The 288358-nt window shown below is 45.5% G+C and overlaps 3 protein-coding genes across 5 annotated transcripts; 1 reads left to right on the top strand and 2 right to left on the bottom strand.

Moving 5' to 3' along the window:
• The first annotated feature begins 89347 nt into the window (after positions 1-89347).
• On the top strand, positions 89348-263309 carry LOC149370323 (uncharacterized). 3 transcript variants are annotated; one of them, XM_089561242.1, is made up of 4 exons: positions 89348-89453; positions 244113-244226; positions 258525-258659; positions 260271-263309. In XM_089561242.1, exons 2-4 carry the CDS (start codon positions 244141-244143, stop codon positions 260491-260493), a joined length of 444 nt encoding a protein of 147 aa, XP_089417368.1. In that variant the 5' UTR covers positions 89348-89453; positions 244113-244140; the 3' UTR covers positions 260494-263309. The 3 variants fall into 3 exon arrangements, with proteins under 3 accessions (XP_089417368.1, XP_089417374.1, XP_089417358.1); XM_089561248.1 differs by lacking the exon at positions 89348-89453 and adding an exon at positions 145477-145752; XM_089561232.1 differs by lacking the exon at positions 89348-89453 and adding an exon at positions 145477-145752 and having other exon boundaries at positions 258522-258659.
• LOC149370324 (uncharacterized) lies at positions 101126-102484 on the bottom strand. Its single transcript, XM_089577539.1, has one exon. It carries the CDS (start codon positions 102482-102484, stop codon positions 101126-101128), a length of 1359 nt encoding a protein of 452 aa, XP_089433665.1.
• A 15779-nt stretch (positions 263310-279088) lies between the features above and the next one.
• On the bottom strand, positions 279089-284604 carry LOC149370322 (uncharacterized). Its single transcript, XM_089577534.1, has 3 exons — positions 284407-284604; positions 282424-282948; positions 279089-279385 (listed from the first exon to the last, which is right to left on the bottom strand). The coding sequence occupies exons 1-3, from the start codon at positions 284602-284604 to the stop codon at positions 279089-279091; spliced, it is 1020 nt and encodes a 339-aa protein (XP_089433660.1).
• Between the last annotated feature and the right edge of the window lie 3754 nt (positions 284605-288358).

Raw genomic sequence — 288358 nt, 5'->3', positions numbered from 1 at the left:
GCCGGGGTATTGATGCAAAAAAAACGAGAAAAGGAGAAACTTGCCACGCATCCATGAAAGGAAACAGAGCGGACGGCGTCTAGGCTAAAGCCTGCATGCGCCAAAATCAAACTGTAATTTAGTCCTTTCAAATGTCTGCTCTAGAAACCACAAAAAGTGTTTTTATTTTGATTCATGAGCTGGCAGGACCGCACAAACTAAGCTGAAGTGTGCCCTGTGCTTGTTTGAAGCAATTTACCCCCACCTCCCCCCCAAACAAGTTAAACATAATCCCTCGGGTCGTAATAGGTTTAACCAGCAATTCAAGTGAAACCTGGGGAAGCTCTGTTTTGGGATGGAACGTAATCTCAACCGCGCTATGTGTCCCATTCGTCGTCTGTTTAAGCTACCACAGCATTCTGCTGATGAAGAAATACTCACCACTGTGATAGGCAATAAAACTATGGGTGATCTAAAACGAATCACTATAATTTTTGGCGCGGTGTGTAACTACATTGCAGCGTGTGATTAGAGATTCTTAGTCGGTGTGTATCTTCACGGGTCTTTGGTAACCGCTTATTCCTCTCAAATTAGCCAAGATGGGCGATCTAGGTTCACAATGCTTTCAGCTTAACATCGCGCTTCATAAGGCAATGATCGCAAAGTGGCGCAAGTCCAGAGGCCCTAACAAGGTTCACGGCAGCACCAGTTTGCCGGAGTTTCCGGCTTGTTGCCTCCTCACCTAACATTAAGCTTACGCCATCTGTTTACTGTTAAACAGTTTGCGAAATGAGGTAAAGATTTCCCAAACTCTTTCTTCCACGTTAGCTTGTGTGATATAGCGTAATGAAAAACTAAATTACTTGTGATACCCTGTTTCCTTGCAACTACATCCATGGCTTTGTGCACTTCAGTATTGGTATCTCTCTTGGTGTTCACCGCAAGGCGATAGTCTTGTAAGCGTGCTTTTCAGAACAACAGTAAAAAGCTCTTGCAGCTACAAAATGGCCAAGCAATGTTGTATGGTTACATATAGGCCTTGAAATTAAAGGCATCTGAAAACAAAAAAAAAAGTTTTCAGAAAAACACCCTTCAGAAGCACTGAAAACAATTACCAAAACGAAGGGTTTCGTCTGAAAATGAAAAAATGAAAATGAAAAAGCAATCCATAGAGCACCTAGATCTCAAAACCAATATTAGTAATTAAACTGTTATACTCCTACATACTAACCCGTAATTCTCACTGTCTTAAAATTTTGAGCTTGTGCTAATTTTCTCCAAATACAGTCCCAGGCAGGACTTTCGGTAGCTTTTGCATTGTAATACACCTAACGGAGTCCAAGCTCTATATATTGCACACTGTTGCTTTAAGATCTATCTCTGAAACGGCTGCTCTATTGAAAAGGAGAAAGGGGCGTTTTTTATAGCTTAATTTTCTTAAATTACATATTAGTTATAAGCGGTTTTCACTTAACCCCATTTCATCCTCGGATGAGCAATGAGACACCAACTAGCGGCTCTAGAACCGATAAGTTTTCTCCTGGAGAGAAGTTTGACAGTTTTAGGAATGTTGTGAGATAATAAATCATCCCGTACTGAAATTTACATTTGAAGGTATATTTAGCGTCTGGTTGTACAGTGTTGCTAACAAGTCCTAAAGGCTTCCGGCAGCTACACTGTAAATAAAAATATACCCAAAATGGAGTAAAAATGGTGGCGGCCACCCTTTTTACTCCATTTGTGAAAACATTTACTCCATGAGGGAGGGGGGGGAAGGTGAACTGTTTTCCATTTTACTCCCATGAGGGAATAATGGAGTTAAAATGAGGATTTACCAGCATTTACTCCAGTCTAGAAAGGAAGTTAATTGTGCCAAATACCCCACCAGTGGCGAAATGGAGTAAAAAAACACCATTTTGTGCAATCCGTCCCGCCATCTAGCGTCTCGTCTCCTTCTGGTCAGTCGTCTGATAATGCCGTGAGTGACGACTGCTTGGTTACCATCGTCGCTGGATCTCCGTTCACTTCTGCGCCTTCACGGGCGCCTGCCGCGGTACAAGATATCGGCTTGTGGCCGTTTTCCGCTACAGTACGGTACATAACTGAATTGCTCCTGTGAAGCCTCCAATGCTCTAACCATACCTAACTTTCCTTTGTTTGTGTCGCCACCCCGTTACAGCCCCCGCTTAGGCCTAATTCTCACAGGCTTTTTTGGGTGTGGTCCTCGCAATGTATTGCAGCGGATTATGTGTTTAATGAACATGGAACTGTGATAGAACATAGTGTCAACCCTGAGCTCTTGATTGAGCTCATGAGGCTACATTTTTCCTCAGTCATATTGAAAAGCCAAGCCTTAATGAAGTGAATATGGAAGCAAATACTGCCATTCCAAACTACCATCAGGGGTGTTTTCAACATTTCTGCCCTGATTTTTAGTCATATATAGCGTGGTACATGTCCGTGAAAACTACCCAGCGACTCCTTCTCAGTTTTGAAGTATTGATTATAATATTAATCTCGTCATCGATTAAGGTTATAAGAGTCGCCACCCCGTTACAGCGGGGGCTGTAACGGGGTGGCGACGCAAACAAAGGAAAGTTAGGTATGGTTAGAGCATTGGAGGCTTCAAAGGAGCAATTCAGTTATGTACCGTACTGTAGCGGAAAACGGCGACAAGCCGATATCTTGTACCGCGGCAGGCGCCCGTACAAGCTCGTACAAGCAGACGGCTCCTGCCGCCTACGCCGCCGCTGGGCTTGCAGACGGCGAATAGAATGCGGGACGCGGAGTTACATTAGGGCAGCGCAGTTTACCAAGTTGGGTTGCCGGCGGCCCGCAGAGCTACTGCACGTTTCCACCGCTGTCACTGTAAGAATGAGACTGAATGAGGATAAATAAACTATAAACATCACGCCATTTTCGGGATCCATTTCTATACGGGAGTAAAAAATGTACTCCCTTTTAACTCCCTAATAACTCCCTTATATAAGGGAGTAAAGAAACACCATACATATTGAGTAAAAACCTCCTTTTGGGTGTGCGTTAGAGGACAAGCCATTTACTCCCTTTTGGGTGTTTTTGTTAACAGTGTAGGAGCGAAATGATTTGTGGAATTCAACTATTATTCGTGCTTCTAGAGGAAAGTTTCAAGGTGCTAGTGCATGGATTCATTGCTTGGCGATCGTGTTATTTGACGTGGTGTTCAGACTGCATGCGCTGCTGCTTGCAATAAATTCTTCGCACTTGTAATAAATAGCGTTGTGTGCAGACTGCGTTTTTTTTTGGCGGCGAAATTTTTTTCACTAGCACTTCGACTGCACTTAGCGGCGGAAAACAAATATTTTACCGCAGGAGAACGGAATAACAGCTGAATTGCTCAAAAGAACTGCCACACCTCCCAAATTCTGCATTATAAGGTATGCCTCAGTTTGTAGTTATCTCGAAGCACTTTTGGATGCGAATGCAAGACGTACAGGTGCGGCTTAGAATCTTTAAAAGTACTTTTCGGCGTCTGAAATATCCTCACACGTTGCCCAATCAAGATATTACAGTTGAGTTGGCTCATACTCAAGTGCACCAGCGAAATGTGCTAAGACATGTGTAACGTACTTCCTAGTCCTCGCGGCTAAGGTTCGAGAGGAGTTAATTAGTTCGCTGGACAGTGTTTAGTTATTTCATAATGGCCCCGACAATACTTTAGAGTACCTACGCGCACACGGGTAGTATTTGCCATTAGAAACTCTTTCCCGATCACTATATGGAAAGCCGTTTGATCCCGCCAGCGAGATAAAAGGAAGCTCGAGGTGGGTAGCTATGCAACTCCAGCCGGCTCTTATAACCTTAATCGATCATAAGATTCTTCCTTCTACCTAGTTCCATCGATCAACGCCCCGCTTCTTCTTTCTTCGCATATCCAAAGATATCTGCGCACCTTTTAAATTAACCTCCGGAAGTCCGCCTCTGAGCGAAGGAGGAATATTAGAATACGGATAAGAACATTTCTGAGCAGAACCCCTGACGCCCTCTTGAGAAGAAGTCTTGAGCTTCTGTTCGCTAGCTCAGGCATGCCTCGTTAGATGGCGCAAAAGCCAGTGACTCTAAGCAAAGCGACCTTGTCACCGCGACGCCGTCGCTGCCGTGAACACCGCTTTTTGCGTAAACTGAAACCGCGCTTGTTATAAACTATCCCATTTTTTGAATCAACTCTTACGTAAGCAACCCCTCTTCTCAGCTGCTCTTCGTGGTAAGCATTACATAAGACATTTATCACCACCGTGACTTCGGCCGAGCCGCTGTTTTTTCCGCACTATGGTGGCGACACACCTTGTTGAAGGAAGTTGTTGAAGTTGCCCTGCGCACAGAGACTTGTTTTAGAGACACTGTTTCATTCCTGTAATCTGCTGCAGACAAAATAGATCATGGATATAGTCACGGCTCTGCCGTCGGTCTATTGAGAATGCTCAGAAAATAACTCTCCGTCTATAATGTTACGCCCGAATACCTGAGTGCGTTATTTTACTGTGGCAATGTTAACGAAAAATTTGTTTCAGCGCATCCTGCCAGATAAGACAGCAGATATGACTGCGAAGTTTAGTGTATAAGGCAGCAGGCTTGGAGCAGTGAGGGCTCAACCGCGTCGAATAAATCAACCGGAAGTGCTCGGCATTAGCTAACGTCACAAAGATGAGCCTTTATTAGCACTAAATTTCTCAAGAGACAGAAGGAGGCGCATATTTGGGCTTGGACATATAGCTGACCTGCGCTTTCGCATGTTGTTTTGTTCCCCTCGACGTTAACCCATCGCCCTTGAAGGACGTTGTATGCTTAAATCTTAGACATAAAGCGAAATTCTATGACTTTAACGGCATGCTGGGAGGAGCTACTCGCTGGCTAAGTAGCTTTATGTCGTCTTCGGATGTGAATGTTCTTAAAAACTCTATACCTTTATCATGAAAGCTGGGCAAGTAAAGGTTCTTGGGGCGAAGGGGATTTCTGTTTCATTGTTCCACTCCTTGAAATGTGGTAATGACGGATTTGCTCCTTCAAGAAGTTGATCACACAGGACGATATTTGATGTGCAATTAGGGAGCTGCGTGACGAGTTTCGCCAATTTAAAACCAAGCTCGATGAAGAGCTCCTTGCACAGAACAATAAATTTTGACTGAGCAGAAAGTATTGAAAGGTCACGGAGAAATCCTTTATTACCTAGCGCTAGAGATCTCTCCAAGACCGTTTTATGCTCTTTGTTTTATACTCCATTACAATCGGTAAACATCCATTCATACTGTACTTTAGCTGACCTATAGCTTTTGGCTTTAAAGGCATGCAAAGAATTCTGCCGAGGCCCGTTTCTATCACCACATCTTTCAGGCATATATCTCGTATTACTTATATTCAGACACGCACAGCGTTCCTACAGCCGCATAGTTGCATATTTCGGGACAGTAAAGACCAAGGCAAGCCCCATAACATACTGGACATACCACCATAGGAGTTCTGAGTTCTCTATGAATTGTTCGAGTGTTATCAAATTTCTTTGACACTTTGTAAATTTCTGTTTACTGGCACCAACCCACTTAAGCAACCGGCTTTTTGAACGTATGAAGCGTACATTCATGCATTCGGTCTCCAGCACTCTGCGCTCATTGTTAGTAACTGAGTCAGTTTGTTGATGACGGCTGTCTTCAAGTATATAATGGTCATTTTGGTTTTACCCATTTCACTTTTTCGCTCTCATTGCCCCAATGCTTGCCATGATTTTTCCCCTGCCTTCCGCTTTCATGTCAAGCCTGCATCTAGCTTTATTATTCATCTTTTTCGGTTCCCCACCAGCAAGCAGTAGTAATGAGGCCGTGTGCATGTATGCTTATTACCCCGATAGCGTTAAACGTCCGCTTCTATGCGCAACCCACTGTTTTCTAGGGCAATGATTCCACATTGTTTGGAAGGGGCAGGGGCTACACAACCCGCCTAAAGAATCATGTTTGGTGTTTACGTCAGAGGTGGCATCGTGGTTGTACAGGGTCGTGACAGCATTCCACCACCAATACGTAATGCCTCTAAAGAAGGCGAAGCGATCGGCCTTTTCACAAGAGCGCTCTGCGCATGCGCACCTCTTGTTTTCCAGCTCCACTGGTTCAAAATGAAACCGTCCGCTTATACTGCGCATGCGCAGTTTATGCTAGTGCCAGGTGCAAGCGACAGATGGCGGCAGCTGTCAAGCACACAAACCTGCCGCAACTGCCAGTCGCAGGCGGAGCTGGCTCCTCGTTAACAAGATAGCGCCTGCGTCTCCCATGTGCGTGTGTTCTCAATCAGTAGCAGGCGAATTTTCGCTACCCTACAGGAGGCACCACTTCTCGTGAAAAAGGCATATTGTGTTGGAAAGTAAAATAGCTGAGCCGCGACTAAAAAGGCTACTGCTTCAATCGTGATCCGATTGAGCTATCCCTCTACCACTGAGAAAAGCTCGGCGCCTTGGTAAATGGAGTGGTATGTCTTGTGGTAAAATAAAAGAATATATAAAAAACAATTTCAAGAAAGAAAAAGTGTCCCTGTCTGCGAAGCGATATGCAACGAGTACCACAGGACGCTGAAGCCACGTCTTAACGCGGAGTTTAAGTGTTAATTTTTTTTTGTCTTTTAGCTGCTCTTAGGTTACTCGCTAAGGAAGTCAACATCTTTCATGACGGAGGCCATCCGCTTCAGGTAACATAATTCAATTTAAAGCGTTTATTGCTCGCGAAAACGCTCCTACGTTCTGATGTAAAGCTGACCTGAACTCTTTGTGGTCGCTGTTAGCTAAAGAAACTATAAGCACGCATAAATGGACTTTTCGTGGAGCTCATTTGCATTGTTTCTGAGGCCTAACATTTGTTCCTTTAGAAACGCTCGTGAGAGCTGCGGAATTTTTCTGCAGAAAACGTAGGATTTAAACCATGCACAATAGGAGACGGTCCCAACCGGCAAACCCGCATTTGATTCAATATCACAGCTCCACGCATTTTATTCCAACATTGCGAACATCTGCAGCAGCTTCAGAAGCGCTCTTTCAGTGAATGGACGAGAAAGCAAATATACTACGTCCTTAAAGCAAGTACATTCAATACATAGCATTCTAGTGCAGCTGGCAGCTAGGTTCTTCTGTAAGCTTAGGTTGCACGCTTGCCATGGGTATTCAAAAGACTGACGGTCACGAGGCATTTCTTCATCCTTGCACAGTGTGAACATAAAATTTAGGCACATTCGCTCAATATGCTACTGGCAGTTTTATGTCTACTGGTTGCTACAGGCTACTCTATATGGACGGCAGTTGAAGGTGAGACGCTTTTGCTCAGCGTAGATCCTTGTAAGCAGCAGTCATTTCGCTCGATGCAGCGCCACGGGGAACGTAGCCTATAAGTATACACAAGCGTCGGATAATCGGCATTTAAGCGTTTATGGTACACAAGCGTTTATTACAGTAAAGCATACATGATCGAGCTAGATTATTTGGGGCTGCATAACACTTAATTTTCATACGGGAGTATCCTTCGATCTTGCCCGCGTACCATGTGTACTCTGCAGTTCCAATGCGAACACGAGAAAGCTTTCAGCTTATACTGCTCTTATATCCCAGCAAAAATTGATGCCTGTCGTTATGAATCTCTGCTAGCACAAGCAGCGCTCGTGTGCTGCGTGTTAAGAGTCAGCTAATCTTTAATCTAACGAGCTTTCGAAAGCTAAGCACATTTTCTGTTTCCTAGGGTACTCGGAGTAAGCGAACCGTTATTTTTCATTGGACACTTTCTAGTGGTCACTGCCCAGAGATAACGTGGCCACATCGCTCAGACGTCAATATAAGTGTATCGTTTTTACGTTCTCTCCATGGCAACCACCGTCGTTACGTTTGTGCAAATAGCACGTGAATGATCCCACGAATCCACTTTTATACTTCAGTATGCACGCTGACGACAAAATTATACTGAGCTGTTTCTGGCACCTCTTCCTAATTATGTGGACAGAGATCGCTCCAAGTCCTCAGCAATAATGCCGTAAGTTTGTTGTTGTGGAGGTAGGTCGTGTCTCTTCTACACCCAGTCCCCCTTGGCCAGTCAGATAAGATGACTAGGAGAGCTGGTTGCGTTGTGCAATTAAATAGCAGAATAATGATGGCGATGCAATTTGAAGGAGAGACACCAGCAGCGATGACTTTCCTAATAGATGTTACTACGCGCACACTCGCATATATACACCTATTTTCATCAAAAATCAGGGAAAAGACACTTCACGGCCACATTTTTTTTTCTAATTACAAAACATGCTAATGATACCGGTAAATGGCCTCCAAGGATGCAGAATTGCGATCTCCCTGCGATAGTGGTGGTTTGACCAACCAGCCAGGGCCACCTTTATTGGTACGGTAGGCTTCCGCCGGCCCCATTAGAGTCTATTTGTATCTCTTTTATTGACCAGTTTTCTGGAATGCTGCGTCACGATGATACTGACGACACTGCAGAACCCAATTTGTAAGAGAGGGGTAATTACTCATCCGTATGTACCTAAGCACAGCCATACAGCAACAAAGGCAGGCTTTAGAGCTTTTAGATATACAAAGAAAAATTAGATCTGGTTGGTTTTCGAACCTGGCACCACCCCCTGCCCGTGGTATTCCCTCTGCCATCTAAGCTACCCAGAGCGGCTCGCAAATGGTAGGGCGACAATGAACTGATCAATAACGCGAAGTGAGAAGATGCTAGTTCATTGCTTAGGGAAAGGCCCTAAACATAGCGCGAAGAACTAAATTTGATGCAACTGTACTAGTGAGACAGAAATACTTTCCCTTACCGGGTGGTGGTTCAACACAATGAAAGCACGAAGACCTTTCACTGCAAATTTTTGTTTATTTTTTGTTGTGCCTAGGACAAGAGACATTTCAGGAGGGAGTGCATGCAAGAAAAGCATAAAAAATGCTTTAAAAATGCACTTAACACGCGAAACAGTCTCACAAATATTTCCTAGCTGCACAATGTTCACAGCTGCGATCTATAAATAGTGACCTCGATGATGGCTGTCGATGAAGGCATGCGATTCTCTCGTTTGATATGCGTGGTACAAAAGACGTCAATAAAGCGTATGACCTGCTCAACGTCATCTCTACCGTATCAATATGATCTTGTCAGGCCAATATGTACGGAGGTATTTAATTAAGGTTACTGCATAACTGCTGGTGAAGGATATATCTTCGTGGGACGACATGTTAGGCAACTTAAGTACCGATTTCATGGTCATGATACTCGAGGTTATGTCATGGTTACAAAGAATGAAACAAGTACCGTTATTATGAACAAATTGGAATGAACGCGCTAGGGTATTGGACCGCAATCCCAGACTTGTTTGGCGAACTCGAGTTTGGGTTGTACGGAATAATTAATACCAAGCGCTAATTTGAAGACTGAAATGACATTCGACAAGTTGTGTCTTGACTATCCTAGCTTCCTGTTGTAATTTCAAATTATATGCGCAATGTGGAACTTCCAAGTGCAATTTTAAATGATGGGAAGGTCCGGATGCTTGCAACTTGACACAGAGCCTAAGGGCACGTTACAAGGGAGCACACGGAAACTTCGTTTTTTGTTCTCGATGGACGCACAAACTTACGCTTACTGAAGTTCAATTCCAACAACCAGAAAGCTCACCATGTAAAAAACTCGATAAGGAGCGGCTGGAGCTTAGTTTCATCGTGATCACAAGTGAATGATTTAAGCAACGCGGGAAGGTAAGTTGTTAATATAAATGAAGAATAAAAGCTCTGTATGAACGGAGTCGCACGGTACACCTGACTGAAGTGGGGTGGGCTTGGAGAGTGGGTCGTTACATGAAATCATTTTAGAGTTGTGAGAAAACTTCGACCGAAGTAGGAATTTTGAGATGAGGTTTAGTTCGCGCACTTTGTACAGTAAAAAGGTATGCAACTTGGTCAAATTTTTTCAAAGGTCATAACATATTAGGTAAGCTACAAAAGAGTGATTAAGTTTTAGATTAACTTTAAGCATAATGAATAACAGTCCTTTTTCACCGCGCTATACTTTGCGGAAACTATAAAAACAAAAAATCGAACTTTTCAGCACATTTGTTGTCACGTTTTGCGTCACTTCTCCCCTACAGCTTGCTCCTTATTCAATAAAAAAAAATCAATTATTCCGGGTTCTCTCGGTACCCTGCCCCATTACATAACAACCTTACCGGCCGACATAGAATGCGCCACACGAAAAGACAATTCTGTAGACGACGCCGTCGACACAATGGAGCACCTTGCTAGCCTGCCTTACGCTGCGGCCCATTATACGGTCGACTTCAGACTGGAAGTCGCCGATCGACTTTAGACTGGTGCGCAAACACTGATGACCTTTCACAGCTAGAAACGACGAAAGCGACGTGCTATTGCGCCCATTTTTTTTTTCAGATTGCTGACAAGGAAACTATCTATTGAGTAACTTGTCTTTTACCCTTTTATTATGAACGGCTTAGGGGAGGGTGAGAATGCGATTCCTGTATTTTCAGTCGTTCTATTATTTAAAACGTGTTTCTAGGAAGTATTCAGATTGGCCTTGCTTAGATTTGGGTAGCCACATATTGAATTGGCATGGGGTGGCCCCTCCGTGTTGTGTATCCGTGTTTGAATACGCAAGGTTTCTTTGGATTATGTTAAAAGAGATTAAGTGGTTAGGCTAGGCTCAGGCATGCTTGAGTGTTCCGGTGTTCGGGCATTACAATCGTAATACTCTGCGCATGAAATGTCGGCAAGGCGAAATTGGTTAAGGAGCGGGTTCGGAACGAAACTTAACGAGGTAGGCGTCAAACCGGTGCTGCCGTTGCATACTTTCGTTTCTTGCATAAAATTGAGGGGACAGATTAGGTCCGCCTTAAGAGTATGACACGACAGACTTTATGGGTCTCTTTAGCGGCCCGGTGTCCTCTTTGCATATCACTTCGCAGACACGGACACTCTTCTTTCTTTCGTCATCACATACAGTTTAACTTGCCCTTAAAAGTACAATGCGACAGAAATAGAGATCCTTCCCACGCAAGTACTGCTTCTCCATCGCCTATGTGGTGCCTACATGCCCGTACATGCGCAATTGCTAAGTTCCTAGTTTAAAATCATAAATCGCTGGTTGCCATCACGACACTCTTGGAGCATTGGGGCAGCGGTGAAAAAATGCGCCAGCTTCCCGGCAGGTGGCTGCTTCAAACCCAGCCACCGAATGGGGCTTGTAGACCCACGTTGCTTTTGCCGAACTCGCTTAAGGCTCATGCACAGTGCCACGTTGTGTAGGTGGCCACTTCATTAATTTTATTTGAATTAGTATAACCACCACGTGCAACGCGGAGCAGGTCATTCACAACCCGGTCGGCACGCGGACACCTGTCACGATGGCTGGGTTCTCCATGCCGCAAGATCACGCGACCTCAATCTGCCGATCAGTAATTTAACTGCTTACTGCCCATAGTGCGGTGGGCACGCTGCCACCTTCCGTGGTGGGCAGGTTAGCATGGCTTCACACGGTCACGTGACCTTGGTGGCTCGTAGGCCGCCTGCTTTCCTCGGCACGCCAACGGCGACGACGCGGGGTTTTCCTCTGAACGAAGCCCTGAACATTATCACGTTAAAATGCGAAAGAGAGAGAGAAACATAAGAACGGGAAGTCAGGGAGGCTAACCACGCGGTGCCCGGCAGGCTACCCTACACGTGGGGAGGGGAACAAAGGGGAGAAAAAGGACAAAAAACGTAGCCTTCAAGTATGAAGCTAGCGCCGTCTTTAATCAAAAGCTCGGCAGCATATGTACAGCAGTGAAGAAAAGACAAGAACCGGTTATATGGAGGACAGCAAGACAGGGTTTCAGTGCGAGGCCGAAGAAAGCAAGTAAAGCATGGCAAGGCAGGGTAGCTGACTGATCGGGACTGCCTGTGTTTTGACGGACTTTAAGTTGGCAGGTCATGTGGTTTAAACAACCGGCTAAGAAGGCGCCAAAACAAGGTTTGATCAATGTGGTCATGCTTCCGTCACAGATAACTCGGTTTATTTATAAGCTTAAAGAGGAAATTCTAGATGAATAATACTAAAGCTATCGCAAAGATAAAGGTTGATTCAGCATGCCTGAGGAAACCTTGAACAACCTGAGAGCGAATTTTATACCTGAAGAATATTTTTCTAAAAAAATCAACGTGTTTCTAAAAGGACATGCTTCGGCAGTCATATTTTGTTATTGTTTGGCTAAAATGCGTATCCTAAACACACGTTCCCGCGATAAGATGCCAGTTGAAAGACGGCGGCAGGTAGTTTTTCTTCCGGCATTTTATCCTCGGTCACTCGCACTATTTAATAATGGCCTCTCTCTCGCCTGCAAGCACTGCTAAAATACCAGTATTCTATGCATTTAACTAGGCTTTCGAATGATTTTGTGCTCAGTAAAAATTATCTTGAAGTCTTTGACTGCCTCCTAACTTCTTCACTTTTCTTCAAACCAGGCTGTCCACTTTGGGAGGTGCCCATGCACTGCAACATGACGGGAGGAAAGGCAGAATATACATGCCCAGGTGCAACGCCTCAAAAGTGCTACCCAGGGCGAAATACGTGCACTTGCATGGCCCTGTACATGTCAAGGAACCGTGCAGGCGAGTGTGTCCTGAAGAAGCACTGCTAATGACGCCAAATTATAACACGATCGATAAGTTGTCTTCATTCCACTTTTATCGACGTGGGCAACCCATTGGACACTTTTGATCCACATTGGACCTCCATTTAACACTGGACATGCGGGACACACTGAAAAATACACACATTTCACACGGCACACACTGAAAAATAAAGAATTTAAAGAAAGTGGAATCTTTTTCATTTGGTTGGGTGTCGCTGTAGCGTCGCTAGTGCTTCAGCGCTTGCTCTTAGTATGGTGTTGTTTCAATATATTTTTCACTAATAAAGCAGGACAGTTCGGAGAGCGAAGCACTCGCATTGCTTCACTGCCCTATGGGCGTGATGGTGGTGGTGATGAAAATTTTATTACACCACTGCTCGCCAATTATTCTGTTTTGTCCACTGCATCTGTACACGCCGCAGAGGCATGAAAGACGACGACCTCTGCCGGCTAACGCAAGCATTTCTCACCACCAGGATAATATACTCCTACCCTTGCCATGACCTCCGCCGAAAAGATGAAGAGGCAGTAAACAGCATCATCCGCTGGATGTGTAAGGATGCCCTAGGGTTGCCATATTGCGCCAGCACACACCTCCTCCAGCTCGGCATTTACAAATCTCTTACGGATCTTAGAGGTCCACAAGACAGCCCAAATGCATCGCCTCTCCAGAGCCAAGCACGGGCGTCTCAGCCTTGATAGGTTCAATGTCAACCCAATAGATGATCCCCACCCCACAGCCTCTTTCCCGACCGGCGTACTTAGCCGCCTCGTTGTCAAACCGCTACCCAATAACATGCTGTCTGGCCCACACGACGAGCGCCGTCAGCGCAAAGCCCGATTACTGGGTGATTTTTTACGTGCCGACGAACACGCAGCATACGTGGACTCGGGAAGGCAAGATGCAACAACCTACGCGGTCTGTGCAACGACGCCGCAATCTACCCTTATCGCTGCCGCTACAGTGCGCGCCACCTCGCCCACCGCAGCCCGATAGGGCTGGCCATCGCTGACAGCCATACGCGCACAGCCCTCAGTGGCTCAAAATGAGCAATCCTAAATTACTCAGCAGGCTGCATCTGCCTTCCCACCACACGCGTTCCACGCGGCTGCACTCCAGACCACAATATTAACCCAATCTGGGTACCCAACCACGCGGGCAACTGTGGAAACGAAGCGGTCGACCGACTTGTCCCAGGATTAAGAATCCGGGCGGCCTGCCCCATGGACCCAGATGTCATCGCTGAAGCCCCCCAGACTTTTGCCGACATCACCAATTTTCATAAAAAGACGAGACACCGTTTCCCGCCTCCTCACCCCCGACCTCAACCCAGCGCAAGTCACCCTGCTCCACAGATTGCAGACGCACTCAATTCTTGGCCATTCCAGGCTATCACTAATCACAACGAAGAATGTGACCCCCCATGCCCAAATTGCAACCACGGAGAGCCCGCTACTCAGGCGCACATCCACTCAGGCGGACATCCTGGGGGGTGCGAAAATAACCCGCCCCCGCGGGCCCTCCTGCCAGCTCCCTCTGCAGAAAGGTCGGACGAACTCCGCACCAGCTGAACAAGAACGCTGTACTTTCCCTCATTTCGTGGGCTCAAGACGTCGTCCCCACCTGAGAGCCACACAGGATCCACCTGCCCTAATACCCGGCACCTGTGGCAAATAAAGTTGTGTCGCTCTTTCTCTCCTTTGATTTTGAGGAAAGGAAAGGCGCATAACTACCTCCTTCGGTCAGTGAACACCACAAGTGCACTTTCTGGTACGTGGCGGCTGTACCTAGGATTTGTACCTATATTTGTACCTAAGTGTATGGTTTCGCACAATATTTCGTGCTTAGTAATGCTAACCCGCCAGCATTCTTTTAGTGCCACTCTAACTCGAACGGCGGCTTTCCTCAAAAGCGGAATCGCGGTGGCTCAGTGGTTAGAGTGTTGGGCTACTAAGCCGGTGTTTCCGGGTTCGAACCCGGACGCGGCGGACGCCTTTAGAATGAGGCGAAACCGCAGAACACAGCACAAAAAAAAGAGAGGCGACAAAACCGCACAACGAAAGAACAGCACGACGAAAGAAGAGCACAAGGAAAAAACAACATAGCCCCAGTACGGTGCAGCGCAGCTGGAGGGATCAACTATCATAACCATGACCGCAAACGGTAAATCACACCACACGCGACAGCGGTCTTCGTAGTTAGCGAGTGCTCGTTCCGCTGGTTCATTAAGAAACAAGTCAAGCTCATTCATTGAGGGACAGCGTTGCTTGAATGGTGCATATAGCAGAACTTGTGGTTATGTAGTCCTTGCCGGCTTGGCTTCAGTGATCTATTTTCTTTCTGAATTATCTAAGAAGAATTTGGGAAACTGGGAGATGAAATAGCCAGTGCCTGAGCTCTGCGGTCAAATGTCCCGGGCAGTGGCATAGCCAGAAATTTTGTTCCGCGGGGTGGCTCATGTTGCAGCGGGCCCTGCGCATAGAATTTGCGGAGGGATCAAAGGCAAGAATAATAAATGCATTGCCATTGAAAATGCCACTGTGTATTAAATAGCGCTACGCAGTGTCTAGACAAGGGAAATATGTATTTTTTTTAAATAAAAGAATGTATTCGTATGCCTTAAAAATCGTGGTAGATTTAACTGATATCAATGCTTCGATGCTTTTGCGTATTTAATAAGTAAAAAAATATCACACGAAGTCTAGAACTATAGCAGTCCGAAATTAGAAAAGCTCTGCATGCCGATGATATGAACAACGTTAAGGCCATGAAATGAGGTAGCGGCGGACAAATATTTTAATGAATCTTTGTCACTCAAGAACCTTTACATTTTTGTACATATGCAATGGCCAGGAAAAAATCGCAACGACGCTTTCCTTCGTTCCAGTGTACTGCGCACCTGCAGCTGTCACCGGTCATCTATTGCGAGTAATTGCACCGAAATTTTAGTCAAAACAACGAGCACATGTATAAACGAGGAGGTCTGAAAATATAAATTAGATGTGCGAAGATAAAAGGGAGCATTAGAAATGCGATAATACAACTTTATAAATAACAAAAAATGCCAATGGAAACAGTCACTGTATGCATACACAGAACCTCGCAACAGGATATTTAAATACACATATGTCTGCATTAAATATACGTCTCCAAGCAAAAGACACTGTATATAATGCGTCAAACAAGGGAAATAAACATCTTGCGCAATCACAGATAGTGAAGTTTACACACGGAAAGACAGACGATCCAGGCAAGAGCAAAACTATGATAGCAGAAGTCGCGATATGTACTTGGACCACGCTGTGCTCGCGACAGCATCATATGGTTACAATAATAGAGGAACAATGCAGACATCAATACGAAAGTACGTATTTTTAACTGCCAGCACGGCGACAATTATTCTGCACCCATAATTAGAGAGGAGCATTTCTTTGGTTCAAAGAAAAAGTAAAACCAGTTAGATACGTAAAAAGGAAATAGAAGGACAAACGAAAGCCACGAATGATGCCGCAAGTTAAAAAGTGTTTTGTATTTCCTGTAAAAGAAATTCTAAATGAATTGAGATTGAAATAACCAATATCCGAGTGTGTATAGTGGGATACGTCGCGTGGGCACGGCTTTCAATAAGCAAGGTCAATCAAGATCGGTTATTGATATCCTTAACATTTTCGTATTTACAGGGTAATTTTGATCATTATGCTAACTGATGCTTGCGTTACGTGACTCCAGGTGCATAGGCGTTGCCACGAAATATCACCCAAGTTAGCAATGTTCGCGCCAAAATGTCCTTTCTAGTCTGAAAAAGACATTGTAAGTGACAAAAATCAGAATGACTTCCGGCGCCGGGGGTTGTTTTTGTCAGCCGTGCGTGCCAGTTCAAAAACATTTCGGGAGGGGGGGGGGGGGGGCGTGTAAAGGACTTTACATGTCTAATTTTAGTTTCATATATTCCATAGAATTCGGATATCAGACCGAGCTTCCTTTTATTGAAACGATTGCCACTACACGATTTCAACGTATTCGTTATTGTCGTCACATAACCCAGAGCGGTTGCCGATAGCCTAAGGTATGCTCGATTATTGAAGCTTACGGCAGCCTAACATGCGAACTTTAGTTACACTCGAGCTAATTAGAATGGAGCTGGAATCTAGCTAGCTTGCGCGCTGTTTTTATCGCTCACGTGAGCAGTGCACATGAGAGCTGCGTTATTTGCTTTAGAAACATGGGGACCCTATGGCAGAGCAGCGAAATTGCACTGATGAATGCAGCACGTATTTTAGGAGACTTAAGGAGTTCAGCTGCGCTTGCCGCGGTTCTTCATGACGCTGGCCATATATTGCTAAGTAGATTAGTTTAAGAAGCAACGCACACGTGTCTGCGCAAGCACTGAAATTACTCTCTCAAATGTGCAATTTTAATCAAACCAAAATAAGAGGCAATAAACGTCTTGTGAAACGAAATTCCTTGCATTTATTCTAAATATGTGCTTCAGTAGACACTCAACAGTGTTTCTTACGTTAATTTTTGTTGTGGTTCCTGAGCTATAGGGTGAAATTTGTCGAAAATTGACGTTTTAGCAAAATTGGCATCTGAGGAATGAAAGTAGGTTTGGTCACATGCTGTGACAACTGATGTTTGGAGATAATTCTCTTCGAAATGAAAAAGAGAGCTTTAATGAAAAGCTACACGGAACAAACACACGCTGATGCATGCATTTTCAAATCAGCTGTGTATCTCATTTTTCAAATAAAACTAACCACCTGCCAGACTCAGACAACCACTGTGCTGCGCTCTCTGTCACCAAACAAACTAAAAATGTCGGCTCGGGCAATCCCGCCATCCTTAAAAGTGAGCGTCGCATACTGGATAGTTTCAGTGCATTAAGGACCTGTAGCTCGCTCCAGACAAAACTGCTTAAGATTAAAATGCCGACAGCGAGTGTTTTGAAGAATGAGACTTTCTGGCACACCTAGAGCCCTACGTCAGGCATATTTGCCAGAATTCTGCACCATGACGGCCAACCCGCCGAAACGATGCTTCCAGAACAACTTCTTCAGCGTTATGTATTTCAACACCAGCCAGAAAAAGCGGAAATTTGAGATTGCGAATCCTACCCTTTTCCTTTCTCAGTCAATGAAACCAGCATTCGTTAAATCCAAAGGTCGCTGCCATTTGTGTAGTGAATTACCGTTTGCAGTTATGGCTATGATAGTTCTCCCCTCCAGCAGCGCTGTACCGTACTCCCCTGTGCTGTTTTGTCGTCGGGCTGTTTTTTCCCTGGGCTCTTCTGTCGTCGTGCTGTTCTTTTTCGCTGTGCTGTTGTCCAGCATGGTACTTTGAGGCCTGGTGTTTGATGCCTGTTGTTTGAGGCCTGGTGTTTGAGGCCTAGTGTTTGAGGCCTGGTGTTTGAGGCCTGGTGTTTGAGGCCTGGTGCTGTTTTCTCGTATGCTGTTCTTTCTTGGCGCCGTCCGTACACCTTGAGTGATTTAGTACAAGTTGACAGCATTACATTGCTCAAGTGTACTTAGCTATTGCCTTTGAGTTTGTTGCTGATTCCAGCAGTCTCAACTTGCCCATTATACTAACGGAAGTTTTGATGGTCGTATTTGCATCTTCGCTGCTCTGGAAATATGAAAATATTCAAAGCGTTTCTGGTTAAAATCATTGAAGATACTTTTATTTTTTGCACTAGTATAAAAAACTCCAGAATCTATTTACTGATCATTTAAAGAGCCCCCAAAGCTGTTACTTGATTGTTCGTAATAGCGTTTATTGCAAAGACAGCATCCCAATCCGGATATATAAGCAGCATATATCGCAATTACAGTAGAAAAATATAACAGCTTTAAGACTTTGGTGATTGTAAACTCGTAGTAACACATAAATTCACCGGCAGCCAGATGCGACTTGAAATTTCTTTCTGGAAGAGTAATTTCATTTTTGACAAGAAATTTTAATCCTATTATTCCGAGGCCTCCGAGAGACAGTATATACACCGTAAAATTTTAGGTCTGCTCCCAGGACTTGATCGTTCAACCTTACATGTAAATAACCTTCTGCGACTCTTCGTTATTTGCTGAATCAAAACACTCTTCGGCAATTCCCTATGAATAATTTGAATGCGTTAGCAGCCAAACCTTCGTTGTATCCGAGGTCCATACACTAAACTGCGTTATATCAATGGTGTTGGTACACTTACGTTCGTTATATCCGGACGTCCAGAGACGGTATACTTAGGTCCGTTATATCCAAGGTGACGCATAAAAGTTGGTTATATTTAGGGTTAACACATGAAAGGTCGTTATATCCATTGCTAACAGGCAGACGTTCGTTATATCCGAGGTGGCATACTGAGAATAGGCATATCGGCGAATAACGAACTGAAGTGCATAATGCAATAGGTGGAATACTAAACTTCGTTATACCAGCAGTGGATCAGTGTTTATGGCGCTCGGCTGCTTCCCAAAAGACGCGGGTTCGATCCCGGTTGCGGCGGTCGAAATTGAAAGGATGAAAAATTCTATACGGCCGTGTACTGTGCGATCTCAGTCCACATAAAAGTACCGCTGGTGCTCGAAATTTCCGGAGTCCTTCACTGCACCGCCTTCATAGCCTGAGTCTCTTTTAGACGTTAAACCATCATGGACCTAACCAAACAACATCCGAGGTAATACACTAATTACTTATAGGTAGTATACACAGTTAGTTCGTGGCGTGTTGCATAGTTTGTGCTGCCACTGGCTACTAGCAGATGGCGCTTCCCATCTCAGCGAATACATAGCCGTCAAATCATACCGGATTACACAATAGCGATGCAGCTTGCTAGTGAGTTAGCTATCGCGTGACTACTTCAGTTCCGCGTACCGGTAAACTACCTCTCCAGCAGTTATAACGCTATTCATTCGTCGTGAAAAACTGATTTAGTTCGTTTATTTTACTGGCTGGGAACCGTCGCTCATAATTTTCTGCGCCGACAGCGAACAACGTTGCTAATGAAGCCTTATGTGCTACACGCGACATGAACGCCCTTCGCTATTCAATCACTGCTTTCTTAGTGTTCTTTTTAGTGGTCTGTAGGCATTTTTCTTCTCGACGCGCGCCTTCTCTGCCGGTAATTCACTCAGATAAATGCGTTGGAAATGCACGCCAAGAACGGATACAGTAGAAGGATGTGGGTTGTTTACTAAACATCGTTGCCGAAACAGCGGTGCTCCCTCTGGAAAGACCTACACTCTAGTTCACATTATGTTGGCTTTTTCTCTCCCGTTCATTTTTTTTTACTGAGAGTAGGTCACCTTTTTTAATCTCGTTAATCTCTTGTACTTCATCAAAATAAACTGGCTGTGCTTTCTTTACCTCTTGCCATTTTTAGTGAACTTGGGAATAATATACCATTCCTGGCTAGCTCCGGAAAAGTGTTTCATGCATCAGGACGCGATGTATTCAGCAATGCACCGCAGTGACCCCATCCCTCATACAGCTCTTGATGCGAGCTGCCCGCGCAGAACAGGTAGTCTCCTAATAAAAGAAGGCTGCCCGCGGCTTGGCGTCGTTGGCCGCACTGAGAACGCCGGCCAGCGATCGCTTTTAGTCGTGAATTCCGCGGGGTCCCTGGCTGTCGCCGTCGGCCTCCTCGTAACCGGCAGAGCGAACGAGCAGCACAACAGACGAAGAAAGAGAGCGAACGCGCAACGCCGTAGAGAATGAAAGTCTGGTGAGAGCAAAGAGAGCGCGAGGAAGAATGTGGTGTGACAGGGAACGGCGCCAGCCTAAACACGCACTCTGCGGAGCCTATCCGCTAAGATATGGCACCAGAATAGCACGCGGTCGTAAGGATGCCCGAAGAGAGGCACAGTGGCAGCTGATCGCTGTGCGCGCTGCTCAAACAGAAACCCAAAACCGCCTCTGTCTGGCACAGATGTTCCGTTTGTCGTCGCCTACGGTTGAATTGACGCAGCAGCTTCGCTCAAAAATCAAATTACCTAGAGGCGTAATCATCGTTCCTTTTTTTTTCTGTCGTTGCTCATATTGTCTTTCTTCTTATTTCCTCTTTAGCTCCTTCATTTTGTAATTTCACATGTCCCACATGTTTTTCTACGATTACTTCCATCAGCTGATAGAGCAGCAAAATCTGTAATTCAGTAGGATATAACAGCCTTGCGTCACCCTCAATTACGTTCTCAGGGCGGAGAACGCAACCTATTTTCTGACCTTCTGTCTGTATTGAACAACTTACATCTGTAGAAGAAAGTTTCATTGTTAAAACTGCAGCCGAAATTAAGTTTAAAACAAACAATTGCGTTTGTCGTACCGTTCCTGCCTCCCCCCCACCCCCCCCCCCCCCCCCCCAAATGCCTATTTTATGTACACATATAATAGGTACTGACGAAGAGCAGAGCCTAGTGCTAACGTTGCATATAACGTCGTCCATTTTTTCACTGTGCTTCAGTCGATGAGCTTGTAAATTTCACAGGATTAGTGTGAACTGCAGTTCCTGCTTGTATCCATAGTCCATAGGAAGACGCTGTGAAACTGAAGGTCTGTGCTTAAAATAGGAAATTGTCATGCGCTGCAATACGTAACTTTGGTTTACCTGCGCTTCAACCTGCTTAAGACTGGTTGTAATCCAAAATGTCAATACGGTTACGTTAGGTTCTAAGCGAGTAAGTCTGCTTTTTTAAGCATATCTATATACGCAGAGAACTTGAAGAAGCCTTTTAGAGAAATAATTGTTAAAGGAAATTTACGCAGTTAGCTGGCCCTTATTAGGGCTGGAGTTGCTAATAGCGGACACAGATATATTTAAGAAGTGAGAAAGATGGTAAGGTCCACTAAGCAGAAAGAAGAAAACGAAAGAAAGAGGAAAGAGTGAAAAGGAAGCTTTGGCCGGTAAGTTGAGAATAAGACATCATAACAAAAGCAAATTAAAACAGGGCGTCTCACAAAATGGTAGTCAAGCATGTCACCATTGCCCGCGAGCAAGAAAGGTGAATACGTGAAAAAATAAATCGATGCAAGAAGGGGGTAAGCAAGAAGGTGGCGGGGGGCAGCGCACGTGCGAACTGCCTCGACGTCAGACTTCGCAGTCAGGCAGCTCAAGGAAATTCCTGTATGCATGTTGAGGGAAGAGAGTATTCAGCAGTAGTGCACGGTGAGGTGGGTAACATTGCATATGCACAGATTTTAAATTGTATTGGTCTGTACTCCTCCCCCGGCTACGGCTTCTTCTGCGCTGCAGACACGTCCTTCGAATAAATCGGAGAATTTCTAGACCTTCTGTGTAGTTTTCCGGGTAGAAGTGAACACTGGTGTGGGTCGGCTACGCTTATGAGTGGTAACTTAATCTTGAATTGTTCAGCACCAGTTCCAGGTCATGTTACATGTTACCACTTATCCGTAGTAGGCACTGTTACATTAAACGCAATGCAAATACCGCCGAACGCAGAATTCTGGACAGCCGTTGCTGCAGCTCAGTTGGCAGAGCACCGGACGCGAAGTTCGGAGGTCGTGGGTTCGGATCCAATCGGTGGCATGTGGTTGTTTTTTCTTCCTGTTTCTAATGATTTATCTTCAGCGATAAAATAATGTTCGTTTGCACTGATCAATCCCACAAATGAAAAAAAAGTCCTTGTTCGCCTTGGTTTCTGCTACTGTTCACTTCCTACATACGTATAACGAGCCCCTGATTTCCCTTACCTTGTCTGTTTGATATACATATATATACATATATATATATATATATATATATATATATATATATATATATGTATATATATATATATATATATATATATATATATATATATTGCTACGGACGCTGGGAGGACGACGAAGTGGTTTTGTTACGAAGACGACGCTGAGGTGCGAGCTTGTGTGCTGTGAGACTACTTCAAGCCGTCGGTCCCTTGCGTAGCAGATTACCTCTGCTACGCAAGGGACCGACGGCTTGAAGTAGCGAACCGGGCACGTTCTGCGGTACCAACGACGTTGATGTGGACGACTGGCTGGCCCTTTACGAACGCGTCAGCACGCACAACAGGTGGGATCCAACGCTGATGCTCGCTAATGTCATATTTTATCTGACCGGCACCGCGAGAGTGTGGTTCGAAACCCATGAAGAGGACTTGACCTCATGGGACATCTTTAAACAGAAGCTCCGCGACCTCTTCGGAAAACCCATCGGCCGCCAACTCGCCGCCAAGAAGGCCCTCGCGTCACGCGCCCAAACTTCCTCCGAGCCATACATAGCGTACATACAAGACGTCCTCGCCTTGTGCCGTAAAGTGGATAAAGACATGTCCGAGGCAGATCGAGTTGGCCACATACTGAAAGGCATTGCCGACGATGCCTTTAACCTGCTTCTATGCAAAGACTGTTCCACGGTCGCCTCTCTTCTTGAGGTGTGCCGGCGTTTCGAGCAAGCCAAACACCGGCGCATTTCTCACCGTTTTGACCGGCTGCCGAACACTGCTGCTAGCTCCTCCTGTGAAGATCTGCCAACATTGCGGCAGCCTTCCGACCCGGCTAACTTAACCCGTATCGTGCGCCGCGAACTGGAGGCGATGACGCCCGCTGTTTCTTCCTTGCCACTGCCGGACAACACCTTGGCCCTCATCCAAGCCGTCGTTCGACAGGAGGTTGCGAACATGGCCGTCCCTTCTCGCGTCGTGGACAACGCTCATGCCAGCCCGGACCCTCCAGTGATCGCAGCTGCCACTTACAGTCGCAGCTTCTCGCCTCGGTACCGATATCGCAATCCTGCCGAATGGCGTACCTCTGATGACAGGCCGATCTGTTTTACCTGCTCTCGCGTCGGACACATCTCCCGTCACTGCCGCAGCCGTTGGTCCCCGCCACCTCGCCCCTACTCCTTCGTCGACCGCCGCAACGACTACGGCCCGCGCCGCTTCCCCCCACGTCCCGATCCGCTCCGTGACGAGCCCGCTCCGCACGCTCGTGGGTCCAGCCGCTCACCTTCCCCATTAGGCCGCCGCTCCCGTTCTCCTACCACACGCCGCAGCCCTTCTCCTTCGACCTCCCGCCACTTCTCGGAAAACTAGCCGATGCAGCCCCCGGAGGTGACGGTGCATCATTGACCCGGCCTGAAAATCCTCTCTTGACCCCCGCTGCCCAACGTAATCTCTTGAATGTTCTCGTGGATGGTGTCCCGGTCCTTGCCCTCATTGATGCTGGCGCCCAAGTGTCTGTCCTGAGCTCTTCTTTGCGCCGCCGTCTGAAGAAAGTTTTAACGCCTGCCGCCATGTCCACGGTTCGCGTCGCCGATGGCAGCCCCGCTGCCGCGATTGGAATGTGCACTGCGAGAGTCAGCATTGCCGGACGTCATATACCCGTTCTGTTCACCGTCCTGACCAGGTGCCCTCAGGACATAATCCTTGGCCTTGACTTTTTAACCGCCCATTCAGCTCTTATTGACTGTTCCTCAGGCCTTCTCCGATTGGATCTGCCTCTGTGCAATGACGACTCCACCAGCTCACCTCGCCTTCAATCCACCGAGTTTGCTCGTCTCCCGCCACAAGCTGCTGTCTACATCCCTATGTCGCCTTCTCCTCCCGTCCCTGATGGAGACTACGTCGCCTGCCCTATCACCGCTGTGATTCTGAACCGTAACGTCCTCTTTCCCCACACCATTGTCCACATCACCAACAACTGCACCTGCCTCCCTCTCCTCAACTTCAGCCTGTCCCCTCAGGTACTTCCGACCGGCATTTCACTTGCTGATCTGTCCCCATTGACCGATTGCACAGTCTCTGTCCTGGCTCCTGACCCAACGACTGCCGTATCCAATGTCCCTACATCGCCGCCCTCCAGTGAGGATTATATTTCCCGGATGATAGCGGCCGATCTACCCTCTGCTGATTCTACAGCTCTTCACAGTCTCTTGTCCTCCTACAGTGATATTTTTGACTTTGGGGACCGTCCCTTGGGTCAAACCTCTGTTGTCGCCCACCACATTGACACCGGCGAGGCCCGCCCTATTCACAAACGGCCCTATAGGGTCTCCCTCGCAGAGCGCCGTGTTATTCAGGCAGAAGTGGACAAGATGCTGGCCCGCAACATCATCGAGCCTTCGAGTAGTCCTCGGGCGTCCCCTGTCGTGCTTGTTAAAAAGAAAGATCAAACTTGGCGATTCTGCGTCAATTACCGCCATCTGAATGCCGTCACAAAGAAAGACGTCTACCCTTTGCCCCGAATTGACGACGCTCTCGACTGCTTGCACGGCGCCAGTTACTTTTCCTCCATCGATCTTCGCTCAGGGTACTGGCAGATCGCTGCCGATGAACGGGATCGGGAGAAAACCGCCTTTGTCACCCCGGACGGCCTTTACCAGTTTAAAGTCATGCCTTTTGGCCTGTGCAATGCCCCTGCCACCTTCGAGCGCATGATGGACTCCCTCCTGCGCGGTTTTAAGTGGACGACATGCCTCTGCTACTTAGATGACGTGATTGTTTTTTCGTCCACATTCCAAAGCCATCTTCATCGCCTTTCAGCCATCCTTGCCGTCTTCCGCCGCGCTGGTCTTCAACTGAACTCGAAGAAATGTACCTTCGGCCGCCGACAGCTCAAGGTCCTTGGCCACTTGGTCGATTCTGCTGGGATCCAACCCGACCCCGACAAGGTCCGTGCCGTGCGTTCATTTCCTACTCCGCGCTCCTCCGGTGATGTGCGCAGCTTTCTCGGCCTATGTTCCTATTTCCGCCGGTTCATCCAGAACTTTGCGGAAATAGCCCGACCTCTTACCACGCTCCTCAAGAAGGACATCCCGTTCTCTTGGGGACCCCCCCAAGCTGACGCCTTCAGAGCCCTTATCAATGCCCTCACTGCTCCACCTGTGTTGGCTCACTTTGATCCTTCAGCCCCTACGGAACTTTGGACCGATGCGAGCGGCCATGGCATTGGTGCCCTACTTGCTCAGCGGCAACGCAACAAGCTTCGCGTTATTGCGTACGCCAGCCGTCTCCTTTCTGTGTCAGAGCGCAACTATTCTATCACCGAGCGGGAATGCCTCGCCCTGGTTTGGGCTATTGCAAAATTCCGCCCTTACTTGTTTGGGCACCCTTTCTCTCTTATCACGGATCACCACGCCTTATGCTGGCTTTCTTCGCTCAAAGACCCTACAGGCCGGCTGGGGCGCTGGGCTCTTCGCCTTCAAGAGTACACATTTTGTGTCGTCCACAAGTCCGGCCGCTTGCACCAGGACGCGGATTGCTTGTCCCGTTACCCTGTCGATGCGCCTTCCTCCAACGAATGCGAGGCTGACGCCTGCGTCTTATCCATCTCGGCCTTCCGCAACATTGCGCACGAACAGCGCTTGGATTCTTCGCTACGTTCCCTCATCGACCGCCTCACTGCCAACCGCTGTGATGCGTCCCTCGCCCCGTTTGTGCTCCATGAGAACGTCCTCTACCGGCGCAATATGCGGCCTGACGGCGCTGACCTCTTGCTCGTGGTCCCGCAACACCTGCGCCGCAGTGTCCTTGAGCAGCTTCATGACGTTCCCACGGCCGGTCATCTTGGAGTCTCCCGCACCTACGACAGCGTGCGCCGCCGCTTCTTTTGGCCCGGTCTATACCGTTCTGTCCGCCGTTATGTGGCCGCTTGCGAGCTGTGCCAACGACGGAAGACGCCCTCGGTTCTCCCTCCCGGACACCTTCAGCCGATTCCCATCCCCGAAGACCCGTTTTCCCGTGTGGGCCTCGACCTGCTCGGCCCTTTTCCGGTGTCTGCTATGGGAAACAAATGGATCGCGGTCGCAACGGACTACTCCACGCGCTACGCTATTACGCGAGCGATCCCAACCAGCTGCGCAACTGATGTCGCTGACTTTCTCCTGCACGACGTCATACTCCACCACGGTGCTCCCCGTCACCTGCTCACCGATCGCGGCCGCTGCTTTCTTTCCAAAGTGGTCGCCGAACTGCTCCGCTTCTGCTCCGTCCGTCACCAATTCGCCACGGCCTACCATCCGCAGACGAACGGGCTCACTGAACGTCTGAACCGTACCCTCACCAACATGATTTCCATGTACGTCTCCGACCATCACCGCGACTGGGATATTAGCCTCCCATTTGTTACATTCGCCTACAATTCTACGCGTCACGATACAGCCGGTTTCTCCCCTTTTTATCTTCTCTTTGGCCGCGATCCTTTGCTGCCCTTCGACAGTGTGCTGCCCGCCTCCGCCTCCACGAGTCCTTACGCTCGGGACGCCATCGCTCGCGCCGACGCTGCCCGTCTTGTCGCCCGCCAGCGGCTGTCAGCCTCCCAAGTCGATCAGAAACGACGTCACGACTGTCGCCGTCGTGAAGTCACCTACTCTCCTGGCTCTCTTGTTTTACTCTGGGTCCCTTCCCGCCGTGTGGGCCTTTGTGAAAAACTACTTCCCCGATATACAGGCCCTTATCGGGTCGTACGTCCGGTGACCGCGGTGACTTACGAGATCACCCCGCTACATCCGCCATCCCCGGCCGCTGCACCCCGCACCGACATCGTCCATGTGTCCCGCTTCAAACCTTACAACTCGCCGTCTAGCTGGCCTGTGTAGTGCGCACCAGGACGCTGCTTTTGCCGCGAGGGGGGTCATGCTACGGACGCTGGGAGGATGACGAAGTGGTTTTGTTACGAAGACGACGCTGAGCTGCGAGCTTGTGTGCTGTGAGACTACTTCAAGCCGTCGGTCCCTTGCCTAGCAGATTACCTCTGCTGTTTCTATTGCTGCTTCTAGCCGCCACGTATCAATATATATATATAGGTTGCGAAAGCATGAAGTACTAGACTGCTTATAAGAAGTTTTTGCACGGCCACGCACCTGTCGAGCACCTCCCAGCTGGACACGACTGTCAATAAGCAAGCCTGTGGTGCTGAACAAAGCAGAGGCCGCATCTGGACGTTGTATTTTCTGACTGAGTGCCTGTTCCTCGCACTCTTCTTTTTTTTTATGTGTGTGTGGGTCGCACTGCCTCTAATAATTTTTTATGCGTATTTTCCTGCTATGTGCTTTGTGTTTCCCACTTTCCTATTCTGTGCCCGCCCCTATAAAAGGGGATGCATTCACAATGTAAAATCACTCCTGAAGAAGATCGGTCTTCCGATCGAAACGTCGAGTTGAATAAATATGTTTCCTTTAACGAAGCGTATACTTCGCTATATATATATATATATATATATATATATATATATATATATATATATATATATATATATAGTAGTTGCAGGAAGTCTTGTCGTTCAATGGGCCAGGAAGACTTGTAGAAGACTTGTAGAAGATAATTGCAAGGTTGTGACCCCTTCTTCTATATATATATATATATATATATATATATTGCCACCACACAAACTACATTCAGTGGCGCCGTACTGCGGCCGAACTGTTGTAGCTGCAACGTGCTTGGGCATTCGAGGGCCTCGAAGATCGTCGTCTTCCTCGCTCAAGCTCCCTGCTTTCTGGAACGCCGATCTTGTATTACAAAACCTAGGCTGTGCTCTTCAACTGTCTCTCGGTGACATATTTGGTGGAGCAGCTGGGTAGCGTCCCAGGTACTCGGACTGCGAGGACACTCTCGACTCCTGTTCTCCAGGCGTGGACATAACACCCGTCCACAAAGCGAGCCGCCATCTGCGAGGCCTACAACCGGAATTCGGTCAAATTACAGCTCCGGTAAGAGCAGTAAGAGCCATGACATCCTCCGTGGTTAGCTAGACAACTCAGCATTCCGGGAATGCCCAGCCATTAGTCCTTCACGCACCTCGGTCACCGCCACCGTTCCACGGGGACAGGTTCGAGGACGTCGAAGACTGGTTGGCCAGCTTTGACGGAGTGGCGGAGTTCAATGAGTGGGACAGTGAGCGCAAATTGCACAACGTTTACTTTGCGCTGCAGGACTCGGTGAAAACATCGTTCGAAAATCACGAAGGTTCCTTTACCACCTGGGAGGTTTTTCGTCGAGAGCTGCTAGTGACATTTGCCACCAGCGAACGAAAAGAGAAGGCAGAGGTCACCCTGCCCTCGAGATCACAGCAGGCAAACGAGAGCGTCGCGATGTTCATCGAGGACATGACGCGACTGTTCAATCGGGCCGACCCTGCTATGCCCGAGGCCAAGAAAGCACGCCACTCAATGCGCGGCGTAAAAGAACAGCTGTTTGCCGGACTTGTCCGTGACCCGCCAAGAACCGTGGCCCACCTCACAAGGGAGGCAACGGGTATCGAGCGCTCTCTGCAGGAACGAGGCGTGCACCGCGGACGTCAGGCTACCGTAGCAGCCGCTTCCCAGTACACGTCTACGTCGCTGCCCGCCGAGGAGCTTCGGGAGATTGTAAGAAGCCTTGTTCGCGAGGAAATGGCGAAACTTCGTCTTGAAGTTCCACAGGCCAGTGTCGCTGCCGTAACGGACGTGGTCCGTCACGAAATCCGACGAGGCTATGCAGCCGCCCCCTGCTCCACACCCGGCTCCCTCCGTTATGACGTACAGCGAAGCACTACGAAGTCCTAGGCCAGCAATGCAAGCCTTTTCCCCCGTCGTTCCCGTACCAGTACCATCTTTGCATTACCCAACCGCAGCAGTACCATCCGTGCCGCAGGATTTCAGGCTCCCCATGAGCAAAGCGCACGTGTGGCGTACGCCAAACAATCGGCCGCTCTGTTACCACTGCGGGGAGCCCGGCCATATCCTCCGCCACTGCCCTTGCCGCAGAATGGGCTTAATGGGGTTTTAACCTGACGCACCTCGACTGCGCTACGATGAAAGACCACGGGATATCGAGCTGTACCTGGCTGATAACGTGCAGTCCTCGACCCCGCAGCGACGCCAGTCCCGATCGCCATCCATAAGGCGGTTCTATTCGCCCGGCCACCCGTCGTCCTCTGGCGAGTTCAGAGGTGCGTCCCCACATCGGGAACACTGAAGACGGCGTCCTCCGGGGGTAGGGCCGCCGCTACTGGAACGTGTCAAGAGCCTCCACCCGAATATTCGCCGCCACGCTCCGATCAACGACGCCCTGACCCGACGGCCTCAACGACGCGCTGAGACCGACTGGTTTCCGCCGAAATTCCGTAATTCGCCGACAACCATGACGTTACCGCACTCGTGGATGCCAGCGCCGATTTTTCTGTAATGAGCAGTCGGTTAGCCACGGCCCTGAGGAAGGTTCTAACCCATTGGTCCGGGCCGCGAATCCGGACAGCTGGTGGCCATGTCGTAACTCCATTTGGTGTCTGCACTTCGCGAATCGAGATCCGCGGTGCTACTTTCCCTGGTTGCTTTGCTGTTTTACTCGAGTGCTCCAAGGACCTCATACTCGGTTTGGATTTCCTTCAGGAGTACGGTGCCGTCATAAACCTTCAGGAGCTAATCGTGTCGTTTTGCACCCAAGGCCCTGTCGACGACGGTACCGTGCCACGCAGGGCTAAGCTGTGCATCTATGACGGCCAGTTGTTGATCCCGTCAAGAGCCAGCATGTTTGTTAACGTAGAGTGCGATAACAACCCCAGCACTCGTGGCATCGCTGAAACCATCTCGCTGCTCCTGGGTCGGAAAGTGTGTGTAGCTCGCAGAATAATTTAATTCAACAGTGGGCGAACCGAACTTTTGGTGACCAATTTTGGTTCTGAACCTCAGTGTTTGCCTGGCAAAACAGCTATTGCGTATTTCGAAGAACTTTGTGAATTCGCGGGACAGCACGCGTTGTCCGAAATCCCGGCATCAGTAGAGGCGCCGACCTCTCCCATAAAGACCGACGTGAACCCGAACCTTCCGTCTCATCAGAAACGCTGCCTGGACAGCGTTATCAAATCTTTCCGCGACTGTTTTGCCTCGATCCAAGGTTAGGCAGACTCCGCTCACAAAGCACTGCATTATTGTTGACGCAAACCAGCGACCGTTATGCCAGCCGCCTTATCGGGTCTCTTCGAAGGAACGGGACGCCATTCGCTGAAAAGTTCAAGAAATGCCCCAGGACGACGTGATACAGCCTTCGACGAGCCCGTGGGCATCGCCTGTTGTTCTTGTGGCGGAGAAGGATGGAACCCTACGGTTCTCTGTTGATTACAGGCGTCTAAACAAAGTCACCAAAAAGGACGTTTATCCTCTGCCACGGAATGATGACTCCCTGGGACCGGCTGCGCCACGCCACGTACTTCTCGTCGCTAGATTTACGTAGTGGCTATTGGCAAATCGAGGTGGACGAGTGCGACCGGGGAAAGACCGCCTTTATTACACCGGATGGTCTGTACGAATTCCGGGTGCTCCCTTTCGGACTGTGCTCGGCTCCTGCCACCTTCCAGCGGATGATGGACATCGCGCTTGCCGACCTAAAATGGCTATCCTGCCTCGTGTTACTCGATGATGTTGACATCTTCTCCGCCACGTTCGAAGAGTACCTGAGGCGCCTACGCGCATAACACAGCCGCCGTCACTGCTTTTCCCATGAAAACCGATAAGCGAAGTGTGCGCTGCTTTCTGGGTCTCTGCGCCTATTATCGGCGTTTTGCGCAGAACTTCTCCCAGATCGCTGAGCCCCTCATCCGCCTCACGAAACATGCCGAACCGTTCTTCTGGGGCCAGGAGCAACAACAGGCCTTCGAAGACCTCCGCACTCGTCTGCAAAGTACGCCCATCCTTGGCCACTTCGAGGAGTCAGCCGACACTGAACTGCACACAGACGCCAGCAACATCGGCCTCGGTGCGGCCCTTGTGCAGTGGCAGGATGGTCTCGAACGCATAATCGCATACGCAAGGCGCACCTTGTCACGCTCGGAGGCGAACTATTCCACCACTGAAAAAGAATGCCTGGCAATTGTGTGGGCAGTGACCAAATTTAGCCCGTACTTATACGGCCGCCCTTTCAGATTCGTCAGCGATCACCATTCGCTGTGCTGGCTGGAGAACCTCAAAGATCCCTCGGGGCGCCTTGCACGCTGGAGCCTTCGCTTTCAAGAGTTCGACGTCACCATCGTTTATAAGTCCGGTAGGAAGCACAGTGATGCCGGCTGTCTGTCTGGTGCTGCTGCTGAGGACAACCGAGCTGATCCCGTCACCGATTTTGTTTTTGTCGGCGCCATCTCCACGTCCGTCCTCACTAAACGCCAAAGAGACGACAGTGAACTACGGCCTCTCATTGAGTATCTTGAAGGAAGCGCTGAGTCTTCACCGCGAATCTTCTCACGTGGACTGTCGTCGTTCTATTTGCGCGATGGCGTTCTGTATAAGAAAAACTACCACCCGACGGAAACTGTCTATCTGCTCGTCGTACCTGCGGCCTTGAGCGACGAAGTCCTGCAGGCGTGCCATGATGACCCATCTTCTGGTCACCTAGGTTTTTCCTGCACTTTGGTGCGGATACGCCAAAAGTACTACTGGCCCAGGGTTGCTGCAGTTGTACAGCGTTACGACAGAACTTGTCGCGAGTGCCAACGTCGCAAGACGCCACCGACTAAGCCAGCCGGACTACTGCAGCTTATTTATCCGCCACAAGCCCCCTTCCACCAAGTCGGAATCGACTTACTCGGCCCATTTCCAGAGTCCTCGCTGGGTAACCGCTACATAGTGGTCGCCACCGACTACCTCACCCGGTACTGTGAAACTAAAGCTCTTCCTCGTGGTACCGCAGACGAAATTGCGAAGTTTTTAGTTCAAAACATTGTGCTTCGTCAGGGTGCACCGACCATCGTTGTAACTGACAGGGGAACGGCGTTCACCTCGGCCCTTACGCAGGAGGTTATGCGCCATAGCGGCACCAGTCACCGCAAAACAACCGCTTACCACCCTCAAACGAACGGACTCCCAGAACGGCTCAACAAGACGATCGCCGACATGATTTCCATGTATGTTGATGCAGACCACCGGAACTGGGATGCCATACTCCGTTACGTAACATTCGCCTATAATACTGCTCTACAATAAACAACGCGCTTCACTCCCTTTCGTTTAGTGCATGGTCGTGAAGCCACAACCATGCATGGCGCAATGTTGCTTCCGACCAGTACTCCTTCATCTGTTATGGGTGCTGCTCACTTCGTTCGTCACGCCGAGGCCTCCCGCCAACTCGCTCGACAGCGCATCCGGCACCAGCAAACCCACGACGCTCACCGCTATAACCTCCGCCACAGAGCTGTTAGTTACCAGCCCGGCGAACAAAAGTCTGGGTTTGGAGCCCAATCCGCATGCGTGGGCGCTCCGAAAAGCTTATGCGCCGGTATCTCAGCCCCTACGAGGTACTCCGCCAAGCCAGTGCGGTGAAGTACGAAGTTCTTGCCCAAGGAACAGTTCGCTCCTTTAGACGGCCGACCTCCGAAGTCGTCCATGTCGCCCGGATGAAGGCGTACCACGTCCGCTAGCGCTTCAGGCGTGTCTACACCTGCCGCCGGACACATGTGGTGTCCCTGCTCTTTGCACTCTTCATTGCAGCGGCACCGAGTCGGTGCCCTTCAGAGAGGGGGAGCAATGCCACCGTACAAACTATTCAGTGGCGCCGTACCGCGGCCGAACTGTTGTAGCTGCAACTTTCCATGCCTTGGTCATTCGAGGGGCTCGACGGTCGTCGTCTTCCTTGCTCGAGCTCCCTGCTGTCTAGAACGCCGATCTTGTCTTATAAAACCTGCGCTGTGCTCTTCAACTGGCTGTCGGTGACAATATATATTATAAAAACACCCCTTATATTTGAGGTGTTCACTTTAAGCGTTTATGTTGTAGAGTCATTCGAGAATGCGCGAGACTTTACGTGTAGAGGCGCAGTGTACTATTACTAGATTTGTATCATTAGCTTCCTGAGTGACTCTGGAGCACTTAATCCCGTCTCAGCGCAGTTTGTGAGCTCTCTTTATGGCATCGTCTAGTAATTGTGCCGAGTAATGCTGCCTCAGCAGCGAACCTTTAAGCTCCGCACTGAAGAGGTGTGCCTGGCTAGAAGGGGTATAATTTTTGCAGTGTTTGGCTTCGGCAACTATCGAAGTGCAACTAATGGAGAGCGTCAGTGAGCATGCATTAAAGCTTAGTGAAAAGCTTGTTTTCGAAAATCTCCATAGCGACATCGAGAAAATTTCGTTCGAAGGATGAGTAATGCCGAGGAAATAAAATAAAAGATTGAACACTTCTCAATGCCCTGATGAAAGCTCTGTTTTACCGTGTGGGCAGTTACGATGAAGTCGTTGATAAAACATTTTTATAGAGGATCTTCTGATCTGCGCGTGAAACTACATCGTCCTCCAAGAACCCCATGAAATCATTCATGTACATAGGACCAATCCTTCTGTCCATTGCCGATAATTTCGAGTGATTGTCGGTATTTAAATATCGCCAACTTGAAACTTATTATAGCTAGAGATTCTAGTGTGCAAATACCAAGCAAGCCATGGCTCGCTGTGAGATGACTCACTGGAAGTCCGGAGTACTACCCGGATTCCGTCAGCGTATTCAGAAATACAGAATACGCTAACGTAATGTCCAGACCTACAACCAAGCAGAAATTATGTTCCGGAAGGCCTAAGACGTCATTGAGGGAATGGTTAGTGTCCTTGATGTAATAAATTAATGTAGGAGGAAATATGCATGCGTTACGCTCTGTGTATTGGGAAACGTTTTCATTAGCTGTGTCTGTGCCAGGAACTATGGAACATCCGGGGTTTCTTTCCTTATTAATCTTAGGTAAACAAAAAAAAAAACCTTCCTGCTACCGGATTCAGCTGAAAAAGAAAAAGGCCTATGCGCTTATCGATTCGGTTGCTCCATATCCATTCCCTCTTGCCACAGAGTCCGGTCGCAGGATGTTTTTTTTTTTTTGCTGCGTAAGTTTCATAACGAAGAAAACGCCGGATATCCCATTGTCAGCGTAACAGGCACAGCTACCTAAAACGTTTCACAATACACTCAGAGCGTCGTGACCAGTATCCCTCCCACCTCATTACGTCAAGGACAAAAACCATTTCGTGTCTCACATTTGAAGCATATCCCAAAGTAGGTTTCGCAAGCGACTCAGCAGGTTGCTTCACTATAGACAAACAACCACACGTTGGCGGAATCGAGGCAGTACTTCAGACTTACAGACAGTAATCACACGACAACCTACTTCGTATCTGCAGATTTATATATGTCGTGACATTTCTTCAACAGCTGTGCAGCTCGCCAAAGGTGGGAGTACGGGGCCAGAGCGCGTTTTTTGTGTCTGGCACGAAACATGAAGATTAGCAAAAAATCCGGCAATGCTCGCAGCGCAGCATGCCACTGTTTTCCGCTTCCTTTCCAACTCCAATTTTTCCTCAAGTCTATTTTTTACCTTTTTTCCAAGGTGCTAAGTCTCTGTTAGGAAGAAATGCAACACAAACTACTTTTTTCCCGAGGAGGAAGACGATGATCACTTGGCCGACTGTCTGAGACCGGTTCCTAATCATGCTCAGTATTCTCGAACAAAATTTTGAAAATTGAATTATGGTACGATACTGCTATAGATATCGAAAATAATGGCCCGTTTTCCTGATAGGTACGAAATCTTTGTTTTAGAGTGTTTCCATCGATCGCATTGAACAGTTAAGAATGCCGCAGAAAACCAACGCGACTTGCTTTTGACGGTAACAGAAACGTCAATAGCAAAAAATGCAAAACTTTTGCTGGCTTATGTGCGGATATATTCATTGTTAATCTGAAATCTTACATAAAAAAATGCGTTCATAAGCGCTTTCCCGCTCAAAAATGCTTGTGTACAGCATTGTTGGGTATGTTCTGGCGTTTTTTCAGAGTCCAAAAATATCAATTGCTGTTTTGAACTGTGCCCTCCAAGTGCGACAACCTGGGAGTCCCTGTCCAACGGCAGAACCTCGTCAAGCGACCTCCTAGGCGCTCTGAGCCGTGTCCACGCCGATACGGAGCATCGCCGCCAGCTGAACTCTATGCTGCATTGATGCCAGCAGCGGCAACGGCTAATCCAACGGCAACTGTAGTGTCGGCTACAGACCAGGGCCCTGCTAACAAGAGATTTGCGCGACGAACAAGCTAGCTACGCGCCTTTGGATGACCATGCCGAGGACATGGACCATACATCCTTTACGGTTGTGTCCTAGAAGATAAAAAGACCTGCTGGTATTCCTGCAGTCTTCAGGCCTACCAAGGGCGGACGCCTATGGAAACCAAACCCTAATATCGTGGCTTTGGCGGTTGTAGTGTCGGATCAAGAGAAAGTTATCAGCCATTGCCGTAACAAGGACGGAAACACGATGGTTACACTATCTACACTGCTAGCAGCCAACCGTCCGCGTGCAGTAACTGAGCTGGCCGGAGTGGCCGTAGATGGCCGAATCCAATACTCTTACGTGGACAGTTATGGCAAAATTCAAGATTTACCTGTCACCTAGTCAAATGAAGATCTCCAGGAGTATCTACGTGACCAAGGCGTCCTATCAGCAAGGAGGTTAACCATTTACGCTCCTGAGGACGATGACAAGGTCAAAGACGTACTATCGGGGACAAAAGATTGCGGCACGCCAGTTCTAGGAAAAGTGTTTATTGGAGCTCAACTTCGTTACCAAGTAGCTTGATATTGTATGAAGACATTACAGGCCTAAATGCGCCTTCTTCTGATAACACTATCAGGCGACTGTGCAGCGAGGTGGAGGTACTTTTGTCCCCATAGTATGTCGTCGCTCTGTTATTTCGGAATTCGCTAAAGATATACTACTGTCGGAACGAGTTAAGCTTTGACTCCGTAGTTACCCTGTAACTGAATACGTCCGAGCAGCAACATAATGATACAAATTCCGGAGGCATGGCCGCATATCGAGACATTGTATCGGCCCCGTGCGCTGCAAAGTGTGCTGGCCCCCATTCGTGCAATGAATGCACGTGGAGAGCGCAACCTAAAGGCGCAAACTGCGGTGGCCCACACCCTGCTTTATACAGAGGGTGTTTTAAAAGACAGCAGGTTCACTCGCTAGCATTGTAGAGTATACAAAAGGGAGACCACCCAAGCGCCGTTATCGACCACCTAACCTCGACGTGGCTTTCAGGAATGCGTCAGATCTCTGCCAAAATCAGTCAACGCAACATGAACTTGGCACTCGGCACAAGAGCCGATAAACAGCTGCTCTCGCTCTCAGCCTACACCCTGTTTCGTATGATGCAATTATAGCACCAGTGCTGCGCGATTTCTGACATTATGTGCAGGAAAGGCATGTCGGTATCATCGCAAACCCTTTGCAACATACTTCCAACAAGTTGGTTGCACTGCCGCACCGTCGGCGGGATCGTTGCGAACGGACCAGCCACCGACCAATAGATCATTTCACTGTTCACAGTTTGATGGAGCGCGCGTGCGTCTTGGAGTGTGCTGCGCATGCACGATAGATGATAGCTCTGTCCACATGGCTGCGCTCGAAAAGGGAAATGTGAAAACGTCCATAGTATATCAAGAGATGCTAGCCGCTCCTAGTTTACCATCTGTTAAAAAACGCAAAAAAGATCGAAATATTTTACCGAATATAGAAATGCACAAAAGCTTAATAGAAATAGTCGTGATTATAAAATAAATGCATAATAAGGTTTCTGACATCTTTAGATTCCCCAACTCCTTTCTGGCCTTGCTATGAAAAGCCGCTTGCGCCGCACAGGCTGAAATCGTTAACATCGTTAGCATGAGAAATAGCGGCTCTGATTGGTGCCGCAATGACAATGCGAGTAGGCCGGATTTTTTCATGAGCGTCGTAGAATTTTAAACAGCCTTAAGGCGCCGCAACAACACAGGACGATCACCGAAAAGCCGCAAAGCAGAAGAACTGAACAAAACATCACCTGCCTACTGATTTTGTTTCTGTTTGGAGCCTCCAAGGCTCTTGTCGGCGCTAACCCCTCGTCACGAGGTCTCCCAAAAGTAGAAGGTGTACTTGCAATGAAGCCATAGGTGTCGGCCTCCTACGCTCGCAGGGGCGTAATGCCAGACATCAATAATCATGGATGAGCTGGTAAACGTGAAAGATCAGCTCCCTCGTGCAAAGTTTCCCGGCGTAGTTTACAAAATCGCGTGCGCCGACTGTTCATCACTTTACATAGGCGAAACAAAATATCCCACGAGACGCCTGAAAGAACATCAGTACGACGTACGAAGAGGAAAAGCGACAACGAGCGCAATCGCGGAGCATGCGCAAGAGACTGGCCATGAAATTAACTGGGACGAAGCAGATAGAGTGACAACAGAAAAGAAATGTATCAGCCCGCCGAAATCTCGAGTTGCTACGCCTAACACAATAAATAAAAATGATGGCACATTGCACCCTATCTACGCTAAAGGTCTAAAAACGATACTAACCGCTACAAAAAAGCCCGGGACGTCTATCCGGTTCCTCATTGTGAACAAGGGAGCCGTAGCGCTCCCGAAACGTCATTTTTTTTGTTTGACCATGGTCCGTGACCAGTGAATCTCATCAATCATGGATTCAAGAACGACAGCTTCACCACTGCTAACCAATACATCTTTCTCACATGCACCGTTTTTCAGTCGAAAGCTCGCGGTTTAAGCTTGAAATTCTCTAATTTCAAGCAGCTTGTGTGAGTGTGCCAATTGCCTTTGATTGTCATCTCTGAATCGAGCGTCGAGGATAATTTTTGACTGCATGAATGCTATTTGCACTATTCACAAGGACCAGATAATGTCAGCAGATTCTTAATACGCTTTCACAAGGATATCCTTAACTTTCACCGCTTTATAGCGACAACGAATACATGTGCGCCATAACAGCATTTGGCAGACAAGAGTGCACTTTCAATGGAGCATATCTAGAGCCAGGCAGGGTATTCAACGCTTCGAGGCCTCAAAATTTGCAGCACGGACGCCCTGTTAGCATATTATTTTTGTAGCCTTCAATGCTCGCACTGAAATTTGGGACAGCTCACATACATGTGCCCGAGGTCCAAGCTTGGAGAACTTCTCTCAACAAATTCAGTTGAGACACTAAATTATGGCAACATAACCTACCCCCGAGGCCTGCCAACTGCCAGCAGCATCGACGTGACCTTTGAAACAAGTTCAGTGGCTCACAATTTTGTCTGGTGCAGATATTTGGGAACACGTGGAACTGGTCATTACCCAGTCCTCATACCAGCTGTCCGCGCGCAGATGACACCAAATAAACTACTTATAAAATCTACAGTCTGGGATGCACACAAGGACGCTGCAAGCATAGGAATTGCTGCCGCTACCCGGAATGAGTAATTAGCATAGACAATGGCTCATTTCTTGAGAGAACGTGCAGGAATTACAGCTAAAAATTATAGGCAACCGTAAAATGATGAAGCATTTCAAAAGCTTTGCACTTTTCGCTGGCGAATTGATAGGAAAGGTTTGCACGCAGAAACCGCAAATTCCATCATGCCTGCCGACGGGCACAATGTCACGTTTGGTGCTACCTGGATGAACTCCGTCGGTAAAGATGGCGTGACTTTTGTTCTACGATGGCTGTGCGCCAACCAGTTACGAAAATTTGGCGGATCGTTAGGGGTATGCGCGCGCATCTCCAGTAGCTTCACCCTTTCGCTGCACTCTCTCTGCTTGAACGAAAATCTCTAAATAACTCAGACTACTGTCAGCGGCATCTAGGCATGCCGTTTACACCTCCTCGACCCGTTACTTCAACTCAGTCCACTGACCGGCCTCTCCCGCAGCGATACTACGTTCTTGTGTCGCCAGCGGCTGGGAGGGGCGTTTACAAATGCCTATTCCCACTTATTCGCAATGACAGATTGTCCTGAATGGGAAGACTGCGGGTACGATGAGACAGTTAAGCACCTACTCTGCGACTGCCCTCTGTTTTAGCGTGAGCGCGTCCTCCTGGCTTGAACCCTCCGCCGCTTAGCCCCTCGTCCCCTCATAGAAGCAAAGATTCTGGGTCCTTAGACTATACCTTCCCCGCAGAGGACAGCTGTGAAGTCACTTTTTAAATTCTTGAGATTCAGGATTGAGTTCAAGAGTGTAAACTTTCAGAGTATGGCCAGTATACGCTGCTGGTTACGGACTACGGGCACGGGAAAAAGTGATCTACCCTTCCTCTCTCCCCTCTCTATCTCTCCCTTCGTGCCCCTTCCCACATGTAGGGTAGCATACTATGCGTCGCCTAGTTAACCTCCCTGCCTTTCAGTTCATCATTTTCTCTCTCTCTTTCACTTCCCTGAACTTTGAATAAGGGTGGAGATTACCTATGCATTAGCTTATATGCGTTACCGGCCCAAACTTCACTCCAGTCTGTTTTCGCTGCTGACAATAATTTCCTAATGGTCTGTGTTTGAAAAAAAATATATGTGCAGGGGCTTTCGGCCGAAAGAACACCACGTCCGCTGTTAGACCCCCCCATTTAGCCTTTATTTTCGCCTATCTTTGCATCTGCGTTACACGAACAGGCTATATAGTCCGGCCGCACAGCAGCGTAAAGATTGCGAGCAGGGAAAACTTGTGGTATTGTATACCTCTCGTCGGAGGCATGTTGAAAAGTGACAGGAAAATTATCAAAACGAAAAAACGCTGCTAATTTCAAGCGGTTGATTTATGAAACATGCAAGACAGGATCTTTCTCTTAATTTGTTATCCATTTTTTTTTCTTTTTTTACGTAGCTGTTGCCATGTGATGGCCGATACCGCTAAATGACGTTATAAAAGAGCACTTTATCAGGGCGACTCCGAAATAAAGCAAGTATGGCAGACATGGTACGCATGCCATTTATGGAAGAGTACTTCGTAAGGGCTTAACTAAGTCACCTCACGGAATGTCACAGTGAGACTGAATAAAGGCAGCGTTCAGCGTTCAAGTCCGTCAATTTGCTTGTTATGCCGTGTTGGGGGCGGAAATGTACTACTCCAGTAAAGGGACCTCTTCGACGCTGAACTCTTATAAAATCACATTAGTTCTCCTACGGATCAAGAGTAGACAAATATTTTCACCCACCACCGCAACGCTGTCTACTCACTTTACGTTTTTCTTCATATCTTTTTGTCGTCAAGCTGACTGCACGCCGGCCCAAACTTTGTCAGTCGCTCTGCTGTGTATTGCGATGGTGCGCTTCTCTCCAAGGCGTCGTCTTTAAAGAGGCTGTTTTGACAGCGCAGACAAGCACAAGCCAATTATATGGGAGGGAAGCCCTTTCTTCATTGTGCTTCGCGTGTTCCCGTCCATCAGACTCGCCTCACCCGCCTCGACCATCAAAGGTTCTCACGGGATAAGGTCACAAACGACCCTGAAATAAACCGCTTTCCTTTTTTTAATTTTGCGCCTGATTCGCATTATTTGCGAAGAAGATGCTATCTAGGCCTTCGTGAAGCAACAATAGCTCAGTGCTTCTTGCTGCGGTTGTACCAGGAGCGACTCATCGACTGCTTTTTACAACGAACGGCAGATCAGTTACTTCAGCTCAGTAAGGTGCATAAATGAGACAAATGTAATTAATTACTGAGTTTAATTTATCCGACCCAAGACCCTACGACCTGTCTAAATTCCTTGACAGCACCCAATCTGCCGTCGAGAAAGTGGCTTGAAATTATTTTGGGATCACCTGCCACCGAAAGCGTGAATAATCGGTGAGCAGCTGTGTATTACCAACTTTCACAACTAGTAACAAGTTGTACCGCGAAGTATGTCACTAAATTATTAGGCCTTCTCAGTCAAGTGACATGGAAGCATTTTTAAAGATGCACTAAGAGATTCTCTCTTCACCTGCATAGATGCAAAGAATTGACATCGAAAGAGTAGGTAAATGTCATAGTAAGTAAAGGTCTGATAGCAACAAAATATCCACCTTGAGCGTGACTTGAGCACCTGCCTTATCTCAAGACGCGGACTTACACAGGGGCCCTCGTGAAGCATGCAGGAGATATCCGGGCTCATGCTCAACAAAGCCTTCAATCGCTTGTCTTTCTTTTGTACCTCACTGACCAAGAAGGTCCGTCACTCCTCAGTTGGCGGTGGCTTGATCATCTTCATTTGGAATGCGACGCAGTCGTTCAAGAAGACATTAGCCCAATTCCTGAGTGCCGCAGAAACAGAGGCTACACTTACCAAACTTTTGCGCATATACCGCGACCTCTTTAAGGAAGGGCTAGAATGCGCCCAGAAAAAGACAGCAGAATTGTTTCTTTAGGAAAACACTCTTACATCGTTCCTAAAGTCGCAAAATATACCTTCTGCTCTTCTCCCTGCTGTCGAAAAGATTTGGAAAGACTATAGTTGACAGAGGTTATCAGTTTATCACATGGATTATAACAAGCGAATCTTCGGCCCCCGGCGTTCCGGTCATAGGGCCCGCCAGCGAGCAGGAAAGAAATATTACCCTGTTTGGCGATTACAAAGAACACGTAGCGCGCTGCTGGACGCCGAACGACACCCTGCTGAAATGTATGGAAGAAATGTGTGCGCCGCAAACTTAAGGAAAACAATTTTAGAACGTTGAATTAATTAGAGTGTACTAACACATTGTACCTGGAGGCTCTTCGCGCCGCATACTCGCAATCAACACTGACAAAGGACTCGCTGCTATCACTGGTTCTTTTTTTGGAGTTTAATCCTGGCCTTCAATTTTTCAGAGAGCAATGTCTACACTGCTCAGTGACATCAAGGGTGTCGCTTGGTATTTGGTTGACACATGGATGAGTGGAAAGCCAGGAGCAGATGATATGCAGAGATTGGAAGCAGGTCAGAACGAACGGCAGAAAGAGGCGTGACAGTGAGAAAGAAAAAGTATATTTTCTAAGAAATAGTTGACTTACTTGGGGTACAAACTAAGTACGACTGGCATCCACACTACGATGAAGAAAACAGAGCCTGTCATACTGGCGCCAGTACCGAACACGCAGCAGTTGGGAGCCTTAAACGTTGGGAGCCTTAAACAAATTTGACAAGCTCCTTCCTTGAACGTCAACCTTCACACGCCAGCTCTGCGCGCCTTTCATATAAGGTCTGTGTGGGCGCTGCCATATAGCTCGCTGGGCTGTGGTGTGCACGTAACGCGAGCACAGTGGAAGCGGCAGCGGCACTGGTTTGCAGCAGCACAGAGAGGAGGCGTTTCCCTATCCACCTCGTCCGACGGGAAGGTCTGTTGGATTCTCCAAGAACATTCGTGATGGTCTTCCGCCCATGTTTCCCAGGAACCTTTTTCAACATCGAGAGCGAATCCGCAGAGACAAGACCCTTGTAAACTATGACTCAGAAGGACATTTAAAGGCACACTGAGCGCAAATGTATTCATGCTCCTGCTGAACTAATTCTCCAGTTTTACTAGCTATGTCGACGTCTCTCCGGCATCAAGAACCGACTGACTACCTAGAAACTTGGACTTAAAATTTTTTTCTGCCAGTCAGCACCAACTCGTGATATGCAAGTACAGGTTGCCATCGTTCAACGCCACCGGTTTAGAGTTGCGTTCGGAGGAAAAGCCGTGCGCGTTGCTACACTAATTCAGGACTGGCCAGGGTGGTTCTGACGTCGCACGCTCAGCGATGGAATGAAAACCATTGACATTTGAGTAAAATTGTGAGTATGAGGTCGCCGCGCGACTGTAATCTCTCCATAATGCATAAGTAAATTAATTACTCTGGAAAGAAAATTAGTATAATTAGTCGGGAACCAAACGCCTGACCTTCGCGGCGCAAGGCAGACGCTGTACCTCTAGGGCATTGACATTGGGGCACATTCGTTGGACTCGGCTAATGGGAGACCTTGTGTATCTTGTGGTCTGTCACGTGCTCTAGAAGGCGTACTGGTGTATACTAACCATTGCGTTTAATTGTAAAGCGGTACTAATTATTGAAGAAGTAGCAAATAATCGTTAAGATTATTGCGTGATGCACTGAAGGCGGAGCTTAAGCGTTCCCTTAGATTCACTTAAGACTGGACCCATGGTGGCGATACCTTTATGTCATTTTTTTTTCAAGCTTAGAAGCTCCTTTTTTGTGAGAGTGCACTATTTGACATTTGAGCGAGGTACTTTATCGATACAAGCAAACCTCTATTTGTACTCACGGCCCCAAGCGCATGTGTCGCATCACAGTACGAAGTTGGCGCAGTCCTGTCGTAGGTTTGCTAAAGGTGCCGTGTGCCTTGTGGCATACGCTTAAGAAACATTGTGAGACGCAAAAGATAAATATACTTTAGTTAACTTCAGAACAAAGCACGCTGGCTGCTCTTGGGTGCCAAGAGATTTCACTACCACCTCTACAGCCGCATTTTAACTTTTATCACTGATAACGAGCTGTTGCACGCAATACTCAGGCCATAATCCGATACTTCAACTATAGCTTCTGCTCCAGTGCAACGTGTGGCGCTAATAGATTCAGCGCAAAGTGAGAATGGCAAGCTGGGCTATTTGGTTGGTTGACATGCTTAGGTGGTCAACCGCTTGAAAAAAACAACACACATGACGGAAGAGCACTCGCCCGGTCGTTTCTTCTTTCTTGCTTGTTTTGTCACGATGTTGACCACCCAAGCATGTCCTGCGCGAAATCGTGTTGAAGAGCGAGAGAGAGAAAAGGGGTAGAGGAAAGTTAGGCAGGATACCCAGAAGGATGTTCCGGTTGGCTGCCCTGCACTTGGGGGGAGGAACGAGAAATGGGGTGCGGAGCAGGCACAGCAAGCACAGACACACCCGCTGAAAGCCACAGGCAGCCGCAGCTGTGGCCTGCATATCTTGACGGCTGCCGAGCGCTGCGAACTCAGTACGACAGAGCGACCATCCTTCATAAATAAAGGGCAGTCACACAGCGCAGACGTTTCGACGGGAAGCAAGGCAGTTGCCGTTGCTATTGATACAGTGGATGACAAAGTGAGACATCCCGACTTCTCGGAAGGATGAGACGGAGGAGCCATTGTGCTCCTCCTGAAGAGCTTCAAGGAGTGGATTTGACACATCCAGTCTTTTTACTTTTTATGATTAATCTGAAATGTCGTCGCCAGACGCTCCGTCCTCACATGTTCCATTCTAATTTTCACAGTTTATGTCGCTGGCAGTACGTTTGGCACGCGTTTGATCCCTCCTAGAGCGACCAGTTGATGGACATTGTTAGCTATTCTTGTAGCTATCAAGATGTCCCGTGCTTGCAGACTGTCACCTTGACTTGCGTGAATTCATACATGAAACTTCATAAACGAACAAAGTGCGTGCCTGAACACCCCTGGTTTGTAGGTTTGCATCGCAAATGCAAAAGCTTGAAGAAATAAAAAGTGAAGGCGATTACGCATGGGGTAATGTGGATCATGAGTGCTAGCTACGAAGGCACAATAACTTTTAATCCCGATTGCTCAGTGTCAAAACACCACAAGCGGGCTGCTCCGGCCTTCCCCATCGTCCTCAGAGGATCCGATGTTCGCGAATGCCAGTGTGTGGGGATAGTGACAGTGGCTGATCTCTATGCTGTGGACAGTTTGCGAACCCCTTCTTTCGACGACTCTTCGCCCCGAAGCCCCCAGAGGGCTGCCTGGCCGCGTGTATTTTTATACTTTCTGACGGCTCACTTTGGTCGGCACGTGGCTCTGCTCAAAACTGCATAGTGATGGCCGCTTCTAAAAGCAGGATGATGGATGTCGGACCGCACGGCTCCATGCTAATCGCCAGTCGTTTAAAGCACCGTGGCTTCCGTGGGCGTTCTTTTCCCAAGAGTCCTAAGGCTGTTTTAGGACTTCAGCTCTCATTTCTTGCGATTTTTCATTTACTCCGAAGCCTAGCTGCGGCGTTTTCGCGCCACTCCACGATATTGGATTTCTTTAAAACGCCAGTGCAATTGGGAGAAGGCGTGTGGCCATCGTCTTTCGTGTTCAACTGGGACAGCTCCTGGCAACAAATACTGCAAATCTTTGCCGTGAACCTTCGCCCTGAGAGCTAACGCACTGAAAATAAGGTGACACGAAGGGGCGCTGCAAATATGGGTTCTATCTGTGTACGTTATCGGAGCCAAGGTAATGGCTTCAGTTTAGCCGACACGATCGGTGTGATCGCTCTGTACTGACAGTCGAGAAGGATTGTGGCGATGACCGGAAGACTACTTGCCATTCAACAATGTTAAAAAAGCCTGCAAAACTCAAGGTAGCGTCGAGCACTTTCCTCACGTTCGCGGCCACCGTCCACGACCAAGTAAGAAGATTTCCTGATTCTTATAGTCGCTGTATAAAACAATTTTTTATGAATCAAGCAAATTAACAATGGGCTCGTCTATACGTCCATGTCTATTTGATTTTGAACGGCCTGCACGAAGCGGGTCTTCAAAGCAGGAAAGCCGCAGGAAAGCCTTTCCTTTAGGATCGCCATACAATCGTCGGGTCTGGAATTCGCTTATTCTCATGAGAATTGGACTGTGCGAGTGTGGGACCAGGTCATACTCACACACCTTAAAACGTTTACCGCAAAGGACCTTAAGAGACTGAAATTCCAGCGTCAAGGGAATCATTGGCAAGCTTTTGCACTTAAGAGTTTTCAGTTGTGATGCCATTGACAAAAATGTTTTCGTGGGCCTCTGTCTGAAATCCAATCTTTTTCGGCGATACCAGATTGTCCGAGACCTCAGTAGCAGATGTCAGCTCGGTTGAGACTGTGAGCGGCAGTAGGCGTCACTGCGTTGCAGTGGCCACAGGGAAACGCCCGGTGGAACGTTTGCTATTTGCCGATGAAAGCAACACGAGCAACCAAGAAACCAGCGAAATTTTTAGTTGCGTGTCAGAGGCTAGACCAGAGAGTCGCTCCAGTCTGCTTCATAAACCCAGAGGCCCTAAATGTGTACACACAACATTTAAAATGATCTAGTGCGGTACCACTTATAGTGGGCATTACTCGCATTTAGTAATTATGCGTTTGTTTGCCTGGCTGCTGAAGCCTGATTTCTAGCAGGCTGTCTACTGCTTAGGTGTATGTGCTTATGCATGTATGGTTTGTGGTGATTTAACGTCCCACGATGGCGACTTATGTATGTATGTGTGTGTGCGTGTGTACGTGTGTGCGTGTGTGCGTGTGCGCGCGTGTGCGTGTGCACACGGTGTGCGAGCCTGTGCGTGCGCGCGCTTGTGCATGTGCGCGCGTGTGCGTATGTATGTATGTATGTATGTATGTATGTATGTATGTATGTATGTATGTATGTGTGTATGTATGTATGTATGTATGTGTGTATGTATGTATGTATGTATGTATGTATGTATGTATGTATGTATGTATGTATGTATGTATGTATGTATGTATGTATGTATGTATGTATGTATGTATGTATGTATGTATGTATGTATGTATGTATGTATGTGCGTGTCTCTATGTAAGTTTTGTGTGTGTGTGTGTGACGGATGCCAAAAGTGACCGAAAACAAGGAGCACAGGGAATGTTTCATTTTTTGTGGTCCTCGTGAATGGGACATTAGTAATTTAACATAGCTGACTTGAAAACGAGAAAAACAACCACATGCTGCCGGTGGGTTTTAAAGTCACCACCTCCGAATTTCGCGTCCGGTGCCCTACCAAAAGAGTTACGGCGACTAATGTCCAAGGTTCTGCTTTGGGGGGTATATAGGTGTATTGTAACATAACCTATAACCATGAAAATTTTCACCAGCGCCATCCTCGTACAAAATTTGGAGGTCAAGTGTTCAAATCCCACCGGCGGTATGTGTTTGTTTTTCTTCTGCTTTTAATTCATGTATCTTTAAAGAACTGCCCTACTCACCTTCCATTGATGACCACCGTACAAAGAGAATGTTCCGAATCGTAGCGAAAGCACGGATTTGTGCTACGGAGGAGGGGACGGTGAACAGGCAGTGCCACTGGATGGAGCAGATGGAAGTTCATGAAGACGACGCTGTCCAATGCACAGTGCCAGGGTGCGGTGCAGTTCAACGCGATGCCTGTTGGCTGCGGCGATAGCCCAGTGGTCTTGCTGAGCGGTCCTTAAAGGAGATCTGTTCGCGCAGCCGCGGATTAGACTCAGTCATGGATATTGATTCATTTAAATTTATTTGATTTATTGTGGTTTAGCGCCCCAAACCGACTCAGGATATGAGGGACGCTGTATTGAAGGGCTCGGGAAATTTCAACAACCTGAGGTTCCTTAACATGCACTGACATCGCGCAGTACACGGGGCTCTAGAATTTCGCCTCCATCGAAATTCAGAAATTCGGCTGCGATCGAACCCGCTTCTTCCGGGCCAGCATCCGAGCGCCGTAACCACTGAGCCACCGCGGCGGGTTTATATTGATTTAATTTCCTTGAATTTTCGTTTTCTCATGTTTTCGCCTCTACTTCAGCTGAAAGAAAACTTTACACAGTCCGCGATTGAAGCTCCAAGTCCCGTAGTTAAGCTTTTGCTTCAAACAAATATCTGCAATGCTCCTTGAATTTTGTGACTGTTGGCTTCTGTAACTCTAGAGGCCCGTGTACTGTGCGATGTCTCTTCATCTTAAAGAACCCCAGGTGGTCGAAATTTCCGGAGCCCTTCACTACGGCGTCCCTCATAGCCTCAGTCACTTTGGGACGTTAAATTCACCTAAACCATAAACCAAACCAAAGTGATTTTTTTAACATGTGCAACACTTGCAAGTCAACAAGCTTAAATGAAATATATGGCCGATTTGGGTTGTTGCACAAAACCGTACCTCACGAAAGTGACCAATGGCGGCTGCTGAAGCCGTCGACCAAAAACAACAGGCAGTGGCTTATTTTCATAGCTATAATCGAAAAGGGAACTGGTCTAGATAAGTTTTGGAGTGTACTCACTCGCTGCACAAGTGAAGCACGCTCGCTGGCGTGCTGAACGAACGAGGCGCCGCGACGACTTGCTATTTGCGACATCCCTAAATGTCAGCTTCCGCTGTGGTCAGTGCTTTGTGCTGATGGAAATCATGTTTTGCAATCCATTTAGGAAAGCACTGCAAGAATGGCGAGACAGCAGTTAAAGGTACTTCTTGAGAAGTAAACAAAAGGGGTTACCTGTGAAACTTCTTGCTGTGTTTCTTCTCGTGTATTTGTTGGCGGACTTCGAAGAGGAAGTTTTTAGAGGTTCACCATGACTCGAAGCGAACTGCTGCTCTTTCGCGAGAAAACTCACGAGCTCATTGCAAAGCCACTACGCCACAGCCGGAGCCGCAGGTCATATACGGCTATGACCGCAACTATCAACAGCTGTACTTGACGACGAAAGACCTCCTTTGGCATGTCAAACGCGTGTATTTACTAACACGTCGCGACTGACCATCGACATCCTCTGGGGGTTCATATTACGAGACTGTGCACACGTTCATAATACAAGGCGCTGGGAGTGCTTATAGCGAGAGTAGCGCACAGCTTGCCTTCTTTAAATAATGGCATTTTGTGGACTGTTAAGCGTTATGTCACCGTAATGGTCCTTTCAGTGTACACATAAGCAGACGAAATCAATAAAGTGATATTGTCTGCAGCTGGTTTTCTAAAAGAAAAACATTTTTGTGAACAACCTGGTTTTTCTTCTTTGGGGCACGAGATGGCGAATCATCAAAAGAAATATAAATAGGCCAAATTTATTGCCCATCCACATCCTTATAGGCAATATAAGACGAAGCGAGCGCCATTTATAAACCGCTGACGCGACGAAAAACGCTTTGACACCCACGACTTCTTCAAGAGGTGGAGACACCAAATTGTTGGCTGACGTGTTCCTTATTTCAAACGTTGCGTATTGCCCCAAGACAGGTAATATAGGCACAGGGATTCATATTTTCTCGGTGAATAATTTATTATTGCATTATTTCAGCTGCGCGATTTCGGTGCTTTTTTCCAAGCGCCGGGGTTTGTTATGACGTCCCAGCCAGGAAAAAGCAGCTACTCTGGTCTGGGGGGGGGGGGGGGGGGGTGGAGGTGGGAGGGGGGAGCAAAAGTTGTGACACACGGACTTCTGCCTCGTCAGCTCTCTACATAGGCTGCGCATAACAGCGCCTTTCAAAATGCTAGGGTAACGCGACATGCAAAACCAGGCCAATGAGGGGCGACATCGAGTCCTGAAACCAAGCGGCTTGCTTGGGCGGATCTACGTCGGCATATCGCGTATGCCAAAGCGGTCCTGTTAAGGGCACCTAGCGCTCCTAATAAAGGCACCAGCCAGAAGGATACTGTTATCGGCACCGTAGTCAGGCGTTCGCGCCTTCCATGGAGAGGAAACCATTTGTCGGCTGAGTGACTTATCTCTCGCTCGAGCCGCGACAACCACTTCCGCCTCGTTTGCACACGTACTTAGTCCTGGAACTATGCTGAAATAAGCCGCTCATTTTTTAAGGTAGCATGCCACGCTTAATGCTTTCAGACTCCAAGATACAGAGTTAGTTAGTGAGCAGCATTTGCTAAGTGGCAATAGGCATTAATCAGTTCAACTACTTTGAAGCTCGCGATCAGCTCCGCATTTGGAAGAGACATCATAAAAGATGAAAGCGCCAAAGTGTGAATGGTTACGAAACGACATGCGCTATTACGTAGTGCGGAAACAGTTCCAGCTTAGCAGCTCCTCTCTTTTTTCGCTTCATTTGCTGCGCAACGCACCGCCTGTGCGCTGTATGCTATTATAGCATAGCACAATACTGATGATAATCTGCCGGCACCACCATGTGGCCGAACCTTATATCTTAGCGCGTAGCCCAGTGTCTTCGTCTTGAATGAGCGCGGCTGTTCGGTGCCCTTAACAGGACCGCTTTGGCATACGCGATATGCCGACGTAGATCCGCCCAAGCAAGCCGCTTGGTTTCAGGACTCGATGTCGCCCCTCATTGGCCTGGTTTTGCATGTCGCGTTACCCTAGCATTTTGAAAGGCGCTGTTATGCGCAGCCTATGTAGAGAGCTGACGAGGCAGAAGTCCGTGTGTCACAACTTTTGCTCCCCCCTCCCACCTCCACCCCCCCCCCCCCCCCCCAGTAAACGGATGTGGTGTCCTGTTTCTTGCTACGTTTGTCTGTGACATTTGGTGGAGCTGTGCTGGGTACCATCCCATGTACGCTGACCACAACGATATCCTTGGCGGTGCTCCCCGACGCGCGGATGCCACACCCGTCCACAAAGCGAGCCGTCGCCTGCGAGGCTTGAAACCGGAGTTAGAGCCACTGACAACGCCAGTGCGGGCAGCCAGGCAGGTCAGTACACTCCGGCAGTGCCCCGCCGTTCGTCCATCCTGCACCTCAATCGCCGCCATCCTTCCAGTACGACAGGTTCGAAGATGTAGAAGATTGTTTGGCCAGTTTTGAACATGTGACCGCATTCAGCCAATGGGACGATAAGTGGAAGCTGATGAACGTCTATTTCGCACTCTGAGACTCGGCGAAGACGTGCTTTAAGAACCATGCCCTACTGCAAAACCCAGTGCCACCGGGAACCAGCGTCCCAGCGCCGTACCTGACTATATGCCCAGTATGGCGTTGTGTACAAGGACTCGGCTTACTAGGACCGAATCGGGACGCGGCACAGACTTCCGGGGCAAAAAAAAAAAAACCTGTATTTAAAAAAATTCAAAAACCACAAAATAGGTTTCATACAGTAAAAAAAACTAGAACAGCAAAAGTAATGTCCGTAAAAGAACTCGAACCAAGCACCTTATGACTCGACTTCCTTAAGTGTAACTTATGGCTTACTTGACTTCCTTATGATTTACTTGAGTGTAAACTGTCGCAGTGACCACAAGGCTGCGAGGGTTTGGGGGGGGAGCGCATGTCGGTTCCGCGCGTTGAGGGATCCACTGAGCAAGGCCGCCGCCACTGGCGCTCCGTCAAAGGTTGAGGCTTCGCACATCCTTCTGGTATTTCAGCTTCGCTAGTGAAGTAGCGCTTTCGCACTATAACGCCGGCGTATCCCTTGAAAGGTATTAAGAGAGTGACTCAAGATTATCCGAGAGATTATTAAGAGTAACAATAAGCAATCCTTATCGAACTTGAGGTGGAGAACCTATAGGTGCTCTCCGCACAAACGAAATAACTATTTCCATGCACGCTCCTCGTTTCTGACGAAGCTCTGTTGTGCTGTAATTAAAAATATGATATATTCTACGTCACAGGGATTGCACAAACAGAAGAATGCAGTGATAAAGATGTTTCGTGATATTTATGCTAATCGAGTGGCGCATACTGCAGCACTGGCATCCCAGCAAAAATAAAAAGAAAACAAAGCTTTTCCTGAGCCTTAAACCCTCTCGCTAGGTTTGTATAAACACGTTTACTCGCCGAAGGAGAAGCATACCATATATAAAAGCGCTGCAAGATTTGTTCGCCCAGAAGTCGCCGAAACAAAAGAAACAAAAGATTCGGTGGCCTCGGCAACTAAATTAACTTGGCCAGGTTTATTTTAATGTCTGCTCAAGGAATAGAAGTTTAGGAGTAATGGGCGTAGCCTTTACTTACTCGTAGTGGCGGTATACCGTAGCCACCTTATCGATGGCGTAATCACATCCTGGCTGTGCATTCCTATCTCACTGCCTAAGCAGCAGCTGGCTTTGGTGCGCCAAGCAAAAGTGTAAGGAGCCGTTGTGGGACACCTTAAACCAAGGGGAAAATCACGTGCTATTTTTTGACGCAAAAAAATTAGTCACCTGGCTTTTGCATATTTGCACAGAGGGGGATACCGCCTGATGGCTGACCTGGTCTACCGTCCTCTAGGCGGAAGCCCCTATCTTGCCGACGACTCATATTGTTGACAAAGCAATTAGTCTGAAAACGCCTCCGCATTTCACAACCTTCCTGCTCGTTAAAAGCGCCGTGGCTTAATGTATACTAGGTATGTTTCGCTCCATTTCCTAGCGAGTGTGCCATTGAAGTGTGTACTGCTTAAACAGCCACTATTGCATGAGGCAGACCACAAAAGTGCCTGGTGTACTTTTTTGGTCTCGAGCGCCTTTTAGCTTTCTAGGTTTGCCATAGCTTGAAAAAAAAAAAACAATGCCAAAAATACTAATGCGAGAGCGGGAAAAACAAATTACAAGCGCACTCGGCTGAGCACCCAGTCAACGGCTTCGTTTTCATGACAATAAAGGACCGCAACAACACGATAATACAACAGTAACTAAACCAAGAGATATACCCCTCGGTGGTCCTCATGGGATAGGTTTGGTCTCTCCCTTCGATAGTGTTTATAACCATGGGGAGAGGTTTAACCGGGCAACGAGCACGTCTTCGCACGTTAGTTCTATGCAGTAGACAACAGCAGAGTTCTTCCCACACGTGAAGGGATAAATTCATTATAACCTGATACAGACGCGAGAGAAGTATCCTGCTTGCACTGCAATTGCACTGAACCACCATTTTTGTCCAGACGTACCCCCACGCGGAGTCGCGCCCCTCAGAGAGACGTTCTTCATCGTTCGAAATCTATGGGGGTAAATCCATTAAAGGGTTAGGTTAAATATCTGCAGGCTAGTGTTGATGGCTGTATAGTTTTTTTTTTTTTAGACAGCTGGCTCATAACCGAAGAAAGTTGGGTTCGAGCCCAACAAGCAAAGGCTGCAGAAACAGAAAATGAGCGGCCCAGCTTCGATTTACCCCTAAGAATTTCTACGTCAGCTCTATCTATGTGCGTTTTTATGCTTTCCATGTCACACGCGCCTTCTGTCATGCTTGGCATGGCTCAATCTATGCCTCACTCGGCTTCTAAACTATCATTGCGGTAGCCGATTAATGGAACTAATCTACAAGGGATATTTCGTGGTTAATTCCAGCTTGTTTTTTTGTGGACGCACCCTCGAGCGAAACAATGCATTCTTCAGCCGCCGTGTCCCCATCATACGTTTGTTTGTTCTGAGCAGGGTGTCGAGGTTTTCTAAGATATTTGCCACCAGATATTCCGTCGAAAAAGGTAGTAATATTCTTGCTTGCAAGAAACGCGTCCTTCCTGCTTTCTCCCTTCAAGGTGGAAACTTATATCACCAGAATGGGGTTCGAAAAATAAAAGTATACGGAGTACTTTTGAGCCATATGCGTTGTGGAAATTCAATATTCCAGTACTGAATGCCTTGCTTTGTGATGTTTTGACGTCACTGAGGCGATCCAGAACAACAAAAGGGCCGCAGTACTTCGCGAGAAATTTCTGGTAGAGGCCCCGTCGACGCAGTGCAGTCTAGAACCAAACGTAATCGCCAGGCTCGTACGTCACCGCAATGTGTCCACTGTCGTAACGGCCCTTGGTGCAAACTTGTGTCCTGAGTGTTCGGAGGCGAGCTAGTCGTCGCGCTTCCTCTGCACAGCAAAGAGACTGCGAAACGGAAACGGTGTTCAGAAAACGGAATATTTGTGTCCAGAAAGGTGCGTAGTACGTGCGCGTAGAGGATTCAAATATACATTTGAATCCTTGAATATCACAAAATTCTCATAAAGTGGTGCAGTTGCCCCTTAAAGAAGCCCTGGTGGGCGAAATTTTCCGGAGCCCTCCACTACGGCCTCCGTGATAGACTGAGCTGCTTTGGGACGTCAAACACGATAAACCATACGTTCATTATCTGAAAGGGCAGCTCACTTGGAACTGTTCGTTCGTAAAGCGTCTTTCAAAAGCGAATCGCATGCATAAACAGTTGTGTATAATCGGAAGACGCAGCCCTAAACGTTTCAATGAGTCAAGTAAGATACGTCATTTTGACTTTGGGGTTCAGGGATCGCTCCCGATCACCCACAGGCCATTTCACTTCGCAGCGATCTTCCCGATGCCATCGCGTCCATCACAGATAGCAGGGTCTTTATTAAGCGCTTGTATGTATACATGACACATACAACGTCAAATTATTATTTTTTCGTAGTTCTGTGCATTGTTAAAATTTGTGTTTTTCACATTACAATTCCCTTTCTGAATGCACGCACAAGAGCCTGTAAAGTAAGTTAAATAAAGAGATAAACGATGTAAATTGCCCTTTCTATACTGTTCGTGCCCTTCTCTTGCTTTGTATTCCTATTTGCCCAACTGCGCGAACCAGGACAGAAAAATATACTCTTGCTCTGCTGTCTTCGAGCCGCCAGCCACCATTTACGTAGCAACACATCTGTCAGCTTCAGCGTCAATACTCGAAGGCCTGGGGCGCGATTACGAGTTGCTCAAAATCGTCTCAATCGGAAAGTGTCTCAAAAAGTGTCTCATTTGCCCCGTTCCTATTGGTCGGTCGTGACCAGCGGCCATATTGGTTTTTTGCGTCACCGGCCGACGTCAGAAGTGCGCCAGAAGTGGTGACGTTGCTTGCCTAATTATGCGAGCCGATTGAGACGATTTTTTGAGACTGGAACGAGTGATCTCAAACCGCTCGAGACAGAAAATGGCGGTTGTTTACATGGCCGGTGGCCGCGCGAGCAACGGTGTAAGAGGGTGCATGAAGACGGTTTTGACGTGCCGGACGAGTTGTTTCGACGTTTTGACATAGGAAGGAGCATAACGGCTGTGCGACGAACTCGCCGTTGAACTTGGAGGTGTGCGGGTGAGTGCGCGGTCAGTGGAGCGGCAAGTGCCTGTGCGCGCCTTCGCCGCCGGTGGGTTTCAAGACACCGTAGGAAATGAAGTAAACGTCGGCGTAGCCCAACCGACTGTGGAAGTGTTTGCGGTGAGTTGCGGAGACCACTGTCAAAGTTAAGTCACAGAAGGTGCGCGCTTTCCGACGAGACCCCCAAGACAAGGCGGCGGCGAAGGAGGACTTCCTTCGCATAAACTTTCGCCACCGCAGTATCCCCGGCGGCGTCATCCGAGCATCATCCGAACGGAACGGCAACAACACCAACACGAATGTCAAGTGCTTAACCCGAAGTGGGCGGCATGTGTTGGTTACGAGGCGTCGTGAGTGATTGTTGGCGCAGTGACCGGGCGCGTGCCGGCCTTAATTCCCGCAGTGAGATTGCAAGCTCCCAGCAGCTGCACCGGTCTGCTCCCGTGCGTCGGCAGTTGCTGCAGTGTGATTATTCATGGTCGCCGGGTATTTTCGGAACAAAAATAAATAGAATCACGCATCGCCCTTGGAGCACATTTGGCATCGATAGCAGGCTAGGTGAGTTCACACTGGCGAGTCGCGGAGGTCGCGCGACAGGCTTAAATCGATTTGTTTCGCTTCCTCCCCGCTTTACATGTGCTTCGCAAACCGTAACTAATTGACCGAAATCGGTCGCCTAGAATACTAGCGCGACGTTTGCAACTCGCCAGTGTGAACTTGCCTTGACGCTGCCTTCGCCGGTTTTCGAGCCAAGCGCTCCTTCCAAATTGATCTCGGCAGACTCGTAGCAATCACTGCCTTTAAACAGATTTTTCCGCGCACTTCAGACGTCTGCGCAGTACTTTGATTCTACGTAATGTGTAAAAAAAGAGGACAGCCGTTGAATCAGCTGATTTTTTTTTCTGGCTGCCATGTTTACGATGGGTGAATATGTGGGTGGAGGGATAAGGCTGAATGTAGCTGAATCCTTTGGATCAGGCGGCAGCTCACGCCACCTAGCCGACGCTTTTCCAGCATCAGTGCACCCTCGCGGCAGCAAAAGTGACTGAAGAGCAAACTTAATTGCAGAACTGAGGACGCTTCTTGTTTTGCTTAATGTTGTTAGGTTTGAAACACAGTTTGTCGGGAAAATAAAACATTGTTCATTTTGTTAACGGCTTGTTTACAGCAAAACGTTTGCATACGGTCCCCTATTGCGCAACTAAATGCTTCCTGGGTGGAGCCCTGCTACTAGCCGCTAAAGCCCCTAGCTAGGGACTTCACTGGCCACCGCTGATTGGTTGACTCCGCGTTCGCATTTTGCGGTGTCGTCATTTTGACGTCAGAGTCTCAAAATTGAGACGATTTCTCGTAATAGCGCCCCTGTTTACGGGATGGAAAGCATATTACGCATCGCCCACCGGGACGTGTTCTTCGATAGGCGTAGCCCAGAAAGACGTAGCTCTGGCGGGGGCAGCGGCTGTGACGACAACGACATCAAGTGACCCGAAGCGCCGGCAGTCATAAAGCGATTAATCTGAGCCCGGCGGAGTCGTCAGTGATATTGCGGCGGCTGTGTCCAAAAAACACGGGCAGAAAAAAAAAGCAAAACGCGTTGGTCGGGCGCCGTCGCGGCCACAAATCTCGGTAGTCTAGCACCACTCCCGCCAGAAAAGTGAGCAGCGGGTCGGGCGTCATTCTTACGACCCAATCTGACCGCTAGCATCAGGCATTACACGAGACTCTTCAGCATGCAGCCGTTCAAGTAGACGGAAGGTCGAACGAACTACCGCGTGGCTGGTGACGGCAATTGGTCTTTCGAGGGAGGGCGTAAAGACGGGTCGCTCATAGTGCGCACTGCGTTTTTGTTTTCATGTGTTCTTGGCTATTTTTTTTTTAACGTGACCAGAGTTAACAGCGTGTAGTGCTCACTACATTTCTTAAGCGTTCTTTTTTTTTCAGAAACCAGATGTTTTTATGTGTGCATTTTCAAAATGGAAACTATTTACCCATATTCACATCGACTTTATGGTGGTAGGCTTGCCTTCATTATTCAGTCACGAGAAAACAACAATGAGTGAATGCGAGCATAGCAGTCTTTGATTGTTCATTATATATTTCATAATGCATCGGACGCCCTATACTGTGATCATTACGTTAAGGGTATAAATATAACCTGTCTACGCTATAATAAACAAGAAACCTTTGTTATAAGACCTTTGTAAAATAAAATAAAAAATTAGGAGTCACTTTGGCGACTAAAGTGGTGCAAGGCGAAAGCCTGAGTACATCATTCTGCCACGAATGTGGTTGTGAATGATGATTGAAGTGCTACCAGCGAATGACGCGTCCATTGGCTGTCTGCGTGTGTTACTGATGTGTGGTTAACATGTTAAGCTTCGCCGGTAAGAGTGGAACGCGACAGCGTCTTGCAACGCTGCCAGGGAGTCCACAGAACGCCATCGCCAATTCGGCTGTACGCCTTGCTGGACGGTAAATTTATTTTTGGAGGAAAGGAAATGTATCTCTCGCATATCTGGGTGGACACCTGCACCTCGCCGTAAGGGAAAGGGGGAAGATGGGAGTGAACGAAGACGCCGTATTAGCTAGACGCGCCTTTGTTCATTCCAAAGCATTCAGCTGGCATTACGGAGTGGCTAGCATGCTCGTATCGCACTCCGGAGACCCTGGTTCGATTCCCCAACTCGACCAATTTCGTTCTCGGTTTTATTGATTTATGCGGTCTAACTAGAAAGGTTAATTAGGCTATTTGATATTTATATCATTGTATTTCTATCCATCGTGTTCTGTCATTCACCTGTCAAATGTTGGAACTGTCTAGGATGTTCGACACAACGTATATGAAACGAGCAACGTCGAACTGAGTGGGGAAGTGCGTGGTGGTGGAGCGAACGCGGCTTCGTACTTATCGCGCTGTGTGGCCAATTCGCGGCCGTCTCCGACGGGAGCTGATTAGTTTTTTGTCCGAGGAACTCTTTTTCTTGGGTGAGGAAGAGTTTCTCCGACAATGGTCATGCCCATTTATTTCTGTTAATAACGGTCGTCTTGTCTTGGTTTTTAGGCCAAACTGGCGCTAAAGTCTCCTTTTCAATGTTTCAATGACTAATTATCGACTTTTCACTCTTCTGTCAATCGGTATATGTGCATTCTTATTTTACATTGCCCATTCCTGTTAGTTAGTTAGTTAGAAATGTTTACGGTACCTGTTTAATTGGCTCACCTTACATGCTTAATGTCATGTGTTTTTGTTAATGTGAATGTATCTTGTAACCTTGGCATGTGTACATATGTAAATAAATTTTTTCTAAACATCGTACTTATCTGTTTTTTCAGCAGCGTTTCCTTCCGCGGACGCTGTTGTCGCTGCGACGCGCGTCTTTTCTTTTCCTCTGTCTTCTGACCTCTTCATTCTCCTCTATATTAATTAGGCTAATTGATTAATTAAGCAATTAACTAAACTCAGTCCCACTTAGTTGGAGCATCACTATACGATCCCTTTGATTGGTTGCACGGTTACTAGCCAAAGTACAATTGGCCCCATTTGAAATTCGCGCACTGTGACGTCACGAGCATTTCGACCAATTGAAAAGCGTGACATTTTCTGTCGACAACTCCTGCTTACAACGATGAGGCATTAAAGGCTTCCGCCTTAATATAGAAGAGGCCCTTTCTGGCAATCTCAGACTGGAAAGAAGACGAATGAAATACTGTCGGTGACGAAAACGCTATAAAAAAATTCATAAACATTATTAAGACAATGTCTCCCTCACCCAAGTCCTTTACTGCGTGTTCGTTTTCGGAAACATTCCTTTCCTTTGTCATTTGCCTTGCTATTAAAAACGCAAACTCGCCTCTGTGCATTAAGTTTGTTCCAATGAAGGCTGAAAAAGTGTTACACTGTTCAGCGCTGCGGCACTTATTCACGCTCTAGACTAAGTTTTTACGCCTTCTCGACACCCGCGACAATTACTGCTGCCTGAAAGAGCGTCGTCGCCGTCTGCATCCGGTAGCTGGGTCGACACGCTCTCAAGGAAGGCCGCCGTGGCAGAGATTGCCCGCTCACACTCCACCAGATTGCTTGTGGAGAAATTCATGAAGCTTCCAACGCAAGTTTCTGAGGCGGCCGGAAATGATTCGTTAGCTGACGAGGCAAGGAAAATCCTGAGTAATCAACCGAGCTCCAAGGTTGGCCCGACGAACAAAGCTGTCACTTGAGTGTCGCCTAGATTGCTCAAGTTTCTCTCGAGTAACTGATTTCCGCAGCCGACAAAAATGGTGGCACCGCATGAGTGTTGGCGTCCCTCACAGAGGGTTGGCGTCGCTGAAAATTTAAAACCATGGCACAAGCGCGAAGAAGAACATTCGCCCTGACGTGCGTTTTTCTCCGTGGCATGGCTAACACTGTTATGGCACTCGGGCGTTTTTTCGGAGTACTTAAATATTTCTTGTCATGATAACATGTGCAGCGGCGGACATGCAGTAATCTTCCGCCAGTGGAGAAATAAGCCTAGATAGTATATCCATGGATTGACTTCCAGTTTCCACGTAAACAACAAACATTCATCACTTATTTCCCGCTATTTTGTCGCGGTTTTCTCGGCTTGATTATATTGATTCTTTCGACGCAACTGCCGACAAGAATACATGTCACAAAACCGAGCACGGTAAAAGTGACCGCCATTTATGAGGAACATTTTCCGAGCTAAGTGGTGTGGCCATTACCGCGCGAGTCACGGCGGAATATTGCCGCAGAAATCAGCTGTGCTGATCTGTTTGTAAAAATAAAAACATTTTGTTATGCCAGAAGTAGGTGTCTTCGTAGTCTTCAATGCAGCTGTTTCTTTCTACTTCGTTCCAGGAGCGGGAGGAAGTTAAGGAATTCCTTCCACGTGTTGCATACAAGGAACAGGAAACATGGTAGACATGACATTTTGGGAAAGCTCACTACGGGATATAAAACTGAAGGTGAGGTCACTGTCAGCCAGCGGAGCGATGGAGTTGTTTATTCACCGGAACTGCTTCTGTAATATCTAAATTGTCAGTCTCTGGTCGCTGAGACAAAATGCGAGCTTGACATGCATTGCGCGACCGGCAAAATACTCTCTAGGATTATAGATATTTTTTGCTAGCCACATTCTTTAAATCCTCCTTGTCCAGGTTCTCTGGCAGTTTGATGCCCCTTAGCCTTTGCCAACTTTTGCTTTTCTATTTGAAAAGGATGCTCCGCGTCTCTCAGAACTTTTGGCACTTTACGTGGCGCTGGGTTAAGTCGCTTCACTTCGTCGATGAGTGAGCGACCGACTCAGAGCTCTTGTTGCTTAACACAAAGCACCATTCGCTCAATCTTCTTCGCCCTCAATGACTGTCCTATCCGCCTAGCCCACTTTCTCAACTTCCTGGGCGGCCACATGAAAATGCCGTTGTCAACACATTCGAGCCTTTTTCTCCTTTTAAACCAGACATGTATAGGGCGCCTATACATACCTCCAGCATTTGACACATGTTACTAATCAGTAGAGTTGCATCGCCGGTATCAAGATCATTTGAGATTGGCGATGAAAACGATCATGAGGGTAATCTGTACCATTCCGGTTTGTGTGAGGGCGGGGAAAGGGTTGTAAAATAGACGGGCGTTCCGATGACAGGGCCAAACAATGCGGAGACAGCGGCGAACTAATGCTTGCTGCCCCTGAGCGTACCGGCAAAAGCCCTGTACCGCTGTTCCGACTCCCAACAGTAGCGTCGTCTTTGCATTCCATCGGTATTGTTGCTGCCGCGTGTACTTTCTTTTCCCGAGGCGTACATTTTTCGTCTTGAATGCTGGTCGCTAGACGCCTGTTTCACCACAACTGGCTGACTGAGTTCTGAAAATGTAGTGCACTTTCTATTTCTGTACATCGACTCAGAACTTGCTCGTCGCGGAGTAAAAACTACGGACGCGAAGCGGAGTCTTTCGTAAATGCATGCCATTCGCACGCGCCCACCACCCGCCTACGAAGGTATGATAGCCGTCGCCTGTTTATCGCTGCTTCCATTCCACTGCGAAGACCTTTTCACCGTTGTCTTGTATAAGCGCAGCCAAGAGCTTCATTGTTTGCAGTCGTCGTGTTTGTACCGAGAGTACTACGTGGAGCCTTAATTCACTGAGACTACGGGCTTGGAAGCGCACTGCGTCGCAACAGAAATCCGCGCCCTGCTGCTGGTCACGCAAAATGTTAGCCTGGTGGGTTAGGTGTCAGCCTATATAAGAAAACAAAGCGATATGACGAAGTGTGGTGCTACTCAATATTCCTACCACGTGAAAGGAGAAAGATAGGCCACTTTCAATAGGCACCCATTAAGCCAAGCCAAGAACTGCGATTACGTTGCTTTAACCGTGCGTTCAATTGCACCAAAAAAATTGAAGTGCTCAAACAGATAGGACGTAGAAAGAATTAGTTAGACACACGAGCATTAACTCGCAGCAAGTTTATTGTGAAACGAAAGCGGAGTATAAGCGAATCGTTACCGGACATCACGCAGCATGTGAACCGATCAATGTAAACGCAAATATTTGATGATAAAGCGATTGATGGCTTGGATACACAGTCATTTTCTAACCTATCTGTTAGCTCTGCCTCGATAATCTCGCGGGTTAGATGGTATTTATTTCTCACGACATTGGTGCATTCTTTGTAAAATAGCACGAAACTCGAGTTGGCGCACGCATCGGCAGTTTGGCCGGAGCTCTGTACATTACTGGTGTCGTCATCATCAATGGCTACGTACTTCCTACAGTGGGCAGCAAGGAACCCTTGACTCGTTTCCCTCAGTGCTCGCGGAGGCGGTCGTTGATACACCTACCGCTCTGTCCAACATATCTCTTGCCACAAGAAATCGGTAGACTGTGCACGACCGATTCCCCACATTTCACGAACTTTTCCTTGTGCCGCTTATTGCACACAAGATTGTGAGAGGCGCCGAGATTAGTTATTATGCAAAGTTTTCGATCTTGTTCAATTGAAGCTTTATGCAAATGTTTCGACAGGGCGTCTGCAGCCAAACGTTTTTTGTTTTTGTTTTGTTGGCTTTAGGATTGAGAGCTCCACTACGCCATGTCTAGCCAAAGTTTTGACCTTCAGCACAAGCAGCGCCGGAAGTTTTGCTGTGGCGTCAGACCACGTGACTAGGCGCAGCTGCAGCCACCGCACCGCTGCTCCGACTATTCGTTCGCCAGATGTGGTCATGTGGTTATACATGTGACTCGGCGTAGGCCTAAAGGTGGATTGAAGAGGATTCTGAAGTCGTCTTTTTGCCGCTGGAGCTCTGCCATGGGCGGAGAGGTACTTAGTGATCGGCGAAAGCAAAGAGTGCACGCGTATTTTTATTTCCCTGGGCCTAATTTGCAGCTATATGTAGTCTTTGACTAGATCTTTTTATTCAGGAAAACCTAAAAAACAATAGAAAAGCTGCCACGCCATTGCCTGAAATGCACTCCATGCGTTGGTCGACTCCTCCCACATCTGCGGGAATTAAAAAAAAAGTTTGGAGCCGGGCGTTAATCCTATTTAAATTAGGGAAATCGGCAGCACAGGGCAATAATTCAGTTTCTAAGAATGCTCGGAATTTGTAGATGGAGTTACCGCGGCGAAAAGACGAGTTCAGATTCCTTTTCAATGCAGCGACGCTGATCTCCCGTGCAATTTCGCCATGGGTGAGAGCGCGGCTGACTGTCTACCTGACACGCCTGCGAGGTGTTTCAAGCTTCTTACCAAGCGTAGCCAAGTGTAATGGAGCTTTCGGTCTTTCTAATTAGCTTTGGAAGAGTTAAATTACTGCCAGTTTATTTTTAGGAAACAGGAGGGGGGGGGGGGGGAGTTTGTAGGAGGATCTCGAGATCAATTCATAATCACACGCTATTTGTAGTGCAAGGGTGGGACAATATAATGATTGCAGGTGACATGCTTATACTATCAGGTATTTGTACCTTCCCACTGGTTAGGCACGGCGAAAAAACAAACTTATAACTGTCTGGTTGATTACTAAATGCTGCGCTCCCTGCGCACATTTCACATATTAATGCTTCGAGTTCAATTATTTGTGGGCATAATTTCTTCTTCCAACGCCAACAGATCACTACTAAAAAGAGCTTTCAACGTCCTCACATAACTTTCAGGGTTAAAGAGATAGTAAAAATTAAATGTTAGGCTCCCACACCATGCCGTAGAGTAGCTCCAAGATGAAAGGTATTCCTATTCAATAGATGCATGCCATTTGCAGTTCTCCATTCTTGGTGCCAGCTCTGGTAATGAAAACGTAATCAACGAACTCTGCTAGCACCAAACTGGGTAAAAAAGCTCACCCATCCGACATGATAAAAAGCAGTACGCGATAACTGGCTACAAAGCGGCTGGCTTGTGCGGAACATTGCTGTTTACTGCTCCTGTCTGTGTTCTTCAATGCACTGCTAAGCCTAGAAGGTAACATAAGCTGTGCTTGTTATCACGGGAGGGTTGTACAAACTACTCACAAAAATCTGAGAGTCCTAACTTAGGTTTAAAGAACGAGTGTATGAGCCATTAAAACCAACTTTAGTTGAGCTCACACAGATATATCTACTTCGAAAACATCGAATTCGAAGTCAAAACATCGGCTTGAGAATTACTTGCAAAAGTATAGCACTATTGTGCCTGTATATGGAACTCACGTTCAGCGGAACATTCGAAACAACGATCGCCGCGCCCCTGCCTGCGGCGGGTCTCCTAAAGCTGTCTGCTCACTTTTTGAGCACGGAGATGGGCCGGCTGCATGCTCTTGGGCAGCTGTTGCCAGAGGTAGCGCTTTGAAATCACTCGACAAGGGGAACATGTGGTGCCCTTGAGTTTTTCCTTTGGACTCTTGTGCTCGTTTTCCATGCCACAACGTTGCCATTCGGTGAAGCCAACGTAAATCAGGACTACACGCGGCACTTGATTGAACTGTGTCGCTGTTGCTGTCGTTGCGGAAACCATCTTTAACTCAGTTTCACGGAAGTTATTTTCGGTACAGTGTGCTGGTTACCCTCTCAGACAAGTTATGAGAAGCAGTGGAGTTTCAACAGCACCGTCCGTTGCGGCTTCGATGCCAAGGAGGTTAAGCCTAGCCACGCCTCGCGAGCGGTGCGCTACCGGCACACTGACAGGCGGCCCAACCTTGGGAGAAGTGCGCCACTAGCTTGGGTGCAATGTATGCTAGTGTCTAGGTTCCAGTAAAGCCTATATATTGGTATTTTAATTTAACGAATTATCAATATTTTTTAGCTGTTTCGAGGTCGCCTTCGAGTTTTATAAATGTCAGGGTTCCCCTATATAGTTAAAAAAATATTATCATATTATCAGAACCCTTACATTATAAGGTCTCTCCTTTTTTCTTTGTTTTCTTCTTTCTTTATTCATTTCTTTTTGTCTTCCTTCCTTCCTTCCTTCCTTCCTTCCTTCCTTTATTCCTTTGTTTCTTTTACGTTTTCCTTGGACAAGTCCAAGAGGGGGCGTAGGCTAAATGTGACGGAGTACCTGACGATGGCACAGTCCTCTCGAACAATAAACATAAAACTCAAATAGCATATCACAGTTCGGTCAAGCAGTGATCGAAGATCTGGAAATGGGAATCAATATAAAAAGAGTCTAGCTACTATACAAATAAAGTCTTAGTACCAATATTAAACATTTCTATACAACAGGATAATCGGCCCAAAATAAAACGAAACTGAATGGTACATCGGGAACTTATTGTTAACAACAGCAAACCAGTGCATGCACACAAACCAGTTTTGAATCAACATTTTCTAAACCATCAGGCGTGACCATGATATTCATCTCGAAGCCAAGACAGTAGATCAGTTGAAAGTTTCTAAGATATGACAGGACCAATGGACGTGTAAACATAGTTACAATGTTTGGAATAATTGCAGTAATGAAAATTTAATACCGCTGTTTACGAAAATATCCTCGCAGTATTTTTTGAAGCTTCTGCACCTTTATTAAGGTCTATCTGCATAGCTTTTCTGTTCAAAGCCCTCGCTATTTGAAAATGTAATCTTTTCCTTCCGTAGTTAGTTCCAACTTGCGGTATCTTTTGTTTTGGGTTCATAAAGCTGCGGGAGCTTGAAGTATGTGCTGCAGGAATGTGTAGCTTGTGTCTAATGATATCGAACTTAATAAATAAACGCAAGGTAATCGACATATGGAAGTTTAGTGTGGAGGAAATCTAGCATGCTCTAAACAACACAGGTAGCCTAAGTGTAGCGGAGAGGAAACTAGGCATCGGTAAAAACCAGATGTATGCGTTAACAAACAAAGGAAATGTGGTTAGCAATATGGATAAGTTTGTCATAACAGCTGAAGAGTTCTACAAAAAGCTATACAGTAGAAAATGTAATCAGAACGTTAATGACAGAGGCAGTAGTACACTGCAATGGGATATTCCACCAGTAAAGAAAGAGAAAGTAAAGAAAGCATTTGGAACGATGAAAAGGACGTCCAGGTCAACAAGAAACAGGCACACTGTGTCGTTAAAACCTTACTTTGCCAGAACTAACACATTCAAATTTGATTTTTTCCGCACACCATTACCGAGCGGAATCAGCTACTACCATCATCAACAGTTGACATTGATGCCATTGAGCAGGCTGTTCATTTAATTGTTTTTGTTTCATGACTTGCCTTGTACTTTTGTTTTGTACTTTTAGTATTTCGCTTATTGTGCCCCTCCTGCCAGGGCCCTTCACTTTGCCTGCAGTATGCTCTAAATAAATAAATAAATTTTTTGAAGGAAGGAGGGGAGATTGTGCTAGAAAAACAAGGCACCCTGTGTACGCACTACATTATGACCTTGAGCCTACCGGAAGCTTCGAATAACGGTAACATTATCTTAATTCATAAGAAAGGAGACGTCAAGACCTTACAAATTTACAGCCCAATCAGCTTACTGTCCGTCGTCTGCAAGATATTTACTAGCGTAACCACTAGTAGCATCAACTCAACCTTTGACTTGAATCAACCAAATGTTCCGGCTGCTTTTCGTAAAAGATACTCGGCAGTAGACCATATTCACACTAGCAGTCAGGTGATTGAGAAATGTACAGAATATAACCAACCCTTATATATAGCCTTCATTGATCACGAGAAAGCATTTTACTCAATGGAAACCTCAGTAGTCATGAAGCATTGCGCAACTAGAGTGTAAAAGTCTTTTCTGAAAATACTTGCAGATATCCGTAACGATTGCACAGCTACCATAGTCTTCCATGAAGTCAGCAATAAAATTCCAATAATGAAGGATGTCAGGCAGGGAGACACGTTGTCGCCAATGCTATTCCCCGTCTGTTTGCAGGAAGTGTCCGAGGCCTGTATTAGGAACAGTTAGAGACAACAGTTAATGGAGAATACCTGAGTAATCTGCGATTCGCTGATGGCATTGCCTTGCTAAGTCACTCAGGAGATGAACTTCAAAGCATGGTAAATTCGTGACAAAGGCAGAGCAGAACGGCGGGTATAAATATTAACATGCAGAAAACCAAAGTAAGGTTCAGTGGTCTCGCAAGGGAACAGCAGTTCCCAATCAGTAGCGAGGCGCTGGAAGTAGTAAGCGAATGCGTCTACTTAGACAAGCTAGTGACCGCTGATCCTGATCATGACACGTAGATGGCTGGAAGAATAATAATGGGGTGTAGCGCCTATGACATGTTCTCTCAGATCATGAGTGGCAGCTTACCGATATCCATGAGGAGAAAACTATACAGCAGCTGTATCTTAGCGGTACTCTCCTATGGGGCAGAAACGTGGAGGCTAATGAAAATGGTTTGCCTTAAGGACTACGCAGCGAGCTATAGAAAAAATTGGCAGATTGAGGGTACAAACGCGGATTAATGACATCATAGCCGATATCAAGAGAAAGAAATGGGCTTTGGCAGGGTATGTAATGCAAAGGCAAGATAACCGCTGGTCCTTATGGGTAACGGAGTGGATTCTAAGAGAAGCGAAGCATAGCAAGGGTCGCCCGAAAGATAGATGAGTGGATGAGATTAAGATGTTTGCGGGCATACGGTGGCCGCAGCTGGCAAAGGGCAGTGCTAATTGGAGAGGCATAGGAGAGGCCTTTGCCCTGCAGTCGGCGCAAACAGGCTGGTAATAATCTATGGATCCATTGCAAAGACTTAAACTACACTTGGGCAGCCATCATCAGCCGAGTTGAATACAATAGACGACAAGAGCCTGTTTTCTCTATCTCAATTAAGTGAATTATTGAGTTGCGTGGGTAATGGTATCTCAAAAAATTTTCTTATCTCTTAGCCGCTCTTGACGTCTCATGGCTGCAACACCAATTCCCATGGTTTAGCATGCTCATATTATCCCTAAGCGACCATCGGTTACCTGCTTTTATTACAGGCTCCACCTGGGTCTATATGCTCCGCGTCAGGGACCCTTTACCGACTGGAAAATACTCACTTTAACAGAACAGTTGTCTCTGTATTCTTGGTAAATGTTGTGCGAGTGAAAGTTTTAGCGGGGAGAGTTACAGATACTCAGACATTCAAGAGAGGTGTGAGCGGTTTTATCAGTGTATCAGGTTGAAGATCGTAATGCAAACTTTTTCGTTTTTCTTATCCCCGTTACCGATCGCGAAGCTTTCGAAACACATGGGCTTGTTCCAAAGCTTACATCTTTTCTTCCACGGCACCTTCCTTGCCTTAAAGCGAAATCGAAACGCACGTGCGTGGTTTTTGTGCTGCCGCGCCGCGGAACGGATCGCGGCGGGGTGTCGACACGCCGAGCAAGAGTCTTCTGTTCGCAGTCTCTTTCAGGGAGAGTCCGGCGTGTTTAGGCAGCCTCGTTTCAGTTACTTTTCTACACTTTCAGAGGAATTGATCGCCGCGGTGAACGCGCACGTTTCATTCGTGCAACGTGCTCGGCATGGCTCTCAACTGGGAAGCTTTATGTAAATTGAACGCTCTGTTCAACAAGCTTTACATGTGTTGCACCTTTTTTATTCGGGCGGCGACGTCCTCTTTCGCATTTCTATACACCGCCATCGAAATGCATCGTTCCGTAGTATAGTTCAAGCTGGCGACCTTCTTTTTAATACAGGAAGTAGCTGTTCATTCATGAACATAGTTATAAATGCTCCGAATTTCTCTCGCGGTTAAAAGTGTATAGAAGCCACGCTGAAATGATTTGCTCTTATGGGAAGAAAACAAATGCGAGCAGTGCATCGTATTCCTGCCATGCTATGCCAAATGACACATGACACAATATTTGCGCTCGCCGATCCTTTATTTCACATATAAAAACTTGTTATTTGGTTAAGTAAGGCATTCTGTACGCTTCTTCTTGGCAAGGAAAAAATTTTTGCTCGCATGGCCACCATGCTAGGGTCGCATATGGTAGTGAAACTGTCTAAAACGATATAAGAAACAAAAAATGTCATGCACGACTTTTTTTTAGCTGAATGAAACCAATTGTTTTTATTTTTAGACACGCTTTCTTTTATTTTCCTGATGCACTTTGCACACTAAAAGATGAAGAACATATTGCGTGATAGAAATTTTTTTGTTGTAACTGTGGTAATTTGAACTATTTTCCTACATCCTACAGAAAAAAAAAACATGGGAATAAAATATTTTAGGACTCAAGCGTTGTAAACCATGCCAGAAAAAGATTACAAACATGTTATAATTGATGATAATGGTGATGATGATTAATATTAATGTAGCAAGGGCAGCTCTGAGCAGAGAGCACCATAGCACAAGCTATTTATTTTTACACAAGGTTGGGTCAAAGACCAATTTCTCAAACACGACACCCAAGAGAAATCGAACACTAGGCGAGAAAAAATTTTATGCCCGTTGAATCAGCGGTGGATACCCGGTGGCACAGGGGATAGATCCCCGCCCCTTCCGTATGCAATCCCCGGCACCGCCTTGTACCCACCGGCATTATTATCATCGAAACTATTACTAAATTATTAACTACGTTCAGTGCAAACAATACTGCGCATTGGAAAACGTTTGGTATTCAAACCCTTTACTTTTTAAGCCGCGGTAAGATTCCGGGCACCATAAAAGAGCCGCAGCTGAGAGTAAATACTGTTGGCATACACATTCCAAAGCTTTTAAAGAGCGAATTAGAGTGGAAATGTACAGTTTTTAAAAACCACTTACTTTATGTGCTGGGTCGAAGCAAATATAAATATAAGCAATACAACTTGTCACTATTCAAGTAGCAAAATATGGCGTTCTCCTGCGCGCGCTGTGTTAATCGAGCAGAAAGAAAGAGAGCATGTAAAGCCATCTAGGGTTGTAGCTGCTACTGGATGACTACGGCATTTTGTTGTTCTTGTGTGCTTCTTGGCTATCTTAGTTCCGTGTATCTGGCGACTTGTACAAAAAGGACCAAGAGAAGCCACTCTATGATGTTGCCTGTTAAGATACCACTCAGTAATTACATGGGGATGTAACGAACAGCCAGAAACTCTATATCTGTATGTGGAAAGGAAAGTACTGCAGAAAAAATTTTGTACGCAAAACAACACAAGCTTTTAGTTCACTGCCATGGCGAATTAAAAGAGTTTAGTTTAGTTTATGGGGTTTAACGTCCCAAAGCGACTGAGGCTATGAGAGACGCCGCGAATTAAAAGAAGGAGCGAAATTGCGCGTTTAATTCTGCTTAACACACAACTATTTTTTGAGTTCCAGCACTTTCTAGATAACTCTCTTGGGAAGAACAAACACGTAGATGCAGTATTCCTTGATTTCAAGAAAGCGCTTGACAGCGTAACTCATGACTTGCTAAATATTATGGTAGCATCTTTGAAAATACACAACAAAACACAAAACTAGATATGCAATTACTTAAACAAGCGTAAACAATATGTGGTCCTGAACGGCTGTAGGTCATCGTACATAACGGTATCTTCACGACTGTCCCAGGGCAGTGTTCTGGGGTCACTGCTGTTTCTGATTTTTATTAATGACAATTGTAGACGACATACAGTCCCCCATAAAACGATTTGCTGGTGACTGCGCTGGGTGCAGAGAAATAAATTCACCATCAGACCTAGCAATCATTCAGAACAACCTCCACACATTAGCAAATTGTTTTCTGCGCTGGAATATGAGTCTTAACATTAGTATATGTAATCATGCCCGTTTCTCAAATAAAAAGGTGGATCCGCAAACACAATACAAACTTGAAACCATAACAATCAAAAAAGCGTAAGAATGCAAGTACCTTGGCATTTACTTCACGCAGAAACTTAAATGGAAAGCACAGATCCGGCAGTCAATATTTAAGGCAAGTAATATGTGTTTTATTCGTAGAAATTTCAAATCGGCGTCCAAGAACGTTAAAGAAACACTATTTTTAGCACGTCACATCTATTCTCGATCACGCATGCATTCTTTGGTACCCATATCAGAACTATTTGATACATTTAATAGAAAAGCTGGAAAATCAGGTTGCTCGTTTCGTCCTCAATAATTATAACCTTTTTCAAAGTATAACTGAAATAAAGGCCATTCTGAGCTGGGAAACGTTAAGCGACGGAAGAAAAAATTTCAGGTTGAAATTCTTCCACAGTATCTACTATGCTCAAACTGGCATTGATAAACGCCACTATCTGTCGAAACAAACCTACACCTCGACTCGGCACGACCACTCCAAAAAGGGTGCGCCAACATCACTGCAAAACGAATTAGTTTGCAAAATCAGTTTTTCCTAAAGCAGTGACAGAGTGGAACTTGCTTTCAGAAGAATGTGTTTCAGTCTGTGATAACCATGAATATTATTCTCGGCTGCATTCATGACTCTAACACGTCTTCATTATTTTTTGTGTTTATTGTTTTCCATTACCTTGATACTGACTCTGTTTTTGTGCGAATTAATGTGAAAGTTACATCCTTCCAAAACTGTCTCCCCTGAGATAATACCCCCGGGCGACGCAGTTATTCTGTAAATAAAATAAATAAACAGCCACACCAGGCCGTACACGTGCGCTCACTGCCGTTCACTTGCCATGCAAGCACTGCTGTGATTTCCCTTTGCGATCGCGTTGCGATGCAGCGCACTAATATTAGAAAAATGCTGCTTACTCGTTACCACACTACTATTTGATCTCCAGCGCATTCAGTGGCCTGGTAAACATATAGTCACAATAAATATAGAAAAGTATTTGAGGTCAAAAGGCCAATACACCTCTAGGTTCTATCAATATGGTTATCATCGTCATGATCCACATAACTGCAGGAAAAATTGGCAGTGGTTTAGCTTTGGTCAAACCTGGAGGATTGCGATAGCAGCGAGGAGAGAGAGAGAGGGGTGCTAGGTACGCGCACGCTAGCTACGCGCCGCTACTGCGCATGCGCAACTGGCGAGCGCGGCGGCGGCACCTCTGAGTCACCCGCGCAGCGACGGCGGCGGCGCGCCAGCTGTGCGCCGTGTGGCGTCACTGCTCCTCGCGCATGCCTAGTAAGGCCTTGCCTCAGCTCCGCGAAATGGCCCGGCGACTCGCGTAGTGTTGCTTTCGCCACAGAAGGGCTCTCCCATATCCTTCCAAATAAGCCGGTGCTCAACCACCTGCGGGCACCTTGCCCTCGCTAAGTTCCTAATCACATCCCACCACCCGTCTATTTGCCGCCCTCTGCTACACTTGCATTCGCTTGCGATTCTCTCCGTTACAATCGGGACCATAGGATACTTCCATTTGCATTGCGTCCCGCGCCCGCGCTGATTATTCGTTTCATTTTTTCGAGCATATCAAGAACTCGCGTTCCTGGACCCACTCTAATCTACGGCTGTCTAATGCATGGGGATAAACGGAGAGAATGAGGGGTTGGGAGAAAAGGTTGAGATCAGTTCATTGTATGAATGAAACGTATCCGTATCGTTTCTGGTAAATAAAAATAGATGTCGCCTGCACCATTGCTTGATATAGAAGGGTCCGAATCTTCGGCTCTGAAAGGTTTAATGTACATCTCGAGAGCATTCCTACCGGCGGAAGGCCGAAGGCCGCGATCCTGCAAACTTGGCGGCAGGTCGCGCACGTTAGTGCAAACGATACAGTGTCGACCGCAGAGACGAGCGTTCATTGCCGATGCAGTGGCAGTTGCAAAGTAGGTGCGTTATCATTTCGTAGCATCTGCAGGGATTAAACGCTGAACTTTCACCAATCCCTTTAAGATAGGACCAGATGTTAGTAAATTCCACCCGTTACCACAGCTGACAAAGCAGATGTGCTTCAGAGAGAGAAAGGTGATTAAGATGAGCTGTATTAAGGCTCGAGGTTGCAGAGGTTGCGCCCCACCTTTCCAGATGCGCTCGGTGATGTAAAAGATGTTTCTCAAGAAAGAATACGAGCTTCTCAAGTTCTAATTTGGATCATTCTTTTGTTGCATATTAGTGCACCTAAGCTGTTATGTTGCCGAACAATACTAAATGCTGCATAAATACGTTGATTAAAAACTACTGCAGATAGAACCATGTCCATGAAAGAATAGCACAGCACAACCGAATACAGGATACGTAACATGAAATGCACATAGAGGCTAGAAATAACCAATTGCTAAAAAATTCAAAAGGGAAACAAAGAGGCAGGGCATGTCACTATTTTATTTGCCTGTTTTTCGAAATATTAAAGTTCAAGCACGGGCAATACCCTTAGTTGGCATATGTGCCACTTGTAGAAAGATTTCTAGAACTCAAATTGTAAAATAATGCGATCCTTGAAAAGTGAGCCCTTTTTCATTCCCAATACTTATTTACGGAAAGTTTACGAGTAACTTATAGCGTATTACAAATTATTTAATATAAATTTTTCTTTGAAAACCTATGAAAGGTGCGTCTGTGCGGTTTGGCAGGTTGATTATACAGCACGGTATAATCACATTGGAGGTTGATTGATGGCAGGTTGATTGTACCTATCGGTAGAAATGAAAAGACGGCTAATTCATTAAAATAAACCGATGGACTTTTTACTTTTGATTTTAGAGCAAAAGGTTATACAGAGAAATCGAAGGCTTTCGACATAGAAAGCGATGTCCGTTCATAAAATTTCTAATTCAGCATCGTTCATCGAGATGCACGTTTTGCAGATCGTTAAGATAACTTCGCTGCGTTAGATGTTAATAAAATGGCATCGCTGCACGCGGTATCCTAACGGGAATGAGAAAAATATCGTCTACGTCACAAAAAGCATAAAGTTCGTCTGAATTTGATTCAAGGAAAGCCCGTTTCATCAATATCCAGCGTGGGCAATCTGAATTTAAGAGCCCTGAAAAGTGTTTTATTTTCACGTTGGATATTTCGAAGGACGAGGCTAATCTTGAAATTGAAAAATTTCCCCTCCTTCCACTCTCGGTCGTTCAATTTCTCAATATAAACTTGTGCCCCAAAACTAAACATTAAAATTTCATCAGTCAGTTTTAGTTATTATCAATATTTTCATTTCACTATATCACGTAACAAATGTCCACATTCGCGAAACACCAGATACAAACATCACACAAAGGTATATTCCATGACTTTATATTGCTGTATAGGCCTAGTGGATGCAGGAAATAGAAAATTGAGAGTTTCAGAAAACACGCCAGAGTTGGTGGCAGCCTCAGCAGCTTGCCTCCTCGTCGATTCGTCACCGCTGGATACCAGTTTGATGTGTTCACATTGAAACACTCCGGTCTGGTACTTTTCCATTGCCAGAGTCTTCTCGAATTTAATGGTGATGGTATTTATCAATAATGGCAATTCCTGTAGCCGCCATAGACGAAACCGTTGCGTCGTCGTGGATATAAGCAGTCATAAGAAACGGGACCTTTAAATAGCGGAGAGAGTTGGGCTAGTTCGCTAATGGCGTGAAGAACGTTCCTCCAAGCTCTTGAGGAATGCGCTAGCTTTGCCGTTTATCCATGTCATGTTCGGCCAAATTAGTAATCGTTCAATATAGTCGCCTATGAACAATACTGAAGCTTCAATTTGCTGGTTCTTACTAAGTAAGAGCTCTCTCGCGTTTTGTTACACAATGAAGAAACTCAATGTTTGCAAAAATTGGCACTGCCTTTTATCGAATTCATAATTTTCCTCCCGATCGGCTCTCCTGCCTAGGGAAATGTATACGCAGCCAGCTTCTACGTTAAACTTCTGCCTTTTTATGTAAACTAAATGAAACGACTGTCCTAAAGCGCGCTCTCTTCAGTGAAAGGCAAGCATGATTCCCACCTCCACTATTTTAGTAATCACACCAGCAACGGGATGCTCACCGCCTGATATAAGGACTAATTCGGAATAATTTACTCACTACACATTACACTAGCCTCCTCCACAGAGACTCACTAAAACGCACACTATGTCAGCACTTTCGTCGGCTCTCCCGTGTGTTTAATTTCCCGTTAAGACATACAAAAAAAGATCTCATTTAAATAAAAACGACCACCGGATGTTATTATTATTCTTCAAAAAGGGTTTAGTTCGGTGACCCAGAGGGATAATGACAGCCATTACTGCACGGAAAAACTTAAAAGGCGTGCTGTCGTCATCAGTTTCAGCGCACATGACATATGACAGCATTAGGACATGTGCAACGGACCTTCTTCGCCTAAGCGAGATCTGAGTCGCAAAATAAATTCACTTATGTCACCTCTCAAGCTTTAAATCACTGTAACTTAAGGAGGACCATTGCCCTCACCATTCGAGACGTTTTGAATTTTTGGGAAGACGTTAGGGCTCCACTGTACGAGTGCGGTGCAAACCATACAATCTGTTTACAGTTGGAAAAGACGGTACCTCTCAACTGCAAACGTCCGAACTGTAAGGCATCTGCTCTGACGACTTCATGTGCTGCAGCTGCGTAGCGGTAGGTGTATTTCAAGCGCAGGTCTAATAGAACATATGAGATTGAACCAACGTGAGCCGACGTATGTCCTTAGTTTTTCATTTTTACGCAGGATGAATAACGCTTGAAGCTTGGGCTCTATTACTGAGTATTATGCCTTGCGGACATTGCTCTCCGCTGCGTTAGCTCCTGAACGTGGTATATGGCGTAAGATGGGGAACCCGTTTATGACTGCAGTCCTGAAAAAAATGCACTGAGCGAACAGTGGAAACCGCCGCTACAAGGACTTTCAGGTGCGCAAAACCAATGCTGCTAAGACTACTGGGGACTATTTTAATATTTCAACAGGGCGACATAAATGAATCAAACAACTTTTTTCTTTCTGATTCTTTTGTTGTTGTGTTGTGTGGGGTTTAGTGGCGCATAAGCTTCTGAGGCTATAATGCGCCAAGCTCACTTTCTTATTCTTTTAATGATCGCCATAAAGCAATATTATTATTATTATTATCCATATTCCATCGCCATACGTCGTCAGAGCGGCTGTTCGTTATATCTAGGGCAAAGCTAGGAAAGTTGGCTGCGATCCGTATTATAACATCTCGTTATCAGCACATTATCTCGGGTAGCATTCTCAGTTCTAACCTTTAGAGGAGTCTATAGCTGTACAGGAATACTATCTGTTTAACATTATGAAGACGTTGTGTCAAGGTATAAACTGACATATATATTTCGGCGGACTAAGATACTGCCTTGCGAACTTGGCTTTCGAAAGTGCTTATTTGATCTAAGACGATAATGTTTTATAGTTTATGAATTCTCAAAAACGAAAGGACGGAGCCGGCGCCCCTGCCAGTGAATGTATCTTGCTATAATTTATTCGCCATACGCTACTTTTATTAGAAATCTTTCGTCAGAGAAAATGCAAATGGCTTTCTGCTAGAATACATTTCCGCAAATTTGCATCCGTCTCAGAAAGCAAACTCGTAGGATTTGAAATTTAGGTATATTTGGGAGCCTAGCACATCACAGATGCTAAGCTAATGGCAATCCGAAATAGGTCGTCTATCTGTATCCTGTGTAACCTTAATATTCAGATGAGGGAGTGACGCGGCTCAGCAGGTTATGAAGAAATTTTACAAAGTAGTCAGATCGAATCAAAAGTGTGACATGTCTTGCATCTTGCTAATCAAATAACGGACAAGAAAATAGAATTACACTTCATGATCACATCACTGAAAATAATGTGACAGATATAGGTGAGCTTACTGTCCATTATCTGATCCTTAGAGTCTTTACCAGTAGAGCTACATGAAAGAAACAGACAGTAACAGCATAGAAACGAGAAGGAAATTGGAAAGTGTCTAGCTTACCTCTTTTAAGCGCCATTTATCATATCGCTCGAAAGCAGATGCTTACCGCCTAAAGTATATATGCAGACTTTAAGAAATCCCGTTTCTTAGGTTTGCAACAAAAACCGCCAATGATTAGTTTTTAACAAGCACGTACAAAATTTATTAGATGCTGTCACAAAGGTTGGAAAGTGCTATATTAAAAGACCAATAATTTAAAAAGCAGCCCCTTAAGGCCAGCAAAATCGTTTCTTATATCGATGACGATTACAATACAAGAAATTCATCGAAAGACGCGAGTTCGAGCCCGGCCGCGGCGGCTGAGTTTTGATGAAGGCGAAATGCGCGAAGCGCCTGTACTGTGTGATTTCAGTGCACGTTAAAGAACCCCAGTTGGTCGAAATTACCGGAGCCCTTCACTACGGCGTCCCTGATAGCTAGAGTACTTTGGGACATTAAACCTCAATAAACCAATGAACCAAACAAGAAATTCAGAAAAATATTGGACATCAGTACTGGCGGCATCATCTGCTTGCAGCAAAATGGCGGAGGCCATTGTTCCAGGCTCACTATCTTCTGTAGCATCATTCCCTGAGTTAGTTAGACGGCATGGAAAAACACTCGATTTGCAATGTGAAAAGTAGTCAAATGGCCTGAAACGAAGACATCCATGCTAGGTAGAGCAGAATGAGTGAAGAAATGCGAGTTCGCTATGCAGAAAACTGTGTACAAAGCACCTTAATGATTAACAAAAAGCAAAAGTGACAAATGCTGGCAAATGCTGGCAATGTCAGTGTAAATCCGAGCGAAGGCAATATGTAGAGTCACGAATTGTATGAAGACCTTAATTCGAAATTGAGGCCTCGAGACACAAGCCATACGCACGAAAATGAGGCACAGGCATCCTCTTCCTCCTCCTCATCATCAGCCTGACTGTACCCACTGCAGGACAAAGGCCTCTACCATATCTCTCCAATTAACCCTCTCTCATGCCAGCTTCGGCCACCCTCTCCCTGCAAACTTCTTAATCTCTTTAGGCCTAACTGACATTCTGCCACCCCTTTATACTCTACCCATTCCTTGGAATTCAGTCTGCTAGCCTTATGGAACATAATTTATCTCGCCTTCGCATAACATGCCCTGCCGTAGCCCATTTCTTCCTCTTGTAGAAAACACATGGTGGATTTTCTACATGTTTTAGTAAATGCATTTGCTAGCGGCTGCTCGCAGTTCTATCATTGTTCATGTAGTGACCTTCAGAGTGATCCAAAGAAACAAAAATCTAATTTACAGCGTTGCTGCAAATGTGAATACTTGTCAGTAGATCATTTGAGGTTTATGTTAAATGCTAAGTAGATCGCTCTTATCCAACAAGCTTTATTATGCCCCATTTGATTCTTAACTTTGATGAAGATGTCATGGACAGTACACTGCCTCCAATATCATTCGCATGTAACCAGCATGATGTTATGGGAAAGCAGCAAAAGGAGCAAAACTGTCGAGAACGTCGAGAAGGCCTCAGGTAGACAAAGTTCGTTCCGCGTGGAGCTAGCCTCGCACGTGTGCTCACGTTTAATTCGCACCAAACGGAAATAGGGCATATTTTGCCTGCGGCTGTTGGCAACCGAACATGCCGACGATCAACGATCCGTACCTTTGCGGCCAGGAGAAGTTCTTTCAGGCGTGCATATTATTAGAGCACGCGAGGCAGATAACTGCATTACAGGTGTTTTTTTTTCTTTTTAATGTACCCGACCTACTTTTTCAGCAAGATGCTGATCCCGATCTTCGAAAGTTAGGTTTGTCTCAGAAAGAATAATTTTGTTTTAGACAATTTTCACGGAGGCTTGGGGGCACAGTGTCCCAACACTTTTTACAATGTGTTTTATTTGTGGTCTCTGACCTGGTAAACAATATTGAACTCCTACTGCAGAGGCAGCAGCGGTAACTGCTACTTCATTGGGTTTCTATGTGCCGCACTGTTTGCACAAACATGAAAGAGCTGCACCATACGAAGAAAGAAATAGGAAAGTTGCTGGGCTTCTTTCTGCTTTCATAGAAAGTTATAGTTTTTCAGCGGTCGTTTGCGAGTGTAATATACATTATATTGATAATTGCGGATAAAGAAAGCTGTATTAAAACGTCCGCATATTTGCTTAAATTGCGGGTTGTTTTATGTTTTATTGTTTCTTCTCTTTGCATTTTGTTTTTGCGCATTAGTTTTGATGTCCGGCGTGAAATTCTTGAGACTTCAGATCACTGGGAGACTATCACTCTCTACTCGTACACAGTGGAGCCTTCATTATTTTCGATATTAAGGCGAAAGCATTTAATGCCTCATACTGTCGTTAGCAGCCGTGTCGACAGCCGTGTCGGCAGCCGTGTCGGCAGATGTGTCGGCGTTTTGACGGGTGTCCACCGCGATATGCGAGACAGTTACTGCGTAATTTCCTTTCCTCAAGTAGAATTTTCAGGTTCTTCATTACGGCCCCTCTTTCTCTTTCTTCTTTACCTCCCACTTCCTCCCTTCCTGTACGGCGCGGTTCGGGTGTCCACCGAGATGACAAAGAATTACTGCGCTATTTTCTTTTCTCAAAAAGCACTGCGTTCAAAGGGCAAGACATCGCGCCGAACGGGTGGGGGCGTTCCTCCCTTCCTGTACGGTGCGGTTCGGGTGTCCACTGAGATGACACAGAATTACTGCGCCATTTCTTTTCCTCAAAAGCGTTGCGTTCAAAGGGCAAGGCATCGCGCCGAACGGGTGGGGGCGTTCCGTGGACTGCCTGGCAGCGCTACAACAAGCTGTCACGTTCCACTTCTAAAGGCGAAGCTTAAGCATCATTAATTAGCAGTTAATTAGTATTTATCATTAATCAGTAATTAGCCACTAATTAGTAATTTGCCATTACTTCGTCGTCAATTATGTGTGATGTCATCCAGTGGTGACGTCACCAGTGTCACATAGGCAAAGTGGTGCGGAAAACGCTTTCGCCTCTACGCACTTTAGACAGTCAAACTGTCGCCTGAATTTTTAAAGCCCCAGGTGTAGAAAAGCTTCTGAGTGAAATTGTGATGAATATTAATCATGACTTGTGACTTCGAACAACACTGTGGCCATGAGAAGGAGATTTAAGGGCACAAATTCGAAGGGCTTTGAAAATTTCCTAAAGCAGTCTGTAATCATCCTGATTTTTTGGCATCAGTTCTTATTCTTCAATCGCAACTATATCACATAACACCATAATAGACAGACGCACATCGGGCCTTACCCTACCAGTTTTCTTAACTTATTACAATGTTTTCGGACAGCAACTAAAAAAGTAACGCGCTTTTTGGAATAGTCGTTTTTTTTTTTGTAGCACTCGAACAATTTTTTTCAACTGCGCAAGCACCTCTGCTTAACAGGATTACCTTTTTGCTATATTTGAGGAGAAACTGGCAGGCTGGTTAACTAATATTGAATAGTTACTTATTACCATAACACTTAATCTCCTTATTTATTAAGAGCCGTGTAGCTCACTGCATGTAACATCGATATCAGCTTATCATAATGGGGAAATGCGGTTGACATGGCCCCTGTGGGTAAATAAATTGAGCCTACCTCGTGCCAAAACACATGCGCTTCACAAAAACTTGCAGAGAAAGCAACTTCTCATGTATACATAACTTGTCGAAATAGTCAAAGTTTTTGGACACAGCAGAGAGGGTAACTGCGTTTTAAAAATTCTAAAAGCTAATATGGTATTAGGCGGGCTACATGCCTATCAATAAATAGGGGCATAATAGTCATAGTTAAAAAGTTAACAATTGAGTATTAACTAAACAGCTCACTAGTTAACACCTCTTGGTTGTAATTTGATGCTATACACTGCTGACATTGCTATGCTGAAAAATGTGTCCAACCAAAAAAGCCTATTTTTAAAATTGCAAAGCATCATAGATGACACACCGGGTAGAGTTAATGTAAAAGAAAGACTACAGGAGATATTCTATACCTTCTTATATGTCAGGGCTCTTGAAAAAGGCGAACTCTAAACGCCGTCGGCAAAACGCGATCGCACAGGCGCAGTAAAAATGCTTATAATCTGCGAAAATACGTCATTGCTAGTCTGCTTGTAATTGAGACATCCTGAGCATTACCAAACACGCGCAAACTGAATATGCGGAACTACTTCTCTCAGCACAATTCCCATTGACTTTCTTGCACCTTTGGACGCCCTAGAAAATGTTTTGAGGGACATATGTTCATAGAAATTTTTTAAAAATAAAATGTTTAAGATATTACACTTCGTAAAAAAGATTCCGCGTTCTCCTTCTCACCGTTCTAAAGATTTTGTTGATGAGCCCCAAATTGGACGGCATACAAAATCTGGTAATCGTGAGAGTATCCCAGGTACACCCGGCCAAATCTTTACTGGCGTTCGGGACGGCCGTTTTTTCTGCGCTGCTGCGCTTTCCAACGAAGCAAATTTGCGGAAAGCTCAATATTACGTACGGGCTTAATGAGCCTGTCCTTAAATTTGACATTTTCGCATGTTTGCTACGTCATGAGCTGCAGGTCAGCTTAAGATTTGGCCGGCTATACCTTTTCGACCTGAAGCGCTATGCGGCGCCTGCTGAGGTTTTTCCTCATTTCGCTTTAGCAACTGACAAGTTGACTTACGCTTCAAAACCTTTTGATTGCCCAGAAGTTGAGTGAAAAAAATCAATTCTCAAAAACTTCAAAACTACCATTTCAGCTGCGATGCGGGTGCACATCGAGGCGATGATTACGCCTCAGGTTTCATTCACTAAAGAGAAAACAATGACATGGGGAGATAATTTCGAAACCTAGAGTGGATCCATAACACAATTAGGCCTTCATCGCAAAGTATTGCCACGTATCATTGTAGTGTTTGTTCGTTCACGCTCAAGGCTGCAGGAAAGGGCTGTTATCATTTTTGTTCGTGACGCGAGAAGCGACCAGTCTAATCTCGATTGATCGCAGCCATGAAAGGTTGCATCTAGGTTTTTCCAGATTACTGTAGATGATCTTGTCCTGATACCTGGAAGCTTCTTTGCCGGCTTTAAATTGAGCGATGCCGCGAGCGGAGGACATTCGTAGTTCGACGACCGACGAGCACGTTTGTTGCTTACGCCGCCGCCGAGTGATTCAGTTATTTTGCGGGCGCAAGTCAGCCCAAATAAAGAGCTTCGTTTCGAAGACTGGCTGGTGTCTTCCTGACCACTGGACTGCCGTCACTACAACGTGACAGTATGATAGGAAAGCACTTTCATGAAACCATTTTTATGAGTGATGATCATCTATGTGCGGTACAATGTTAAGACGTGACCTTAGGCCATCTGGTAATGATCTCATACAGGTGTGCATCTGTTCATGGAGCTACACTTTTACACTGGCATATAAGCGTTACTTTGTCACTTTACTAAACCGTCACTCATAGGAAAAACACAGGAGAGCTGTAAAATTCTATCAGTATTATGGCATAAATAGACATAAATGTATCAATAAAAGCAGAACAACAACCTACTTTCACTGCAGAATTCACTCTAGCTGTTCTCTTTGGCGTTCGAGAACTATTTAACCACACTGAGTATAATGGTAGGTCTTATCAGCGATCCTGTTGATTGGCGATTTTTTTAGCCACGTCAAATATGTTGCATCGGATAACGCTACACTTATACCCTAACGAATAAACACAGTACTTATGCGAAATCTGTCTCTCACTTAAAGCAGTCAAATTTACAGCCGAAATTTTCAAGAAACGATACCTATAACTTCTCGTATTTGAAAGAAGCCAACTGTCACAGAAACCAAGGAGAATGTTGAAAGTAGAATGTTAGGGAGCTGTCGCCATGGCTCATTGTGCACAACAACGTACGTGTCATGCAAAAGGCATGGGTACGGATCCTACCTCTTTTACTTTCAAGAAGATTATCATGTACGCAAAAATTGATTACGCAATTCAATATCTGCTTTGATTAACGCCATCTTTGTAAGCAATAATAACGATAATTTTCTGTGCTTTGTACTGTTTCATTGACTACTTGCTTTGAAAATTCTATTGCAACGAGCCTAACATCTCTCTGCACTCATCTGTAAGTCTTCTGTCACGCAGATGACTTATAAAGCAGAGTTGAACGGCAATTTTCATACGCAGTTTGGACAAACGCAGTGAGCCTGTAATCCTAATAACAAGCATTGCTTTTGTGTCTGCATTCGCGCTCGTGTGTTCCTTCTCTTGTTTTGGCTTCTTTTTTTAGTGCTCAATTATAAAATAAAAGACAGCACCAACATTTCCATTCTGTTAAAAAAATCCTCAGATGAGCCAGGTGAGATAGTGTCAAGCACTATGTTTTTATGGTTAAATTAGTGATACAGTGATCCCCGCGAGCCTTCATAAAATCACTCATAAATTTCGACGAAGTTGACAGGACAAACAAAATGGTTTTTTACATTAGCATCAGGCAGTCATTATCGTGCTGGAATTTGAGAGATTCACTTCTCCATTTCGCGAGCCTGAACTCTAGCAATTAAGCAGTAAACATTGCGAGGAGCTACCGTAATTTCAGGCATACAGTCCGCGAAATACATACGTTCGAATTCTAAAGTGGTAGCAAGTACGGACTATCTACAGATGTGGACTCTGCAATATTACAGTTTTCAAAGTTACCTAATATCGCGCGTCATGCCTAAGCAGTTCTCATTATCGCAATGTTTTTCGCGGCCATACTGCCGCCTTGTTTGCATTACTTGCGCGCTATAAACTACGCCGAAGAGAAAGCAAGCGCCGAGCTTCATAATACATCCGCGTAGCCTCGCTGGTATCCAAAGCCGGAAACGCAATGCCCTGCCGTTCATCTAGCCTCAGGCATGAGCTGAAATATAAAAGTTCTGCCTCACTCTCGCGCGCGGAAAACTTAACTGCGAAGTCATTGTACAGATGCGTGCTGTGTAGAAAAAAAAACTTAGTGCTCAGAGGGTACAAAAAGTGTGCCTTTTGTTGATTTAGAAATAACAAGCACTGTTTCCTCGAATTTCTTGGGTAATGACTGTCACGAGTTGTATGACTCTGTAACTTCTCTAGTCATTGGACAATGAAAACAGGAAAAAATGGACGTGTTTTGGTGGTTGCGCACTGTGCAACGTGTTCCTTCGGCCTGTGCACAGGGTGAGATAAATTATATTAAAAAATAGTGTTTTAGCGAGTACTCAGCCAAGCGCAATATACACAAGGGGCAGACTATAGTCCGGAGATTATGTCATTTTATTTAAAAAAGCAAAATATACCAAATAATTTGTCTCCAGGTGGTCATCTCTAACTTATCAGTAAAAAACAGTTTCGATCATTACGCATGCTGTCTATCCTTACTTCGCCATGTGTTCGTAAAGTCTAATTGAATTTTTTTTGTGGTAGTACTCTGAGCAAAGGCATGTGTTAATGAATCCACCCACGCGCCATGCCTTGCATGGCAGAGCGATGCTCTTTCCGAAGAGAATCTGTGTCGTTGACCTGATGCCGAGACCTCAGAACCGTAAGGTCCTCTCTTCAGAACGCTGTATCTCATTTCGACCCCGGCTGCTTGCGGTCGGCACTTCCGGACCTCACATCCGAAGGAAATCCGCCAGTTGCTTGTTTCTCTTCCCTCTGTAACCTTTCGCTCTCGTGCTTTCCATTCTAAACCTTACGGATCATGTTTCTCTTCTTTCATTGTCTCATTATTGCGAGACTATGCTAACTGAACGTAGTGAAACTTTAATTGGCCCGCCAAGTTTGTTCTCATTACACCGTAATGGAGCTGGAATAATCGTGGGTTTTGATCCAGTATTCTTCTTTTGCGATCTCTTAGGATTAGTGATCCACGTTTTTGCGCAATTTGCACTAGAGCAGTACCCTTTGGATGCAGTTCCGCTATTCAGTGGGAACAAAACCTGATCATAAAGAGATGTACATCTGTGACAGACTAAGAGAACACTCAAACTCTCTCAAGAACAGCACTGGGCAGCACCTGCCGGCGCACTGCAAAGAATGCGGCTGTTTCCCGCTCTTCAGCGGTACAGTTATTTTAGGCCGCAGAAAAGACAAGCTTCAAAGAGAAATTTTTGAAGCAGCAGTCATCCTTCGTTCGGGCACAAACACATGCGTGAGCAATCCATCTGTGACGCTTCTCAAGAGAGAATTAAAATTCCTTTCAGAATGATTAGATTTGGGGCATGACGATGTTCGCTTGTGTCACACGTGCCATGGGTGATGATCATTTTGTGCCTAATGCTCTCTTCACTGCATGTTATCTTTTTTTCTTTTTTTGTCGTTGATGAGCGCAAAGCATATAGTCGTTGACGCGGGTTTCAATAAAATCAGTTGTTAGTTGGCGCTCTGTGGTGTTTTTCGACGTTTGTCCTTCTCTGTCGCGCCGAAGCATTTCTTGAAACATCTCAATGTCCTCCCCATATTCCCTTAACAAGGCGAACAACTAATAATTTTTGCGTAGCACACAATAGCTTATCACGCTCTCATGTAACACAGAGAGAAATATTTGTGGGGCAGAATTGCTGCGCTCGACTACGGACGGCTGATTACATGAACGACGATTCACGATGCTAAAATCTGGCAGGCACAGGTGAATTTCTTCCATCTCCATTCTGTAGTCAGGCGCTTAAAGGATATTAAAAAGAGACCTCAAAGGCGCCTCGCTTACACCTCCGGTAACTGCTTTCACTTCGCTAGCACTTTTATATTTGCACCATTGCTTCGGTAGCAAGATTTCGTCTTAGAAATAACTGTATCTGCAGAGGCCACGTCGCTTTGCGCGACTCTCATGCCTGCATGTTCTTTGCTGGTGATCGCATACGTCGCGCCACACGTCTTAATCCAGCTCCATACGTCAGTAAGCGAGTGCCTTCCCCAACTCGCCTTTCTTCTGGCTTCTGCACAGCCTGAAAAATTTTCGCCGCTTAGTTTTTAGATGTCAGCTGCACTACTTCTTCAGTCAGTCTTTATGAAATATGCGCCAGCATTGCCAATACGGGCATCGGATCATGCAATACATAAACCGAAACTTACACAGAAAATACGCAGCTAGTTTACTCACAACATTGCCGCTTTTGACTTGCATAAAAAAAAATCCTATTAGCCAGCTAGAACCACAAGATCCCAAGTTCTAACTGAACGTATTATGATAGCGGCAGATTGCAATGCCACCTCTAGAATAACTAGAGCAAGGCGGGCTTCATTAAATTTCCGCTCTGAGTGCAGAAGCGCGGAAACACGCTCGACGATATATTAAATTATCTCCCACAAATGATGCTTAATACTAAACCATATATAATGAATCCGAGACCTAGACCAGTCTATGGCTTATTATGATCATTTCATATTTCTAACTTACCAATTGTGTGTAAAAAAAGAGTTAGACTCTGCTCCTGCCTATGTAATGTATACCGTTTCATAAACCGTTCAGGGTACTCGTTGTTTTTTTTGTATTTAGATCTGGGTGTGTTTAAATATCATTACGGCACCGACTGCTGCCCATTACTGAGAGAACATAATCACCACCATTCTTGGAGCCACTCAAAGGCGCCGATTTAAGAGAACATTAGCGAAAGCATAAGAATCTTACCATTGAATTATACGAATGATTTAGACTTCATGGCGTATATAAAGAATTTAGTTGCATTACTTGTCGCAGTTTGTTTGCATCAAGATTGTCTCGAAGCACTATACGTAAGTAATGTCGTGAAATAATGAAATAATTCATGCGCAACTATTCCCGTTATTGGAGTGCAGGCAGATGGTTCTCAGGTACTCGGAAGTAAATTTTAGCCTTTCTACTTCCATGTCTAAAGAGTCCATGGAGTCAACTTATTATCAATTTACAAGCATCGTATTAAGTCATACCAAGTTTATAGCGAATTATAAGTTACATAAGTTAAACTTGTAAAAGGTTATAAAAAGGTGTACACGCAGTTTCGTATGAGCTTCTTCACCTATAAGAATGAGACCAAACTGGTGCCGAGCCAAAAATGTAAACCTAAGCCTTCTGCTTTTTCTAGCCGACATGTTATTTTGGATATTTTTAAGTTCTTTGTTAACGATTACAAAAGTTGTGTGTGTGGGAGGGGGGAGGGGATTGCGCACTCGGAGACTGCACTCCAATATAGCGTCACCTCCCAAGCAGTAAAAGTAGCACTTCGTTCAAATAACAATTTGATTTAGTTGACGGTCAGTTTTTATTATGCATTTTTGAATTTGGGTAGTGTACGAAGGGTGCACAGTAACAACATATATATTCCTCCAAACATCAGTACTTTTTGAATAGTGCGCATGCATTCCCTGTGGACGGTAATCTTTCTACGTTGTTATATTGCTTATGAGTTCTTAATATGCAAGCCACCTAGCAGTCATGTACTTTGCCCATTAGCAACCTCTGTTTTAGTGCTTTTTTGAATCATGGATTACAGTGAACTTAAACGTATTTTGTGTTACTTAAAACTGCACACATATGGAAAGAGCACGGACATGGCCGTACCGGTCCGCGCTTGAGAACAAGTAAATGTCTTTTGTGTGAAAATCTACCTTTAAAGCCGATTTAGATTTACTTTTCGCGCAAGGCAGCCAATAAAAACGTGACTGAACACTTACCGCTTACTAAGAGCACTTCCGAAAGTTCATCTGAAGACTCCGCCCTGAGTAAGCAGTGCACGTGAGCATCTCCAAACTATGGGGACTCGTTAGAAAAAGAAATTGGAGGGGAAACATAAGCTCCGCCTTAAGGGCATGAAGCGATAGCTTTAGTGGGTTGATGCCCATATGGCCATTCTCCAGTTTACTTTCATAGACACCTGGGAGTCCTCATACCACGCCTGGCGCAGTAGTGCAGGGTTTAAGCGATGACCCTACGATGGCTGGTGCTACTATCGGAGGCGCTTGTGTGATCCAAGTTGCTCCTCCTGAACAACTTCTCGCGACCAATCATTAATTTGATCGCCAGGTGCCACGGCGGCCAGTTTTCTCACAATCCATCCGTTAGGCAGGTTTTGATGACGCCAGAAGGTGACGTGACCTATGTTGCCCACTTAGGTTTGCTTCCCCGGGAATTTCCTGCTCACAACGCTGATGTCGACGCCGGATTTTCTGCTCAACGGTAGCCTTAACGCCATCGCATTAAATTAGTACTGCGAGCGGCGCTTTCCAAACAAGTTTATTGCTGGCCACGGCTGCGAAGAGTGAATTAAACGCTAAAAGCCTGCAATTTAAAATGATGTGTTGCTCTGTAGATTGTCGGCGCGTAAGCTTTGAGCTGGTGAAAACTGTTTTTTTTCTTTCCTGCAACATCCAGCGTACTGATTTTTAACAAATAACAACCACGACATTGATTTTTCGTTTCAGATCCCAGCTCTTCCTGGAAACAAAAACAGTTGTCGCATTTTGACCTAGCTTTACTTGGCTATCAACCTGTTTTTTTTTTCAGGTCAATAGGAATCACTCTGCTCTACGTTATTCACAATCACCCATATCTTGTGTGAGTGCCCTGCCTTTGTAGCCGAAAGACATAAGCTGCGATGTGCTCTGGACCGCCTGGACCCTCGCCCTTTCACAGAGGCCAAGATCCTCGGTCCGTGGCCACAACAGTCAACTGTCATCAAGGCTTACAAGGCACTCTTTCGCTTTTTGAGGGAGACTGCCTTGATTGACAGACTGTGATTATTTCCCTTTACTTCTCTCTTTCCTCTTTAATTCCCCTCATTCCCTTCCCCTGTGCAGGGTAGCCAACCGGAATCCTTTCTGATTAACATCCCTGCCTTTCCCTCTCTCTCTCTCTCTCTACGTTATTCACGAATGAATAGGTAAAAGGGTCTCGATCTCAGTGAACATTCGAAAGCGATTCCTTTGCATCCAGCACATACACTATTGTAGCAGAGCTTGGGATAGTACGGTAGCTTACTCGCAGCAGAAGCAGGGACATCCTGGAACCTTACGGATATGTAATAAAAATTATACAAGTGGGGCATAGTCGACGGTTCCCAGGGACAGGTCGTTTCAACAAATTAGGCAAGCCCCAGAATTGCCTGTATTTTGGTCCATTTTTTAATACAATGTCACTGAAAGTACTGAGCTCTCAAATAGTAAAGGTTTTTTTGGGGGGAATGGGGAGGGGGGCACATTGATTTAGCCCAGATATTGCTGTCGTTTTAGAGAGCGAGCAGTCTTGGCTTAGTTTCGCGTCATAAACGAACTGCTAGCCTCGAGTTAGTGACGGCAGAATAAACCTTTGGTTTTTGCGCAGTCTCAGTGTATTGCTTCCACATACCTTGACACACTAATACATACACATACACTGATACCAGTGCATTGAAAGGCACACTTGTGCTCTGAGTTATCCCAATGCTAGCAAACACACTGCGGTACAAGCCTGAAGCATTGAAATGCACCTGTAACTTTTTGGAGGAAAATTAAAGACGTTAAACACAGCAATAAAAAACTATGAACCTTAGCACGAAACGGTAAAAACCACAAAACACATAGGAGCCACAACTGGAAGATTTGAAATAACTTCAAATTAATGCTGTGTAAGCGGATTAAAATTTCTTAAAGTGGCGAAAGATAAGGAGGTCTTTAGATTTTTTCTTTTGCCGTTAGTCCGAAAGAATGATCCATTCAATGGAATTTACAGTGCGTTATAAAGATAAAACGTACAATTAGGAAACACATTAGTCCGTGCATTTGTCTAGCGGAAAAGGACACCAAAACCGCAATATCTGAAACAGTACACGAGCTGTGCGGTGACACCGAAGCTTCGCCCGACATCTACATCGACGTTGTCACCAAACGTTTGTCGCGTCCCGAAACGGGACTCCGTGGGAGACGCGCTGCATGTTCGAGCGAAGGAGAAAAAAGAACGACAAAAAAAAGAGATGCCTCCAGAAAGAGTGCGCGAGTAAGTCGAGCCTGATTGGTCGTCAGTGGCGGCCACAAAGACTGCGACGTCACGCTGGTGAACCAGCGAATCCCCTCCCCTCGGCCGCGTGACGTCACGGATCGAGCGGGCGCGTCGGGCAGCGATTGAGGGCGCGCGCCGGGATAAAAACTCTGGGAAGCCGGGAGCGTCCCGAAAAGTGTGCGTGCGGAGTCCATCGGAGTTCGACGCGGCACGGGAGACCAGAGCCACACGCCAGCGCCGACCGACGACCCCGTCAGCAACAGGTGCGTGCGCTCATCAATTCCTAAACCCGTTGTTCTCGTTTCCTACTAATTTCGCGTTGGCGCTCCTAGCTATTCATGTCGAATTTTATTAACAAATTTGCCACACCACGAAGCCACTGCTAAAGACCCACGTGTGCTTTATTTATTCGCCGGGCGTACAATGTCCAATGCACAGTAGAATAGGGAGCTAAGAAAGCAAAACCTTTTATCGTAGTTTTACTTTTCGAGTGAACAAGAAATGCATAGAGCAATATTTTCTGAAATAGGGTTATGTCCTGTGACCGATGAAGCCTACCACCAGTCCGAGCTCTCGGTCATCTTAAACAAACTAGAATTATTGCTTGTACTAAAACAGAGATTCCCTATAATGTCAATAATCTGCATTCATTGTTCACCTTTAATACTTTTTTGTCTTTATGTAGTTTTGCGGTCATCCCGCTTCTCTAGAGATTATTGCTGGCGCAAATATTTTTTTCTTTTAACGAACTTATGTACATTCTATGTCGCTCTACTGGTGGCAAATAAATAACAAAACATCCAGGAAGGCAATGACCGCATCAAGTAACTACCCGCGTACTGTAGGGCAAATGCAAAGATCAATGAGAAGGATTTAATTTCTGCTGAAAATTCTTTTAACTTATTTATTGCCCTCAGGACCTCTCTTCTTTTCGCGTGCCTCGACTCTGTACCCGTTATTGTCGAATTATTACAAATAAATGCATGTTAGAGCAAGTCATGGGATTGTCTAACCCTAAAATACTTACAAGTTTGCAGCTTCCAATTTGGATTCTCTTTGTGTGCTGCGGAATAGTGGTCGAATATAAATATTGTAGTGCGTGCGGTTATTCTTGACCGTTGCATATCCTAGCGTAATCAGAATCCATAATACTCACCTAAAATCTATAAATCGGGAAAATACTTTCAGGGGGTCTTTGATGTAAGGGTGGCGTGGGTACGCAGTCCACTACACTGCTTACCGGTTGGCACACTTAGAAGCGCTCAGTACCACGCACCCTTAGGACCTGGTTTCTTGGAACTGAGTGAGGTCCCCTATAAGAATACCTCAACAGAAAAAATTTTCTGTTTGTTCGTGTATTTCTTTATAGATTTGAATTCCGCCGCACCTGTTCTTGGAACTGATAACTGAGTAGTTTTTCCAAGCGCTTTCTACAATTCTGCTGGTAGATTTTCTGTTTACCACCCTCTCCTTTTCCGTAGTATAATTGAAATGCCTAGCATTTCACCCCACCTATTCTTTAGAACATTCAAAATGGACCCAGTGTCCGGTATAAAATCCTCATGGGCCGAAAGCATGCAATACTTATCGGAAACGCCATTCTTTTGCCTACGCACCCTTCCTTTGTTTTTCAGCGTAACGCATGATGGATGCATTTCCTGCTGTATCCTGCTGGTCGTTCTCCAGTGTAAGCCAGGGCTGCTACGTGCACAATGCATATATTAACAACTTTAGCACAATTTTCTTCATGGGGTACTAAGCAAACTGCTCCGGATCTCCCAACGACAAGAAAACGCTGACTCAACCGGAACATGCAGCTCCGAATGGGCAATAGAAGATTGGGTGGCGGATTGTCGCATTTTCTTCTCCTCTGTACAACATGAGATTTAGTTATAAGAGCGACTCGGTCAAACAACCAGAATTCGGTTAAATGTGTAACATCGTCATCTCTAGCACGTTGTGCATAAGAGGTTTTCAGCTATTCAAGTAAAGTGGATGCATATGATCTTGGAATAGACTGCAGACCCAACCGCCACAAGAACGGCAAATTTTTTTGGTTTGTAGATGTTAGCGTTAAATCGCTTCATTAGTTTGCAGAGGGCGATGCTATGAAAATCTTCCCTTTCCAAAAAAAGGTGATTGTCTTTTTTTATTCTGAAATTCTTAAATTTCGCTGCAATATCTTTTTTATGTGTTTGGCAGCTCACTCTTTACGTGATTCGAAAGATGTTGCATACGGCAACATGCAACATGGCAAGATGTTACATGGCATGATAAAGATATTTTCTAGCGTTGTATAAAAACCCCCAAAGAGCTTAAAATGATAGTCGTCTTCTCAGACGACTATCATTTCATATCTCTCTGCCATTTTTGAATACCTCTCAGAAAGTTTCTCATGAAAGAAACGAATTTGTGCTTCGCAGCAAAATATTGAGAGTATTACCAGTTTCTTTCTCATTTGTGAATACAATTCCGCTTTGAAAGTTTCGTGTTTTCTTCCTAGCTTCTGAAACAAGGAGACAAAAAAGTCATTGCCTAATGTATAGGCGACCTTCGGGCAGGTTACCGCGTTAACAGTAACTGAGATATTAGCCAATTTCATCTGATGGGGCTGAACAATAAGTGTTACTTTGATAAGAATTGTTCGCGTGTTTTTCGCCGGGAAAGCACAGATATTCTCTCCGACCTGGTGCTTTCCAAGGAGCACTGTTCAATCTTAACTGCAGTGTTTGAAAGGAGAGCTCTCTGTCGTTTTGAATTTTGAATGTTACTTGTAGGCATCTTAAAACTCAACTTTTCTGAAGCGAAGTTAAAAAGATGAGCTAATGCAGCCTAGCGTCGCTGCTCTCTTCATTCGCCCTTCCAAAACTCTTGTAGCGAACGCATAACGCAACATCACAGTCGGCTGAAACACATAGAAACCAGTCTGCGGTGTGTAAGAAATTACCCTCAAGTCCAAAGGTCAACTTCATTGCAACTACGCTCGGATGGAGACTGGTAAAGTGCGAAGAAAGGACTGTAGCTGGTGGCTAGACAAAACACGGTCGTCGCGTGAGCGAAAATCGATAAGTATTCAAGGGCATCTGTGGAAACGCTGTTTCGCGCTGCAAGTGCATGCCAGCAACTCTATTGGCACACACTAGGGGTGTCGAAAAGCCGTTCCAGAGGAGGGCTGAAGAGAACTCTCCAATTTCTCATCCAAAACACAGCATGTATTGGCAGTAGATTATGCTGCATCCAGCGCATAACTGCGAACTGCGATTTCAATTTTTGTGAACCGAGCAATCCCATAATGTCCAACATTAAGGCTTTCTGGCCATATCGTTTTGCCTGCAGTGCATTGGAGAGAGACTAGAGATTATGTGCATAAAGCACATGACAGAATTATCCCAGCTACATGGTCCTGCGTTTGTTGTGCTAGTGGAGATCGCTAAACGTTTCTTTGGCGTGGAGGCAACTTCCCGTTTCCGAGTTGTAAAGTGTCAAAAGACAACTAACTGTGCACGACACAGCTCTGACGTTCTACAACTTAGTTGGGAAAAGGTGCAACTATTTATACATGCTGCATTACCGCGACTTCAAACGAGATGTGTGTAATGAACAGGAACCAAGGTAAGCACATTCTTTTTTTAAATAATGGAAGACGGTGTGCTCACGCAAGCACTTCCTTTTCTGGCTATTTTTACCGCTTCGATTTTTTTTTTCATATGAGTCCTTATCCTTACTCTTTCCCACTAGAAAATACTTATAGAGGAGCAGCCTATATCTTTTACATGTGTAGCAATACTTTAAGAACACATGACGCATAGCTTGTAAAACACTAGCACGTGTAAAAGATGTGGGCCTCTCCTCGATAAGCGTTCTTTAGTCAGAGAGAACAAGGATAAGCGCAAGGGAGGAATTATGGAAGCTGTTGAGACCGCCACCCGGGAGACTACTTGCGTGAGCACACCATCTGTCATTATTTCAAAGACAGAACATGCTTACCTTCTTTTCCACTGATAACAATCGTGTCGTTTGAAGTAGCTGAAAAGCAGCGTACTGAAATAGTTGGGCCTTTTCCAAATACGCTTGTTGAAAATTAGCAATCTGTTTCCACATTGTTCAACGTCCCTTGTCGTTTTATGCGTTACAACTCATATATGAACCAACACGACGAAGTATCGGCGTTTCTGAAGGTTGTTTCGTGTTTAATGCAGGAAATGTAAAATGTCAGTTTACGCACTATGCGCAAAGTACGGTCGCCCAGCATGAAACTTCTTACTATTTATCGAACGAGACGACATTTGCAACACCGACACTTTGGCGTCTTTAAGCATGCGGCCGATCACTATGGATCGATCAGTACGGCTGTACTGTACTTAGCCGACCGTGCTTTGCATTCAGTTTCCCACAAGAAGCTAACCACTTGACTAGGCCTGTATTTCTCCTTTTTTATCCATGTCAGCAGCCGGTCAAAAAAAAATTGGCAGTGGCTTAGCTCAGCTAGGCCAGGATATACGTAGCGAAAGCAGTTTAGTCCACTAACATTTCGGCAGCGACCCGCCGTCGCTGAGGCTGCGGCGCCATGGTTGCCACGGCACTGGTTGCCATCGTAACGGCGCATGTGCAGTAGTGGCCTTTGGCAGGCGCCGAGAAATTTGCTTCTGATAGCCTTGTGTAGCTTTTGCTACAAAACGTTCCACTTCGATGTGCAATGATTTCTAGAAAGCTTTCAACCCCTCAAGAGGCTTGGACATTCTCAGCGGTGGTTCTAAATCGCGCCTAAAGGGCTCAGACCCTAGTGTAATCCGCGCGGCGTGACTACCATCGGAATACATCCCCTGCTTATTTTCACGTCCTCGTTTTGTGATATTTTTTGTGGAGAGTCACTTCCTATGGTTTAATGATGATCTGAGGCAGAGAGGTCATGCTTAATTCTCACCATCGTACACCTTTCCTGCTGCTTTCTGCTAGAGCTTCGCATTAGGATTCTAAAAGGGGAGCCAGAGGAGCCCAAAGCAGTGGCATAAAAAGATGTCTTACGCACTGCAGTATTTTGGCATCAAGTAAGGCAGAAGATTACCCACAAGAAAAATTATCCCCATGATCAGCTTTCACAGCTAATTTGCTCATTGTAGTTCTAGTTGCTCATGATACGTCGGTGGGGTTTGTAGGTGCTGGCTAACGGTACAGTTTTACTAAAGATGTGATAGGTTCATTCAAACCCACTAAAACTTATGCGCTATAACTTTATCGCAAATTTGAATCTTTCCGCGACAAATAAATAGCACCTCCTTTGGGCGTGCGTCCTTCACTCGATCGGGAAAACTTGAATCTCCGAGTCGGAGGAAGAATAGTTATTACAGATTTCCAGCTTAGACCTGGCGTTACCTTCTTCTGACACCTCTGTCTTGTGGCTATTTAATCGAATACTATGTGGCAGTTTGAAGGCGGCTGTTAGGATGGAACGGAAGTCTTAAGATTTGATAAATTGAAGGTGGTATTCTGAGCCAGAACGACATTACAACACCTCATTAAGAGCCCACTCGTGGGCGTCTTTTGTCACGGAGTCGAAATAATCGTCATATTTAATTGGAAAGAAAACATTCGGAAGCATATAGGGCATTGTGTGCACCAGTCAAAGGTGGCTGAAAGCAGACTCGAAGAACTAGAGCCTAAAGTTTTGGTCGTGCATAGGAAGCGCACTGTTCCATGTAACTCTTTAACAAACCCGGAAAGCATTGGCAGGGTTCGCCTTTTCGAATACGGACCGATAAACTTGCTATCAGTGGGCCTAGGCACGAAAACAGGCAGATCATGGTGTAGGTTCTAACCAAGTCTGCCCGACGAACGCAGCAGCAACCTGCTTCTGCCTTAAGAAGATTGGGTTGAAAAGTGAAAAGTGAATTCCATGGCACGAGCGAAGCGTGAATAGTAACACAAAGCCTGAAAATTATCTGCCAATGTGATCGGCGCTAACAAGAATAGATGCAGCATGCAGAGATAGTAATCGTCCTCCTTCAGGGAAACCAACTAAGAATTGCGCTTTAAACTGACTGGGTTCAGAAACTATATTCATGCCCCTAGATTGGGAACCGTTAAGTGTCGATATTTCCTTCTTCTCAACGTGCGAACCTTGTAACCGACCGGTAGTCATCAACAATATTTTAGGGAGTTCCTCAGAAATCCTTAAAGTTAGGGTTTCCTTAGCGATTTTTTTTAAGCAGTTTGCTTCAAATGCTGCTGGTTTTAGGGCCCAATTGGAGCGTGATGCAAAGCACAGTACCAAGCAGGCATGTAGTACATTTAACATCGAGATCCTTCCCAATACTAGGCGCCGCGGTGGTGCAGTGGTTGCGGGGCTCGGCTGCTCACCCGAAACACGCCGCGAGAACCCCAGGTGATCGAAATTATCGGGGCCCTCCACTTCGTGTACCTCATAACATGAGTCACTTTAGCATGTTAAACCCCACAAAAGCAAACGATTCCGATTTCTATAAACGCTATCACCTATGCCTGAAAGATAACTAAAAGCAGAGGAAGAAAACCTCACAGTTGTCATTACAACGTCTATGCACTTCAGTACCTTTCACAAAAACAGACGAATTCATTCTTTCAGTTAACGAGGGTACTATTCCTTCCGCGTGCGGAAAGGTGATTATAGCTGACATATGCTCACTTTCTTTGTCCCCAATAATTTTTTTTCTAAAAGCCTGCGTAAATATAGGAGTCAAGAGGCAAACGTAAAGGTAAACCAAGACCACCTTTTAAGCATCAGGAAAGAAACGGAAAGAAACGAAAGAAAGAAATGTGTCATTTGCCACGAAAATTCTAACAGGATGCATTTATTTTGTGACTTTTATACTTTGGCGAAGAAATAAGTCGACTTGTAGCAAAATGGAAAACAGAGGATCCAAACAACAACGAAAAACTTCAGCATCCCAGCTTCTTTGCACATCCTTCTCAGCTTGATTTTCTTCTCTTTGTTCTTTTGTGATGCACAGGAAAGAAAAGCATAATGTCGGTGAAAGAAATTCTTGCGGCGTTCCTTTCGTGCAACAACCAGATTCATTTTTTTTATTTCATTGTGGATTTTAATCCTGACGGTTTTGCTCTTTGCAAGAAACTCTCAATAGGAATACCTCGCGTAGCGTCGAAGTGTTGTCCTCGAGCTGTCGGCATGTCGTTGAACTACAACTCTCCATTCTGGCGACGCCGAAACGCGGAGAAGGTTCAAGCGTGAGACTTCGTGAATGACGTTGAGGTCAGCAGAGTTCACGACGAGATGGCTTTTCTCTCGGGCAACTGTGGAGCCCTCACAAGCCATATTTCGCGTATGCCCCAGTTTCGTCTAACAAGGTCGACGCACTTTCCGTTGAAAGAGCTACGACAACTCTTCGCGTTTGACAAGAGCTGTCGAGCAATGTGCTTCGAGTCTTGCTACAGTTACCGCTCACGTCCCAAGCGTGACGATGGCGTTCCTTTCAGAAAAAAAACAAATCAATATTTAGTACGGTTTTTTCTTAATTCTATCGCAATAAATCGTGTCAACAGATGGCACGCTCTACATTTCTAGCAGTGAGGTCTAGCGGCACTACTTATTCGTGGTATAGTTCATCTTTGTTCATTGCAGAAAATATTGGCAGCCTCTATTGTTTATGCTTAAATGCTCATTATATTCATAATTGTTTTAAGCAATAAGAAGGAACGCTATTTTTTGTTGCGACGGAGAACTGAATATTATTGTCGCTTTTGCAGCAAAATGCAAAGAGCTGAACAGACTAGGTCACACCTCTTCGGCTTGAATCTGGCCCTAAATGTCCGTACTTCCATGACATGACTGCAAAATGCTTCTAATTGCTGCGTCAAACTCCAGCCCTTTCCGGAGATGGTGTTGAGATTTCAGTTAGTTTAAGATATTCCCTCTTGAACGCAGCAAATCAACAAGACTTCTTTATCTAAAATGCATTGCTAATGAGAAAGCCTTCAGTGAACAATATTCAGCCACTAACAGTTAGATACACACTAATGACTGACCCAAAATTGAAGTCCTAGAGCCATTATTTTCTACAGCTGTAGAAGACCCGGTGGAGACAGCAAATTAGGTCGGCGGATGAGATGAAAGAATTTGCGGGGATAGGGAGGCCGCAACTGGCAAAGGACCGGGTTAACTCGAGAGACATAGCAGAGGTGTTCGCATAGGAGTGGGAGCAGTAAGGCTGATGATGATGTTGATATAATGCCCAAGGATGCGTGATACACGATATAAGATTCATAGGCCCGGCAAATGATTTTATTGTTGTAATATTTAAACTGAGGGATTTCGGTTTCAGTTCCTGAGCACCGGGGTGTACCATGACGTCACAATGAGGGAAACAGCAACCCTGGTCACGTGGGTCCCATAAGCTGTGACACATGGACAGCTGCGTCGTCTGCCCTGATACGCATGCTGTGCATAGCAGCGCGTTTTGAAATGTGGGCAAACTTAGTCTGTTGTGCGATATATGCTTAGACACGCGAAGCGAACGAGGGAGGACACCCGAGTTCTCAAACCAAGCGGCTCTCCTGGCCCAATCTCAGTGGGCATACCGCACATGCAAACGCGGTTTGTGCATTCTATTTTGCTTTGCCGCACTACGCCAACGCCGGTGCGCGGCGGACATCCGTGTCGTTGGCCCGTATAGCCGACAGCGCGTCAATTGGCCGATATCCTGGTCACATTACAACGCCACGAACGCTCACTGTTCGTACCGGCCAATACGCGCCACTGTCTTCACTTCGTTTCATCCGCGCAGCCGCGTTGAGAGTCTGCTCAGCGTCCTGTGGCTGCTGATGCTTTCTTCTGCTGCTCGTTTAGAAAACTGTTCATGTATTCGCTAAATGACACTTCAATATAATTGTTGTGGATTGGGCTTTTATCGCGAAACTGTGGAGCTCTCCCAGGCATTAGCCTATAATGACAACTGCACTTCAACGTTAGTTTTGTTTACTTATCTGCACGTGTATACAGGCATCAATTGCGCGTTCGGTCGGTATGAATAGCAAGTTGCACTCCACTTAGGCTAAACAGACTCTTCTCTTTACCGCTGGTTGTACGTTTACTTGTTTACGCAGTGTGGTAACTCTGCAAGAACCACCGATAAATGCGACCGCCAGCCTGGGAAACGCTTCAAAGTAAGGTTGTCAGTAACGCGTAGGAATGTGTGTGTCTCTTTCGTTAACTGCTTTTTTCGATATGTCCAGTGACTGACTTTAAACTGCTTTATCTAGGAGTATATTCGGCGCTTTTAAAAACGTGTTACATCCTAGTCGAAATCAAGAGGAAGAAATGGTCTTGAGCAGGGCGTTTAATGCGAAGGCAAGATAACCAATGGTCGTTAAGAGATTCCAAAGGAAGGAAGTGTAGCAGGAGGCTGGAGAAATTTAGCTGGGTGGATGAGGTTAAGAAGTTTGCGGGAATAGGGTGGCCGTAGCTGCCGTAGGACAAGGTAATTGAAAGAGATAGGAGAGAGGCCTTTCTCCTGATGTTGACGCAGTCAGGCTGATGGTGATAATGTTGTTCAGCGCCCATTTTCAATAATTAAAAAAGACTAATTTGTTGTCCACAAGCGACGCTTACGACAGCCAGAATCCGGCCCCCTGCAACACTGGTCGGCAGACTGGGTCACACTGCCAAGCGGTGACTCATCCTCCTCGATGTATTTGGGCTCTACGATGTAAGCAATCGTCGATATCCGGTCGCTATTATCAGAACTACGCTCAGTGACCATTTGCATCGGCTAAAACTTCGGAAATCGCTCTCCACGTTCTCCGACATTGCATATACGAAGCCCGCGCGCTCGCTAGGCCTACTCGAAAGGTTGGTGTGTGTCGAAGGGTGAAGTTCACTTATTCGTAATACGGAGAAGTCGTAAACAAGAGCAATTAGTCAGGTCGTTGTCTCATGAAGGTGAAAGTTTAGTTCGGCAGCCGATGCAGGTGCAGGCTGGTACGTCAGCGGCGGCATGCCTATCAGCTCACTGACCGTCTAGTCGCCGACGCAGCGCCTCGCCGATTTCGCGCGTCGCCATTCATAGTACGTCACGTTGCTGTGCTGAGATGCCCTTACTATTCACTGTCGTCGTTGCCAGGTTTCTACCTGACTAACTACCATGCATGCGATGGGTCTCAATTATGAAAAAGAGCATTAAAGGACTCTTTGGATTTGAATGAAAATAATTTTAACCGTTGGCTGCGTTGCATACTTGACCGTGGGTGACTTTATTCTCAAAGGAAGCCCATAAGTACATTATAGCCTCAAACTTTGGTGGCTCAACTCCTCTAACCAAGATATTTTGATGTTATGCACTCAAAACCGCAAATGTTCTTTCTTTTGTAGTTCACTCATTTTTTTCACACTTCGCCTTCGCTATGGGCGTAATAAGAACTGGAAAATTTAGGTTTTCAGCTTTATTGTTAACTTTCAAAAAATTATTTTCCACTAAAAAGAAATGAGTGTGAAAAGGGAAGAGGAGCGTACGGGTGCGGACCAAAGCAACCGAAGCACACTACTGCCTTCGAACATCTTTCATGCGTTACCTAATTTGAATTGGCCGCTATGGCTCGTGTGTGGTGGTAAGAGACATCAGTGCAACTTCTCGGCGACCATTTATGTTTGCTTGTCTCTGATTCAAAGTCGTGATTGCATTAGATCGGGATCGTGGGCTCCGTATTCTTATGTGCGCAATTGCACATTTTATGCCGCATGAAAAGGTGATCTCCGTGTGTTCGACCAGTTACTGTTTCTCAAGAGTTATCGGCACTTTGAAGCCGCAACAGAAAATATCAGGGAGGAATTCGCCAGTGATGTCCCTTTGCGGGTATTGTGGCAATGAAAATGAGTGTGTGGGCAAAGTGAAAAAAAAAACTGCTCTTCCGCCTATCTTGCTTTGCAATCTGCATAATCACTGAGTGTGCCAAGTAGAAAACCTAATTACCACACAGAAGATGCGCTTCCGGTTTTCTGAAAAGAAAACAATATATGGAGCTGTTTTTAAATGGTAAAATATGTCATATCTTCAGACACAGAAAGATTCCTCGCACATCCGATGGTTTTCTCGTCTGGTTGATACTGTCGCGACGCCGGACGTTGGGCCCGAGTCGAGGGTAGCGAAGACCAGCGAGGCGTCGAGGAACCACGGAGGCGAGGAGCTCTCGTAGGCGAATTAGAATTTATTTACATCTTTACAGATGGAGATTTCAGAGAATTCTGCCTCCTACGAGGCGGAAACACCGGGTTTTAAGCCTTGTAATGTCCCTAGGTCCCTAGGCAGGGAATTTGTTGTCCTTGGGCACGCACCAATCGAAGAGCACAAATTGTCGTTCTTTTCACACGGCACCATAAAGGCCCGCCCTCGAATTCCTGCACGTAAGCCACAGCACGTGAGCACACACACCACCAGCCTTCCGCAGGCAACCGCTGTTTCTCACGCTGCGAACTTGGAGTATCGTGTTCTCGGCGGGTCCGCTCGTCCTCCTGTAGGCTTGCTTCTCGGCGATGTGTACGTTTCTCCAAACGGCGGGTTTCGGTAAACCGACCCCGGCACGAAGCCAGCGTTGCTTGTGTTATGCCCACGCCGTTGCACCTGGGCGAGGTCGCCGTTCTCGGGTAGCCTTGTATATCTTCTGCTTCATCCGGACACTCGAAACGATGCGAACTTGAGCTCCGATTACGGCCACGCTCTACGGCAACCCTCGTCGACGAGTGCTTGTTTCCAGGCCATGGTTGCTATCCGCCTTTATGCGCTCCACGGTATACTTGTCATCAATGAGACGCACCGGCGCCTTCGCAGACAGTTGAGACATTACAGCTCCTCCGCCGACGTGATGATCTCGGACGGCGAGGAGTGTCGGCTGCTCGACGTAAGAGATCTGCACCACCGTCCGGTTGATGGACACTCCTGAAGGGCAAAGACTAGCGCCACGGGTACTGTGGGGGTAGCTTGTCTGAAACCGCCGCCTCAGTATGAACTTCCCCGAACGGCCCGCTTATGACCACGTCTGCTACTGGAAGGCAAATGCTGGCTTCTTCCAGTATAGGTTTTATCCAGGCGCATTTGCCGTTGTACTGCGTTTGTTCAACGTAGTCCGGATGTACAAGGTCAATTGTCGCTCCACTGTCTCTGAGCACCCGACATGTCTTTCCATTCACAGTAAGATTAAACAAGTATGGGCTCAGCAGCTCCTCATTTGAGGCTGAATCGCAAGCGTAAGCAAACGTTACTTTTGGTTTGCGACATCCTGCAGCGATGTGCCCTGTTTCATGGCAGTTATAGCACGTGAGCGGCCTGCGCGCCTCAAAAAGTTTTTTCTTTGAGCGGTCATCATCTCCCTTTTTCATTCGCTCACTTTGCGTGTTCTCAACTTTAGTAGGCTTTATCGTAGCCTCTGGTGTCTCAAGCTTCGGCTTTGGTGCCCCTCTCCACTGGCGCTCTGTCCAGCTCTTCCCCCTGTCAGCCGGCCTGGCGGAAGAAAACTCCTCTCGTACCCCTCGGCGGGAGACATACTCGTCCGCCAGTTCGGCCGCTGCCTGCACCGAGCTGACAGTCGCCCTGTCTTGAATCCAAAGTTTCATCGACTCTGGAACTTTCGAAAGAAACTGCTCGATGGCGATAATTTCTAGAGCCTTACTAAACTCATCATTAGCTTTGGCGCCTTTCATCCATTCCACTAGGTTTGCCTTCAACTCATAGGCAAACTCTGCGTAGCTAGCGCCCTGCTTCTTTGTTAGGCTCCGAAACCTATGCCTGAATGCCTCTGGCGATAAGCGAAATCGCTTAAGAAGGCTTTCTTTCACTTTGTCATAATTGTCCGAGTCCTCAGCAGAGAGTCTAGCGATCACATCCGCTGCTTCGCAAGGTAGCAAGCTCAACAACCGTCGCGGCCAAGAGCTGCGACTAAACTGCGCTTTTTCGCAAGCTCTCTCGAAATTAACGAGATAGAGGCCTATGTCTTGCCCAGTCTTGAAGGGCTGCAGCAGTTTCGATAGATCATATAGATCTGGCCGGGCCACTGCCTCTACGCCTTGAACACTGCTCGTCTTTCTGAGATCAACTTCTAGGCGAAGTTTCTCTACTTCCAGCTCTAAATGCTTTTGTTCTGCCGCTTGGCATCTCTGCATCTCTTTCCATGCTTCTTCTACTTGCCCGCTCTCGGCATCCAAACTTTCTATTGCAACGATGATATCAGACTTTGTCATCTCCGGACCGACCTTAATGCCTAGCTCCTCACTCAGACTCACGAGCTGAGTCTTGAGTAGCCGCTTGAAATCCATGACTGACAGCAGTGCGACAATGCCGTGGCCTCCACCCAGAAGTACTTTAATCCACGCTTCTGCGGCTGGCCTCACCAGGGAGAAGATTACACCTCTATCTTATCAGCCTGGCAACCAAAAGCAATGCCGGCACTCACCACTCTGCAACTGCCAGTCTCTCAGGAGGCGTGGGTTCGTATCCCACCGCTGCCACCAGTTGTCGCGACGCCGGACGTTGGGCCCGAGTCGAGGGTAGCGAAGACCAGCGAGGCGTCGAGGAACCACGGAGGCGAGGAGCTCTCGTAGGCGAATTAGAATTTATTTACATCTTTACAGATGGAGATTTCAGAGAATTCTGCCTCCTACGAGGCGGAAACACCGGGTTTTAAGCCTTGTAATGTCCCTAGGTCCCTAGGCAGGGAATTTGTTGTCCTTGGGCACGCACCAATCGAAGAGCACAAATTGTCGTTCTTTTCACACGGCACCATAAAGGCCCGCCCTCGAATTCCTGCACGTAAGCCACAGCACGTGAGCACACACACCACCAGCCTTCCGCAGGCAACCGCTGTTTCTCACGCTGCGAACTTGGAGTATCGTGTTCTCGGCGGGTCCGCTCGTCCTCCTGTAGGCTTGCTTCTCGGCGATGTGTACGTTTCTCCAAACGGCGGGTTTCGGTAAACCGACCCCGGCACGAAGCCAGCGTTGCTTGTGTTATGCCCACGCCGTTGCACCTGGGCGAGGTCGCCGTTCTCGGGTAGCCTTGTATATCTTCTGCTTCATCCGGACACTCGAAACGATGCGAACTTGAGCTCCGATTACGGCCACGCTCTACGGCAACCCTCGTCGACGAGTGCTTGTTTCCAGGCCATGGTTGCTATCCGCCTTTATGCGCTCCACGGTATACTTGTCATCAATGAGACGCACCGGCGCCTTCGCAGACAGTTGAGACATTACAATACTTTGATGCTGAGCAATCAGTTTGAAAGTTTTCTTTGTGCTGAAGCACCCAACAGACTTCGATGTCTCGTTGTGGTTAAGACCGTTTGTACGAACAGGATTGAAAGGCAGACCGTGTGCTTTGATAGCATAATGGGAAGTTCTCACCTGCATGTGACGAATGCTGCTTCAGAAGGTAGATTTGAAATAAAACACCTCGGTTCACATTAGTGCTTAACCAGAAGTTTTCTTCCAAAACTCCTTCCATTCTTCAATCCTTCATGCCAGAAAGAATTGTGCCATTTTTATTTTCTTTCCGATTTTCGCATTGAGAAGAAACGAGCGAACGCATACTTTCAGACACACCTTCTCATAAAATGTCGTTCGCTCTACCTCACAAGTTCTTATACCATCGAACGAAACAAAAGAAGCCAGGGCTCAGGAGCGGCCCCTTTATTGTGGAAACGCTACTATTCTCACTTTCGGAGAGTGTGGCTTGCGCAATATACGGTGCCTTCAGAATTTGATTCTATTTTTTCTGCAAGGCCCCTACTCTGCCTGCTGCCAATGAAACTTTGCGTAGCGGCACAATACTAGTGTGTGTAAAGCACGCGAAAAGAAATTCATATCCTTGCCGACAAAGTGACGCGACGTTGAGCTCATTTTCAACTCGCGCTATGTGGTGGAACAGAAAGGCAGAAAGAACTTGCTGGCGGAGCTCGGCGTTTCATCTTGAAAATTCGGGACACGCGACTCTCGCTGAACCGCCAGCGATACGCAGATGAGTGCCATGCCAACACACAGCTGTTCTTTTTTTTTATTACGCGAATCATTTCTTCTTGGTTGAGACTATGGGCTGAAGCGAAGTAGAGTCTCCAGAGTTCCACAGATATGCAGAACAAGCCTGCCTCCTTGTTGAAATTCATGACCCTAGTGCCCTCCTCAAGTACGCGTTATTGCGATCGGCATGACGCGAGCCTACCTTATATGCGAGAAATATTCCCTTCTTAAAGAATAGTGCAAGGACTTACACATCTGTAGGGCAGCAAATGACATCGCTGTCTAAAACATAGCGCGTCGCTGATTCCAAAGTAGGCTGAGCGACGAAACCGTTAGTACGATCCGTCGACCGCTGCTTCTTATGTCTTGTTGCGCTACATATGAGTGCATTCTACTGAACTTAGCCTTTTTAAGACGCACGAGAGAGCCGGCTACGGATCAACGACCACCACGCACATTTTTATTTCAAGCACTCCAGAGGGAGTCATTTTTGAACTTGTTGTCACACACTTTAATTTCATTAAAGTTAAGGGAGCATCCAATGCACTCATGTTTTAATATCAGGCTAATCTGCATGGACACATGCTACGACTGGTGCTGACTTTTTGTAGACGATGAGAAAACTCCATTGGAACAGCGGCCAACGCTGAAGTCCACAAAGTCTACGGTTGTTCTAATAGCATAGCGCGTCTGATGATACCTGCGTTTGTGTTCTCCGCACATTGTTGAATACTGTTTCGGAAAGACGAAATGCTTTGGCCAAGCATGGATTCGGAGCGTTATGAGTCAAGAACGATCTCTGACGCAAAGTCTTCGCTGTCATCGTTGTGATCGGTGAAAGATGACGAGCAAGCAAACCTGAATGTATACATCGATATAGACATTAGCCACATAAAACATTCACTACTGGAAAGTATCACAGACGTGTCGCATCCTCTAAGGAATTTGTTTCGATTTGTGGATTTAGCAGCCTACTTGGCACATTAATTATCCCAGTTATATCCACAGCAGAAGGGAGGACCCTCCCACTAACCTACAATTTGCCTCAGACAGCATTTCGCGCTGATTTGCTAATCTCAACCCCACTGCTTTTATTCGTCTGCTTCCTACTACGTTTGATTTGGCTAGAATTTCATCCTGTTAATCCAGTAGATAATCCGGTATCCCATCTGCGCATTATAAGATTCAGCCAACTTTCTGTTTTCTCTAGACTTTGCTGCCACGTAATTGAGATCCGGTCGCTGTCTCATACACGTGGGTCTCTGCTTACTTCACAAATTTTCGCCTTAACATTAGCCTCTCAATAACTCATTGCGCGGTTCTGAATCTCTTTTTGAAATTTCGCTTTATCAGGCAAGTTTCGTTCCCATACGTGAGAATTGATAGCTTAGCCTCAAACGCTTAACACATTTTTTTGCTGGGAATATTTAAGAGCTAGTGTTCATATCTTGACAGTTTCTACATAATTCACCCCAACCAGTTCTTCATTTCTCAGTTTTTTTCTATTTTTTGAGACCTTCCGTGAATACTTGGCCTACACTAATGTACACTATTGGTATACATGCGGTACTTTACGGCCTATAATAAATACTTGGCTTCTTCCAAGAACTAATACACTGCTTAACTTTATTTGGGAAGATTTGTTTTGCCACCACAGCACTTTCATCATTGAGAGCGGCTATCTTAGGCTGAGTTTATCTCGTCTCTTTTATTAATATCGCCTTAGTGTTCTTACTGAATGTACCTCTCTGCACATTTCTGAATTACTCGTATACAGAAGGACTCTGGTTTCAAAGTGTTGCAGTTTTGTATCAGTGAGGTTCCCAGGAAAATATCATCGAAAGAGACCGTTCTAGGTTTCGTTAAGCAGGATATACTTCGAGCGCTTTAATGAAGTCTGACGAGTTATCCTTGGAGCCTTATTTTTCGCTGCAGCATATACGAAAAAAAACAGGCATGCAAAAAACAGTGCCATCAAGCCTTAAACATATGGTAAGATGAAATGGTCCCCATTCTTGTCGCGTTTTTTTTTCCTTACTCTTGCATTTTTTTTCTTCCCAACTATTAAAAATTTCTAGGTAGGTCCTATCTCCGCACTCTTTATGAACTTCGAAAACTTTCAGTGCATCTCTCGAGCCTAGTGAAATACTACGCGCTGCAGCTATACGTTGAAAACAGGACCTGAGATAACAGTGAGTCTTCTTCTGCTGGCGACTTGGCCAGTTCAAAAACACTACAACATCAGCAATGGAATGAACTGCCCACCATAGAGTCGCCACCCGCTTCACATTCGAGAAGCCCAGCGAAGGAAATATCGTGAAGCTTTTGATTCTTCTTTGCCCAGCCTTGCAAAATAACCCATAGATCAAGAGGCCGCTGCGATAGGAGCTCTCCTAACACACATGATCGCTTGATTTAATTCTGAAGAAAGCCTTAGTCAATGGATTGTCACTTCACTGTCCATCCTTTGACGCCCAATTCTGATGAACACTTTGAGTTCGAAACGACCAGCGGCATAGATCCTGTCCGAATCGTGCATCCTCTTGCCGTGCACTCAGATGGTCTGTTCAGGGTGGGAATCCAACGCCCCTTCAGCCACTTCCTTCCTTTTCACACCGTTTGTGTCCACCATTGCGGCAAATCAAGGCATACCGATAGCATTTGCGGCTAGCGATGCACTCACGCAACCAGATGTGCAGCATCGAGCCGAGCTCGTGGATCGAAGCGCACAATATTCCCATTATATAATGCGTGATTTTTCCCCAAGCATGGCGAGCAGTTCCGGGCTGGCCTCACGTCCCGCATCGTGAAAGGGACGTCAGCGCCACGCTGCAGCGAATGTCGGCGAGCTTCCGGTGGTTTCCGCTTCCTGTCCTTCTACCACTTGATCTTTCGCATCTTTTCATACCTACATTTCTCCTTTCCTCTCTCTTCCTGACCCACTTCTCTTCTTGCTTCCGAGTTTGAAATGTACATTGTGTTTGTCACTTGAAAGAGTTGACCTGGATGGACAGGAAAATTGTTGTAAACTCTTCAGGCCAGGATAAACGCAAATGGTTTCCTAGTTACAACGCAAGGTAGGCGACAAAAAAAATTGGTTCTTCTGAAGTAAACAGGAAGAAGGCGAGGCACGGGCATCAAGGTCTGGTGATGACAAGCTGGCTAATTAGTCGAGGACACGTCTCGACTATAAAATACAAAGAAAATAGAAATTAAATTAGCTCTAAGACCCTCTCGAGATTCGCAAGCCGAAATAGAGTAAACAGATCCATTTTTGGGGAACGGCTATCAGATTTTGAGAAGAATCTTATGCAATCGCCTCGTCTTTCTGCCTACGAAACCTAGGCAGAGGAGTGGGTACGGAACGGCTGCGCAGTAGAAACTGAGTAGGCACGTTTGGCCTCGTTCATACAAGCTGTAATTACTCTATTGTTTCTTCTTACAGGGAAGAGTGAAATATTGCCGCCATGAAATATTCGTTAAAGTGATAGGTCGGGAGAAGTCAGCGGGTAACCCTAAGATCTATGTTCAGATTTCCATACATTATTCTCAGCTTGAAACGCGCTAATTCCCAGCCAACCATGTGTTCACCCGGTGTTGCTTTCAAACCATCCAAAGAATCTTTTTTTTTTACAAATAAAACGCGACTTCTTTCTGCTGTTGAATAAAAAAAATGTCATAATTTCTAGACCATATAATCCTCATTCGGTGCACATTGCGCAGGGTCCAATTATGAACAAGAAAAAAAATAAAAAGATTTTCCGCACCTTGAGTTTGATGTTACTTGCATTAGGCGCCAGAAAGGTGAAAATGGAATGAGCACCCTACATTTCGGAGGCATCGCGACAGTTTTTCCACACCTAAATGCTTCGCTATCTTCCTTCGATGTGGTGCAACATTCTACCCATGCTTGCATTATGGCAGTGAGGCGTCTATAATGACCCTATAGGTTGCTTTCAGTTAAATGACAAATTGGGTTGACTGCGCAATTCGCAATCAAGATGTCCGTAACTGCTCCTAAGCGCGCGTAAAATTAGTAATCTCCGTTATGACGACGGATGTGCACTAAAGGGTTAAATTCATAAAAAAAAACGTGATACGGAGGATCATGCTGGGAGGGACGTGCTATGATAAAGTTTCTCAGACATTGGCCTCGTCTCTCTGTCGAGGCTTCCGATAGGCTGCTCTACAAACTGACTAGGGACGTTTGGTGTTGTCCATATCATCCGAAATTACTCCATTATTCCTTCGTACAGGGTAGAGTGAAATATTAAACTTGAAGTGCGCAATGGTATATACTATTAAGGGAGTAATTACTCACTGACATACACCTGAGTGCCGCCATATGCTACAAAGGAAAGCTATACGTACAGCTTTCTGAGAAACTTCGTAGCTAAAGAAAAATTCGCCCTGTTACGGGGTTCGAAACCGGGACCACCGCTTCACCAGAGCAGTCGCTCTACCAACTCAGCTGAGACGGCAAGCTTGTTGTTGGACGAGTGCGAATTGATCAATAACTCGAAGTGGGAAGTGGACTCCATCTTGGGGCATTCCCCCAAACATTTGATCAGGTATAATGTCCGCAAAGCGCAATTTTTTTTAAGTAGGTTGGGTCCGGATATTGTATATCAGAAATTACAGTAACCACAACGCCTTGATATGTGGTCGAATTATAGTTTCCGTGAAATAAATTCTACGATTAGATTCCAACCAAAACATCCAGCTTTATGGTGTATGACATTATAAATTCACGGTAGCCCGCAAAGAAATTTTTTTTTTTTCAGAGAGAGACAACAGTAAACAACCGCATAAAAGCCCATATATGTAACTGATGCGAATCTTTTGCAACCCATGCAAGAGCAACGAATATCGCCAAGAAGAAATCCACTGCGTATGTTCTCCGTTTGCCTTTTTGGCTGAGCTTCCTTTTCTATGGCCTTCAAAGCAGGCCTTCATTAAACTCAGACAACGCCTCCGCTAAACAGCTTTGCAGTGCGATTGTAACCGTGCTTTTTAAAGGTGCATCCCTTTTGTACGATTTGTACGCAACTTCATAAGGAATTACAAAGATATCGCAACAGCAAGAAAAATAGCTCCTAAATCGCTCCTAAAGATCTTACTTCTGCTACAGACAGCATATTTTTCATACAGATGAGTTGGCTTCAAAGAAATCAGAAATGTCCACTAAGCTCCTGGCGGTCTTGTGCACACTAAGCACGAAAAACCTGGTGGGCTTTCTGTTACTTTTAAAGCCGTGTCTTTAGACTTGGAGACGTATGGTCAAGCCGTGGCAGATTGTTTCAAGCATAAAAAATGAGATAATCGGCATCCTATGCCATTTATTGCCTTAGCGGACCTTTCCTACCGTAAACTGTGAGTATTTCAGGCACCATTAAAGAAAACTTCTAGGCTTTGTACGTCAACAATGTTATGCTTTTATTTATTGCTATATCCGGACCTACTGCAAGGTTTTAATTCAATTAAAGTATGTTCGAATTTTTTTTGTCCCATAAATCTTTTGTAATCGTAAGGGGAGACAGAAAAAGAAAAAAAAATGATTATCCTTATATACGGCGAAGCTCCGACTTTTGATATCTCTGTTGTTTCCGGCCGATTCACATTTTAATAGTCGATAAGAGTATAGCCTCAAATGCGTTCCATATGAATTCGCATGAGCAGAAGCCTTAGAAAAGCCACCCGGGCTCTCAAAGGGCGCAAGCATCGTGGAAAGCGCAAGCAACGAGAGAATCTTCGGGTGATGTGAATATCAAAGCGCTAAATCCTCACATGCTGCTCTTGCACGCGCAATCATTTCACGCGTGGAAGCGCTGTGGTTTATCGCTCATAACTCTCCCTGTCTGCGACGTGTTTGCAATGGCTCAGTCTCAGTTGTTGTGAACTCCGATCAACCCTGAAGCGAACGACGAGAGAACTTTTCTCGAAGAAGCGGTCAGTTGCAAGATGTCCAACACCGGCCTAACAATATTATTTTGGCCTTTTATGCAAAGCTTTATTTATTCCAATTGATGATTTCTGGTTTGTTTCCTTTGAATGCCTGCTCAAGTCCACAGAAGCTGACCTCGTTAGTTGTACCTGCTTTTCCCTGAGTTCTGATTTCCTTTTTTTTTTCTCGCGCCTATTGCGAAATAGGTGAAATGGGCTCAACATATTTTTTCGTGCTGGAAATGTTCGTGGCTTACTGCCGTAATCTTCTGTAATCCGATCAGCTTTTCCTGACTAAAAGGAAAATGACCGCAGTAAAGTGCCCACATCTTGCAGCATCATGCGAGTTTATAAGCTGTGCTTAAAGACTCAGCACCTGATCTCTTAAAATCCATGAAATTCTACGAAAAGTTCATGTCTGCCTGCCTTTCCAAAGGTATGAACCTTTCCGAGGACATGCAAGAACAGCGAGCTTGGTACCCCGACTAAACTTTGCAGCACACATCAGTTGCACAATGCCTGCGGAAAAGTCGGACTTTCCAAAGTGCGGAATTTTGAGCGCCCTTATGTGCGTCAGCATTTCGTAAGAAGATTACGTGTAACCTTCGCGGTAAAGAGAAACTGTATGTTGCAGCATATCTTAGCATCCATCAATGCCCTCTTGCGGTTTCGCTCAACAGCTTGCAACAGTAAACCTTCAAACTAATTTCTTGCTCTTGTTGTTTAAAACACGACTTAAAGAAAAGCTTCCAGTAGAAGTGCTAGGAAGATAGAGACTGCTGTCTTCGCTTAATGGGCTGCAGGAGTAGTATTAGGTTTTTCTAGTCCTTCAGATGCCAGAACAATGTTAGAGCTTTGAGGTATTTATAAAAATATCAGCCTCATTCAAAGGTCACGATATCGATGACAACAGTTTGCCCTGTATGCCTAATTATCAGTTAAGGTTTAAGAGTCGTGGTAGAGTGTTACATCACACCCAAGGGGTGTCAATATCCTGCGTCCTGCGGTGTTTTAAACAAGCAGACACATCTTGCACTCCAGAACCACTTGTTGCTTCTGACTGTTTGCCTGCCGTGAATGTCCCTTTCGTGTGGATTGAAAAAAAAACAAACGAGAAGAAAAGGTTTGTTTAGGCAAAGTGCCGAGTGGGTCAGGTGAAGAAAAAACCTCACATCGCAACTGAACGTTGCGGTTTCATGCAAACAAAGATGTGCTGTATGAATGTTCTGTATGGTGACTACATGGTAATTTTGGGCAATAAACATTTACGTCTAGGAGAAAACCTTCGTGGAATACAGAGCCAGACCTAGATTGCTAAACTTGGATTTCACTAACACAGGCTGTGCTGACATGGTTGGCAAGGAATGCAAGTATTCATAGGTACCGCAACGAATCGAGCCTTCACACAAGGTTCCGGTATTTTTTGATCGAGTGTTGACCAAATAAACAGAACTATAAATTTAAACAGAGTGCTTTGCTCTACGGCCACGTGGGACCCGAAAATTGCAATGTCCCGTCGACCACTGCTTTTTATTTCACAATCTACCTTGCCGAAAAGGTACAACAGTGTACACTGAATGCGCCCCATATATAGAGGAGTCTTGACTGGTCAACATCCGTCTTATTCAGAAAGGCGTTCACATTTTTTTCGGCAAAGAAAGATCTTCATGAAGAAAGTCCAGATAACAGCATGTACGAGCCTGCGCTTTCAGTCCATAAATTGTTAAACTGCTGCATTAGAGTATCTATCCAATGTAGTGATCTTTCGGAAGGTAACCATGTTAGACATTCCTCCTTTCCAAGCTACCTTGTAGAGCATCTGCAATACACATTATTCAAACGAAGACGAGACCGTGAACGTGTAGACCAGCGCATGAGTCTCCCAAGTCAAGTCGTAGCTGGGAGGACACTGACGTCTTCCATAAAACAGAATGCACTATAGTCGGATACAACTCAATAACGAATCGCCAAATGCCCTTCAAAGGACTCTCTCTGGCCAATGGCGTCGGCCGATCCTCTGCCTTTACCTATTCCCTCTCATTCCTCCTTGACCGCTCTCCTTGTGCCAGCTAGCGTAAAATCGCAAGGAGTGGCAGTTGAATGTTGGCAGTTGGATTATAGTTGCGACTGATTATTTGACGCGCTATGCGGAAACCAAGGCGGTGCCGCGCTGTACATCCTCGGAAATCGCGCATTTCTTCATACACCACATCGTTTTACGACACGGCGCCCCGTCTTCCGTAATCACCGACAGGGGCACTGCGTTTACTGCACAGCTCATGCACGAGGTGTTCCAGCTGAGTCACACGACCCACCGCAAGACTACTGCATACCCCCCGCAGTCAAACGGGCTCACGGAGCGCCTCAACAAAACCTTAGCGGACATGCTCGCCATGTACGTCGATGTACAGCATAAGACCTGGGACGAGATCCTCCCATACGTGACGTTTGCCTATAACACGGCGCTTCAGGAAACGACTCGCTTTACGCCGTTTCGCCTCGTCTACGGACGTGACGTACAGACAATGCTCGACGCCATGCTTCCGTGCGCCCCTGACGACCAGGAGCTCACGTCGGACGCCGAGGAGTTTACCCGGCACGCAGAGGAAGCGCGGCAACTGGCCAGTATGCACATCCGACGGCAGCAGGTCACGGATGCACAACGCTACAACCAACGATCGACACGTAGAGTACCACCCCGACGACAAAGTGTGGGTATGGACCCCAGTACGTCGCCCAGGCCTGTCGGAGAAGCTCCTGAGCCACTACTTTGGACCGTACACAGTGTTGCGCCGTATCACGGATGTGACGTATGAAGTCCTCCCCGATGGCACTCTACCGAGTTCGCGCCGTCGACCTCAGCCTGAGGTCGTGCACGTACTGCGCATGAAGCCTTACTGTACGCAGTAAGGGGCGTAGCCTCTTCAGCGTGTTCTTTTTATTTGTACCTGCAGCCGTTGAGCGGCATGTGACCGTTCACTTGCTTACTTCCTCCCGTTCACTCAATGTGCGCCCACGTTTTTGCTTTCTTTTTTGGGGGAGGGGGAATAATGCCGCCAGGTGTCCCCGGGCGGCGCCGAAAGGACGAAGAAGTGTGGAACTCGCGTGCTCTCGGAGCTGAGACTCTGCTTCTCTGTTTGCGGCCTGTGCCTAGCCTGTGTGATTAAGGACCCATCTGTGACAATATTGAATAACCGTGGCTTCAGCAGAATAACTATAGCGTCATGAAAATCAATCGAAGCCTTTGTCTTGGGGGCCTCCTCTGAGGGTCATCTGCTGCTTCGTTTTTGAGTTGTATTCCACTAAAGTGTTGTTGAAAAATCACAGCTCTGATTATAATGGCAAGAATCTATTCAGGCAATATTGGGAATAACTGGGCAAAACGTTCTTTCATTTCGCTGCTAATAACTTATTTTTCGGTTTCTCTAAGCAGTAATTCGCTTGAAAACGAATGTGTCGTTACTGAGCTGTCATCTGAGAATTACGTGTGTTCACTTTTAGAGCATGAACGCAAAAAAGTACTGGAACCGAAAAGGGAACAGTTGTCCGACCGCAGTGATCAACTCCAGTTGTTACAAGTGTTGTATTTTGGCGGAATAACATGTATTGGGGAAAGATGATGACATATCGAAGTGTTGAAATGTTGTGGTATAACACGCGCCAGCGATACGTTTTGACCGCCGTAGGCAGAGTACGTTTGTCGGCGTCAACAATACACGGGCTATACGCAGCTAACAGTCAACAGTGAATCGCCAATGGGTCGAATTGCGCAAGAGTTCCGAGAAAATACACGGAAATATAAATAGTGAAATTTAGAGGATCTCCATATTAGATATTTTCTGCGCTTTCAAAGGAAGCTAGCAGAACAGAGATCTTTTACTCAAAGAAAAGAAAACGCCGAACACACGTGGGAAGGAATCGCGAAGTGGAGATGCTGGGAATATTTGCATAGACAGGAACCAGCGCATTTAAATTCTTTACATTTCGATTTCGCATGCAGACATTGCGATAAAAAGCACTAATGGTAGACTATTCTTGAGGACAGTATTCCGTGTATGGTGAAAGCCGAGCTCTATAATTGTTCCCAAAGAAATAGCAATTGGCCTATTCAGGAAACATTTTCCTTAGCTCACTTCCCTCGTCATGAGCTGCTTCAGTCGCTTGCGTAATGAGCCTGGCAAGTAAACAATAGCCTCGCATCGCCAAACGAGTTCGACGAAGCTCATTCACCCAAACAACTCTGCAAACTAGAATCACTTTGCAAGGCGAGCGCTCACCCATTTCAGAGGTTTTGTGTGCATTATTATTGTACGCGGTTCAAAAAAGGAAAAAGGACTGGCTAAAATCCCACGATATGTATTATGAATCTAATTGCAAAAATGCGTCGTTTTTTTAAGGCCTTTTCATTTTACTCCCAAATCATGCCTCAATGTGCAAATACAATTCGATAATACACGCCATTTGGAGCAGATACGTTTAATGACGTATCGTGTGTTTGTCGCATGAGGTCAAACCTGCGTGATCAAGTGAAATTTAATACTCAAGAATATTTCTTGCGAGGCTAGTTGGTAATTCGTTGTAAAGTAAGGGCGCCAAAAACCAAACACACACACACACACAAGACAAGAGAACGGGACAGGGAGGCGCCCTGTCCGGTTTTCTTGTCTTGTGTGTGTGTGTGTGGTTTTTGGCGCCTTTACTTTATAATGAAATTTAATATGTCACTATCGGGCCAAACACTGCATTCAAATTCTGTAACGCTTAATTAATATTCAGATATCGTTCCCAATGCTCAAGAATTTGTGAACCCAGGTTGGCATGACGATGCCAATGAAGATCCACCAGTGTCGCACCTACCGGAAATGCTTTAAGAATGAATTGCAGAGACAAAACTGTGCCCCTCACTGCGTTCGTAATGTAAACAAGACCCGGTCATTCCTAATATTTTGACTTCACAAAACCGCTGGTTACGCCGCTTTCAGTTACCTTCGCTGTTTGCTTCGGCCCATAAGATATATGCGATTACGTCGCACTATGTACGCAAGTCTGGAGCTAACATAAAACCGAGAAAGTAGTTTATTTTTCAGAAAGGCATAGAGGTGAGCCTCAAGTATCTTCTTTCCTGGTACTTCGCACTGGGGTATAGGGAGAGGAGAAAGTAGGGGGCCATAATGGATGACGGTGTAAAAGAAGCATGACACAGGAGAATAATCAAAATTGTCGCGGAGCCGCACCTATTTTGCCGCTTGCTCTGAACAATCTTTGCACCTACTGTATACAGCGTATGTGGCTTCGAAAGTAACTAACGTTACTTTAGAGGTTTTAAGCTTGACCCGGAAAGGCACGCGGTGACCAGCAACAACTTTACTCAGGTGGGTGCTATTCTTTGTATGATTAGCCCTGTAACAATTTATTGCTGTATGTTTTCTACAATAAAGAAAATGATGATGCTTTCACTATTTGTCGACAGTTTATGGAAGCTTCTGGGTGCATGCAGCATGAACAAACCCGCTCAGAAGTACGAACCAACTAGCTCAGTTTTCTACTCTTTTGATGGAAGCAACTCAAATCACAGCCGAAGTTATGCTACTTGTATATCCCTTCTTCACTTAATGAAGGTGTCGTATTTATGCAATATAGCATAAACTCGAAGAAGAGAAACAAAAATACTATAACGACACACTTCCGAAACTATTAAAAAGTGATCCCAAAAAGTTTTGGCGCACTGTAAATCCAAAAAGCAGCAACATTTCACCAGCACTAACTACAGGAGAGGGCTCGCCCTTACCGTTAGACGAGTGCGCCGAAATCTTCAACAAATCTTTTAGTGACATGTTCACAGAATGAACTCCCCATTGATAATTTACCGCCCATTTCTCCAACATACATAGGGTTTCAATTTGCACCCATTACTATCACAACAAATGGCGTCGCCCGCGCAATCGACAAGCTAGAACTAAAAAAGGCCCCAGGACCCGATGGGATCAGTACAAAGATTCTGAAACTAACATGTCACGAATCATCTGGTTTGCTCGCGCTGATATTTCAACAATCTCTGGATACAAGACAGCTCCCGGACGACTGGAAACAAGCACACATCATTCCCGTACACAAATCAAGAAGTAACACCGATCCAAACAACTTCAGGCCTATCTCACTTACTTGTATCTGCTGCAAACTACTAGAGCATATCTTCTTTTCCCACATCATGAACCACCTGAACCTAAATAACTTACTTCTCGAGAACCAGCACGGATTCCGGCAAAACCGATCATGCCAGTCACAACTCTTTGAGCTTGTGACTGACCTTCAACAATCCCTACACATGTCTCATCTCACAAACGCCATTTTCATTGACTTTACAAAAGCTTTTGATCGGGTTGCCCACAAACGTCTACTGCTAAAGACCCGAAATTTACAGCTCGACGGCAAAACAACTACATGGATCGAGCAATTCCTAACCGATCGTTACCAGTCGGTCAAAATTGAGAACCTCATTTCTAAACCCACTCGCGTATTATCCGGTGTCCCGCAGGGCTCCGTGTTAGGGCTATTACTTTTTCTAATTTATATAATAATAATAATAATAATACTTTATTGCGCCAAATATTTAAAAAATGTACAGAAATCCGGCCTGCCAAAGCCTCATAGGGCTTGAGTGGCAGAGCCCGACAAGCAGCGGAACCGCGCAGACATACACACAGGCAAAAAAAAACACATTCAAAATAACGGACATCAAATTAGTATGACGGTGAGAACAAAATAGACATAAGACTCATGTTACATGAAGGAAAAAAAATCCTCATCAGATTAAATCGCAAGGAAGAAAAACCAAAGTGGCATGACAATACCTCAGATCAGTGCAATAAATACAGCAGTAACCAATGAAATCACAAGATTTACTTGACAGGTGGTAAAGCACATGCATGATGTCGTAAACCCTCTAATTAATGTATCGCAGCATCTTTTTTATTTTGTATTTAGTTTTTGCCCGGCGAACACTTGGAGGTAACCTGTTAAAGTGAAAGGGAACGTAATAATCTCTTACACGCCTTCCATATCTTGTAGACCGTCGGGGAATACAAAAAGGTTCCTTCGCTCGAAGAGACCGTGTGGGAACATACGGAATCTTACAGTCACTAAGCCAAAAATGTTTCAGGACGATCGTTTCCGTCAAAAGGCGATCAAAATCAGGTACAGAAAGTACCTTAAAGAGATCAGAATTGGAGGGAAGGCCTAAATCATAGCCGATATTTTGTAATAAAGATCGTAGGAGAGAATTAATCCTGCACTTCCAGCGAACTGCACAGTCACCATAAATCGTTATGCCATAGCGCAGTATGCTATAACCAAGGGCGTTTACGATAACTTTGCGTATTGAAAGCGGCATGTAGTACCTGATGTTGTAAAGCACACAGGAGACGGTTCGGAGCTTTTTACAAACGTGGGACAAGTGATCATTCCATGAAAGAGCACTGTCAAAGTATAATCCTAGGTATTTCACTGTATTTGTATAGCTCAAGGGTACACATTGACATTGGGAACAATCAGATCCGTGCAAGAAAAGGTGATGGTTTAAATCTACCTTCTTCATCGGGCTGTGAAAGCATATAAGCTGAGTCTTAGAGCTGTTAACTTTAATTAGGTTGTTTGAGAACCAGTCCATAGAAATTATTGCTGCAGCTTGAAGAGAAGAAATTGAGTCAGAGTAGTTCGGTGACTGGGTTACAAGTACAGTATCGTCAGCGTACTGGTACAGGCCTACAGGAACAAAGTTTGAAAGGTCATTCACGTAGACGTTAAATAACAGGGGACTAATTATAGAGCCTTGCGGGACGCCAGCTTTAATTAACAAAGAAGCGCTCTTTGCCCGGCCAATGGAGATATATTGCGTTCTCTGCAGTAAAAAATTTTCCAAAAGCGAAAGAAACGCTCCACGGAAGCCTAACCTGGACAGTTTACACAATAACACACTGTGACACACGCTGTCAAAAGCCTTGCTGACATCCAGAAACAGTGCACACACCACTTGGTTACGTTCAAAAGATCGATTTAACATGTCAGAAAAATCCTCCAAAAGCATTTCCGTCCCTTTACCTAGTACAAAACCATATTGACACGGTGACAGGATTTTGTGTTTATCTAAAAAACTTGTCATTGTAAACAGCAGATGTTTTTCTAATATTTGAGTCAAACAGGGCAAGACTGAAATAGGACGATAATTCTCATACCTATTACGTGCACCACCTTTGTGAATTGGGGTAACTATAGCCGCTTTCATGTTCACCGGGATCATGCCGCTTGAGATAATGCTGTTGAACAGCGACAGCAACACGCATTTAATTATGTCGAACAAGGTTCGCAAATCATCAACTGAAATATAAACGACATAGCCTCTAATATTACTTCATCAATACGGCTTTTCGCAGATGACTGCGTAATATACAGGTAGATAACCACCCCGACTGATGCACTAGCTCTCCAATCAGATCTAACAGAACTAACTGAATGGTGTTCAACGTGGCAGATGGATATTAATGTCAGTAAAACTAAGCATGTAAGATTCTCTAGCGTAGCAGAAACATCACAGTATAATTACCGGTTAAATAATAGTGGAATTGACTCCGTGTCGTGTATAAAATATCGGGAGTGTTTTTCAGTCAGAACTTAACCTGGGATGCTCACATTGAATACATAACTAATAAAGCCTTTAAAATAATTGGTCACTTGAAACGCCGTTTACCCCTTGCGAACGCTGAAACATGGCACAGCGCTTATACAACGCTTATCAGGTCATCTGTTGAATACGCTTCTGTTATATGAAACCCCTCCCACGCGATTCTTACAAATGCTCTAGAAGCAGTACAAAATAAAGCCGTCAGATTCATACTGTCATCCGACTCACGTCATCAAAGCGTATCAGCAATGAAGCAAGCCATGAATCTTCAACCTCTTGCTACACGTAGAAAGTTCGCCCGGTTGTCATTATTTCACACCTTATACTATAGCGAAACGCCATTCTCCCGAAATCATATCTTTCCTGCACCTCATTGTTCAGCTCGCCTGGATCATGCGCATAAGGTACGTCCGATTTTCACTCGCACACTAAAATATCAGAAGTCACCGCTGGTTTTGTCAATAAATGAATGGAACACATTGCCATCCAGCATTGTCGGCCATACTGAATTATCATCGTTTCAAGCAGCTTTACTAACATTTTTGAACACGGAAAATGCGTCATAGAGCGCTAGATGATTTACCGTGTCCGTGACTTTTTGGCGGTCCTTTTTTGCTTTGCCATTTCTTGTGTGCTGAACAGCTCCGGAGCCTCTTTTGTATGCCATTGTATTTCAGTTACTTATTTTGCCCTAATTATTACTCGCTTGTTTGAACGTGTTGAATTTTGCGGTTTCAATGTGTTATACTGCACTTAACCAAATGTTACCCAAACTCTGCCTTCTGTATATTTACCATCATTTGTTATGAGTTGATTTGTTATGTGTGTTTTCTTTTAATCATTCCCCCCCCCCCCCCCCTATGTAATGCCCTCTTCTGCGTCTTTAGGGTAAATAAATAAATAAATAAATAAATATGAGTGCCACACCAAACTGCGGCAGAGAGGTCTGCCGCAGTTCCGAATAGGGCTGCTTCAATAAACGCGGTACAAAAATGAACAGGCATTTTTCTTCCTGTGTCGCGTTAATTTCATTTCCATCTGCCACTCGGCTGGTAACGCAACAGCTCCAGCGTCCCCATTTTGGCCGAAGACATTTATCTTAGTCGCCTTTCTTGAAACCAGCCGAAGAGATAGAAACGAAAACATTGCTTCTGTTTAAAAACTCACAAAGCAGATGCACACTCGTATTTTCCCATCCTTGTAGTCCCTTCAACGAAAGGCCGGCGGTGGACGGATATTTAGAGCTGGCATCAGCTTAGTCGATGGACATGCACATTCAGCAAAGATTTACTATAGGGTAGTTGGACGACGTATGCCCTGACTGAGCCTTGCTCCTTCCCTGCCAACTCTCGTTGGGTTAGATACCCGCCAGCAGCTAACAGATATAGTCGGTAGGTACCTGCACTTATTGGCGGTAACATTACTCAACGCCCTGTTTAACTTTTACGAAGGAGCAGTTATCTTTTTTTTTTCATTATACCAGCTACCGCTTGTATGTTTGCGGCTTCTTGTAACAAGTATGCAATCAAATAGCGCAGCGTACAGTATAAAAAAGATTGATTAGGTCACTATTGCTCATTGTAGGCAAAGAGGCCGTAAAATATCACCACCCTGCCGTGGCGGGCCCAAAGAGTAGTTTTAGGGAGGGAGGGGGGGGGGGCGGACTACCGTACGCCAAAAAGGAAAAATAGAAAGAACAATTTTTTATTTATTTTATTTACACAAAAAATTTTGTCCGCTTTGTTGTTGAAAAAAAAAAGGTGAACGATATAGATGTTATACCATTTCCCATTCCTTGAATGTTAACGTTTACGCGAGCAATATTAATTTCGATACCAGGGGAAACAAGCGGATGGCTGAGATATCTCGCCACGGCTGTCGCCATGGTTACCGCGCCGGCGGCATGGCAAGACAACAGTGTGGGCACGGCAGGACCCCGATACCTCGGCAATCACTACGAATTGTGCTCGATATAACTAACAACATGTAGAGCATAGAAATTCATTTCATTTCATTTCATTTCATTTCATTTATTTTACCCTCAGGGCTTTCGCATTACAGAGGGGGTGGGACAGTGAAGAAAACAATACATAGATCAAAAACAGGGCTATATATACGAACAATATTGAAAGATCCTAGAGCCATAGGACGAAAACATTGAGAACAAAAGTACAGGAGTAAAAAGAAATAAATAAAAGGATTACAAAAAAAGAAACCTTATGTAGTCTATATATGAGTAAACAACATATCACAATTGGTCTGATTCTAACAGTGCGAGTAATTTGCTTTTAAAACGCGCAGTGTCGCTAACACAGGTGGCTGTGGGTGAAAGATTATTCCAGTCACGACATGTTTTAAGGGAGGAAGGAATTAGAGCAGGTCACTGTGCGGCAGTGTGGAACAGCTACTTTTTGATTGTGGTCTATGCGAGGCGAGATGAAAGATGGTGCCTTTACACAGATGGCTTTCAGGCAAGGATTGTGATAGTAAATTTTATGGAAGAGGCAAATGCGTGATAGCTTACGGCGAGTGGAGAGTAAGGGGAGTTTAAGATTAGATTTCATTTTTGTTACACTGGCAGTGCGATGGTAGTTTCCAACGATGAAACGGACGCTTCGATTCTGCACGGCCTCGAGTTCATTTGTTAATGTTAATGTGATGGTGTCAGGATCCCAAATCTATGAAATAAGACAGCCGCTAACACGGTGAACGTACAAAGTAGGGGACTACTTGACGCATCACAGACGAAATAGCTTTCCAGTTCTACGTCAAAAATTACATCTCGCCCTATGAGAGCCCAAAAACGGACGTTCGGGAAGATGTGCAAAAACTTTTTTTTTTGGGGGGGGGGGGGAGGCGACCGCTCCCTCCGCCCCCCTCCCCTCCCTTAGGACCACCACTGCCACCCTGGGACAGCATCGCTTCGCTCCTGCTTGCCTCATGACCAAGAGCAGAAAATGTAGCCAGGTTATTTAACCTGCTGAATCATAAACAGCGTACCAGTTCACGGACGTTTATACTTCTCGAGAACGATGGAAGTACAAATTACATTGAACTGTCTTGCCACAGTTTTCCTACAGTTCGGGAGAAGCTCCTTCTACATTACACTTTCCAGGGCTTCAAACATTGATTAATCGCTATGAGTAATGCTAATGCTTAGAAATGGAAGCGAACCGTGGAACGCCTATGGCCCTTTTTTATTTCTGTATAGCTTTTTTATTTCTCTATGGGCTATTGCTATGCTATGTTTCGCCAAGGTCACCACCTTCAAGGCCAAGCTTCAAACTCGTTGAGTGCATCAGATCTTGTTAAGTAGTGCTTTCGCACTAAAAATACGCTACGAAATAGCGTGTGTAGGGCAGGTAGTCGCGTAGCACTTCTTTTCCTCTTTTACCTAAACGATCGCGTTCGCCTAGCGCAGAGTGCATAACCGTGAAACACGGCTGTAGCGAAAGCCGAAATCACCGCGCGTGGAAGCATGCTTTGGGCATAATCTCGGAGGGCGAGTCATCCAACCTCAAGCTCAGGCTACAGAGCACCATGCGAACGGTCAAGTATATTACGCTGGGCCAAGGCCTTATTGAAACTCACGGGTCGTTTCAGTACTGTGCAGTTCCTGAACAGCCCACCCTGCTTCATCTAGTTTTTGTGTACTTTTGTTCTCTTTATTTCTAGATTGCAACGCTGAAAGCCCGTATGCTAGAATAGACTGTTTGGAAACCTTTTTACTAAACAAATTTGCAGTCATCCCAAATTGCACTCTACATCTTTGCGTGCAAGCACCCTCTGTGTGCGCTCTTCTAGGAAGAAAAGAGCACTTTGAAGGTAACAGTTTACTGCATCGTTAAGGAAAGGTTCTGCGTAGAAATCGATTGCGCAATTGTTTAAAACTTACAGATGTAAAAAGCTTCTTTGGCCCAAAGGCGAGCTGCATGTGAGTGGGCCTAAAGACCGATATAATTGCTTTTTGATTCACGCAAGGTTACAAACACTCTCTGTTTCTTGGAATACTGTTGACTGATTTTATGAATTAAGGTATGAGCAATTATCGTCATTTTATGTAGAATTGTAGCGTATCCGGCCCCACACCATTCCTTTAAATGAAAAAAACGCGCGACTTGGCCTAATTCATATATATGTTTTTACCCATAGTTGTTTTGGAAGCCCGCATAATAAAAGGCACCGACTTCTTGTAAGCAGACGAAGCCGAAACCACGCACGAAATAGCAGATAAACTCCCACGTGAATTGCTCATTTAGACGAGAAAAGATGAACAACACATCAGAGAAATAAATCTCTTACAGGCTAACACCTCAGATTGAAACTACAAGGGTTAGTTTCTTAAATCTGATTAAAGGCAATTCCGCCAATTATGCCATTGACAAAAAAAGAAGGTCTAATATTTTGCGTTTACTTCTGCGCTTTTCGTGCCTTATACGTACACTGTCATTTCCGTGATGCCTTATCCTACTCTTTAAACCTATAATTTGTAATATAGTGTATTTTACAGCCTGCTTCTTTATTTACTCTGTTGTGCTTAATTACTTCTACATGTTATACCTAGCCTGTTTATTGTTCCTTTGCTTTTTAATGATGTTCCTACTGCATGTATTTATTTTGATGCTGACCCCCCCCCCTCCCCCCAAGATAATACCCTCGAAGAGATCCTTTGGGGGTATGTTGAATAAATAAAAAATAAACAAAATATTAAGTTGTGCCTCAAAACTTTCTGACGTCCCCGAGGCTTGCTGTAAAGAAGAAAAGAAGTTCGCAAGGGAACTTACGGAGTAAGCCACTCTGTGTGCAGTGTTATAAAAGACAAGAGCACTTCCCTCCGTTCTCGATTCACCGACGATAAGCAGAAAAAGTGTTAAACCACATATTTGCATGCAGCGGAGGTGCAACGTCGGCAGATCTACCCTGCGTTGCTCGAGCGAAGGCACCAAGAGGGCTGCACTGTTCTCCTTGAATGTCAGAAAAAAAAAACCCTTAATTCATCGCCTTGGTTTGCCTTATAAATACACGGCTTCTGTGCCGATTCCAATCAACTTCAGTGAAAGCGCTTGCAAAATGTGAATGCAGAAGAGAGGTAAGACACAGAGTCAGCATTTGACGACAACGCCCACCGTGCGCACTGTTGGAAAGCCTGCCAGCAGTTCACGCCGCGCACTGGCATCGCTCTAACCCTTCGTTATGCTGTCCAGTACTTGCTGGCCGAAGCGATAAAGGTGCAACACGGAGTCCAACGCAGAATGCGAAAAATAAAAAAAGCAAAGAAAATCCGGGCACCAGCAATGCGGCTTTAAAGAAGCGGTGGCTCTCCCTCCGGGTATTAGCCTTCGTCGCTAAGTCCGCTTTGTGCCACCCGGCGCCCTTCCAAGCCCCCTTCCCCGATGCCTTTTTTCCCAGCTCCCTGTCCTTCACGGAAGGCCAGGCCACTTTCGACTGCGTAACGAGTTACGAGAAGCGACCTGCGTTTTATTTACTTTTATGCGTATTATTATGGCTCAAGATGCAAGCACGAGGGCTCAGGTGCGCTCGGAGACAAACCTTTTTTTTGCTAGGCTTCAGAACGTGGGTGAAAACAAGATTAACTGTCGCAACTCGAGTGCAGTTTACCTGCATTTGGATATTCTGCACTAAGCTACTTTTCTTCTTTTCATGCACGTGCCTTCCAGAAATGCGCAATATTCCTCCTCTGCCCCATCCTTTCCTCGACCTTTTCCACTTTAATGATAGTGAGTGCATCGCGGAACGGAATGCTCTCCGCCGCTCTCTGCCGGTTTAAGTCTCCGTCCTTATTCGACGGAGCCGCGAAGCCAAAACATTTTCCGCCACGAAGCCAGGAATAAAAAAAAGTGGACCACTTCGGCCACTTAGAGGGCCTGCTGCCTGACGTGACAGGGACAGGGAATTATTGTCCTGGCCATGGTCTCTGCACTCTGATGCTTGCGAAGATCCCAGTCTCTTGGAAAGGTTCAAGTTTGAGAAGGTCCACGTAGCAGTTTTCAACTTTCCGGATGGCTTTCGTATAACGCCGTAAAGTGTCGGAGCGATTCTTTCAGGTGTGTTTGTTGACTCAATGAAACAGGCTTTTGTGTTCATTTCTCATTTTTCTTTTGCCTCGCATAAAGCAGGAAGTTGTTACATTGGTTCAAGTCGTCTGAATGTAAGGGCATTGCTACCGGCTGCCTTCCGCCTCCCGGAAGACGACCGGTATGCTCGGATGTAGGAATGCTCCTCAGAATATCTGATTTCAAGGTCACTCTGCGTTTCTCGGGTATAGTCGTTGGATGTAAACGGCCAAATAGGTAGCTAGAAAGAGAGGTAGAAATTTTAGAGGCAACGTCCTAGGTTTGATTAAAGTACACTTGCATCGCGGCATGTACCGCGGAATATGGGAGTGTTTTATTGTACATTATCCTGCATTATATGTTTATATTTAAATATTTCAGTAACTCATATTACATTATGTATATATGTTTATTCTCTGCGTCGCTAATTAATGGGTTGTGTATTTCGAATTTTGTTGCTTATTGAAATTTATTTTCATGGGAGGTTCCGCCTGCGGTCATGTACCATGGGACCTCTCGCTGTATACGCTTGTAACTTTGGATTCCTTAATAAACTTTCAACTTTAGCTTGAACTTCAGCATGCATTTTTATTGTCACAGTTTTTATAACCCGCCTTTTATGCGATCGGCAGGAAGGGCGTATATATTGCCGATACAAGTTTTAGTCTGTAAATGGAGTATTTTTTTCCCCACTTAATCGGGACGCTGGTCATAACGTGAAGCTAATTATGGAATCCTTGAACAGTGATTTGCCCTGGATGGCAGCGGAGTCTGCGTGCTCAAATCCGTAAGAAAACAAGGACGTCACATCATCTCAAGCTTGCTTGAGAGAAACAGACATTCGCATAATAGGCACCTTCCACTTCTTGGGTTTTTTAAATTATAAAACCTACGGTTCCAGTATACCACCGGTGTCGCTGTCAAACAACAGGCTTTAAAAACGCCCATGTTCGACTACGTGCATGATGCGAACGAGATGCCCCACGGGCAGCTTCTTAGTCCTCAAATCAAAGACACTCCCGGGTCGTATAGGCTGAATGTTGCAAAATGTAACGAAAGAAAAACTTTTATTTGCAGTCACCTTCGTGCTGTTCATTGCATCTCGTGCATTTGAAAATAATCATTTTAGAAAGCAGGCAAAATATTATATGTATTTTTGGCGAGGTAAAGATATTCGTATTTTTCGCGAGCTAAATGCGAGAAAAAGTAGTAAAGATTAGGCGAACGAACGCAGCTACCCGTCAAAAATTCTGTGCGAACCGTGTGTTCTCGAATTCGGCTTTGCGTGGCACAGTGCTCAAAACCCAAAGCTAACGAGAGTCTTGGCGCTCCCAGGATAAGCTTTACTCGTCTCGAATTTGAATGTGATTATGCGAGTCAGCACTTCTCATTCTATCCTGCATTTAATGTAAAATAAGTACAGCGCCGTCTTCCGTCTACAATGCCGGCTACCGGCTCCACATTTGAAAACTACTTAAAACGAAATATAAAACACAGAAAAAGCCTTTCTTCTCCCTCGCATAATTCACAAGAAGAGTACAATAAGACTCATTTAAACGTACGAGAGAGAGAGATTTAAAACTGGCACTGATAAGCAAGACTTCCGGCAGGTTCTGAATTCAAATTTGTTTGGCTAGAGGAAGCTGATTTCCTGATGTAAAGGCGCCGAAATTAACTTTGATCAGGCAATGTAAATTTCTGTTCAAGGTAACCTGCCATACCATCCCATCGGTAAGGCCCGAAATTTATTCAGCTCATCTTTTTTCTCTTTTGAGTCCTGCAACTTCGTTATTTACCAGTGAATACCTGCAAACTATGGTGCAAAATTGACTGCAAACTACACTACTCATAAAGCATGGTAGGGGTGGGTAAGCAGGCTCGCAATTTCAGTCGGGACTGGTAACCAGGAGCAATGATGAACTTCGACACCCTATATAGTTACACTCTAGAGTGAGCGAAAATGGTGCACCTATGGTGTCGAGACAGCTGCGTGAAAAAAAAAGCGACCCAATGTTGGGTGCTCGCCAATCCCAGAAACGATTATACATTATCAATGCGAGCATACGTAAGTTATGATATCTTTGGTAGAAAGCGCCGTCTTCATAAAATAGACCTTAAAAGAAAACAATCACTAATATTTTCTTTGCAACGGCTAATAATTTAGCATTCCTCTGAATAAAGAACCGAGCACGTTAAGTACATTACCAGTGTTTCATTAGCGCTTCAGTAAAACGTGTATCCCCTCCCCTGTTACGACGGCGTGGACAATAGACATTATAAGCGAAATTAATGGGATGTGTCAGGCATCTCTTTGATATCACTCCCTGCGGAGAAAGGTGAAAGCAGTCCCTGTGCACTCTGCGACTGGAAGACAAAAAGATAGCATTGTATGTCCGCAAAGGAGTCTTGAAAAAAAAAACGAAAAAATGTGGAAAGGTCTGCGCGACGAGCATACATTACCATGTATTACTCGTTCCATGTATTACCGCGCGAAAATAGGGCTTAAATGCACCCTTGGGAAAGCACCACTGGCGCGGAAACGAAGCGGCTATTGAGCTGTTGATCGAATTACCGCTTTCTTCGGAGCGCCTACAAGTTCTCGGACCAGTGCACGTGTTGACGAAGCTTGTGCAATGGCCTTTGTAGAGTATGGACGGACACTGCGCCAGCTTGTGCTTAGTTCTCAACCCTCTCCGGCTTGGATGGCCGGAGATGGCGAAGGTGTCGCTGGCTTCTGTCTGGAAAATGTGGCACTGGAGTCACGAGCTAACTCTCAAAAGCACTGTTGACAGGTGCCCGACAAAAGCAGCCCGTGAAGGGGGTGTCAGTCCTTAATTACAAGCTTCCTAGCCCTAGCTTAAAGACATCAAGGAAATCAGTTTCACATTTAGCTTACAAGGCGCCTTGTAAATGAAACTAAATACCTCTAAAGCGAGAGCGGAAAAAAGAAAGACGCCATCATGTTTATTCTTCCTATCTCGGACGGATCCAGCAGATTTGTGCCGGTCCGCTTTGTATGACGAAGCAGATGCGTGACAGAGCTAATGGCAGCCTTTTAGCACTCGGCGATCACTGCCCCTTTCCGTTATTTGCGTAGAATGACCCCAGCCAACTACGGGGAGGCGCTCGGGCAGAGCTTCCTGTGGTCGCTGGATCCTCGAGAGTAAATACACCCGGGATCGGGAGATCAAACACTGGCGAGACTGACGCACGGTGGGACATGACCCTGAAAGCTAGCGGAACTTCCTCAGAGACGCGACGTCCGAAAACCTAATCAGAATGCAGCGTGGGTGGCATCGCGACGTTTGGAACAGAGCGTACAGAGTAAACTTAGAAGACGCTCATCACAAAGCTTTTATGCGCCGCTTGTGAGCTTGCAACGTACTTAGCTTTGCTTTTGTATACGTGGTGAATCCTTGGCTAAAAACTACAAAAGAGCACACACACAGGCCTACAAAGTACAAATGAAGGATAAGCGAAATCCACAAAGTACACGATATGCACAGATTGCTCTAACGTAGTGATGAAAAATGACCAGGCACTAAACGACGTCTACGAATGGGAGGTCCGAATAGAAGAGAACAAATGAAGCAGCTTTTTGAAAGCGTGCTCTCAAGAGTACGACCTACGCCGTCGGCCTATCAAAAAGCGGCGCGAACGTCTGTCACGTTGATACCAGGGGCCGCCTTAAAACGCAATTCTCTGCGCACGCTTTTTCAGGAGCACTGCGCGGGCTTGGGCTGATGCGTTTGCGTGCCGCGGGCGCATTCCGGTGCAATGTTAATGGCTACGTTGCGCAAAAACCCTTTGACGCAGCCACTTGTGCACTCAGCGAAAGCATTATTCTGGGTTCCTTACATGTTTTTCCTATTAGGAAGAAAGATTACCTTAATTGTCTCTCATCCAGTTTGCAGTAACCATATGAATGCCCAATTTATGTTTCCTCAGTACTTTATGGAGCGCCAGTTTTGTGGAAGCGGTAAACCGTAGTTGCCGTCAGCGGCCATGATGACGGCTATTTTGAGGCCTAATCATCAGTAAAGACTAAAAAAGTAGCATTTATAACTTTGGTGGTTTGAGAGAGTTACTGCCTCTTTCCTCGTAACTATTAAATATTTTCGTTGCAACATATTAGCAATGAAATTCAGAAACATTAACAACAGCCTGTGGCAAGAACTAGGATAAGGCCTTGCATTACGCACTTGAAGAACTAATGGCGCCTGCGGTTAAAAGAGTCTGTTGTTGGGCGAGTCGGTCAGACATATGTTCAAAGTTGCGCTTGTTGTGTGTACATTCATGTACTTTTTTTTTGTGCGCAGTATACTTTGTCAGCACTTATATTGTGTGTACCTTCAGGAACTTGTTTTTCTGTGCGCAGTATACTTTGAAGATACGCCTGCGGTTAAACACAGGCGCAAAATGTACCTCTAAGTAGCGATGGTTTTGTATCGCAGCGATGTGGGCAAACTGATTCATGACTGCTGTAGACAAACGGCGCTGAAACTGTAAAAAATGTGACTGTAAAACACAAATCTGGTATTCAAATTTTAGGTGAAAAAAACGGCGGCATGGAAGCAACATAAAATCCATGTACTCGAAAACTTGACATTCGGCGAAATGAATCGACGGAACTGTGCCGGTACAGACATGGAACGCGGACTGAAAGGCACACACTCAAAATCACGAAATGGGAAGAGAGTAACTAACAACGGAGTTCATTGAATTCTCGCTCCCGCATATCTCAGGGAAAAAAACTGCAGCATTTCCAGTAAGAAACATGTTGCAAGTATGGAACAACAGAGCTGTATTCTATTACGCCTTATCTAGAAAGACTAATCTACTTCTCTATTTTGCTGCCAAAGTCTATTGATACAGTCGTGGCTTTTTCCTTATGAACAATGATTACATGCGTTTCCAGAATCGTAATCTCCTTCAGACCTTACAGTGCTCAGTTAAATGCTCTTGCCTCACCTGCACTCAAAAATATCTCATGCTCCCGTACGCTACCATTCACACTGTGTTCATTAAGGCCTATCTACTACGATTATCTCCATGTTAGGGATGTCTCGCAGACAACTGGGGCACCGCTTTCCATATTTTGGCTCGCGTTTTTTTAGTCACTGCCACTTTTCTTGGTTCTTTCGTAAGGCGGGTGCCCAGTTTTCCCAGTTTAGCGGTGCTGAAAGTACTACAGGTAGGTATGTTCTGCTTGCCCGCCTTGTTCTTTAATTTGTGTGGCAACCTATGCACATACTGCACCAAGCCCGATTTCACTTCGTTTTTGGGCGTTCCTCGAGTTTTGCCTCCTGTCTTTTACGGTTGCGGTCCGGCTCCAATATCGCACTTTGGGAGAATTTCCTTAATTACTTATTAGTTGAGCTATTATTGATCGCTTTCTTAAAAACAGGGTTTCCTAGTTACTTAGTCTCATATTAAGCCCTAAAGAATACGCCCTTATATGATGTGTGTTCTAAAGAATATGTTTCCTAAACAAGCTAGGGGCCAGAAATAGCATATTTCTGCATATTTTGTAAAACAATATCGAGCAAACGAAGCTTCGAAGTTAAAGTCAAAAGGGGGAAGAAAAGCCGAAGGCGCAGATATTTCCAAGAAACGCAAGCAGTTTAGTGGCGCGCCCGAATGACAGAAACAAATAAGGAAAAAACGGAGAGCAAGAAGCTGATGAATCTAAGAACAATGAATATTTTATCTAAAAGATTGCATTACATCCAAAGGCAGAGAAAAAAAAATACGCTTCGTATAGGGGAAGACAACACACCCAAGCACGCAAGCAGTAACAGAACTAAACGTTATGTCCGCCATGAGTTTCGACTATTCCTTTTCAGTCGCCTGCAGTTGCCAGCGTATTAATGCCATTAAGAGCGAGGCATTCTACTTTTCAGGATTGGAAAAAGCGGTTAAACAGGTGAAGGACAAGGAACGAATGGCACGAGCGCTCATTGGTTCCATTACAACGCCGCTCGGTGACGCCAGTTTGTGGTAGGTACAAGCTTTCTCCCGGCCCGGCGCTTGGCTTTTACTAGGAAGAAATGCTTAGGAAAATGGTAATAAAGGGCCGTAAAGAGGCCTTATCGGGCGATTTAAATCAAATTTGGAGCCTCGACTCATCAACATTCTGTCGAAGGTGGCGTGGCCTAAGACCCATACCCAAGCGTTTAAATTCTGAAAAACAGTGCACCAGGTCGCATAAAGGCTTGTACATACTGGAAGGCCGGTCGGTACCAGGCGGCACTGGAGATTGCATATAGCACATCCTTCATGCGAGCCGAACGCTCAAACCGCTAGTTCACCGCTTCGGTCAGTCAGCACTCGTGTTGTTCTTTGCGTTTTCCTCGCCTGTTCCATTGCTTTTCCCCGTTGCTTTAACTGAAACAACTAGCCCAGTTTTCCAGTCTCAACCGTTCTGGTTAATGAAAATTGAGAGCATAAATGTCTAATTCTTTGGGCGGGCAACTGTATTATGCTTGTAGGCTTTTTTCGCTTCGGCCTTAACATTGAGGCCGTGGCGAAGCGTAAGTGCTGAACGACCAATAGTGAGCCGTAAAAACTTTAGTGTTTGTTTTTAGACTGTTGCTTTTCCGTAGAGATTGTTTTTTCTTTGCGTCATATAATTTAATCTTAACATTTAGAACGCAGAAAATTGACCGCAGCAGGGAAAAAAATGACTCTAAGCTTGTAATAGTGAAACTTAGTTATGAATATGCAGTGGTTTGCAAGTTTTTTTTTTTTCGTGGCTAATCTCAATAATGCACAAAGAATCCGGTGATTACAATACGGCAATAAAATTGCCATGCTGCGCGTCCAAACCTGCATTAGAGGAGATGGCAGAGATTCCGTGAACGAATGAAAAGTGTGCCTTTGACTTAACAAAAATACTTGTGTAAGCTTATAAATAAACGCGATGGTATTTGTTTTCTACGCTATTCTATGAGCACACCTCGAGTTAACCCTGGCATAAACTGCGGCCACATATAATTCTGATATCTGCATTTCATTCGGGTAATTAACCCTGGACTCATATCAAGCCCGCAATACATAAGGGGAATTTATCATCATCAGTATGAAACGGAGGCGGTTCAGTATTGCACATATGGGAAAACTACTATTAGCGCTTTTTCAATGCCACTGTATTTACTTCCTCCTACACGTGTCCTGTTTTGCTTTCAGTCAAGTCTAACAGTCGCACTCTACCCCTTATTTAGTGCTGTCGGTCCTCTCGAATTCTCCGATTTATTTAAGAGGAAGCATGCTGTACTCTTCACCCGGTTCCATCCGTTTTTCCCAGATGAAGTACTTCATTTCCCAGCGGTAAGCACGACCAAATCTGAACTTACCACTAGTCGGACAAATTTCAATTTGATCGCCAATCTTCGCCTATCATAAGAGCAGATTTTGACTCCCGGCGGTAATATAAGGCCTATCTGTTCGGTCACGGGTATAAGAAATATTTTGCGCGCTATTCCACTACCATACAGACAGCATCCACAAAAAAAATCTTTCTCGCCAATTCAGTGAGCCTTAAGATATTTTTTTTACGGAAGAGTGCTGTCTACTGAGCCAGCAAAACCACGCAGTCCTCCAAATAGCTTCGCTTTATATCAACAGCAGATTGGGAGAGCTGGTGTTTAATCAAAGTAATTTAAAAACAGCGCCACCGAACATGGGAGAACAAAGAAACGACGTACATTGCACTGACAGAACAGAGGCCCAAGTAGAAGAAATGCACAGAGGAAGAATTGCAAATTGGGCCTTTTGGTGTATATCCTTAATTTAAAAAGAGCGCTACCTAAAGCAGGGATAGGTTGTCTCTTCTAAACTGAAGATATTGGAAAATTTTATAGATTTACTTCGAGATCGATGAATTCTCGGCCCTTTCTGCATGTGTGTGTCCAAGCTACACCTCTAAATCATCTGGAGACCACATATGCTGGCCATTCTTGGCGCGAGGACCCTTCTACGGTGTTACGTCGACGATTTTCCCCCTGAAACTTGCCGCGTCTTTTAATTTCGTACGTGTGGGCTCACATTCTTGCTGCTGCTATCTGTATGACGAGGCTGCGTGAAGTCTTCCAACCGGGCTTGTTTACTTTACCTTGTTGACTTTGGGACACGAAACGCTTCGCCTGTAGAATTTAAGAGCAAAGTGATCGATGCTGCACAATGAAACGAAAACACGAACAGACGTATGGTAATGACGATCTTTTTGAAATGCCTTCAAACTACAGAAAACTCTTGAGTGACCGTCGCAAAGCCATGAAACTACAGCAAAGTGATGCCACCGGTTGGGCAACAGCAAAACATTTTTCTCGCTCCAAAGACGCGTACTATTCATTTTGTGCCAGGTCTGTATATCGCCTCTTGTAGTCACGCCAGGTTCTAATGCTAACTATTGCTGTCGACCTATTTACATAATCATGAAAACGCCGATCTGATTTCACCAGATGCACTAATATTTTTTTATCCATATCATCTTTTTTCATTCCCATTGCCGCTGCACAATTAAACCCAAATCAGGAGGGATCTGCGAAAGCTTGAATAATAGAGTCATTAGAGGAATCGCACTGATTATGTCTTGATTGTTAGTAAACTCGCTAATCTTTTAGTTGCTGGGGTACAGAGAATACGGCTGCATGATCAGATGATGATAATGATTTATTTTGATGGGACGATGGCAGCTCTGTTCGAGGAGCTCCACAGCATAGGGTATCTTTATTGCTGAAGGTGGGGTTAGAGAGCACCATGGCAGGGAGACCTTGTTCCCATTGTATCATTGGTGGGTATCCTGCGTCAAGTGGAACTGAAATCCTCATTTCCTTCTTGAGAAGCGGGTGATGATTCCGTGGATCAGCAGTGCCCTGTACCCCATTTTGTGCTACCGCTCCTCGTTATTGAAGAAGACCTCTGGAAACTATGAGCAGGCCTGGAACTAGATCTTGTGGCGAAAAACAGCCCTAAGAGGAGTCAGAGGACAGAGGGAACACGACGCTGCTCCTCTCGCCGTCATGTCCCCTCTCTTCTCTGTCTCGTGTTAGCGTTGTTTTTCGCCACAAGACAGTGCTTCAATCAGCCTAAGTTTTCACCTTGCTTTAACCAGACCATGTTAAAAATATCTGGAAAATCTTCGTTTGCTCTAGAAACTCATTTCTGAACGGTTCCTGTGTCTTTAAGTGGATAGAGGCAACTTAATTTGGCAAACAAAGGCCGCTTGGGCGGTCTTCTGTACTGGCCCAGGAGTCGACGAGCGTGAACTTCATGTGGGAACCGCTCCACTAGCGATTTCTGGCCGGCGGGCTGAGCAGTCCCCAACGCAGCCTAGCAGCAGAAATGAGTGAGATGGGGATGGAGGGACTGTCTGTTAGGAAGGCCATTCGAATAGGTAGTGGCGGAGTGCGCGCTCAATGACTGAAGGAATCTCGCACTTGAAATCTTAAAAACAGACGGGTGCTTATTCTCTCGTGTTTTTAAGTGCGAGATTCTTTTAAGCTTGTAGCGCAAAGCTTCTATCATGAATTAAGGGCAGCTTCGAGGTCCCTTCAACAGCATCTATCTATTGCAGCCTAACGAAGTGATTGTTTAATGAAACAAGAGGCTGAATTCGCGGTTTGACTTTTAATGGTCTGTGGTATATGGTTTACGGGGCGGGTTAACGTCCCAAAGCGACTCAGGCTATGAGGGACGCTGAAGTAAAGGGCTCAGGAAATTTCTATCATCTAGTGTTCTTCAAGTGCACTGACATCTCTCTCCTCCTCCGGTTAACTCGTCCAAGAGAACGCTATGGGGAAAAAGGCGATCTCATTGCTCTCACTAACGACTAGTAGAGACGAGCGGAAGTTTGTATCTATATTTTAATGAACACTCAGTGCATCACAATTGAAACTTAACTTCCGGTAAAATTATATGGATATTTAGGCGATTCTGACGATTTCTGGTAGAAAAAGGCACGTTTTTTCCTGAAAAAAACTCTATTTAAAAATATGGCAACCACTTGATTGAATGAGATATAGTATGTGTTCCTATTAGTTGGTTGTTTAAAGCTGGAGTAAATTTCCTGCGCTGCATGGTTTTAAAAGAGAATCAAACGACCCAGGAAGGACGTTCAACGGTTGGCGTCTAAGCAGGCTGAACGTGTTTCCCGGCTCATTTTTTTCTTGTCGAACTATGCCGAGCCTGCCATTTACTTGATTCTAACTTGTGGCCTCTGCACAGAAAAAAAAGTAGTCTATTCTGTGCGATACGCGTCCGCAAAAAAAGAAAAAATGGCGACGTACGCAGTTTACAAGCCAAATCGTCCGTTGATGGCGGCACATGTAATAGATTTTCTGGCTTGTCCAGCTTTCAGTGAAAATGTTGTCAGTGGAACTTGAGCGTTTATAGTTAGTGCGTGGCACTCTATAAATATACGCAAGCATAAACTTTCCTTGGTGTCCTTTTAAAGTGCCACCTGGCTGAGAAAATTTCTCAATACAAAAAGAAACAAGAGGGCGAAGTTTTAATTAGTTAAAACTCAAGCGACATTTACTGGAAGCTTGCAAAGCTTTTAGTTTTTCTGAGAACAAAACTTTGAAATTGGTAGTCTCTGGATATGATTTACCTGAAGACCGAAGTGCAATCAATTACGCTTTTGCCTTTCCCACTCACTACTCACTCACTCACTCACTCACTCACTCACTCACTCACTCACTCACTCACTCACTCACTCACTCACTCACTCACTCACTCACTCACTCACTCACTCACTCACTCACTCACTCACTCACTCACTCACTCACTCAATCGCAAAAGTAAAGTCATCCTGCTGGCATTAATCTTAAATTTTTTCCACATTCAATCCCCGGAAGCGATTCCTTCCTTATCTCTCTTGTATTTTTTAACGCTCTTCAGAGCAGAAAGACTGGCTGAAACAAGGTTGCTAGCGTCGATAAAAGTATATGAATACCCGGGTTTGAACCCCACAGCGGCAGCCGCGCTTTGATGGATGCGAAACGCAAAAGGCGATCGTGCGCTATGCGATGTCAGTGCGCGCTAAAGATCGCCAGGTTGTCGAAATTATTCCGGAGACCTCCGCTACAGCACCTCCTTCTTCCATTCTTCTTTCATTCCATACTTTATTCCTTCCTATACGGCGTGGTTCGGATGTCCACCTACATGTGTGAGACAGATACTGCTGCGTTACTTCCTTCCTCAAAACCAAAACATATTTTCGACCAGTTTATAGCAAAATTTTAAAGAAAACACGATTCTACAGGGCCCGGCTCCGCAAGCAGCCCTTCGTATCTCCGCCATATCTGATCAATTGAGGCGCTGCTTCTGGGCCGTGAAATTTACCAATACACCATCGCTAAGAGCCCTGGTTGCCGGTAAACCCCTTCTTTAACGCCCTTTTTGCAGTTTCTTAAATTTCCTCCCCCCAATTTTTTTTTCTGTTTTTCTGTGAGCCTCTCCTCCAAACCAACTGACGCATTCAGACGGCTGTTGTAGTCCTACTCATCGGGAGTGGGAGTCACGTCAAATAATCTTGATCTTTTTTTTCTTTAATATTATACTGAATGTTATTTCAGTGGGCATCAGGCCACGAGAGTTGATACGTCATAGACACCATTCTTTGCTGTTTTTCGTCGCTTTGTCGGACCAGCCACATCATCAACGTGGGCGACATGGCGACCGCAACGAAGGGGCAGATACGTATATTGCGTTCCGCATCCGGCTGTGCCATACCAATTGATTGCCTGCGGGACCTGCCCTGCCGTTGTGTCCCGCCTCGCACGCGGCGCGGACAACAGACGTCGATCGACAGCTGAGTGCCGTATTCCTCGCCGAGCCTCATCTCGACTGCTTTTGTCTTCCGTTGTTTACGCCTCATCTCCGCTTTGATTGTCTTTGGCGGGGGCCTCAGGTGCGTTCTGCCCTGGCCTCAGCGGCTGCTGAAGCTGTCTGGTCGCGCTGGCGTGTTTAGAGTCGAGTGCGAGCTGCGCCCTTTCTTCGACCACACCCCTCTGCTTGTTTTCCGCCGCAGAGTGCAAGCTACAAACAGCCGCGTTTTTTTTTCTTGAACTGCACTGATAATTCATTTATTTTTTCCTTGGTCTGTGTAGACTTAGCTGTGCAAGCTGTATTCGAGCACATGATGCGCAGGTGCAAAGCGGTACGGATGAATAGTGCTTCTGGGCGCAAGTCGAAGCCACCCAGCTATTGCCTCGAATTTGCATTGAAATGGCGGCCGCCCCCTCGCAGAGGGCGCTAGGGTGACAGCGCGTCCTTGCCTCCGCGAAGAGGGGTTCGCGAAGCCGCTCCCACCCCGCACGATTGTGGAGGCGCCCGTGAAGAGTATGGTAATTTCCGCAGGGTGGCGCAACCACGCATTCATGGGACTTGAACGGCGCGCATTTCTTTTTTTATCCAGGGGTCCTAGACTGCGGACCCACTTGCCGTGCACTCAGGTTTCTGCTGATCCTTCTGTGCATCCGAAAGAAATCCGATTTATCTTATATTTTTTTCCCTGTTCCGATCTCTCCTCCATCTTGATTTGTCATCTCGTACGCTTCAGGAAGTCGTCCCTTCTCTGAAATTCACTTTGTTACTCACTGTAAACAGTCCAATTCGTCTTTTTGCGAGAAACCGTAGTCGCAATCACGACGGGTACGATGAAGTGGTCTTCTTTAAACGAAATTAAGTACTTTTTTTGTATTCCGGTATGCGCACGTGTTTGTCCATGCGGTCGCGTTTCCGCGAACACATCCATGAGCAAGGGTGGGGTCATGCCCATGACTCGTAGAGGGGGCAAGCTCGACCTACAGCCTATTTCGCCCACTTTGTTCGCCTCTTACGTGAGCTGGCCAGTAGTCACCTCAGTAGCTGTGGGACTGCCAAGTACGCTGCAGGAAAAGCAGTCTTTTAATCTTTTGAAAGTAGTTCAGCGCTTCCAGCGACGACCAGACTCAATGCCGTATTCCTAACTTCTCCATTCTCCCTAGTTCTTAGGCATCCGCGGTAACATTTATTCCTATGACACCTTCGCCGATGCTTTAACATTTACCGCCGGTCTATTCAATGCATTAAATTCGCTCTAAAACTCAACTACTTCCTCTTCACTGAACGTATAAAACCGTGATATCGCGGGCGTTCTCTCGCTAACATTTTTGTTTTTCTTCTCAAGGCTGAGCATATTGTTACGTGGCGGCCAGCCGAAGAATGCGACGAGATGACTGATGGCTATGAGATGATTTGATGGCCGCTGGTGTAGCGCGAGGTCTTCGATGATGATGATGTCCTCAGGCTTAATAGCTCCTCGTCCCACGCCACTGCCAGCTTCCTCGTCTTCGCCACGATATCATTTTTCCATATGTCTGATATAATTTTTTGTCGCTTCTTGTCGAAGCTTTTACGGTGGTGTATATATTTGCCTTCTTGACTAACTACATTCCGAATAGATTAATTCCAATCCTTTTTCAATGCCATCAAATAATTCGGTTGACTTTTCTTTGTAGTAAATACGATATAACGTTTTTTTTTATTTGGTTTGCTGGAAAACTCCTTTGAAAGCGTGGCATATCAGTAGTGAAAAAAAAAAATACTTGGGTAGACCTCCAACGAAATGTACACCTTTTCTTAAAAAAAATGTCCCAGTTTAATTGCTTCTAAGTGATATATAAGGTCCTCAGCAGCATCCTTCGATGTCCTAACTTCCTGACAGATTAGCAAAGGCGTTCTTCTCTCCTTCAAGAGATTGGAATCCTTGAACACGCATAACAAGTCGCGCGGCATGGCCTGCAAGGAAACCCTTTCGACTGGGAAGTTTTTACAAGGGCTATACAGTCATACATGTCATTTGCCATCAGATGTTAGTAATCTTCATTAGGATATATATATATGTATATTAAGCACGTAGACCAACGTTTGAAACGCTTGAAACGTTGGTCTACGTTCTTACTACTACTTACCGTGCCAAGCTTTCCCCTTTTTTTGCAGCATTATATATATTTATATATATATATATATATATATATATATATATATGACAGAAGCCAACAGCCACAGAAACCAAGGGGCACAGGGGATTTTTTTGTTTATTTATTTTGTGGTGTTGATCAATTTAGAATATTACTGAATATGTTATCGCTTAAAGATAATTGATTAGAAAAGCAGAAGAAAAAACAACCACATGCCGCCGGTGGGATCCGAACCCACGACCTCCGAATTACGCGTCCGGTGCTCTACCTCTGAGCTACGGCGACGGCTGTCAATTCTTCTGCTTTCGGGGGTATTTATGTTTACAAGTAACCTAACCTTGAGAGTGTTCATCAGCGCCACCTACGTTCATAAGCGGCGGACGTAGAACGTCCTGAGTTACCGCTGGTGTGACGTAGAACGCCATCGAACGGCGAGGGTGGAAGCTGCGTGAGAACCCTCTTATGCTTCCTATGGCGTCAAGGCTGCCAGAATCGAGGCCCTTGCTAAGCAATTAAGCAAACAAGGGAAGGGGAATGAGGGGCTCGTTATAAATATGACAGAAGCCAACAGCCACAGAAACCAAGGGGCACAGGGCATTTTTTTTTGTTTATTTATTTATTTTGTGGTGTTGATCAATTTAGAATATCACTGAATATGTTATTGCTTAAAGATAATTGATTAGAAAAGCAGAAGAAAAAACAACCACATGCCGCCGGTGGGATCCGAACCCACGACCTCCGAATTACGCGTCCGGTGCTCTACCTCTGAGCTACGGCGACGGCTGTCAATTCTTCTGCTTTCGGGGGTATTTATGTTTACAAGTAACCTAACCTTGACAGTGTTCATCATATATATATATATATATATATATATATATATATAATTAGTTAAGTTTAATTAGCTAACTTTTTAATTATTGACTTCAGGAAGCAAGTGTCAATGAAAAAGTTTTAGATCGCCTCGAAAAACCGCTAGTAGTGCTGTTTGCGCCAAGTTACGATTTACGTAGCTTCATTTATTGGAATTAAAAGCAAGTTATCGCATGACCAGCTGCTCGCTCACTTCTCTACCCCAGTGTGCACCCAAAGTATTATCGAGGAGAGGACTTCAGAAAAAATGGATTTTATTCCTTAAGACGCGTCTTGGGACGTTGAAGTGGCACAGTTGTCATGTGGAAGCTTTTTCTTCTTGTGCTTGTTATGGTTAAAGGCCGGTAAAAAAGCTACTTTAAGTAAATATTACTTTGCTTCAAATGTCTCAGTAAGCTGTTTCTCAAAGCGGTCTACAACATTTATATTGACACTGTGTTCCTCAAGTCAATAATTAAAAAGTTAGTTAATTAAGCCTTACTAATTATTCAACCTTGAAGAACGAAAAAAATACTGCAGACTAGGTCTCGCGACTCTAAACAACCCTCATTTGGTTTCAGACGGCTAGGACACCCCGTGTTTTTTAAAAGCTTGGTTACATTTAGCTGGGACACCTGGCATTATAAAATGAGTCAGTTTTGAACCCCTTCATTGAACTGACGGGCAATCAACGGGCGGAGGACTCGAATCTCATCTACCCTACCCGCTAGAACCTCTAAGATACAACGTTGCTGCGCATACGCATCATTCGATACCGATTGCTTGCGACTGTTCATAAACACAGCTCGTGCTACATTCGTCGCAGAGACGAAAGGTTCCCCTTTCAGCTATCAACTTCAGCTCCTCCATCCCGCAACTCATCGCGAAACCACTTATAAACAACCTATTAATTTCGTCCCGCCCTAGGCATTCTTAATATGCAGTGAACTTGCCGTAACCGCATTGCGAGCCTCATTAATTTCGCGACCTCCCGCGCGTGTCTAAGTTTCCCACGATCGTCGACGACACGAATAATTGTCTCCAGTGTCTCCGCTTAGCGCTCACCTGTGCACATCGTCGCGACGCTTCACATTCGAAACGAGATGGATCTCGTGCACTCGGCTATGGTTGCTTGTTTAGATAGGAACCGAAGGATGAAGCCGCTGCAGCGTTCATCGCTGGGCTATCATCATCCGAGGTCATGTGCCATGAGACGCCCAGAGTAGCGAGAGCTCGGGAAAAAGGGTTTGGGTGACGAAAGTTTCCCGTATTGGTGTTTTTGTGAAACTTCTCGGATACTCGAATTTAATTAGTGAACAGCGCCAGCGCTGACGGTTTCGTAAGAACTGCCGTGCTTCGGAGATGCATCTTTAAACCAAACAGCATCTTTAAACCAAATCAACATGCTAAAATTTGCAAGTGCCACTGATAAGGTCTTGCTAGAACAATTACGCGTTCAACTTAAACATTTTTTTTTTTGTTCCGGCCAAATCTTTACTCCTATTAACCCCTCGCTCTATAATTTGAGACTCTAAAACAAACTGCGCTTCCGGCAACACTCTCTCAAATACAACTTTTGCGCTCACTTTCCGCTTTCGTCCCATGATCCAACCTTTCAAAGCGCTCTGATGTGCGAATCTACCAGTGCTCGTCCATGGCGGAGTTGTAGGTGACTTCGTTAGCATATTCTTCGGAAAAGAGCACTAACGGGAAATAGGGGAAAAAAAAACTTGCGGGTGAGGAAATACCGTATCCTAATCATCATAATTTAGAGTTCGGCGGGTTTTTGAGCACACACACACGTGCTACTGTTTGCGGGGTAGATAAGCTTTCCGCCTAATTTCGGTCATGCATGGTGTGCACGATGACATTTCACTGAACGTATACTTTCTCCATGTAATTTTTTATTGCCAACGATCAATTTTATAAAACAAAATTGGTTTTTGTTGGCGAGATACCAATAAATGAGTGGAATAAGCTCTCCAATAAAGCCATCACTAAACTAGTTTATCTTCCAGTCATTTTCTCACAAATATGTCCTATCATTTTCAACCCAGCCATAATCTGTTTTCTGACGAAGAAGTTATTAACGTGAGCTTATGTGCCAAAAAAGAGTGGCAAAATGAATACTTCATTCATTACTGCGCTTTCTATTCGTTTTCCCGGGCTTGCAAGCAGAACTAGAGTAAAAAAATAGGCTGGTAACCTGGAAAAACTGCCATGAAGAGAAGGCATTAAACCTTTATAAGATGTTTGTCACGCTCCTCTTAATGACGCAGATAATGTCCTGCACGTGAAAGAGTCAATATGAATTATAGAAAGCAGCTTTTGCAGATGAAACATTCACTCTCCTTAAGCGTTTTCCACGCTCTATCTCCCAATGCCTTTTTTTTAAATAGGCCTAGTCTAATCTCGAGCTCTTTTATTCCAAACTAAAGTTCATACGGGTTAAAAAAAAAGATTCAGTTAGTCTATGCTCTTTGCATCATGACGCGCAGTGTTGTTAGTCGCGAATGTTGGGGGCAAAAAGGCGCATGGGATAAACAGGCTGGGAAACGCCAACTATAGTGTCATCGGCAATGAGACTAAGGCCTTTGAAACTTGTGTGAACTTTGTATGTGGTCTGAAATGGCTACTTTACGGCACTGCGTCGAATAGCGGGCCAGATCATTCGGTTTGAAAAGAGTTTGAGAGTATAGATGCACACAGTGCAGAGCTCATACTGCAGTGATCGAAGGCTTGTTTACCCTAAAAAATATTGATCTGTTCACTGGAGTGTGGGGCGTTTATTGATTCGTTCACAGGAGTGTGGGAACTTGGGTCGCAAGCATTTTTTATATATGGGAAACAAATATTTATACCGCGCAAGTTTACCCACAATTCACTAGACTCTATTTTCCTTCATGGAACTTGTAGGCACACTGTTCGGCCTCCGTATGCAAAAGTTCAGCTAGGGTGACCGCCGGTAGTACATCGGGTTGCTATTCAGTACTTGAGCATAGCCCCTGTCTTGCCCTGGCGCTGCCAGGGTAAGGCAGACACGATAACTTTCGTTTCCAGCCACAAGGTGCATACGCCTTCACACACTGGCCCTATACATACGTTTTTATCGTAAACTGCTCAGTTTGATTCCAGCTCACTTGCCATCTTATTTGTTACTCTTGCTTATCTTGACAACAGCATCTCTTATTTTGTTCGTAGTTATGAATTTGTATTGCTTTCATGTCCGCCCCCCCCCCCCCCCCCCCTTTATTGCCCTGCTGCGCCTTTAGGGTACTTCAATAAATAAATGAAGAAAATAAATAAAAACACCCAAATTGTAGTCAAATAAATGAGATTGCTCATCATGTACTGAGCAATGAAATTGCATAAGGTTTCAATGTCTAGTCTGCAACAACCCATTTTTTTTTATTAAATTTACGATCGTCCAGCAAGAATTGTAAGTCGCGATATTTCCAGCCATTCTACATGGTGCTAATGCAAAGGATGTGCAATTCCCTCAGGCAGGGCATAAAAAACCTTCCGTTTAGTTGGCCGCTAAGTGCGTACTTTCTCTTTGTGGACTTCATTAAAAGGTGCCCTTTAAATATATATATATATTTTTTTTGTTGTACACAGCTTTGAACACATTTGTTTTGCAAGTGATTATCGGCACCCAGCTCACAAAGCGCTAACTGAATCTTGCACATGGTGGGTATGGAATTCTTATAATTTTTTTGTTTTTTTTTAAATTAGTATTTTTTCTGCCACGTTACGTAAACAGCACAAGAAGCTTTGAACCACCAGCGCTTATAAATGATCGGAGTCCGAGGTGCTAATTAAGCATGTTCGTACCCACAATCATCAAAAAACGTGATCGTAATCTCTTACAAAAATAGAGGCGCTGAATGCCTGCCTGGCCGCGTTCAGCGCAATGCTTTTTCATTTCGTCCTGCATTTGAGTATTTTTGATGAGAAGAAGCACTCTTCCGTTTGCAATGACGTAACACGAACGCCACTTGGGCATAAGCTTATGCTCGGCTTTCTTGCAAGTGGTGCTCTCCTTTGGGCTCGTACGCTGTCATCTAAGCTTTTGGAAAAGGTACTTAAGCTTACGTATTCGTTGCCGGTGTCAGTCCCATTAGTTGGGTAAAACAACGAACATTTTCATGGCTGATGAAATATAAGCCCGTGGAAATGTATCTAAAATAAATAGCTATTAGTCTTGCTCAATGACCATGACACTTGCGTCGCTTTCTTATGCTGAAGAATAAAATCAGCTTTCTCTCCTGAAAGTCAAACCAACGTTAGTTACCTTGTTTCTAAACGCAGGAGATCATCTCCAGTGTTTTTAATCGCATTGGGATTTGCGGAGTCGCTCATATTTTTTGACGGATTTCAGTAACCCTTGTCTCCATGTCGAGTGGGTGCGCATTGCTAAAATGCAAATCAAAGGAAACTTCAGCGCCGCACCAAAAAAAAAATAAAGCAGTCCTTATCAAGTCATTTGCACATAAACAGACTCCGCGTGTAAGTAGTAAATCAATTATATACAAGTTTATGCAAATCTTACCTAGCTCATAGGTTTAACATTGCCCACAACAAAAAAAATTATGCTCACAATAATTCCTCTATAGCCGTGAAACCATGCACCAAAATATAAAAGCCGAAGCCAGTTAATGGACACAGAGGTCACCCGCCTATATATACACCACACTTAGTGGACACATCCCTTGAACACTTTAGATATGCTTATGTACAAAATCTGCCGGCCTCATCGCACCTTATTTTGTAGGCTACTTTTGATTTCTTACTTCTTCCCCAGTCACTGCTTTCTTTTCGTTATTTATAATTTTGATGGTTTTAGTTTCTATTTTCGGCAATATATTCAGAAGTTTTTTTTCGGTAATTTGGCAAACTAAAAACCGATTGCCTCCTTTTCTTCTCGAATATCATTCCCTCTCGACTAAGCGTGTTTATTGAAGGAACTTGGACGACTGCTTGGTTAACCATGGCTAGTTTTTGTTATCGCTTTTCATTGCTCTTCCACTTCTTGTTTCTTGCTTTTTGGCAATCCTTCCATGTCATAACTTCTCGCAGGTCATTAATGGCGTCACAGCAGTGATGATATCATTTCTAGGGCCTCTCGAACTACGCTCTCAGTTTCACCCCACTTGCGCAACCATCATGGTGAGTGGCCTTTGGGAAAGCAAGGTCCCCGGAAAGAGTGGCTCAAATCCTGAATGATGCCAACCTGGTGTACGAAACCCCCTGGAAACTGTCTCTTCTCCGACACAAGCGAAATCTTCCGCTCACTTCCAGCGCATGCCTCCGAACGTTCCGTTCGACTGAACACAACTCTCACGCTCACGTGGTTTCAAAGCGTGCAGTCAATAAGAGCCACAGAAACTTAAAAATAGCATCTTCACACGGGCATGGAAGAGCGGCGGTACGCGTTTAGAAGAGCTGCGGCGTTTCCGTTGAAGAGGACGTTGATTCTCGCTTTCGCCATACCTTCCGCGCGCGCTAAACAACTTCCGGGAGAAACCATATGTCGCTCTTGCAGCAATTTCCGCCCCTCGAATCCCTTCTAGAAGGCAAGCCAAATCGTTGGACGCCCTGAGTAAGCAGCTAGGTGGCAGATTTGACGTCACGGCGACTGGGGACGTCATTAGTGCTGCTGAGGGGCGAGAAGGAGCGGTGACGCTCCAGCGCTCCCCTCTCCCAATCGGGGGCGTGTAACGTGATACACAAGGGCGCGCGAGAGCAACATGTCTGTCGCAAAGAGCTGACGTTCCCGAGAACGCATACATGGCATCTGTGATGTAAGGAGCTTGCTCCAAATAATTAACTCGGACGTACTTTTCCGACACTCACTCTCCGACCGCTCAGCGCTCGCAGCTAACAAGACGGATGCCCTTCTGAAAGGTTTACTGTCTTCATTTTCACCAATGGTGTTTAAGTGCTCCAAGATGAAGCGGACGTATTTCACTCACCCTGCCCGGGCAGCTTCACGTTTGTGACCACGTGCCTTCTCAGCGCTGTAGATAGCAGGACCGAGGACTTCTGGCAAACTGAAAAGAGGTGAGTCCGTTCGGCCTGTTTCCGACAGCTACGACCTCGCTTGCGAAAAAGTCCACTTTTCTTCGCGTTTTTGTGCCATTGTCTATCTTGTTTAGATATTTCGCTTCTTTCGGTGCCGGAGAAAATCCCTAAATTATGGAAATAAGTAGCGCACGTTTTTACATTGTGTCTGCAAGTCATTCGCTGCACGCCTGTCTCTAACGCCTCCGCCTCCCCACTGTTATAGCGCAAAGGCGTCCTTTTCACTTCGGTGCTGTTTTCGGTGCGGAGCTGTTATGCTGCGTTCAGAATAAAATATTGACTGAACTTTTTCTATCCTCGTTCACTGAAGTAGCATTAAGTTATGAGTTTAAACAAGTCTGAAACAGCCGCATGATATTTGAGGTATTCACTCGCACATGTATAAACATTCCAGACAACTTACTGCCTCTCGAGTCAGGAGACAAAACGTTATCAGTTATTTAGTGCTAATGGTTCTCTACCAAATACTCAGTTAACATAAGAGTAGGAATGTCAAAAGGCGAGTACCAGTTATATAGCGAGCTGGCATTCTTCCGTAATTGGCATGCCTGATGGCACCGAAGGCATGGTTGGCTTTTTAGAGCAATATGACGGGTTTTTGTTCTGCATCTTGTCGCATGTGTATTCGGTAACGATGCCATCCGACGTTGGCCCCATTTGCTCCGATCGTCTCCAATACAGATCACTGCACCCAACATACGAAAGCGCCTACGAAGGCCCGTCTACAGTGATACCTTTCATATGAACATTCCCACAATTACACATGCTGGTTCTATGCCCGAAGTGAAAACGGATAGAGCTCATTTAGCGTATGCAAAGTACACAGTTAGTGCGTGCAGAAAAGTCGAAATTTATAAGGGCTCTATAATACGTAATACACATCGTATATAACTGTTGTGAAAGCAAGACGAATACGATATGCAAGACGCACGGAAAACTTACGACGACTGGTGATTTCCGCGACTTTATTATATTGTAGCGAATGCGTGTTCTCTTAATTCCCCATGGCTGGCTCACACGGAGTGTTTCAGTAGGAATAGGGGCCGCATTCATTAAGACCTCTTTTCCAACTAGAAGACGTCCACAGCAACCCACACTCCCTAGTGAAAGTGGGAAACATTGATCAGATAGCTGGAAATGAGAGCGTCTACTACTGCGTCTCCTTTCGTCGATTCAACGGCGGTTACATTTATGGAGGAGCTTCTATGGTTACCGCCGTAACAAGGAAACACATTAAATGATTCATACAGCGAGGTGGCCCCAGAAAAGGGGCTCAATTTAAAGGTCACAAGCGGCCTTGGACATGACACTTCTGATTATCTAATTTATTGTGTACCGTGCACCTTTCATATACAAAGACCAGCATGGCTAGCGTGAGTGTTAGCTGCCGCGTGCATGCCTCACGTGGTCGTTAGGAAGCCATCAGGTCACTGTTCACACAAAAGTAATTTTTGTTTTGTTCGCACTGAAAGATGACCTGCAAAAGCCAGACGTCTTTCACTGATGACTTCCTTATGCATGAAATCAACGGATAAAAATGTGTAACGAAGCATATTTAAAGGAATAGTTTAATCATGCCCGGTGAAATAAGCGCAGTTACCTCGAGAAGTATTCAAATCTAAATGAATGAAAATTTGTGAAGTATGCTATTAAGAACGCTTAATTTTGGTGGAACTTGCAAAACGCAGTTTAGAAGGTCTTCAGTGACACTAGTAAAAGCATAGCATTTTTTTACCAAAATGAACAAACGTGTCAGGCTACAAGAAATAAAAACCAGAGCTGCACAAGAAGAAACACCAATAAATATTGGCAACCTCAACGATTTCGTGAGTTTCAAGACATGAATCAAGTCGCTCATAACACCTTTTCTGCTTGATTGTTCCGCATGATTAGTTAGTCAGTTGTTTGTGTTTAAGCGGTCGTAAGCCATGTGTGTCCATTACGGTCTGTGCACAGAACTTAATCAACAATACAGTTGTTTCTAATGACACTCGCGGGTACCTAATCCAGAATATTGGAAAAAAAACGCTTGGGGCAGTGGGTTCTTTTTACGCGTGAATGGCTTCTTGCCTAAATTTGCTGTGGTCGTTGCTTTTAAAATTATCTTCAGAGTAGTTTACAGGCCAGAACCTTGCCATTTATTTCAGTGTCTACAGCTGCATTTAGCACCGCAGAAGGGCACTCTTATGTCTCTATTGATCATCTGTAATGAAAAAAGCGAGACAGAAAAGATGGAATTTATTGAAGCCTCTATGACACATCAATACGCCCCACGAATTGCAGTTTCAGGCCAGTCATGTCAGAGCACCATACCAGCGACCCCCCAGCCAACCTTCAACGAACAGCGGCTGCTTTTTTCATACGCCTTTAGTTTTCTTCCTGACGAGTGAGAATAAAAGCTGCGCAGTCTGCCGCAAGTCCTTTCGGGCGCCCGGTCGTCTGCGTGCTGTCACTCGTTGACAGTCCAAATCTTCCCTCCCACGCCGTTCATATTCTCCGCCCACTCTTCGCACCACGTGGAAGCTCCGCAGGAAGGCGCCAAGGCGGGCGTGTAATTTGATTTCAAGCGCACTTGCACGGATGGACTTTTGGCCGCCAGGGGCCGGAATAACTCGGCGATGCTGAAAGCTGCCGTACAGCACGTCAGCGCACCAGAAAAAGCGGCATTAAAGTTAGAGAACGGCCTTCGCTCGTGCCAACGTCCCCACGAGGACTGAGGCGAGTGGCACTAAATGGACGAATGAGCAGAAAGGGGAAATTGGATGAAACGTCAGCTACAGACATTGTCGCGATTGCAGGAATTACCTACTGGATTGTTTGAACCGACAACAAAACTAAATTCACTTTGAGGCTTTCATGCTTGAGAGTGAAATCATTATGGGGAGGCTGACGGGGTGACTGCACTTCTCTTGTGTGGCGACCAGCGCATGAAGATGTGCTTGAAGTAATAAGCGTTTAGACAATCGTAAGAGTAAAATCTCTCTCTAAAAAAAACGAGGGTGCAATTTTCACAACTTTTCACCTGTTGAAGGATTTGACTAATGTGAGAAGTCTACGCAGCGTTTTGGTTAGAAGTTTTAGTGAGTCCAGGGGGGTTTGCTTGTGGGGCGTATAGTGGGGCTTGTAGCATTCATGAAAGTGAGCTTTTGGAGAGGTGAGGACGAGAGTTGTTCTGGCCTTTCAGAAATCTGGAACGCTGGCAGCGCATAGCGGGCCACAAAGTATGAACGTGAGTTATATCCCTTGGTGCCTAATTTTCATTAAAGCAGTAAATACTTCGCTCTATACCTTTGCATGAAAACATTTTTTTTCTAGGAGAATTTGGTAGCATCTCTTGGCCAGGTACCTCAAGGTGCAAATAAGTAATTCCGATGCGGTTGTTTCATGAACCTTTATTTTCACTGCGATTGAAATCACTCATCTCAGATGCATAGAACACTGCTGCTGCCAAGGACAGTAAAGTTCGACCATGCGCGTTGCGAGCCTAAAAAGTAAAAGAAATGAACTAGCACTCTTTGCACCAGCTCTTGTCTTCTAAGTTCTATTTTCTAGGCATAGGCAGTGCATGACGCGATGATACAAGGCGCAAGAGTGGACACAACAAACGAAGAACGAACACTGACAAGGACACGGACAAGGCAGTGCAGTTAAGTGTAATTGGTAGAAATTTATTTCCTAGTGAAATCAGGGTGTTTCCTTCCACCTTCAGTAGGGGTATTTTTGTTGCTCTAATATTTTGGTTTGTGTATCTAATCTCCTGTCAAGAAAGGTGGGGTAAGACAAGTACGCTGCTAATCATGGTTTTTGTTCTTTTGCATACTCCGAAAACAGTCCTCGCAACTGACGAGTCCCAGAGGGCTTCAGTGGTTCGTCTCTATTAGAATGGCCATATGTTGATTATCTTGAGAGATTGGCAATGTAAATTTTTTTGTCAATACGAAGAGTAATATAAAGCCAGCTGCAGTAGTACAGGCGCCGTGTTAAAGGGACACTGAAGACAATGCCCTCCAGTCACTGTTCTAAGTAAAAATTACTTCTTTGGCGCTTTTTGTCTATGTGAACATTGGTCAGGCATGAAAACGCGGAATTATCACCTTAACAATTGGACGTATAATTTTTCCGCCCCACGACTCAAAATCGGAAGGTCGTTACCGAAACGAAAGGGTTTCCACCAAATCGGTGTCGATGCACGCATTTTGTTTGCGGGACCTGCGCCTGTTGGCGACATCTGTATTTCATTTTGGTCTTTTCCACCTTAAAGAGCTCCGTTTCCGTTGAGAGTGGACTCTTTGTGATTGCAGTATGGTACAGTATTGTTCCACACAACCTTATATTTTTCCTCCACGTCGCTTTAAGCGACCTCCATGTAACCGATAGCTTTCTCAGTTCTCGCAGAGGCACCGGAGCTCCATGTAAACGATTTGAAATGACACTTGTGACTTGTGAAGCACCTGCATTGCGGCGGTATGTGCCACCAAGGAACTCATTCCTGGTTCAAGAAAAGAGTGGAAGCAAAATGGCGGACGTTTTCACCGCATGTATACGCGAAGCACGAAAACGTGGATTCTATAATGTTCACAACTCCGTCAACCGTAGGTATCGTGGTAGCGCACGAGGTTTTTATTCGAGACACATGTATGTAAACAACTGCATTACAAAAGAATTCGAACGAGTTGAAACGACTTCCTGGGCTCGAGGCATATACAGCGAAGCACACCATTCCCACTGGGCCGCCGCCGCCGCCACGTGCTAAAGTGAACGTGCATCGAATGTTTAAAACGTGAATACGCCGACGCTGTTTCGAGACGAAAAGGAAGCGTTGTCTTGTGCGTGCTGCCAAGACGCCACGAGGCGGCGCACGTGCGCCTGTCAACCGCAGGTGGAGCAGACAAGAGCGGAGACAGGCAGTTTTATTTACGAGTCAACTTTTTTTTCTGCGTGGATTCGTAGAGGAAATTCACCGTGACTATATCGATAGGAGGCTCTGACTTGGGAGACACGTACAAGCGTTAAAAAAAAAAAAAAACATGGACAGAGGAAGAGACTGACTTGGACAACACGAGTACTCGTGTTGTCCAAATCTCTTGCTCTGTCCGTGTTTTTTTGCGCTTGTACGTGTCTGCTATGAACCAACTAGCCAAAAGGTCTGTGCTGTGACAGGGGCGGCTCTTTCCTGTAATGTTCAGTGCGTATTCACTATGGGAAATAGATCATCGGTTAGCATAAAAGTCAAGATATGCCACTGCGATATTAACAGATGTGGACTTCAATATATGAAACACGCTAAAGAGAAATCTGGCAACATTGTGAGCGTATACGAAACCGCAGCAGAGATCAGCAGGAACTTGCACATGCCACACCTGCTAAATTCGTTCGGACGACTTGTAGCTAGCTTCATAAAGCAATAGCATAAACCGCTTACATTTGCCCTTACCAGTGCTAACAGCCCCAGTATTTTAGTGCTGGATTGGCAGACCGATAGAAATATTTAAAATAAAAAGAATACGTAACTGCTATTCCTCCGAGGGACCAAATGGAGCAGCGGATGTGACTCTTCTATCCATATTTGTCCCTATGTTGGGCTCTATTTCTGCAGCTTGTCTGAGGCGTTATTCTGTAAATATGAGCAAGTAAATATACCCACTTGTAGCCATATAAGGTGAATCACGTCCCACACAGCGCCCAAAGCAGTGGGCCTCTTCCGCATCGTCCAGACCACCTATTGCACTGCCAACATAGTTTTGAGGTTCAAGGTGGCAGTGGGAATGCAAGCTTTCTATATGCCACGAAGCTAGCGCCGACAACGACATTCGATGCTACGGAGAAAGAATCTACTTCTGTTATCGCTGCATAAAATCATTGAGCTTCCTATAAATTACTCTAGTGCTCAAAAACAGCCACTTCCCCTATTTTTCTCACTCGCAACGCTCTTTTTGAAGACATATAGGGCGAGATAGGGACAAAATAATAGTCTGCAACATATGTCGCTCATTGCCTGCGCTGGTGGATAAAAAAAAAGGGGGGATAAATAGCTACATACAATTGTGTTCAGGAAAGTAAAAACAGCGCTATATTTTACACAAACCACAGAGAAAGACGGACAGGACGGGCGCTGGTCCGTCCTGTCCGTCTTTCTCCGTCCTGTCCATCCTGTCCATCCTGTCCGTCCTGTCCGTCCAGCGCCCGTCCTTTCCGTCTTTCTGTGTGGTTTGTGTACAATTTAGCGCTGTTTTTACTTTCCTGTGCACAATGTCACACCAGCTAGCCCCGCAAAAGGTACTGTTAAGCTACATACAAAGTGAAAAAAGAGCAGAAAGGAATGCCCGGAGCCTAAGGAAACATGTTCAGAATCACACTAGCACTTAGCAACGGGACGAAAAACATTTGGTTATTTCATATGCTGCAGGAGTCATAACGAATGTTTTCAGCTCCCTTAAGCGATGACGCCAAGGCTCTCCTCTCTTGACAACAATGACCGGTGCAGTGTGGTCAAAGAAGTCCCCACTTCCAAGCATCGCAGCCCAAGAAGACGGCCGAGGTAGAGGATGTGCACAATAATTCCTTCATATCCGCATCTTTGCAAAGAAACGGCGCCAAAATTTTAGTGAAGTACTGAGAGGCCTTGTATTCCATGATAAAAAAACAATGCGTACGTAAATGCAAGTGGCCTGCACTGTGGCGGGTTGATTCTTTGACCTCTTCAATTGAGATGCTGCAGGATGTCGTACATGGTAGTTAACACCAACCAAGCACAAGACCACGTAAGAGCTAAGGTGCAAAGCGAGTATGCTGGTGGCCCTGTTCAGAAAAACAAGTCTTTAATCGAGAGTGCTATTATAGTAAGGTTTACTGCAGTCGAGTCTCGAGGGTTGGAGCTGGTATTTGTTTATTAGTTTCTTTGTCAGGAACTCCAACCGCCAGGAACTCGAGCATTCCACCAAGGACTTGTTGCGTTCTGTGTGAGAGCGGCACTGATATGGCACATTCATGTTCCGGTCACAACACGGTTCTCCACACGAGCTGGATCGGCAGCCGACGACATCTAAGCCGGACCATGTCATTGGTTCAGATGCCAAACAAGGTCCAGAGGCCTCGATCGCTATCTCTCAGTTTTGCGGTAAAGCAATCGAGATTCCTCGTTCTTTTACAGGTTAATAACAAAACTTTACGGTCACGTTTTATGAGACCCATTCACGAAGACCTCGTGGATTCCAGAAAAATCTGATGGAATGCAAAAACAAAGGATATTGCGGACAAATTTATAGCGTCTACCTAACTTATAACGCAAAAAGAATAGATAAAACAATATTGAGGAACTGTTTTATTGCAGAGGTGCCTGAATGGTTAACAACGTTGGCCATCAAAGTTAAAGGAACAGAATCACGAGATTGTGATGGCTACTAACTACGTTAGGCCAAAAGTCCAGAATATATATTTTAGCAGTGGGAAAATTCATAAAAGGCCAATATTATTAATCAAAATTAAAAGCGAATAATGAAAGGCCGTAAATATTTTGGGAGCAGCGAAAACAGTAAATTGTTAACAGCAAATTGGTGGTAGAAGGGGCAGGAGGGTGTTTATTTTTCTAATGTTGTGACATTAAAACACTTTTACTTGTTAATTCCTAACGCTATTGACGCGCGCGGAAACCCGCGCTTCTATAAAACGGTAGCACATCCGCACGATCTTTCACATGGGCGCTACTCTCGAGTATTATTTTGGGTAAAATGTACACATAGGGATCCATTACAGAAATAAAATGCTATCATAGCTAATCTAGGTGCTAGCTTGTTACTGTCAGCGATCGATATGAAAAGGAAACATTTTTTTACACAAAATGGTCTCCAACGCAAAGTTTTCAGATATCAGCCAATAATTTCCGCATATATTTACGGTTCCCGGCGCTGCAAGCAGTGTAAGGAGCGCCACGCAACGGTTTCAGGTTGACAGATACGCGCTCTAGCCCATAATACCTGTATGAAAATTGCGGAAGATGACTAGAAATGATACTTTTCTTCGATATTTAAATTTTCAGGAACTTCCGTAGCTCATATTTTCTTCGTGCTATGTCTTCAAGTGTACTGAATTATGCGGTTTAAAATGTCGTATATTTTTTGCCTTCTATTTATTGCGCACACAATGGCAGTTATTTGCTTCATGAACACATATGATGTTGACAGCTTGACATTTTCTCGTGTCCTGAATTCTTACCACGGAATCAAGGGTGCATGAAGATACGCCTTCACTTTTGCTCTTTCAATCCACTCAGGGTAAAGGTCTGCCGTGTGATAAGCTCCGGAGGTAGTGTGCTAGAAAATTTGGTTATTAACTTTATCCACAGGCTTTTTGTGTAGGTTTAGGGCACACTATGGAGAGAGTTACTCCTAGCCGCTAGTGGTTGCCCTTGGATGGGGATACCATAGAATTCTGAAATATCACAATATGCGTTCTTCACATTCGTTCGCTCGATTTTAGTCCCTCTATCTATGAAATGTGTGGGTTCGGCATAAAGCGAACGCATGTACCTCCGGTGCCGGGAGATGGAATCAGAAAAGCAGTGCGCCAAATCAGTGCGCTCTTTCGTGGCGCCTATTTTATTTGAAATGAAGCTGGTATTTGCATTTTGAGACCTAATTCTTTCTCTCTAGAACTCGTTCGTAGAAAAACCCTTACGAAACTATTTTTCCAACCAATCCGTGAAACCTTCAGAGCAAACTTTTTTTGTGGTTGGGATCACGGGTTGATGAGCTGGTAATTTTTTCGTATCAATATATTCGTATCGTACCTATATAGCTGCTAATTCGAAATTTGCGGATTCGATCCCGACCTCGGCGGCCAGATTTTGATGGAAGCGTAAAACAGAAGCAGTCATGTCATGTGCGATGCCGGCGGATGTTAAACAACCGCAGATGGTCAAAATTAATACGGATCCTTCCACTACGGCGACCCTCATAACCTCAATCACTTCGGGACGTTAAGACTCCACATGAATTAGCAGAATTGTGTCTTTTTAAATCCCGCAAGCCTTTTCCGGCAAAGAATTTCTGTCAGTGCGATACGAAAGGCAGTTTGAGCGACCGGACACGATTTCCATAGAGGGGCATAGGGCACATGACCCCAGGTTCTGCTAAGCCCCGACGGGGAAATATGTGACCCGCAGTCCTCTCAAGAGATCAAGGAGCGCTGTCTCGGCAGCGCGTATACATAGGAATGACCAGTCGCGTCCTATCGTCTTGATGGCACCCGCACAGCTTTCGTAGGAGCCAGAAGAGGATTTCGAGGAAGCCTAGCAGCCGCCACAATAGTGGCCACCCAGATAAGAAGCACTGTGTTTTGAATGGCGACTCGAAGATCGTGGTTGGAAAAATAGGCCTTGCTTCAGTGAAAGCGTGCAATAGCAGTAAACCTCAGCGTCGAGGCAAGAGCGTCGTGGCTCAGTATTTATTGACTCGATCCCGTACTCGAGCCGTATTTTACTTTTTGGTGGCAAGTAGAAACAAGGTATTCCCTACTGAAGGGAACTTGTGGAAGGAAGGAGATCAACCAAGAAATGAAAACTACATGGCTGTGCAACAATATAGCTCGTTCCATTGCTCTATATTTATATGAACGGTTATCGAATAACGGAAAAACGTGGATGTGAAAAGAGGACAGTTTTCACGCTCGCATCTTAGCGCTTTTCCGATAATGTCGAACCAACTCGGCCAAGCTTACGCTCTGTGAAGATGCTCTGAAGCGCTGAATCAAACACTGTACGCACTGTGCCCGGAAATGCTACGAAGACCTGAGACTTGATTCCCCACATAGGAGCATACGCGTCACGTCTAGGTCTCTTCTTAAGAGCAGAAGTGACTTACTGTCTTTGTTGATCCTCTGGCTCTTCTAAGGTAAACGCAGCAACGTTGTTATAGCGACAATGCTCACTCGCGAATGTCCACGGCACATGTAATCTCAGCGTCCTCAAGCGATTGCAGTAATTCACTGTTACATTAATTAAGACGCATATGCGATGCTGCTGTTAAATGCAGTAACTCTTTTTTATTTAGGCAAATGACCATTAGCGGAAAGCACGGCACTGAAGCTGTGCTAATTGACACCTTGTCCTCCATTAATTTCAATTGGGCCCTCCTGCGTAGCATTAGCATTGTCTTCGTTGCTTCCTAAAAGCGCAGTTCTATAGCCGGCAGGTTACCTTCTATGACAAGACAATGGAGTGCGTGCTCATGTGGGACGTTCAGAAAAAAAAGAGAAGCTAGCAGTCAGCGCAGTACATTACGATGGTACTGAGCAACTGAGCATGCATCTGTCACGGGAACAATGCCGAAGGCTTGAAGGCGCATTTTTTTATGGGAGTTGGTTTACAGCTGTTATATATATAGAAGCCATTAACTTTTGCAAGGCACTAGTGAACTGTCAGAATGTCCAATTATTTTCCTGTGGTCGGCAGTCTGCTTATTGGCGTGGCTGGAGAGGTAACCAACTGTGCGGGGCGTAGCCCTCGAGAGCCATAAACTTCCGACGCCTAGGAAGGAGGCCGAAAACTTCACTTCCAGCTGTTATCGAAACATATTTTTAAGGCGTTCACCACGGTAGAGGCTGCTAGGGAAGCGTGCCTTCTCCCCGTTTTTCATTGCGAGCGTTATTAATGTAGTTCCCCCAGTGTGCGTCCGCTTCGTTGGCCGGGAAGCATGCTAAATAGGTTTGCAGAGCGGGTTCAACAGGGTTGCAACAAAACATTCGATATTTGTGTAAAACTTGTGAGAGTTGCGTGAATAAGCACATTTTTGTGTATGCAACAAACACTGCTCTGTTACCCGTGAAAAAAAAGGCTTCTAAATCAGAGGCGCTTTTAGGCTACAGGTTAACAAAAAAAAGTGTTGGTGAAAGTCTTTCTACCGCAAAAATTTCAAAGTGAACAAGCGGCATATGAAGAACAGCCCCAAAGATTTATAGCAGGGGTCAGCTGCTGTTGTGGTCATACCAGTAAAGATTAGGACGCGAAAGGACGCAGATAAATAAGCAAAAAGTATTGGCAGGAAGACAGAAAACACCCTAACTTCATTAGCTCAAAACGGGGCTCAATTTCCTGAAGTAATTTTTTCGAATCCGTTTTTTGGAGAAGTTCTCCTTGTACTACATTCAGCCAATTATCTCAGGATGAACGTATCGTTGAAGCATTTCCTTGAGATGATAACAGAAAAAAAAAGATCCACATTTGTTTCTTCATGCATCTGTTTTGATAAGGGTCGGACTTAGGTACATTATGGAGCGCTATTATCAGCGAAAACGTCTATCTTCTATTTAGTTCTCCCAGTGTACAGGCGGGCCTCTATACAGATGCCGCTGAGACTGCGTCTCGGATATGCCGTTGATAGCAGTTTAGAAGCAAAAAAGCATGGAATACGATCACACGTGCAGAGAATCAACTGCAAGACTCATTGTAATAGCGACTTTGTCAAACATGTTACAGGTCAAAACACGCATCAGAGAAAACGGCTTTACAGGTTTATATGAGAGTACAAAGTCTTGTACTTCGGGGCTTTGAAGGTGGATTCGTAATAAGAAGTGCTCAGGAATGCGGGAATGCAAGTTTTGGAACTACTTTTCCCAAAAGCTCAACAAAATCCTGCTGACGCCCAACACTCGTTTTTTGGCGTCGAAATTCCACTCAAAGTGCTCCCTTTTTCGCACTTCTTACTCTTTTACCTATCTTACGCAAAAGAAGTGGCGGACGTCAGCTTTCCCGCTGACGCTTCGCCCAAAGATTTTTTTTTTTGTTTGGAGCCTAACACTCCTGCGATTTACCTTTTCTTCAAAGGCCTTGGCATTTGACGGCACGCGTTTAGAGCACGTTTAGTCTGTTAGGCATGCACGCATGCATATGTCTTCTTTTACTCTATACACAACTCTGCGGACAGATGTGCAGTGCACTCTGAAAAAGGGCTTCTACTGGTATCGAGCTTTTTCTAAGTGTTCTACTTTTTCTCGCACATTGTACTTTTCGGCACTGTGGCAGCGAATGTACACCTGACGTATCGAACATTTTTCGAAGCCTCTAAAGGTGTCCTTATGAAATCGATGGTGGCGGCTACACTTGAGATTCCTGCTAGAGAGAAAGGTAAGGTCATAACTTTACAGGAGAAAAGGATTGTTTTTAATATAATAAAATAAGGATGAACGTTATGAATTTCTGCGCTGCATCTAGGAAGTGCTCTCTGGTGCTGAAGACTTCTTTCTGTTTCACTAAACGAGTCTGTAGCTGTGTTTCCTTCGCGGAAACAGCTTTGAGTGGAAAAAAAATATATAGAAAAATGGCCATAAATGTGTTTTTTGGATGGCTAGAGCTAGAATTCCGAGAACATGAAAAGATGCGGCGTGCGTGAAATCCCGAAGCTTTTTAAACATTTATGCTATTCTTCTGAACTAAGGTGTCCGAAATATACACACCCGAACTTTCTGAATTGTTCTCGATATTAGAACATAGAGAGTACCTACATAGCCTGCGTTCGCGATTCTACAGTTTCCATTTCCTTTATTTATCTCATAGATTTCAAAGCGCCTATCATGCATAAAAGAGCAGCGTGCAGCCTAAACAATCCCAGTGGAGGTCGTCAAACCTCCAGCGCCTTCGCATTACTGAGATGGACATACATAAAGGAAGGTGTGAGCAGCACTACGGAAGCCAGCCTTGCAGTTGCTCGCTGAATGCGCAAACGAATGGTACGGCTTCCTGCGCTCACTGAACTGGATTCCATTCTACGGGCGAGGATTTCCAAAGTGGCGACCGTTTAGAAGACATTAGAAGGGGGAACCAGCAAAAGAGCGAGCGCTGCCTGCAATATCCGAAAGCGTCTTGACTTCAATCGAAGCTAAGCACTGCTGGCGGGTCACGTGTAATGCTCTCAAATACGTACATTGGGTGGTGCACTGTATTCTTTATGACATCCGTAGCTTCTAAACGGGGATACAAATGTGGCTAATCGCGGCTCCCACTTCGCTTGTTTATCTGATAAAACATTCCCAACCATTTCGGCAACGTTTCTTGCTCAAATGGTCCCTCGTTGTCTGCCTTGTGTTCTGCACTGTAGCTGGCTTTTGTGCGCTCATTTCCTATTTTAAACATTCTTGCATTTGCGTGGAAAACGCTCATTGTGCCACCTGTTTTCGGTGCATAGTTCTCACCTCGCTGAGTATCATAAGCCTTTTATTGCGGTGGGCTCTCTTTGAGTTTCCGTCGTGTTTACAATTTTGTATTTTATTTCATCGAGCACACCAAAATTTTTAAAAGTAAATAATAGATCAAAATGTCTGCTTTTGATTGAAGCTTCCTTGGCTTAAGTTAAGCTCGATCCACGACCGTTAAATATTTCCATCAGCTTGACCTCGTCCCGTACTTAGCTCTCACTAAGGCAGGTCTTGCTCCGTATCGTCGAGGTTTAAAATGTGCCTCGTCGCTAATTTCGCTCAATTCCATTAGTCAAACATATTGATGCAATTAGTGAATGATCGCCTCTCATTTATTTGGGCTTGTTGCATTCGATGTCAATTTCCTCCTGCATGTTCACGTTGTTTGTTTTTTGGAACACGTATTTTTATGACCAACTGCTACCCTTGGTGTTAATTACTTCTGATATACCTGCAGTTTGATAAAAAAATGAATAAATAAATGCATCCTTGCGGCTGGATCTATCGCGGGGTATCTTAACTTGACATACGTAGTGCTGCTTGCTTGTGTTAATAGCTGAAAGAGCGCTCTGGCACAAGTGCAGAATGTTTTGCAATAAGAAATGAAAAAGCGAAGTAACGCAAAAATACAAACGGCATCAGTGCGACGCGTAGACGGTGCGCTTCTATATGGAGCACGATCCACAGCGCTGGAACCAAACAGGAGCTACCAGAACTTGCGTCTCTACGCATTGCGCTGATTGCGCCCCAAAGCAGTCAAAGCTTCGAAATCTCTCAATTCACACAGGCGTGAAACACCGTGTCTAGAGCCCGTAGCAGTCATTGTGTGTTCCTGCTTACACCAGATCGGACGCGGTAATTGCGACAAGAAATCGAGCCCCCCAGGTGGTGCGCAGAGGAGGTCACGCAGGAGCAGGGGCGAAGGGAAGCGGCGGACTAAGGAGCTATTCCCGTCGGCGTCCTGATGAGCCGCGGTTCCTGCCCGGGAGTTTAGCCGCCTTATTTCCCTCGGGGCCGGGACACAGATGCCTCGGCCACGTGTCTACCGTCGGTCAGCGTACGCGACTTCGCGAAACCAGGGGTACGGACAAGAGTGGTGCTGCACGCTACGCTGCCGGTAGTGAATAAATTTCGGACGTCCAGTACCCAATAGGAGACCGAGAGCGTTCTACTTCTGGCTACACGTTGCGAGTGGGGAGTTTCTGCCGGGCTTGGACGGTTGATTTGGTATTCAAAACACAGCCCTAGTTTGCGGCGACTCATCAGAAATAGGTTTGCTGAGGAAAGCTGATATGCAGCCAATCTTTCTGCCATCACTATTCTTGCTGTCTATTCTTGTTTATTATTGCATTTCCATTTAAAATGGAAGAAAGATCTCGCCTATAAGCTATAGGCAGCCGCATGCTATTGTTTAGTATTATTTGACTACTCAAATGTTTGCAACACTGCAGGCGAAAAGCTATATAACAAGAGAAAGTAGTACTTGCGATATCTTCTTCTATGCTCATTTACAAACTCTCAAATCTGCCTCCTAACGCTAAGAGTGCTTGGTCTGCTCTAGCTCGGGCGGAAAGGACAGATGGTCTACTTGTCTTCGACTTCCCCAAGTACCCAAGTTAGTTCTGTGCTTTTACCCACCCCATAAGAACGGACAGCGGCTGTTTTACTTTGTTTCGTATTTGTTTCTTCTTTCGCTAAGAAATGCGACTGTTGCCTAGCTACTCAACATTAGCTCATAGTTACGCGCTCCTGAGAAGCCATAAGACATCTCTCCTTCCAAGCACTGTTCTTTTTTGCTTTTAACTCGTTTGGTGTTTGGACTTTCTGAGCTTCAGTGAGGACAAGTATAAGCACGTTAATTAGCTCATTAAAAACAGTGCACAATCGACGTGATCTGTTTTCTTGCGGCTGTGGAAACGTTTGCACTTGAGTGTATAATAACCTGCTGCATTTCGGTCATTCGAGACTCTCAGTGTTTATTTGCGATGAGTGTTCATCTTGAAATACCCTCTCAGTGGCCCATAAGGCTTCAATATATAGCGACGATGATATTGATAAATGTCATGTGAGTACGAAACATTCCTGCCATTTTAGTTCGTGCTTGTAGATGTGCTGAACATTTGTCATTACATTGTCAAATTACGCCTCGAACTGTGTCACTAGTTGACGCTCCATGTCTCGTACTATTTTTCGAGAATAGGAAACCAACCGAGAGCAGCATTGCGCACTACAACTCTGAGAAAGCAATGTCGTTCACGCGTACATAACTAGTATTCACGAAAGTTACCGGTAGAAGGACGTTTTATTTTCGCTTTGGCTAACTAATCTTTGACCAGCTTCTCCCCTAGTGGTTGGTTCAATACTTATGTTCATCGATGGCAGAGCAGCGTCTCTATTTCCTGTTAAAACGACCAAGTTAAGCCCTCAACTCCGCGTCTGTAAGCATCGCTTGGAAAGAGAACTTTCAAGACTAAAACTGAGGCTAAAGCTATTGAACAGTTAGCTAGACTGCCAGTATTAAGGGGAAACTCCAAACGTCCCATTAAAGCTTCGCAGAGGTAATTTCAGCCCGCCGGCTTTTTCTGCTTTTGGTGTTCCCTTTCCTCTCGTCACTGCCATTGCCCCCTCCTTCACGTAGCTGGCCCTAATGGGTTCCTAACTAGCCTGCGATACCTGGGGTGTTTACCGTCGGCCGTACCGCGGGGGGATTTGCGCGGGACTCACTAAAGACGTCGTTTGCTACCTGGCACCTTCAGGAAAAGTAAATTTGCTGAGCTAAGCCACCAGCGAAGAAATCGAACATTTTCTTTGCATTTTTTTCTAGCCGGGGGTGTTCAAAAACTGCGGGCTATACAGGCACAAGTTTGCTTACAGGAGCACAGACGCTGTTCACTGAAGCACTTCGCATCGATTCACATTATGTGTTTTTGCGCAAATGCAATTTTTTTTTTCTACGCATCAAGCTTTGTCGTTCGCGCTCAGTCACCTTATCAAGCTTACTAAATAAAGACTGCTAAAATCGCCAAAGAAGACACTGACGGTTGCCTCTCTATAAAATAAGGTTCTTTTGTTTTTGCCCATTATTCTTGAGGCTTGATGATGCTGTGTAGATGCTCGCCTTAGGTAAACCTTAAAAAGAAATTCTGATTACGGCGTGCACTTTTGGGCAACGGCCTGTTTTTTTTTTTTTTTTGCACTGACATCGGGCGGCTCTAACAAACACTTCAACACGTTCAGGATCACTGAAGAGGGTGATGTACAGTATCTTAAATACAGCAACATCCTATTGTACACAGCTGCTTGTCACGTTATACAGCTCTTAAAGAGCCGTGATTTGAATCCCTGTAATAACATTCAAAAGTTAGAGTGTAGTCTGCATTGAAAACGAGGTGATATGCCAGTCTTTCTTTAATTCTCGCACTTCGAATATATTTCTTAAAAAACTGGTTAAACCAGTTTTCTGGCCGAAAATGTGCCTCCTAAGTCCGTATGTCTTCTAGTGTACAAAGCTGTAGACACCAGCTGAAAAGTAGTGAATATATTTAGCCTTTTACAAACGGTTACTTACGGCTAACTGGTGGTTTAAATCGCTGTGAACGTGGTCTGTTCATGGTGCGCTTCAGTCTGAGATGTTCCGAAACAACGTTTCAGAAGCCGGAGGACAAAACACGGCTACTGAGAAGACGAAGAGGCTCAAGTGTACATTTTCTATGCAGTCGCGTTCCAGGGCTCTTCTACGTTTATTTTAAAAAAACGCTGTGATTTTGAACCAATATTTCCACGGTGTGCAAATTATCGTCGTCTGGTCTTGTACAGACGTGCTTGTGCTGCGCTGGATGTGGTATTGTTTATGAACTGTTTAGTCAAGAATAGAGTATTTTACGAGGTGTGTTCGAAAAGAAGCCAAACTTTTGCGCTAATGCGCCAACCAGCAGAGGGAGCGCGCTGCGGCTACTAGAAGCACGTAGCGGAACACTCTGCCTTTAATTGTCGAGATACAGCCGCTAAAGTGAGCATGTGCACAAGCTGTTCGTCAGATTAGTGCCAAAGTACAATGAAAGAGCATGATGAAGAACGCGTGTGTGTGATATTTTGCTGCAAAGTTTGGGAAACTTTGACAGAGTCATTGTAATTGTTTAGCCGGGCGTACAGGGAGCACTGTTTGACACGCACGCAGTGTTATGAGTGTCTTAAGTGTTTTCTACACGGTAAACTGTTCGTGAACTTGGTGACGAAGCTGGCATCAGCGCAAGGTTGTGCCATCAATTTTTTAATGAGAAACGTAAACTCCGTGGTGTCAGTGCGAAATTCGTGCAGCGTTTGCTGACTGACAATCGGAAAGAGATCTGAGTTTGTCAGTCAGGAACTATATGCTACTGCAAATCACAATGAAAAATTTCTTCAGAGTACCATGACACCTGATGAGATTTTGGTTTATGGCTATGATATCGAAACGAAGGTGCAGTCATCGCAGCGAATAGGCAAAGGTTCTCTTCGTCCAAAAAAAGCACGCATGAGTCGTTCAAAGATCTAGGTGATGTCGTTCGTGCTTTTTGACGGCAAATAGATTGTTTATCAGGAATTTGTACCACGTGGTAAGATGGTAAACAAGGAAGTCTTCCAAGAAATTCTAGCACGGCTGAGAGATGCCGTGCGCAGCAAGAGGCCTTAATGTGGAGGACAAGAGTTGGATGCTGCATCATAAAAATGCGCCGGATGACACGTCGCTCCTTGTGAGCAGCTATCTAGCAAAATGTCACACTCCCGTTGTGGCCCAACCGCCGTATTTTAAGGATCTAGCCCCAGCAGACTTTTTCTTGCTTTCCAAACATTAGAGGAGATTCAGACAAGAAACCGGCGCGCCACCCCAGAAAGGTGGTTCCAGGCCGCTTTCCAAAAATGGAAGGAATAGGGACAGTTTATTGCCAGTGTATTGCCAGTATGGTGCATTGGGCGGCACAGAGCTTAAAAATATTTACAATAATCAATAAAGATGTTATGGCAAAAGTTCGGTTTCTTTTCGAACACGATTCGCATGTCCAGCTCGAAAACGAGGACCCATAGAAAATTGTTTTCCTGCTGGAAAAATTGCTTGGAAAGACCGCAATTGTGGAGTCTCTTCCTGAGTAATCTGACTACTACCAAAATTGTAGCTCAAAAATATCAGCCTGTTTTGAGCACACGAACTACCACAAAAAAAAAAAAAAGAAAACGAGGGGAAAAGCGTATGTAAGCGCAGTCAACAATGGAGGAAAAAAATGTTGCAGGAGGTAATAGCTCTGGAACATACTGGCTGCGTCCCCACATGTTCCAGGAGCTGTAATGGTCCGCTTTCTTCGAAACAAATATACACTGAACCACTTTCATGAAGACACTTTTGGCCTCATCCACAGTTAATGAATTATAGAAATGACACGGGGCATAAAGTCGGCTAGAGTAACTGGTTAAGGCATCACGAGGAACTCCGCTTAATACACGTTCTTACTCACCAAACACTTACTCACCATGTTCTTAAAACCAAACACGGACAAATTAAAGGCGTGAAAAGTGATGTCGGCGAATAGAAGATTAGTTAAACAACAGCTAGACTAAGACAACATGGACTTCCACAGATTTCTCAAGACCACTGCTGAACATCGAGTGGGCTCAGTGAAATACACTGGAAAATTCCGCGAACTGAATTAGCTTACCAAAGACTTAATGAACAACATCTTTGACTTTGCAATGCGTTTACGTTCCATCACATAACACTACGCTCTGCGGAGACATGCGATGTCTTATGCCGTTCTTGATACCAACTCAGTAACCAGGGTCAAACTTTTTTGAACATTACAAACTAAAAAAAGTGGAAATCTTGTGCAGCCGCTTGGACACACGCGTTGGCAATTACACTTTCGTCCAGAAATTGCATTGCACATTTTTTAAATGGAAAGAGCGGAAGTTGCCAGGCCTCCTTTCTCCATCAAGTTTTATAAGTGAAGCGTGACAGGCAAAAATGCAAAATGAAGGGTTGTAATTTTTTTTTAATTCACGGCAAGAATTTTTGGACCGCCCTAAAGAAGAAAAGCGTAATTTCTTGTTCTTCAGGCAATACACGCTTTTAAGACTTCGAACTTCGCTCACACAAAGAAAGCCTATAAAGTTTGCAGTTTTGGCAACCTTCCGCCTGCCATGTAGATTAACCTCCACGTTCCAGTGATGTCAAACTGTGTAAATGAATTCAGGAAATTTGTTTCTCCACTTTTTATAACGAATGCCAAAGCAGCAAGAAGAATTGCCTTGGCTCTTTTCTTGGACAGCCTCTTGGAGAACATCGAGTCAATTGCCACGCTTCTACGTCTTCATGTTTGTTTCTGTTAGACAACTTTCTGTTTACAGTTTTAAATTTTTTCTTTCAAATAACATTGCTTAAATTGCGCGGAAGATAGTAAATATGGATTGTCCTCGAATGATAGAAACACTGAATAAAAATTCAAAAAAGGCTGGCATACTGAGTTTTATGTTAGTCTGCGGAACGCACACGTACACAATCTCATCGTTGCGTTCGTCTTAAGTATATCAAGAAAACGCAATTCTTTTCGACTGTTGATTCACTTTCGCGCCAGAGGGACATTTCAACAAGGAAAGAGGATGTAATCCTCGTTGAAACTAGAATTTATGTCTCACCCAATAAGTGCACTTGCGGCTCTATTACATTAAGCATTCCGGAACGTGCCACTCAAAAAAAAAAAAGTCGCAGCTAGGGCCGGCCTTAATAAAAACCACTTGTAGCTATCTCCACATGTATTGCAAAGCAGAAGGAACCGGAACGCCAAGAAACGACGCGGGCCCTTAAAAGCCTCAGCTTATTCACTGGCGTTTTCTGCACAAATTACCGTATTCTTTCTTCATGTTCAAGTGTGAATGCATTAGCATGACCAAGGAGTGCTCCCAATTTTCTTCATTGCCGTATTTTTCTCATTTCAATCCTTTCATTTTTTTTCCGCTGAGAGGTTCGTTTCGACGCCTGGCCAGTTTTCGAGCCTCCATATTTCACTTTGCGACCACCTGATTCAGTGCGCGCATGAGTGTCTCGCTTCGGCCTGCTTCTCTCAAACGTACATTTTTTTATAGTAGAAAGTAGTTTTCCAATTGAATTAATTATAGTCAACCTGCTGCATAAAACTGTAAGCGCAGCACAAAAGAACTGTTCTCTCGTCTCTCTCTGGTTGCCGGGCGTTGCTCGCCGGAAGCCGCAAGAACCTGCGGCCAATTTCCTCACAAAGCTACGGCTACCTCTGTTCGAAGGCCAAGCAGAAAAGCAGCAAAGTGCCAGTCACACAAGACGACTGGAAGGACCGGTTCCAATTTTAGCGCCTTTTGCATAGACGACAAGTGCGCGATGTGCAGAGTTTGTCAGGAAAAAGCGGCTTGCGCGTTTACTTTAGTTGGTCGGCAGCCGCGGGACTTTCCTTTCAAGCTGCCGGTAACATTTATTCTGGCATACGGAAAATAGGAATCAGAACTTTTCGAAACATGCAGGGCGTAGGGCTCGGTAGAAAAGCATATTTGGACATACGAAGTACGGCCATCGCTGTTTCAATAAAGGTAGCCGCGCCTCCGGGCGCTCTCTTTTCGCATTTAAGAGGCCAATAAATCTGTTAAAATAAAACTCTAACATGTAACCTGTATGCAACTGTAAGAGCATGTATATACACAGAAAAATGTATAAAACTTAGTTTGAATATAGAATTACCCTATTTAAAATTTAAATATTATTAACCTATTGAAAGGAGCGCAATGTCCTTGGCAGTAAATTTGAATAAAGAACGTATTGCACAGGTTGCTCAGATGAAACATGCTAAGTGATGTGAACTGTTCTGTGTATTGAGCAAAACGTTCCTGTTTCCGCATGTCGGCCGATTTCCCTACGCTGCATCATAAATACATTCTTCCGTTACTGATGAATGACCGTTTTTAATCGCTTAAGAATATCTGCTTCTTTTAGTTTAAGATTTTGTCTCGCAAAATTGTAAAATTATTCCAGCTTCGACAAAGAAGCAAAATTTTGCGCTAACCAGTGGCATTTAGTTGTGCAGGTGAGCATGTGACAGCAATTTGCCAGAAGATGTCTGTGTTTTTCGAAGGGAATGTAGTTTTTATCACAAATTTAATTGATAATATTACTCTTGTTACGCCTTTAGTATTATAACATGACTGAGCTGTTGCTCTGATACTGATCATGGAATCCTTGAATCCTTCGATTGGCTTGGTTTATTGGTGTTTAAAGACCCAAAGCAACTCAGGCTGTGAGAGACACCGTAGTGAAGGGCTTCGGGAATTTCGACCTCCTGGGGGTCTTTAACGTGCTCCGAGTTCAGCACTTTACTTACATGCACTCTTCCGACTGCCCTGTGAGGGCGAACAGAATGAATTATTAAGGTGTCCACACATTTCATCTGCCTATTGATGTGTATTTATTCTCTTATCTTTCTATTGTGACTTGCTCTTTTGCGGATTTTCTTATGCACTTTTGTATATCTATCCGTACATTCTGGGGAAAACTATTTTTTTTCCGGCGCTTTTTCTATCTGTTTTTTTTTTCAAATATATTATCGTGTTGCGTATTGCTGATGATTTTTGGTTGCCGTCAAGCTTTCACACGCCCAACGATTCCGGACAAAAGCATTTTTAAACAGGAAAGAGTTTATGCACACAAGTTCCTCACCTATTGTTAGATTTCACTATAACTATCAATATATCAGCAGATCTCCCGTCGGCAGCCTTGTATACTTTGCTATTAACGTTATTGCTGCCGACAAAAGCGTTCCCAATTAATTTTGTATGGCAGTCTTAACCGCTCGATGCAAGCGATCGAAGCTCTAAAAAAGAAAGACTTTGCTACATACCGGTACAATCGACCATTAACTTCGATATTTTCATACCAGTGCCTTAAAGTTTTCGAATATTCAAAACGTTTCCCATGATTGTTCGACATGGGAAATTGTTGGGGCCAAGCAGCAGGACAAAAGAGAACATTTCGGTTGATTAAAAAAACCTCGGCATTAGGACTCATTTATTTATCCGCGGTAGCACATTAGCACGTGAACCTAGTCCACAAAATTAACTATGTCTTTTCGCGCAGCCATTAGTTTCCATATCAAGGGTTTCCGCCCGTCCTTCCGACCACTTCCACGTCGTCCCTTTTTATTTCCTGTCGAACAGCAGATCTGCGTGAGAATGCTCGAGTTGTTTAGAGGTTTCAAGGTGTTTCGGTTGGTTTCAGTCTGGAATCCTTTCCTGTTGCCTTCCATCTTTCCCAGTGTTGGAAAAAGCTGAGTACGACGAATGGATCGAGAACCCGAGGCGTTTTTTTTCAGCCAGCTACTATGTGCCGCGACAGAAAGGAAGTTATCGCGATGCTCGCTATATTTCCCTCCTCCAGGTGCCCTCTCCATTGTAAACACAGACAACGAAGCAACGAAAGATGGTTTTCAAGTAAAAACTGCGAGCACAATCTCTGCACAAAGCAGAAAAGGGGCTATTGTACGCATGGAACGCGCCGTGTTCGAATTCTCCTTCCTGCGTATTCAAGGGAGGCCTTGGCGAGGTTTGAGAAATATTGCGTTCTAGAATGGTACGAGGAGGGCGTTTACACCGTTTTTCGAAGCCGGCAGTAAATCGCGGGGACACATTGAGTTGTCCGCGCCTCGCTTGCACTTATTGCCGACGCAGAGCGCTTTTCAAGTGAGGACTTCTTGTTCCGAGGTACGCAGCTGAATAAGAAGAAGCCGCAAAGAGGTTCCGCGTTCTGGATTTTGTCCCATCGAAAAAGGAAGAGTTGTATAAAGCGGGTGGAGGGTCTGGTGTGTTAGGGCGGCTCCATTGTAAAAAGCACGCAACAATACTCAGGAGGCGAACGTTTGCATGTCTCTGAGTATACTGCTTCTGCTTAAAAGTAAAAAAAAAAGATTTTGCGCTAACCAGTGGCATTAAGTTGTGCTGATGAGTATGTGACAGCAATGTGCCGGAAAATTTCATTTTTTGAAGGAAAAGAAAGTTTTCATTATTAAGGCGGAAGCCTTTAATGCCTCATCTTTGTAAGGAGGAGTTGTCGACAGAAATGTCACGCTTCTCAGTTGGTCGAAACGGTCGTGACGTCACAGTGAGCGAATTTCAAAAATGGCCAATTGTACTTTGGCTAGTAACCATGCAACCAATTAAAGGGATCGTATAGTGATGCTGCAAGTAAGTGGGACTAAGTTTAGTTAATTGCTTAATTACCCAATTAGCCTAATTAACCTTCCTAGTCAGGCCAGATATATAAATAAAACCGAGTAGGAAACTTGTCGACTTTGGGAATCGAACCCCAGTCTCCGGAGTACGAGACGAGCACGCTAACCACTCCGCCATGCCAGCTCGATGGTTTGGAATGAACAAAGGCGCGTCTAGTGAATACGGTGTCTTCGTTCACTCCCATCTTCCTCCCTTCCCGTTACGGCGAGGTTCAGGTGTCCCCCCGAGGTATGCGAGACAGATACATTTCCTTTCCTCAAAAACCAATTTACCGACGAGCGAGGCGTACAACCGAACGGGAGATGGCGTTCTATGGACTCCCTGGCAGCGTTGCAAGACGCTGTCGCGTTTCACTCTTAGAGGCGAAGCTTAATATCTTAACAACATATCAGTGACACAAGCAGCAACACCTCGCTTTAAGGCTTTCACCTCACCGCACTTTAGGTCAACAAAGTGCCCCTCTATATTTTTCATTACAAATTTTATTGATGATATTACTCTTGTTACACCTTTAGTGCTCTGATACTGATCATGAAATCCTGGAATCTTTCAAGCTTAGTAGTTATCAGCCACGATAAACAAGATATTGTTTTCTTAGTCGCGATCAGAAATCAATGTAAATGCTGCGTTTGCATAACGCCGCATTCCCGACCCGGACGCCGTCAATGTCCAGCCGGTTATTCAAAGTATGTCACGGCCGATTTCGCCTTCAAAATCAGCATCGTGATGACTCTCCCGGGTGTATTAGCTTCCCTTTATAAAAAAAAAAGAGATATTCGATGCAAGGCCAGGAACACTTTTCTACTGCACTTTTCTGTCACACTGAGTTAATACTATCTTTCTGTATTTGAATACCTTAGCAGTCGACCTGTTATTGTCCTGTTTCCTCAGGGGTTCATTGTGCAGTATTTCACTTTGAGCTTCCAGTGCATCAAACGATGCCCAGCCAATGTCACCCTGTAATGCATCATTTATAGCTTCGCCATGAACACCTGGTCCTAATATTTCAAGAACTCTTACTTATTTCTACCTCCGACTGAACTTCTGCCTAAGGCAGCAAACCACATTCTCGAATGCAAAACCTGGCAAAATTCATCCTTTCGAAATACATCTCAGTACTTCATACTTTCTGCACCACCTAGGTTCCATGGTTGTGGCATCTCTTAGTGTTTTAGTTTGGTTTGGTTTATTCGGGCTTTAAGTCCCAAAGCAACTCAGGCTATGAGAGACGCCGTAGTGAAGGGCTCCGGAGATTTCGACCACCTGGGGTTATTTAACGTGCACTGACATCGCACAGCACACGGGCCTCTAGAATTTTGCCTTCATCAAAATTCGGCTGCCGCGGCCGCGATCGAACACCTGTCTTTCGGTTCAGTAGCCGAGCACCATAACCGGAAAAAAAAACAGAACAGAGAAAAAAAAACAGATAAAAACAGATAAAACAGATAATAACAGAAATGAAGAGAGAGAGAGAGAGAGAGAGAAAAGGACGGAAAGGCAGGGAGGTTAACCAGGCGATGCCCAGTTGGCTACCCTACACTTGGGGAGGGGAACAAAGGGGAAAAAAGGAAAAAGAGCGGCAAGGAAATGAGTTTTCCAAGTGTCCAGCGACCACCATGTCACAGGGACAGAGGGCGCGCACTGAAAACTTAAAGATTATAGGCGGGAATGCAACCCCGAGTCTTTTAAGAAAGTCAGGAGCGCTTTCACCGCTTTCCGTTGTCTGGAAGGTTGAGTCCAAGGCCCCAGAACGTTAGACTCTGTTAAAGGACGCGAGTCCAAGCGGAGCAGAGAAACACTTAGGACACCGCGCTCTCGCTCAAAACGAGGGCAGACACAGAGGAGGTGGCTGATCGTTTCGTCACAACCGCACTGGTCACACGCAGGAGAGTCAGCCATTGTGATCAGATGGGAATAGGCGTTTGTGAACGCCACTCCCAGCCACAGGCGGCACAACAGCGTAGTATCACCGCGGGGGAGGCCGAATGGTATGTGATGTTGGAGCAAGAGGTTGAAGTGATGCGAGCGGGGTGACCAACCTCCAGGGGAAGACCACGACGTTACAGTCAGGTTTCGGGCGAGCAGTTGAAGGTGCCTTGCTGCGTCAGCTCTTGTCAGTGGTATGCGGACAGTGTTGGCTGTATCGTGAGCCGATCGAGCAGCATCGTCAGCTAAGGCGTTACCAACAATGCCGCTATGGCCTGGTACCCACTGGAAGATGATTTCATGATCTTGTTCGATTGCCTGGTGGTGCAGATATCGTATCTCCGCTGTAAGTTGCTCATGGTCGCTATGTATCAAGGCAGATTGAAGACATTGTAGGGCAGCTTTTGAATCACAGAAAACAGCCCATTTTTGAGGTGATTGTTGTGAGATATACTGTACTGCCGCAAGAAGCGCAGCCAACTCTGCTCCAGTAGAGGTAGTCCGATGCGAAATTAGTTGGCGAATTTGAGTCTGTCGCGCAGGAACGACCACAGCGCAAGCAGAACTAGTAGAGGTTACTGATCCATCCGTATAGACGTGAGTGCGGTCCGAATATTCGAAGTGGAGCATGGACAGTGTGAGTTGCTTAATGGCTGGCGTCGATAAATTTGACTTCTTCGCTATCCCCGGAATAGCAAGGCGCACACATGGGAGCCGCATACACCACAGAGGAGAGGGAGGTAGTGCTGCCGGGGTGAACTGTTGTGGGATCGACGACTGTTGCGTCGTTATCACCTTTGCAAATGCAGAATGTGGTCTCTGCAGTGGCAGAGGCGCAAGGTGATGTTGTGGAATCCTTGAGATATGACGTATGTGCATTCGCAAGCAGTCTAGGACAATATAAGTAGAGATCGGGTGGTCTTTGGCGAGTGCAATGCTACCCATTGTTGATGCGCTCCGAGGTAGACCTAGGCATGTGCGAAGGGCCTGACCCTGCACTGACTGGAGGGCACGCATGTTAGTTTTGCACGTGTTTGAGAGTACAGGTGTACTGTACCGCAAGCATCCGACAAATAGAGCTCTGTACAACTCCAGCATTGACTGGACCGACGAGCCCCAAGATTTTCCACCTAGAAATCGCAGTAAATGAGCGATAGATGTTAGCTTTTTTTTCAGTAGAGTGCAATGCGGGCTCCATGATAAATTGCGGTCGATCAGGATCCCTAGGAAGCGATTTGGGCCTCCTCTGTGACGCGTCCCCAGGTGCGTGCAAGACTTCAGCGGGCAGCATCGATCACTTCTTCCTATCTCCAGAAGCAAGGTCTCAGCGTTTCACCAGAAAAGTGCGCGCTAGTGGCATTTACACGTAAATGTATGACTCCATATCCGGTACGCATCGACGGTCAAGTCATTTCTTACAGCAAAACAGAAATGAAAAAAGCAGATAAAAGAACAGACCTAAAACTCTGTTCTTTTCATGTATGTCTCTCTTCGGTTTACCTATCCCTAGATATTTGTAATCTGCCTGCCTGGGTATTTTATGGCCTTGTGTTGCAAGCTCTAAGCTTCACCAGTTATGTCGCCGTGTGGGGCAAGGAGAGTCAGATGCGAAGTTTATGTGATGAAACCGGGCGGAGTAACATTAAGCAAAGCTGAAAATTAGGCAAGTTCGATAACGTTCATTATGTAACAATAGCCCACAAGGAACACGAGGGACAGAAATGAAACGGCGCAGAGAAGCGCTACCGTTACATTGTTACATCATGAATGGAGTAACATGCTGTGAAACAGGCATGCGAATTATCCGTAGTTTGTTTAGACGAAGACAGCATAACACTTTATTTAAAAAGCGATTCACACTAGATTAAGTACTTATTCAAGCAGCCTACTTTTTGTACCATCGTTTGAAATATTTTGTCTGACTACATTAAGTCAAGGACGCCCAGAAAAAACTTTTAGAGATTTTTAGAAAAAAGTACGTTAATTATGCGAATAAACACGGTATGTAACGAGAGGGTACTATCAAAATGTGACTAGCTAAAAAAAAGTGTAACAATATCAGACAAAATAACGCGAAGCAGAGGACTCGAAAAACGAGCGTGAGCAGTGGCACTAATTTTCGCTCTCCCGCAGTAGAGAAGAAAAAAAGGTCTGCAGCCGCCGTCACTTTCTACATGCTCCGCTGGGGCTTGTAATCTGCGCAGAGCTATGACGTAATTTGACTCTATTGCCGCGTTCAGGTTTCCCCAAACGAAAGGAGAATTACGGAGGGTCGACGAAAGGCAGTTTCTTAAGCTTACTTCAAGCAGCCGCTGAGAATTCGTTGCATGGTGCAAAGACTATATCTCGCGTCGTCGGTATCGACTCTCTCCAGCGGAGTGCGGAAAAGGCCTAGCGTGTTTGCGCCCCGTCAGCTTATAACGAGCGGTGACTTTGCAGCGTCGCATGGCGTATTCATTAAAGCAAAGTTGTCAGTTGTATCCGAAGCATTGTTTTAATAGCTCACATCGCAACACTCGGAATCTGTGACGTCGGCTAGGCAGGTCTTAACGAGCGCTGAATGACTGCAACATCCACAATTATTAGGGGCACGGTGGGCTCTTCTGGCAATGGACAGGGTTAGTTGGAGAGGCATAGGAGAAGCCTTTGCCCTGCAGTCGGCGTAGCCAGGCCGATGGGGATGACGATGATAAAATAGCAGAACTATGAAAAGACGCCGCAGAGCGGAATTACTGATTACACTGCCGTCTTTGTGGGCTGAATCTACAAAGAAGGTCCCGTCTTTATTCCTCCGTCCACATTGTTGAGAGTGCTTAGAACTAGACCGGATCTCGCCTGTCACTCAAGTGGGAATTTCGCAGTTGCTCCAAAACAGTTTCGGGTGTAGTCGCGTTTTAATATCATCCTCGCTCTCTTTGTATACTATCGAAAATCCGACAGTTTGTTTGCTCTTCCTTTTACCGCACATGTGTTCATACTCTATGAATGCATTGCAGTGGTGGGTGAACATTTGTTGCTTTGTTTTCTTTGATTTATGTGTTTTCCTTTCCAGCTGTTTTCACTAAGCACCCTGCGGTAATTTTCCAGGAAATGCCATATTGAATGGCTGCTACACGTTCTTGACAGGGAGGAAAAAACACATAGACATCCCGCTCTCATTCTGACTTATAGAACCGCACAGAAACACCCACCATCCTCTACGTCAACTTCTTTATCTCTCCATTCCTCGCCTGGCTGGATGCCCGCAGCACAAGCGGCACATTGTCAAAACACGCATTTTACACCCGCGATGAAAGCTAATTACATTTTCTTTTCTTGGCTCGTGATCCCCAGAGTCTGGTAAGTGCACAGCACGAGACAACGCCGACGATCGTGCATAAAGTTTGTCATGAACTTTAACCCTCCCCCCCCCCCCAAAAAAAAAAAAAAAGAAGAACTCTTTAGGGCTTGAATGACCGCGCAAATTAGATTGAGGGTGGCGGCGCGAATGCATAAAATGAAAATGATAGGGACGACTTTGAAACCGAAGCAGAGAGCGGCGCAGCTTAAGCATCTAGGCGGAGTTAGCGATGTGCTTCGTGACATGAAAATCAGATGTCACGGAAGGAGCATACAAAGCTGATCGAGATAATCGATAGCCTTTTAAAGTACCGGATTGGGTTCAGAGAAAAGAAGAGCAATGCAGAGGATGGCAGAACATCAGGCCGGGAGTTGCAATTAGGACAATCCCGGGCCTTGTCAAGAAAAAGGCTAATTAGAGGTGATTAATTTCTCCAGCAGACGGCGCAACCAGACTGAGGATGATTGCGACGATAAAAATGGAAGATTAGGAGAGGCTTGTTCGCGAGCCTCTAATGTTCATGGGCGGAAAATTCAAGCTCGGAAAATAAAAAAATCCTGCGCTGTCTTTTTGGAATACGCGTTTCATGAACCGCGGCGTTTTGAAGTTATTATGGAAGACTCGCCGGTGGCTAAGCAATGTACCTGGCCGAAGGTGCCGGCTTTAGTACCATACTAAGCAGTTCCCGAGAATATCGAAAATCAACTATTTTAGCGTTAACAGTATGGTGACTGGTTTACCAAGCTCCACGTAGTTCGTTAATGTGGAATGCTCACGTTCTACCACTTGCTTTATGTATATAACGAGTTGTGTCTCGCTGAAATCGCGAAACGTGGGGGATAACCTCAAGTGATCGGTTTCCAGCTGTCGCAATGAAAAGTGCAGTAATTTTTCAGTCTACCCAGGTTAGAAGGATGGAATAGGCTTGATAAGCCGTTCAACACGTTTTATCCATTCAGTGTTAAACCTCCTTCATTCAGTGAATGCAGAAAATTCACACGGAGCCAGTCAATCAGTTTTCTGAAAAAACCTTTCGGCTACAGGTTCGCATGTTAGTAGTAAATTTAGGCACTGTTCTATGCAATACATGTGCATTAAAACGTACAACGGTCTGTAGGAAGCGTGCCAAGGTTAGGGGAAGCTGTACACCGATACCCTATGAACGCTTTTTGACGCCGTATCAGTAGATCATTACGCAGCGTAGAGAACCGGGTACAACAGTGTGTACCGAGGTGTATTTATCTAGTTCTAGTTCTTCCCTCATCCCTACATTAAAAGGCTTTCTTTATTAAGGTTGTTCTGAATGAGAACCCAATTTAATGTTTGCCATTAAGTTTTCAAAACCTTTTTTCACTCAATTTGTTCTGATTCTAAAAAAATAATTTCTAAAAAAGTATTTTTCTCATCGCCATTAGAGTTAAATCACCCCCCCCCCCCCCCTGCCTTCCCCATCCCTCCGCCACACATATCTACGCTTTCTTCCTCAGAATACGAAAAAGAGAGCAGAGCGAAAGATTCGCAAGAATTTTTTAGCACTACTGCATCTTCTGATAGCGCCCGACCTTGACGAGTTCGGCTGTTTTCCACAACTCACCGGAAGATATAGCCTAAGAGTTACAGGTTGTGAGAACACACGCGTGTCGTGTCTTTCTCCACGATGCGCCGGCTCAGCATCCGATGCAGCAGGAATTCTATGGACAGTGAAAAAACATTTGTTGGTAAGACTTCACTCTAGAGGCCACGCGTCAGGTGTTATATACGTGCTGAAGCCCTCGCAGAGAAAGACGGATTCTGACGCACTACATACACAAGCTTCATTACGTTTCTACAGCATCACGCTTCAACACCACTCTATGAAATATGCGCGGGCGCCAAGTAACAAAAAGCAAGGTGTCGAAAAGGGTGGCAATCTTTAAGTAAAGATTCTTCCCTCAGAGCTGGCCGCATGCCGGCGCTCTATGCATGAATTATAGCGTTCCCTGGCAGTTCTACGGAGAGTAGTTCAAACGCATGGCTTCCCGAATCTTCGTGCGGCGGTAAATACCGGCGGAGCGTCGTAATAAGAAATTCAGAAGAGCTCTGCGGTTTTATTCCTTCTATGTTTCACAACACATCTTGGGAAGAGGCAGTTAACATTAAGTTTGTATTCCTCCGGCCGATATTATCCGGCAGTGGCCGCACCTTTTCCATCCAAGAGATGAATTGGGGCTCTGTGAAGGTGCTGGGTATCGTTGTTTCTCTGTGAGGTTAAAAAGTGGCGAAGTTATAAAAAGAAAAACAAAGTTGCACGGAAGGCTTAATTCTTTCAACGGCAGTGCTGTCAACTTGTGATGATTATTTTGAGGTACTGTCTGCTTAATTAGTACAGATGCACTTGTTCTTAAAAAAAAAATTGCTTCCCTACAGTGACTACAGTGCTTGAATTTTCTCCCGCATTTCTGCTTGAGCCCATAAATTTTAAACTCGCTGCGGCATCGCACTGATCGTGCGTTTTACTTGCTGCAACCAAAATCTCTATTTGTAAGTGCACGCGTATAGAAGTAAAACCATGACGTAGGCAAAAATCGCTCAACGTAAATCATTTATTTCGCAGCGGTTTTAAATAACTTTTCTAATGGAAGTCTGATGAGAGCCAAATAAATAAAAAAAGCATCTGCCAGGAAAGAAAAGTGCAAAAAAACATGGTGGCTTAAGAAGAGACTCTTTTGCTAGTATTTTTTATTTTCATTTTCACTCTTGTTTCTTGACTCTTCATCCAATGAACAGTAAATTTACAATCCAGCCTGCGTTTCTGCCCTGAAATTCATTCTTTTGAAAGCACATTGATTCCCCCTCCTTAGGATTTTAGTCCGCGAAACTCTTGCTTGGCTGTAGGACTGCTCTGGTAATGAAACAAATATGATGCTTTTTAATATTTTTGGTGAAAGCTTCCATCATTATGTACGAAGCTTGGCTTGACTTTACACTTTTCCTCCTTTGTTTTGCGTAGGGAAATCGGCCCCAAAGATCGCACGTAAATCGCTTCGCTTTTGAACATTACTTAAGGGAAAGTTGTGGATGAATGCGGCTGTAATACTCTGAGTTCGGCAGCCGAGCCAAAAAGAGAGAGTAAATGAACTGCACTGTAATATAGCCACCCCAAAACCATAAACTTCCCGCTCCCAAACCTTGTGCGAAGACAAGAGCGGCAAGTTCCCACGGAGCATGATGAAAAGCTCCTAGAGCCATCGGACGACAACTGCAAAAAGCATAACAAAACTTTGACGTATAAGCTACCAAGAAATGGGTTCTAGAGTTTTCAAGAAATTTACAACGTGTCGCGGGAGCCTCGCTATTTTACATAGTCTCATTTTGGGGGGTTATTGAGAAATATCCTGCATCCTGCAGAACAGTCGCATTCCTAACGGAAGCCGTGTTGGAAACGCCTTTATATATACCACCCGTCCTTTCGTTTTTAAGCTTTCCCGTTGTAAGTGCAGGTTTGCTACAGTCGTGGCATTCGAGTTAAATGTTTACCTGTTCATAGCCAAGGGTGGCGAGAGCCGTCATTAAATCAATTAGAAATTTTCTTGTGTTTTTTTTCTTTGATAAGCCCTAAAAGGTGAACAGCGTGGGGCAGTTCTATTGAGAGAAAGTGCGTGTCACCCCAGCAATCGCCTCAGCACGCCGCTTTTAGCCCGCACAATATGCCCGCCCTTTAAGCGTCACACACAGCGATACTCGAGAACGGTGTTTTCTTCTTGACAGCTAACTCAGGCAGTTTTGCTCATGGCGCGAATTGGCTAATTTGCGCAGTTTAAAACGATACCTAGCCTCAAACGACCATTTCAAAGCTGTCTACGCTTGATGCTGCCTGTGGCTCGAAGTACGGATGAAACAACTTTCACGACGCCGAATCGAAAATACCATAACATATTATTTGCCCAGGGTGTCGAACCGGAACCGAACCCGAACCCTAAACCGGAACCGAACCCGAATTTTTGCCCGGAACCGCAACCGAACCGAACCCATATTTTATTCGCCATCTTGGAACTGAACCCGAACCGGAACGATTGAAAGGAACCGTTCCGAACCGGTTCGGGACCCGGTTCAGCCCCACGTTTTTTGCATCCCGGCATACTTCTTGTTTTCAGACAAAATGAGATGATTTAGCGCATAGATTTACCCACCCGTAGCTGTCTGTGCTTGGAAGTTCGAAAATGGTAGACAGTATATGACAGCAAACTTGCAGGAAGTCTGATGCCTAGGAAGAAGTCTAATTGACGCTTCTGTAATATACTACCTCCAATTTTAAAGACTTAATTGTACGTCAGGTTTATGTGATATCTTGAGTTATTACTCTTCCGCTTTTACATATTTGCATAAATCTTTAACTAAACTGTTAGGACTGCTCTAACTTAATAAAGTACTACAGACACCAAATTTTTGCTTGCGTGCTTTCTTCTTTCAAACGACGTGTAAGACAGTGGTGTACATGGAGCACCGCGTGGTATTCACCAACACATAATAAATAATTTATATTTGAATTTCTCGTTGACAATGTTTCGGTTTCATCAACATAACGATGGCTGTGACGTGTAGTGGAAATTAGGTCGCGTGAGGTGCAATAAAACGACAATATAACTGCTGATACGTCGTTCATTGTAATTATATTTCTTGAAGCCGGCTGATTTAAGTGCTATAGCGAGTCAAAAGAACGTATCAGCATTTGTATTAGTTTTCGCGTATCTCACGTGACGTAATGTTGAACTCGCGTCACAACCATTATTCGGTTGATGAAAGCGAAAGAGCATGGGAGAAAAAATTATTTTGTACATTATTTAGTTGCAGTACGCGAATACCACACGGTGATCCATGTATTCTAATATCTATGGCGTCATTTAAAAGGAGAAAACACGCAATAAATCTGGGTGTCTATGGTCGTTTTAGGGCGGATTGAGGATGCCTTTCTTTTCTTTGCGTCATTTCCCGCAAATAGATGAAATATTAGCGCGAGGACCCAAAAACGTTGTGATGTTGGTTTTTGAGGAAAAAAAATAGCGCAGTAACTGTCTCACTTCTTGATAGACACCTCAACCGCGCCGTAAGAGAGGGAAGAAGGTGGGAGTGAAAAAGAGAAATAGGCACAGTGGGGGAGGCCTCCGGAATAATTTCTACCAGCTGGGGATCCTTAAAGGGCGACTGCATATGTTTTAGAAATCGACGAGCTTAAAAGGGCAGAATGTGTGAAACTTCCAGGTAAAGTATGCGAAGTCCTTTTGGTCTAGCATTTGAAACGGTGACGCAATCACCAATTAAAATTGCGACGTCCTTTAACCATCTCCGCAGCGCACAACGCTAAGTGAGGGACGCATGATGACGTCATCGAAAGTATCTGTACATTTTTAACGCCTGCTTTGAAAGAAAAAAAACCAACGCCACCGAGGGCAAAGCCCGCCGAACGTTGTTTGGCAGCGTCCAACGAGTCAGGGCAGGGTGCGGCTGACGGCAGCGCTAATTTGAAATCATACCTTCCGTGACATCACGCTGAACTTCCCCGCACTCCTCCGTTGCTTTGCGAAGTGCAAAATGTAATCGTCTATTACGGCACTATTTCAAATGGTAGTGTAAAAAACTTAGCATGCTTCACCTTCAGCCTAGGAGTGTATAGATTTGTATCCTTTAGTATCGCGAAATTCTCAAAAAATGGCTGAGGCTTAACTTGGTTAAGCCTGGAGAATGCGAAGCATCATCGTGTCGCGTAATTTGGAGGCGCACAACCACAGCGACGGCGCGAGGTGGGCCCCCGTTTCTCCACTGTCGTGACGTCATCGTGTCACGTGGTGTGACGTCATGTATCACGTGATTTGGAGGCGCACAACCACAGCGACGGCGCGAGGTGGGCCCCCGTTTCTCTACTGTCATGACGTCATCGTGTCACGTGGTGTGACGTCATGTATCACGTTATTTGGAGGCGCATAACCACGGTGAAGGGCTGAAGTGGTAGCTAAAGTACTATGCTTCGCATAAAAGTGGCGCAGTTGCCCTTTAACGAGCACTGACATCGCGCAGCACACGGTGCCTTTTGCGTTTCGCCTCTATCGAAACGTGGCCCCAGGGGCTGGGTTCGAACCCGGGTACACCGAATAAGTCACCGAGCGCCCTAACCACTGAGCCACCGTAGTGGGTAGGGCAACATTTGCTTTTGTAGGTACTCGTTGTCTCAGACAGCAGGTTTTAAATAAAACCCCTCACGATGGGTCTGTAGGGCAATAGAGAAAAAAAATGGCTCAATGGCTGTGGAGCTCTGCTGCTGATTCCAAAAATACAAAAACCAGCGTGCCCCGTCGCACGTCGAAAATCCCCCGCTGGTATCCGTTAATCTGGAGCACTCCACTACACCGTCTACCTTATAGCCCCAATGTCTACTCGACACGTTAAATCCGAGATATTACTTCTAGTATTACCAGAAGAAGGATGTATAAATTGTTGCAGCTTGTTTTTCTATTTTTTTTTAGAATCTCCATATTCTTGTCTGAGCGCGACGGAAATAAGCAACAAAAGGCGGGTTCTTGGCAACGGTGGAGATATACTAATAAGAAAAAAATTAAATACCGATTACACAAAAGGGCAATGCGGAAATACATGCGCTCGCTGGCATGGGATAGTGATTACACCCAGAAAGATGCTACTGGGATGAAATGTAACTGTGATGAAGTGATTTCGTTATGCAGATTCACTGAAATCGTTCTGCTTCTCAGAAAAAATTGCTGCCAGTCGCCAGCGCGCGGCTCCATCCGCTGTTCTCGAACTGCTCGATCTTCTCTGTCTGGTTACTTATATCTACTTCTCGCAGTAATACTTCCGATTCTTAGTGTCTTACACAACAGGTTTATGATTGTTGGCGTTTTTTTTTTCGTAAAACGCTTGGGCGACTGAATACGTTGAGCCTTCACAACAATGTGCCTCGGCTATATAGGGTAAAGGTGGGTGGGGGTTAAAGTTTTTGAAGGTGCTTTTTTACCAGTGAATGCCCGGATGTGCGCCCACCAGTGTGTTCACCAAGGATGTAGGCTGCACGCATGCACCCTCCCCCCAACAAACACACACCGCGGTTATATTCGGGAAAGCAGGCTATACTGCTAACGCAGTAAAAAGAACAACTAAAAGAGTACGCATACTCTAACCTCTCACTCCCAGTGGGATTCGTACCAATGGCGGCGCAACAGAAAACTCAGTTTACTGATGCTTTAGGCTACTCCGCTATCTTCTAGGCTTCTTTTTATGGTTGTTGCATGGAATATTTGGAACCTCTCTGACCTTCCTCATGCCTTACTTGACCGCGTCGAACTCAGCGATCTCGGCATAAGGCCTCATTCCACCATAACTCCCTTTCTCCGCCCGCACATGAAAATTCCAGACGGTGCACAGGTCAAGAAAGGGGTACCAGTCAGGAGGTTGAACTTGCGCAGCATATTCTTCCTGCGTTAAAGTGCACTGTTGTCTGAACAGTGACCTCGCTGAACGCGGCGGTTCTCGTGTTCATCCTTCATGCGGGTTTTCCACACGCTAAACAGTCCTATGAACACGAAGAATTCGCACGGAATTCCGGAGGTTTTCATCGCAGACATAAATGTTATAATGGAATGTATGATTTCAATGGGTTTTTTAAGAGACTGCTTAAGTATATGCCGAAAGAACACAGCATCACGACAAAAATATCATTTTATTGCTCAAATTGTTTTTCGTTGTTCGCACAGGTAGAAATTCACTGACCACGGCACTAACGTCCCTTTGGCGCGAAGGCACATCTTAACATGTAAGGTCGATGTCTGAAGCATGAAAAAGGTTTTTGTGGCCGACTGAAACTACAGTCGAGCCCACTTATAACGAACCTGACGGTCACGCGGGTTCCGTTCGTTTTATCTGATGTTCGTAGCAAGTGGATTCTTCGTACAACAGCCAAAAGTACTAAGGCCGCTAAAAGTGGCGTTTATTTCTTAAAAAACTGCGTTATGCGTGCCAATTTGTGCAATGCAGAGCTTGTTGCGGCGCTATCCAGGCTATCTAGGGTGGTAATGAGAAGGCAAGATAACCGTTAGTTTTTAAAGGTAACGGAGTGGATTCCAAGAGAAGGCAAACGTAGCAGGGGGTGGCAGAAAATTAGATGGGCGGATAAGATGAAGAAATTTGCAGAAATACGGGGGCCACAACTGGCGAAGGACAGGGTTAACTGGAGAGACATGGGAGAGGCCTTTGCCCTGCAGTGGGCGTAGTCAGGCTGGTGATGATGATGATAACTAATCATGGATGAAGTGTGCATGGCAACTGGTGGCAGATCGGCCACATAAATGAGATTCTTGGCAGCAGGGAGAGCTCGCACTTGGTGTTCAACGTCTTCGTCAGAACAGGCGCTTCTGCGATTTTGTGGTCCGCAGGAACGTATAGTTATCCGAAGAAACATCTAGTCGGTTATGGATCAACGAAGCGTTGCCAGAAATCTGCATGCGTCTGGCCACGCGTGTTTGAGAGCTTATTCTGTCGTTACTGGCGGCCTGATGCAGCGACGAAGTAGCGCAGCGCTTGTGGCGGAGTGCATCAGTTGTTCTGTCCTCAACGACCTCAACCTCGGGGTAGTTCACCGCGCTACCTCGTTCGCTATAACCGAGTGGTGTGGCCAGATTTGTTCGCTGTATCTGCGACGAATTACCGTTGTCCTTATGCATATTTTCACCATGGTACCACACCCACTCGTGACAAGCGAGCGTTCGTTATATCTGCGGCCATTGAAGTGGGCTCCTGTTCATCCGCTGACTTCGCTTTAATACACTAGTATCAAGAAAGTCTAGGTAAGGCTGTAGATGTATGGGTAGAGGAAGTAATGACCGATCGCAACATTTGTCACCTGCCTTGTGGAGAGTCCGTACAGTTAAGTAAAAGCGAAGAGTGAGAAAACCGAATGAATCAGCGCAAGGTTTTCTCGCGAGCATGTCCAGAAAAGTTAGGCGAGCACTTAGTCGCCTATTAAGAACAGCTGCCAGAAAGGGGTTGTTTGCAGTTTTGAAAATAAATGCCTGAAACAAGTTGGTGGACAAATGCTGCATGCCACATTAACCACTCTTTTTCACTCTATCAGGGGCGCAAAAAATTCTGTTGAAGCAAAGTTTGCCTTTGTATGGATGGATGGAAACAACTTTATTAAACACACAAAAAAAAAAATCTTCCAGGGTGGTCCCCTACTGGTCCAGGAGTCCACGGGCTTGTGCTTCACGTGAAGCCCGATCCACCAGCCGTTTCTGGCCGGCGGGCTGAGCGGTCCGTAAAGCAGCCTCGCAGGAAGAATGAGTGGGATTGGGGAGGGGGGTACTGCCTTTGGGGAAGGACATTCCCAAAGGTAGTGGAAAAGTGTGGATCTGGGCACGCCACAGGTGGTACAATCAGGAGGAAAGGTGGGGTGAAAGCATGAGAGACGGTGGGGGGAAATAAAACAGCCTGTCTGTAATTGTCGCCATGTGGCGCTGGATGAGGGCGACAAGGTACTGTGGGGTGGTGGCTGTGTCATGCGACTGAGTTTGATAGCGCCCCAGGAAAAGTCACAAAAATTTTATGTAGTGCAAGTATATCTTCTTCCTCGCACAATGCTGCACTTGCAAGAATGTTGCACCTCAACGTCACAACGAAGATGTTGCCAATTTGTGTCGCAAAAACGAAGTGTTCTCAACCCATCCAAACGTGTGTTCTTTATCATACTCTTTTTATCAGAAGAAAAAAGGTTGACGTCATCATAATAAGCCAATGTCGTGATTTCTCACTGTACTGTAGTGAGAAGCCACGATTAGCTGTGTTTTTGAAGATACATAGGGGATCGGGATATATAACGTGAGTCACAAAAACGATGTCGAATAAGTGATTTAAATAAAATATGTTTGGCAAGTTCCGGATGTTAGGGAGAGCCAGTGCTTCCACGAGGCTCTCGTTGGGCGGCGGATGGGTGGTGGAGGGATTCTCGCACATTTTCTCACCATGTAGTAAAGGACGGAGGGGGGGGGGGGGGGGGGTTCCCGGCTATGGAAAGGTGTCTGTCTCTATGTAGGTGATACATGCCAGTTTTGGTCCTCAGTAGTGCGCAGGAACGTAGAGGGCGCGAGCGGCGGCAATTTTGGGGCACCGTAAGTACACTGCGTGCGAGAAAGTCCCAACTGACTCAAGCTTCAAGGAAGACCTATTACTCGCGCGACGGGGTCTCCCAAACTGCTCAAGCAGGAAGGCCTTGTAATGCAAAATCCATCGGCTTTTCGCCTTACAGCTCATAAGTTGGATTATAGCGTATACATAGCAGATTTTCATTTATTTCGACTTCATTTCATTTTGCGGCTCTTGCCGTAAATTCGTCTTTTTGCTGCGGACAATAAATAAAATGGCTTAAGTGAGAACATCTCGCATTAAAAAATTTTTTCATGCTTAAGTAACATAGTAAACACGACAAAAGGGAGACGGGAGACGACATGAGCTCTGACTAACAAATGGTAATTTATCTTCTTGTGGGCTAGTTGGTCTGAATCGTTCATATTTAAAACTGCGCGAACAAAACAAGGACCGAGCAAGAACACAGAACAAGGGAAACGCATATAAACGTAGCAGGACACAAGGAACAACCCCAAAAAACAGAAGAACAAAGTTTAAAACTTAAAAACCATTCTGCGCATGCACATCGCAGTCGAGTCATGACGTCTTTTTCAACTAAATTCATGACTATATTTCATGGTAGACGGCACCCCCTATCTCCTGGACCTCACCAAATTGCCAAGAAAGCCTGACTCCTTATCAACGAAATTTATGGATGGTGAAGCAACACACTCATCTGCTTCCTTCCTGATCACATAGACCTCGAGGCAAACAGTGTTACTAAACAGGACACTTGTCTTATCGACTGGGGAAAGCAATCGTTGCACTCGCTGCAGTGCGCAGCGAAGTTATACGACACCGCTACTTTTTACACCCATCTATGATGTTTGAACAAATATGCTCATTGCTTACCCACTTAGAAAGGCAAGTCTCCTGTTTAATCGCCCTGATCAAATTTGAAGGGAGATGGTGGAGGCCTTTATGATCAGGAAGGAAGTAGAGGAGCGTGTTGCTTCACCATCCATAAGTTTCGTTGATAAGGAGTGAGGCTTTCTTGGCAACTGTGTGAGGTCCATGAAATAGGGGAGTGCCGTCTACCATGGAATATAGTCTTCGAATTTCGTTGGAAAAGATGTCATGACTCGTTTATGATGTGCATGCACAGTATGGATTTTCAGTTTTGATCTTTCTTCTGTTTTTTTTTTGGATTGTTCACTGTGTCCTGCGCCTTCATATACTTTCCGAGAATGTAATAACCAGTTGCTAGTCAGCGTCTGTGTAGTCTCCAGTCTTCCTTTTGTCCTGTTTACTGCGCTGCTTAAGCATGAACCCTTACCAACTAGCCCAGTTTTATATTCTCGTAAACAAATCTTTGCATTTTTTATTTTGTATACCGATGTGCAAGAAAAAAGAAACCGCAAAGCAAGGTTGACTGAAACCAATCTGCGTTCTATTTTTTTCCTGAACCCGTTTGAACCCGTTTGAACCGGTTCGAGACGGTCCGAACCGGTTCGAACCGGAACGGAATGGCTCTCTGGAGCCGAACCCGGAACTGAACCCGAAAGGTGTGAACCCGAACCCGAACCGAACCCGAAAAAATGCCGGTTCGACACCCTGATTTGCACAAAACCTTTCCTAAGTAAACATTAATCTTTCACCCTCTAGATCATTTGTTTCCTCGAAAACATTTCCTTCTTTTTTAGCACACGCCCTTTCCCTCCGAAATTCTTCGCGCACCGGGTTAGGCAAGAATTTTATGCATGAAAGCGTATCTCTCTTTCTACCTCCTCATACTGTTGCTTCTATTGCACATCTGGCTCGGTTCGTGCTTTGCCAAATGATGAAAGTAAGAACACGAAGAAAAAAAATCCATAAACAATATGATGTCGACATATAAATCACTCTCCGAAAAAGTAGACAGCATTGAAAACGCGCATCGCGAATGGCTGAATTCTGCGCATCGTTCCATGTTCACGGTTGGTGCGAAGCTGCTGTAATTTTGGTTTGTATTTTCTTACAGGCTTCAGTGACGCTCACGCCATTATATCATGGAGATAAATGGACATAAAGCTAAAAAATTGCAGCTACACAGCCCGGTCAGGGAGTAGGTGCGGCTATACGAACCTGTTCGAATGTCATACATACAAAAGAGGGCTGTGTTAGCGTAGGAGCGCATAGCACGGCATTATCTGTGCCCTTGCTGTCTGTTTCTGCAGCGAAGTGAAAAACTGGTGAACGCGGAAGAAATATTACGTGTTCTTGTCAAAAACGATCGACGAGGCGAACGCCAGCTTGCTAGCTTCCCTATCGATCCCTCCTCCGATCTCCGGCGAAAGTAGTTTCTACGAGCCATCTGCGCCCTACCACAGAGATTCAGCACTTCACAGGGCCGTGACGGCAGCATCTGTCTGACGTGGTCGCCGAGGTTGCAAGCCATCAACAGGCCGCTGTCGCGCGGGCACAAGACGTCTGAAAGAAAAAAGAGTGATTGCAGATGCCTTATGACGCCGAGTGTAATTAACCCTCGTCATCGGGACTCCATGGTATTGGCTTCATGTTACTCTTTACTTAGTTGTCCTTGTGGGATGTAACCAAATGCTCCAAAGAGTAATGAATCGGGCTCTCTTGAAATTTCTCTTTACACGTGCATCCTTGATGCTTCTCGGTTCGTTGCACAACTTAATCCAGGTCCTGCTTTGGCCGTAGGGACGAACAGAAAACAATCGACAGAAAAAACATTAGGAGCAAACGTGATGTCAGTGGCCTCACTTCTGCAAGCCAGCTGTCTTGAAGCCAGTGCCTCTTTTTTTCTCCTTACGAGCACGCCTACCGATGCCCCACAATACAGCCAGCACCGGGCCCTCGCCAGTTAAGCTTGTCACATCTTGTCACGTGGGAACCGATTTGTTTTCTTTCGCTTTCTACTGCCAGGATTAAAGAATATCGCTAGACGCTCCACCTGACGCTTTTTGAAGCGAAAGCTTCCCTAGAGGACATCGTGCTTCGATCGCTGTGTGCCTAGTTTTGACCTTCAGCTGAGTTAGAGGTCAAACCATGAAAATGAGGAAAAGAAATTAAATCAATATCCATGACTGAGAGGCGAACCCGCGCCTACGCGAACAGATCTTCTTGAAGGGCCGTTCAGCGAGACCACTTGGATATCGCCGCAGCCAAGACGTCCGTGCTATACTGCACCAGGATCTCGCGCTATGTTTTGGAGTGCGTCGTCTCACAAAAACTTCCATCTGCTCCGTCCCGCGGCACTGCCTGCTCACCGTCGTCTTCTACGTGGCACAAATCCGTGCTTTCGCTCCGATTCGAATGTAGTGAGCATTCTCTGTAGTTTGTTTTGTACCCAAGTGACCAAACACAACCAGAATTTACCGCTTATTTATATACGCTTGTTTTGGTTACTCACGTAAAGCTTTGCCATAAAATGAAAAGGGTAGGAGTTCGCTGATAAATTTCCTGCTGCTTATTCCTCGTTGCGACTCGTACCATCCAAAAGTTTTATGAATCGGTATTCTATTTTAAGTACTCATTTTACTATCCTTTAGTCTAAGAAAATCTACGACAAGAAGTGAGTGACTTCAAAAAGTGACTTGATATTGCTATCGGAGTAACGATGAGGCCTGAACGTTCCAAATTTATTTGAAAGCAATGCCAATTGATCCCAACAGCTCTCAATTGTGCCCTTCTAGAAATCGATTGCGCGTTTCAGAGAAATAAGCCGCTATCACATCGAAAACAAGATTGCGTCAAATTGCATGTGATGTGCTTAGAGAACATTGAAGTCGTTTCTTGCCAGAAACAAGCATGTGAATCTGTTTGGTGGACTCGGGTGCAATGCAGCGCGAAATACCTATTCTGGTTTCAAATTGCATTAGCAGTTAAATTGTAATTTTAGAGGCGAAAGCCTTGATTCAAAGCGATAATGTGAGCTTTGAAACCTTTCTGTCTTGTTCAATAACATTTGAGAAACCTGAATGATCAAGGTCGAGCAAGATATAGGCGCGTGTTCTCAGTGCTATACAGTCGAATTCTATTCGTCTTGAGGTGGCAGCAATGGGAGAACTTTGCTTCACAAATAATTTTTTGCAACTGGAATATATTAAGAAAGTGTAGCAGACACCATTTATTTTTATTTCTTCTGCCCTTTTAGAGAAAGGCATACTTGTGGAAGTTTTTGCAGAAATCTAATTATAATTTTGCATTTCGCAGCAGAGTCAATACTGAGCTAAAAGTTGCTATAAATCTGAAAGGCAAACGGGTTTTGCTTCAAAACATTGCACAGACAGAAGAAAATTTGTACAGCTGAACGTCAAATTGTAACACTTAATATTTTTTGCCATTATATCTGAGACGAACTGTGTAAACTTTGCCTTTCTTGGCCAGAAACAATAGTACCGCTGTGTGATTTATCAAAAAAAAAACAACGACAATGGAACGGTTCGCAGGACCTGCCTGTATAAGTAGCTTCAGATCGCGGTATTGAGCCCATACCTGAAATAAGTGTGAAAAAAAGAAATGAGGTGCCAACCTGATAATTAAACTTTGCGAAAAGCAAGAATGGTACAAATTTTTTTGCTTTTAGGTGAAAGCGTTTGGCTCCTGCAATTAAATTACCAAGTTTGTATTAAAATGCGGCGAAAGAATTCGTTATAGATCGACATATTAGCGAGTTGTACACTTCAGCATTCCCGGCTTCAGCTAAGGTCGGGAGGACTGTGCAATGCCTCCAAAACTTGGAGAAGAAGGCTCACACTGACCCCGGAAAGTTAAAACTTTCTCGACGTTTCTAGACGCAAAAATAAAAAAAATTGGGGCCATACCACTCCTCATTACGTCGTGATAGTTGACCGTTTCTAGACACGATTGCTAGTAATAAAACTCATCAGCGTTTTTCGGAACATAACGTCGCTGATCAAGGTGTGCATTTTCTAGACCAAGTTTGGGCTACACGTTTAGGGCAATTTGGAAAGAAAAGGCGTATCGAACTACAAGCATCACACAATGGCGGCACTCATGGGCACACGCCTACAAGGCAGTGTTTCCCTTCGTACAAGTGATCGCTTCTCTAGTTGTCCATCGCAAGCGCTTGCACAATGCTGGAAACTTTTCGCCAGCGCTACAAAAGTAGAAAAAAAAAGATGTCGACGACAGAACAAAGTGAACCGCCATCGCGTCGACACGCTCCCATGGAGGTCCCAACAGCAGCTCCGCTTGAACCGTGTCCGCCTAACTCGCCCCCGACGCAGCAAAGCGGCCCCCCTAACACAGGGGAGGCGAGAAAGTGGCCCGAAACTCAATCTGGCCCCTGCATTGTTGGCCTCGCGCGCTGCTCGGCCGCCGTTGCCGCGTGGTTCGTCGATGGCGCCAGAGTGGAACGCAAACTTTCTCCTCGCTGCCACTACGTCAGTTTAATGGCGAGGCGGCCGGCTGAAATTGCACTGTGTTTAGAAGAGTCAGCATCCCTTTGCGCTGACGCTATATTCCCGGAATTGCACATTTCTTGTGTATTTTAAATTGCGTTTTTCACCATTATTTTTTCCGTCTCCTCATTTTTTTTTTCCGTGCGTGCGCTAGCGTCGAGCAGAAAGATACGGTGCCAGATTATGGTAGGACAAGTTTTTAGAGGCGAAATGCTGGTTCTGTTGCTAGCGGGTCCAGACGCCTTTGTTCATTGGCGTATAGTTTTCGAGCTAAAAACACCGTGTTTTTTTGTTGTTGTTGTTGACGTGGAGCCCCTCTTCTTCCTTCCTTATCTCTTAGTTTGGTCTGCAACCGCATCGTTTTGGTGGGTGAACTAAAATGTTGGGGCGTGAAGTTTTTTTTTCTACTTTCCTCATGCCGAAGCGTACATTTTGCTTCTTGCTAACCTGTGTAACTGCTGCCATTACCCGAAAATGCGTTCGCTTTTAGTGGTCCTCCATTATCTTTTTCCATGAAGTTTACTGTGCTATTATTTTTGAAGCGCCATTTTTAGCCCGTCATCCAGCGCCTGGGTTCTCTCTCTAAGGTTATATTTTGAGCATGCCTCTTTCTGGGAAAAAAATATTCCGCTATGACGTCAAACTCTATGGTTAAAACAAAACAAAAAACACACGAGAAATGTCCGCATACTCCTTCCTATTCTTTCTCTGAACTCGCATGCGCTCGTGTTGTTCTTTTTTTCTAGCTTTATCTTTCTCACAGTTTTCCTCAGTCATGTTAAGCTTTCAGCTCACCACCATTGTAGCCTAGTGATCGTTGAGAACAATGACCTTCAGTTGAGTTTAATTTTTAAAAACCATCTGCTTTTGTTCCTCCAGTAGCCCTTTCTTTGCGCCGCAGTATGTTCGCTTTCAAAAAAATTGCGAAACCTTCTCACTCAATCTGAATCTGGGCAATGACTGAATGCATTTTATTTATCTTCGCATCGGCTCTGTCAATCTAGGAAAGTGGCTACAACATCAGGTTGGTTATAAACTTTCCGTTATTCCAACACCCGGTCCCGCCTTTGTTGCGGTCTTCCCCATAAGATGAATAACCGGTAGATGAAACCAGTTTGCCACCTTTCACAGGGGGAAAGGGAGTTACAGATTCTTGGACACTGGCCGCTGAGATCCTGGGCGGTGGAGACCTGCCAGGCCCTGCTGCGGCTCTTGCGAGTGTCGGGCCTGCACGACAAGCTATCACCTTGCCGAAGTCTTGCCCATAGGATGCATAAAAATCCGCCTCAGGCAGCGTCATCCAGGATCTGAAAGTAGCGCCTTTAGAAGCGAACACTTCCCTACATCGACATATCGGCTTACTAACGCAGCCTATTATTTCCACGCGCTGGACACAGAAAACTTCGTCTTACATGCGGCTTCATTATGTGTGGGTCTATCAAGATGCTCATGTCCGTACATTGTCAGTTATTACGCCCTGAGGCCAGCTGGCTGTCATGGTTCCAGGTGTGAAATGTGCGTGTAGGACCTTTATCTAACCGCCTTCACCCTTCGCTGCACTCAGTCACATGATGCCTAAGTAGTTAGCCAGGTAAGTATGTGGAACAGTGATGTCTAAGAAGAGACCACACCTGTATCACTTACATATAAAGGGTGCATAATCAAGTCAGCGAACGAAGTTGTATTTTGACAGAGGAACGCACTTCGGAGTAATGTGAGCAGTTAGAAGGAAAGAGGGTAATAACGGCACACAGCTGCGGCGTGTGAAAAGGTTGATGGCGCCTAAACTGGGCTGTGCGTAAAAGCTTTGGTAGTGAAATCCAGGAGGATAGAAACACTCTTTTGGATGTGCCGTCGGGCACGTGGGGTCTTCATAGCTACTCGCAGTGGCTTCGGATATTCAGTGCACATGGCCGTAGTTGATATAACAGCACTTCAGAGAGCAAGTAGCAGCCTCAAGCAAGTAGCCGCATAAATACAGTATGCACAGCATTACTAGATTAATCAGTAGCTCTGTCTTGGGCAAATGATACATTCGACAGGATTCTGCGATATCTTTAAAAACTATATTTAACGCGACAGTATTAAGGAGCTCGTGTCGCACAAACTCCAGCGTCGTCGTCGTTTTTGGCGGTGAAGGAAAAGTTCATGAAAAATTCCCAGAGAAGCAACCTAGGAGGCAGGTGGGCCAATTACGTCACGTGACCTTGTGGCGTCGTCACAACCTACCTACCCCACTGTGATCAAACTGCTCAACGTGGCAGATGGCAGAAATTGGTGAATTAGTTTATGAGGACAGCAAATCACGCAGTATGTCCCACATCTCGGTGGACACCTGAACTGCGCTGTGAGGGAAGGTACAGCAAACAAAGTGAGAGAAGAAAGGAAGAAAGAGGTGCCGTAGTCGAGGGCTCCGGAATAATTTCGACCACATGGGGATCGTTAACCTGCACCGACACCGGTCAGCAGACGGGAGCCTTTGGCAATTCGCCTCCATCGAAACCCTGCCGCCGCGGCCGCGTTCTACTTCGGCAACTGCGGCTCAGTAGCCGAGCGCCCTTACTACTGAGCCACCGCGGCGGGTGCAGGTGGCAGTTAATATTAAGGTGCTGCCAGTGGTGGGGCTTGTACTACCCTGGCTGTTCTTCCCGAGCAACCTCTTGCGACCTAGAGATGGCAGTCGATATAGTGACTGGTCGCGAGAAGTTGATCGGGAAGAGCAGACAGGGTCGCAAATGCCTCACCGGTGGCAGTAGCAGCCATCGCACGGCAGTGGCGCATCGCTTAACCACTGCACCACTGCTCCGAGAGGGGTATCAGGATTCCCAGGAATCTATGAATGCTAAGTATAAATTGACCAATTGTACATATATGGGCATTGACCCATTAACGGTATCGCGTCTTAACCATAAGGCCCAGCTTAAGTGTCCCCTCTGATTTTTACATCTTCTGGCCTCACTCTGTCTTTTAGACAGACCCGGTTTGGCACTCTGTTTGGGTCACCCGGTTTGGCACTCTGTTTGGGTCACCCGGTTTGGCACTCTGTTTGGGTCACCCGGTTTGGCACTCTGTTTGGGTCACCCGGTTTGGCACTCTGTTTGGGTCACCCGGTTTGGCACTCTGTTTGGGTCAACCGGTTTGGCACTCTGTTTGGGTCACCCGGTTTGGCACTCTGTTTGGGTCTACCGGTTTGGCACTCTGTTTGGGTCACCCGGTTTGGCACTCTGTTTGGGTCACCCGGTTTGGCACTGTGTTTGGGTCATCCGGTTTGGCACTCTGTTTGGGTCACCCGGTTTGGCACTCTGTCTGGGTCACCCGGTTTGGCATGGTTCGCTTCCTCTCATTCTGGCGATAACATTATTTTTATCGCGATCACTGCATGGCATACTTTTTCGATGTGTAGGGTAATGTTTTACCCTGAGCATGACACGTGTTTGTTTCGGGGTCAGAGAGCTATATGGCTTTGCTTAGGAACAGAGACAAATAAGAGGCGCTCTCTGATACGCACCAATTGTGGCCAGGTAATCCTGGAGAGCATTTGCATGTCAACCTGCCATTACGCACTGCAGCTGCGACAGCCGGTGTACTGCCGTCTTCTTTGGTACTTTGCCGTGGGAGCGAACGGGGAGTATGAAATCATGATTGTTTTTCCTGTTTTCTCCATTTCCACGAAACAGAAATGGTGGTTCAGCAATATATAGTCCGCTTTATTTTTAATTTATTTATTTGTTTATTTTTCTTTAGCTTTACTGAATTGGTGTGTTTTAAAACGCGCGCGAAAAACATCCGCGTTCAGCGAATTTTTCTTCTGTGTGCTGTGCCGACAATGTGAGCGCTGCACGCAACTAAAGTCTGAAGTGAGGTCACATTGACTTATTTTAAACACATTGTATTAAAAGTTCAAAAGCAGCTTTCTTAAGCATTCCTTACTTTATGTTATGTAGCCCGTCATTACCTTCGCTAAAGGTTAAAGGAAAGCTAATTTCCACTCAAATCTTTCAACCACATTTAGCTTCTGTCGTATTTCGCGGCGACACAGTTCGGTTAACACGCGCAGTTTTTGCTAGCACTGCCGAGGTGCGCACAATAAAAAAGCCTTGAAACCGTGACGCACAAGCTCGAAATGAAATCGCGGAGCACTTTTAAATTAACTCCTGGAATAAGTGTGCATGTAAATGTACTTCGAAGCATCTTGCTTAAAGATAGCAGCCAGGCTTTAGCTGGCTTGTCGAAATCAAACTCTGGTCAGAATTCATAGTGATAATGTTTTACAGCGGAATAAGTCGTCGCAGAAGACAAGAAGAGATGAAGTAATTTTGCATTTCAGCCCCACGGTTTCCGAAGACTTACTCAAAAAATTTCTGCTTAACGACGGAGCGGTCGACTTATTTATTCTGAATTTAAAACTAAAAAGAACAAAATTGCGCACCTCTTCCTACCCCTATTCGCTAGACTCGTTATACGGGTCTGCCTGCAGTCTTCGGCACATTTCCTATGCATGCGAGGCCCCGATTTTGCCTCGGGAAGTGTACAGCAGGCTTAGCTTCGTGACTAGGGTTTCTGAGTAGGAAGGGCGGGCGAAGAAGGGGAAAAGGGGGATTTCTTAATGCGTAACTGGAAGCGCAGGTGCCCAGATTCATTTGCCTTTTGCCTCGCCGTGTCATCAAGAACGCTCCGCCCCTCCGCAGCCCGTTCGCCCCCGCCGCCACATTCCTTTCTTCCCTTCGCAGGTTTACCCATTCCCCACGCGCTCAGCTCCCCTTTCCCAGCGGCGGCAAGACCGCAGGGCCTATGCCGCCGGAGAAAGCTTGCCTTTCGCTACGTGGGCACGGAAAAAGTACCTGACCCACCTAATAGCCGACCTGCATTGCTGCTCGGCACACGCTTATGGCATGTTGTCTCAGCAACACTTGCGTTCCCTTTGAGGTAGGAGCGGCGGGAGGTGGGCGAGGAGAGAAAGAAAGCTTGCGCATGTTTACGCGATCGGTGCAAGAGGTTTCCGGGATTATGATTACTATGTCCTCATCTCTGCGGCGGGCTCGTGTTAGCCATTATCTCGGAGATAACATTGCGCTGGCATAAAGGAGAGCGTTCGCTGTTCCACTAACGTTTTTAATGCATGCGTGGCAAGCAGAAAGCACAAAGAAGAGAAAGGATGCTGCAGGGTGAATGGCGATATGGTAGAGGCGTGGGAGAGTAGCGTAATTTGGGAGTCGGGTTTTCCTCTTTGCTGTAGTTGCAAAACCGGCCGTATCAAAGAGTCTGGCCACAGCATGGAGCATGGTCATCCACAGGCATCTAGGAACGCATGAGACGCGGTGTTCACTAGCATTAACAAGATTTGCTGGTGTGACGCACCGAGCTTATTCGGCAACGTCATATCTATCACGCCTGTTGCATGCCTGAAAATGGGTTCCGGGTAGCCATCTTCACGGCCTAGTGCGATGAAGCTATCTTGCACAATATCGTCCGGTATTAAATAGCCCACGCAAAACTGAGGGCTCGTAACGATAATAACTTATTATCTTTAAAATGGTCCCAACCCCTAGCAGGGCAAGCAAGTGAAAAGGCAACATATTCAAAAAATAAACTAGTGGTTCCCAGATAGAATGGCTCTCTTTATTGCTTTACTGCTTTGGTAAACTCGCCTAGAAGCCCCCATGACGGAAGCCAAGGACCATAGGGAGTGTGTTTTTTTTCGAAATTGCTCGTAGTCTTCATCAATCGTATATTAATAAGGTAATTATTTTAAAGACAAGTGAACACAAAGCACAATAAAAGACAACCACATACCGCCAGTCGGATCCGAAGCCACGAGCTCTGAATTTCGCGACCGGTGCTCTACCAAATGAGGTACGGCGACTGCTGTCCAAATTTCTGCTTCAAGTGCTATTTATGTGCAATGTAACCGAAATTTGAAAGTGCTAACCAGCGCCACCCTAGTCCTAGCGGCGGATGTAGTACGTTCTTTAATACCGCGAGGCCACATAAGAACGTGGTCAATTTGAGAAAGCGGAAGCTGTGTGAGAACCCTTTTATCCCATCTTTGTTATCCAGACTACCAGAATTTAGGCCCGCCTTAGCTATTGAGCAAAAAAGATAAGGGAAAAGAGAAGTTATTATGAAATACACGACGGAAGCCAACACTCACCGAAACCAAGGAGCATAGGTGATTTTTTTGGGAGGGGAATGAATTTGTGGTGTTCATGAATGGGAGATTATTAGCGTAATTAGTTTAAAGGCAATTGAGTATAAAGCAGAAAAAACAGGCACATGCCGCCGGGGGGATCCAAACCCGCTACCTCCGAGGTCGTGGGTGCGGAAAATTTATGCGTGAATATTTGTTCTATTTTTATTTATTCACGCCTCAAAGATCGCGATGTGGGTCTTTACTTGAGCCGTGAGCCCCCGTACGGGAACTATTGGTGGCTGGTTGTAGTAAACGTAGCAATGACCAGACACCTTCAGTGGTAGTGTTGAAGCGCCAAGGATCACGGATGAGTGCCAGATTGCGGAACAGGCCATTCCATTCCTTAGTGGTGCGCACAGCACTAGGTGGTATTTAATACGTAAGCATACCAGCATATCCTGTCACTCACGCACGTACAAAAACCCAATGACAACAGCCAGCGGCCACTTCAGGTGTTGCATCGAAACCTCCGCCATATTAGACAGCTGTCTTTGCCACATGTGAGTACTGATGGCCGGTAAGGCTCACAAATGATACTGCTGTGTTCGGCTCTGCCTTCCGGTGAGGGCATACCTTATACGTCGGATACGCAAGAAGGCGCTATTGTAAAACGCGGTGTGCGGAACAAAACGGGGCGTGAAAGGATGAGTAAGACACTGTACTGCTTCAATCTCTAAAACCGATGGCGATAACTGTACTGGCACTCATCATCCGGTTGCCTTCTGTCCCCTGGATAAATCCAGCGTAAGTGGAAGACGGCGCAACATAAAAATAACAAATAGCTGAACGCTACCGAACAGTAGAGAAAACCACACAATTTTATCCCATCCTCAGCCGTCACTGAACACGGGACAAGGACACGTAATTCGCAAAGTTCAAACGAACACTCCCCTGACTTCACTGATGACATACAACTTCGGATGGCGTGACACAGCTCACTGTCCCAACTGCTCCGTGATCAAGACAGACACAGAACACTTCCTCTACCTATGCAACACTGCCATTACGTCCCCTCATTTCCCTTACCCTCCTCCTGCCTCTTGGAGGGCTTGGCTTTACTCCGGCTCGGCAGGTTACCTGCAGGCCTTGGCGGAGGTCCTCTCTTCTTCACGGAGTCCTAGTGCTGGCCTCAAATAAAGTTTTTTTCCTCTTCCTCCTGCTCCTCCTCTCCTTCTCATAAATGAACTTCCTCTCTTAAGCCTAACTCAGCCGGACATGAACGAGCAGGACACAATCTGGACGTCAGCCGGCACGATGTTCTAAACGAAAAAGTGCTCGCTTTAGTCAGAAGGTAGCCCCTTAGTCGGAAGGTAACAAAACGCTTGCGAAGGGGCCGGTAATTTAACCCCTTCCTAGTTTATGCATATGGTTTCGTTACGCGTCATTCCCGTTACATTTTTTTTATGCTACCTGTCTGCAAGAAACAGACACGCGCCATGAAACAAACTAAATAAAAGAATTAAAAGAACTTGTTGAATAGATTGTTTCTGAGCATATGTTGTTTCTTAATGAATGGGCCCACTACGGTCGCACTGTTGCCGCTATTGAGGGCCCGTTTTATTCAGGCGTACTCGCGGCCATTATTTCCAGCATCCTATCTTTTCTCCCGCTTATCCTTTAACCTGCGCTTGTGAACCGATTGTTGTAGAATGGCTGGATGCTTGTTGCCTCGCAGTCACAAAATCCAGTTGGTGCCCTTTCATGCATTCTAAAAAACTGAGCTTACGCCTCTTTCGGTATGCGGCACGCTCGCCTACTAGTCTACAAAACTGTCTTCCATCATCTTTCTAAAGGCCTTCAGAGGTACGGATCACGTGTCCGTCCTCATTTGCTGCCACATTCGGAAGCTGTCATTGGCAACAGAAAGCCGGCAGAACGTCGTGGCATGAAAATTCACAGTCGCTCTTGCTAAAATCTGCGGAGCCAAGCTCTTCACATCCATCATGTTTTCGAAAAATGGGATAAAGGAGGCCGTTTAAAATAATAAGAAACCATCTGTTTTTAGTACACTGTACCCAGTGACACTGAAATCAGTCAACGTTTCCCTAACATCGCTCTACTGGTACTAGCGTTGGTACATGTACACCCATTCGCTCAATCAGCCTCACTCTTCAACGTAAGCGTAAGCATGCGACACTACACCGCAGCGCGTCGTGTGGTGGGTATACAGAGATTTTCTCGAAAGCTAAAAAAGAAAACGTTATCAGACTCACATCCTTTCCTGCTAACTTCTCTTAATTTGGGAGGCCAAAGAAACCATATGAAAAAAAGCTGTCAAGTGCATTGCTAAGGGTTGCGGGGAATAGGGGGAATCTGTAAGAAAGCGATTATCTTACAAATTGTCTTTGTATTGAGAATTTCGGGACTTATAGAAAATTAGGGAGCAAACATTACCGTTATCGCACTTTCGGTATGAAGGGAGATTCAAAATTATGTCCACGAAAAGAAAGTTCTGTGCTACAATCCTGTTGCGCGAATTTTTTTCTAAACTTTTCTGGAGTTCTCCTCTTGGATCATAATATAACATTTAAAAAAACTGTGTAGTCTTAGTCTTAGAAAATGGCATTCAGTACATTCTTATTAAGAAAACGGCATTGTCTTGCGCGATCACTCCACACCGACTCAGCGCAGAAAGCAAGAAGAAAATCGTAGGTAAACTACGGCGAAAACGAAACAAACAAAGCCAACTCGGAAAAAGAACCGGATGAGAAAAAGCGAAGGTAAAGTGAAACATGCTGCTTCTCATTGTGCAGATCTTGCGCACCATTAGGGTGTATGTACCTTGTCGGGACCCGCGACCGGGACGGAAATGTCACTTAGACTATCGTTGCTATAGCCGGAGAAGGTGCAGTCGTGCCCTGGGCTCCGCGGTAGAGACTTCCAGCATGTCCACTACAGAGCGACCGCGGGCCCATTGTGTCAATCGCAGGCTAATGCAGGGTCCCTGTTTCCGTTTTCGTACCACTGCGGAAGCGAAATATCGGCGCGCTCGATCGACAACGGGGACGAAGAGGGTTCAGGACAATGTCCGCGCTCAAGCCGCCTGCAGCCGTTTCGCAATTGCAGCAAAGAAACGCCTTGAACACGTGTACGTCACGCATACATCTAGCCCGGTTGTAGCAGCCTTAAGAGCTTTTGTGCAAGGGAACGAAATGCTTTTCTGGATGTGAAGAACTTCGTTTGCGGATGTCTATCAAGGAGAATTTGCTACACGGAGCATGTAAAGCCCTACGCAGCTGGCTAAGGGACTCTGTGATAATTAGAATTTATGTGGTAAAACCTCGTTTCAGGAATAAAGATGCGTCGTATGGTTTATTTGAGCGAGAATTTGTTTACTCGCTTGTTTCTCACAGGAACTTCTACGTACGTAGAGAGAAATTTGCGCGGACAAATTGACGCAATAGCTACCCAGACATTAAATATAATGCTTCTGTCGGGAGTTTGTCGATGACCTGTATGCAGGTCATGACTGAATGTAGGCTCCTAAACAGACAGCTCAATCTATACATCCGTCAATTATTAACGGGAACAGAGTTAGAACTTTTTGCGTCAGGGTCGCTTGATAGTTTGATAACTGGCCTTCCTGTTCGCGTATATTATCTGAAACCAATTTTCAACTTCAATAGAGAAATGACCAAGACCTTCGTCTTCTTGTGTATCCCCTTTTATGTTGGAGGGACCTATACTTAGGCAATATGACGAGGCAGGTTCAGCGTATCATATTACGAAGCCTATTTTGGGGTTTTTCAGGCGCACTTGTCCTATGCGGTGATCGTGATAATCCAATGTGCTTAGGTTACGTGCCTGAGCGAGAAATTTAATAGGGCGGTCCTTACATCTGCACCTTTTATAAATGAGTGCCTACTCATATCAAAGTACGGCACCTCCAAAGAGGTGCTTATCGCTGAAGTATATATATGTTTTGAAAGAATAGGTCATAACGTACGCTGGAGACGTTCTGTGGACTTATTTCCAGGAAGGCAGCATTTCAAATGTTGAATTTGTATTTTATTTACAACCTTTGCCGTGTGAAACAAATTGGTTAGATTTATAAGTATTCGGGGTAGCGTCAATAAGCTTTACTGTCCCCCAAGAAAAACAAAAACAAAAAAACTCCGGCCCTCCGGAATTACTGAATTGGGACTCCGCACGGTCAGCCTTGGATATGAGCAGTAACGTTACAAATATAAAAGCCTATAATACGATCTTAAAAAAGGCTTTAAAGAAGTAGTAAATGTACGTGTTACAAACCCTGGCTAATTTTTACATTTTTAGCAAATTTTCATTTATTTTTTGAAAGCAAATAAAAATCGGCCTTTGTACACACTTTACAGCCAAAGTTCACCTCGCATTAATAATGCGAAAACATTTGATGGTTCATAGACACGCAGACCCGGCGTTTCCAACAAAGTGCAGTGTTACGAAACTTGCGAACGGTCGGAACAATGTGATGTCATCGAATGCAAGAAAATGCGAAAAGCAACCAGTGACATTCAGGCCTAGTATTTGAAACTGCACGAACTACGACGGAACATAAAATAAAGAAAATTACTACGGAATCAAAGCGTCGTTGGAATAGAATTGAAACAGAAGCGGAATATAACTAGATTGGTATTTGAACAGAATTAGGTTATCAATGGATTAAAAACACCATGATTTCAAATTACTCGCGCGCACGTTCCTCATGTAAAGAAGAACCTGCACCGGAGGATCTAGTACGAATTCCTTTTGTTGAGCGATGGGAGGCCGTGCTGGTCAGCTCGGACCCGGGTATTCAAGCCTTGGCCACCGAGTGGGCCGCTCAGGTCGCCGCCAGCCATGGTTTGGTGGCCATCTAGCGCGGACTCTAGCACCTGCATTTTTGACGGAATAAATGTTTTCCAATCCAATCATGTGCCCTTGGTAAATACTTGTCCTAGTAAAGCCCCATATGTCTAAGCCTTATAAGTGTGTGGTTTACGGCGAGTACACTTCTGTCGCTCTAACTGGTGTTAGGCACTGATCACAGTGAAGAAACACCTTTTTTTACTTCCCAATGTACTCAAACTGAACAAAGCACGCCTGCATACCTAAAAAAATCTAGCAACATGTGCGAAATAGTTACAGGGCATTTTCACCGTAAATACCTATTTCTGCGCTTTTGTTTGTGGCTGCAGTGTTTTTCACTAGCTTTTTCAGGTAGTATTTAAGTTTTATGTTATGCCTCCAGTCACTAAGAAGGTTGTGGTTTATGACACAGGTATCTTGCTTTTAGTTTTAGTGTATTCACCGACCTTCTTCTTACGAATTTCGTTAAGCCAGGTGCTTTCACAAACATCGTCATCTCTTGGCTGTGCATATGCTCTTACATAAACGCACTCGCAGTTCCGCCGTCATAAGCAAAAGCGAGTACAAAGAAAGAGTCATGAAAAAAATGGAATTGTTTTACAATTTGTCGCTCTTTAGGAGCGTATAAAATACAAGGACAATAAACCACTCTAATTTGCAAGAAGTACGAGAATCTACTGCATGAAAAACGTTGCGCTGACGTCAAAATTCTGTTCCATTTCTGTGCTGGACTGCACGCCCGAAGCTGCTTCGGGCCATGCGCCAATATTATGAGACTTAAGCAAGCGCGATTAATATTCACACTCTGTAAATACCCGCCCCAAAATTTGCCCTGAAATTCGAAAAGCCGCTCGCGTCCACTTACACGCGACGCCGCGAGAAAAGGCGGGCTGTAAATGCCTCGGCGCATCGGCTTTTCGCCCTCCTCGAAGCCATTGCCTGCTTTGTTTCCTTGTTTTCAGTCGTGGGTACTGTGGCAGCAGGCATTCAATCGAAGTTGCGTTTGTACACACTCCCGGCAGGGCACACCTTTTCTTTTTCCACACTTGCGTTCGCCAAGGCTCTGTTATTTCGTTCCCGCTCCCGTTAATTACCCGTAGGGAGCTCCCATCGGCGGCAGATGGCTACGTGTGTCATGGAAAGGATAGCGAGGAAGTATTCTCGGTGCAGGTCCTTCCTCTCCCGCATCTATCCTAGCTCTGTCTCACAGGAGCGAAGCATTGCTATAGTAACTCGGGGCGGTACATGGTTCTAAAAATATATTTGCTTTGCATACAAAGGCCTTTATACGGGCTGCTCAACGACCCGTCAATCCCAAGAAAGCAGATTGATGCAGCCTTTCATCAAACTTTCGCTTGTAGCGGTTTTGAACTAGGTCCCAGCGCATCTACTCAAGACCACCACCGGCAGCGAAAAAAAAGACGTCTGATAATATCGCGATTTTTGACTCCCCAATGCGCCACTGTAATAAACAATGAGTATTAAGCGTTAATAGCAAAAAGAGTACGCGTCGGTAGCCCTGGAACCTTCTGGGGAATTCCTTTTTAATTTAAATGCAGCTAGATTAGTTAATTAAGAACAGCTGAAAAGTGTAGAGCGGGCTTTTTTTCGCACTGTCTGTCGTCAGAAGTAAGTGTTAAAATATCACTTCACAAATTCTTCAATGACGGAAACTACCCGTAGTTCTGTTCAGTGTGTAGATTCAGCGCAGGCGGTAGCTAAACAAACTGCTTAAGGTGTTAAGCAACAAGCGAAGGGGAATGAGGGGCTCGTTATAAATATGAAAGAAGCCAACAGCCACAGAAACCAAGGGGCACAGGGGATTTTTAATTTATTTATTTATATTGTGGTGTTGATCAATTTAGAATATTACTGAACATGTTATCGCTTAAAGCTAATTGATTAGAAAAGCAGAAGAAAAAACAACCACTGCCGCCGGTGGGATCCGAACCCACGACCTCCGAATTACGCGTCCGGTGCTCTACCTCTGAGCTACGGCGACGGCTGTCAAATCTTCTGCTTTCGGTGGTATTTATGTTTACAAGTAACCTAACCTTGAGAGTGTTCATCAGCGCCACCCACGTTCATAAGCGGCGGACGTAGAACGTCCTGAGTTACCGCAGGTGTGACGTAGAACGTCATCGAACGGAGAGGGTGGAAGCTGCGTGAGAACCCTCTTATGCTTCCTATGGCGTCAAGGCTGCCAGAACCGAGGCCCTCGCTAAGCAATTAAGCAACAAGCGAAGGGGAATGAGGGGCTCGTTATAAATATGAAAGAAGCCAACAGCCACAGAAACCAAGGGGCACAGGGGATTTTTAATTTATTTATTTATATTGTGGTGTTGATCAATTTAGAATATTACTGAACATGTTATCGCTTAAAGCTAATTGATTAGAAAAGCAGAAGAAAAAACAACCACTGCCGCCGGTGGGATCCGAACCCACGACCTCCGAATTACGCGTCCGGTGCTCTACCTCTGAGCTACGGCGACGGCTGTCAAATCTTCTGCTTTCGGTGGTATTTATGTTTACAAGTAACCTAACCTTGAGAGTGTTCATCAGCGCCACCCACGTTCATAAGCGGCGGACGTAGAACGTCCTGAGTTACCGCAGGTGTGACGTAGAACGTCATCGAACGGAGAGGGTGGAAGCTGCGTGAGAACCCTCTTATGCTTCCTATGGCGTCAAGGCTGCCAGAACCGAGGCTTAATTGCTTAGCGAGGGCCTCGGTTCTGGCAGCCTTGACGCCATAGGAAGCATAAGAGGGTTCTCACGCAGCTTCCACCCTCTCCGTTCGATGACGTTCTACGTCACACCTGCGGTAACTCAGGACGTTCTACGTCCGCCGCTTATGAACGTGGGTGGCGCTGATGAACACTCTCAAGGTTAGGTTACTTGTAAACATAAATACCACCGAAAGCAGAAGATTTGACAGCCGTCGCCGTAGCTCAGAGGTAGAGCACCGGACGCGTAATTCGGAGGTCGTGGGTTCGGATCCCACCGGCGGCAGTGGTTGTTTTTTCTTCTGCTTTTCTAATCAATTAGCTTTAAGCGATAACATGTTCAGTAATATTCTAAATTGATCAACACCACAATATAAATAAATAAATTAAAAATCCCCTGTGCCCCTTGGTTTCTGTGGCTGTTGGCTTCTTTCATATTTATAACGAGCCCCTCATTCCCCTTCGCTTGTTGCTTAATTGCTTAGCGAGGGCCTCGGTTCTGGCAGCCTTGACGCCATAGGAAGCATAAGAGGGTTCTCACGCAGCTTCCACCCTCTCCGTTCGATGACGTTCTACGTCACACCTGCGGTAACTCAGGACGTTCTACGTCCGCCGCTTATGAACGTGGGTGGCGCTGATGAACACTCTCAAGGTTAGGTTACTTGTAAACATAAATACCACCGAAAGCAGAAGATTTGACAGCCGTCGCCGTAGCTCAGAGGTAGAGCACCGGACGCGTAATTCGGAGGTCGTGGGTTCGGATCCCACCGGCGGCAGTGGTTGTTTTTTCTTCTGCTTTTCTAATCAATTAGCTTTAAGCGATAACATGTTCAGTAATATTCTAAATTGATCAACACCACAATATAAATAAATAAATTAAAAATCCCCTGTGCCCCTTGGTTTCTGTGGCTGTTGGCTTCTTTCATATTTATAACGAGCCCCTCATTCCCCTTCGCTTGTTGCTTAATTGCTTAGCGAGGGCCTCGGTTCTGGCAGCCTTGACGCCATAGGAAGCATAAGAGGGTTCTCACGCAGCTTCCACCCTCTCCGTTCGATGACGTTCTACGTCACACCTGCGGTAACTCAGGACGTTCTACGTCCGCCGCTTATGAACGTGGGTGGCGCTGATGAACACTCTCAAGGTTAGGTTACTTGTAAACATAAATACCACCGAAAGCAGAAGATTTGACAGCCGTCGCCGTAGCTCAGAGGTAGAGCACCGGACGCGTAATTCGGAGGTCGTGGGTTCGGATCCCACCGGCGGCAGTGGTTGTTTTTTCTTCTGCTTTTCTAATCAATTAGCTTTAAGCGATAACATGTTCAGTAATATTCTAAATTGATCAACACCACAATATAAATAAATAAATTAAAAATCCCCTGTGCCCCTTGGTTTCTGTGGCTGTTGGCTTCTTTCATATTTATAACGAGCCCCTCATTCCCCTTCGCTTGTTGCTTAATTGCTTAGCGAGGGCCTCGGTTCTGGCAGCCTTGACGCCATAGGAAGCATAAGAGGGTTCTCACGCAGCTTCCACCCTCTCCGTTCGATGACGTTCTACGTCACACCTGCGGTAACTCAGGACGTTCTACGTCCGCCGCTTATGAACGTGGGTGGCGCTGATGAACACTCTCAAGGTTAGGTTACTTGTAAACATAAATACCACCGAAAGCAGAAGATTTGACAGCCGTCGCCGTAGCTCAGAGGTAGAGCACCGGACGCGTAATTCGGAGGTCGTGGGTTCGGATCCCACCGGCGGCAGTGGTTGTTTTTTCTTCTGCTTTTCTAATCAATTAGCTTTAAGCGATAACATGTTCAGTAATATTCTAAATTGATCAACACCACAATATAAATAAATAAATTAAAAATCCCCTGTGCCCCTTGGTTTCTGTGGCTGTTGGCTTCTTTCATATTTATAACGAGCCCCTCATTCCCCTTCGCTTGTTGCTTAATTGCTTAGCGAGGGCCTCGGTTCTGGCAGCCTTGACGCCATAGGAAGCATAAGAGGGTTCTCACGCAGCTTCCACCCTCTCCGTTCGATGACGTTCTACGTCACACCTGCGGTAACTCAGGACGTTCTACGTCCGCCGCTTATGAACGTGGGTGGCGCTGATGAACACTCTCAAGGTTAGGTTACTTGTAAACATAAATACCACCGAAAGCAGAAGATTTGACAGCCGTCGCCGTAGCTCAGAGGTAGAGCACCGGACGCGTAATTCGGAGGTCGTGGGTTCGGATCCCACCGGCGGCAGTGGTTGTTTTTTCTTCTGCTTTTCTAATCAATTAGCTTTAAGCGATAACATGTTCAGTAATATTCTAAATTGATCAACACCACAATATAAATAAATAAATTAAAAATCCCCTGTGCCCCTTGGTTTCTGTGGCTGTTGGCTTCTTTCATATTTATAACGAGCCCCTCATTCCCCTTCGCTTGTTGCTTAATTGCTTAGCGAGGGCCTCGGTTCTGGCAGCCTTGACGCCATAGGAAGCATAAGAGGGTTCTCACGCAGCTTCCACCCTCTCCGTTCGATGACGTTCTACGTCACACCTGCGGTAACTCAGGACGTTCTACGTCCGCCGCTTATGAACGTGGGTGGCGCTGATGAACACTCTCAAGGTTAGGTTACTTGTAAACATAAATACCACCGAAAGCAGAAGATTTGACAGCCGTCGCCGTAGCTCAGAGGTAGAGCACCGGACGCGTAATTCGGAGGTCGTGGGTTCGGATCCCACCGGCGGCAGTGGTTGTTTTTTCTTCTGCTTTTCTAATCAATTAGCTTTAAGCGATAACATGTTCAGTAATATTCTAAATTGATCAACACCACAATATAAATAAATAAATTAAAAATCCCCTGTGCCCCTTGGTTTCTGTGGCTGTTGGCTTCTTTCATATTTATAACGAGCCCCTCATTCCCCTTCGCTTGTTGCTTAATTGCTTAGCGAGGGCCTCGGTTCTGGCAGCCTTGACGCCATAGGAAGCATAAGAGGGTTCTCACGCAGCTTCCACCCTCTCCGTTCGATGACGTTCTACGTCACACCTGCGGTAACTCAGGACGTTCTACGTCCGCCGCTTATGAACGTGGGTGGCGCTGATGAACACTCTCAAGGTTAGGTTACTTGTAAACATAAATACCACCGAAAGCAGAAGATTTGACAGCCGTCGCCGTAGCTCAGAGGTAGAGCACCGGACGCGTAATTCGGAGGTCGTGGGTTCGGATCCCACCGGCGGCAGTGGTTGTTTTTTCTTCTGCTTTTCTAATCAATTAGCTTTAAGCGATAACATGTTCAGTAATATTCTAAATTGATCAACACCACAATATAAATAAATAAATTAAAAATCCCCTGTGCCCCTTGGTTTCTGTGGCTGTTGGCTTCTTTCATGCTTAAGGTGTTGTTACCAATGTGCTTATTTACTAGTTTTGTTGTTCAAGAGCTAAATTTACATAATGTAAGTTTCTACCCAAAAACTTACGTTGAAGGAGAACGAAGTTCGTCATCTGAAAAGATTTCTTACTATACTGTCCTCTGAGACATCAGCGAATAGGAATTCAAGGAGGCAAATGAACCCGGTTTCAACAGGGCAAAAAATAGCGCTTTAAGCAGAAAGGCGTTGGAAGTGAAATCTGGCGCGTAACACACGAAGAGGAAACGCGCCGTAAGATTCAGTCCAGAATCAAGGAAATTTAAAGATTTCTTTGACGAGCTCAGCCAAGCATAGTCAGGCCCGCACACAAACGGACCATTTATTGAATCTTTCTGCATATATAGCTGAGTACTTGCAGCGTCAGCACATATTGATGTGCTAAAGACGCTCATTTTTAAAAGCCAGCGCTCCAGTCGAGCTTGCATCGACAGTACACAGAGAGCAGGAGTTACCGGGGGCTTATCTTTCTTGTCAAAAAGGGCATTGACCGGTGTGCCTGCATTTGAAGGTACTTGCATTAATTTATTTGGAACAGTTGCAACAACAGTGAGATATCTCTTGTAACACTTCACTGCTCATGATCGTCACCATCACAGTTCACTGTTTGCTTAAAGTGGAAATTACTAAAGGGGGAAGGGGAGACATGGTTATCAAGCGGTCATACATCAAAACAAGAGAAAACCATATTAGTAGAAAAAGATTAAAGGGGCCATGAAATGGTCTACCAACAAATCGTGGCTTTAAGTTGCAGATACTATAGCAGCGATGTTGTTAAGCGTTGATCAAATCAAACGTTTTATTTTCATCACAAATTGATGAGGGTTGGTTCAGGCAAAAAGTGGAAACAACTTCCACTTGAAACAGCCTGAACCCCCCGATAAAAAAAAAAAAAACGAGTAGGGCTCTACGCGCGCACTTGAGTAGAAATTGTAGTTAGAAGTTATAGGCTCTAAGTCCCTGCAAAGCAGCCTGAGTGACGTGATAAACCGACAGCTCCGTCGTGTGCTGCAAAATTGGCGTACGCAAGGTCGGTGTGGAGGAGAGCGTACCCCTACTCGAGATGGCTGCAGCATATTTTGATGAAGCTGCCGAGATCGGGCAGAAGCTAGGCAGAAAAGGGATGTACACGGGTCTTTATTGCATTTATAGCACGGTCATGACTTCCCTCTTCACCTCTCCGCGCCCCTGACCCCTACGCTCACTACGTGTAGTGCGCAATGCACACGTGAGCAAGCACGCGACCATCTGTTTCATGTCGCCATAGATCGAATCGTGCTAGTGTTGTCTGACTTCCATACGGTTCAAGAGAGCTTTTAAAAATTCAACTACAATTTTCTGACTGCGCCAGTTGAGCTGAAATTTTGCCCCTGTTGTTTGGAGATACAGAGAAAACAAAACGCAGTTTGTTTTGGTTTGCTTTAACCTCCCAAAGCGATGGCTCAGTGGTTATGGTGCTCGGCTGCTGACCCGAAAGACGCGGTTTCGATCTCTGCCGCGGCGGTTGACCCTGCACTGTTGACGGTTGTTGACCTTGACTAGTTGACCCTGACTAGTTGACCCTGACCCTGACCTTGACTAGTTGACTAGTTGACGGCGGTTGACCTTGACTAGTTGACCCTGCACTGTGCGATGTCAGTGCACGTTAAAGAACCTCAGGTGGTTGAAATTTCCGGAGCCCTTGTGAGGGACGCCTGTGAGGGACGCCGTAGTTAAGGGCTCCTGAAATTTCAACCACCTGAGGTTCTTTAACGTGCACTGACCTCGCACAGTGCAGGGTCAACTAAAATTTCGCCTCCATCGAAATTCGGCCGCCGCGGCAGAGATCGAACCCGCGTCTTTCGGGTCAGCAGCCGAGCGCCAAAACCACTGAGCCACCGCGGCTGCCGAACAAAATGCAATAAATAGCTTAAGTATGAAAGATGTCGCCATGAGCCTTTTAACAAAAGGGCTAGTAAACGTGAAGTGCTCATGTCAAAAATACACATACATACATATAGAAAAAAAATAAGGCAAACCTTGCATCAGCATATAAAAATCAAAGGTAGTGCAGTTAGGCAGACGAAATGAACGGCAGTAATACAAAGAGTTCGGATCGCTGGAACAAGAGCAGGAGTAAAAGAAGCCATTGTATATCAAAGTGGTCTGTTAGTGGATGTCTAAATCTGCAGGGATTAAATTTGGTAACAATGCTTTCGGGATGGTTGTTCTATTTCTCTTTGGCAATGGCAAAGAAGCATTTCATTAAGGCGTTTGATAAACCTTCAAAATGCTGCATGCCGAAGGAATTAAATATGCGGCAAAATGAGCGTTGACAAGCAGGTAAGAAAACTGCGCAGTGCATGCAGCATGTAGCAAAAATGCAAAGTCCAGCTAAATTGAAGAAGAATTTCAACACTAGACAAATGATTCCAATTTTTCGGAGGAGTGCTAAGGGATTGAAGTCAAGAGACGATTTCGTATTCAGAACGCCAAACTGAAATGAATTCTGGGAAGTTATGAAGCATGCTTGCCTGTTTTGAATGGCTTCGAATGAGTCCAATAGACCTGCATAGGATTTCATATTGCTGAGGCGTATTGCATTTCAGCACCGATATGTGTTTCGTATGCCAGTTATCTTACGGGTGGTGGCGACATGGCAAGTAAACTACGGATGACGCCATATGTTCTGCAAGTGCTCACACAAAGCTTTGTAATATTTTCCGCCGAAGTTAATTTGCCCCTTATTTCAATAGTGCCATACCAGCACGATTTTATTAATGGCAGCATCGTGGACTTGAGAGATTATGGGAAATGAGCAATGGAGCGTTTACGAGAGATTTCCATGCATTTACATTTCGAAATACCAAGCTGCATGGGCCAGTCGGAGCACCACTTCTGGATTTGGTTGAGGTCATCTGGAAACTTTTACTGGTCGGTGTTCTAGAGATGCAGCGATAAATGACGTATACGTCCGCAGAAAGAATAAGTGATGGTATATAAGTGATGATAAACGATATCAAGTATTCGATATGGTATGTTTTGCAAATGACTTGTAAATTCCATATCCAGCATGATGATATCCTATCTCCCATTCTACCGCGTACCAGACCACCAATTTTGTGGCATTATACTTTTTCAGCCGTTCAGAGCAACCGAAGCAAGCGTAAGTACAACTCGTTGTTTTGCAACGTGTGACAGTTTTAGCTTGCAGTCCGGTCTTTTATCGCAGCTTTCCTCTCTGTCGCTGTGGTAACACGGCTCTGCGCTACGATACAACCAGCGACGCGACCGTTATCGGCAAGGCCTTAGTATAAGCCATGCGTTTTCCGCTGTCGCGAAAGGCGATTTCGTGGACGTCGAGACTAGGTTCCGGTGACACTTCGCAGAACCCGCACATGCTCGGTTTCTACCGTTTAGGCATTTCCTTGGCATGTGGAAACAAACTTTTGTAGACCGACGTGCATGTGGCACCAATGCAATCATTCATCTCGAAATGCTCCCGATTACCGCGTGGATACGTACTAAGTAAATCTAGCAGGAGAAAACTGTAACCAACACAGTTAACTAAAACATGGTTTTGAAATCTTCCACCTGTCGTCGAGATGTCGCTTGCGGTATCTGTTGAAAGCGCCGGAGACGTACTATCCGCGTACGCCTAGTTCCGAATCTCTCAGTGCTTCTGAAGTCCCCTAACGTGACAGCGCTGCACACGGCCTTTTTGAAGCATGATTTGCGTGCTACCGTCAAACGTATGAGCGTCGGCACGTAGTGTCATGGACGGAGGTTTGCGGGAAGCGAATTCGCTACTTATCTCCTTTGTGTCGTTGCAAAAGGAACAAATACAGGTGGAGAGAACTATAGTGCTACCCATGATCACCGGCTACAAGGCCTATGGTGGTCTATGGTTTTGCTTATGGTTTTCTCCTCTCTTTGATTTTCTTTGTCGCAGTGTACTTTTGTTCCTTTGTTGCCATTGCGTTTTGTTTTGGTCGTATGTCCGGCATTCATGCTACTAATAAGTACCTTGTATCCTATGTATAATTTCGCCTTTAAGTTTTGCTTTGTACATTAGTTTATTTTTACGTAATCTTTTGTATCTCATGTTGTGTTAATTAGTTTCTTTTGAACATTTTGCGTTCTTTGCCCCCCTTACTGAATGCCCTTCTGGGCCCTGTAAGGTATTGTGAATAAATAAAAACAATATTCATTTCGTTCATTACACGTTCGTACAAAGCTTTTGAGTGAGATTTTTGTTCAGTATCGTCTTCATAATTGTCTGCTAGCAACATAACTAGCGTCATAACCATAACTGCTACTATAGCACCATAAAGAGTCAAGTGCACAGGGACACATGGAGCATTTCGAGTAATCTAGTTTCTGAGGAGGTCAAGGAAGAATTCCGTTGATGCTTGTATATTCCTATTGAGAGCTCAAATTTTCAGAAGTGCGATCGCTCGTGCTTCTGCTGTAGGGAAGAAATTGACGTCAAGCAGGTGACAGCGCATCGTCGACAGCAGAGGGCATACAGAGGTAAAAGATCTGGAAATTATAAAGCCCACGCAGGCGGCAGTTTTTATGGAAGTTGTCCTGATTGGCTTTTAATTTGTGTTTTAAAGCCACCTGCTGGATCTTTATCTGAGCGCTCACACATTCTTACCTCATTCACAATACATTTAGAGGGATTCCTAAAGGGTTAAGCCGCATTTCAGACTGCGCCAGCCATTAGATGAAAAACGGTGCTTTCGTTTTAAAAAAAGCTGCTATTATTAGCGCGTCTTTAATAAGTCAGCAGAATTTCAGCTTCTATTTTAATATCTCTGTTTGGATGATTAGTAAAAGAGGAGAAAAAATGTTGGCAATCACTTGCTCCGACAGGAAGTGACGTAATTGAAAACGGGAGCGCATTCTTATGCTTCACTAGAGACCGATATGAATTGTCGGAATGATAGAAAAAGTGGCCCTCGAGTGCGTAGAGTACTGAGCAGCAGCAGCAGTAATATTAGAGGTGTATTAAAATATTAATTAAAAGGAAGGAAAAAATTTTTGCAAGCCCCGGCACCTGTCATCGCTACGGGAAGCTCCTGAGTTGGGGCAGCGGAAATAGAGGGATAGCAGGCACACTGGACAAATTAGATATAAGAGGTGAGCGGACAACCTAAAAGTATAGGGAAGAGAGAGGTACTATATATAAGTATTCTATTTCCCCAATAACATATCTGCAGGTCGAGCGAGTACCGAGCAGTAGCAAGAGCGATTTTGAAAAGTCCACTGGCCATCTCCTGACAGAACAAATAATAATGAAAGCATCAGTATAGGCCATTTAAGCTTGATTTGGTCTGACCTTGACGAACATAAGTAAGACGTTAATGCCCTGACCGCATGCTGAACTGCCCTAATTGCGTGCAGCACTCCGCCTTGTACTCTATCGCGCATCTGCGGCTCCAATGAGCTTCAGAAGGTCAGTGCTCCTGCCTGAAAGGCGCAGCTTATTCGTTTATCCTCGCACTTAATCGCGGAGCAAGCTCAGCTTCCCTCGAGGCGGCCCACATGTACTCGATCGCTTATCTGCGGATCCGATCACTTTCAGCTGATCAGCGCCTGTGACTGGAAGATGCAGTTTAGCACGCAATGTCCCCCATTAATCGTGAAGCACCTCCCTCTTCTGGAAGGCTCACGCAAGGCTAAAATTGATCTAGCAGAGCACAAGGTGCAGCCGCTTGGGTTCTGCGACTGAAAGGCAGGGAGCCTGACGTAAGCACTGGATTTAGGGTTGTCCGCTTCCCAAGCTATTAGGCACTAACCGCAGTGGGGCGTGTCGTCATAGCTAACGGTTTCGTGGTGATATAGCGGTTGGCTCATCCGTAACTGTGATTTCGGCGATGCGTTCGATGCGGGCGCCATGGGGGGATTGAAGAACTGCCTTCCTCGTAATGCCTTCGCGATTTACACCTGGCTAGTTGAAAGGATTCAATGCTGAATAGCGGAAGGCCCCCGAATCGCCAAAAGTACGAACTTAACTTCTGGTTTCCGTCCGTATCCTGCCTTAACTAACCCAAGCGCTGGCTCTAAACTGAGCACACTAACGAACTTTACAGCCATGCCTTGAGTCTGCCATGCCTGCGTCGTGCCAAATGTGAAACTTCATACCATCTTATTGGGCCTCTTGGTTTATTTTCGGTGTTCAGAATCCTTTTCACTTTTTTGTGTCGATGTCTGCGTCATCTTGCAGCATTACAGCCGTGGAGGAGGATAAAAAAGAAAAGAGGATTTGAAACAGAGCCCATGTATCAAAGCCCTTCCGCAGCTATCGTTGAACGGAACATTCCGTACCGATGTCCGCAAGGCTTTCAATGATGTAGTATTGTGCAGTAAACCGTGCGCAAATAATCGCAGTGTGCCGCACCTGAACCTTCTGAATAAATTTATTTTGCAGCCTTTAAGCTCAGAACATCAACACGACTTCCTACTAAGTATTTTCAGAAGAGCTTACGCGAGACATGCTTGATAGGGTCGAAAAAAGTAATTTATGTTTGAAGTAGGGAGTTTGACGGAATTCCGTCTGGTCGGGATGGCACCTAAAAGAAATAAACAGCAACAATCAAAAGAGCGATTAAATGACGTTTCGGCAACCCCACGGGAGCCTTGCGAATAAGGTCACCGTGACAGATCTGGAACGGTATTTTGCTTTTGGTTAGTGCCACTAGTTTTGTCAGTCACTTTCCCAGTGGAAAACGACTAATGTTGTTATGAAAGCGCAGCAGTTAAGAGTATTATGCGAGCTCGAGGGACAGCGGTTGCAATCGTCGCTCCTTACATCAGATGCTTCAGAAGTAATTGTACTTTCCTAATTGCTAACCGGTGGTAGGCATTCTAATGAAAAAAGAGTGCTAGTTTGTGGCAGAATATATTGCGCAAAATACCTTTCAGAAAGGGCGTCAGGCATGGAAACAGAATCTGTCTATTGCTATTCAGCGCGTGTTGACAGGACGTATTTCGAGAACTTTAAGGGAAAGACTTGGGGATAAAAGTTATAAAATTTAGAAATAACTCAGGGCATGAATTGCGTACTTGCGGTACTCGCCATTGAACAGAATTGCTGAGGGAGATTAAAATCAGGGTAGCGCAGCAAGGTATGGCAACGACCGCTATTTCAAGCTGAGACTCTTAAATCAAGAGCTTCAAAAATCAAAAGGAACTGAAAGTTCCTTTTACGTGACGTCCAAGGTAAAGCCTAAGTCACGTTTGTAGCAGACGAAGAGCACCTTTTTTCAACGGAAAAAAAATGAATGCGCCCATGTCGCGTAGGAAATATATTAGAGGAATTAGAGCGGCCCATTCATTGAGATCTCAGATATAATTCATAAGGCTACTCTCGGCATGAGGCCATTGTTACCGCTCCTCGACATTCGCTTTCTCTTCCTGCATCTCATTTAAAGATGGACGAATTCGCTTTTTAGATGAGCTAGGATTTATCGAGCTGAGGAACTTTTATACATTTGTTTTTAAGGCCACGTAAATGAATAAAATGTTCCTTTTTTTCTCTTTCAATCGAAGTAATCTCAAAGTGCTACAAACGAGGATGTCGTCTTTGTCTATTGGTACAAATCTACTGTCATGTAATCTTGCAAATAGTTTCAGTGAAAGCGCAAAAACAGAGCGACAAAATGCTCTCTCTATTTCCTACTCTGCTTTATATCTCTTCGCTGGCGAAAGCAATGTGCCGAAACACTACGTTTGTTGAACTGAGCGCCAATCTTCTCCTTCAAATGGATTTTATTTCTGCAAACACAATTGTCGGAAAACAGAGGAATCTCTTCCACGACTTCGCCTTCAACGAAATGCGACATCCCGCTGTTTCTGTGCACTTGGCAGATACATTTCAGTGCCGTCTCTACCGTTTTGTTGGGACGTGTGGGTTTTGAATGAGCTGTTTCGCCCGCCGCATGCAGAGTAACGTTTCGTCTTTTTTCAAGTTGAAAGTGCTGCCACTGAAACATGAGTTTCCGCTTTCTTGTCGAATAGGGAGATCGAATCTAACAGTGGCTAAAGCACCGACATGTAATCTCCGAGCCTTGGCGGGAAGGCTCTCCGCAATTCAGTATAAGGTGTTTGGACTTAAAGAATTTTAGGCGACATGTATCGCGGCCGTGGCACGAATTTTAGCGCTGTGGCAATCTCTCTTTTGCGCCGCTACTTTCTTTGAACCAAGACTGGAGCCTCGCTTCCCTTGAGCCTTTCAATCTAATGCACATTTTTTACCGTTAATAAATCAAAGACCCGATTGAGTTCTGACAGCACACTTCCAACAATGTCTATAAGGCCCGTGGCTCCATCTTAATATTCAGTCACACGGTTGGTTTGCCATTGGCTCCCTTGTTGTCGCTTTCAGCATGTGTTTGAAAAGTGGCCTCATTCGCGTTGCTTTCACTTATATTCCACAGCGTTGTTCCCGGACATTTACGCTATTCGCATCTCCGTTGACACTTAACACTTTCGACGTGATGTTAGCCGCCTTGGTGGTGCCACTATTTTCGAACAAGGTAGCTGTCGACAGGGTTAACTGGAGAGACATGGCAGAGGCCTTTGCCCTGCTGTGGGCGTATTAAGGCGATTATGAGTTGCCAACTAAACTGCATGTAACAGTTAATAATCACTCATTCAGTTATATCTTTTCTTCATTTGTCACCGAGTGAAACACAAAATGAACGCCTACACGTGCATAAGGGAATTCAGGCTCCTGAAATTAACGCTTTATTCATGAGGCCTCCCGTTTCTCCTCTCTGTTGTTAATGAGTTTCATATTATGACCAGTGCTTGATGATTTACATGTACAGCATGTGTCCCTAATTACCTTTGGTGGCCATTGGTCGCGCAGATCGTCAGCCTCCCTCAACACTTTTCTCGCATCGCTACCCATTGACGCTAAGAAGCACAGCAGCCTGGTTAAGATTCAGGCCATGTGTCGAACAGCGCTAAGCCGCGAGCAAGCCCGCTGTAATTGTCGAAGACAGAGGCTCTGTGCTCGGCCATGAGTTCGTTTCCTTCTCTCATTTGACCTTCATTGAGGCTTCCAGCATTGCACAGCATGTCTTCGGTCGTTCTCCTCTTCAACGCCAGCTTTCTCGCAACCTGGGGTTTTTCCACTTGCGTGTTCTACGTGTTTTGAGGCCGGCGTTTTCTTTCTTATCGTTCATGCCTTCCCAGAGGCACGCAACAATTCTCTCGGGTAGGGCCCCGACCGGCGGCTGCAATTTCCGGCGCACACTGCAAACGAAGGTGAGGCGACCCCGTCATCCTACTCTCTTCTTGTTCCCTCTCTCACTCACTCTCACCCGCGACTGTGCACTGTGTACGTTGTGGCGGAACGGGTGTCACAGCTCTTGGTTGCGCCAAACCTCATGCTGTGCAAGGCCCTCGCATCGATCCCAACACTATCGCTGACCGGCAGTCATTTATTTAGCATGCGTACCAAAGAGTCAACGAGAGAGAGTGGAAAAAAAGGAACCTGATCTTTTTGAGGAAAACTAATTGGCGACTTAGGGACACATGAGTTGCTATTTCGAAAATCTCTGTTTTGAATAGTTACTTCTCTAGGGACCGTAAGGGAATGCGCTGTTTGTTTTTATGTCTTGATTTAATCTCTGTGTTGATTCAACAACCAACGAATGCCCCTGCAAGTCGCCGGAATTCTTGTAAATGTAGGCTCCTCTTTAGGAAACAAAAGGCATCGAATTGACGATACTGTTTTCAGGCCCAGTAGTCCTGTGATTTCCTAGCACCGACGACGTGAGACAGGAATAATTTTTATGTACGAGTATCTAACTGGCTCGGCTGTATTGTATTCATGATAACCTCGCTAGTAAGAACACTTCTTTAGCGTGTTCTACCTACGCCAAAAAAAGACATTAAAAATTACTTTTCGGTTCAAAATAAGGTGCCTTTTTATGAGTGCATGACGCGTAACTCAGTACAGCTTCCAGGACTCAATTTCTTAATATGCACTTGAAGAATAATACAGGGCGAGACAACATGGTCCCCTCCGTAAGGCAATAAGTCGGCCTGTTCTGACAGGTCAGCGATGTAATTGAAAGCGAGAACACTGACATACGCTCGATAATGGCGGAATATGAACTGCCCGAAAGAAGCCGATATGGCCGCCCAATGCCTATCCCCCGTTGTGGGTATATGCCATGCCACCAAGGCAACAACAACAACGTCAGATACTTAGCAGCACCAAGAACGATGTTCAGAAGTACTCGATAATACGGCATCAAAATACTTGACAATACGGCATAAGTTTAGGTCTTCAGGTGCTATTTCGTCTCGCCTGTAGTGACATAGAATGAACATTTTGGGCTTACCAGTAAGATCGTCTCTTTATTGACAGTAACCTGATCACCCGCGTCAAGGCTAGCAAACGGGCGAGCAAGGGAGAGAGAGAGACAGGAAGAGAAGCCTTTTAATTAAAGGGGATTTTAGTCGGCTTTGAAACCGGGCTCACGTGCTACTCTGCGCTGGGAGAGCTTTTTGGGTGAGAAGAACATAAAAAAATGTTCGAGAAGGAATGAAAATAAGAAACCAAATATAGAGCACATGTGCGGCTATTGAATTGGGGTGAAAGTAGAACAAGGAAATGTGGCAAAGTTTTAAAACTTGGGCTCTAGTGTAATTTCCCACAGCTGACAGAAAAATAAGTTTCATGTACACTGTGAAAACTTCAGTGGGTGAGCTTGAAATGATTTAAAGCTCATCAACTTCCCCAACGTCCTCTAGAGAGCCAAAAAATCATTTAAGAGCACAGCGCTGCTGTGCAGGATATGCAGCGGAATCAAACACATAGGTAATTTTTTACTGGAACTTTCTCAAGAGGCTACATCTTAGCGCTTCGTATGCTCGCTCGTCTACGGAAAGTTGGCATTACAAGAGAACATGCACTGTTTCAACTGGACCATCGCTTTCATAATGTGGACCGTTAGCTTTATCTCAGCGGAATCGGAAGCAGTTTATATTTATGGTGTTCAGTCGTAGACAGCGGTCGAAAGACATCAGATGGTGAGGATGTTTATGCAGAAGCCTTGATATTAAGGGCTGGTCAACCAAATTACGAAAAGGAAATTATCTGGTAAGCTACGGAACCAGTCCCTTGCGACTTCATAGGCACGTAATTGTTTTACCAATTGGGGCCTGTCCGATCTAGTCGGTATCTCTACTGTAACCTTTTTTTTGTAGCTTGTGTTTTTTCCATTAGTTACTATGTTTCAGCTAGTGAATCAAAAGCACACCAACTTGCCCGTCTTTCTTCTTTAGTTTCGCAGGAAATCCTCCTAAGTTCCAGAGGTGAAGAGTTTTTCCAAGTGCTTTGTGCTTTGCCCGCTACTACACATGGACAGCAAATGCTGATGCCTACTAGGCATGGGTAATGGAACATGATCTGCCTCACCGGTTTAACTGTGCCACTTTTTTCCCACTGTGCACTGATGGCCTCACACATCCTCTCCCGATAGTTGTTGAAGTGTAGAATTGCTGCCTTGGCGATATACTTGACCGCCTACTCCATAGAAAGAGGCATGTAGCTATTCACCTTTGACCCGTACACACTTACGATGTTCGCAGAATGCGGAGAAGTTCCATGTCACCAAGAAAAAGTAAAAAGCACGTTTCGTGAACATGATTCGGAGACCGCTCTGCCGCATCCAAGAACATCACCCAGTCCGAGACGAAAAATATTCACTTATTGTAGTCAAGCATTTAGATTCAGGTCTCAACACCGAAAATGCGTATATTTATGAAATCACTTGCGTTCAAGTGATTTACCTTCTGACTGGAAAGTCGCACGGGTAGTACCAATTCATAAATCGGGCGATCGATAAAATTTACAGTTGCTGCAAACTTTTAGACCATATACTGGCTGGTGTTATAAGGGATTTACTGAGTAGTAAAGACATACTCTCACCTTTTCAACATGAATTCCGCAAGGGAATGTCAACAGTTAGGCAACTTGTGACTACCGTTCATGACTTGTCTTGTGTTCTTGAAAATTCGGGGCAGGTTGACATACTGGTCCTAGACTTTGCCAAGGCCTCCGATACGGTCCCACACAATAAGCTTATTTATAAATTAGAGCTCATCGGTCTTCCTGGTTACGTGATTCAATGGATTGATGCATATTTGGAAAACAGGAGTCAGTTTGTTGAGGTAAATGGTGCAGTTTCCGGTTCCTTGGGCGTCACTTCTGGTGTACCGCAGGGAGGATTATTGGGTCCTTTATTGTTTCTCCTATACATAAATGATTTGCCTGGTGTTGTTCCAAATTCTGTATCCATACGATTATTTTCTGATGATTGCGTATTGTTCAAAGATATAAGGGAATCCTCAGATCATGGTGTTCTCGAAGATTCCCTGGGAGCTATTGTTCGATGGTGTGTGGATTGTAGCATGGGTCTTAACATCAAGAAAACTACTGCTACGTGTAACAAGAGAAAAGCATTAGTACTTTCAATTATTCTCTTCAAGGCTCCAACCTACAAGAAGCTGCCAGCCATAGGTATGGAGGACTGGTACTTACCAATCAATTAAACTGGTCAGCGCACATATCCCAAATTTGCTCTTCAGCATTCTCAACATTGTGTTTCCTAAAACGAAAACTCAGTTCCGCTCCCTCTAATATTAGGCTTTTGGCATACAACACTTTTCTTCGGACGAAGCTCGAATACGCATCTATCATTTGGGATCCGCATACGAAAAGAACTTTAACTCCTTTGAAACCATTCAAATGAAAACAGTCAGGTTTATTTTCCACAAATAGAGCAGATTTGATTCCCCCACAAAGCTAATGGCAGAAACTAATATCCCATTTCTTTCACACCACCGCAAAATAAACCGAATTTCGTTCCTGCGTAAGATTCTTTCACGCAAGGTAAACATTCCAATACCTGACTATGTTCAACCTTCTACCACCATACGTACACGACACACTAAGGAACACACACTGGAGCCTATCTTTGCACGAACAAATTCATTTAAGTATAGCTTCTTCCCCCGAACCATCTCCGATTGGAACACGCTAAAATTGGTAAATTGGTTTTTAAGGAAAGGAAATGGCGCAGTATCTGTCTCACATATCTCGGTGGACACCTGAACCGTGCCGTAAGGGAAGGGAGGAAGGTGGGAGTGAAAGAAGAAAGAGAGAAAGAGGTGCCGTAGTGGAGTTGAAACATGCTCCCAGAATCGCTTTTTCAAAATAGCAATTTTAGCAACGCATTGGAAGAACATTTCCTTGGTTAAGTTGTCTCATTTTGTATTTTTAATGCTGTTCTTTTTATCCTCCATTTGTTATCGCCGAATGATGATGTGTGTTGTTTTTTCGTTTCTTTTGTGTATTGTTATGTTGTTTGCGGCTCGTGCTTGGGCCACATAATCCTGCAGTATTTTAAAATAAATAAATAAATAAATAAATTTCAATGTTCCAGCACACGGTATACAAGTTTTTCATTCTGACACTTATTAGGAACACCTAAAGAAAGCCAATCTGTGGAAATAGTCTTTGGAGAAGGTCAACTTCTTCGCCACTCATTGCTTCGTAAGGAACCCCAACCAAGGCTGCTTCATATCCGGGCTTGAATCCAACACTGAATACACATATTCATAGTTAAAGCCCGTCTGGAATGAACTCTATCTATAAAAATAACGAAATTACCAAATAAAATAGCTCTTGCACCCTGGGAGAGCTCCTAAAGTTCAGGATTTCATTTTGCGCAGAGCAAGTAGTTAGTGCGAAACGATGGCTTGCGACTGAAAGTCTTCTCTCTTGAAGACGAAATTATATGAACTATTAGCCGAGGTTCAGGGAAGCCAAGTTAAATCATTTTACTTCGGGTAGCTTTATTTAGAAGATAATTTTGAAATCCTTCCTAGCAGGGCTACAAGCGTCATAAGACGTGAGTGGATAGATATTGTATTATTTACTCATGATAATTAAATAATATATGGATAAGCGTCGGCGAGTTCCAAGTCAAGCGTAAAAACAAGCATTTCGCACACAAAGAAGACCACACTAGAGGGTTTCCATGTTTTTGCATTGTCCTATATAGTGGGACAGTGGGCCCAAAAGAACATAGCTATTTGAATACATTAATATATGAAGGAAATGGATAGCAATGTATGGTTCTGAAAAATTTCTATAGAGCAGTTAGGTATGCTGCAGGGATCACGGTAATTTACAAATGAGATGTCGGGGACGGGGGGTGGGCTCAAGAAGCCGTGCGATTCCTGTATAACACCTGCTTTGTGTCGGTAACGTCTAGTTTATGCCTTTTCAGACAGACTATTAAGTTGCTTACACGGGTGCAATTCTTGACTGCCGAGGTTTGCATTCATGTTTATCAGCTTGAATTGTGAATTCATTGGAGGGATAAAAGTGTGTCATTTTGTGGTTTAAAATGTTCTGAATCCTACTTCAAAAAAAAAGGAAAACTGTATAATGCATGCGTAGACTGCCGTTTAAATCAGCCACATTTACGACTCACGGCTCGACCGTCTAACCTGGAGGTGAAAGTTCTACTTGGAAGGCGTCGGTGTATGCTTTCGTCATTACGCGCTCCACCTCCCTCGGCACACCGACATACGGAACACACTTCGCCAACTGGGGATTTGACGCGGGACTGCTCCGTTCTCCTCGGTCTCCGCCAAGCGCCGACTGCCTGACTTCGCGTCGGTGTCTCGCGTTTCGATTGCCTCGGGGCGTCTCTGTCCCAAATGCCGAGGGAAGGGCGTGTTGCGGAAAGCGCACCTTACCGAGAGCGCATACTCGCGCCCAACTCTGCAAGTGTAATTTAATTTTGCTCTCCACTTCTGCGCCATCTCCGTCAGCACCATCCCCTCTCTTGCCTCCTCTCGGCTTATTCGCGCGTCCTTCGAAGCCTCTGCAGACGGGACGCTTTTTTAGCGCATTGTCTCTCCTCCGACCCTCACTCATGTGAGCAACCAATATCTCGACCCAGTGATGCGGAAGAGTCAGGCGTTGAGAAGCAGCGTCCTTGAAGAGGACGCTGCTTCTCAACGAAAAACAGTGGTAAAAAAGTGAGGACGAAGTCAGCTAGTGAATGGAAAAGCCCGGGAAACAATTAAAGGCTGCTGTTTGCCGCCTCCCAGAATCTTTCACTTTTGTCGGTAATGCTACAAACGCACTTGAAAATGACACCCAAGAGGTACATGCAGGTTTGCCGTAGGTGATCTGGAATTCCCATGTTCTCTGGAAGCCATGGGGTTTTATGGTGTCACGAGCTGTGCACCTAACCAGAAGTGACGGCCTGAAGATTAAAGTCAACTTATATGCCTTCTAGCGTCATATCGATTGTCATGCAAGAACTGCTAGCTTCGGTACGGCTTTACAGATGTGAGAGGCTAAGGACGCCTGTATGGGTGAGCAGAAAGGCTTGTGATGCAGTCTGCCTACCAATTTTGAAAAACCTGAAATATCAAAGCTCAGTGATTGTTCAGAAAACGGTGATGTCCTTGAAAAAAAACAAAATTCCCAACACTTATCTTCATTATCACCATTAGCCTAACTACGATCACTCTAATTTCTCTCCTGCATACGGATACCTTTATATCTCAGTTGCTGCCTGTAAATGTGGAATATTTATGAAACTTTGTTTACTTACTCTGTACAATTCCTCTGCTCCGTGTCCTCCGCCATTGTTGTCTTTGAACTTCTAGGCTACAAAACTAAGGAAACACAAAAGATGCAGGTCCCTACCAATAGACATATCTGCTAGTGTTATGACAAATTGAGAATCACTTTTCATTCGGGCAAAATGAAAGCGGCTCGATGAAGGATCACTTTGCTTCCCACACCTCACTTCATCTGAGTAGTTCCTTTCAGCACTACAAAAGCTTCGATGACCGCAGATGCGACGTTTTGATGCTGGCGAACACAGTGCCAATGTAAAATGGGCATATGAGCATATAGGATTGCGTACTTTCAAGTGCGCATGAGCACAAGGCTGTGCACTTGCGTTATGTACGCTATTTCCCGACTTAAGCGTACGCGACTTTTTCGTACATTAAAATAACGTTTCCAACATGGCGGCGCTCTTCGAGCACTACCCCTTACTTCGGAGTGAATTCATCGTTGGCCGCCGCGGTGGCTCAGTGGCTATGGTGCTCGGCTGGTGGCCCAAAAGACGCGGGTTCGATCCCGGCCGCGGTGGCTGAATTTCTTTGGAGGAGAAATTCGAGGCCCGTGTACTGTGCGATGTCAGTGCACGTTAAAGAACCCCTGGTGGTCGAAATTTCCGGAGCCCTCCACTACGGCGTCTCTCATAGCCTTAGTCGCTTTGGGACGTTAAACCCCATAAACCAAACCAAACCAATTCATCGTTGTTAGTGTGTTCTAAGTACAGCCACCCGCACACTTCTCTAGAATGCTAATTATAAGCTAGCCTTATGTTTTTTTAGTGTTCGGTTCGTAGACAGTATCTATTTATATTATTTTCCAACCGTATCTGCATACGCCGCGACACGAGCATACGACAATGAGACGACGAGTCGCGGAGGTACACCTTTAACGCTCTGCCGTGGTTAGGCGAAGATGTCTCTCGGTTTCACGGCACTGCAACGATCTTGTGCGAATGAGCACGCATTGAAAATTCGTCTGGGATTACACTGATTGGGCAGTGGGTTACCATACCGCAAAATCGGCTGTTTATTACTGATGAATTTCGCGTATATTTTTCTTTTGGGATTGTTCTTTCTTTGGCCATTTTTAATGTTTCATACGCGGAAGCAAAACAACGGACGCATTCATAGTTGTGCGCTGACGTTCTGGCGGTGGAGGGAGGGAGTTGTGCAACTCGAATTCTTCTGCAATGAAAGTGATTGAACATAAATTTGCGACATGTAAGAAAGGACCTTTTCTTCGAAATTCATGCGTCTTTTCATTAGATGAATTGCTCGTGAGCGCGGAAAAGAACACTGAGATAGATAAAAGCTCCATAGTGCAGCGTTGTAAGCGGACACGCAAGGTATGAATGGTTATTCGCAGAGACGTGAAAGAATGCAGCCAACTTAACAGTTCGCAAGCTGCAATGCTCACTTGAAATGACAGAGCAGGACGGCGTTACGTCTGTGCAACAGAAAATCTTCAGCCAGACTCCAAACAATTTAGCCACTCTTTCAATTCGGTCAATTGCTGGCGTTCCTCGTCTAGCTAATGCTAATTATCAGCACTTATAGTAGTAAAGAAAGGTAATGGCAACACAATGTTCTTCTTGGTTTGTGTACCACTGTCATTATTGGTATGCCTACAAGGTCGCTATATCTGGCTAGCAGATAGTAATCGCGGTAACCAGCCACGTTTGCACTGGCTATGCAAAAAAAAAACACCACTTATCGGAAGAAAAATGCCCACTCATGACGTCATTGCACTAGCGTGCTTTTGTGCGCAGTGTGCAGTTTTATGAGCCCAAAAACCGCGCGATTATATTTGTACCAATAAAAGAAGCTATCAAGCCCTTCTGTATTGCCTTATAACCTTCTTTTTTTAGGGTTTCAGACTCGGCCAGCGTAGATAACGTTCCGAAAGACCTCGTAACTTTACCTAGAATGACATTTTATCTTGGGACAGACTTACCACCGAAGGGATCGTATTCCTCCAGATGGCGTCATAGAGATTTTGGCGACCGGAGACCTCGTCCATAAGTAACAACAGCTACTCTTTTAAGATCCTAGAACTTCCCCGGTGCAACTAACACCACAAAAACATAGTGCAAGAAGAACGAGCCCATAAGCTTTTAAATCGTGCGCCTCCCAGAAAACAGGAGGTGGATCTGCACAACTTTCGATCAGGATCCAGCTGCCGCACGCATTGTCCTGCAATATGAATCCGCCTCGTCATGGCCTGACGGGTTGTTGCACCGAAGCGACCAAGCGGAATTAATTAGTTATTCCGCTAAGCATGCGGACGCAGCCGTCGCCGCCTGCTAGTACAAAAGAAACCGAAGTAATACTCCCTCATCCGCGCCATTGCGAGGCTCAAGCTTTGAAGCAATAATGGCTCAGGACAAAACTTTAGCCCGGAAAATTTGTAATTTTATGCGCCCCTTGCGCCACGGGCTAACATCGTCCCGGCGGGATGCAGAAGCGAGCCGTGTCAAGCTCGAGCCTATGTTTTAATCTTCGTTCGGAGAAAAACCATTTGCTTTCTCCCAGCTCTAAGCCAGTGGAACAACATGCGCGCTCCGCGTGTTTGAACTGCCAGATATGGAATTTCACTCCTCAGACCGTAGGATTTTTTGAAGACTCAGCTGAAAACTTCAAAAGGCAGAGCGTGAACAGTTGTCATCAGGGTTGGGACGCAATTTCCCGTCAAGCAACCACGGCGATTTGAGAATGGGTTTTGCACACGCCATGTAAACACCCCCTTGTTTCACCAGACGAAATCTTAGCGACACCTTGCTAATATGGCACGCAAGGTTTTGTCCGGCAGGAGGATGTGCAGTTTTGTTCCACGAAAAGCAATAAAAGGCAGAAAGTGGGTGATACCCAACTGTGTTTAGGAAGTTTTCGTCACAGCTAAGTTTAACGTCCGTACTGGAGGACAGAGGAAATGTTCTTGTTGCCAGCCGTTCCACGCAACCAATCGTACACGCCGACATTGCGCAAAGCGTAACCTCCATAAGTGCTCTTCAGACTCGCTCTGTTTGTACAGAGGGTGTAACAGGCGTGTCGTATTCGTGTAATTGTACGAGCGCCTGTTTACTCGTGTGTCGTCTGGCTCTTTTCGGGTGTGCACGCTAGTGCTGCTAATTCTGCGGGAGCATTTGCTAATCCGACCTTACACTTTAGTGGACGCTGTCAAAACATCAGAAAAAAAAATTGGCCGTCATTTCTTTTTCTCTGTAGTTACACGTAAAGGCGAGCTAGCCTTTTCTGGTTTCCCAGTTGATAAGAGATGTCGAAAAACAAAGGATTTGTTTTCAAAGGCTGTGTTTACATGCGGTCAACACGACATTTACGCACGTGCATCTTGTGTCACCTTGTCTCGAGTGGTTCTGCCAGATTTTACTAGTTTCGTAACATAAACAAATGCGACTCGTATTGAAGATATACGCGAATACGGCGAAGATGCCCCACAAAGCAAAAAAGTTCCGTGCTTCGAAGAGAAGATAATAATACTAGTGACGCCAACTAGATCGCATGTAATTAGCATTATGATGCAGCATTTTGCATTCCTTAAACGCAGTTCTTGTCCTCGACATTAAAAGACAGGTAAATTTTAGTCATACTGAACGAGACCAATTAGGCAGCTGTATTTTGCATGTTTTTGTAACATATATTTATATTTTGATTACTTGCCTTCTTACGTGCGCTTTGCAGTAATAAATATTCATTGAACAAAAGCTACCCTGATTAGAAAATAATCATGACAGTTCTCTGGAGTGCTAATTTTCTCCTTCGTGGAGACATGTTGAGTGGACCCTGCCGCATATTTAGCAATTTTTGGGCAAGTAGATTTTCGTAACCAAGTTTTTCTTTGAAATAGCAAGGCGTCGTATTATATAATTATTCATTTGAAGTGGATATACATTTTTCAATTCCAACAAGCGGCCAATGACACAAATGACAAGCTACCGAGTTCAGACGTTGAAGACAGCCTTTGCTGCTTGCCACACGCAGTGGTTTTCCATTGGCTGCGATGTGCAGCCAATAGCGAGGCAGGCAATGAGCTATTGGTCCGTTTGCTTCCCACTAACGCTTGAAAGCCGCAGCTTTGTCACCGAACAACAGCGACCAATGTATAGTACCAAATTGTTTCTCAAATGTAAATTTGACAAATGGATACTTATAGAATACGGCCCCAGGTGACTCGTTGTAAAAGATTACATGTGTTACGTTGCTGCTCACAATCTAATCAAGGCTATGACTTATTTTGGTCATTAAACTTTCAATAAGGAGAGTTTTTGTAGAGTTTGGGCATTCGGCGCTAATTATTCGATCGAATAAGAATCAGTATTCGCCAGCTAGGATTTTCATGCGGGATTAGAGAACGGTGTGTTTAAATGAACAGGCGTGAGTACTTGGATCTAGCTGAAGGCTGGAAGGACGACGGAAACCCTTTTGAAGAAATAAGCATAAATGCTAAGGCCAGATAAGGATAAATTGCACGAGAGAAGAGGAGAAGAGGCATTTGAAGAAAACATTCTTCATCTCAATGCGTGACCCACCAAACCTTTGAGAACATCAGCGTGAAGCATAAGCACTAATAGCGCGACGTTTTAAAGCGACATCCTGGTAATGATATGAGGCACAGGCTTCGAAACTGCGGCAATATTCGGAGATATACATATCTGCTGAAAGGGTGGCGGCGAGGCGTGAAATTAATAGCGGTGAGAGCGTTATATTCTTCAATGCGAGAACTAAAACACTAATTCATAGCGGTCTAGACACCGCCGCGCTGGGGACTGCATTTCTCGCTGCAGGTTTTCGAAGCTTGGAGAGATAGACTCCTTCTTTTAAACGCCCATTTGCTGCAAGCGTTGAAAATATAGCGGGCGCTCTCACACAATAGCTATCTGGTAGCGGTTAGTGAATTGCCGCGAGGGAATTTGCCGCACGAGGGATTCCAATCACTGCTTCTGGGAACCGCTTTGCCTCAAACTCCCAGAACTACTATTACACGCTATGAAATAGAACCTCCCTGACTCAAAGAAAGCGATACCTTATTCTATACCGATCGCCCCTTTTTGTTTCATGTCACTTCAGCGGCAATAGATGAGGAACGTTTTGCGCAGTGAACTCCTCTGAGAACACAAATTTCGCAATGGGCTTCAATTGACGGTTTCTGTCATCGCTTAGCGAAGCGCACTGTGCCAAGCGCCACTCTAAGCGCGTGCTTTCGGCCCACATCATAGGGACTATTTGGAATATAGGCCGCATAATGATCGCTCTTTGAAGTTTTCCATGGGCGGTCTTGAGATGGTGGAGAATTTTAGTGAAGTATATTGCCTTCATTTATTCTTGACGGGGGAGCACAGCTGCTTGTACATCCATAGGCACAGTGAAATATAAAGGGGTCTCATCCATTCCCCAGTCCTGCTTACTATCAGGCTATATGGGAATAGCGTACCTTTGCACCACTGGATGGCGCTAGCGGCCGGATAAGGAAAAAAAAAGTCTAGCATGGTGACAACTGCCACTACTCCGTTTCTAATGGTACGCTCCTATATTCCATCCATTCCATCCGTCCATCCAGATGCATGGCGGACTTCACGGCTCAGTGTAACCAATAGAGCACTAGGTGCGCCTACCTTATGGTCATGCTGGGTACGCTCGAAAGAAACGTGGAGGTCTAATGTCACGAATAACAGCGGCGCATGATTCCTCAGCTGTTATTGCCGCTCATTAAGCGGATTTGCTATGTAAACACACATACAGAAATAACTCGGTGACGATTTCCGGCAATGTACAATCGGGGAACGAAACAGCACTTCAGTGGAGAAGCTCGGCAACCGTCTTTCTGCGCGATGCTCCTGCGCGATGTTTTAGTAAAGTCTGTTGCTTACATGGGGGCGTCTCTCATAGCCTGAATCGCTTTGGGACGTTAAACCTCAATAAACCGAGCTTTCATAGGTGACTCGGCGCATTTCAGTTGGGCTAGAAGGGTTGCGCATATTAGGTATTCACCAGACGGTACGAGACTGGCCTTTGCGCCGGAACCCTGTCGCCTTGGGATTGTGTAATTTGCTCGACCACTCTAGCTGAAATTGAAATACCGTTGCGATAGGTGGTTGCACGCCCTTTTTGGCCTCAGGAATATGACTCCTCAGAGTAGTAGCAGCTACGCCGGAAGTAAATTTTTCATGTTAGGCACGCGTACTTTGAAGACTAACATGAAGAACTAGCAAACTGGAAATTTCTAAAGAAGACTAACGTGAAACGACGTAATATGGAAAGTAGACCCACTGTTACACGAACGAAGTTAAGGTGCTCGAAAAGAGTGCCTTGTAATGGATAGTAAGTAAACCTTATCATTGCTTGTACAGTCCAGCCATTCAATAAGCACTATTTTGCTTTCATTCGCTAAACCGTGGCTGAAGTTTGTAGGCTTTCGAAGACGGGATGTCATTTCAACACTCAAGCAGTGTCGCGAGCTGAACCCCTCAGTGCGTTCACTGAGTTTCGGACTTGCGTGGAAGCCTACGACAGCTGCACGTGACTTAGCGATCAAACTGCAATAATTGCTATTGTGGTGTAGTCCCCAGACCATTCTTATCGACTGGCATTTTCGACTGAGTATGGTGGTTAGCTGTGAAACATGTATTATAATGAAAAAAAACAACTGATGTCCTAACCGATTCAACTTTCTATAGCAGGCTAAAGAAAATATAGCTTAAATTTAAATTAGAAATCGACGATAAAAAAGGCCGAGCAAGATTCGGTCAGTCTCACTCCGCTCTTAGAAGTAATTTTTTTATTGTTGCTGCTTTAAAAATCAGTTCCTTGGGTGTGATTCGCTGTAAACTTTCCTGCGAAACTTAACAAAAAATTAAAAAAGCCTGGGGCAGTTTCGTTGTGCATATGAGTTTGTTTTACTGGGTTTTAGTGTTGCCAACCTGATATGCACAGCGAAACGAACGCGAATTTTTCTAGCATTATGGACGAAGAAGAGCGGATTGCCGTGGTATGCATTCCGTTCTTGCTCTCCTATAACCGATTTCGAAGAAATGCTATGAATTTGAAGGATTCGGCGGCGATGTGTACCTTCGCGACCAGACAAAATGCAGGGTTGGTTCCAATAAGGAAAATGGTCTTCACAGCACATCAGCATCCTTTTTTCCAGCCTCTAAGCACGCTTTCTTAGTGGTCTGTACAGTACTTACTGGAAGCGACGTGAGCTTCTTTTCTTCTTCACTAGAAATGTTGCAGATGTTGCGACTTTGCACGTTGATACGCGCTGGAAGACATACGTGCTACTTGCTTGAGCCTTGATATTGCCGTAATGGCGATTATTAAACTTTAGTGAACAGGCATATCGTGTACAGGGGAAGCTATGGGCACAAAATTACTACCGATGTGCATGTGTGAAAGTGCACCTTGCGAACCTTGTAGTGTTGCCAAATTCGACACACACCCCGAATCGATTACAAAAACGCCAGTCTTCAACCGTACGGCATATAATAGTAACTGACTTCATCCGCAGGGGTGCACTTGTTGCAAGTAAGTGTTTTATTTCATTTACACACGCATCATATCTTCCTCTAATGGCTCTTTGACCCTCATGCGTTTAGGTAGGCATGCTCCTGATGTCGTCTCCCTCTACAAAATACCCTCGTATTTCTGGAGCCACTAACACATGCTAACTCTTGTGATGTAGACGTTTTCCTTCAAGCGCTCTTTGGGTACCAGCGTGTTCCTCTCTGTAAAGCTCGCTACACCTCGAGCAGGCATGATAAGAACAGAAGCGCGAAATCTCAGCACCTGTTCGCAACAGGACAAAGCGCAAGTGCTTTGACATCAGCGCAAACGACCTAAACTCCGTGCACAAGACTGCGGGAGTTGCTTGCGATCCTAGGGGGCTCTTAAGGCTCTTAAGCTCTTAAGCGAGGCCTCTTTGGGTGACAGTGCCATCACTCAAGGTATATGTCACGACCCTGCTTTCTGCTCAGATACTACAGCGCACAAATAAATAAACGAAAGGCTGAAACCACCCGCGCAGCTCCCGTTATTCTTACGTACAATCAAAGAGGAAACTGCACCGCATGAACCCCGACCCGGCTACGACCGACGCAGCACACAGGATGCTTTATACGGGTCTCGAGAGCACTGCCTAATTCGGGCACTTGCCGATCTGAGACGATACAGCGCCCAGACAGGAAAGCAGCCGGTGCAGCCATAAAAACGGCGTTATCGATCGCGCGACGAGCGGTCCGCACTGCGAGCACGCCAGTCTTAAATGCTGCATGCGTTCAGCACCGCCTGCATGCTTCAACGGTTGGCCGCGTTGTCGTCTGCGGACTGCTGCTCAGAAAAAAAAAGGAACCCTACACGACACCTCTTTTGCAGCTTGTTTTAGACTATCGGTTGGCATTCGAGTTTATGCTCACTTTCTCTCAGACCAAACGATGTTAGCAAAAGTGGCTTGTAACTGTCAAATCTCCTTCTTCCGGTCATCCTGTCTGTATTAGAGCATTCGAGGTTTCGTAGAATGGGCTCCGATGTTTATAGGAATGAAGTTTACGTGCGGTGTCGGTCCCCTGTCAGTAACTTCAATCGGCACTTGAGTTTGTTTTAGACGCTCAGGCGGGAGGATATACTGAACTGTATTTCTTTTCCAGACCGGGTCAGTATTCTGAAGCCAGCCATGTGTGCTTCGCGTTCGTCCCTTAATGCGTCTGAAAAGATACCATCATTGGCAGCGAGCGGAGGCCAGCAGTGGAGAGCAGCCTTTTGCATAGAAACTAACTAGGTACATCATTGTGTAAATGCATCTTGTTATTATTGGCATAAAACAGGTGTTTTTTAACGAAACCAAGAAAGGACAGTCCCTGCGCTGGCACGCGGAACTTTTATCGTCCCCTGAAAAACGTATAATTATAAATATTCTAGTTCGGAAGCAGACTTTTTAGCCATTGGATAAGCTTCAATACACATTTCCTTCTACTGCAAATATTAAAACGAAAGGCAGATGCTGAGATCATAAATATTGTAGACGTCCTGCTTCCTGACATCTTCGAGCGATTCCTTATTTAAAGCACAGCTTTCGCAGTGGCACACTCATGCAGCAAAAATAAGACTAGTAGATATTCTGTCCTGGTATCTTTGGGAGCCGGGTTGTTCCAATGGTCTCTTACAGAAACTCAAACCGAACTGGGAGTAACGCATGTGTTCATATTTTCATACGCAAGAAATGTAGAGCCCTGCTGCGACAGTAGACTTACCAAAAAGTATTACTACTACCTTTATCTGCCGTTCAATGAAATGCAGCCAACAATTCCCCGTGTTTAGTTCCTCACAGAAAGCAAAAACACTGACAGGACGCCCATGAAACCTGAAACGAGAAAGCTGCGATAGTAGTTGGAATCACACTCAGAGGTTACTTGCTATAACTAACTCAAAGGTTATTTGGCTGTAAGCCGAGGTTCAACAAACGTGACTAAAATTTGCTGGAGGGTATGGGAGGATGGAGGTAGGTTGAAGGTAGCGATCGGAGGATGGGAAGCCTTCTATCTAGGAGGGTAGAATGGGAAAGTGGCTGGTGAGTGGGGCTTCTATGGCTTCCCCGATCGCATCTTTATGTTCAGTTTTCCTGCTGCTTTTTCGTTCCGCTGCCGCATGGGCTTCTAATGGGCGAAGGCGTATGGAGGTGGGTGGGTTGGTAGTGGGTACAGCTTTTGAATTGTAGAGTTGGGTAGTTGTAAAGGATGGGTACACGATGGCACTTCTGGAGGTTGAGGATGGACGAGTATGGAATGGGGAGGCTGATCAGAGGTACTTGGGTGGGTCGGTAGCTGCTTAGTTCCTGGGGTGAGGTGGGTGTGGCCGGTGGGTGATGCTTCTGGAGGTTGGAGGCTTCACTCTCCACGGCTACAAAGAGAAACACGCCGCCGTTTCCTAATTGCGACCATAGTACTGCTAGGAGTAAAAAAAAATATGATAGTCGCGGCTGGACAGTAGTAGCCGCGACACCTGGGGCTACAACAGCACAGCTAGTGAAAGACAGTGGAGGTAAAGCGCAACGTTGATGCAGTATATGTAGCGGCATGGAAGAATTCTACTTTCGCACATGTAATATCCTTGTGATTACTCACTTATGTTATATCGTGCGGTTTTTTTTCGTGGCGTGTTTAAGAAATGCGTCTGTTTTACATCGTCAGAGCTGCTGAAAGACTGAGAATGCTGACATGACTTTCACGCAGCCTCCTTATCAAAATCTGTTCAGCCATACAGTGCTTTGTGCAGTTTTCATATTGGCTGCTTTGGGAAAATTAGCTTCATTCTCTTCGCCGCTCCAAATTGGGGCACGATAACTAGCCAGTTTCAAGCACTGGGCCATGAGATTATTTGCAATTTTGATTTCAATATGTATTTAACGAAATATGCGCGAGGCAACGTTGTGAAAGTTTCTTAAGGCACAGAGAGTCGTACCATATAACGAAGAGAACCGTCTTAAAGAAAAAAACTGCGCCTACACCTGCAAACTTTGAGTGTACAGCTGTAGACTGACAATGTAGACTCACAGGAAAAAGAACTGATGATAAAGGATTTTTGTTGCGCAAGGGCAACTGTGGCTAAAGAGCGCTATGGCACAACGTCGAGTTGCAAGGCCTAAAGGTCACCTTCTTTGCAAGGTGTAAATTCGTGTGCCGTGGCGCGTTGGCTCATTTTTGGACAATAATTAAAATCAAAGCTGGCATCGCCTAGGTCGATAAGGTGCATTCCCGCTGTATTTACACACGCCTAGGTACTGTGTAGTACGCTGCCAGGAATGAAGGACGCTGGAAAGCCAAAGGCCAAAGAGCGCCTTCTAGCGCTAGGCAGGATGCATGCTGGGAACGCGTGCGATTCAGCGTGGGCTAGATGTTAGCACTGGGCCTAATTATTGCCCCGGGATCAAGCCTCCTCCTAACTTTCCAGGAATTCCTGTCGCACAGGGAAGCTGACTTGCAGGTTTTGCAACTCTTCATCTTGAGTCAAGGCCTAAAGGGTCTTTATTCAGAGCTGGGTCTGTTAGTGCCGATCTGTAGTATAGCTGGGAGGCGAACCACTAGCTTAGTGGTTGCGCTTTTGCACATCCATGATGGTCTATGTACATCTACTTCATTTAGATTAGACAGTGTTTAGGCGTGCGGAGCAAGGCCGTTGATATCGCAGCGTTCGCCTATACTTGGTGACGTCGGTGGCTTACGGTAGAGGAAAGGAAAAGAACACCTCCTGGGTTGCTGAGGATGGTTAACAGGATCTTTCGCTTGTTTTGTAAGAATTGTTGTTGCTGGCGGCCACCGGACCTTCTTTCCGAAAGGCCGACGCGGAAGACAGTAAGAAAACGAAGACTAACGGCGTAATTAACAACGTGCTAATAGACCAGATTTAGCGCCTACTTATGACGTAACGGGACGCTACCCATCAGTGTCATCTGGAGCGACGTTGACACTCGTTATTACGTAAAGGCGAATGACAACACATAGGAAAGACGGATTGTTCTGAGAAAAACGACAGCGTAGCTTGCTTGCCGGGCAGCAAGAGCGCAAAGGCAATTTAGTGACGTCATTGTCGTAGGCCGAGCCATTTTCGTTACACCTCACACGGCCAGGCTCTCAGGAGACCTATGCCATATTCCATTCGGCTATCCGATGCATGTTTCCGTGCTGCGCGAAACCGAAAAGCGTGTTTCAATGGACGATTTAAATTCTCACTCCAAACACAAATTATCCTATATGGAAAAAAAAGCAGTACACTGCCTTTTACTGCACTTCCTGTTAGGTGTTAGGGGCACGATATGAGGTCCTGGTCACGGGGTAGATTCGATCACTAAACTTATGGAATGCTTACTTTAACGACGGAAGCATATTTCTTCTTCAGAGCATATTAACTTGATGCAGTTAGCAATGGGTATACGCTTTTAAATGTCGCACCGGAAGACTTGAGGTTAGGAACTCGAAGATGTTGAAACCTCGGTTAAAATATTAGTAACTGCTAAATCTGACATATTTTAATAGGGAATGTGTTTCCGTTGCCAAATATAAGTATTCAATCCTTTTGGTGATGCAGATCTACCCCATGACTTGGGCAGATCACCCTGCTCCAAAAAGGCAGTGCGCAAAGGTACAGCTTAATTCATTTCTACTCCCATATAAAGCGATTTCATAGTATATAAGTGAATTGCGCAACAACTTAGACAGGACACAGAAAGAAACACATACAACAGTTCACAATCGCTTGTGAACTGTTGTATGTGTTTCTTTCTGTGTCCTGTCTAAGTTGTTGCGCAATTCACTTATATACTATGCAGAACCAACTAGCCCGACAACACGCTCTTCTGAGCGATTTCATGTTTAGTGTTTAGGTCCTGAGTATTGAGGGGACCACATCGGATGTCTTGCTCCTGCACGGATTCTGACAGCTGCTTCTCATCAACAATTGAAATACGACATTGAAATAGATGGCACCGCTTGTTTACTGTGTCGTCATAGGGAATCAGTCGTTTTATCCCTGACTTATGCTAGGGCTGGTTGTAACTCTGAACAAAAGCGGACATCATCGTCCCTCTTCGAGCCACGAGCATTCAGGCGCACCGCCGGAGCTAGGTACTTTTGCCCCACTCAGCGTAGGGTCACAGTGTTTGGTAGCATCTGCGAGGAAAACCCTATGCCACCTGTAATAGGCTTACTAACTAATTTTGTTTTCAGGAAATAATCAAGGGTACCAGGACACGCTAGAAGGCCACAATATTTAGGAGTACAAGGTTGCAGAGTGCGATAAAATTAGGACACCAGTTTGTAACAATGACAAGAGAGACGCAGATGTATGCAGCACGGCTGCTCTGTCCTGAAAGAAGCAATAATGAAAAAAATTTATGATGCTGAAATAAATGCAATGGAATAACATTGGCTTAGCACTAACAGCATTCACATGCCTAACACAAAAGCTGGTAGTGCTTTACGCTTACACACCCGTCTTAAACGGCTGTACCAGAACAGCAGACATTAGCCAAGCAATTTGCCATAAAGCTTGCTTGTAATTTTCCAAAACGCAGGCAAAGGTGTTTTATGTCCAGTCCCTTCGTCCGTTTTTTCGTTTAGCAGCAGCGGATGATGAGTAACCAGAGTTGAGTAAGCTATACACGCTCGCACCTAAAAAGTACGAAGCGAAAACAATTTCTATCGCTAATAAACGGGAAAGATTCGTTGCTTCTTCATGGTTCTTTTTTCGCATGTGTTATCTTTATTTCCCAGCTCATAAGCAGTGAATATCGTGGCTGGCCAAAACGCCACACACAAAAATATGGTTTATTACGAAAGTTATAGTCGTTCGCTAATTGGGCAAATCTCTTTCGGGAATTTTTTTCCTGCTTTCGCTTACTGAAACATAGCGTTGTGAGCTTGCCTTTTACTTTAGTTTGAGCTTTTTAACATCTGACCTCACTTCCATCCCCATCCGCTGTGGTCGCAAACGGCTCTGTTGTGCCTAGCTGTAAGGCTGCGCATAATCCGGGTAAAACGAAAATGAAAAAAAGAGCGCCTATTTTCAATATGCTCGAGCGGTGTCGCCTTCCCCAACGCTTCTAGTGAGGCATAAGCTGAACATGTACAGGAATGAATGACCACTTCTGCGTTTCAAAGCGTTATCACTTTTATTTCGCAGATCGGAAGTGCGACTTAGAATGGGAGGAAATTCCGTCCATTTACGATTTCTGCTTTCGTTAATCAGTTGGCACAAATTAACCGGAGTCCAAGATAGTGATGTAAAAGTAACATAGTCATAGCGTGAAAACGACATCACGAAAGGGTTAAGTCGGTACATAGAGTAGAACCTTCTACAATGAAAAACAGAGCAGATTTTCAATGCAGTCTTTCAGATCTTGCTTACATCGCTGGCAGTGGCACATCCTAGTTCCCGGTAGCTTACAGCAACGCCTAGCTTGGCTCACTGGATGAGGGTTTTGGGCACTGGTAATGTTTTTCAGTATTTTCAATACCAAAACGAAAGGTACGGCCGCACTTAATAGCAAACGAAGTGGCGCCTCAATGAACGTTAAAACTCCCATAGATGTCCGGCGGACGTTTAGCATGTCCACAGAACGTCCAAGGAAGTTCCAGTGCCAGCTTTGATACGGCGATAAGAGCACAAACTAAAGCCCTGCTATTGTAATAAGGGAGTAATTGCTCATTGACATCTACCCAAGCGCAGGCTACAAAATTTATTGTTAGAGTTAGAAAATTTAGTGTTAGTGGCGACAATCTGGATGGAATCCTGCGTGGCGATTTCCTGAAAAGATTTGACTCTTAGTGAACCCGCGCATAGATCTTTTACGTATTTTTCCGTACCAATCCTACTCCTAGCAGATGGATAGACACGAGTTTTTCTTACATTTAACCTCAACCATGGCAACACAAGCTTTATTTTTCTACTGGCTGCTTGTTGAAGCTTTCAAAATGTTTTATGTCAAGCAATCTGGATAAATTTCGTGCCTGGGTAGGGGATGTGATGAAAAAGTAGTGGCTTCAATATCAGATAAGGGTGTCGGACTGAAGACGCTGAACTACGGCCTTCCATGGTGATCTGACATCAGACTCATGTGCGCATATATACACAAGTAAAAGTAGCTAAAAGTCGTGAATGCTCATGAATCAGTAGGCAGCGTCCTTTGGATGTGAACAACACCTACAATGAAATATGTCGCAGGGAGAAGAAACTTTTAGGGGAAAGACGGCGTAAGTTTCATTCTGTTAACTGAACACGCATGCAAGGTCTGGAGCGGTTCATAGAAATTTCTTTTATGCTTTGTGGTGGTAGCCTTTTGTGTGTGCTCTGCTGTGTTATCGATGATTACCTCAACAAAAATAGATATGCATTCTTATCTTAACTCGGGCTGTTATTTATAAGTCCTTTTCTCTTCCTTATCTTATTGCCCCTTATGTCATTTTCCTTTGATATCAGTCACTCTTCAGCACAAACACAATACGTCAGCACTTCCAAAATCCGTTGTGCAGAACAATCGTTTCTTCTTCATCATTATTTGCTTCTTCTCCTCAGAAGTTTCAGCTTCTATTCTTTGTTTTGGAGTTTTTTTGCTTTACTCTAGTGTTCCGCACTTTCATAACCAATGTATTTTATACCACTATTCTTTTCATGCTTTCTTCTGCTCGATTTAAGCTTTTTGAACCCCTAAACCTGACGGCACTTTTCTCACTAGCAGGAAGTAAATACCCTCTTGATTCAAAGAAAATTCCGGAAGTGCCTTTTTCAAACTCTCGGTTTCGACGAAGAGCGGCGACACTGCTCGTGAATGAAAAATATTGAAGGCGCCGACGCTGTATCCATTTCTCCCTTAGCATAAATGCAAGAACAAGCAGAAAGAAGCTTAATGTACGACATGATGACGACGACATAAATTTAAGAAATAAGCGCACGCATTGTGCGGGAAGCAAGAGGAATGCTTACACAGCTTCCAAGCGAAGCGCGCCGGGGTAATTAGCACGGCCCAGTCCGCCAGCAGGGTCCGAACGCGGATTATGACCATCCCTAGCGCGCGGTGGCAGCGGACACTGCCTCGCTTCTCGGCTCCCGAATTGTCGATCAAGTTTGGCGCACACGTGTTGTGAGTGTTTAATTGTCCCCGAGTCAAAGGCAATGCTGAGATGAATTAAGCGGGCGAGGACGTGGCAACTTGGGGCAATAAAGACAGGACAAAAAGTTCTAGACAAAATAAAAACAAAGCCCTGAGTGGTTGTGACGTGCTTCGTTATCAATGGTAATGAATTGCGCATTGTAATCAGGCGAGGAACATCTTTGTCGAGTTTCTTTGCCTCACTTTATTTTTACGCCAAATTGTCTGCAGCAAGTGGCGTTCAAGCACTTAAAAGGGCACTTTCGGAACAACATGCAGAAGCTGAGCCAGCAAATCGGGAAGTCAAATTTTCTTAGGTGGCGCGTAAGTGCTGTCATCCTCCTTTGAGTTTTCTTTTTTTTTAACTTCGTTCTCTCAGGCCAAGTTCAAAGAAACGACGAAGTTTGGATTGCGCATGAGGGGACCACTACCGACTCCACAAAGTGAAAATCTACTTCATAATTTAGGTAGTTTTTTTCATCCTGCCAGCATTTATATTCGATGGTTCGTGAGACAGGCGCCATGAACTAATGGTATTGTCCAGGTTTAACCTGTTTCCTAGTTCCTTGTTCTCGAAGGTGAAAGCTGCGATGCGCGAATTACATAGCTTTCGCTACGCGCTGAGACACGTCAGGTTGAGACAGCTTGTGACGCGTAAGCATCATGTTCTCCTGGCTTTTAAGTTCATAATTTGGCTCTCTGCTGCATAGTATGTTTCTTAAAAAAAGAAGAACAAACTTCGGAAAAAAAAGTAAAGACCACCAATATCCACCCTATAAAGATAGCGCTTTCTTGCTGGTCAGATTGTGCGAATTATACATTAGTGCATACGCAGGTGTGGCTCGGAGGTGGAGCCCGAATGTATTCTGCTTTACTTATGCCACCAGTTAACCACCTCCCCGACAATCCACATTTGTAATAATTTCACAACGGAGGTCCTTTCTCGGAATAATAAGGCAGTTTAAATTCACCCCTACACAATGCCACTTAAGTCCACTTTCTGAGCAGCCACTATCCAACCTCGTTGCTACATAACAGTGTCCTCTAAGAGCGTTATAGCTACTCTGACTGAATAACAGTAGTCTTGCCGCCCCAACAAAAGCACTCGAGAGAGGGTGCAGCGCGACTTCGATTTGTGACAGGTCTATCAATATACGCTTCGCGTGGCAGGTCGCACTGAAGACTGTATTAGGGCAATTGCTCAGTGCAGTTTATAACAATACAGAATCGCATAATGAGTGACAGCTAGCCGAAGACATACAGAAACAAACTAGTGCACGCAGAGAGAAATGAAACAGACACCTTGTAAGCAGGCTGCTTTTGCAAGCCTGTAATTGTCGCGGTCTTCTCGCAATGGTTGCTCTGTTGCTACGCTCTTCCTTCAGTGGTAACGAATCCGCAGGTTCCATCGTAGCTTAAATCCTACGAAGACGAAAGTCTAGTTCTAGCTTTCTCTGCTTTGTTTTGCTTGATCAGGAATACATTCCAGTTGTCATGGGTTAGCCGTAGTGCTTCAAAAACCGCACGCATCTGTTAATTTCAACGCCTATCCGGGAGATTAGCATGAATTAAGCTCTTGCACCAACCGCAAACGTTTGTTCGGTTTTGCGTTAATATTTGCTGCTCAGTCAGGAACTAAAGATTACCGTAAATGACTTGCGCGGAACCAGGTAACGCTATTCTGTACAAATGTGAACGCTGAACAGCTCAAGTGAAGGATTAGAAAGCTCCCGCATTTGCTAACGGGTCACACGCCACCAGCAGATTACAACTAAAGGGCTGCAACTGTGGCCAAACGTGGTGGAGTCAAATTGAAGAAATATTCGGAAAGCAACAAAGGGCTTCTTTGCAAAAAAGGTGCAAGCTCGCTGTTTCTTTCTCTAAGCTAGGAACAAGGGAGTTAATTTCGGGCAGAGCGGGCTAATCGACGTCGGTCGAACATAAGCATGCGAACTGGGAACCTGGACTGCTCTCACTTCGAACAAATAAGTACGCCGCATTAATTCAAAGGATGTTTATTCACTCTAAGACAAAAAAAAAGCGGGGGGGGGGGGGGGGGGGGCTAGACTTTTTGGTTGAATCATTACAGCGGGCAATTTCGCCTTCTGCCACCGATCATACGCTTCACGGCCTTTGCATTTTCTCAATTAGTGCCTTCCGTTTTCCCCCTCTCTCCGCCTATCTGCATTCTGCGGGGAGAAATAATTCCGTGATTGCGCTCCATTGGCGCGTCACTGGTCCACTAAACTCTCTCGAGCGCATCCACAACCAGAATCGGGAGGAACTCCGAGCTCCGAAGCTTTGGCATCTCGCTTATAGCAGTCGTGAGTCACCTGCGGTAAGATGAGATATATACCATCTCGTTTCGATCCAGCAGGCGGACAGCGCCTGCCTGCCGTACTCAGTCGGTAGAAAGTTCACTTGCCGCGGGCGCTGCGCCTTCCACCTCGAACCGCAAGCTGGGCGCCTGGGATCAATTATCCAGTCGTCCTGTACTACAAACGCACCTAAGCGTGGGCGAAGTCCGGACTGGCCTTGCGTAACTAAATTATGACTCGGAAACAGATACGCGAAGGACATGCGAGCAGAGCTGCCTTTCCGTGTATTAGGTGATCACGAAGCTATACCAATGCAATTGGCTAATTAGGCAGGCGCTCATGATAACCAGAGCGGCGGCTTTGATCCGCGCAGCCGCCTACATCCAGGCCTGACTGGTTCCAGTCGCGTCTGTGGCGCAAACACAAACATGAGTACACATTTATGACTAAGGTACAGTCATATATTTGTAAAGGTGCGACGACCATAGATGCGAAATACTGCGACGTACCGTGCGATGTGAAGCGTGCATGCAGGTTTCTTCGATTACATACTGGAGGCGATACAATTCCTAGTAATCATGGCAAGTGAAACGCGCGAATAAGCGCGGCTTGAATGAGTGAACTGAAGTTCATTCGATTTTGAGCCGTCACAACAATATCCACCTGATCTCATCTCCTACATCAAAAGCAGACAATTCCTTATACCGCAACCAGAGCGAAATAATCGATAAGCTTTAGCCGAATATCTACGACCCATGCTTGAAGGTAGCATTTATGGGAGACCGGAAGAATACGACTAGCAGTCTAAACCGGATTTTAAAGCTGCTAATGCAAGAATGCAACTGACGAGAATGATGACTACTTAAAGTTACAATGAGCAGGCGAATCAGAAGTGATTGACGAGTTAGCAAGGACGCTGCTGACGCAGAAGAGCGACTCACGGTGTTAATAGACGCCGCCATGGCCAGATTGATGTCTACACTAGTTTTGTCCGTAATCAACCGGCTAGTGCAGGCCCTGAAGAGTTTCGATCCGCTTCGGTTCGCGTTTGGTGCTTTCTAACAGTTTTTGTCCGATACGAAGAAGTCTTCCTAAAACTGACACAAAACATCTGTCAGTTTCACCTAATGGCACAAGAAGAAATTAGCTTTAATCTAGATAGCACTGGCTTAAAACCTTTTTTTAATATGCTTTCGCTATATTTTTTGCTTCAGGTGACACGTTTTATTCCAGGCAACAAAGGGTCCACTTTTGCTTCCTTCTACACAACGCGTTTCTTAGGGACGCGTTAGGACTGCTCTTATCAGCACCATGGGTACTATGAGATGATTGCATTAAGAAACTTCTGTGCCTTATACTGCACTCTGCAGACACCTGGCTTTGTTTGCAAATGGCCTCATGGCGGCGAATTTCAGTCCACACTGCATCCCTATCTACATTTTAGTTTCGGTAAACAGCTGGAATCTCACAAATGCTTCCTTACCAAACAGCTAGGGAATCATACAACGTGAAGCCACATTCTTGTTCGAGGTACATGGCATGTGTTCAAACTGACGTCGCTGCGCAAAGAGCACAGAAATAAGACAAATGAAGGACATGTGCAAAGTGGCCTAATAAATTAAAACTGAGCTAAATAAAAAGGAGGATTTGTGACAGCCACTGTTATGCCCGTGATGTTTAGATGCACAGCTAATTCGTGCGCTGGTCAGTTCACTCCGGACTGTGAAATCGCTGCGGCTGAAACGAGATGCGGTGTTTCCGTCTAACCAACACAGAATGCCCAGAGCGCCATAGATTTTTCCTCCTCGCACATCTAACACATTCCCGCAGCCTGCCACCACGGTTTCACTAAAGTGCTGTGTCCGCGCGGATTCAGACTCGCGTAAATGAGGTGCAATTAGCGGAAAAGCCACTCATTTGACATCCGCGCTGCTTTCGCAGCGAATGCAGCGAAACTTGAGCCCGAGGCCCAGATGCTGGCCAGGCCAACTGTGGGCGCTATGAAATTTCGCCACAAGCTCATTTCTGCGCGATCGCTCATTTGTTCGAGCTTTGAAGCGCAGTGGAAGTCGTCGTAGATTTGCAGCCGTCTGGAACGCGAGCTTGGATAGGAATAATGCAATGAGGCGCAGAGTTGACGGGCTATGTACACATATTTCAGGTACACAGTGCATACGTGCATATCGGCGGCTTAAGGTTTTTGTGCTAATAACATGGACGCTTGAATGCCTTACTTTCATGCGTTATTAAGGCTCTGAAGAAGGTGGAAGGAGTGGTAGTGACGAAGGTGAGGGACTATCAACATCAGCCCTTGTGCTGAACAAGTCGAAATATGGAGCGGTATCCATTGAACAGGGTCAAACTTTGTTCTGGACTCCACCAATAGCTGCTTTTCTAGATATACTGGATGAGTCAACTAGTCTTCACACAACTTTTAAACATAAGCTTTTTGAATTAGGTTAGCGCTTTTTTGGGCATAGCATTGTCAGCGGTATAGCATTTGAGAATACAGCTAACAGGTGCTAACTAGCAGACTTGCTAACAAATATTGAGTAGTTTACTTTTTAACAATATTATTAGGCTCCGTAATTATTGAAATGCCTGTTGCCGATCGTTAGCAATATCTACAACAGTTTTTAGAATTTATAAAACGCGGTTACCCTCTCCGCACTGACCAAACAAATTCTGCCTACACACATGTCACTTGCCAACGCGTTAGTTGAGCATGTTACGTCGATGAAAACGCAATAAATCAAATATAGACGCGTTTTCAGCTTTTCCTACTGTGCTGCCAATATAAAAGAGATGTAGTAGCTATGCGGGGTGCGCGCATTGCGTATACAGTGTTACGTAGCGCTCATTATCGGTATATTATAGCACCAAAGGCAAGGTTTTCTATACGTAACTAGAAAAAAAGGGTGCTGGCAATGACCTATAGTCCGTATTAAGTGGTCCTTGTTAACAAGATGTTTGATGATCAATGGGCTTCTGCGTTAAAGCTCATTCGGGAAGGTGGCCAGCCTAAATAGGAGATTCATTTCCAAGTGACGTCATACGCCTTCGGTTTCCGTGCCGCGGTTTCGGTCTCGTTAGGGGCAGGGGACAAAGGAGGAAAGTAAAACCGTTCCTCTCCTCTGCTCCTCTCCGACGCGGGGGAAAAGGTCAGATGCAGTGGTGTTCGCTGGCGCCCCGTGCGGCCATGGCGGTCCCGAATATAAAGCGGCTGTCGCTGTGCGCGCATAGGGAACGGTGCTCTCACGGTGGCTCTCCGCCGCGGCCTGTTCTTGTGCGCAGAAATCCGACGAGCCGACCGAGCGACCTGATGGCAAGCAGCAAGCTTACCTTCCTGGTGGTGTTGTGCGCAGTGGTTCTGCTGCCGGCGATCGTCCACTGCAGATCCATGTTCAAGTGAGTGGATATAAAAGCATTGTGACGAACTCTGCGTTTGGTTTTGCTAAGCTGATCCCCGGCATTTTGCATCGTACGCCATAGCGGCCTAACAACATAGTGACATCATAGTTAGTCAATGTTTGGGTTCCAAAAGCAATGTGCACTGCTGTTATTCAGTGTTTTATTTATTTATTCATATTTCGTCCTATTTCTACAGTACTGTCGGCGTCGATGCTAGGCCGCACACAACAGCATGTTTTAGAAATGATTAGAATAGAGTCATACCCCGCTGTAACGAAATGGTTTATAAAGAAAAATAGATATAACAAAGGAATAATGATTCCCTTTGGAAGCTCGGTCAACACAGGCTACAACGAAGCTACGGCAGTAGCGAAGTAATCATTGGACCCGTTCAACTTTGTTACAACGAGGTTCAAGTGCATATGGTTGTGCATGTTATGATACGATACGCAATACAAGAAAACAAGATCAGCGTTAAAGAAAGGAAAACATGCTGAAACAGATAAAGAGTATTAGTTTATTATTCATGAGAAAAAAAAACAAAGCAGTTCTTGCACAGTGTGCGAAGCATTGCACGAAAGGTAGTACACTCAGCCAAATATTTAACTCGCGTGATTTTTGCATCCATAACTGCACCTTGCAAAAAGCTTCTCTCAGCTAAACCGCTTGCATATTCATGCAGTAATTTGCCGTGTGTGGTGACACTTGGTGGTCAATTTGTATCGATATTATGCTTGGGTGGAGTAATAGTCTGATTAAATCAAAATTATAGGTAACCTTTATCGACTGCATCTACAAAGTGCCAAAACAAGAGGGATGCGTAGCAATGGTTCTGAAGGCGCAATCGCGCTTACTTTTGGGTAATGGACATGTCAGACATGGGACAGAGGTAGTTTACCTACAGAAGGAAACGAGATGAAGCACCATTCCTACGTGTGCCAGTTGTTTTGGCTCCTCATAGCGGCAGACGATCAGGATTTCTGACAAATTTGATCCTATCAGGCAAGCACTCCACTAGGGGATAATGTGAACAAAAAAAAATGTACCAGCAAATGCCACCATAGGCGTCAAATTACAGCACTAATATGCCAGCGGTTTAGCCGAGAGAAGCATTTTACAAGGCGCAATTAAGGATGCAAAAATCACGAAAGTTAAAGATTTGTCCGGGTTTACTTGCAAGCCCTCCAAGGGGCTCACAACATATAAAATGGGGTTTGATGCCGCCATATGGGATCCCCATCATGAAAAACTGATAACTTTGCTTGAGCTAGTTCAAAATAACGCTGCTTGTTTTATCCTGTCCAACTTTAACCACACCGCAAGTGTAACAAACATGAAAGCTAATCTTTCTTTGCCCCGCCGGCAGACAATTCGTTTGAGCTTTCATAAACTATACTATCATCCCATGCAACATGATGCCCTCATTTCGTCCCTCAGATATGTGTCAAACCGCATTGATCATCGTCACAAAATTCTCATTGAAACGTGTAACACTGTTACTGCATTTCAGTCTTTCTTGCCTCGTACATCACGCGAATGAAACCGCCTTCCTGCAGATATCGTCGACTCAAGTGATAACCAGCATTTTCATTCTGCGCTAGCTAGCATTGTATAACAGGAGTATGATAATACTTTTTTTTGTATCATGCATTGCGTCTGTTTATGCATTTCCTTGCTTCGTAACCACTCCCCTCTTTAATGCCTTTGGCCTTGAGGGTTCAATAATGAAATGAAATGAAATGAAATGTGTTTCACGTGGCCAGTTTAACGTAAGCGAATTCTGTACCATCCAAATGAGGAGAGGCAAGCAAACAAAATGGATGTAGACTCTTTGGTGCAAGCACAGGACTTGCATTACTCGCGTGTATCAAGTCGCTGATGCACTTGCCTGAAGAAAACATGGCACCACTGCGCCAGGAGTCGTAGGAAGACCCCCAGGATTTATAAATGTAGAGAACGACCAATTCCGCATATGCACATTAACCCATCATCGTTATCCGTACAGCTTCCATCCGTAAACACTGGACCCCAATACCGGCACCGAAGTGAAAACCAAGCTGCTAGCCCATGCACCTAATTCACATTCGCCCTAGCTACGCAAATCGACCATCATTTTTTCCCAGTTGCTTAGGAGGAAAAAAATCTATGCGTCTTAGGTGCGAGCGCAAAAAGGTTACTTGTACATGCATAAAACAGCCGTTAATTTTAAAAAGCGTTTCAAGGCTTTGAGCACCGAAGCGTGGTCCATATTCTTCGGCCCGCGACTGTGCATGCAGGTTGCACTCTTGGGTTGCTTGCTTGTATCTTGGGTTAAAACTCTTAAAACTCTAATCTGGGCGAGTTGGTTCATAGCTTGAATGGGGTACGTACTTGTGTAAAGGATAGGACAAAAACGAGGAAGCAGAAACGGCATCTACAATGCGCAAAGCGCATCTTGGGTGTAGCTGCATGAACATTTTGTAACATCTGCTCATGTTACCAAAGTCTATGAGCGTGATGCACCTCAGCTACTTTACTGTCCTTCTTACTGCCCGCCTATGTCGCTCTAATGTATCTGTGTTCCCCATTCCTTCTAGTCTACCATGTGATTGCTTCTATACATGCTGCTAGAGTAAGCCTGCCAGAAACGAAGGTCTTCCAATCTACAGAAGATATAATAGGGACACACAAAACCTGACGGCTAAGGACAAGACAGGCTGCGCCCACAACTCCTTTTCACATGAAGAAGAATATATAATGAGTCGTAGCGAGAGCGCTTGCATTACAGAAGTGTTGAACTACACTTGGGGGCCAGTGTCTCCTTGCGTAAATACGGCTAACAATGCTCCTCTGTTCGTGTGTTTTCTTGCTTTTTGTTCTGGTAAGCGCTTGGCTTGTATATTTGTGTGCCATAATCATCATTTTCCTTTCTGTGCTATAATGAATCGGAAATTATGTCTTCTTGAAGTTCACAATGTGAATATTGCCTTTGAAATATATGTACAATGATTTAGTGCAGAATCTTAAGGGGTGAGAGTAATTTTTAGGCACTTAGCTTTTCCCGCTGAATGAAACATATCAATCAAAATAAATTCAAGAATGGTAGAAATAAGAAATGGACCTGTGCACCGCTCAAGGCCCAACTGTTTTGCTGCTACTATTTTTTTTTGTCGTTATCAATTCCCTCAAATGATAACTCACCTGTTTCCTTCCCGCATAAGGAGAGTTTGCAGACCTTTATAAATATATCACGTTTCTTGAATTTTTTCTTTTTATTCTTCCAATTATTGCACTCAGTGACTACTAAGACATTGATTAGAATGGTGATAATAAAGATATCGAATTTACGGGAAGTGACGGCAAATGCCTTATTGCACAACATATCAAAGAAGGAGTACAAGAAGTCACCTTTACCACTTAAGAAGTATAATAAACTCTGCAAAGTGCACAAGTCTGTCGTCAGCGCCATAGTTATACAGCTTTGAAGTTTGTTAAGCTTTTAGTCCCAAACGCGCCGCTAAGAATTTATGTTCGTCTTTCGTAACATCTAATTAGGATAGTTAATCAGCGTGCCGTTCATCCAGAGTAGGAAGCGATTGCGCAAGTCCTCTTGCAAAGGCTGCAGTGCTTCCGGCTAGCGCAAGCAGCACTCTTGTGCACGGAAAAGTTTCTAATCTCCTCAGCATTCTAGCCTTGCTAGAGAAAAAATAAAGACTCCGCTCTTACGCATGGTTTAAACTCGACATACCATTGAAGTAACTCTTGTTTTTTTGTTACTTCGGTTTAATGCCATTGGCCGTTTTTCTCTGTTTATTTTGCTATGTTGGGCTGTGTATCATGTCCTTTGGTGCGGCGTAAATGCGTAAGACACGGCCGTCGACGGGTGGACCAAAAGGAGATCAGCTTTAAATTATCAAGGCCCACCTTCCCCTTAAGGGATTACACAGGTAGCACGACCCGGTGCTCTTACAACGCCCTGTTCTGGGTCATCCGACACAAGGGCAAAGTGAAAGGAAAACTATTTTTGGCGACAGAAGCCCAGAGTGGGGACGTAAAGCCTAGTATTGACCCCTGCCTCTTTCGCAGCTACCATAGAATGGAGTCTTCAGCAGTCCATTGATCTGCCTTCCCTTATGCGATTCGTCTGCTGCTAATGTCTTGTCCATGAACTCTAAAAATTCCCGCATGAATAGTGCTTGTACTTTTTGGTGGATTATCTTTCCTCGGAAAAAACGTTATGTGTCACAGTGCGTGGTGGTCCCCTTATAGAGCTTTTCATGTTCGTCCGATGTGTGGACTATATTCAGCGTGCTAAGGTGGAGCAAATGGCAGCACAATCTGCAAGACTAATTAACCTCCATCTCCGTTCTCATTTTTGACATTTCTTGTAGAAAGATTAAAAACGGGTACTTCCGGCAAATTGTTTATTTTTTAAACTTCGGTGAAAATAACGTTCTCATCGAATAAATGCGGCGTTGCTTGTGTGCGGTGTCCTTTTTAAAGCCACAGTTTAAAAATGGGGTTACTTGGGCTCTGGGTGCTTGTACACATGAATCCCATGCTGCTTCTGTAAAACAACATGTTTTCGTACTGTCCCAAAATTAGAAGTATGAAAACCTAATGCTCGGGCAGTCATCACATAGGTGCCAAATGCAGTGTCCACAGCACCACAAAAATATCCTGCTCGCCCCTCCGCCTTTCGGACTTTGCGAAACACATATACAGGGTGTTTCACCTAAGACTTTCTGCAATTTTTAAAAATAAGCTATTTGAATTAGATGCGCGCTTTTTCTGGCATGGCATTGTCAGTGGTGTAGTACATCATAATGCAGCTAAGACGTGCTAACTAGCAGGCTTGTTAACCAATATTTAATAGTTAACTTTTAAACTATTACCGTTGGGCTCCTTAATTATTGAGAGGCATGTAGCCCACCGTAAGTAATGGCCATATCCGTTTTTAGAATTTACAGAACGCGATTATCCTCGGCGCTGCGGCCCAACAAATTTTGGCTATTTCGACGAGTTAGGTTCCCTGGAGAGGTTGCTTTGCCTGCAAGCTTCTCAAACCGCATGTATTTTGGCGCGATGTAGGCGAAATTTGTTGGGCCACAGCGCCGAGGATAATCGCGTTCTCGAAATTCTAAAAACGGATATGGACATTACTTACGGTGGGCTGAATGCCTCTAAATAATTAAGGAGCCCAACGGTAATAGTTTAAAAGTTAACTATTAAATATTGGTTAACAAGCCTGCTAGTTAGCACGTCTTAGTTGAATTATGATGTACTACACCACTGACAATGCTATGCCAGAAAAAGCGCGCATCTAATTCAAATAGCTTATTTTTAAAAATTGCAGAAAGTCTTAGGTGAAACACCCTGTATACTGAGAGGCATTGAATAAAAATATGCGATCTAAGGAACTGCTAGGTTTCCGAAAATATACATAAAGCTCAGTTCCTTCTTGGTGAGAGCAACCATCTCTTTCGAGCGCTAAAGCGGTTAAGTAGGCCCGCTATTACGCCCAGTTTATTGCGATAGAGGAAGAAGTTACCTTAAAGTCAAACGCTCTTGTCGCAAGATGTGCCATATTTTTGGCCTCGAAAATGTTACATGCACTACTCCACCTAGAAATGCAAGCGTTAGACTCGCAGGCAGACTTGTCAGTTTTACCGTTGTTCGAATCAGCTACGCCCATGATTCGCCGTTTTTAACGCAGAAAACAGTAAATAAGATGTTCTTGACGTGAAACTTTCACGGTCACCCCATTTCGCTACCTGGATAGCATATCCTTACTGTACAAAGGAATCTCTGTTTAAACTATCTGACGAGTTGAGATCTTTCCAGGCCACACGATCCGCCAGAAAAGGCGGGAACGGACAATAAGAAGCCTTACTGATTAGACTTGCTTGTACCTAATTTTTATTTTGCTCAAGTGCATCTTTCTTTGTTTTTGGAAAAGCGTCATTAATAACGTCATTAATCCTCTGCGTTTGCATCACATACAAAACAAAAAAAACTAAAGTAAGACCAGCGTGCTCACCCATTAAACTTGTGGCAGTGCTGTATTTGATGAGAATGATGATGTACTCAGGCTTAATGGCACATACCCACGGCGGGGGATTGGCCAGGGTGGATGGCGGATACAAACGCACTCACGAACATGGAGTGGAGTATGGTGATAATTTTGGGACGTATAGCTAGAATTTATAGAAAACAAAAATACGGAAAAGGAAAAGTAGTCAATTAACTTTCTAGCAGAGAAATCTACCAGATTAAATTATATAATCGTGAATATAATCGCACACTGCTTTCAGGGCATATCCCTTGGCGCTTGCCCCGAAGGATAAGAGAATCGGATAGATAGAGGAAGCCCAAGCCGAGCGAGGGGGACCTCCAAGTAAATTCTACGGAGAGCAGCGAGCCACCGGCAGGAGAGGAAAAAGTGTTCTATGGACTCAATTTCGCCACAAGACTCACAAAGGTTGGATGTCGAAAGCCCCGATCGGCATAAATAAAGATTAAGCCACGGTATCCTGCAGCCCAAAAGAGTCATGGGCACCTCACATTGCCTCGAACTGCACATCCGCACACTGCAAGGAAATGCCAGGTGTTGAAAATCCGCTGCAGCAAGGAGAGGCTTTAATGTGATAGCATTTTCGTTGCCGTCACACAAGTAATTTCCTAATGGTGGTTCAACAGCGCAAACACACACAGACCAAGAAGGAGACAAGACACACACAGCGCTGAACAGCGCTTGTTTCCTTCTTGGCCTGTGTGTGTTTGCGCTGTTGAACCACCATTATGAATCTGCACCAACTAGCCCAATCTGCAGTTCTTCTAAATTAATTTCCCTCTTCTCTGTCACTAAATTCCCTGACTACTCCAGAGAGGTCATGTGACCTTGTGACGTGACCACAACCTGGCTATCATGGCATGTGCAACCTGCCGAGGGAACTCTGAGTTACCTGCCCTCAGCGGCACGTGGCAATGGAAGTTATTTCAAAAAAATTCAGGGGGCACTTTGACGATTAAAAGTGGGCGAAGCGAAAGCCTTTCCACGCAACTTTGGCTGCATGGCCATAGGCACACACGAGGCGGCTATGGGGCGACTTGGATCGGCTACACATCGGCTATTTATTCATGACACATGAATAACTAGTCATTATTGGTCATTGGCTAACTAATCATGATCGGTTAATGACTAACCATTAATGGCCAACTTGTCATGACTAAACGATAGTGAATAATTAGCCATGGCTGGTTAATGACTAATCTTGACTGATCAGTCCTGAGTAACCAGTCATGACTGGTTAATGACTAGCTATATAGTCATGACTTGTGACTAGTAATGACTGGTTACAACTTTCATTTCAGATGTAACGGACGGACGGACAGAGTCATGGTCGCGGGTATGAGCGCTTAAAGGCTTTCGCCTTAACAAATGCAATGCAGTTGCTATCTGCCGAACGTGGCACTGTCCATGTGCCTTATGAGAGCTCGGGACGAGCAACTTGGGTTGCACAAGCCTCACCCATGGCTCTCTTTTAAATAGCTACCTGCAGGGGAAGTGGCGCATCACTTAACCGCTATACCACTGCGCCAGTAGTGGTAAGAAGACTCTTCGCGATCTATAAGTGTGATTGAAAAGGGCGTGACCTCACCAATACGATGTGGCAACTAGCGGACCAACCATAGGGCTTCACCATTTTTGAAATTCTGAGGGCACCTGAAATTTCGATGTTGGCCCACAACTTATTAATGGAATAAGGTTCATTACTGTGGTTAATGAAGTCGGTGCATTAAGGTGGACTAGTGGGTCGAATTAGGGTCATGCCTCATAGCAGCCCAATGCAACATGCTCGAGCATTTGAGAGCGTGATGGTTCATTCATACCATATAGAGGCAAAGAAACAGGTTGCAACCTGAGTTTTGGCTCGCAAGGCGAGAGTTAGACACCCATTGTAGACAGAATAGCGGGCAACCTAAATGCTGTCCTATTTTGTTTAAGAATGTTGTTAAGAACCCCCCCCCCCCGCCTCAGTTTTTTTCAGGGCATGTCTATTAAGGGAGCTGCATATTAAATAGCAATAATTTTTGCTTGCAAGGTTGCAATGTTAACATTTTTTTACACAGTTTATACTTCAAAATGTAATGAGATAACCTACCAGTTTGGCGCCGAAAATTAAGCCGGAAATTTAAGAGTTTACAGTGATTTATGTTGTTATAGGTAAAAGATACCACACTGAATAAGCACACGCATATATTATGAAAGGGAAACACACATTATTGATGCGGTCACCATACTACCACGCAATGTATGTTAGGTATTCCTACTTCGGGAATTGCAAAAGAATGCGCAGGTTACACAGAACAATACATGCGCGAGTAAAATGGTATGCTATCGTACCTTTTCAACTGCAGACCAAATGCTCATTTCCAGGGTCTAACTGTTCCCTTAAGCCAGCGGTTGCTTATAGTTGAGTGCTTCGGGTAAGCTATGTACATTGGTAACTTCATGATGGCGGAGTATTATTTGTTCTTTTATGATTCTTTCTAACCTTGGGGTGTCAATCGCTGCTAAGTAGATCCTAGTTTTTCTTGCTCAGTGAAGATATTGCCGGGAAAACTACATGACACTACCTAGGCTGACATGGGAGACAGAGGTTGGGAAAATGGTTCTAGATAATAACAAAGTGAATAGGGAAGGGAAAGCGTTAGGGTGCTTGCCAACGTTTCGACAAGAGGACTTGTCTTTGTAGGAACGAAGTGTTCATCATTTGCGGGGTTTATATGAAGTATTCACTCCGAGGAGGAAGGAACGGTAAGGGGGAAGAGGGTGTGAAGTGGGAACGATGTTAGGATGGGGAAGGTGAGTCTTGTCCAGTCATGATGGCTGCTAAAGTTGATTGACCGGCTGACCATCACAACTGTGAAAAGAAAAAAGCCAGCTCAGGTTAACGGAATGCGGGGGTATGGAGTGTGGAGAGAAAGCCAGTGTGGGCTTGAAACTCTGTGCTTCCAGCTGCAACAAGTGGCTTGGAATTACTGGCTGCGTTGACCTGAAAAGCTCAGATAAAGCAATTAGGCGGAGTATACAAGGCGAAAAAGGATGCCGCGGAGAGTGGCTGAAGCACGGATAAATTAGTGACGATAACTAGTTTTCCAGATCAGGTTCTCTGCGGCTGGAGCAAGATAAAGATGATTAGAAGTCACTCGACGATGCCAGCTATTTTATGCTATTTTGTGCGGCTCCATGTTAAGGATGGGAAAGTAGCACGGCAATCGGCTAAATATCTGCATTACGCCATTATTTTTCAATGCAAAGGCCCCACGGTCATTCTGTGAGCTTCAATCTCCACACGGAAGTGTGCTGTAAATGGCTTAGCAGAAGATCATTCAGACTTAGTGGGGTACCAAAAATAGGTTGGAGCCGCGTTTGCAGAACAGGCATCGAAAGCGTAAAGTGCACGCGACAAACGCGTTTGGTGCTCTTTTCATTTCCTTCTCTTCCTGGCGAGGGTGTACCCTCCCTGTGTGATACTGCAAATATTTTAGGCATCCTCAACCTCACCAATGTATGGCGGCGTTTTTTATTGCCAAAATATTTAGTGCATGTATTAACCGGCTTTGCCAAAAATGACCCGGCATCAGGGTTTCTTTCTTGACCATGTAGTCGAGCCCTTATGGCACTTCTCGAGCGGTAAATCTGTGTAAAGTAAGAAGAACCCTTGTCCTGTTCTCTGGAGATTTGCTGGTCTTTATGGCCGCGTAAGGGCGACATTATTCGATTGAGAAGCTAACCATGCTGCCTGGTTACTTTTCGCAACGCCGACAGCACTTGTAATGATGAAAGGACAGAACAGAAACATAAAAAAACATTAGTTAAAGACAGTGCAGAATCCTTGCTGAAGTCTGCAGCCCGGTATGAGGAGGCTGAACGCCTCTAAGATCAGTAACTTCTTTAGCTCCATAGAAGAGAAGTAACCGGGAACCTCAAAACGCAATGTAAAAAAAGCGCCCATGGTTGAAAGAACAGGAAAGAGGCGCCCGCAAGAAAAGCACCCGCCACTGCAGCTCCGTGGACGAGGCTCGCCCCATTTTACGGCACCAGGCGAAGGTCCCTCACTATAAGCCATCGGTCGGAAGCCATCCACGCAGCACGCAAGCCGGGAGCCGTGCGAAGAGGCGCAGCTGTCACGTTCGCAGGCCAGCTTCCATAAGCAGACAGGTGCTCGTAAACGATTCCCGCCGGCACACGCCCCGCGTCCCAGCTAAATGCGTGACCATTAAGGCCGCCATTCTTCAGCGACCTTTCCTTCGAGAGCACGTATCATCATCCGTGAACGACCTCCTGGCTCTTTGGGTTGGTGGCAGCGGCTCGCATGACACCTTTCCTGCAATGACGCCATTGGCAGCATTGCGTCCGAGGGATAGGCTCATGAAAGAGCCGATGCATATTTGAGACGAGCTGCTACGACTCGAACAAGATTGTTACGCGCTGTCGTACTTGACCATAAGAGGGCGGGGCACGTCATCACGACTCTCCCACCCACCTGGTGGGGTGGTTACTACATTACGCAAAGGCAGAGAGTCATCGGGATTATTAGTGTGCGCACGCAGCGCAGAAGAGCGCTCTTTGGGGATGGAACCCGTACGTGAGCTTCTAGGTGAACCAAAAGTTGAGTGAACGGTTCTGCTCTGCGCGATTCTTCGCTGCAGTAAACATTTATATTCACTGTGAACCAGCGCTACAAATCATGGAAAATTAACAAGACAACTTTAACTCGGCCGTCTTTTAGTCATTCAACGGATGCATACATGTGCTCTGCATTTCTTGTGCATAAAGGAACCCAACAGACAACGAAACTAAGAAGCCTACCAGAATGATTGTTTTTTTTTAATTAGTGATATTGATGAATGTGGGATTCATTCGCGGCTGTAGACGAGTGTGGCGCTGTAGCTCAGTTGGTCGTGCACCAGACATGAAATTCGCAAGTCGTCGGTTCGGATCCCAGCTGCGGCATGTGGTAGCTTTTCTTTTTTCCGCGACTTTGTAATGAAATATTTTTACGCAGGGAAGTAATTGCATTATTTCTCTGCCTTTCATCAACACCGCACATTAAAAACAGGAGCATTTTCCTATGCTCTTCGGTTTCCGTGGCTGTTGGCTTCCTTCAAATGTATGTCATAACGAGCGCGCTATTTCCGTTCCTTTGTCTGCACAGTACCTTTCTTTCGTAACTTGTTCTCAAATGTTAAAGAACTTTTACAACACTGTAGCTACTGAACCTGAGCGCGGGCACTTCCAAATGCTAGGCGTTCATTTAAAATGCTTTTTTTTTTGTTCTGACTCTCCTCTCTGAGGCCATGGGTGCTTGTCCGGCGGCGTGTGCGGTGGAATGTATTCAGAACAGTTTACCATTTCGTAACGAAGCAGGCAAGACACAACAAATCTTTCATTGCTACCTTCGGCACTTATATCTGAATCAAATGTCTTGGAAACAGATAAACGTTTGGATCACTATTCAGTGACAAGACTTTTAGCAAATACTATGGCTTCCCTCACAGCCTGAGTCTCTTTGGGACGTTAAACCCCGAAATCTGACCTAAAGAAATTATTATTTCTATTTGCAGTCATCGTTTGCAGTCACATAACCTGAACAAAGTGAGACTTAAAATAACAAAAAAACACTAGCCAAGAAAAAAGATTGTTACATGGCGGTCAGCCGAAGAATGGCGCTCGATGAACGATGAACAAGATATGAATTAAAGGCCGCTGGCCTAGGGCGAGCGCTCCGTCCCGCGCTACTGCCAGCTATGTCTTCTTCCTCACAATAGTATAGCCCCTGACCATCAGGTTATTTATTTGTTACAATGTCACGTATAGATGTGGATTACAGGATTAAACAACAAACAAACCTCACGGGAACTGTCAGGAGTAATCGCCCTCGACTGTGGAGCGAGAATCTTGCAAACGAGCTTTGTTTGTCCACGTTTTTTCCTTCCCGCGAAATTCCGATCAAAACAAAAAACAGCGCGAGTGGAATAGTTGATATAGTTTAAAAGAAATAAAAAAGAGATTACGTGTTCTACCCTCTAAGCACTTGAAGCCCCGAAATCCTCGACAACTTGCTCAACACGCGATCTTATGGTGCTTTTGTGCGGAAGGTAATCGGGAAATATTTTAAAGTAGCCGCTATAGCAATATGTACTAATGAATTGTGGGAGCTTTTTTTTTTCTTCAAAGAAGATTTTCCTCTGACCATACTTACATAGTATCTCCTTGAACGCGCACCTATTGTTCAGGCCATGCTAATAATAACGCCATCAGGTCCATTAAGATTAATGATCATAGCTATAAAAACAACTTGCCCATGAGATCTCGGGCTGCATATGGAATCTAAAGATTGCACTTCTGCGCGGTACGCGTCAAAGATTTCTGCGTCTGAAACGATATTTTATTATGCCTGCCTAACCAGCGCACGGTTGGGAGAATATTATATACTGAAAAACGGAATCTTCTAAGCGTGTCGGTTAAATTCTCTTTACCGATCTGCTCTTTGCAGAAAAAAGTGCAAGAACACGTCCCGGAGGAGGTGGTCTTGCTCGTTTTCAAGACTGAATCGTTTACGCTGCTTGACTATCATTCAGGTTGAGTCATTTCAATGCACCCTGAGTGTGGATTCTCGTGACGAAAAGGTCGCAGTGATGGTTTCCTTACTGCCTTTTTGTTCTGCATTCCTTGAGGGGTAGCCAGAATATGCGCTGTATGCGCACTCGCTGAGACGTTCACCATTCACTCAATCTCTAGGGAGGCCATCTGACGAATCCTTTCGAATATATTCTGTCTGGGAACTTCTTTATGGTCCAAGTGGACCGTTGCAACGAACTTTATTTCCCAAGAGGCTCGATGTTTTTCCTTATGTTGGGCACAGTACAAAAGTGGCCTTTCCTTTGAGCTTACAGAACGACCTCACTACACATCGCTTGCCTACGTGACTGAAGCCTTTATTGCGTAAGGTCTGACATAATGCTTAGTATTGTGGACCACCGTCATGAGAAGGGAGATCGACAGAGGTCATTTATTTTCCTGTGACAACGGCTCCCTCTTCAGCCGGACAACGGTCGATTTCCCGTCGATATAGCTGTAGTTCCTCTTTGCACGCCAAGAGTCGTGCCACTTGTGCCGTCTTTGGCGCCATCTGCTCAAAGTCGATCGACATTTTCTGATCATGCCACCACTGTTACTGCGCTAGCGTGCACACATAAAATGTGTATTTGTTGCTTCCTGCGGCAGACTTCGCCGTGCGCATCAGTAAGCTTTCATACGCTATTATCCATCCGCCCCAAATATGCGAATAAAACCAGTTTCCAATGGGCTAAAAGTTATTTTACTGCTAGTTTAAAGCTAAAGTGCACTCTGGGAAAAAATCGGTGCGCAGTCTTACTAACAAACGCTTTGCGTTTTTGTCGGCCTTTCAGAAATTTATTTATGTGCCAAGTCCCAATAGTAAGGCTGGCCTCTCCTTTTTTGCCAGCTTTTCAGAAACGTATATATGTGTCGCGTCTCGATAGGAAGGCCAAACTTCATCGTGTTTATATAGAAAAATGCGATTTTTTTCAGTCGTGTTCATCGCAGAAGAGATATACCAATGTAACAAAAAATAGCTCGCAGTGCTTAATTTGTGTGCGCTTTTCCAACCATAACATCATTTACTTTGTGATAAGTGCATTTTCTACACAATATCTTCAGTGCCTGAGCGCATAAGATCACTATAGTCGTTTACAGCACGAAATAATTCAGTTCTTTTAAACAGCCAATATAGCGGACCGTTTAAGCATATCTGCAAGATGAAAAGAGGTTTGATTACTTCGCTGATGGCGTGAAAGTGAATCCGACAGGAAAACGAATGGCGGAATAAACAGCGAGCTCCTCTCTATGAGAAAACGCACTTTCTTTCTCGTATCGAAATCCTTGGTTTTGAAGTTGAACTTTACTCAAAACCATATTTCTCACTTTCGGTTCCCGACTCTCTCAGCACACTTTTATCTCCACACAATCGAGCGCACTGAACAGAAAAAAATTACTTTCGATTCTACCTGCAGGACGAAGTGTAAGCGAAGGTGAGGTCTGGCAGATGCCTAAACGTGTGGTGAGGAGTTTTTTTTAGCTATATTTATTTTGTGGTTCCACAGTTTTTGCTAGTGCGAATTGTTGCTCGCCTTCACTTACCCGCAAATGCAGTGCACATGAAATGAAGAGCAGGTACCTGGTGTAACGGCTTCTGACGGGTGTCTGTTCTGTGTTCGCAGCAGTCGTGACCGGCGCAGCGGCATCTCGGACCAGCGACTGGCCGAACTCGAGACCCTGGCTGGGCTTAAGTCCCTGCGGCACCGGCTCAAGGGCATCACGTTCCCAGTCGCCTACGGCCTCGTCGACCCCAACAAAATGTACGCTTCGTTGTCTATTGCGAGCCTATTTCACTAGCTCTTACTTGTAAGAACACGCCAGCGCAACATGCCTACCAGATTGAATGAACGTCAGCCGTGAACCTCAATGTCGGTGGAAATTCTTGCCGGAATTCACCTTTAATTATGTTGCCACTATTGGAAACTGATTATCCTTGTACTTTTCTGGCGAACTGTGCTACTACCCACGTTTGAGATTGCGCATAGAGGCCGGAAAGTACTTCCTTTGAAACTCTAGAATTTTGCTACCAAATAAGAGCTGAGAACTGAGTCAGTAACAAACTCAATTCATTCGCAGATGCCAACCTTCCCCCACCCCCTCCTTAGGAGCAAAGTTTGGTCTTTACAATTAGTGTTTCGATAACAGCAGGCAGTGAATGGAATGGCAAGATTAAAATCTACATTGATAGTACGAATAAACTAATGCGAGGGCTGGGAAACCATGCGAGCGGTTTCCCAGGTGGCGTCTTGCTTCAATTATAATGGCCTCTTGAACATCATTCTTTGCGACCACTTCACCCATTCTGTGGTGAAGGATATGCGAATAGTTAGCAAATGCTGTACTCAACAGTTTTTCACAGTGCGCGCTTCCTTGCCTGTGCAGTGGTTATCTCTTAGGAACCTCAGGAACATTAATAACATGACATTTACTTTGTTTATAAGGCACGGTAAGCCATGAGCTTGACGCATGGTAGCCTTAGATGCATACGCACCACTAAAGCCAGCACAACAGAAACTGGTAGCCCGTTACAAGTAGGCCATGTGTTTGTAACTCCATGTGAACTGTATCATTTCAATAGAAATACAATTTGAAAAGTTTGGCTTATGGTTTATGGGGGTTTAACGTCCCAAAAACGACTCAGTCTCGAGAGATACCGTAGTGAAGGGCTCCGGATTTTTGGACCACATGGGTTTCTTTAACGGGCACTGGCATCGCACAGTACACGCTCCTCTAGATTGAAATTTCACTTCCACGGCTGGGGTCGCACCCGCGTATTTCGGGTCAGTACTCGAACGCCATAACCACTAAGCCACCGCGGCGGCAATGTGAAAATTATTTGACGTGTTGACAAGGTAGCATTCTCGAAGCATTTTTGGTAATATAAGAACGCTTGTCTTTCGCTGTCTTTTAGAAATATAGCAGCCCTGACTGCTTTTACAACATACAAGTTACAATGTCATAACTTTTTTTTCAATAACATAGCGCATGCAACGCAACATCGGCAGAAACCAAAATATTTGAAAAGCAACATTGAAGGCACATCCGAGGTGAAGACAGTCGCAATTTCGCCAGCTTACGTATGAAAACAGCGGAAAGAGCATGGTTGAAGACACAGAATTGCACAAGTGGATAGAGAGGGTTAGCGCCCGTCCCTTCCACGTCCGTGTATTCGTGTTCTTTCGCGTGGCATTTAGAAATCGAAATGCAATAGCTACCTTCGACCAACCTTTCGCTCAATTTATGCCAGGTTGTCTCCTAAGTTGAGCACAACGCATCAAATTCGCTACGAGAAATTCCGGGCTATGATGTTCACATCTGGACGCAGCTAGCACACTCATTCTTGTCACTTTTACTCTGCTTCATGCACGCAGTGGCAAGCGGAAGCGCTCCTTCGAGTCTCTCGAAGAGCCCCAGCAGCAGCCGCAGACCCAGCACGGCCGCCAAGGTGGTGTCGTGGGCGCCGACTCTTCCTCGTCGGCCCTCTACCAAGGCGTCGTCGATGACGGGGCGCTCGAAGACTTCCTCACGGGCCTGCCGACGCCCGACGTGACGGCACAGCGGGTCCGCTCGCCCGACCAGCTGCTGAGGATATAGAGTGCGCAGCCCTCTCTCGCCATCCTCACGCCCACATCGAAGCCTCCGCTCACAACTCGCTTCCTGACCCGACGCTCTAACTGATCCCTATACCCTCGAGTACTGAGATCACCTAAATGACAAGCTCGCGTCTTCGAACCGCCTTGGCCGCTCTGTTGCGCCGAAGAAAAAAAGAAAGCAAAAAGGCAGAACATTGCTAGTGAGGGGTGTGAAGGGGAAGGCGTAAGCAGGTAAAGAAATTGAGCCGGATAGTTAATAAAATAATTAAATAAAAAAATAACAAGAACTGTTAAGAGATCCTCGCCATGACACGTTGGGTGCTTTGAAACTAAAAAAAAAAGACACACACTCAGTGCTCTTTTTAGAGGATCGAGAAGAGGAGGAAGAAAGTTGGCGAATACAAACTGGGAGCAAAGATACAGAAAAAAAAAAACACATTCGCGGTACTCATAGCGATAAGAGCTTTATGTGCTCAATCTCTCCCCACCGCGCAAACAGTGGATCAGAAATCTGCTAGTACTTTCCTTAGACGCTGCATCCTTGCCCTGCCTGTGTTTGTTGCACCCTACCCTGAAACACGTTGGTGTTCTTTGGAGCCTTTTTTGATCCGAGTTGTTAGGGGTGTTGTGTACGGTTTTTCGTCAGTGCCTCAGCTGTCGTCGACGATGTGCCCACACAATCCCTTCCTGCGTTCTCAGCTTTTGCTGAGACGGTCATGGAACAGAAATGTATTTTTGTCATAATTCTCACAGGCTATACGAAATTCGCTTTCTGGACAGAAAAATTTGAGGGCGGTCTGAAACAATGACTGTTCTTGCTATAAATTCGTGTTTGACTTTTTTTTCTCTACTAAGTTGCTTTGTGCAGACGATAGAAGGGGAGATTTTCGCATGAGCAATATCAATACTGAAGTTTGGAACTTGAGAGCTTACCGACAAAACATCGATATTTGGTATCGTCGGTCAAAGAAAAACAATTAATGAAATCAATCTTACAACATCGGCTTGCAGTTCCTTAATCCCCTCATTTCCCTTTCATGTAGGTAAACATTGTCGTTTCTATGGAGAAGTAGAGGAATCTGCTCGGTGTGCTTTCTTCAGCCTTACACTCTTCAGCGCTTCGAAAGCAATACGCAAATGACATCCCATGGCACTAGGCACCTTCGAGGAAAGGAGGCCACAGAATGTGATGATTAACCTTGCATGTAGAGCTGCGCGGGACAAGAGGTGTACGAACACGTGTTTACCCCCATTTTCTCCCGAGACGGTCTAGCCTTAGTGAGTGTCGTTTAGATGCTCATGTCTGCGTCCCGCCTCGCTCATGAAATATTCAGGCAGATCACTCGGCAAAGCCCTCCGACGTGAACTCTGGTGCTGTTCTGGAAAACTTTGCTTGGATTAGTTGCTGCTCCATTCTGGCGAGAACTTGAAATCTCAAGGCGCAGAGAGTTATTATTCAACAACTCGTACGTCGGCGCTCTAGTTTCCTAATGAAAAGACCACATGACTAACTCCTCTACGACCTCCTTCCTGATTGGTTTCATTACAAGCATTTGGGGAGCTAGGCGCATATGATTTATTCCATGACCTAGTTGTCATCTCATACGCTAGGCTAACATATTTATTTGAGTATAATTGCATGCTATAGACAGTGGTGCACAGTCTGGTCACTGCGGCAAAAAAAAAGATTGGAAAATTGCAGGAATCTAGTCTACATACACTTTTTTCTCTCGTACCCTTTGAAAACACACAGAATACTTGCTTCATTTTTCAGGCAGGAATGCAAGTAACCATCCTCGAAATTTATCTACGCAGTCCAATGAAGGCGGCCAGTCAGTCATGTAGTTTTTTTACAACGATGGGGTAGCCGTAGCACAGGCGATACCTCTGTCGAATCAAATCAAGTTGATACGGGTGGATTCAAAGGCTTGAAATCAGAAAATCTGGCTGGCACTATCTTCGATAAAGCGGGCACATCGTCGGCGTTGGCACGTGTTCTGACTACACTGCGTTGTTTCATTTCGCTTCAAGTATATATGTACAAACAGCTACAATCGGGCAAATCAGGGCGACTACGCGCGATGAACAATGAACACGCATTTAAATGGGGCATGCTTGTTAATGCTTCCAAACTGCAGTGGAATGCTTGTCAATCTGTCGTGAGCTTTCATTAAAAACTTCACACGCCGCGTTATTTGTCGAAATTGTGTTGAACATCACTGTCCCTTACTGTGTGCGATGAGTGACTTCTATATATGCTTTGGAGTAAACTGCCTGCCGCAGACGTCTGTGTCTCAAACAATTCAGACATTTTGTGTGACGTGCTTCTGCTCATCTTCATGCGTTATGCTTAACTTTTGCTCCTTTCATATAGAATTGTTTACACTTGTTTAGTGCAGTTGCGTTACAGGTTGTAGAGCTGTTGATTTCTGAAACCCAGAAAAGTCTCTTAGCAGCTGGAAGTTTGGATTCGCTAGAACGTCAGCGCGCGACGTCGGAGATGACGGTATTACAATCGTTGTGGCTGGGAAGTACTTCCTATTTATTGCACAGTACAATCTATTACATGATCTTTCATCTGTTTCATATTGCACAAGACTTTGTAATATAACGTATTTATTGAGTTTTGATGCAACTCATTTAATTATTTATTTCATTCCTTGCAATGTTGGGACAATACCTCCCGCTGAAGTCCCTGCTGTGTCTCCTACGCTGCGCACATTCTGTAAATATAAGTCTGTTTAGGCAGTTTTGCTAATTGTTTGTGCAGATTAGGATCAATGTTGCCCGAATAAAATCGACTCCTCGTCTGTTGAACTAGTCTCCCTTGTCTCATTTCATTCTACCGCTGGTAGTTCAGGGGAAAAAAGGGTACAGATCACTTCAGCCAAAGTTGCGTTCAATAGCGGCAACAACGTACTTTTCAACTATGAAAATAGCTCAGAGTTTTGAATATCTGTAATTTTATACGGTGTCTTTATACTGCAAGACAGAAGGTGATGAATTTAAATGCTAACCTGAATATCACACTTTTCGAAATGCACGCTTTTTCCGCTTTTTCTGTTTAGTAATCAATAGTCAACTGCTCACGGTTCCTTCTATCATTGCCGCCTCAATTAAGGCGTCAGTGTGCTGTTATGGTAATTTCATGCAGTCAGTGGACAGCATGAAAACTGTATACATGAAAATTCAGTACTGTTAATGGAACATATTCTTTTTTTACCGCCTCACTTAAGGCATTTATGTACTTTTATGGTAATTTAATGTAGTTAGGGGACTCACAATTTATTAATTACTTCTTTCCGGAACAAGACATATGGAAAAATTAGTCATTTTGCGAATATAATTTTTTTCTAATTGATAGAACAAATTGGCAAGAGTGTAGTTTTTGGTAACAGACAAATAAGCCGCTCTTATTCAAAGCGATAAAGTACTTATGGATTAAGGATGCAATTACTCAGTCCACATCGCTAAATGTTCCTGTAATACAGATTTTTACTGCGACGTAAGGTAAACTTGGGCAAGTTATTAGAGCGCCCTGTAACAAATCAAAGTAAAAACGACTATCTCAATATACTGCAGGCTCAAAGTACTAAATAAACTAATGCATTAACCTCCGCCGGTAGTTCTTGCGGGGGAGCGGCTGATCATGGGTACTTTTAGTTGACTTTGAGTTTGTTTTTAAGGAAAGAACTTTTGTTTTTAAGGAATGAACTTCGCATAACTTTGTTTGTCAAGAGCGTTACCTTTGCAAGTATTTTAAAAAGAGTAGCATGTGAAAAAGCAGGAAAAATTGTCCGTTTCATCTACGCAGATGAATGTGTATTCATATTTCAGAAAGGTTTGGTTTTAGGGAGATTTAACGTCCCAAAGTGATTCAGGCTATGAGGGACGCCGTAGTGAAGGGCTCCGGAAATTTCGACCACCTGGGGTTCTTTAACGTGTACTGACATCGCGCAATACACGAGCTTCTAGAATTCCGCATTCATCGAAATTCGACCGCCGCGGCCGGAATCGAACCCAGGTCTTTCGGGTCGGCAGATGAACACCATAACCACTGAGCCACCACGGCGGCGCGATTCAGAAGGGTGCTCTTGAAGAGAACACGTTGTGCTGTAAAGGTAATAATTTCTCGCTGGAGTGGTTTCGGGAACAGCTGGCAAAGCCCGTTTATCTGTGAGCCTGTCGAGGAAACCCCCTCAATCTGCTCTCCATTTGCGCTCATCCCTTCCCGTTTTTCTGAAAGAGACAAGGCATACGAGACCGCTCATCCCTACCACTGCGACAATGGCATCACTCAGGCGTCGGTTGAATGCAATCTGTTTCAGAACTTTCATATCGCGGAGCACCATATTGAGGATGGCGCTCAGCTGATCGGCTGAACTTGCGATAAAGTACGGTATACTTCTGCATGACACTTCCGGAGCCCTGTATCATGTGTGAAATCAAGGCGTCAATGTTATCAAGTAAAAACTAACCCTATACTCATAACATAAGCGCTAATAATGTAAAGCATTGGCCTGCAAAATGCATTGACTCTACTCGGCACCAAGGCCTCATTTTAAAGGCATTCTAATGATACCCTCATACAGTGCATGCTCCTCATCAGTATGAAAACATGACCACTATTGCTGACGAAATGAAAATGGTGACTTTCCAAGCCTCCCCTCGCCACCTGTGCTAACCATAATAGTAAACAGGTAACTGAGATAGCGCGAACTCTATTGTGCACAGCATACATAGCCGCCTGCATGAACGTTACGCTGAGGGTGTGACTGGAAATTTTCAGGGGGCTTTAAGGCGGAGTATGATTGGAAGTTCTGTTATACAGACGTCGTTTATTCGTACCAAGCCGCACAAGAACACTCGCATTTCCCGACTGAAATTAAATTGGTTCCTGCGATGAACAACGACACTAGGAAGAACAAAACTCGTCGTGAAATGAGAGGTCTGTCAGTGAATTACGCAGATAGAGCCTACAAACAGTGATGACATTCCTTAGGTGTTTCAGAGACTAGGCATCAGATAAGCTTCTGGTCTCCTAAACTTGCAGTAATAAAAGAAACTATCTTTTTCATTGCACTGAAACAAAAATTCACTCCTGGAAAGAATTCGAATGGTTCTACCCGCATTCAGTACATATTACTGCCACACCATAATATCATAAAACATAGATTAACTAATTTTAACTGGGTGTTAGAAAGAACGCTGAAGAAACTCGATAACATTATTTACTCGTATGCAAGGACCGTCGAACTAGCGGAAAACGCGCAGCCCGGAAATATCATCCAATATGACTCGATACATTCCGATATGCGCCGATACGATGCAACACAGCTCTCGCTAAGTTCATCGAATTCAGCAACTTAGCATGAACGTTGCCACTTTTCTCCTTTTGCATGAGACCAGTCCGTGGGAAGCGCAGTAAAGATTTTTCTCTGTCAATATAAATGTGGCCGCCACCGTCGGTATTCGATTCCCCGGCCTTGGCCTGAAAGTCGAACGTGACAGGGACTGAACTACGACGACGCATAAGACTAGTTCGTTTAGCAAGGAACACACTCTCACACATTTTTGAAGTCACCCGTATCGCGAGACAGCTGGATGGCCGCTCCTACCAAAGAAACTTGCATACAAGTCCTGAGTGGCGAAGCAATATATCCCCCTTTTTTTAAAGCAGCGTGTAGTCGACACTGACAAGCACTATTCTAGAGCTACCAGCACTAAATGTCTAAAAAAAAAATACTTTCAGGACCAAGGCTTCCAAAAAGGAGGGTAGCAAGCTGGATAACCAGCTCCGACAACGACTACAGGAGAAACTCCTCTTGTGGAATGTGCTCAAATGGGCTCCCACTTCTGCCCTTTATTTTGCTCAGTCACATGGCTAGTGGACGAGCTCCCAGTGAAGCCCAGGCTCGTGGACTCTTGAACAAGTAGACGCCCAACCTTGAGGTTCTTTTGTTAAAATACAGTTGTTCTCCCCTCCACCACACGCCCATTCTCCTCATCGCTCCTTACTCTAGCGGCCCTTCTTGCCTTTCCACGGAAATGCCTGGTTTTTTCATCTTCGAAGAACCCTAATCTGAATAATTGATCGCCTTTCCCTGTCACCATAACTGTACGAAGGGCCTCCCACATATAATGCCGAAAAAGGGTTATCATTGTCGAAAAAGGATAGCTAAAGTTACGACCGTCAAAAGCCGGTTGAAAGATGTTTTTGAATAAATTTCGCATATGTCTCTTTCATCTACAAATGGAAATTGCATCGTCTGTGGGAGCCGTCAACGATAATATGCGATAGACAGGGACTTGCAAAGCTCTTTCTGGACGCTTGTTGCCCCGCCGCGGTGGCTCAGGGCTAACGGCGCTCGGCTGCTGACCGGAAAGACGCGGGTTCGATCCCGACCGCGGCGGTTGAATTTCGATGAAGGCGAAATTTTAGAGGTCTGTGTGCTGTACGATGTCAGCGCACGTTAAAGAACCCCAGGTGGTCGAAATTTCCGGAGTCCTTCATTACGCCGTCCCTCATAGCCCGAGTTGCTTCGGGACGTTAAACCCGAATAAACCAAACCTTTCGGGATGCTTGAAGCTACGCGGATTCACGTTATATTAGCAGAGGATGACCCAGAAAGAAAACCTGCTACTAGCTATTGTAGTGTACACGACCCTTTTGCCTCAGTCTGTGCTAACTATTTCGTGTCATTACCTATGTGAAATTCTTTAATGGTCATCCATTATTTTAAATTTCAAGATCCAAATTGATGACACGCAAAAGAGTGAAACAGACGGCGAAGTTGTGGTATGATGGGGCAGAAATTTGGTATCCCTGATTTACCAGTTTACTCAGTGAGCTCATTCCCTGCACGGTCGTCCAATGTATTCCGAGACGCGGCCACTAGTCGAATCGTCTGGTCTCAAAAATCTAAAAGGCCTGTGTCGAAACAATTGCAATTTTTACCCAACCCTTTGTTTGAAAAGCGAGCCACTTTTCCAGGAAACACTCTCAGAGCCGCGAGAGCATTTGGACTCCAGTGGACACAGTTTTTTAGACCGTCGCTACTGTCACATTTCTGTTTCATAATCAGTTCGTAAACACACTGACGGCCTGAGCTTCTTATAGAGTGAATAAAATTGTAAATTTACAAAAAAAACTAAAAATCTCTTGGCCTTTATCACTATGAAGACAGGTATTTACTCAACACCCAGAGAATAAATATGTACATTGCAAGGAAATACTCTGGAAATGCGATCTCGTTCCCGTGCAATGGTCCTCGTGATCAGAGCAAACATTTGCAGTAAACGAAGGGTTGCTCGAGTATTGTTTACACTCTAAAAGAGATTCATGTGATTTGAAAGAGTAATATGTATATGAATGATTTTAAAAGAAAATTAAACGACAACCTTTAAAATCCTTTCCTGAAGACCGCTCTCTCCTCTCTGAACCTATACGAAGGCCGCAGGATCGGCATGCTTTCTTAAGTAAAAGCTATAGCACTGGGAAAAATCTTGTTGCTCGGCAAAAACTGGCATTATAACAATTAACGAAATATATATCGCTAAATGCCTTTAATGCAAGCGTATAATGGTCCTGATATCCAACATATTTTTTTTTATTCGTGTAAAAATGCAGCATAATATTTTTCATAAAATCGCAGAAAAGTTGCATGCCAAATCGTGTGTAAACAAAAATAAACGATATAAACTTTTTTTTCCAAGACGGGAAGAGTAGTTCCGATTCTTAAGGCTATGATGCAAGAGCATTGATGAATTAATCACCATATATGGGAAATAGATAATTTACTACTTTACACTGACAGGTACCTGTGAGTACTAATATTTCTTCTGGCGCAGTGGTGCAACGATTAATCGATGTGCCATTGCACTGCGATGGCAGTTTCTGCCACCGGTAAGCCTTGCGAGCATCAGATTGTTCTTCTCGAGCCACTTCTCGAGGCTAATCATTAAATGAACAGCCACCTGCCACGGTGTGCAGTTTGCTCACAATCCAGTGGGCAAGTTTTTATGACGTCACAAGGTCCCTTAAACAAGGTAGCCCACCTGCAACCTAGGGGGAATATCTAGGTGACCCAGATAGATTGCTTCAAGGTCGAGCAGCCTTCAAGATCGTCGGCTTCCTGGGTTGTGGGTTTAGATGCTAATGAACTAAAAGCAAGAATATAGACGATCAATGCGATGGATGTGGACGAGTATGCGTTAACATTAGTGATTAGTGTTTCCCCGGAACAAGCAGCTGCTGTCACTGACTGGATGAGACGTTCCTAGAGGGTGGCGTGATTTATTCTGTACATCACAGTGGGACACAAAGCATCTCCGTTTCACTTTAACTATTCTATCCAGCAATCACAGTGGGACGCGCCGTACCACCTCTCCACTCTTCCCGCCAGTCATGCCGCGTCGCCTCTCACCCTTTCTTCTTCTTCCCTTCGCACTTTCACTCTCCCTACAAATATTGTGAAAATGGGGGGGGGGGGGATTTTCTTCTTTCTGCTTCGCTACCTGTTAATTGAAGCTTCAGACGGATGGACGGACCCAGAGATATTTCCAAAATGGTGGTTCTAATGCTAACTCACTAAAACATATTTTACATTAGTCACACCAGCCAATCGCCCGAAATGCCTGCACGGAAGAGGGGACTTGGATGCTTCATCCGCTGGAATTAATAACTGACGTAGTGGTCGCTACACAGCCCTAGCATATAAATTTGGTGTTGAGTAAAAAAATCCCGTTAAATCTTCGTGCGACTTTGTCAGATATATATATAAGCTTGAGGACTTTAACTGTTTCAGTGAGCACCATATTTATTTGTAACTTTGTTTGCTTATTTTTTTTACTTCCAATGACCGAAGGCAACAGGACGAGGCAGCAAAAAAAAACAAAACAAATACCATCGAGCCAACTTACAACGAACCTGACGGTCACTGCGATTTTGTTCATTGTATCCAATGTTTGTAGTGCGCGGACGTCTCAATTACATATAAAGATACGGTTTTGCGGCAAAGTGCAGCTCATTCCTTAAAGAAGTGCGCATGTGCGTCGATTCCTTCGAACCAGACTTTATTATGGCGCTTTCCATACACTTCAGCCTGGTAATGTTCTCACCGAGACATTTGCTGCCAACCAGCTGCTTTAAGGACGCGACAAAAATAATCTCGGGTGAAGTGTACACAGCAGCTGGTCCCAGGTAGCCCGCTCTAATCAGAATCTCAGCAGTCGCGAAGTATTTGTACTTTGCTTACAATATCTTCGTCACAGCACGTCTTTGTCATGGTGGCGTACGCACCGATATAGTTATCTCAGGCCGCATCGGCCCAGCTGTGTGTCAGCGACGCGTTGTTATAAATTCCGTGCGACTGATCACTTGGGCTTTCCGCAGCGTAATCGGCCATTACTGTGCCCATGCAGCAAAGAAGACAGCACAGCGCCTTGCGCACAGAACTTATCAGCTGCCGTGCCTGCTCTCTAGTCACTGCAAGTGCACGATACCAGCACAAAAGATGGACGGCCGACTCGCAAGGCAACGCAAACCACAGGAACGCTAGGACCAGCCAGCCATTTACACTGCCCACACCCTCCCCCGTATCACGGCTACCCCGCTAGTCGTTCTACTGTAGACTTTTTCTCCATCCGGCCTACACGCGCGCAATGTGCCGTCGTACATGGTAGTAATCATCGACCTTACTGTCCTTCGCCAAGCTCTTGATGCACCTCGCAGGTTGTTGCCCACAGTTTTGTTCTTTTATTATGCGAAGCATATTAACGTAGGTTTCGGGCCTTCGCGCGACGCCCGGCGGTGGCCACCATTGACCTTGAAGTGAGATCATATGATGTGACGTCACGTGATGACGTCACACCGGCTGCAGATGGGGCCTCATATCGCGCCGTCGGACGTCGCCCGGCGGAGGCCTCCACGCTTCGGTTCGCGCCGTCGCGGGCGACGCGGCGGCGGCGCCACCATCGCTGCATCACGTGATATGTGACGTCACGCCAGGGATGAAGCGGCGCGCGCCCGCCGTCGCGTCAGTCATAGAGTAACATAAAAGTAAAGAGCGGACACTCGGGCCCTTTCGCGGCCGAGTTCGGCGCTTCCCCGTTTCCGCCAGATGGCACTGAACGTGCAAATAAAAAAAAAAGAAAAAGAGTATGGTCTTGGCATGTCTTGGCTTCCTTCTGCGGAGTGACTGATGCGCTCATTGTCACCCTGACAGAATGCACGTGGTAGGTTCACTGCCGCTTGCCAAGCGCACGCGATGCGTGGCATAACGCCTTCGCGGCTTGTGGGTGACGTGTTCGCCGCGGCGTCCAGGCAAGCGATCAAAGCCAAACGCTTTTGACGAGCGTTGCACGTCGAAACCTGGATAATCGTTGCGTGCTCCGTAATCGTCGCTCTGGTGGCCGGCTGCTCAGCTGGGCAATGTGACAACGCCTCCTCCGTGAGAGTGGAGAACGCACAAGACGCAATGAAAGTAGAGCCTCCAAGATTCCTGCTATCTTCTATCATCTCTGAGGCCAGTGCGTTTCCCCGGGTCCGCTAGGTGCGCTGTGCACAAAAGTCGGCCGCTGGGGCCTACGGGAGTGTCCGCTCTTTACTTCTATATTACTCTATGCGTCAGTCTCTGTGCCCGCAACCGCGCCAGCGTCTTTGCTCCGGGCGTGTATGCGGTCAAGATGCCTCCAAACGCTAAGGACGTTAATAATAAGAATGCAAAACGAAGGCTGCTTCGCATCCACTGGGGCTTAACCTTGATAAGCCTCCAACTTTTGCTTTTCTGCGTAGCCACGATCTTTCCGTGCTGATGAAATGGGGTCTAAAACTGGCGTTGCGGGATTTAATCTTCTAGGAAGCGGAAGTTTTTCCAAAGCGGGGGCAAGTTTGCGGAACTTCCTCGTTCGCTGCAACCGAGTGGAGCGGCGGCAGTTATTTCATTATATATCCGACGCGTTGCCATTACTATAATACATATTGTGACGCTAACAACGCCGCCGTCTGTAATAAGCGAGCGTTCGTTATATCTGCGACACTTATAACTTTCTCTGTGAAACAATCATCAATGGCTGTTTTTAGAGTCGCATTATTAAGGACACTTGGGATGGAGAGGGGATACTGGTTCTTTTCGTTCGTCCCTCCTGGCATCCCGTGAGTAGCGCCACTAAAAGGAACACATATCCACTGTGGCGCTGATCAGTTTTCGGTATGTTACTGACGCTTAGTTAGTTTTTTTTATGACTTCTCCTAAACGCACACCCCTACAGAAAGCCGAGCGCCAGGCTGGGGAACGCTTGTACCCATTTTACCGGTGGGTGTCCGGCGGTGGGTTTCGAACCAACCACTTCCCGCAACAGAGACGGGTGGTCAAACCACTAGGCCACGAGATTATATACATAGAGATTATAAAGAGAGATATAGAAATTATATGAGATATAGAGATAGAGAGATATAAAGATTATATTAAAAAAATAAGATGAAAAAGAAGAAACGACTAACTATCCGCAATTATTCTGCAAGTGCGGGGAAGAATCATTCTATTCCTCTTCATGCGCAATCTTTTCCATGCGTTTCATCATGAATGGAGGACTAAAGATAAACTTTGTTTTTATGTGAGTACGAAAGGCCGAGAGTATAACTACAAGTGGAAGATGTATTTTTCGAGTCTCTGTGCAATCCTTTTAAGCCACTACTACAGCATACAGCATTTAAAATGGCGTCTGGGCTCTTTAGCCATGTCATAGCATTGCGCTATACCTACTCGAATGGACCATGCGAAAAGTACCAAGACACAGTTTTAACTCTGTCGGCATATTTTATTTGACCGAAGAAAAATACATAAAAAATTCTTCCGTTACACTAATGAAATATTGTAGGCAAAAATTCACAAGTGCCGTTTCCCGCCGCGAAGGAGGGGTGCCATTGAACGTGTTTAATTCTATGGACTGTCGCATAAGTGCTAAATTAACACAGAACGCTGCGTGGCGGCAAAATGTGGTCAAGGCATGTACCCGTTCCTCTGAAATATTTCGCGAAAGCTATAGATGAAGCCAGTTAAGCTGAACAAACAAACAAAAAGTAACAAGAACGAAGGCCCAAAGCGACTGACGAAAGCGTCCGAGTCTCGCTGCCGCCGTGTAGGCCGGCGCGTTCTCATTAATTCAGCGGAAAACCCTTCGAGCGACGCACAGCATTGTGATGCGTGACGTGACCTCATAAGTTACCGCCAGGCAAAAAAAAAAAGCCAGCGGATGAAGCGCAAGAGAGGTGACGAGTCCTCCTCGGTCACGGAACGCGGAAAGCCCGCGTAACAATTCCGACTACGGGACAACCAGATCGCATAACCCGGCTGCATCGGACCCCGCACCGCCAAGCTCCGACGAAGGCAGGCAAATCGGATTTGTGCATCCGGCGTCCTGAATTCGCGAAGGCAGCCCACGCTACTCATCACGAGCTGTGAGCAATGACCATCGCCATTGCGAAGTGAAACAAAGAGAAACGGGAAACTGGTGTCAATGCAAGTGCCATCAGAAATGTCGCTGGGTTGACAAAGCATTGCTACCTGCCCATGGGCCATATCTCACGTATTTCAGCACTTTTCTGAAATACCTGCCTTTCCCTCTCTCTCTCTCTCTCTCTCCTTCTGCCTTTTTTGAGGTCAGAGTATAGTCGAAGGAAAATATCACTGCGTCACCATGCCATTCAGTGAGTTGTTTGGAGGTAGGGCCTCGGCAAGGTAGCATTTATTCTCGTTTTTTTAGTTTCCTTGCATCCTGATGTGAACAGACGCCCACTAGGTTATCGCTGGTGGTGGCATGTGCTATGTATGCCGGGTTCGACATCCCGAAGCGACAATATGTCTGTAGAGTTGTTCGAAGTGGAGGGCTCCAGATTAACTTCCACCAAGCTTTTCGAAGTGACTGACGTTACACTACAGAGTGGGCGACATCAGAGAACAGTGGACGACATCGCTCGGTTTTTATCACTTGACTCGGGGATCAGAACGCAATGTCAAAGCCGCTTAGCCACCGCGGCGAGTAAAGGGTGGTCTTTTTATACGGCATCATTGAATGTGCAAATTTATTTATTTATTTACAAATACTGCTAATCCCAATTGGGATTGTGGCAGGAGGGCTTAGTAAGGTTAACAGAACGCGGTCAAGCATAATAAGGTTAACAGAACGCGGTCAAGAGTTGTTTAAAGCTATACCTCCAGAAATTATAACTTCATCGAACAAACTTCATGACCAAAGTACATTTTTTGTCGATTCATATAGCCTTGGCGGAGAAATAATTCGTACGTATCAGGCTACAGATAGTCAAATGCGGAAGTCATGATGATAAAAGAATTGTAAAAGTTTATTCAGTGAAGCACCTCAAGTGGTACACGCCATTTCTATAGCGCTAGAAGAAATGTTATGGTTATGTTTGCATTGGTTTGGTTTCATGGGAATTAGCCTATCAAAGAAACTCAAGCTATGAGGGATGCCATTGTGGAGGGCTCCGATTGTTTCAACCGCTTGGAGTTATTTAACATGCACTGACATATCGCAGTGCACCTCGTCTTAATCAAACCGAAAGCTTTGAGTCTATGGTTACTGCCGTCACTTCTACCCAGTCAGTGGGCTGGTCAGCGTCAATTCTCAATCAAATTCCAGACAGCATGTTGTACTGTAGCCCAAATTTTGTCGCCGCGATAGAAGGCTGGTAGTGTGGGAGTCTTTGTTGCCCTCAGTACTGGTGATTTGTTGCGTCCAATACAGGATTTGTTGCTCTGCAGAACCCTACTCGAAGGTGTCCTTGGAGATTGATTTCGTTGAGATCAGTCACCGCCAGTTTTCAAATACAAACGCTAATATAGGATTTTGTGTTAACTAGTAACTCTCTATTCGCTGTCCGAGTATGGGAAAAAAACTTCTTGCTTTTAGCCAGCCTGATGCATGTTTCAAATGCTGACCTGTACTGTACAAAATGAGGGCACATATTGTTAAGTAGGGGCGTCTGATAAACTGTGAAGCATCCATTCCGCGTACAGACAAGCACCGGGTGAAAGCGAGTCAAGGAATAAATAATATATCGCGAACGAGAATAATTAGGGCAGAATACTGGAACTACAGGGAGGTTTAGAAGTGTCATAATACCAGTAGTGTTATGACACTTATAAAGACGGAATTCGTAATTTCTTCCGTCGTTTGATAAGACACAAATGATCCGATCCGGCTAGCTTTAACACCTCTGAACTCGGATTATTTAACTTGCGACCGAACGGAGCGCCAGCCCCACCATGACTGTCAACCGCAGCGGCGAGTCTTCTAGGCTACTACGAGCGAAGAAGACGGCGGACAAAAAGGCAGCGACGGCGGGGGAGACAACGCGAGCCAAGGCGGATGCGACCGTGGTGACGAGCGGCACCATTCAGAATTCCGAGTCACCGTTAAACATAGCGGAGATAATGAAGGTGAGCGTTCAGGCGGCAGGTAGAGGAACCATAAACGGCATTGCGCTCTGCAAGAAAAAAATATGCGGCAGATGCACCGATAACCACAGCGGGAGAGACAGCCCGGTTAGTGCCAGCGTTTGACACAATATCACGAAGCTCTCCGGCAGTAGACGAATGGATTCGACGTGAGGACGACCTCGCTGAACTCTACCGTTCGACCAACCGATTAACCTCCAGCAACGCACTCTCGAAGTTCGAAGGACCAGCGCAGACCTGGTGTAACTCCCTGGAATCCTACAAAACCTGGCCGAAGTGGAAAGAGCAGCTCCAGCGCACCTTCTCAACGACACTGGGTATGCAACTGCTCCATCGTGAAATGAAGGAATGACATCACAAGCGAGGAGAGCCCGTCTAGTGCTAAGCTCTGGAAGGCGCGCCGGTGGAACCTAACAGATGAGGAGTTAAGGTCTGTTAAGGCCCGTTATGAGTGTCTTATAATGGTCCTTAACGACGAGGATGCCATCAGAGCAGTCAGCGTGAGCGCGTACGAAACTCCGCAGGACCTACTACAGCATCTCAAACGTCTTGAAGAGCGAATCGGGAACGTTGATAATAAATTCTGAGTAAAGCAGCCCTTAATCTGCGCCCCCTATCTTAACGCTCATGGCAACAAAAAGCGAGCTTCGGCGTGGGCCTAGAACACCAGTTGCGATGGCAAGGACCTTCTCGAAGGAGGAGATGGAAGCCCTTGTCTAACGAGAGAGGGGAACACCTCTGCTTTAACTACAGGGTGTACGGCCATGTATCTCGCATCGGTGGACGGGATGTAACGCCTGCAGGCGGCTGCGACACGAAGAAGTTGGCAACAAAAAAAAGCAGAAAACAGGCCGCAAGTAGCTCAGAACGTAACGGGATTTCATTTCGAAGTCGCGAAGCGGCAAATTAAAAGTACTTCATGGTGGTGAAAACAAACTGCCGGGACATACAGGCCTACATCGATCTTGGTAGCCATTGCGTAATCCTACGGAAAGAGGATACAAATTGAGGTTTAGGTTTAAATTTATGAAGGGTTTAGCATCCAAATGCGACTCGGGCTATGAGGGACGCCGTAGTCAAGGGCTCCGAAAATTTCGACCACCTGGTGTTCTTTAACGTGCACTGATATCGCATAGTACATGGACCACTAGAATTTCACCTTCATTGGAATTCGAACGCCGCTGCCGGGTTCGAGCCCGAGTCTTTTGGGTCAGCATCCAAGCGCCATACCACTGAGCCACCGCGGCGGGCTGAGATGCAGATTGAATACAAATCCCCTAAACAATACTGACGAAGTAGTTCACAATCGGAGGTTACAGGTCAGGGCATTTCACACCTTGCGTGGAAGCCAGCATCACCCTTAGGGACGGGGAAACGAGGATCATCCAGCCGATGCTCCCGCGCTAATCGTCCCCAAAGTGTCATTGTCCATACATCTGATCGTGGCACAGCCTTTATCCTAGGAAGCCCACGTCACGATTGTGAGGCGGCGGAACACCTTGTGGATTTTCTAGGAGCTTAAGATATTGAAGAAAGCAACGACACACTGCAATTAATTGAGATTCACAAGCTCCCAAAATGTCCTGCCTGCCTTTGGGCCATGGAAACACAGGGGTGCCCCCACAGTACGTGAAATTCGTTCAGCTCTGCGCCGTGCGCACTGCACCAAATTCTGATGTTTTCATGGACGTTCAGATAAAGTGCCAAGAAGGACGAGGGCATTGCATACTACGGTGTTACCTCAACGTTGACGAGGCCAGCGAAACATAAATGCCCATCATGAACATTTCTAATCACGTCTTGACCATAAAAGAAAATTAGCGTATTGAGCGAGCAGAAGCTTGCTACTCGGACGATGCGCCTCTCCGGATGGGTCAGTCGAACGACAGCTTTGCTCAGCCATTAGCGGTGCCGAGTAAGGAGGTAGATGAAAATGGCAGAACGGCTTACATCAGAACAGCGATAACATTTCGAATAAGTTATCGACGAGTATCGAGACTGCTTCGCAAGCAACGTTTCAGAAATAGGCTGCATGAATTCCACCGAAATGAGCACTCAACTGACAACCGCGGTTACCGCGAAGTTTCGTCATTGCCGACTCTCCTCCGCCTAAAGGGCACACAAATAGGTAATGATCGAGGAACAAAACCACGCTGGCATCATTGTCGACGCCAAATCGGAGTATGCAAGCCCTATCCTCCTAGTTCGTAAAAAGAGGCGGGGGCAATGGCACTTTGTGGGTTACCAAGCTCTGATCTTTATGACAAAGGACAGGTAGGCGTTGCCATTGATTGATGATCAGCTTGACCACCTGAGACGAAAGTGCTTTCTGAGAAGTCTAGACATCGTATCGGCCTACTACCAGATTCCGATCTCTGAAGAGTCCCGACAAAATGCCCTGCAATACACCGTGGCACTCATTTACATGAATGATATGGACGACAGTCGAAGAACCATGGACGACAGTCGAAGAACCACACGGGGTTCGGTCACGACACGAGGAAGGCCGCTTCTCGAGGAAGGCCGCTTCAATTACGTGGAGGCTTTCCTCCCGGATCGCACAGCCACCTGAGGAATTGTATAGATCCGGTCACGCACGGTACTCATATCCAAAAAAAAGCAAGCCGCAGGGCTCTGCATTCTGTCCAATGGTAACGAACACGGGACTGCTAAACTGAGTGAAAAAGTTCTTAACCGGTGAAGATATCAGCTTCACCAAGTATGCGGACGATGCACCACATCGGCTACACAAGGATCATTGGCACACAAGGGAGAAGCTCTGCAAGCAGCTACAGCTATGGTTGAAGAATTTGTCGGAGATCTGTCCTCAATGCTCCCCGGAGGAATCCGAAATTTTCTGGCTACAGAGGAGAAATTGCAAGTCCCCGGGAGAAATTGACCGCTACCTACGAATAGATAAAATTCATTAAAAAGAGAAGATCACAGTTTGGGGCTTGTGGTGACAAAGCAATCTGAGAGCGGATTATAAAGTCAAAACTCTCAAGGCCACGTTCAACCAAATATCACGAATGCCTAGAACGGTAACCTGTCATCGGAAAGGAATGAGGGAGGAAGACACCCTCCACCTGGTCCAAGCCGTAGTCGTAAGCAAGATTACCTACTGGCTCCTATATCAAGCGATTAGAGTCTTTGATAGAAGGGTCATTGACACCTTCTTAAGGGGAGCCTATAAAACTGCCCTAAATATCGCACCAACGACATCAACTGAATGTCTTTGGGCACTTAGAGTACACAACACCTTCTGGGAGCTCAGGAAGGTGGTTCTGGAGAGCAAAAAAAAAGTTAGCTGCCGCCAGTGAAGCCCTGAACTAGGGCCCCCGACCACCTGGCTCCTGCGAATAACTCACTTCCAAATAAAAGTTCCCTTTTTTTCTCTCTCTAGACAGCATATTTTTTCCGGATAAATTTCACTCACGGGATTCCGAGCGGCGCAACTTGTTTTCTGCATTGCTAGAACTAAAGAAAACAGTTTTCATAGAGGAAAAGTTCGTTGGCGTGTTTTTTTACAACAGAGAAAAGCAGTCGTGAGAAGTACGTAAAAAGGAAGACGACGAACAATGACAACCAGGCGAGAGTTGCAGAAACGCCATACCCCAATGACTTGATAAGCACTTATGGGAATCAAAGAGAGCCAGAAATGATGCAACCGACGCCATTACGGATTAAGTGCTGCAATGTCTTCTTTACTTACTTTGACAAGACGGCATTGTGCACTCCCCTAAGTATATAACAAAACTTTATGCTATCCTTAGATATCCACACTTCTATAGACAGTCTCGGTTTTTCGTAAAATCGGGAAATAAAACAAATTGCAGTAACAATGAGATCGGTACAATAAACAGCACTTTGTCGAAAAAGTTGCGCTGTGCACATTGTATCAAGCAAAGTTAACTTCAGCGCTACGGGAAACATTTTACACAGCGAATAGAGGGCAGCGTAATGAGAATCATTGGTACCAGCGCTTTTGCATGTACCTGGCCGTCTTGTTGCATTCAGAGCGCTAACAGCGCAGCAGGTTCATTTCACAGTTAATCATCATCATATAGTCTTATAGCCATTCACGCGAACCCACGGGCCTCTATTTACGAGACTCGCTCAGTAAAGACCACACCGGTTTCCGAGGTTCATGGCACTCCCCAGCGGGCAGGAAAAAGTGTCGGCAAAGTATCCGGAGCTCTTGAGAGGGATGTTGCAGAGAGTGTCGCGGGGCATGGCACTGCCTCCGCACTGGATGAAGCAGAAAGCGATGAAGAACAGCATATCCTCGGAGTATTCTTCGAGCTCCGGAAGCCGCCGGTCGTGCAAGTACACCTCGGAGCGGTAGGCATCCCACAAGGCCACGGTTCCGCCGTAGAGCAGGAAGGCCTCCTCCATGTTCTCCACGGTGTCCACCTTTTAGATGCGAAATTCCAGCGGTGCATATAGAGATAATCGTTATGGAACTAAGAAGCATAGGAACAGTACGAAACTTTTTTGTGCACTGCATCTAAAACAATGCTCGCATCAAGATCACTCTAGACGATTCTATGTAGGCAGGCACAGGCATCGCACGCAATCCTAAAGTACTTTGGACGCACCACAATTCGAGGGGTAGATATGCCACCAGTATTGCCTTGCAGACATTGCTCAATGCGATCTTTACTGGGTGATCTGGTGCGACATTTCTCGTCCGCACAGAAGAGCGCACACTCAGTTAGTCGTCCCTTAGGGGCGTGTTGGCGATTCGAGTCGCCTGTTTTTAGGGACACCCCGTTCTACGACGGCCAAATTTTTAGATTCCCCATTAACGATCGGATCTTCTTGCGACTAGAAAGGGTATGCTCGACGCCACCACATCCTTAATTTCCCCGCCGAATCTGCCTTAGTTCAGCTTTTTTTGTGATGGCACCGGGTTAACCTATGCACTTTTTTAACATTTTAAAAACAGTGGTATTCGGTCGAACAGCAAGTCTACTGCAAGTAAGCAGAGGTAACAATGAGGAGATGTTCTTGTTTTAAACGATGATAATTTGAAGGATTATTTTTGGAAGCCCCTTCCTATTGAAAGTATTATTCATCGAGGCAAGAGCGTAAAACAATTATAGCTTAAAAGTATGTGCGAAGCCGTCTATAATCTACAAGGTAGAAGCTACAATCTACGTGGTAATCTTCAAGATAGCTAGAGGTTCATACATTTTCTATTATGCCTTTGAAAGCTACTCTTAGTGGTTTTTAGGTATTTCTCCCGGTGCCGTTTTCTTGCCACAAGCACAAGCCTTTTTGACTCTCCTATAAACGCATAACATATCAATGCTACGTGGACAAGTGTGCCTTTTTAGTCTATGTCGGTTCCGGCTGCGTCAGTGTTCACCGAGCATGTCTCACCAACCTGCCTGAACTTTTACGCTTGTTATGGGTAAATGCTTGAGAGCAGTCACTAAGCAATGCATTTCTATGTTAGCAAACACTGGAGACAGGGAGAACAACGCAGGATGGGATGACAAAGTGCCATTAATTTTACTTCGGCAGGACGCGGGGTGCAGTTTTATATTCATATTTTATTAAATCAGCTGGCAGAGAAGTGGCTTCAATGCCACATGGTGTGACAGGGGGCCCCGCGCCGACCTAACCGTCATCTAAACCTCTGAGAACAAGAAATATGAGCCATGTTCTTCAAACTGTGCCTCGGCTGCAAAGTGATAGACTTTTTTTTGCTCAACATATGCGACATGTCCCTTGAAGATCTGAAAGATTTTAGGAAAACTGCACATTAGTGCCCGTTTGAATAGTGTTAACTGTGGTCGCTCAGTGCAAAGAAAAATAGCTTTCGCTACTTGTTAACCTAATCATGTCGTACATAAAATGTGTTTTTCCAAATTCTAACTACCGGAGCTCTGCAGGTGTTTGTCTCACCACATTTCGGGGCGTTAAATACCAAATAGAGCACGACACGGGTGTATGCCTTGAGCTTTGAAGGCAGAGTTTCCCTGTTCACCTCTTACATGGAGCAGCTAAACCTAGCAGTAGCAGTACCAATCCTCACGCGCAACAGCCGGCCCCACTACACCCATTATTATCTCCCTTTCTTTTTATGTCGGGAGATGGAAAGAGTGGCCACTGTGTTCCTATATGAACACGACAGCGTAAGGGGCCCGTTCGGGGAGAAAAGTCAACGTCGTAGTTGCCAGAGCTGTGCCCAGAAAATCCGGATTGGTGGATAGGGCCGTGACGTCACAACCACTTGACCGCCTTCGGGTAATTCAAAGACCCGGCAACAATCAAGCAGCCCAACTCTGATGGCCTCACTACACAATATGTCAATGGTCTACAAGGTAGTGAAGTAATTTCTCGGCCATTATGTAGTGCCTCTCAAAGAAGAAAAGCAATTGCGCCGAAAAGAAAAGTGTTCGAGCCTAGACCCGACAATCGTGACCTTGGGTTTCGAGCCGGGCGTGCTACCCGTCGACCGCTGAGGAGGCTTCGCTCTACCTAGCTAAGGGCAAGCTATGCGTATTGTGGTAAGAAAAGAAAGGAAAAGAGGCAAATAAAGAAAGAGGAAAAAATGGAAATTATGAGGAGAGAGTAAAAAGTTAGCAGGGTTTAACGACGGTTGTACCACTTGCTGAGGTGTTTTCTACCCTAGAACGTCGGGTGCAAAAATGTTGAAAATTTTTCAGAAGTGTATTACACAAGACGGAAAGTATAATTTAAAAATGCATCTCGGGTCTTTAGCGATACTTTCGTAGGATGTATCGAAGTACGCCTGAAATCGAAAAAAATCGCACATGCCAAGACAGCATTCTGATCTGGTGCCAATTAAGAATCGAAACAGGGTCCACATCAATGCAGCTAAGTTAAAAGGAGAAACCAAGTGTAAATATGCAAGCGAATAAAAATTACAGCTTCGTTTTGATCCGAAAGTCGAATAAAAGGCCAGAAGGAACTTTGTAGTAGAGACTTCCACGTTTAATTTCGACCGACTGAATTCAGCTATGGGCTCACATCTGAGGATTCAAAAAATCTCGCGCCTACACCTTGATCGAAATTCGGTCACTGCAGTCGCAGTCTAGAACTAGACCTCGTGTACTCAAGCGAACGCCGCAACAGGCAGCGAAAGAAAATTTGATTGCGACTTCCCCATGAGGAAAAGAAAGCCGTAATCGTCGCTTTTAATTGGCGACCGAAACTGCGGAAATCAGCCGCTGCACAACGCTCTAACGGCTGGGCTGAACTATTCAGTGACACGAGGCGGAAAATGCAATGCCATAATGAAAAGCTTCGAATTAGCGTTCATCTGGGCGTTTATCTCACGGGTTTTCACATAGCACAGCAGAGAAGTGAGTTTTCATTTGAGCTTCTTGAAAATGTGTCCACTGTAACCCCAAAAAATGCGGAAGGAACCGCCAGTGACAAATCTACCGAGTAGTAATAGGTTAGCGGAGGCATTTCACCTTAAAAATGGAGCGTTCGATGCAGGTTCGAATGCCATTGACCTTCTCCCGTTGTGTGTGACTGAGGCCGTCGCGGCTCTCGTAGAACGACTCGAAGAGAGCTTCGGCGAGTAGGGAGCCGATGGCCCCATACCGCAATCCCGAGCTGGTCTGGTCGTCGTAGATGGGCAGCGTGGCCGCAATGGGCGACACGACCAGCGAGCGGCAGCCGCTGTCGTAGAAGCGGTAGTAGTTTGTCCGTCCCAGCCTGGGCGTGTAGCACGCTCCCGGCCGCAGGGCTCGCTGGAATGCCATGGTACGCCGGTAGTTGTTGAGCACCGAGTCGCCCATCTCCGGTAGGGCGTCAGAGGCGGCCTGCATCAGCTCGGCGGCGCTTTTGAAGCGGCCCGCGTCTCCGAACAGGTGTGCGCGATTGGCGAACTTGAAGAAGTCTCGAGGCATGGAGTTGTTGGTGACCGTCTTGGTCAGGGTTAGGTTGAGGAGGTAGTCGATGTTTTTGGTGATGCGCCGGATGTCCTCCTGAGCCTGTGCGTTTTGGGAAAGTGAGGAGAGGAATGGAGCACTGCTTAGAGCAGCATGGTCCGCGCGCCGATGCAAACGTTTGGTAATGATCTTTTGGTTTCTTCTGTGAAGGCGATTTGAATACATTTTGCCAGCCGAAACCCCTGGCATTAAGCATTCTATGGGTTTGAAACTGGGTGCATCTGTGGCCTACTTAACGCAATTAGGAGACCAGTGCCAGGGGTAAGTATGATACAAGTGGCATTCTGAAAATATATGGTAGACGTTATGCTAACGCAAGAAACTCAAACGCGGAAATTCTGAGAGCGATGGTCTGCGTTCAAAGAAAGCTATGGCACATTTCGCAATATCTTTCACTTTAAATAAGGTTTCAAAACCAAGAATCATTGACTTAGAGCGTGTACTAAGTAGATATCCCGACCCCGGTGAACCCTTTGAAAAATGATCTTACTTTACCTGATACAAGCGTCCTCTGACGTACATGAGTCGAATAATTTTTGTTGCGTTTCTGTCTCTTATTTTATAGGATGGGGCGATAATACCGACAGTATTTTTATTTATTCGGTGAAGTGAAGGGTCATAAGACAGTGACTGCGATCATCCCTGTTCTACCATAAGGAACTACATTTAGGGCATGTGTACGCGGTCGCGGCCTGCCCGCTAATTGCGTGTAACGTAGCTTGGAGCCGATCGCTTATCAAAAAGGGGGAGCACGTCCTGTGCTTAGTAGCGTATCTGTCCAGGATCCAAACGGTTCACAAAAGAGCACGCTTATTGTCAGGTGTGAACACTGGAGAGGGGTGTGCAGTCCGCACCTCCACGTGCCCATTGATAAAAATATTTAGAAACATTCGACGCTAGGCTTTGGTACAAAGTGGTGGGAGGGTGTCAAAAAAGCCCTCTTGACATCCGTCAGCCATGCGAAGACCAGTTTGTATCTCCCTAGTAAAGAGATTGTTCCTTGATTCCTTGATCCTGCACACCCGTTACACGGTAAATCAAAAGCCAGTTTGAATGGCAACGATATGCAACACGAACAAAAAGCTACCAATGATCTGTAACCTGGGTACGTAGGATAGGAAAAGGAAAAAGAAAACGTATATCAGGGCGGCACAAGGAAGAGAAATGACATTAGCCCTACCGGGAAAGGGTGGCCATAGCGGGAGGAGTAATGTGCTTACTAAATGCCTTTCGGAGATTTCCTTTGCACGCTTTGGGCACAATGTGCCTGATATTGATGATGATCGCCTTCAAGTTAATCGCTGCTGAAAGTCCTGATAGTGTTCCACTAGAAAAATACAACACTACTTTCTTTTTGCGGAAATTCAAAGGAGTCACTTCTCTACCACGCCATGTGGGGAGCACCAATACTGGGGCTCATTTTTGTAACGCGTTGTTGCTGCCAGAACAATGCCGTGCAGTCCTGCGGTTTTGTTCGAATGGAGATTAAATACTGCTTGCCTCATCTGCGACGTTCAGCTGCACGAAGGAGGCAGGCATGCCGTGGCCCAGCACTTTCTCCATGAAGAGGAGGCAGCGCGCCTCAGTACTCCTTCCTGGGTGCGAAGAGCGTGAGCCACCCGCTATCAGCTCCGAGACCTCGGCGCTGAACAGGGGTCCCAGCGTGAATATCGCCGTCCACGCCAGGTACAGCACCATCTGCTTGTCACTGAACGTTTTAAGGGCCCCGTTGACGGCGCTGAAGAAGGTCGGGTCCTTCAGGTCGAACCTTTCGCCAAGGCACAAAATTAACTTGTTAGCTGCCTTTGTAATCGTTTCACTGAAGTACTGCTATGGTATAAGCGTGGTGCATATTTGCCATTTGACTTCCTGAATTTGTGCGTCGGCTGGGGAACGTGGTAGCGGAGGGCTCTGGATTAATTTCAATCTTGTGGTGCTCTTTAATGTGCATGAAAACCGTGTAGCACAAAAGCGTTGCGGCAGAAATGGGGCAGCCGAAGCCGGGATATGATAGCGCGTTTTTACGCCTGGACAGCGAGACGCTAGAGCCACTCACACACCGCGGCTTCTGAGAAAAGCAGAACAGCCGGAATAGTTTACGTCTGCTCTTATGCGCATCTCGATCGCACAATAAAAGGAGCGCTTACGAAATGCAACGCAACTGCAAATACGAGCGTAGAAATGCATCCTTTAAATAGATCAACAATGTCGCGCCTCAAGCTATATAAGTATATTTCGCCATATTCTATTGTATGCGCACAATCAGCCTTTAACAATGCTCTACGCCCAAATGTGCGATTCACAGTAGTTAGGTAAGGTCACAAATTCAGGATCAAGCAGATTTAGCCTGATAAGAATTGCTCTGAAAAGAAGCACAATTCAAAATTATGCCTACTTTAAAAATATCGGGCTTCACTGTTACGCTTTCAGTCCTATATTGAATATATAGGTCTACGAACATTAAAACTGCTATTAATTCGCTATTTCTAAACTATAGAATTCACTCAATTAGCAACCAGCTAGCGGACATCCTTCGTATATCAAACAGCAAAGCAACAAAGCGAAACACAGAGCCCGTTAAAGCTAATAGAGAGTTTTACTATTTCTGGCTTTGCGTGATTTACTGATTAGAGAAATAACGAGTCCCGAGTGCGCATGCGTAGAAGGATAACAAGGAAATAACGTTAGCTTACGCACCCAGTATTCAAAAGTTAGCTTTAAGGCCTTCGGGCACATCGCATGAAAACATGGCGACGTCCTTTAAACTAAGAGCCGCTCGCTTCAGCTTAATAAGCAGTCGTTGCCGTTATGTTTCGCACGCTTGCCGGTCAGTACTCATGTTGTTGCCTTTTGCTATGACTACCCTTGCTTGAACAACGAAGTGCAAGGTCTAATTCGGCCCAGTTATTGAGATACGCTGTCTATTCTGGCACTCCTGGGCCTAATGCGGCCACAAGATGCGCTGCGACTGTCTGCAACTGATTGTAAAGTAGCTCAGCCGCCCTGACCATAGCGAATGTAGGTTTCGAGCTTTGTCATCGTGTTTTCTGTACTAACGGCAGTTTAGAACAAAATTACAGAACTGTTCTGAGTTTAACCTGCCATGTAATGAAAAGCCTTCATGGTCGAGCTGTTCGCACTTAGCATTGTCTTGTATAGCTGGCACCACTGTGTTTACGTTTGTTACTGACATAATTTTAATTGCAAAATTTCTTGGGCATTTTGCAGGCGGAAATAAGCATTGCTGTATTAGCTGGCTCTAGAAGACTCTAAAATAAATATTTTGGCTATGTAGCGGCAGTGGCGATCGTTTTAAAGAGACACTCCACCTCCTTCGATGACGAAACGCTAAACTAAAGCTCTCTGTGGGGAAAAGGTGCTTCCACTACGCTTACGTAATTTCCCCTATATCCGTTCTCATGTTAACGCTATACTAAAACTCTCTGATATCAGACTAGGTCTGAAACAAACCACTTTCGACAACAAAAACACAACAAACCACTATGCGGATTTGGTATTTTAAAGCTTTCCTTTTTGCTTTTCAAAGACGCTTTGGTCAGTCCCTTGGGACAGATTAGGTGTGAGCAGCAGTGTGTCTTGCGTTGTCATTGTGTTGTTTGGCAAGCGCCGTAACACCGCCAGGTAGTTGCAGAGCTAAACATAGGGTGCCCTCAAACACTAGGTACTTGTACTTAGGGGGGGGGGGGGGATGAGTAGGGGGGAGGCAGCTTTGGTACCATTTACTGAAAATTACGAACATGCGGTATCTCCATGATTTTGAACGAAAAGTCGCTTTTGCACTTCCCGCAGCCCTCAAGCGAACCTTCAAAGTGTTTGCAGGCAGAACATCCAGCTGATCGCATTGGTATGCCAACCAAAATGACAGAGCTAGGTTCGAAAGTAATTCTCATCGTTCGGGGCTATCGTTCCCTCGGGTACCAACTTTTCCTCGCTACATGACAGTCCCAGAGTGTGAGGGGGCAACTTTCAGACCTTTTGGTTGGCCGATAAGCGCATGATAACAGCCCTCCTTTGCAAACCGTCTGTTAATTGTTGCTTCTTGGGAAAAGACAGCGCCCCACAGACAGAGCGAGCTGCCCATAGACTTTTCCCTTAAGCTCATACCTGGTGGTTGGTGCGCGTAGCATCTCCTGGGAAACGTTCAGCAGCCGCGAGAACAGCATGGCCCATGCGTCGAAGGGCTTCGCAGAACCAGCTCTCTCGAACAAGCTGCGGTTCATCGGTGGCCCACCATCCTCCTTGAACAGCACGGTCAGCGCCTCGCTGACGCTGGCGTCGATACGGGCGAAGTCATCGACCTCCGCGTTGCACGAGGAGCGCTCGTCGCTGAAGTGGCGACACACCCTGCGCATGGTGTCGTTGTACGTGCCCAGTGCCGTCCACTGTCCCCTGGTGTGAATCCAGCCTGGCACCACGTCCGTGGGGAGCACAGTAACAGTGTCGTTGCCGGTGAGCTCGAAGGTGAACACCGGGTCAAAGCCCACTTGCTGGTTGCAGTAGACCAGTGCGTTGAGGAACGATTCGCTGCTGCCCTGCGAGGCTTCCGTCTTTGGTGTGGGCTGCAAGGGCAGTGCACCACGACCAGACCAGGGAGTGGGAAGTGATGTCAACAGACGGGTGGGGATGTTTATAGTGTCGGCTTATACTATGAGTGAAAGGCTCAGAAATGAAACGCCATATTTTAAAGAAATCTTTTTTCACCTGCTGTTTTTTTCACTGGTATTTGAATAAGCCAGATGTGTTACAAGAGCGGCATCAAATCGTTTCTAGCATTAGGTCACATTGATGGCACAGATAGTGGCAGCGAATGGCAGAAAGTTAAAAGGACCAACAGGAAAGTAAGAATTTTCTGAATAATGCTTCGTTTATCACAGACCCATGATGTGTCTCTAAAAAACAGAGGTCCGTGATGATAAATAATACGCAACTGTATTTGTGCTTAACAAATAATCTGTCCCACCAAATTTCCCGTGCATCGCCGAGAAGTCCTTTAACATTTCAGATACCTGGCTTACTACAGCGGCTGCAAACAATACTGATTGCTTATTTTTTCTAATCTGCTCTTTGAGTATCTTCTAAGCTCTTGGCCGACGTTACCTGGGATGTCCTCACTACGTACCTCCTTACTGAGAAACTATTGGCAGGCGTTCGCTATCAGATAATTTTCCTTCCACATCACTACTTTGCCAAGTGCCTACATCAAAATAACGTGCCCAATGAATCAGTACAATGTATGAAAAAGAATGTTAGAAAAAGAATATCAGAATATAAGACTTTCAAATCACTCCGGTTTCGCTGGATTATAGATCTAGAATGTTTTAAACCTCCAAGACTACCACTGCTTTTGCATCGAAGTCTGTTATTATTGCTCCCACGAATTGGGCGGTGCTGCCGTCTAATACAATTACGTCATGACTGCTCAGTGTCCTTA

The sequence above is a fragment of the Amblyomma mixtum genome, chromosome 1 (assembly GCF_055824585.1).
Source record: "Amblyomma mixtum isolate Tamu chromosome 1, ASM5582458v1, whole genome shotgun sequence".
Lineage (NCBI taxonomy): Eukaryota > Metazoa > Arthropoda > Arachnida > Ixodida > Ixodidae > Amblyomma > Amblyomma mixtum.
Note: the sequence above shows the minus strand (reverse complement) of the source record. Positions and strands in the feature narration are given on the sequence as shown.

Excerpts from the sequence above, each read along its gene's own strand:
- LOC149370324 (XM_089577539.1), bottom strand. The coding sequence starts at position 102,484 with ATGGATTTCAAGCGGCTACTCAAGACTCAGCTCGTGAGTCTGAGTGAG.
- LOC149370323 (XM_089561232.1), top strand. The coding sequence starts at position 244,141 with ATGGCAAGCAGCAAGCTTACCTTCCTGGTGGTGTTGTGCGCAGTGGTT. Across the intron at positions 244,227-258,521 it reads CACTGCAGATCCATGTTCAA|CAGTCGTGACCGGCGCAGCG; the intron begins GTGAGTGGATAT and ends CTGTGTTCGCAG. Across the intron at positions 258,660-260,270 it reads CTCGTCGACCCCAACAAAAT|TGGCAAGCGGAAGCGCTCCT; the intron begins GTACGCTTCGTT and ends TCATGCACGCAG.
- LOC149370322 (XM_089577534.1), bottom strand. The coding sequence starts at position 284,604 with ATGGTGCTGTACCTGGCGTGGACGGCGATATTCACGCTGGGACCCCTG. Across the intron at positions 282,949-284,406 it reads AGCTGAACGTCGCAGATGAG|GCTCAGGAGGACATCCGGCG; the intron begins GCAAGCAGTATT and ends CAAAACGCACAG. Across the intron at positions 279,386-282,423 it reads TCGAACGCTCCATTTTTAAG|GTGGACACCGTGGAGAACAT; the intron begins GTGAAATGCCTC and ends CGCATCTAAAAG.